Source organism: Mytilus trossulus, chromosome 4, assembly GCF_036588685.1.
Source record: "Mytilus trossulus isolate FHL-02 chromosome 4, PNRI_Mtr1.1.1.hap1, whole genome shotgun sequence".
Classification (NCBI taxonomy): Eukaryota; Metazoa; Mollusca; class Bivalvia; order Mytilida; family Mytilidae; genus Mytilus; species Mytilus trossulus.
The window spans coordinates 61800966-62089323 of record NC_086376.1 but is presented as its reverse complement, the minus strand read 5'-3'; the positions used below and the strand labels follow the sequence as shown (position 1 = coordinate 62089323).

At 31.2% G+C, this 288358-nt stretch overlaps 9 protein-coding genes and 2 long non-coding RNA genes across 13 annotated transcripts; 6 read left to right on the top strand and 5 right to left on the bottom strand.

Moving 5' to 3' along the window:
- The first annotated feature begins 4490 nt into the window (after positions 1–4490).
- On the top strand, positions 4491–10443 carry LOC134714072 (beta-microseminoprotein-like). The gene is made up of 3 exons (XM_063575320.1): positions 4491–4608; positions 5981–6095; positions 10233–10443. Exons 1-3 carry the CDS (start codon positions 4512–4514, stop codon positions 10369–10371), a joined length of 351 nt encoding a protein of 116 aa, XP_063431390.1. The 5' UTR covers positions 4491–4511; the 3' UTR covers positions 10372–10443.
- An 8564-nt stretch (positions 10444–19007) lies between these two features.
- LOC134714071 (uncharacterized) lies at positions 19008–26053 on the top strand. The gene is made up of 3 exons (XM_063575319.1): positions 19008–19122; positions 25391–25505; positions 25910–26053. Exons 1-3 carry the CDS (start codon positions 19020–19022, stop codon positions 26043–26045), a joined length of 354 nt encoding a protein of 117 aa, XP_063431389.1. The 5' UTR covers positions 19008–19019; the 3' UTR covers positions 26046–26053.
- A 1217-nt stretch (positions 26054–27270) lies between these two features.
- LOC134715705 (uncharacterized) lies at positions 27271–29513 on the top strand. The gene is made up of 3 exons (XM_063578059.1): positions 27271–27448; positions 28610–28724; positions 29108–29513. Exons 1-3 carry the CDS (start codon positions 27352–27354, stop codon positions 29235–29237), a joined length of 342 nt encoding a protein of 113 aa, XP_063434129.1. The 5' UTR covers positions 27271–27351; the 3' UTR covers positions 29238–29513.
- Positions 29514–33568: 4055 nt separating this feature from the next.
- On the top strand, positions 33569–45455 carry LOC134714070 (uncharacterized). 2 transcript variants are annotated; one of them, XM_063575317.1, is made up of 2 exons: positions 33569–33768; positions 44475–45455. In XM_063575317.1, the coding sequence occupies exon 2, from the start codon at positions 44484–44486 to the stop codon at positions 45333–45335; it is 852 nt and encodes a 283-aa protein (XP_063431387.1). In that variant the 5' UTR covers positions 33569–33768; positions 44475–44483; the 3' UTR covers positions 45336–45455. The 2 variants fall into 2 exon arrangements, with proteins under 2 accessions (XP_063431387.1, XP_063431388.1); XM_063575318.1 differs by lacking the exon at positions 33569–33768 and adding an exon at positions 44245–44310.
- Positions 45456–48475: 3020 nt separating this feature from the next.
- LOC134715703 (uncharacterized) lies at positions 48476–98171 on the bottom strand. 2 transcript variants are annotated; one of them, XM_063578058.1, is made up of 4 exons: positions 98089–98171; positions 69089–69158; positions 58910–59013; positions 48476–50356 (listed from the first exon to the last, which is right to left on the bottom strand). In XM_063578058.1, the coding sequence occupies exons 2-4, from the start codon at positions 69110–69112 to the stop codon at positions 49963–49965; spliced, it is 522 nt and encodes a 173-aa protein (XP_063434128.1). In that variant the 5' UTR covers positions 69113–69158; positions 98089–98171; the 3' UTR covers positions 48476–49962. The 2 variants fall into 2 exon arrangements, with proteins under 2 accessions (XP_063434128.1, XP_063434127.1); XM_063578057.1 differs by lacking the exon at positions 98089–98171 and adding an exon at positions 72373–72588.
- Positions 98172–105175: 7004 nt separating this feature from the next.
- LOC134715702 (uncharacterized) lies at positions 105176–107729 on the top strand. Its single transcript, XM_063578056.1, has 2 exons — positions 105176–105379; positions 106558–107729. The coding sequence occupies exons 1-2, from the start codon at positions 105244–105246 to the stop codon at positions 107712–107714; spliced, it is 1293 nt and encodes a 430-aa protein (XP_063434126.1). The 5' UTR covers positions 105176–105243; the 3' UTR covers positions 107715–107729.
- A 3053-nt stretch (positions 107730–110782) lies between these two features.
- LOC134714069 (uncharacterized) lies at positions 110783–114297 on the bottom strand. Its single transcript, XM_063575315.1, has 3 exons — positions 114233–114297; positions 113671–114194; positions 110783–112021 (listed from the first exon to the last, which is right to left on the bottom strand). Exons 1-3 carry the CDS (start codon positions 114248–114250, stop codon positions 110926–110928), a joined length of 1638 nt encoding a protein of 545 aa, XP_063431385.1. The 5' UTR covers positions 114251–114297; the 3' UTR covers positions 110783–110925.
- A 19454-nt stretch (positions 114298–133751) lies between these two features.
- LOC134715700 (uncharacterized) lies at positions 133752–139201 on the bottom strand. Its single transcript, XM_063578055.1, has 4 exons — positions 139107–139201; positions 136902–137001; positions 134817–134911; positions 133752–134047 (listed from the first exon to the last, which is right to left on the bottom strand). The coding sequence occupies exons 2-4, from the start codon at positions 136975–136977 to the stop codon at positions 133847–133849; spliced, it is 372 nt and encodes a 123-aa protein (XP_063434125.1). The 5' UTR covers positions 136978–137001; positions 139107–139201; the 3' UTR covers positions 133752–133846.
- A 2540-nt stretch (positions 139202–141741) lies between these two features.
- On the bottom strand, positions 141742–286615 carry LOC134716722 (uncharacterized). Its single transcript, XM_063579726.1, has 14 exons — positions 286521–286615; positions 156829–157018; positions 152635–152723; positions 152230–152336; positions 149152–149351; positions 148175–148346; positions 146797–146922; positions 145909–146040; positions 145401–145404; positions 145243–145271; positions 144383–144499; positions 143831–143927; positions 142594–142724; positions 141742–141837 (listed from the first exon to the last, which is right to left on the bottom strand). Exons 1-14 carry the CDS (start codon positions 286531–286533, stop codon positions 141769–141771), a joined length of 1476 nt encoding a protein of 491 aa, XP_063435796.1. The 5' UTR covers positions 286534–286615; the 3' UTR covers positions 141742–141768.
- Positions 154092–155771, bottom strand: LOC134715701 (uncharacterized). The gene is made up of 3 exons (XR_010106794.1): positions 155493–155771; positions 154854–154921; positions 154092–154310 (listed from the first exon to the last, which is right to left on the bottom strand). It is a non-coding gene; the product is annotated as an uncharacterized LOC134715701 (long non-coding RNA).
- Positions 159396–161075, top strand: LOC134714068 (uncharacterized). Its single transcript, XR_010106482.1, has 3 exons — positions 159396–159674; positions 160246–160313; positions 160857–161075. It is a non-coding gene; the product is annotated as an uncharacterized LOC134714068 (long non-coding RNA).
- Positions 286616–288358: the final 1743 nt, after the last annotated feature.

The window sequence follows — 288358 nt, the reverse complement described above, 5'->3', positions numbered from 1 at the left end:
AATTACCAAAAATAAAGAAAAATCATCAATATAGTAGAACACATTTTATAAACGACTCTTGTATGCAAACAAAAGAGTTTGGCATTTACATAACTTACAATTTAATGTTATTGTTTATTCTTATGTCAGTTCTATGGAATCAATTAAAAGACACATGTTAAATACATTAACATCAAGATGTCATTCAAGTTAATTTGATATCATACATTTCTCATATTTCCCGTTATATATGGTGCAATTGCCGAAAGACAGCCTCCTTAATTATTTAAATATATCATTTAATAGTAACCATGATCTCGGGGTGTAAATTAGATAGATACAACAAAACGGGCTATCGTCGTTTCATTTAATGAAAGCATATGATAGGAATATTGAGGAGGCTTACATTTATATTTTGAAGTTTTCCAAACTGAGCTGATTGTTTTAAACAATAAAAATATTTGTAAATTTTGTATGTGTTATTGTACAAGTATTTAGTCTGTTGAAATCTGTTTGAATTGAAGACCCATACTATTGCAACGATTCGGCGAAAAACTAAATGAAAACAACACTAAATAAACTGAATATATGTCCGAAACAACATTTTGGAAGGATTTTCTTCTTCGATCAGAAACGTTCACAGACGAAAATTTAAAAGCAAATGAGGTATACGAACCGAAACAGTTGTAGAGCCAAAGTACGTTTGTTAAGTTTTGCGTCTGTGTTAATATAACTAGAAGTAGTCCGATCTTTTCAACATGACATGTATCTATGTATTTGGGTCAGGATTTAGTCACAAACAGACCAATATTCCAAACTTTAATGTCATGTGTTGTCAAGTTTACGATCTTTCAGATTTGCTTTATATTCGTTTATTTGATTGATGTTCTGATTTTGTCAGATTTTGTGGACCTCGCCAACCACTTTTTGTTTATTACTTATTTTTGAGTTTGGTATTTCTGTTAATACTTGTTTTTTCATATTTCCTATAGTTACTATTGGCGATAAAATGAAATAATCATGTAAATAAAGGCAACAGTAGTATACCGCTGTTCGAATCAGGTTGGGTTTTTCAACTTATAGATATGTGTTGTCAACAAATACCTGCACTGGAAAATAACATTAAGTCAAGGGTAATCCGTTATATATGTGTAATTCAGGTATCAGAAAGGGTATATACTGTGACATTCCCACCTTCGGCTCAAGGGATATAAACTCTAAGCCGGGAATGTCACAGTATATACCCTGTCTGAGACCTGAATAACATATAATATCGGTTTTATACATACTGATAAATGAAATTGAAAAACATAAGCATTGTATCTTCTACAAACAGACGTTGTTTTCATAACAAAATTAAAACGACAGACATTTAAATCATCAAGTCTGATTTCCCGCTTTATTTCAATCTATCCTTTTATTAAACTGAATTACCAAAAATAAAGAAAAATCATCAATATAGTAGAATACATTTTATAAACGACTCTTGTATGCAAACAAAAGAGTTGCGAACCGAAACAGTTGTAGAGCCAAAGTACGTTTGTTAAGTTTTACGTCTGAGTTAATATAACTAGAAGTAGTCCGATCTTTTCAACATGACATGTATCTATGTATTTGGGTCAGGATTTAGTCGCAAACAGACCAATATTCCAAACTTTAATGTCATGTGTTGTCAAGTTTACGATCTTTCAGATTTGCTTTATATTCGTTTATTTGATTGATGTTCTGATTTTGTCAGATTTTGTGGACCTCGCCAACCACTTTTTGTTTATTACTTATTTTTGAGTTTGATATTTCTGTTAATACTTTTTTTTTCATATTTCCTATAGTTACTATCGGCGATAAAATGAAATAATCATGTAAATAAAGGCTACATTAGTATACCGCTGTTCGAACTCGTAAACTCATGCATAAATGGTTATAGATCAACATCCAAACAAATGTGGGTCACTATAAGATATCTAACGCTTCGTTTACTTTGGTTAATATTTATTACCGTTTATATCTAGTGAAAGTCAATTTAAATGATTTATATGATTATCTAAACTTGTTTCATATTTATAAGTAATTGATTTAGAAGGTAAACAACCGAAAAAAAAATATTATCAAGAGTAACAGTCCAAAAGACTTTTGAGGGATTCTGATCTGTTGATCGACTCATTAGAATACCGTGTTTCATTGGTCCGTACATTGACTATTGTTTAATCAGATACTTCTTTCAGTCTAAACTTTGTTTGGGTTCTAAGAACATTGCGCCATGTAAACATCTTTCCACTATGCTCGATACTGGGGATTGGATATATTAACATATGTGTATAATGTATCGACTTTTATAACTCATTTGGTGTTTGATTGTTTCAACTTTGAGCTGAAGATTTTTCTGTTTTGGCAGAACATATACATATTCTGCTTTGCGTCGATGTCACTTTTGTGAATAATATACATCGTCATTTATTTCTATATTATCAAATTGTGCTCCGAGAAAAATCATGTCAAAGAAAGGCAATCATTTCGGATACTAACGTCATATTAACCAAAAGGAGATAACAAAAATACCGAACTCAAAAGACAAATTCGAAACGGAAAGTCCCTAACCAAATGGTAAAATCAAAACCCCATAATCATCAGACGGATGGAAAACAGCTGTCATGTTTCTTAAGGTCAGCTTACGGCCTTCAACAGTATTCGAAACCCATAACGTAATCGTAAGCTTTAAAAAGCGCTGACATGACTTTATATGTTTTTTTTTAGCTCACCTGACCCACAGGGCCAAGTGAGCTTTTCTCATCATTTGGAATCAGTCGTCCGTCGTCGTTAACCTTTACAAAAATCCTCTCCTATGAAAATGCTGGGCCAAGTTTAACAAAACCTGGCCACAATCATCACAAGGGTATCTAGTTTAAAAAAATGTGTCCAGTGACCCGGCCAACCAACTAAGATGGCCGCCATGGCTAAAAAAAGAACATAGGGGGTAAAATGTGGATTTTGGCTTATATCTCTGAAACCAAAGCATTTAGAGCAAATCTGACATGGGGTTAGCTCTACAAATAAGTCAGCATTACAAAATTTTCAGCTGACCCCTAAAGGAGTTATTGACCTTTACAATCAATTTTTAAAATAATCTGCTCTGAAGCTACTAGGCCAAATTCAAACAAACTCTGCCACAATCATTAATGGGATATCTAGTTTATAAAATGTGTCCAATGAACCCGCCCATTAACCAAGATGGCCGCCATGGCTAACAATACTACAAATGGTAATTGCAGTTTTGGTTCATATCTCTGACACCAAAGCATTTAAAGCAAATCTGTTGTGGATAAAATTGTCCATTAGGTCAAGATATATCTGCCCTAGAAATTTCAGACCTATCGGATAACTTTTTCTTGGATTGATACCCCTGAATTGGTAATTTAAAATTTTTTGGCAGCTTTTGGTCATCTTGAATATTGTAATAGATAGATATAATAAACTGTAAGCAGCAATAATGTATAGCAATAAGAACTACAAATAAGTCATCATGACCAAAATGATAACCTCAACGAGTTATTGCCCTTTATAGTCAATTTTTGAACAATTTTTGTAAGTTTACTAAATTTTTGTGTAAAATTTTACAAAATATTTTCAACTGTCACTTTTGGGCCAAACTAATTAAAGATAGAGATAACTGTAAGCAGCAAGAATGTCCAGTGAAGTAAGATCTACAAACACATCAAAAACACCAAAACACAATTTTTTCATGTGTCCTTTGTTTAATAAGCAAAGACAGAGCAAGGTGAGCGGAGCCTCTAGTTTTAAGTTAAAGTGCATGTTTGCTTTTACTTATATATACGTACTCTTTTTGTGATTAGGAAGATACAAATGACAGAGAAAAAAATAATTAAAGTACAATACGTTTTAATTTATCATAGGACTTCATAAAACGTAGAACTACAGATTATATCGGACATTATGTTTGACTTTAAGAGTTGATCAGTTCTACAGATAAGGAGAAATCGTTACTTTTCAGTAATTACTGATGGATAAAATAGTAAAATTACTTCCTCCCGATCTCTTATTAATGATTAGTTCTAATCAAAGACAATAATTATAGATTCTTCATAGTAATTTACGTTGATCTAATAATCAATCTATAAACATTGTACGTGGTTCCCTGGAAATAGTAAAAAAAAATTATTCTACTAATGGAGAATTCCAATTAGAGAAACAACTATTCAAACTTTTTATCAATATTGATCATAAAAAATAACCAAAAATGTTTTACTTGCAAATGCAAAACTACAAATAATGGTTTGATTAGCCTTTGAAACACGAAATAGACTTATCGAAGTTTGAAAAAAAAGCTACTCTCGTGCGTACGAACACTGTACACGCTTGGAATAGTTGACAATTAAGTTGTCCCACACACATATATGTATAACATAAAACTAAAATGATTTTGATAAAGAATTCTACGAAGACTATTGGGGTCATCTTATCTAATAATCAAAAGTATTCTAATCTAAATAGTTTATATATACTGCCTAAACATAAAAATGAAGACAACAACCGCTCTGGCTTGTGCTATTATTATGTGTTTGGTTATAGGCATGGTGGATTCATATTGTGGATCTATTACCTCTCCTGGAAATAGTAAGTTTTGTTATCATTTTATGTTCTAAAGTTAATAGTTCGAACTCGAAAATAAAAGCATTTTTTGATCCTTTGTATAGCAATTTTACCTGACCAGATCGGAAAATAGGTATTTAGTCGGATCTTAACACGTACTTGTGATTTGTTTAAACCGGTTTTCGATAAAAAAAAAAATATACGAAGAAATGTCAAAATGTTTAGGACTTAATTAAATCCGTATTTCGGTAATATTGTGCAAGCATACGATTTTTATTGCGTCTTACACTTTGAGAAGCGAATAATCTGCAACTACTTTATTCAAATATTCTGTAAAAACGTTAATTTTGAGCTATGAAAGTCAAGTGGCTCGAGAATTTCACTGAGGAAATTTTAAAAAAGTGCAAAATTATTTTTATAGTGGGTTAGCTTTCATTAGTCTTCCCTATCTATAGATTAACAACTTTTAGTTATATTTATAATTCAGAATCATCATTGAAGGTGGAGCACGATTGCGCAGTTAATTAATTATATGGATGTGCCATTTGTATGATGAGTTACATTCCGTGGTATTATGTGCCAATTCGAAAAAGTTATACGAGAATTGTCTCCCCTTAACAGGTTCATTTTTTTTATAATCATGTTTAGGTTTCTGATGTAGTTTTGAATAATTACAAAATGAATCAATGCAATATATTTCAGTTTTTGTTATTGATGTATCAAAACAATTGATGTACGAATATAATTTCATAAATTTGAAACGTTAATTTTTTTTACATACCAATATAAAGAAATTTTTATCATTTTTGAAATAGACTATGAATGAAAATTGCATGAACTTGCTTCCCTTCATGATAGATTGATTGGGAAACGAGCCAGAAGTATCTATTAGTAATGACAGAGAGGGACTAGCAAGCAAATTTTAATTGAAGCTAATTCATTGTTAAAACAATGTTCCACTATAAACGAATGTTATTTTATACAAATATAAGGACTAAGTTAGCTAAATCTACAAATTTTATTTGAAATTATGAATTTTTATTGCAATAGATTAATATGCTACAAGTTTGTAGCTTGATGTTTGGTTTGAGACAAGGCTCCGTTTTGAAAACCGTACTTTGACCTATAATGGTTTACTTTTCGACATTGAGACTTAGAAGGAGACTTGACTCATTAGCACTCGTGACACATCTTTGTATATGTTTGTATGCAAAATTGAAAACAAAAAGTTTACAATGTCATTTTTCGAAAGGGAAAAAAACAACCAACCAAGTTTGGTCCTGAGTTTAGATAGCATATCAGTGAAAAGCATACAGATGAGGCCTCTACAAAATAAATAAAAAATTATGGCATATCAAACTACAAATGTGTAATGCTGAGAAATGTTATTTTATAGATCCAACAAACTGTACTTATGGCGGTGTGGTAGTTGCCCTTAACAGTACATTTACTGATTACAAAGCGTGTCATAGAATATCTTGCAACACAGATGGCTCTATGTTTGTTTGTGGGTAAGACATTTAGAAAATTTATGTTCCAAATAATTGCATAACATTCAATATTTTCCTCCTTCAGCAGTCGGATTGGTTTTATTTTTGTGAAAATAAGGGAACAATAATCAGTGACACATTACAGACTTGCTAAACAATAATCAAGGCTCATTTGCACCTGTATACACGCTATTCGCCATGGCTAAAAATGAAAAAGACAAACAGACAATTAATAGTACACATGACTTAACATAGAAAACTAAAGAATAAGCAACACGAACCCCGTCAAAAACTAAAGGTGACAACAGATTATCCGTAAGGGTAAACAGATCCTGCTCCATATGTTGCACCCGTCGTGTTGCTTAAGTGATAACAAATCCGGTAAATAGTCTAATTCGGTACGTCACATTTATGAAAGGGAAGGGATTGTCGTTACGACGTAAGGAACATATCTGATATCATTTGTGAAACGGTTTTTTCATAACGGTCAACCAACTCGTGATGGCGTCTGTAAAAATTACGAAGGGATGATTTCAACTTCACTATTTGGAACTCTTGGTTTAATAGCTTCTTTGTGAGCAGCAAGACTTTACCAAGAAAGGTATGATAGGAAATGCAAGCATGGGAGTATTATATCAATTGGGAGATATATACCCCGTATGCAGGTGCTGCTGGAATGTTGCTACCTAAAAATGGAAAGTGAACCTAAAGGGTATCGAACTTCATTTTTATATGAAACTATTTACAAGAGACCAAATAACTAAGAAATTAACCACTATAGATCACCGTATAGGTTAACTGGTAAGGTCTCTCAAACAAATTAAATTCTTCTCCCTCTTGTCATTGTTCTTCCACAATTTGTTAAACTAATATGTCTAGGGGCACCAGGATTTTGTTTTTTCTTTGAGGTCTATAAAGCGTTACTTTAAGGGATCGAAAGAAGCGATTGGTTTTGTTAATGAACCCTATGAGATTTTTTTTATTTTTTTATTTTCAAATGATTTTAGTGAAATACACATTGAATATTCGGTCATGATCATGGGAACATATGGCCCACTAAAATTTAAAAGTTCAATGGTCAAATATGACCTTACATCGTTAACAGATTTTATTCAAAATATACAATGTTTATCTAAATTGATTTTGTTCTTGAATTAGGCCGTGTTCACATTGACCTAAATTCGGTGTTGTGTTAGTGTAACTCACACGTAAGCTAAACACAATTGCGTTCCCATTGATAAAACTCAATGTTTACATGTAGTTTAAATCATGTTTTACCTACACACAGTCGATAGTCAATGTAGGCCTTCTGTAGGTTAAGTGTACACAAAACTAGGCATTTAGGACATTAGTTTTATCGTGTATATATTTAAGGAGGAAACTATTTTTGAGTAAAATTGATATTTTTGATAATTATAAGTTGTCTTAATTTTACAGATTTTTTGTTTGTTAAGGTTTATGTACCCTTCTGTAGCCATTTTTGTACGAATTTTTCAAACCTCAATTGTATCAAAACTACAGATATAATGAATAATAGAGATAGGCCATTTAGTACATATTCCAAGGGGAAACTTGATGCAAAGCATTATTTTTTACTGGTTCATTGCATTGCATTTGATAGAAAAAGAGGACTTTGTGGCAAATAAATCAAGATTTTTATAGAAAATCCACAGCCTTCAAAACAGAGATTTTTGTTATAAAATTTGAAACATATATTACTCACTTGATTTTCTATGATGTGCTAGTGTTGAATTTTTACAAAAAGTTCTAAGCACCCTGTAAATTCAAAAACACCTCGTGCTGAGTCATAAAAGTCGAGCGCACCCTATAAGGTGTACTTGATTTTGGCCATATTTATATTTGTTTTAACCAATAACTACATTTATAAACTCGTGTTAAGGAAATCAATGCTAGCACTGCATGCAATAATCCTATATCTTTCAGTCACCAAATTGCCAAATATGAGCGTACAAGGATAAAGGCTGTGGATTTTCTATAAAAATCTTGATTTCTTTGCCACAAAGTCCTCTTTTTCTATCAAATGCAATGAAACAGTAAAAAGTAATGCTTTGCATCAAGTTTCCCCTTTGAATATGTACAAAATGGTCTATCTCTATTATAAATTATATCTGTAGTTTTGATACAATTTAAGTTTGAAAAGTTCGTACAAAAATGGTTACAGAAGGGTACATAAACATTAAAAAAAATTAACGTACTTTATTAACCCCTTATCAAGACTCAAAGCAGCATCATTGCCGAACCCATAAGGCAGCAACTAATTGATTTTCGGGGATGGGCTATTATATTTGAGTATAAAACATCAAGGCAAGGGGGTGGGGTGGTGAGCTATGGATTTTGTTTTGGAAACAAAAAATGTTTTCAGTTTTTGGCCCTGAAAAAAATTTGTTTGTTTTACCCTCAGCTGCCACTATTTTAATGCTAAAATTGATTCTGACTTGTCACCAAAATTTGTCCTGAAAAAAACCAATAGCTCACACCCCCTACCCCTCCACAAAAAATGAAGTAAATAGTTACTGCCTGATTCATTTGAAAAGGTCTTCCCGAATCGACTTGACGTACACAGAAATATTCGCCACTGGTCTTTACTCAAAAAACAATTCACGCATAAATGCACGACTTAAAAAAGTGTGAGGTAATTTATATGTTTGTCTAGTATCTCAGATCCGTTAAATAACACGTAAAATAAAATAAAAAAAACATTACCCTATTCCTTTACCAAATATTCCTTGGAGAAGAAATACCATTTGAAACGAACAGGAAAAGATAAAAAATGTAGTGATCCCTAATATCTCAATCCTTTTTTCCGGCTGTAAGCACGCTGTTGCAGCTAACGTTTTCTAATGCATTATCGAGAAGTCTCTAGTATATTCAAACTACTGCAAATTATAAAAATGGCTTTCATAAAGTAGCAACCACTTAACTTAAAAAAAGGGGGAGGGTTATTTTTTTTTATCTGAGTCAGATTTTTTTTCGCGCGTACGTTTTTATTCCTTTTTTTTTCGATGCTGGTGATCACATACTTTTTTTCTCAATATTTAACACTATAAAGTATGGGGAAAATCTGGATTCAGAATAATTTTTTTTATCATCTGTATGACCATATTTTTTTTTTATCAAATTGAGGATCGGAATATTTCCATTCCCCCCCCCCCCCCCCCTTTTGAAGTGAAATGGTTGTTCCGTCTACGCTAGAAAAATTTACCAAAAATTTAAATTCAGTTCTACGTAATGAACATTTAAATGACATATAGTTTACATGTGTGAACAAATCTTATGTACAGTTAGCTAAACAAGGTGTATAGATGTGAACAAATGTAATGTGAAACCAGTGTACACTACACTAAACTAATAGTAAACATGTTTACTCTACACGGCGTTTGATGTGAATACGGCCTTAGATAACTAAAAGGAAGTTTACTTATCGGTTTAAAGTTATGAGGATTTTGTTTGGTAGACTTCGTAACACCATTCTGTTACAATGATTTATGTTATACAAAGTGCAGATAATGGCATAAACATAACTCGGACAATTGTCATTACACTATCGCTATTCATGTTTTCTAACTATATAGTATCATATTATGCCAATTGGACATTACGAAACAAACAATCCATTAATCTATTAAATTTATTGGGAGAGCATCATGCGTATTGTTCCTTTTTGGAAATTATACCGACTAATAATCATACGGCAAATCGTAATGTTTGGGTTTAATTTGAGCGTCACTGATGAGTCCTTCATAGTGGAAAGGTGCATCTGGCGTACACAATCTAAATCCTGGTATCAATAATGAAATTGATTTATATTCTATAACGATCCCGCGTGCAGTATTTTTACTACACTGTTGAACTTTTGTAATTCTGATAATACGGTTTAGGATGTTATAGCTTCGATTTAAGAATTTGAAAAATTCGAATTTCGACAGCTGATGCCCCTTAAACATTAAAATATATTTCTTACATTCACAATAATCAAACCAGGATTATGAGTATGCTATCGTATGTCTTATCTCGTGAAAGAGCTTGAAACGGGGGGAAAAGGAAATTTGAAGCGGAGGTAGTTTCAAATAATTTATCAATTTTATGTTATAAGACTTATTATCAATCTAAAATTGCTTTAAATGTATGGCTGAATAGAATTGGTTTCCATGCTGGTGTATTTGGACCACCACCAGGATGTATTATGATACAGGGAGACAAGTGTGAAGCCTTGTTGGTGGATGTAATGGACCACACTAAGAAATGTGATCCGACGTTATATGGAGGTCTTGGTTGACTTATATCAACCTTCAACAAACCGAAGATTTTGAGTCGGAAGCGACAAAAATAAAATCTTTATAAATCAATAGTTTGAATATTTTGAATATTTTAAATACATATAATCATCCTTTACAATTGGGTTGGCGACTTAATTTTATTGCGATTGGATTGGGATTATGAAACAAGGGAAGTGCTTCTATATTAATTAGTCAGGAAGTCAATTACGCAAAACAAAAAAAAATGTCTGAAATGAACATTCAGACTTCAATGGTGTACAGGAAGGCAACAGTAGTAAATAGTCATAAATCGATTAAGAGAAAACAACGCCAGGTTACAAACTAAAAACGAGGGAAACACATCAACTACATGAGGAAACACTGTACTGCAAATAAAAAACCCAACCAACTCAAAAATTCATATAAATGGACTGCTTGATAACAAATGTCATATTCCTGAATTGGTACAGGACATTTGTATAAAAAATACGGTGAGTTGAACATGGTGTTATGGCTGGCCAAATCTCCATATGGAACCGGTAAAAAATGCCGCTAAAAATGTGTGCACTGTCAACGCTTTTACAACCCTAAATTAAACTTATTCAATTTCATTTTGAAATTATTGTTTACTTCAGACTAACTCAGATTGCTGTTAGTCAGTCAAAATAACGTATTATAATGAAACACATGAAATGTAACTATACAGTTCTATAGAACGAGATTCAAAACATCACAATATATCTAGCTCTAAATAGACCAAATCTGAACACATTGTTATCAAATTAAATTGTAAAGAACACAAAAAACTTTTGCAGAGAAAACATCTAAAGATATATTAAGTAAAGACAACCACTGACAATAGTCATGGAGATAGATCGATTGATTATCTTTATTTTCAATATTTTACCGAAGCTTTATATTTGCCAAAAAAAAAGAGAAACTTGTCACAAGAAATGAACAACATATGAACTACAAAATACTATTTATGCAAACAAATGGAAACAAAAGGCATATTTGTATATACATTGATATCTAAATGATACTTTTTTCGATGATAACTATTGATTATAATATGACATTGATAAAATTTCAGTATACAAAATGAAATGTATTCTTACATAGTATTAATAAAAAAAAATGAAGATCCAAGCAGCATAACACGTGTTTCTGTTGTAAGATTGAAAATTTACATAAAATATGTAATACCCATCAGTTAGGCTACAACTATGCCGTCTTAATCTTGTTAAAAAGAGCAAACAGCTTGCTGAAATTATAAATCATCAACACATCCAAATAGCATACTAGTATTCTTTTTTTGCTCCGAATGCTTTATTTTACATAATTAAATGTTGAGTGACATCAGGGGAATGACAGCCACACAAATAACATTGGCCATCATTTATTTTGGTGGGGTTCTTGTTACTGAGTCTTAAGTTTTCTATGCTATGTCTTGTGTACTAATATACGTGTGTTTTTTTCCCTTTTTTTAGCACTGGCGTTGTCAGTTTATTTTCGATCCATGAGTTTAAATGTCCTTCAGGTATTAATATCTTTTGCCCCTCTTATATTGACATTGAGCCAAATTTTAGACGAAAGCTAGGCGAAAAAGTCTGTGAATAATTATATGTCGTGACTTTTGTAATTTAGACGAAGTTATGGTCCACTTTATTTAGATTTTCTTCTCGCATTGCAACTGACTGACTCCCAATTTTATACCAAATATTTTGTATCTCTAAGATTAAAAGATCATCAATATAACTATCAAGAAAGTAAAACATGACAAAGTTAACAATATAAATTCAAATGTTATTGGTCATTTATATTTAACATATTTATCGTGGCCATCTTTTCCGACATGTATATACTTTTAAACATTTGAACGGCTATTCCAGTCATTGATTTCTACAATTTAAATAAACCCCGTCTTCAGATATACGACTAAAAGCTTTGGCAATGACTAAAATGTGTCTACAAATATTGCAAATTGTTACGAGTAATGTTCAATATAGTAACTAATTGATTCTTTGAATGTAAATGTTGCAGTAAATTGGCGGGTTTGAAAATAAAACGTAGTAAATATATACAGTAGGAATAGATACATTTTTACCTAAACAAAACAACATTGTAAGTCATGACAAAAAATATTGGTTTTGTTCTGCATTCTTTTCCAAACCGTTTTAATACTAGTATAATGAGTTTTAAAAAAAGACTGTTAAAATTAATTTTAATTTCGCAGTACTTATTTGATACTGTTGAGTCTAGTTTTTTCTTTATTACTTCTTAATACGGTGTAATAACGATATCATGTCTAAAAGAAACAAGCAATTATTCGATTTTCAAATTATATTAAAGAGTAAACACAAACATGATACCACTTGATAGCTGCAATAAATTTTGTGCTCGATAGCTGTACAATCTGGTCCAATGGCTTACTTTATCTTTAAAGTGTTTATTATATGTTTACAAATCTCCTCAAAATGAATTATTTTTACAAGGCTATTATTAAGGGCTAATATGTTTATACTTTCGACGGAATGTCATGGAATTGTTTTTTTTTATTATTAAAACAGTCAGTTACCAGTTCAAAGTTCTACTGCTGTTTTTGTCCTTTACACCTTGCAACTCTTTTTGTTCGAAGTGACAGTTAGTATGATCAGTATGCTGTAGTTTCTTATTGACAACATATTTGTTGAATTTGAAGGTTGACTTTTTCAATATGTTGGCAAACCTAAGGGAACGAACAGTGCGCCTATCCTTGTCGACATCTTTTCATTTCATATGAGTCAAAGTTCCGTTAAACACTTGTCAATAACAAGAAGATCAAAGAAGCCAGATCCTTTAATTTCACATTCAGAAAATGATGATGTTCTTTCCAATAACAATCCAAATTTTGGGTTCCATTAATATATCCTACCGAACTAAAAAAAAATAACGCGGCTTTCTCTGTCTCTGTCTCCGTTTTAGACTTATACTTCGAGTTTGACATTAGCAGTCAGCACAGAGTCTATGACAAACGAGACTATGTTAATTTTGAAATGATTAATTTCTACCACCTAAGTAGCAGTATACTAACTTCATCTGCATATGGGATATATATTTCTCAACTCATTTGGTATTCAAAAGCTTGCAGCTGCTACTCAGAATAAATAATACCTGGTTTTGAGGTATCGACTCTAGGTACCGACGTTGTTTGTCTAAAGTGTATCTTTTATTGGCTTTGAATTACTATTACTGTTAAGCCTATATTTGGCATATCCATTTGAAGTGGTTATGTACTGATACCTCCAGTCGTTGTATTATTGTGCTATGGTAATTTTTTGTATTCATATTTTTGGTTTTGTAAATGTGCTTCGTCTATATGCCTTTTTGTTGGCATATTTGATTGTTTTTATAGTGATAAAGATTATATAACACAATGTTGACTGGTGTGCCCATATTTTTCACATATTTACCTAGTATCATGTATGTTTGGTTTTTTTCACACATCGTTGACAATATAATGGCATTTTATGCGACTGTCATACAAGTGGGAAGTTTAACTAGCTATAAAAGCAGTTTTCATCCACTTTTTTCAAAAAATTTACTTGTCAAGATAATGACAGTTTTTATCGATTCGTTTTATTTGTTTGATCTTTTGATTTTGCTATGTGCTTTGTAACTTTCCGTTTAGAATTTTCCTCGGATTTCAGTATTCTTTTGTATTTTACTTTTTAGTACGACTTTAGTTTTTCAAATAAGGTTTGAAGCACGATCGGAATGTCAAGCACGGAAAACATAAATTTGCCGCCATATGTAGCACAAAAAGTCATTTATAATCGGAAAGGAGAATCTTTTAAATGCATCTGCCATTGACCATTGCAGTGTATTTCTATTAAGGTTTTTATACATATTAATTCTACTTAGCAGATCAATATTTTTCAGTGTAATTTGGATAATAAATAGAAATTCTAATACAGTTTTATTTAACCTTTAATGTAGTCAACATCGCACAGGTCAATACCGATCATTACATACATTACAAAATAAAAAATCAATTCAACAAGAACTTACGTCTTGACGTATTACAAATTATATATCACACACCCTAAAATTAACAGTCGTACAATCTTTAAATAAATTGCATGACATGTACGTATTCATCATTGTCGCTATTTTGTGCATTTTTCCTTTGATCTTTTTTGTGATAATTTTCATATTATGCTTCTCGCTTGAGATGGAAAAATTAGCGCTAGAAACTAAGGAGGCCACGTGGCATTGCTAAAGAAATTGACATTGAAATTGACAACGTCGTCATAGGTAAAATAGCGATAAACAGATTATCATTGATCATCTCAACTCGATTGCTTTTCTCACTTTCGCTGTACCAGCTCAAGCGAGAAAATCAATCTTGTTGAGATAATCAACGACAATCTATAAATTACATAGTTCATATAAATCTAATATGAACAATATACTTTTTTTAATACTTAAGGAGGCTCGCGGGTACAAAAAAAATCAGCAAAAAATTAAACTTTTTTTTTTTCATTACAAACTTTATTAATTACACTATAAGTTATTACTTTATGATATGGTACAAGAAGTACCCAGACAAACCGATTTGGTTTGGCCACAGATGACTTTAGAAATGTTTATATCATCGAAAATTCTCCAAATTATCTTCCTTTGGTGCAAACATGTCATTTTTGACGTTTAAATTAAAATATATTTTTTTTAACTCATCGGTGACCTTTATTTTTTATAATTGTTATCAAACAAGCTATACACAAACTTAATTATTGTAAAATTTAAGCAATTTCTGTAATTAAGTTTTTTTTTATTTCGATATTACCAATATTTCTCTATTATTAGTCATTAACAAAAATGTATGCTTCTTTCATAGGCAGATTGTGAGCTTGAATGAACGGTGACCCCATAATTTTATTTTATATTTCTATTAGGTATAAGGTAAAGTTTAATCATAGAAAAGAATAGCAAAATCCAATATTAGAAAAAAAGTTGATTTCGACCCACGAGCCCCCTGAAGTCTACCCAAAATTGCACCCATTATGTCTTATTTTACTTTCTTTGATTGCCCCTTTTTGACCAAGTACTAGGATGTTCAACCACAGATGAGGTTAACTGTCGAACAAATATTAAACATTCTTATAGTAAAATGAACACCCCTTTTCGAATACGTTCTCACTTCAATTTAGTTTGTATCTGTCGGTACTTACGCTATATGCCCTACAAATCATTGAGCTGTTTCATCATCGGTAAATGTCTTAATTAGTCGCTTCATCTCGCGAAATGATTGTTCGTTTGGAAGTGTACGTACGGTAGAGTAATCAGACTACCTCCGAACTGTTAATGAGTTGTCTTCTTTATAAATGTCATTCTCATTAGATTTATTTCGTGTTCTATTTACATGTTTTTGGTTTCTCATTGTCACACATATTGTCTCTCGATGCATCTCTTTTCTTTTCTCATTAAGTACAATCGATGTATGATTATGTCGATTAAGTGTATTTGTAGATCGTTATTGAGAATGTTATCTTATTTCTCTTTTAACGAGTATGTATGACAGTATGTTAAATTACTTCAGCCTGAAGTTTCCAGTTTTATTCCGACTCACGTGGATTTAAAGTTCAATATTGGTTTATCTTTTTCGTGTTAAAGGTAAAATTAGAAAAATACTGAACTCCGAAAAAAAAATTGAAAACGGAAAGTCCTTATTCAAATGGCAAAATCAAAAGCACAAACACATCAAACGAATGCATAACAATTGTAATATTCCTGACTTATTTTATATATCTCAGTATGTATGGTCAGATTATGATTCCGTTTGTAAGAGAGAGTTGTTCCCTTTTTGTCAGTATGTTGTATTTATGTTTGTGACGTCATCTTTGGCTGATTAAAATGTAGAAAATGGAAGCAGATGTGTTTTTATATGTCCGAATATAATCGCCTCCATCCATGCTACCAGAGCTATTCCCCTAGTCTGTAGTACATGCACAGGAATTTTCTTATGTTGAAAATTGTATATTGAAGCAGGGCTTATGGCTAGCTAAACCTCTCACTTGTATGACAGTCGCATCAAATTCCATTATATTGACAACGATGAGTGAACAAAACAAACAGACATAAGTAAACATGTTAAAAATAAGGGTACATCAGTCAACATTGTGTTATAATCTTAATCACTAAGAAAACAAACAAATATCACTCACACCACATCTTCCTATATCTAAATATGTTACAAAGAGGCACAAAATGGCATAAAGACAAAGCATATAAGCAAAAATTATAGACAACAATACAAAATTATACACAAATTTACCATAGTTAATGTCACAATGACGGGATGTATAAGTACAGAGCCACGTCATATATGTATGAAAGAAATATAGCAAGGTATATAGTATGTAATAGAGTAACACCAAAAGTCTTTTTAACAAAGCACATGGGCAAAAATACGATAATTGTCATAAACAATAACCTAACAATTCCATTTATTGCTATATATTTTTTTAATTTGATCTTTGTACGTTCAATCCACCCATAAACAATTTAAAGACCTTAAGCACTGGGACTAGCTTAACCTCTCACTTGTATGACAGTCGCATCAAATTCCATTATATTGACAACGATGAGTGAACAAAACAAACAGACATAAGTAAACATGTTAAAAATAAGGGTACATCAGTCAACATTGTGTTATAATCTTAATCACTAAGAAAACAAACAAATATCACTCACACCACATCTTCCTATATCTAAATATGTTACAAAGAGGCACAAAATGGCATAAAGACAAAGCATATAAGCAAAAATTATAGACAACAATACAAAATTATACACAAATTTACCATAGTAAATGTCACAATGACGGGATGTATAAGTACAGAGCCACGTCATAATGTATGAAAGAAATATAGCAAGGTATATAGTATGTAATAGAGTAACACCAAAAGTCTTTTTAACAAAGCACATGGGCAAAAATACGAGAATTGTCATAAACAATAACCTAACGATTCCATTTATTGCTATATATTTTTTTAATTTGATCTTTGTACGTTCAATCCACCCATAAACAATTTAAAGACCTTAAGTACTGGGACTGAAAGAATAATTTCGTATTAACTCTGCAATAGGCGTAATGTTTTCTTTAGCACTGTGACTTAATTTTTAAAGCTTTTAGCGAGTTCGTCAATTTTGTCATTCATAGGTTTCCTGTTCCAGTTTATTATGGGTTCGATTTCTATAAACTCTGAAAAATCAATCGTATCTTATATCTTAGGTTCATCAGCTTTTCTTTTGCGTCCTTACACACATGGTCGTAAATCAGGAGAACTATGTACTCCTTTAAGATACTGATATATATATAAAATACCTTATATAGATAACGCCTTTTTTTCCCTTCTTCACATTATGGCTTGCTATTGTTAACCTGTGTTATTTCTACTAGCTATGTGTCTCTAAATGTTGGCCCTCGATTCCATAAGAAATAAAACTAGATTTGCCATTGCAAGCAATAGCAGATGGCACCCTTCCCCAATTGCCAGGTGAGCGGCAGCCATTTTGAAAATTACAAAGTCAAAGAGTTTATCTACACATTCATATTATCATTTTAGTTAAGTTTCAGTAAGTTTGGAGCATTTTGAAATTTTTGACATTTTTGCTGTTTCCATGGTTACGGCGGCCATTTTGAAAATTCCAACTTCAAAAGTCAACTCTGCTTATGCCATTGACCATTCCTGTAAAGTTTCATCCAGTTTGCAGCATTTTTATTTTTTTTGAAATTTTTGACCTTTTAGCAATGTTTCCATGGTAACAAGAGATATTTTGGAAATTCCAACTTCAAATGCCACATCTTCCATTGTTGCTCATCGTTACTGTGAAGTTTCCTGAAGTTTTGAGCATTTTCAGAATTTTGAAATTCTTAGTGTAGTTTCCATGGCAACATCGAAGTTCCAAAGAGTGCCAAATTCACCCAACACCTGTGTATAGTGGGCACCTACATTGAAAAAAAAAATATAATGATTCTGAGATAAAGCAGTTCAAAATCCAAACAGTTCACCAAAACTCAAAACTGGATTTTTTCACATTTGTTCTGTTTCCATGGAAACGGTAGCCATCTTGAAACATTCCATGTTTCCTGAAACTTTGCACATGGGGGTCCTCAATATAATAAATAATAAGACAAAAAGAAACGAACAATAACAATATGTCACCCCAACTCCGTTGAGGGTGCCATAATAATAAAAAAAAAAAAAAAACGTAGAATAACAATATGTCACCCCAACTCCGTTGAGGGTGCCATAACAAAGAATCGTTAAAACTACAAATATTGTTATCGAAAGATTATGCTACAAAGCTAGCCAAAACTTGATTATATTTAATTAAACATTGTAATGATATCATGGTGTGTATTTTTTTTTTTTTAAATCAAACATATAAAGCCAAAAAAATTCATTCCGTTTTTATTGTTTACACTATTCGTTTATGGGTTATGAGCGTACGTGCGTCCATTTGGCTTGGTAAAATTCTTTATCAAAGTATTTGATTTAGTACATGACAATGTTAAGGTTAGTTAAAAGTATCTTAACTACTCTGATGGAAAATACCACGAAGTCAAAAGATTATCTTATCTTTTAACCTTCCAATCCGAGCAAATCATTACAGCCTAAACATGAACATGGAGACAGCGAAAGTCCTGTCTTGTGCTATTATGATGTGTATCTTGGTACATATGGCGGATTCGTTCTGTAGACCTTATCCATCTACTGGGAATAGTATGTATTTTATCATTTATTATTTTGAACTTTATGGTTGAAGCTCTAAAAAAAACACTTTCTAATCGGGAATTATTTTTTGCGTACATTGCAAAAAAAAATTACAATGGTATTTTTCGTCAAAAAAAAAGAAAGAAGTTTTATGACGTAGAACACCAATTTAATAATAAAACAAGGTTCACTGTGTATCGCCACCGGAAATTGGGTACTAACGAAGCGGAGAGAAGTAGAAAAAAAGTAAACAAGTTAAGAATTCATTCAATTTAAAGCATTTCCACTCATTTGATGAGAGTGCCGCTTAAGAAATGATTTTCTGATATATAATTCTATGAATTATTAGGCCGACAAGTACAAAATTAATACAAGATTTTGTGTAATACTCCAAAACTTTCCACTTAGTACCGGGAAATTTCGAGGTCGATCGTCCTCTGTCGCCCCATTCTCAAGATATTGAACTGTTTTTCATTATTTTTCCAGACACGTTTTTCGATTATTATAGTGTGGCATGATATTTACTGAAATTTGTTGTCAAAAAGATGTATTTTAAAGAATATAGACCATAAAAAATAAAGTCTAGGGTACGGCAACTTGCTCGTGTTGACAAATTTACTGTATGGCAACTTGTTTTCAACTGTATGGCAACTTGCTAATTTTAGAATAGTTATTTACCGTCTTTTCAAAGAAAATAAAGTATTAAGTTCAAATATCTAAGGTGGGGGAAGGGGGTACCCTTTTATGTTAAACTGTTTTTGTCCTTTTTAAGGTTTTAATTTGTTTAAAAATTTTATTTGACTGATAAATTTTAAAAACTGTTAACTGTTTTCGACCCACTGTCTGTAATCTGTTTTGTTAAAATTTGCAATGTTGTTAACTGTTTATTTGAAATTGAGATTCCTGTTATCTGTTACTTAATACTTAAAGTGTTCACTGTTTTTGACATTATTTTCTCTGTTAACTGATATTAACTGTTATTTACTAGAATCACATCAAAATTTTCTGTTCATCTCTTTTTTTTACGTTGCTTCCGCAAAGGAGTGACATATTCAGCATATATGTAACTGTACATGTCTTTAAAAATCTTTGAGTATAGTAAGTTCTTAATAAAATTGAGAATGGAAATGAGGAAAATGTCAAAGAAACAGAAGCCCGACCTAATAGAAGAAACAACCCAACGTAACGATAAAATTATGCACTAGGGTGGGTGTCAATTCACAGATAGGGAAAAAATTTAAACACCCTCTTCCATTCCTTTCTAATAAATAAGGCTTACTATTTTAGTTATGCATGTGTATATTTATGGAAAGAGAAGCGTCCATAGATTTGATTTCCAATAGTAATAATGGTGAAATATAATCTTTTTTTGTGTGTAACAATGGCAACTATTAGCATTTATTTGATACCAAATATTGCAAAATAGGGGGTTGAACACGTCACAAAGATCTAAAAAATTTGGTCCAAAGGAAAATTTCAATTTTCAATCAATAAGAGTGATACCTTTCCTGAAACCATAGACATATATCTATCAAAAGGTAAAACAAATTAAATGCATTTCTACTGCTTTTACCATAAAATTAAATTGAAAAGATCGAGCGTCAAATCTTTGTTGAAAAACCATACAAAATTTCTAAATTTATGGCGGTACGGATAAGAACGTATGGACTTTCAAACTGAAAAATGTCTTATAAAACATGCTAAAAACAATATAAATGTTCTTATAAAACCACTAGGAAGGCTTTATTATTATTCAACTAAAAATCAATTCAATTGTTCAAAAACTTTCATATTTAGAAAATTCACCATGGCTATAATGCGAAACTAAACTTGTAACTGTGTATTGATATACCTGAAGCTGTTTCCTAAGTCAGCAATCATTTAACTACAAAAAGGGGGAAGAAGTTTAATGTTTGTTTCTTGAAACATATAAATGAACCAAAATTTAAAAAATGAAATAAATACAAGACTATATACAAATGTAGCAAAGGTTACGGACTCAAGTTGGGTCATGCAGGTCCAACAAATTCGGCAGTGTTAAACATATTTAGGGATATCTCATGCCCCTCTTTATACGTCTAACCAATGTAGTTATATATGCCTTCTATTTGTAATGTATCCAAAACGTTAAAAGGAAAGGCCACTTCTTATCCAGCTAAAACCTTGGTCAGTCCTATGATGAAAATAATTCAGATGTATATGGAACGTTTGATAAGTTATATTGACCCAGAGTACCTGGATGGAATTGTGAAAAATAAAGTACCTTTTCAATTTGCAATTCGTAAAATAACTGAACAGTGTGGCCTTGTAGAAGAGGCCGAAAATGAGGACTTGGTTCTCAAATTGATGTCAAATTTGCTAGTCTAAGACTTCAGAAATGTAAAGATGGACCAAGTTTTTTTTTTATATCAGCTCAGAGTTTTTAATTGGGACTTGGAGATGAAAGAGCGCTTAAATTTGTGACACCTTACATGTTACTTTCTGTTATATTCACTGGTTTTGATGATTTAAAATAAATATCAGTAAACCTTCGTAATTCCTTTTAATAAAATCATGTAAGCAATGAGTCGTACGAATACCCTGACTGAGATCAGATGAAACCATAATTTATAAGAGCCCTCGCCATAAAAAAAATCTTCGCGCCCCATAGTATTCACTCATTCTATCTGTTTGTTACACTTTCCTACGTCATGACGAAAACCCAAGTTTGCTACGACTGATTGACATAAAACATTTAATCAACAATATACATAAACAGAAGAAGCCTCCCTTTTGCTGTTTGAAGCAATTTCGATTATTCATGACATAGTCCTTTTATACTTGGAGTCAATCACTCCGTCTGCTTTTCCATCCGTTCAATTGTCTGTCCATGTGTCAATAAAAAAAATATGGTACTTGCTTGTGTCTTCTGAAAATAAGTCAGCTTTATAAATGACTCCTTATGTAGCTCAAGTTGGTATTTCTGCGAATTTGTACAGTGGTTGTCAAACTTTTGAATACATCAGTGAAGATATGCACTTCCCCTTTTCATTGCTTTTGGGTTCGTTTGGAAAAAAAGGTAAATTAAAGTTGCTGTTAACTCTTATCAGCATTTAAAATTTGTTGTTAACTGTTTTTGCCAAAATCGAGGTGTTGTTAACATGTTAACGGACCCCCTGTCCTCATCTAATTATGCATTGGTTAAAATGCTTTAGATAGAAAAAACAATTGCTTGACAGGATTTAAGAATAGATGTATGCAAATTATATATTTTTCAAAAAGAAACTGACAAGAAAATTAATTCGAAATGATTTCTTTCTTCTTACATTCGATGAAAACAAAGTATTCTGTCCGAATTCTCGATCCTGTGGTTCGATGGTTGTTTATTTTAAACAATATTTTATTCAAATAAATTGAATTGGATTGGGCAACAGGCATAGCCTATGTAAGCCCATGTCGTTTCTTCATCTCTATCTTATTTGTTGTTTTCATAAATTGTTTTATTACACTGTATATGAGTTAAGCCGTTAGTTTTCTTGTTGAGTCCTTCCACATTTTTCTGTCGGTGCTTTTTATAGCCGACTATAACATGTATAAGGTACGAGTTTTCGTTGTTGAAGGCCGTACGATAGCACATAATCGCTTGCATACACTTTATTTTATCCTGATGGATAGTTATCTTATTTGCTATCATACCACATCTCCACTGTTTTTATCTAAAAAAAAAAAAAAGCTAGCACCAAAAACAGATGAATGGACGGTTTATTTTATTTAACAAATAAGACAACAGTCGTTAGTAGTATAACGATATATAAATGTATTCAGGATAATATGGTTGAAAAAAAATTGTACAAAATCGAAAAGCGGTACGCAACGAGGCCTTCTGAACTGAATTAACGGCATATATTTAATAATATTTTATAAGTAAGACATTTTGTAATTTGTAAGCCCGTAAAGCTTTGATATCAACAAAATATCGTCACTTGATATTATCTAAACAGTGATTAATTTCCTCTTAAAATTATAATATATTGCAAGACGCCGTACAGGCAAAAGTTGTTATTTTGCAATTCGCCGTACAACGTTCTGCAATTCGCCGTACAACAAACAAACAATGTTTTTGTCCATATTCTTTAAAAAACATGTTTTTGACAACAAATTTCAGTAAATATCATGCCACACTATAATAATCGAAAAACGTGTCTGGAAAAATAATGAAAAACAGTTTAATATCTTGAGAATGGGGCGACAGAGGACGATCGACCTCGAAATGTTCCGGTACTAAGTGGAAAGTTTTGGAGTATTACACAAAATCTTGTATTAATTTTGTACTTGTCGGCCTAATAATTCATAGAATTATATATCAGAAAATCATTTCTTAAGCGGCACCCTCATCAAATGAGTGGAAATGCTTTAAATTGAATGAATTCTTAACTTGTTTACTTTTTTTTCTACTTCTCTCCGCTTCGTTAGTACCCAATTTCCGTTGGCGATGATACACAGTGAGGTTTAATCCACCATTTTCTACATTTTAAAATGCCTGTACCAAGTCTGGAATACGACAGTTCTTGTACATTCGGTTTTTGATGTGTTTTGTCATTTGATTTTGCCATGTGATTATGGACTTGTCCAAATTTGTTACGTGCCCTGTTTTGTGGTTTTGCAAGATGTCGCTTAGATTTTTTGCATATGACATCGAATAGTTTTTGCGCTTTAGAGAATTATCATGTTAAGGTGGCTCGGGACTTTTCGACTGCGCATAATATCACGCATGAATTACAAAAGTATTTTCGATATAATTTTTTTTTAATATTTAAATTTGATTGATTAGAAATGTTAAATCATTGTAGTTATGTGAATAATAGAATATTTTCGTTTTGATCCGTATTTGATAATGGATCAAAATGACATTCCATCCATTTTCACCATTTCCCCGCCAAAATTTGGGTTTTAAGGCAATATATATTTTTTTCCTTATCGGTGACCTATTTTTTTTTTATTTGCTCATTCTTTGAAGCTATATTTCAGCTTTATATATAACAGTTTTGGACCAAGTGTCATAGAACGTTTTTTTTGATAATCCGATAAAATGATGTCAACACTTCTATTTTCCCTATCACTTCATTGTAAAATGGTCCCTTTTACATACCTGTTTAAAAGTAAAATTTTGAGCAGAAATGGTCCGTGACACCCTATTTTTTTACGACCAATTTGATTTAATTTCTTTAAAGAATAAAATAACAAAAAATGCGGCACTTCTGATAGAAACTTTTAATAGGCCCCGAGCCACCTTAAGTCGAATACTTTTTATTGTAAGAGTTATCAACTTATCTCCTAAGACATTGTTTTCTTTGTGGTGATACCGCAAAAGAAAGCAAAACATTTATTTACCAAATTGCTCGCTATATCCATATACGACGACTCTATATAAGAGTTATTTCCCCGAATACATTTGAAGTAAGTGATATGCATTTGAAACTGGCAAACCACAAGCGATAGAGACCTATGGTCTGTTGGTTTGAGGTTCTTGGTCTTAAGCATAGAAAACTAGGTCAAGGTTTAAGATCAAGATAAAATTCTAAATATGGACTTTTCCTTGTTTCTTGATCCCCTCTGTTACTTTTAAAGATAGGCATAAAAGAACAAGACTAAGTGCAAAATGTTTGTCTAATTGTGATAAGGATATGATATATTTGGTCAAAAACAATTCAATGATTTCTTATAAGAGTTATTGGACCTGAAATGATTCAATATAAGGTTAATTGATTAATACTCCAACTTGGTACATGTTAAAGCCCTAGCGTCTTTTGCAAAGTGTTCTTTTTCATGCACGACGTTGAAAAAAATCAACAGGAAATCACCTTGAATAAACTGGAAGTAGCTTTTTTGCACTTATTCCATGGAAAAGTACTAAGAAACAATTAAAAAAAAAAATATACATATATAAACCTATCATTTGACAATGGAAGTGAATTTAACTAAACCGAAAGTACCTCATATCTCCAATATAAAATAGACACCATATATATTTGGAATCAGTGTAAATAAAGTTTGCATGGAAGACCGGAAGTGTCATTTTTTAATCCGGAAGTTGACAATTATCTCCCTTATTTCAGGCAAAAATATATAGAAACATATATTTATTGTATCAGTATAAAGAAACCTATCCTTGGACGCCACAAGTAACTTTTAGCAAGCCGAAAGTAGCTTCTCATCAATAATTTATAAAATTATGTGGAAAGACCTACAATTGTTGAACAATTGGTTTTTAATTATTTTATGATATATTTTTTTATAGATCCATCAAACTGTACTTATAAGGGTGTGGTCGTTGCTTTAAATAGTACACACACAGATTACAATATATGTACTGAAATTACATGCCAGGCAAATGGCTCTATGTTTATTTGTGGGTAAGTACAAGGGCAGTAGTTAAGTAAGTAAGTAAGTAATTAAGAAACATAATAAATTTATAATTATAAAAAAATATTATTACGAAATTATTTTTTCCAATTAAAACCAATATAGTATGGTTTGAACAGTGGCATTGTTACAAAAATTTAAATTAATGCGGAGATGATTATATTTTATTTACATTCACAAATTAACATTCGATTTTCAGAAGCTGTTAATCAAATGCATTATATGACACACTGAATGGTTTAACTAAACCGCAGTCGAATGAAGAGGACTAGGAGTTGATGGATAACACAGCTTTCATTGAATCAATTATAAGTTTACTATATTTTAACATAAGTTTTTTTTCTGTAATTTTGTTTCAATTATATAATATGTATAATATTATTTTACTGAATAGGATTGGTATCAACGCCGGTAGATCGTTACCACCGGATGGTTGTGTTACCATAAAGGGAGATAAATGTGAACGAAAGGTAGTTTATGCAAATGACCACACTAAAGAATGTCATTCTATGGAACCGATTCTTGGTTGATGATGAAGACACTTAATTGTATCAACGGTTACGCATTTACTTGCCTGTCGAATGTTGTATAAATGATAAATATTTAATTTCGTGTTGTTCTTTTTTGGTAAATTTAGGTTAAGAAATTAGAGACACACTTGTATGATTACTCACTGGTTCATCTACTGTATATTGTGTACTACGAATAAAAGTATGATTATTTTGAAGACATGCGTCATATGAAATTAAGATAAACAGTGAAACCTGTTTAACCCGAACCTCTTCGGGACTGAAGAATTTGTTCGGTTTCGGCAGATGCTCGGTTTTATCAGCTTCACAACGCATACAATTTTATATGACGGTTCTTAAGAACAATGTTTGGTTTATACAGGTTTCCGGTTTATACAGGGCTCGGTTTAGCCAGGTTTCACTGTAGATAATGGTATACATATGTAAATGAGACAGAAACTATAATAAAAATCAAATACTATGCATGCTATTTTCTATTCAAGGTTAATATACAAACTCAGACAGGTTACTGAAAAGAAACATTTCCAACTGAGGTCGTAGAGCAATCAATGTTTTTAGTATGAATTTTATCAGGAAATAATTACATTAGATGTATGTTTCATTATAATACTTTATTCTGATTGGCTAACTGCACATCACGTGTTATTCCGCGAGAAATTGCATCACTCAATAAAACTTTTCATTCATGATAACACGTGGTCCCACAATAAAGGGCACAGGTGAATAAAATAAAAAAAAATAAAAAAAAATCGTGTTTTCATGATCATAGCTAAAAAATGTAATTATAAGTATTGAATGCTTCTTTTTGTATAAACTTCATAGGGTTGTAAAAGCGTTGACCACGCTTCATACAAAATGTACTTCGGTCAACGCTTTTACACCCCAATGAATTTACAAAAAGAAGCATTCAATTCTTAAATAATGAAATCGTGAAAAGAACAATGAAATAAATTAATTGTACATCTATGTTCATACGGATTACGAAGTTAGACAAAACGTGAACGATATGTGGCAAACATACTCTTCAGAAGGACATTCCAAGAAATTCAAAGACAAACATGCGGTTTTCTTGGTCATATTTATTGACGTACATATATTTGATAATAGGATGTTGAAGAAAATAAAATGATTCATTGTAAACATTCCTGTTCAGATATATGCGTAACCGTGTTGCGTAGTGAGGTCAAGGGTCAAGAATTACAGATATACAATTTCCCTGTAGACAATCAATTTAACTTTGAAAAACATTCTTATCAAATATTACGTAATAATAGCTTATCTATACTTTATTTGAAACGGTTTTAAAATGGGAATGACAAAATGTGTATTATCCTTTGTGATTCTATTATGTTACGTCCATGTGATAATATCATTTTGTATGTATCAACTACCCAAAGATCACAGTATGTATATTTATTTCTTCTTTAATTTTTTCTTTCATTATTAATTTTTTTTTACAAACAATATTATAATAACATAAATTTACAATACATTGTAATTATATATCCCTGTACACGACACAGAGCGTGCGAGACAAAGAATAAATACAGTGGCCAATATTTCTTTATATTAGGGATATGTACACATTAAGACATAATTTGAAAGGTAGACACTGCGATGTAGATTGTCCATTATTATTGGAGGTAAATTATGACTCAGATTGGAAAAGATTGACATTTTGGATAGGGAAAATAAGTGCCTTGCAAAGGTTAAGACTTTTTTTGTACTGATGTCTAGTTTCCCTCCAAGAAATTGTACAATATTTTGGAATTAATAATGATTCACTCATAGGGTATCTACATCGAAAATAAACATTCGTTCTAAAACCAGCTGTTGCCGTGATACACGTTATGTTCTTTTCATATATTTTATGATGGTATGATACTTAAACCCTAACGGGAGGGATTACACTTATTCTTCATATGATGAAGACATAATCATTCAACCAGTTTAACATAGGTCTGGACTCTGGAGCTGGCATGTCAGTTACTGCTAGCTGTCCTTGGTTAATTAGTGTATAGTTGTCATTTTGCTTAGTTTCTTTTGTTACCTATTCTGACATCAGACTCGGGTCTTTTCCTGTGCTTATGACTGTGTGTTCGTTTTTCTACACTTACTAAAGGTATACAAAGGGGGCTGGTGAGATCTCACAAAACATGTTTATTCCGTCTCATTGTCGCGCCTTTCCCAAGTCAGGAGCCTCTGGTCTTGTTAGTCTTTTTACGTTTTTAATTTTAATTCACTTATGATTTATTTTTGTTTTAGTATGGCATAAATTCTCACTGGACTACTAGTATACACATATTTGTTTCAGGATCAGCTGAATCCTGCCTCCGCGTGAGGTATTTTCTCGCTATGTTGACTACCCATTGGTGGCCTTGGACTTCTTAATTCTCTTTGGTCGGGTTGTTATCTTTTTGACGCATACCTCATTTCCATTCTTAAATTTGTTAATGTTAAGCAGCTAAAACTAATTCTCTTGATTTAGAGTCAAATGCAGTGAATAAAAAAGTTGAAACTAAACGGTAACTTTAATAAGCATTGTTTCACAATTTTTTCCATAGATCCAAAGAACTGCACATACGAGGACAGAGTTGTTGCACTTGGTGACTCATTAGAAGATTTTGAGCGTTGCATTAGAATTGGATGCTCTGCTAACGGTGAAATGCATATTTGTGGGTAAGAAATCGTCCAAATTACACGTTTTATTCAAATTTGGTTTCGTTCTCTCGATGAAACATTTAGTTTTCTCATTCTAAAAAACATGCTTAAAAACGTAAATGAAGATATTAGAAAAAAAACAGCAATCATTTGAAATGGGAATCGTCTACATAATTGGAGAATATGGCTAGAGAACTAGAGCTTTTATGACACCCAAATAATATTCAACATAACCAAAACAGTTTACAATGATAAGAAAACAATGTAGATATATTCCGTTATTATTTGAATATTTATTTTCCTGATCCACGTAAACACTTAAAATAATTCAAAATCATTATAAAAGTTAAATTTTTTTATTCTAGTCAAATAACTTATTATATTCTTGTTTGTTTCTTCAGAATTGGAATAAACGCTGGTGTATTCCAGCCACCGCCAGGATGTAAAGTTATCAAGGGAGACAAATGTGCGCCTAAACTGGTGGACGTAAATGATAATAGTATAGAATGCCATCCAAAAGTCAACGAATAACACCAACTCCTTTAGATAAATCCATTTATAAATTCAGTTATTGCATTCATGGTTTAGCAATCATCATTAAAGTAGCAACATTTGATTATGATACATTAAACTCACCATAAGATTCAATCATTGATGAGGGAAGAAAGTTTTTCTTTTCTTATTTTGAAAAAAATATTGTGTATGTAAAAACGTCCAACAACCTGATACATGTACTAGTATAAGTTTTTATTATTGTTCAGTGCGAGGTCATTTCATGTACTATTAAAAAAACCACAAAAAAAAACCAATCGGAGCTTATGAATTTGCATTTAGGCAGCAACCATTAGATTTTCGGGGGAGGGGGCTATGTTTTTTTTTGGGAAAAAAAAGTTTGTTTCCAGTTCATGGAGAAAAAAATAATTTGTTTTTGATTCTGAGAAAACAAATTGTTTGTTTCACCCTCAGCTGCCACTATATGTACTGCTAAAATTGAAAGAAAAAAAATGTTTTCGACTTGTTGCGAAAAATACAGAAAATCAAATGGTTTCTGCCTTACATGGTCTGTATCAGAGTCATGAAGAACGAAATTAACAATTTTTATCACATATTTTGTACTGATATGCACGTTTTTGCATGGCTAATAATAGCCGGAAGTCAAGGTTGGTTATCAGCCCTCGGGGCCGATATCGATATCAGCCCTCGAAATCCATATATCAAGCCCCCGAGTTTAACTTCCGGTAACCTGTCACTCAAAGACTTTTTGTAAACAAGTTGAACACAATGCAAAGAAATTGAGAAAGTTACGATTCTGCTGTAGAAGAAAAAAGTACAAATCAACAGTGAAAATCACAAAAGTGTTCGTAAAACTTTGACGTCATACAAAATTTAGAAAATATATAAAGCCACACTGGAATGAGTAGCGATATAGGATTGTATTATATGTCTCTGTTTGAACTAATATATTTATTGTTAATTATTTCTTAAACTTTTCACAAAACGTTGTTTACCTACTGTGATACGATTTTTTTTTAACTCACAGTGATACCTTTTTTAGCTCATCTGGCCCAAAGGTCCAAGTGAGCTTTTCTCATCACTTTGCGTCCGGCGTCTGTCGTCGTCTGTCGTCGTCCGTCGTCGTCGTCCTGCGTCCGGCGTTAACTTTTACAAAAATCTTCTCCTCTGAAACTACTAGGCCAAATTAAACCAAACTTGGCCACAATCATCATTGGGGTATCTAGTTTAAAAATTGTGTCCGGTGACCTGGTCAACCAACCAAGATGGCCGCCATGGCTAAAAATAGAACATAGGGGTAAAATGCAGTTTTTGGCTTATAACTCAAAAACCAAAGCATTTAGAGCAATTCTGACATGGGGTAAAATTGTTTATCAGGTCAAGATCTATCTGCCCCGAAAATTTCAGATGAATCGAACAACCTGTTGTTGGGTTGCTACCCCTAAATTGGTAATTTTAAGAAAATTTTGCTGTTTTTGGTTATTATCTTGAAAAATATTATAGATAGAGATAAACTGTAAACAGCATTAATGTTCAGCAAAATAAGATTTACAAATAAGTCAACATGACCAAAATGGTCAAATGACCCCTTTAGGAGTTATTGCCCTTTATAGTCAATTTTTAACCATTTTTCGTAAATCTTAGTTATCTTTTACAAAAATCTTCTCCTCTGAAACTACTGCGCCATATTAAACCAAACTTGGCCACAATCATCATTGGGGTATCTAGTTTAAAAATTGTGTCCGTTGACCTGGTCAACCTACCAAGATGGCTGCCATGGCTAAAAATAGAACATGGGATAAAATGCAGTTTTTGGCTTATAACTCAAAAACAAAAGCATTAAGAGCAAAACTGGCATGGGTTAAATTGTTTATCAGGTCAAGATCTATCTGCCCTGAAAATTTCAGACGAATCGATAGTCAATTTTTAACAATTTTCATAAAATTTGTAAACACTTTCAACTGAAACTACTGGGCCAATCATTATAGATGGGGATATATGTACGCAGCAAGAATGTTCAGTAAAGTTAGATCTACAAACATATCACCATCACCAAAACACAATTTTGTCACGAATCCATCTGTGTCCTTTGTTGAATATTCACATATACAAATGTACCAAGGTGAGCGACACAGGCTCTTTAGAGCCTCTAGTTTTTTTTTTCGTTAAATATCTTTTTGATTTTTGAAGAAATATCAAACATAATTTGGTGTAAGTTATTTGTTTTCTCTTTCTTAAAAATATGTGATAAATAGATTATTACATGTCATTTTTCATATGGTCCATGGTATCAGCCCACGACCCATATCAAGCCCTCGGGCTAAAGCCCTCTGGCTTGATATGGGAGTCTAGGGCTGATACCAGGGCCATATGGAAAATGTCATGTAATAATCTATAAGTATTGTGACTATAAGCGTTATCAGAATAACATAACGGTAGTGACAACCAGAATGACAAGGCTGTGTGATGATGATGCCTTTTGTTTTGATAGTTTATCCTACTAAATTGTGTTCTTGTCTTTTTTTGCAAGGTTGCTCATCCGGATTTTTTTTATTCCTGCATTTAAAAAAAAACCACCATAGCCACCACGCCCCCACATCTCTCCCACCACGGTGACCTATAGTTGTTGATTTCTGGGCCATTTTGGTCTCTTGTGGAGAGTTGTCTCATTGACAATCATACCACATCTCCTTTTATTATGAATAAATAAAGGTTCGTTGAAGAATTATAGTTAAAAGTATGGAGTGATGACTGTATATCTTAAATTGAGAATGGAAACGGGAAATGTGTCAAAGAGATAAAAACCCGACCTAACAGAAAAGAAAAAAACAACCGAAGGCAACCAATGGGTCTTCGACACGGCGAAAATATCCCGCACGCAATGGCGGGAACATATTACAGTCATTTAGTCTGCTAGACACTTTTTCGAGACGGCATTGTTAATTAAAATTGATGAATTCAGGAACAACATTATCACCAGTTTAGTGTGCCTATCCCTGAGCGTTATATGGATTGGCTAGTGTAGATTAAAAGGAGAAGTACTGTAAACATATAGTTACTATGCAAATGAATGAGAGTGGCCTATTTCATTAATATGCAAATGAATGAGAGTGGCCTATTTCATAGTCACTTTGATATCGTTTACAGGTAGATGTTTCAGTGAAAGGGGGATAACCTAAATAAGGACTGATTTTATACTATAAGCTTTGGTCAGGAGAGTGGTCGTTTTATGCAGGGATTAAATAAATGAATCTTTAATAAAGGTTAAGTTATTGGAACTTAAATTAAAATTTTGAGAAATTACCGGGTTTAAAACAGCAGTCTTGTATCTATTTTAAAGAGTGCTATTGTTTTTAGCTCTGTAACTATGTTCATTTGGTATTTTCCACTTTTAATAAGATTAAAACCAGCTGATGACTCAAATTCAATGATCGTCTCTTTAAAGTTGGTATCTTCTCATCGTTTTATATGATTACCAAAGATGCTACTTATTGATGAGATAAAGTACACAGTGACGGATACAGCCATTTTAAAAAGGGGGGTCCCAACCCAGGACAAAGGGGGGAGGTAGTGTGGGTGTTCCAACTATATGTCCCCATTCAAATGCATTGATCGGCCAAAAAAAGGGGGGGGTCCAAACCCCCATCACCCCCTTGGTTTCGCCAATGGTACAATATTATTTACCTCAAATATCCCATATCCTTTAATGATGTTTAATGATGTTGTCCAATCATATTTTTTTTAGTTTTCCGGTCGATGTTGCAATGCTGACTTGTTGTTATCGTTTTTGTCATGGTGCTGTCTAGCCATTTTCAACATATTATTTTCATTTTTTTCTTTAACATTTTTAATCATTGATTCTATATACCAGACGTATTTCAAACAAAAAATGAAATTGCGACAGTGAATAATAACAAATTTATGATATTTATAGTTTCTTGAAGATTTAGAATTTGACTTATTTAAAAAAAAACCACTAGATAATAAAATTGTCCACTAGATGTGGTCCAGTTATTTTGTAGCTGATTTGCTGTTTCATCGACGTATACCCACACAACTATTAATTTTACAGTGTTTAACAATCATGAATGAAGGCAAGTGTAAACACTCATGCGGGTTTGGATATGTTCCTCTTTTTCTATAATCTTTAATTTCCTGTTTATAATTACTTAATTTTCTCTTTATTATTATGTCTATCATTTTAATCTTCATATTTCAGCAGCCCTGATTATTCTTTATTCCTTTTTTACCATTTTTATTCTTCTATTCTCTATATCTTTTAGCTTAATTCTATATTCTGCAATTTTTGTCCATTATTCCGTATTCTGTCAACTCCACATTATAGACCCTCAGAGTACTCAACCTTTAGTTTAAACATATTTTATTATGCAAAATGACAAATGAATCAGACACAAGTTTTACAACCTAGTAACGTCTTCTCCACGTGCCCTACTCGCCTTTCATAAAAAAAAAAAGGCTACCGCTGATAACACCATTCCGTAAAATTGTCGTTCTCTTGTCCGATATTGTTATTTTGGTGATAAGAAAGGTAGGTGTTTCCCATAATTAACTTTACATTATTCTTCCATATAATATTAACAAAAACTGATTACCCATAAGCATGCAATAAGCTAGCCTGAGAGACATGTATTTCAACAGTTATGATGAAATGCCATGTCTGAGTGCCATGTATCGTTACATTTCTAGCGGAGCAACTAATCCAATCACATTGGAATTACAGGTTGTCTCCCTTAGGCTGACGATAAGTGTATATAATTTTTTATGATCATTTTTTTTTATAGTATTTATATTTAAATGAAAGAGGAAGGATATGAACATTAATAATCTTTTTACAATTGTATAAATAATACAAGTTGAATATATAAGAGTATAACAGTGTCTTGATTATTAGCCCAGATAAAACGATCTTGATATATATGAAGTTCAACAAAGATGTATTACATCTATGATCATCTATGCTATGAAGTATAAAGCTATATTTAGTATTGTAACTTTGATAGTTTATGTAAATAATAATATATTTAAAGTTATATGAATTGTCATTTGAACAAGAATGATATCAATTTCAAAGTTACTTAAAAAATGGCTGAGTTACTTGAAGTTCACATCTGCATGGCTTATATTAAGTGATGCCGCACCTGCAGACGTTCGTGGTTGTCAGACGACATATGCGAATTTAGCAAGGGGGGGGGGGGGAGAGGCAGCCCCCCCCTTGTTGTGGGAAAATTTGGTTCATAATATAGGGAATCACTGTATTTTAACATGTCTGGAGCGGGAATGCTCTTAGGCAGTTAGTGAATCTCTTGCGAAAATTTCTGGATCCGCCACTAGACTTTAATTACTTCAAAAGCTAGTTTTCATACTGCTTGATTTTGAACTTCATGCAAATTGGTTCATGTATTAAAATTAAGCACTTGGTGTTATTATGGAATTGTTTAAAGAATTGTTTTATTTTAAAAGACTTGTCATTATAATATTTCGGCAATTTTTTTCTAAAGGGTAACTATCAGCTTTTGTAGTTTTCACACCAGATTATATAAACTGATGCACGAGTATTGCACATGTATTTAATATATAACAAAGAAGAAGGGCACACTACGTTTGCACGCATTTGGGGATTAAAATGTTTTACGTTTGCGCGCAGCTTTTGATCACATTTGCGCGCATTCATTTTACAGGTAAACTCAGGTAAACATATAAATAAAAATTAAATTAAACTATAATTGACTAAAATAAATATGACTATCACTTGAATTATTAATTTTGAAAATATTTCTTAATTCAGACTATATATTGTTCATATTGAATTATCAAACCAATTATAAAGTGATCATTATAAACTCCGTAGTATAGCTTAATACATGTAACTTCATTGCGAATATTTCAGAGTGAAAAGGTTTAAGTTAGTTTGTAAAGTTACACCAAGGCACAAACATGGAGTTTCGACACGTACCTACATGTAAAGTAATGAAATTATCAATACTTTTACCTTTAACATTAGCTATGTTTTAGCGTTTTAACATTTTAACATTTCTATCTGTACATATTTCTAGGATTTAGTGCTTGTGCATAATAAAACGGACTTATCTTGCTCGAAATCCCACTTCCACCTCATAGTTGGTGAGTAGGGGACCAAGACTATCGGAATGAGTACTTATACTTATAAATAATTGAACTAATTATAAATAAATAAGTATTATTACCTGTATTTTACCTGAGTTTACCTGTCAAAAAAATGCGCGCAATTGTAATCAAAAGCTGCGCGCAAACGTAATGATTTTTGCGCGCAAATGTAATGGTAATGCGCGCAAACGTAATGCACCGAAGAAGATGTGGTATGATTGTTAACGGAACAACTCTCCAGAAGAGACCAAATGAAACAAAAAGCAACAAACCTAGGTCACCGTACGGCCTTCAACAATATGAGCAAAGTCCATATCGCATAGTCAGCTATTAAAAGGCCCCCAAATGACAAATGTAAAACAATTCGAACGCGAAAACTGACGGCCATTTATGTACTAAAAATGAACGACAAACAAATATGTTACACATCGACAAAAGACAACAACTGAAGTACAGACTCGTAGTGACTTAAAACAGGCACATACATACCTAATGTCACGGGGTTACACATGTTAGCGGGATCCCAACCATCTACCTAACCTTGGACAGTGATGTAGCAGTACAACATGAGAACGAAAAAAATATATTTATATGTATACCATCGCATTATTCAATGTTTTATAAAACTCTGTGAAACCCGGCCATTTGATTTTTTTGTTATTTTGATACTTATTTGCTTATAGATTATTTTTGTTTGCCCCATTTCGTCGTTAATTTGATAGTTATTGATAAGATTTAAAACTCGAATCGATGTCGTGAATGTTATTTTTTTTAACTGCAACTTCTGCTTAAGAAACGCGTGTCGTATACAGTAAACTGTTATTTTATGGAGTAAGTTACAATGTAAGCATACTTTTGGTTTTACTGGAAGCTCTATATCTCGTTTTAGTGCATTCAATGGTGCATAGTGATCATCCGATTAACAAACCCTCCCACATTTTTATAGTATCAAGTTACAAAAACATTGTCTTTTTTTTAAATTCGTCATGCGATACATCAAATAAGTGCATCACAAAAGTAAGTTTATTAATTGAAACCAATAATCAGTAGTGAAAACAAACATTCTTTTCCTTAGATCTACAAAATCACTAGTAGCAGATGTTTGTTTGTTAAAGGTGGCACTTAACACTACAGGGAGATAACTCTGTAAAATCAGCAGAACGTTTTTTAAATAACGTTGTGTTGTAAAAGGGAATATTAAGCTTCTCAATGATCAAAATAAGTTTTTGTCAAACTGCTATATAACCAGTGTAATTTTTCTGATTAAACGGTTGGTTCAATTTTTTTGAAATTTTTATATTTTTGTCAAACTTTTTTAAGGGTCAAAGTAAATACTGTGTCAAAATTTTAAGAAAATTAAACGAGCCAAATTATTTTTGGTTAAGGTGTTGGGTACCACTTTAAAAGCAGTAGATATTGTCTCCTGTTAATAAACACTTCGGAGTAAATTCCACACACATACAGAAAAAAATATGATATATATTGTGCAAGCGCATACTAAAATGTTCCTTAAATTTTGATATATGTAATAGGTATAGATTATAACATGACCTTTTCCATATTGGCCCTTGTAGCATCCCGAGATTTTTGGTCGAATATCTGATTATGATTCTGAAATGATAACTATTATGTAACTCGTCAAAGACTGGATAGGACAAGAAAATCCTTTTCCAATCTATTAAGATCTATTACCCAGACATGCAGACTTCCAAATCTATGAACTCTTCAATAGACGTCCAAGATTCATCTGAGTACTCGCGAGTACTCGAGTGTCATGACCGAGTATCCGAGTATTTTGACATCCCTACTATAAACATATTCAAACGAAAGAAGGCAGCTAAATTACTAATAATATCAGCTAATAATACGAACCATTGAACTTCTTCTTTGGTTGTGATGATAATAAAAAATTATACTCAATAATATATATGCACGTTCGAGAATAGAACTCGATCTAGCCCCCCCCCCCCCCCCCCGGAAGAGCACCCTTATACTTGGTCAAGTAACAGCAAACAAAAAGATAAAAAAATCAAACATATTAAATAAATTTAATCGGAGGATTTGGAGGACAAGTTAACAGTGCGGCGCGTTGCTATTTAACTTTATCCCGCGCGCCCTTTCGAGTGTCATTATCACAATAAAGCAAGAGAAGTATTATTTAGTCATCAATTAAAGCTTCTATTGGCTAGTACAGCAACTGATGACCTAAAAGTTCAGCAAAGTATATTAATATCGATGTGTACAATCTGAATAGCACAAATATGTTTGTTATGCAAGTATTCGTGCTATGTTTTCATCATTTGTATACGGATATTACGTCACTAATGTTGTTATTTTAAACCTGTGTCTGCTGCTTAATTTGCTGTTTTCGCAACTAACATATTTTGTTAATCGTTACAAAATATGAATGAAGTTAGAAAACATATCTATGTGTTTTGTGATATCCATAAATCGTCAGAAGGACTCAATAATTGGTATACTATGTACAAACGTGTTAAAATCTAAAATGAGTCCAGGAATACATGTAAACAATAAGGTGCGTGACACGAGTCTTTGATAATGATTATGATGGCGTACGGTTTCGAATAGCTTTATAGGGATGGAGTGATTTAAATACTTAAAATTGTAATCGAGTACATTTCTATGAATTTCGCCTCAATTTAAACTCGAACTCGAAGGTAATAACCAGTACTTTTGATTGTTTTGCATGTACATTGTAATATATAGAAAAGCATTTCTTAAAATCTTTTATCCTCACAAAACTAAGACAGTCAAGGAGATTTGTAACATGTGTAAATATTGATTACATCAGCAAGTGCAATTTCTGGAAAAAAAACAAAAAACTAACAACACTGTTTCTATAAAATATAAGCAAGCCAACAAAAATGAAAAAAAAACAAAACATGAACAAATAATGAAAAATTTATGAAGAAGTGTTATTGTCTGTGGAGATATGACACATACAGATGTTTTTGCAGGTGTTTGTCACTACTTCCATATTTTTGAAAAAAATAGTAAGTGAGGCTTCAGTATAAAAATCTAATTGGCTTAATTGCAACATCAATGAATGTATAAGTAGTTTATTTTCATAATGTATTATAACTGTTAGCAATACCTTTTATTAGAAAGTACATTTTGAATTATTTATGGAAAACGAAACTTTATTTCTAATTGTGAAAAAATAGAATGTCCTTTAATAATTAATAGGGTTCATTTATGTTGTCATCAAAGTCCAAATTGGAACTTAATTCCCTTAATGTTCTATGCTTTTTAATTTTCTTGTAGTTATTGTGAAAATTAAAATTTGAGTTTATATTAGAAGTATCTCTCCAGGGAACATAACATGCTTTTAAAACATTCGTTTATCACAAGGACTAAAATCTCACAATGAAACATTTGGAAAGATAATTCCGTTAGTAATTGTTTAACTCATTTCAACTCTTCATCTCCAACTTGGTTATACTAAACTTGTTATATAGAATATATGATCAGTGGTGTAGCTTGTCTTTGGTTTATACCGAGGCAGGGGGTCATTGCTATTGAGGTTTTTATAATTTGAACAAGAAATCATTACCTTTCTCGCTGGATAGAAGAAACCTGTACAAAAGGTTCAATACAGAAAAACAAACGCAAATATTAAGGTTCATTTGTTATTTGTAATAAGTTTTGTGAGGATCATTTATTTGGTCGTAGGTCTGACATGAATCAACGAATTATAGATAATCCCCACAAAATGACAGCTCGATTGAACAAACGAATTTCAAGATAAACTAGGAGAAAAACATATGATACATGTAAAGTGTAGCACGGTACTTGTTTAAGTGGTGTCTTCCTTCGAAGGTATTGAAATTGTATATTGAAAGATTTTTAACTTTTTTTTTCATTCACGATGAACATGACGACCGGCGAATAACTAACATTTACTTTATTCTGAAGTCTACATTATAAATGAAAAGTATTTGGTTGATTTTTTTTATATATATAAACTGACATTATGCATTTACTAATAGACATATTTCTATGGAATTAGTGATTCATTTAAATATTTTAAATTCCCTGCTTGTGAAAACGTACTATGAATTTAAAATAGATAGAATAAAACTTGAGAACCACAACATATAAATAACTTTCTGTGCACTATGATATATAGAACCATATTTTGTTTTGTTTGGTACCAGAGTCAATGAACATAGTCGTAGGGGAACATGTCAACGGTTAAAAATGAGAGTTTGAATTCTTAGAATGGGATTATCAAATATTTATTTTTTAATCATTATCGCCCATAATTTGGTTTTCCTTTATTTTATGAAGATTTTTTATGTTTTCTTAAAATCTCACTCAGGTCCTCATATACCAGAAATTATTCTGACACAAAATTAAATAATTTACCTAATTCAATGGTAAAGTGATTTGATATAGTGACTCGTGAGTTGGATCCTCATCTATTCTACTCACTGTATTGATCAATCATATTGATCTATGATAATGTATATCATGGTGAATGCTGGTTTTAAACCTTTTCCCCGTTCATACTAAAACATCTGCATAATTTTATATGGTACAATAAAATCTATTGTCATAAAAAAATTATACCTAATTTATTATCAGCATGTAATTAATCATGATTACACATGATTCTTGAAAAAAAATATCCAACTTATTATATACACAACATTTGTTACGTGTACGCGTATGTAATTTCTTACTCAGAACTTGATGTTAATTCGTAATATGAGGCTAGTCGAGGAATTCTACACATAAACAGGACAGAAATTGACAGCCACTTAAATTTAGGGTTTGATGGAAATGGCAGAAATGTTTTGTACACGTCTTAATTACTTTCTACCATCTTCTGTTCTGCATAAGGACAATGTCTGTGCCAAGTCAGGTATGTGACAGTTGTTTTCATGTCTATGCCAAGTCAGGAATGTGACAGTTGTTTTCATGTTTGTGCCAAGTCAGGAATGTGACAGTTGTTTTCATGTCTATGCCAAGTCAGGAATGTGACAGTTGTTTTCATGTCTGGGCCAAGTCAGGAATGTGACAGTTGTTTTCATGTCTGTGCCAAGTCAGGAATGTGACAGTTGTTTTCATGTCTATGCCAAGTCAGGAATGTGACAGTTGTTTTCATGTCTATGCCAAGTCAGGAATGTGACAGTTGTTTTCATGTCTGTGCCAAGTCAGGAATGTGACAGTTGTTTTCATGTCTATGCCAAGTCAGGAATGTGACAGTTGTTGTCATGTCTGTGCCAAGTCAGGAATGTGACAGTTGTTTTCATGTCTATGCCCAGTCAGGAATGTGACAGTTGTTTTCATGTATGTGCCAAGTCAGGAATGTGACAGTTGTTTTCATGTCTGTGCCAAGTCAGGAATGTGACAGTTGTTTTCATGTCTATGCCAAGTCAGGAATGTGACAGTTGTTTTCATGTCTATGCCAAGTCAGGAATGTGACAGTTGTTTTCATGTCTGTGCCAAGTCAGGAATGTGACAGTTGTTTTCATGTCTATGCCAAGTCAGGAATGTGACAGTTGTTGTCATGTCTGTGCCAAGTCAGGAATGTGACAGTTGTTTTCATGTCTGTGCCAAGTCAGGAATGTGACAGTTGTTTTCATGTCTATGCCCAGTCAGGAATGTGACAGTTGTTTTCATGTCTATGCCAAGTCAGGAATGTGACAGTTGTTGTCATGTCTGTGCCAAGTCAGGAATGTGACAGTTGTTTTCATGTCTATGCCAAGTCAGGAATGTGACAGTTGTTGTCATGTCTGTGCCAAGTCAGGAATGTGACAGTTGTTTTCATGTCTATGCCAAGTTAGGAATGTGACAGTTGTTTTCATGTCTATGCCCAGTCAGGAATGTGACAGTTGTTTTCATGTCTATGCCCAGTCAGGAATGTGACAGTTGTTTTCATGTCTATGCACAGTCAGGAATGTGACAGTTGTTTTCATGTCTATGCCAAGTCAGGAATGTGACAGTTGTTTTCATGTCTATGCCCAGTCAGGAATGTGACAGTTGTTTTCATGTCTATGCCCAGTCAGGAATGTGACAGTTGTTTTCATGTCTATGCCCAGTCACGAATGTGACAGTTGTTTTCATGTCTGTGCCAAGTCAGGAATGTGACAGTTGTTTTCCATTTGATCGATGTGTTTCGGTTTTTTATTTGCCATTTCATAAAGGACTTTCCGTTTTTTATTTGCCATTTCATAAAGGACTTTCCGTTTTTGATTTTGCTTGGAGTTTTATTATTACACTTTTTTTTTTATTTCAAACAAACTGCCTTTTAAAATTGATGTTTGCAGGTTCTCGAACGAAATTTACAGGCACTCCCTCCTTTAACAGAATTGTCAGAAAACATCTACGGATGGTCACGTATACCATAGACATATACTTATAGTCTATATTAAATCATCAATTCGCAAAAATTGTTATATGATAAAAGTAATTGGTGAGGAGGGGCATCAAAAACCAAAAATGGTCTTAAATCTAAAAGTAAGTACAACATGTACTTCCGGCTGTATATATAACAAACACTCGACTTTTGTTTGTATCTAAAACTACCAGACAATTCTTAACAAAGACGCAAAGAACCATATAATGAGACAAATGATATAAAAATAAGAAGATGTGGTAATATTTCCATTGAGACAAAACGCCTCAAATACCTAATGAACATATCCAACTAAGTTAGACATCACGTGACTTTTGTGACGTATAATAGCCGCCATTTTGTATTATATTTCCCCATATAAAATGCATATGTGCTTCAATAAAGTTTAATTTTCTCATAAACCTGATCCGTTTTCTTACTTTTGCAAATCAATCCTTGATATTCAAACATATTTCTATCAAACAATTTTGGTCCTAACAGTTTAATTTTTGATTAATTTCGGTCAAATCGACATCGTAAAACATGTACTTTTTCTCGTCATTTCTCCGCTGACTCAATGCTAAATTACCGATACCCATGTCTACCTTTACAACAAATAAAGAAATTCTGGAAATAAAACACAAACTTTGCAAATCGATCAAGTATATTCAAACATCTAGCTGGCGAAAAATACTACTTAAAACAGTTTAATTTCAGGATAAATTCGGTCAAACATCGATTTAAAAAAGCGAATTTTCCGAGATTTTTCAAAATGGCGGCCGATGTATCATATGGAAATGTTGCATCAAATCAATGATTTCTATAGTAAGACTTTCCTAGATTATATCTAATTTTTCATAAAGAATCTCTGATGTTTCTGCTATTTTCCTTTAGTGATACTTCGATATCATTGATTTCAAAATTTCTTAATAAAAAAAAATATTTCAAGTGTGACACAGGAACATTTATTTTGACAGATATTTATCCAGGCGATACTATTACCAGAAAATAGTTTACAATATCTATAATAAAAAAGAATCTCTTTTTTTTTTAATTTTTAAAATGTTTTCTGTATATTTCTTTTTCTTTAGAAATATATATTCAACATTCCTTTTAGAACAAAAAATAATATTTTCATCCTACGAGAAAAAAAACGATGTCCAATTATAATAGATAAATATTCTATACCTTTACATTCCTTGACCGAACAGGTGAAATCTAACTTGGGTTAAATGTTACATCATAATATATTGTCAGGTAGACGTGCAAACCAAAAGCAACCAGGTGACATTCAACATCCTGTCAGTGTGTATACATGTATTGCCAGAGTTTAAATTTTGTGATATACAAAAGTTTTCATAAATGTACAAATAAATATATTCTCCTTCCCGTGTCAAATCAGAAGAAGTATGTATGGTTCATAATAAACTTTAGGAGAATATTAATATTATGAAAATATCTTTAAAAAAATATTTTTTTGCTTAAAAGGCATTCAAATATTTATATGTTTCTATAATTATTTCAAAGAAATATTCTGATTCAAATTTTAATTTAAATGAATTTCGATCATTGAATATATATGATTTTATTGTTATTTATTTTTTAATTCAATCGATATAAAACTAAATCTAGGCAATGAATCGATATAAAGTTTAAATTGTGTAAAAAAAGAAAGAGTTATTGTATACATTCCAGCAGAGACGTATGATACGATTGATCTGGTTTTAACAATATTGTATACCCTATAATATCCATCGACAGAGTTATCGGTCCTGAATAGGACTGATATAGTTGGGTATGGTAGGAGTTTAGTTTTGTTTTGTAATCTACTAAGCACATTGAAAACGATCTGTTTCATTGGTCAAGAAATCACAATACCATACGTAGGTTCAAACTCCCCCAGGCTTAGTTTATATTAGATAAATTTGGCAATTGGATTTAATTCTTTGTAATTTACAGCTCCTTGCGTATTTAAGTACTTATAGACTTTGTTCATTGTTGAAGGCCATACGGTTACATGTACCTAAAGTTGTTAATTTCTAAGTAATTTGGTCTCTTGTAGACAGTTGTCTTGTTGACAATCATACAACATTTTTTTTTTATATTGGCTTTCACATTTTAGGACAAAAGCGTTCCGAATGAAGATAAAATCCAGTTACCGCACCGAATTTGTTATATTTCATTTTAATCAATACAACTGTATACGGCAATTGTGTTCTCTGATATTCCGATTTATGTATGTATTTATGATATATTTGTATTATAATAATATTATATTTGTACTAATGAGCATTATTTGCTTAAAGTAGTCTGATTTTCGTGAATACAGAATGTAATACATGGCACTGTTTTTTGTTTTCCTGTGTTTATTTGTTCATTTTTCTTTTTTTTCCCTTTTTATTTTTAGCTGTCCCAGTATTGTACAGTATACTCTTGATTTTTTGTTTTTATTAATAAATTAATGCTCTTGTGAAATTGCTTGTGTACTCGAATATTTATACCAAGGCAAATCATTTCAGTTCAGTTCAGATGATTCTAGAACGAGAAAGCTTGCCATCATAGACGCACCGTATGTGTTAAAGCGTATGTATATTTTATTTATTAACACGGCTCTTTTTACAACACAGTTACCAAGATGCTAATACGATTAACAAATTTAATCCGAACAAAACAGTTTATGACATTAAACTTTTAATCATAACCAATCGTCAACCTTAATCTTATACTGTTATTTTTTTCTTTTTCAGATTTAGAGAATGCGGGACCTTAAAGTTACAACTGTAACCACAGCTAGTCTTCAGTTAAGAGAATATCCGAAGTTACCCCCGCATAATGATACTGCGAAGGAAACACTAGTTATTTTTTTCAGTTGGTTAGGAGCCTCAGAGAAGGCTATTTCTAAGTATTTTGAACTGTATCATTCATTAGGATATGACATTCTTCATGTCCCAGGGAATGTGAAACATTTTGCGTGGCCACCTACGTCTGTAAGTTTAGCCAGGACAGTTCTGGACTACGTATGTACAGAACTATCGCATTACCGTTTTCTTCTTATTCATAGTACATCGATCGGTTCCTATAATTACACATCGTGTCTAATGGAAATGAATAGAAACCCAGTAAAATACTGGAATTTTAATCTACGTCTAGTTGGAAATGTATTTGATAGTATTACATACGGGTCATATGAACGCATGAGAATCGGCGTATCTTATGGTCTAACTAAAAGTTCGTTCATTCGGGTACTTTTACAACAGTTATTTGCATTGTACTTTATACTTACAAAGTCTACAACGGTTGACTTCTACAAGGAAGGAATGACAGCATTCAATGAAAACCAAGCTGAAGTTCCTAGTATATTTTTCTATTGTAAGAATGATCCCTTGTGCGATCATAGCCTGATTGATGATATGGTATTGGACTGGCGCAAGAGAATGACCCCGCCTGTTTTAAGTGTGTGCTGGGATACTTCTGTTCATGCTGGACATCTATTTAAACATAAAGACGAGTATCTGACTTATCATACATCATTTATGGAAGCTGTTCGCAATTTTCAAGCAGAGAAAAAAGTCAAAACACACAAATTTCAGAATAAAGCAAAACTCTGATATTTAAACTAGTTAATTCCTTACATCATATCTACCATAATTGAAGTAAAGCATAACAACCTGTTTATATCAAATTAAACGAGAGGTGGTTAAAAAAGAATTAAATTTGAATTAATTTAAGTCGAGCTGTTTAAATCAAAATGTAAAGCATGTCATCACATTTTAGTTCAACATGTTGAAGTAGTTTTATCAAATGTTTGATATTATTTTTGCCTAAGTTCTTAAAAAATTACAAACGGAAAACTGAGGAACAACATTTTTATGAATCTAGATACTACATGTGTTCACCAGATAACTAAATAAAATCTGTAATATAGCACCTTTTGGGGATTTTTTGGGGTTTATACAGATATTCATTTCAAAGTGGAAAGGGATTATAATAATTTAAGTTGCAAAACTTGTTTCCCAATCGACTATAAATAAATATGTTTAAACTATTCATTTCAAAGTTTTTTTTCTGCAAAATATTGCATTTCTATATATTATTTGAACTTAAATGTCAAATTCATTACTGCTATATTGATTTTAGTATGTATTATCACGCATGATTTACCATCAAATACAATCCAAAATGTTAAATGGAACAACCTTTACTACCACTTCCTGTGTTGCTTTTCTTGTACACAAAATGTACCTTTGAAGGACGTTAGTTTGACCTTTCCTCATTTTATATTGCCAATATTTTATTTAAATGTTAAAAAGGAAATTATCATGCCTGAGATGTATTGTAACTAGGAGTGTTCTTTATCTCTTTGGTGTGTCATTCTTGAAATAAGTCTCAATAACCTAAGCATTTTATCTTAAACGTATTTTTTCCAATTGACACATTGAAACAGTTGTTCTGAATGACTATAACAGAAACAATAAAGATAACACAAACAGTCAGATTCAGCAACATGCTGGTTGATAGTTTTCAAAAGGCTATACATTTGTCATTTCAAGAGACTTTTAGACAAACAGATTTCGCTTTTAAAGTATAGATCGCCAATAAGAGTCACAATTTTTTTTGTTGGTAAATCCACCTTTTTCTTAATAACCAATTTAAAACCTTACTTGATAGAAAAGTGACAAAAAAAAGTATTCTTATATCAAAATTTGCTCTGTCAGCTTTTAAGAGATACCAAATGTATAGAATTTTTTTCAAATGTTTCGTTCTCTGTTTTTTGTGATCACTCTTATCTGCGGGGTCTCCTCTTAAGAAATGAGAAACCAGAAAGTTCCCGATAATAACTTAAGATCGAATCGTGAAAAAACAGGCATCCCTTTGTCAGCATCCCATCGCCACAAAACAAAAAGACATCTACATCTAGAAACACATCAGGAACAGACGAGCGTCTATTATACAGTTTTCCAAAATCAGAATCATCAAGAGTTTGATACTAATATTTCTGCTGATATCTGCTGTAGATGCAATATTCCTATTTGGGCAGAAGTATAACGTAAACCAAATGAATGGTAAAAAGCTTAGCGTGGAATTCCACTTTTCTGCAAAGGTACAAATATTTTATGATACCTAAGTAAACCCTAACCCAATGTTAATTATTTTCAGTGAAATCTGGTCACTGAAGAAACGGAAATGTTTAACAACCTTCCATGGAGGAATCAACATCATAACCATAAAAATAATTAACAATAGCAGGACAAGTTGTCCCTACTGTCATTAATTTTGACATGATGACACCAATTTTGGTATTTAGCTGAATCCGAATGACACAAGATCCATATCAACCGTAACTAATAGGCCATTCTCGCTCTTTCTATAATATTTTGCGGAAACTTGTGTGCTTTTGAATAATGGCGGAAAACTAACTTACAAGACTAAGTGGTTGTCGTTTATTGATGTGTTTCGCGTATCTTTTTTTTTGTATAGATGATACCGTTGGTGTTCCTGTTTTGAATGGAATTACGCTAGTCATTTGTTGAGCCCTTTATAGCTTACTGTTCGGTGTGAGTCAAGGCTTTTTGTTGAAGACCATACTTTGACCTATAATGGTTTTCCTTTTACCAATTGTGACTTGGATGAAAAATTGTCTCATTGGCACTCATATCACATCTTATATCTACTAACATTATTTATACAAGTAAGTTCAGAAGGATAAATTTCATTGTTTATTAGAAAATCGGTATCAAAGATAACGAGATGACGTCGTCTAAATATCTATAAGTATCAATTTACAATTTATATTCAAAAGGAAGATGTGATTTGATTGCCAATGAATCAATTCTTCACAAGAGACCAAATGACACATACATTAACAACTATAGGTCACTGTACGGCCTTCAACAATGAACAAATCCCATACCACTGTAATACTCTGTTACTTTTGTTGTGTAATGTGAATCTTATGCATAATGTGCAATAATTTATTATTTGATGTAACGCGTCTTCTGATTGGCTGACGTTATTTTGTAATGAGCCCATAGACATAATTTAGTCATGTGACCGTGACGTCATCAACGTTTTTTTCATGGTTTTCTAAGTTTTAAAATTGGAATTTAGAATTAAATTATAAGAAATGACTGTAATATGTTTTCTGTCTATTCGAAATAACATAAAAAATGTTGTGTACACTGTTAAATAACCCGCTACGCGCGTTATTCAGTATGCACCAAATTTTTTATGTTATTTCTTCATAGACAGAAAAAAATATTACAGTCATTCCTTAAATACATTTCTGTACCGAATCACTAACTACAGAACTGTTGATACCCGCGGGATAACAAGTGCACTAGTACCAGCATAGAGCTCTTGAGATACTGTTGGTGGGTCGGGTTAATTAGGATGTGATATTGGAAAAGCATCAACATATTCTCTATGTATTTAATGTTTGCTTTTCACTTGAAAATCAAATGTGACGGTAAATTATATTTTTTCTCCCGTAATTACCACTGTACCACATGATTATGTAACCCATAACTGAGGTTAAGGAGTATACCACTTGCCTAGCTAATGACCGGCATAGTGTATTTACTAGCTAGCCCAGAAAGGCAATGATACACATCTAAATTAGGAGTATGTCAACCAGTTACTTAAATTGGTTGTAGACGCCACTGGTATTCCTTAGTATCGCTTAACCTCTTTGTAGATATATTTTATTGAAGTCACTGCTTGTATCTACGATACAGAATAAAAGTCCTCAAACAAGAAAATGCGATTTATTTAAGATTAACAAAGATGTACAGCAACAGATAATTCATATTTGTAATGGAAGCATACAATTATAATTTTGTTAATTAAAAGTTAGAATCTAAATGTACATACTTAGATAAATAAGAATTTAATCAAGTGTAGACCGGTATTTTGCTAAATACTTTGACCTGCAAAGCTATATAGTTTAAAATTCATAAAGCTGTTCTGTGTGTGTTGGCACTTGCCATTTTCATTTATTCAACGAGTAACTAGATTGTTATTAAAAACTTGTCTGAATATTTGAAATTGTCTAGAACATTAAAAATAATTTTCCTTTTCTTTAATGAAGGTCGTTGGCCTAAGACATGATCAATAATAAACAGTGTTTTTGTTTTCTCTTGTTTGTTATTTTCATGACGTTTGGCATTACATATTGATGATTTTTAAATTAAAGAAAAAGTAAATTGGTAAGCTGATAAATAAGAGAGTAAATAAATAAAATAATACAATTTGTCCGAAATAAAAACTTCCACTTATTAAAAAAAAAAAAAAAAAAAATACTTGTTGAAACAAAACTAACTCCTCATTCAGTATCAAGTTATTTCAGCACATCAGCCTTTTCAAGTTTGCCATACCTCCTTTCAAAGCACATTCGGGAATATTTCTTTTCAATGGTACCAATTCGCAGACACGATTGGTCAAGTTTTAAAATAAGTCCATACAGGTTTCGTTTTTAAAAATTAGAGGTCTTTCATGTAATAAAGAATTAATTCAAAAAAAAAAGTTAAACTTTTAATTTTTGCTGTATACATAGGAAGGAACTTGTTTATATGTATAGACAAGCTTTAATTGAGATAATTCAATTGCTTTGTTTCTCAACTCATCAAAGAGCCAATTCAATGTATTTTTCTCTGTAGTGACTGCTTTCGATGCTAAACTAGAAATTCGAATTGAGGGTGGAGTAGATAGAATTGTAGATTGTTTCGTAATTACAACATTGCGATGTTTATCGTAAAAAAATACATAAATTGAAGTAAAAATGAAACAATAGCAAATTAAATAATGGTTAACCGACTGTATGATTAAGATGTTCTGTGGCGTTATCTATAGAAAGATATCCAATATTTGAGCATAGAAAATGTCATACTAACAGTTATCAACCACATATAATATTTCAATAGACTAATGTATTCTAAAATTCAATATAATTAGAATCAAAAACTGATTGATTATGAAAGGAAAAGTCCATCATCTATATATTTCGTATTTGAAACTCATTTGTTCATTCCCGCTGTTATTCTTTAATTTCATTGACTACCCCCGCCTTCGAAAGAATGGTTTTTGTATTTTTTCAATCTGCATATTTCTGTCTTCTAAATATACATCTTACTATTTTAGCTTCAACAGAAAACAATAAAATTAATTTCTATTGGAAGAATAATCATATTTTTTCTTATTCCCGTTGAACAGATTGAAACAGAAAAGACACTGAAACCGCTAGTTTCCGGACATTTGTATAATTTGTGCGGGAGACGAATGTTCCTCTACTTTACATGTACATCCCGATTTTACCCGCATATAATCAACTCTAAAAGGTTCAGTCACATTAAAATCTTTCACAATGGCGTACATGTATGTGTAGTTCTGTACACACTTTGAGATATAGAGAGGGTCTATAAAACGACAAGACTCGCCAGCCACTGCTGGATGACAAATCGTTTCGTAAAATCTTTGAACAGCATTAACATCCCTATAAAGTTCTAGCAATTTTCCCTCTCTTGATAACCCGCCACGTGGAGCTATCCTTCGCTTCACCGTTGGACAGCAAGGTGACAAATGTGTATGCGTTTCTAAAGAATCATAAGCTCGTTTTTCTATATCTTCAAATTGTCTGAAAAGAGAAAAAGATTAAAATTAAAAATTAGAAATGTAATAATGTTAAACTAAACATTCATACAACACTGCAACACACATGTTAATCTCATTGAGGTTTGAAGAAATAAAAGATAGATTTAAGAAGATGTGATAAGTGCCAATGAAACAACTCTCCATCCACGTTACGTTTTTATGAGTAAAACCATTATAGGTCAAAGTACGGTTTCAAACACAGAGCCTTGACTTACACCAAACAGCAAGCGATAAAGAACGCCAAACCAAAAAGACTAGCATAAAAGCATTCGAATAGGAACACCAAAGATATGGTCTATATAATAAAAAAAACAAAGGGAAAAAAAGAACACTAATGAACCACACAAACAAAGGACAACCATATTACATTTTTGTATTTGTTTAAATAGACACAGTTTAATTAAGGACAGGAATAGTACATTTGTCATGATTTTTCTGGCTCTGCAGACTTATTTCACTGCAAGGAAAGTACTAGTCTTGTATTTCCGTCCACATAGTTGAACTATTGCAAAAGGCAGTTTAGCTTAGTCATCACAACCAAGTTGTTCCAACTTAAATATATGCCCTCAATTGTAGAATTTATTCATACATTTTTTTTTATTATTCAAATATAATTTTTTGGCTTGAATTTATAAAACCGAAAGAAAATTACTTATAAAATAATTTTAACAATACATGTAGACATTTAAACGAAATGTAAAAAATAAAATATCAACAATATAAAAAAAGAAGATGTGGTATGATTGCCAATGAGACAAGTTTCCACAAGAGACCAAAATGACACAGACATTAAAAACTATAGGCCACCGTACGGCCTTCAACAATGTGTAAAGCCCATACTGCATAGTCAGCTATAAAAGACCCCGATATGACAATGTAAAACAATTGAAACGAGAAACCCAACTGCCTTATCTTTATAAAAATTGAACGAAAAACAAATACTCCTGAATTAGAACAGGCACATACATAAATAATGTTGTGGGGTTAAACATGATAGCGGGATCCCAACCCTTCCCCTAATCTGGGACAGTGGTATAACAGTACAACATAAGAACGAACTATACAAATCAGTTCAAAAAGGCTTAACTCATCAGATGGACAAAAATACAATTGGACGTTCCTAACTCCGAGGAAAATTCAAATTGAAAAGTTCCTTAACAAATGGCAAAATCCGACTTGGTATAGGCATTTCTTTATGTAGAAAATGGGGGATTAAACCTGGTTTGATTGTTAGCTAAACCTTTGATTTGTATGAAAGTGGATACAATTCTAGTCTAATTGTTAACACTTGACATTATCCTAAATATAGAGATAAATCTATCCACCTCAACTGACTATTACAAATTCCAACGATTAAAGTCACAACAACTCTGTTTAAACCATGACATTTTAATATCGCTTGGTTTAATTTAGTACAGAGCGACTTTTCCATTCCGATTGTCGATTATCATCTCCTTTTAATACTAACGTGATTAAGTTCCATTAATAGCGCCATTTCCATGTTTCTTTTAAATTCGTGCGTTTTCAGTGACAATTAGATTACGATAAACAGTAAATTTAATTGCTTACTTTTTTTTACTAAAGGTGTTCTGATGTCGTTGATTGAATCGATGTTAATAAAAAGTTGTATATTAAAATGTAAAAAGTGTTTTTATGATTTTACTTTTTACAGTAATTCTAACTTTTCGTTTGACATAAAAACAAGTCAACTCAGTTCTGTTAGAAAATGACTTTAAAATATTTATTTTGGGTGACACAGATTTTCTCCTTTAAATATATGAAACCATAAGAGAAAGATGGTGTTTCGTCCGCTTACTTCAGACCTTTTTTTGTTTTAATTTGTTTTAAACTTAGTTTTCCCTATCTACTTATACTGTTAATTGTCTTTTTTAGTTTGAAGAAGATTCATTCGGAAACATCAAGGTACCTTTGTTGAATAGAAAAAATACACGATGCTTCATATTTTTAAATGTAGTCTTCAAATCAATTAAAATAAAGGCAACAGTAGTATACCGCTATTCAAAACTCATAAATGGACAAAAAACAAAATCGGGGTAACAAACTAAAACTGAGGGAAACGCATTGAATATACCTTTGGTATATACTATTTTGTTTGCTTTTTTGCTAATTAATAACCATGCATTTTTTTCCTTTAAATATGTCATTTTTTACATGACATTACCATTTTTAATTAACGAATAATAGTAATCATATAAGTAAACTCAACTCGCAATTATATGGTTTATTTATTGGGTGTTTCTTCATGTACTGTGCAGTTAAATGTAGTCCAAAAACCTGAGCCTATATTTCACGTCGAACAAAAAGTGTCTTTGTTGTTTTGTTAACAGTTGCTGCTTATTAACTATAATTACATTTTGTTAGGGTCTTTTGACTTGTATTAATCATCATATATACATATTGAGTATCATATAAAATGCGTCATTAAGTGCGAATCAAATAATAATGTACGATCTGTATTTCCCTATTATAATGAAGCGTGTATAGTCAATTGTATGTTAGGCTATATAACTTGTAGATCTAAGGATCAAACAGACATGACACATTCCCTTATGTCCTCCAACGCAAAATATAAATCTCGTTCAAAGCCATTTCGTCAACACAAAATTATCAGTTTATTTCAATGCATTGAGTCAACTTTAACTTGAATCTAAATATAATAAATGAAAGAGAGGAAAATATTATTATAGGACTTCGAAATCAAATGACATCAATCATTACTACATCATTTCGTCGAAAGCATTGTCTACGCATCGTGCAAAAACATAAAATCTAACCACAACGCACCTGAGAGATATGTTAGACAAACATTCAAATAATTAGGTGCATTTTGTAAATTAGTTTGTTTTCCCTCTTACTTGTATCGTGTAATTTCCTAATTTGATTTTTAAAAGTATATTGCTTAGAATATTAGAAATAGTTAAAACACATCTATGAATGTATATTCTATGTATTAGTTTTTCCATATACATATAAATATATATAGTATAAGTACGTCTGAGTCTTCTATACTATATGTATTTATATGTATATGGTAAAAACTAATACCCGTTAGTATTTGTAAGGGTACAAGTACTAAAAAGGAATCGACGAAGCAAACAAAAGTCTATGTAATAAAGCAAAAAAATGTACAAAACTAATGAATTTATATAAATACATATATTATCAAGTATAGTGGTCACTGTCAGAAAGGAATCGAAGTGGATATCTTCTTTGAGAATTTACATCAGCAAAAAAGATTAGAAAAATCATCAAAAAGTAAAAAACAAAGATACCAGTTTTATAATTTGGTACGACAGACAAAAGTTTCATCAGATTCATCAATGGTGCTCGAATAGATAATTCAAAATCAAACACAAAGCTGAAGAACATAGCAAGTAAACCATTATGAAGTAATTTCTGACTGGGTCAAGGAATACTTGATGTCTCGAAAAAAGATTTTGTACATAAAATAATCATGTCGATTAAATACTAAATTTAGTTCTGGTATCTATGATGAGTTTATTTATATGTCATGTCAACACATAGTGCTGACTACTGGATTGGTAAATCATTAGGAATGAAACGTCTACAAGTAATGTCGTTGACCCAGTGGTTGTAAACACCAATCAAAGATAACAACATTGCTAGCCAGAAATCGGAAACAAAAAACAAAAACACTTTTATAGTTGTCTGTTCTAAACAAGGCTTTTATTGGGTTTTTTTTACAATGTGCTCCCTGTTGAAAGTTCTTTTAAGTAACTAAGGATGTCATTCACAACTGCAAGACAAAACGGCACAATACTATTGATAATGCACATAAAAACCAAAAAAACACAGCATCTAATCCAATGGTTTTGTTTAATTTAAAGGCATTTTGTTTTAAAAATGTGATTCTAACAACACAAAAATTACAGAGGTTTCTTTCGTTTTGTTTACTACCACTTATCAGAGGTGATTTTTATATTGTGTTTGGGATTATGAGTATACAAGTCTGTTTAAGTGTTTCAATTTTGATCTTTAATATTGATGAAACAACTCCTCTAAAACCTTTTTTAACATTAATTTATGTTAATATTATTTGGTCGTCATCAGGGCCAGTGGAACATTTAAAACTAACGGGTTTCATGACATAATAAGTAATATTCGATTCTCTAGTTAGTGCAAATGCAACAGATTGTAAAAAAAGTAATAGAACATGGTATTTACACTTTATGTGTTATACTTTTGTATCTGAAGACTTTTTCTAGTTAATTTAGTTTATTGTGTTGGATTAAGATAAAGAGAGTATTAAGCCTACATTTTTTAAATGTCTCCGACGCAATATTTAAAACAATATCAACATGTAAATGGCAAACATCTAACGCAATTTTATTTCTGAAGTGAGATAATGTTAAACAACCTGTTAAGTGTGGCTTTGTTGGCGTCACAAAATACCATGAGGTAAAAGATAGACTTACGATTCCAAAGGGACAATCAAAGTTATTTCTCGAAAAAAAACATACTGACAATGTAACCACAAAATACGAAAAACTATCTATCTTATGCGCATTTGATGAATACTCAAGATATTTCATTGATATTGTTCAGGAGCAAGTTAAATGATTACTGAATATTTGCTGATTATCTTCAAAACTATTTCATTTACAAAGAATTGTATTTCAATTGATTCTGAATCGGACATCCATCTTTGTCTAATGTACATGTACATGTTGTGATATTTAAAAACTTTTAAGACATAAACACTTCAAGTCTTTTCCTTCGTTTTGCCATCGAGTAGTTATTTTTTTTTTCTCGATTAATTAGATTGAATGTGTCTTTGGTATCTTTTGCCTCTCTGTTGATCTTATAACTTATACATGTATTCATTTGATAGTTTGTATAATTTTTTTAACCTCATAGTTCTAACTTGAAATGGTTATATGTCCAAATTGATTTTTCTCAGTTCCAAACTGTAACTAAGAAATGTTATCTATGAACGCGGAAATGTTAACTTGGATCTGATAGTTGTCAGATACCACGATGACAACTATCAGTAAACATTTTACGTAACAATCTTCAAGGCATACACGTAATGCTTGAAGATTGTTACGTAAAATGTTAACTTGGAATTGATAAAAGTCCACTAGCAATGGAAAAAATTCAACCTCGAATTGACTATAGTCAACTTAGAACCTAGAAATGTCAACATGTGGGTGAGAAATTCGAGACTAAACAATGTCTAAACGAAACTGACAATTCCAAACTACAATGTTCTTACAAAAGACATGTCAATGACTTATATTGTCTAAGATTCTGTAAACAAGGAAAGGCGATTGAATGGTTAATCATTTTATATAACTTACTTCCCTGTTGAAAGTTCAAATAGCAAGTCAAGAATAAGATTTTTATTTGTCCCATCCCCGTACTTTTTCCCTTCAGCAAATTATTAGAACTTTTGATTCTTTATGCCTCCTTCGAGTTCCGTACATCTATTATCTTCTTTCTAATATGTAACTGATTGAATTAAAAGACTTTTTTTCTTAATGTTTAGTACAGAGTTTGAAATACATACAAGGAAATTTTACAACACAAAAAACATTCCCACTATATGTCCTAGGTTGTAAGACTCTTTTAAATTTTTTATTTGTTTTACATGGTTTGAAATACATATAAGGAAATCTTTCAAGATAAAATAAAAATTTCCCACTATATTATGTCCTAGGTTGTAAGACTCTTTTTAAATGATATTTTTTCTTCATGGTTTGAAATACGTATATAAGGAATTCTTTCATGATACAATACAAAAATCACACTATACTAAGTCCTAGGTTGCACGATTCGTTTTAAATGTTTATATTTTTAAATGGTTTGAAATACGTATAAGGAATTCTTACATGATACAATGAAAATTCCCCACTATATTAAGTCCTCGGTTGTAAGACTTTTTTTTAAATGTTTAGTATTTATTACATACTTTGAAAATCTTACAAGATAAAATAAAAGTTCCCACTATATTATATCCTAGGTTGTTAGACTCTATTTAAATGTTTATTTTTTTTACATGGTTTGAAATACGTATAAGGAATTCATACATGATACAATAAAAATTTCCCACTATATTAAGTCCTAGGTTGTTAGACTCTATTTAAATGTTTATTTTTTTTACACGGTTTGAAATACGTATAAGGAATTCATACATGATACAATAAAAATTTCCCACTATATTAAGTCCTAGGTTGTTAGACTTTTTTTTAAAATGTTTAGTATTTATTACATACCTTGAAAATCTTACAAGATAAAATAAAAGTTCCCACTATATTATATCTTAGGTTGTAAGACTCTTTTTAAATGTTTATTTTTTTACATGGTTTGAAATACCTATAAGGAATTCTTCTAGATACAATAAAAATTTCCCACTATATTAAGTCCTAGGTTGTAAGACTCTTTTTAAATGTTTATTTTTTTTCATGGTTTGAAATACGTATAAGGAATTTTTATAGTTTCAATGAAAATTTTCCACTATATTAAGTCCTAGGTTGTAAGAAGGATAAGGAGGTACTCATTATTGAATCGATGCCTTCTTTTACTTTATAACAAGATTACTCAAATGATTAGATTCCTGTTTGTTTCTTACGGTTTTGGCATGTCTTGGACGTTTATGTAATGATAGAGTTAAAATAGAATTATTTAGTACGCACTTAAGACAGAAATGATAATCTGATTGAATTAAATAAGAATAAATTTCCCTTCATCATTGATAAATCCGACAATGGGATTAACATTAATAGTATTCATAACATGATATTTTTCAACTCAGTATGTGTACATCTTATCTTGAAATGGTCGTTCTTTTATATGTTAATTGTAATCGCGATTAATTTCCATGTAGTTCTTAGTTTATACATATTTTATCTGTATTTGGTACTCCCTTTCAGTTGGAAGAGGAAAATAAACAATCTTATACTCATTTTGAATAAACGAATGATGAACATTTTGTGTAATTAACTTGTGTAAATTACGTTAGGTATTGCACTATATCCAATATTACAAAGCATTCAAGCAAAGTAACCTAAACAGAATTGACTGTTCTATTCAACCACTACTGGATTTTATGCCCTAAAATGTTTTATAACTTTATCCTTATACCTTTGTTACTAGATATACCTGATGTATTGTTTATTTTTTAAAGTAGTTTTAGCGTGTGTTTGTCTAAAACATTACAAAAAAATCCTCAAAAATACTAGACTTATCATATTGAATGTCACACGTCTTTACACAAGTCATTAGTGATACTTGAATAAAACTCATAATAAATTTACTTTACTGAGGGAAAATTAACCATAAAAAGGACCTCTGTAGTAGTTGCACAATTTAGGCCTATTTCTGTTAATCCTTTCAGAAATTATCTCCCAAGATGACATTTTGTTTTAAACTTTTCATGGTTAATATTGTATTCTAATTTGATCATAACGTGTAAAATATATCACTATTCCTTTAAAAATTAGCAAAAATAAATTTCTAAAAGAAGTATTGTTATGCATTCAGGGTTTTATATAGTGGCTCTCTTCTTTCGTATATAGTAAAGATATGTTAGCTTTACATCTTTGAAAAAGATACGGTTGCTTTTTAATGTAAATGCGTGAGGTTTTCATGGCAATTTGCTATTTTCATTGTCCTTGACCGCATATTTATTTTATGAATGGTATCAGCTGTATAAAATATAATGAATCATATGTTTTTGCAATTATGTTATTTTTTTCATTCAAAAGACTGTGGGGAAGAAATTAATGTTCAAAATCATCCTTTTCCATTGACATTTCGGAGTAATTCCACAGAGAACAGAATGAAATTATCAAGGATATTAGCTCCCAATTTTCAAACTCATTACAGATAAATATATCAAAAATAATTACAAATATCAGCAAGATACATAACCATAAAAGACTTATGAAAAATTATGATACTACAAATGCTATTATTAAAGTGTAGGAGATAAAGTAAGGAAATCTTGCTAGTTGGTAATGTTTAAAATTACATTGGGATGCAAATAGAAGTGCATATATTGAAATAAAGACTTTATATATTTTTTTTATTTTTTCTCCAGTTAGGAATTGATGAAGTCCTTTAAAGCTGAGAAATAATGCAACAGACTACTAATTAGAATTGAAATATCTGTCATATATATAAAACAACTTTGAAAACTTTAGTTGTAGAAACTTCGTTTTAAGCAAATGAATCGATGAATTGACGCTCTATCAATTTGAGATGGTCTTTTAAAATAATTCAGAAAAGACCTAGCACAGTTACACAAACATTTGCCAAAAAAAAAGAGGAATTAAAAGCCAATTTCGAGTTTTCCCGAGTAAACTGTAATATAATCCGTGGACGAACAAAAAAGTCAATACTTTATAAATCACACACACAGCACACATTGTTTCAAGATAAAAGCATTTGCATTTTGAACGCCAAACATTTAAAGGAGGGGTTATGATAAATATTGGTACTACACATCCATTTGTAAAAATAAGATACACTTAGTTGTAATTAAAATACATACCTTTCTTCCCAAAGTATTGCTCTTAATAAGTTATTGTGTCTATCAATGTCTGTTCTTGAATCTATTCTTGCACGACTCATAAGGGGGGATGTCAAAAGAATAATCTACAATCAATATATAAATATTTGAAATTCATGATATGCTTTTAAAAGAAAAACAAACTAAATAACAAGGGACTCTTCATTTCAATTTCAATGCTAAACTAATTTCACGCTAAGATTTGAAATGATCTTGTAATATTGATGTCTATATATAAGGCAACAATATTTCAGCGATTGTGTTATAATGGTTTGTTATTTAACAGACAACTTTCAATTGTTATGCATGTCAGTTGTGAAGGCAATGCACCATGCATATAATTTTATAGTAGATATTGACTGTGGTAAAATAAAATCAGGATGGTTTAGAAACATCTTGGATTTTGCCTTTGTTGGAATATTCATTATTTGATATATTGCTTCAAGGACATAAATGTAACTGCGTCAAATATTTTTTTTTATCTTGTTTCTATTTGAACTTATTCATATCAATGACCTCTCTTAATTGTTAAAACTTTTTTTTGGTCTGAACTAATATCCACATTTGTTACCCTTTAATTGTATTGTTGTAAAACCCATTGCTACAAAAGATGAAAAAAGCCACAGAAAGTGAATTGAATTGTCGTCATACGTCTGTGATTTAAATTATTTGTAATTGATAATTAAACTGAGGGAGTTATTGAATCACTAAGTGAAATCCTATAGTGTCTGCTGTTTAAGAATGCTCAAAGAGGAACATGGATGTAATTCAACACTTATTAAACAATAAAACAAAATAAGGAAAACATATCTATGGATTCAGTTTCTAGAGAAAGAGTTTATAAGTCACAACAAAACAAAATTGAAATATATATGTCAACATCACTAAACTCTATAAACGTGAGACACAGTAGCGTATTGAGAACGACAGAAAGACAGTTATGTTATAGATACATTAACCTTATCAGTAGAAAACACTTAAATGGATATAGAATTAAAGCCTTTACTTTTGTTTTGTTGTATATATAGAGGTAGATTCGTCAAAAGTTAAATTATCGTCGAACTATAATGAAAGTGGTCAATAGTCTTTAGGAATTTCTTACCACAGGAGTAGATTACCTTAGCCGTATTTGGCACATCTTTTTGGAATTTGGGGTCCTCAATGCTCCTCAACTTTGTATTTGTTTTGGCTTTTTAACTATTTTGATCTGAGCGTCACTGATGAGTCTTATGTAGACGAAACGCGCGTCTGGCGTATAACATTATAATCCTGGTACTTTTGATAACTCTGAACATTTCAACTTTAAGATATTTTCTTTTAGCATCAGACCAGGGAATTTGTTTTTCAGTTTCAAAATAATTAACTTTTCAAAACACAATATATAAAAGGATATGTGGTATGATTGCCAATGAGACAACTATCCACAAAAGACCAAAATGACACAATTATTAACAACTGCAGTTAACCAGTTTGTATTGATATGGGATTAATAAAAGATTCAAAAGGAAGTGGAGAAGATTTAGTTTTAGAGACTGATGAAGTGGAAATTTAGTTCCTGTATCAGTAAATAAACTCATCATAGATACCAGGACTAAATTTAGTATATACGCCAGACGCGTTTCATCTACAAAAGACTCATCAGTGACGCTCGTATCCAAAAAAGTTAAAAAGGCCAAAATAAGTACGAAGTTGAAGAGCATTAGACCAAAATTCCTTAAAGTTTTGCCAAATACAGCTAAGGTAATCTATGCCTGAGGTAGAAAAGCCTTAATATTTCAAAAAATTCTAAAATTTGTAAACAGTAAATTTATAAATATAACCATATCAATGACAATTCATGTCAGCACAAAAAGTGCTGACTACTGGGCTTGTGATACCCTCGGGGAAATAAATCTCCACCAGCAGTGGCATCGACCCAGTGGTTGTAAATAAACTCATCATAGATACCAGGACTAAATTTAGTATATACGCCAGACGCGTTTCATCTACAAAAGACTCATCAGTGACGCTCGTATCCAAAAAAGTTAAAAAGGCCAAAATAAGTACGAAGTTGAAGAGCATTAGACCAAAATTCCTTAAAGTTTTGCCAAATACAGCTAAGGTAATCTATGCCTGAGGTAGAAAAGCCTTAATATTTCAAAAAATTCTAAAATTTGTAAACAGTAAATTTATAAATATAACCATATTAATGACAATTCATGTCAGCACAAAAAGTGCTGACTACTGGGCTTGTGATACCCTCGGGGAAATAAATCTCCACCAGCAGTGGCATCGACCCAGTGGTTGTAAATAAACTCATCATAGATACCAGGACTAAATTTAGTATATACGCCAGACGCGTTTCATCTACAAAAGACTCATCAGTGACGCTCGTATCCAAAAAAGTTAAAAAGGCCAAAATAAGTACGAAGTTAAAGAGCATTAGACCAAAATTCCTTAAAGTTTTGCCAAATACAGCTAAGGTAATCTATGCCTGAGGTAGAAAAGCCTTAATATTTCAAAAAATTCTAAAATTTGTAAACAGTAAATTTATAAATATAACCATATCAATGACAATTCATGTCAGCACAAAAAGTGCTGACTACTGGGCTTGTGATACCCTCGGGGAAATAAATCTCCACCAGCAGTGGCATCGACCCAGTGGTTGTAAATAAACTCATCATAGATACCAGGACTAAATTTAGTATATACGCCAGACGCGTTTCATCTACAAAAGACTCATCAGTGACGCTCGTATCCAAAAAAGTTAAAAAGGCCAAAATAAGTACGAAGTTGAAGAGCATTAGACCAAAATTCCTTAAAGTTTTGCCAAATACAGCTAAGGTAATCTATGCCTGAGGTAGAAAAGCCTTAATATTTCAAAAAATTCTAAAATTTGTAAACAGTAAATTTATAAATATAACCATATCAATGACAATTCATGTCAGCACAAAAAGTGCTGACTACTGGGCTTGTGATACCCTCGGGGAAATAAATCTCCACCAGCAGTGGCATCGACCCAGTGGTTGTAAATAAACTCATCATAGATACCAGGACTAAATTTAGTATATACGCCAGACGCGTTTCATCTACAAAAGACTCATCAGTGACGCTCGTATCCAAAAAAGTTAAAAAGGCCAAAATAAGTACGAAGTTGAAGAGCATTAGACCAAAATTCCTTAAAGTTTTGCCAAATACAGCTAAGGTAATCTATGCCTGAGGTAGAAAAGCCTTAATATTTCAAAAAATTCTAAAATTTGTAAACAGTAAATTTATAAATATAACCATATCAATGACAATTCATGTCAGCACAAAAAGTGCTGACTACTGGGCTTGTGATACCCTCGGGGAAATAAATCTCCACCAGCAGTGGCATCGACCCAGTGGTTGTAAATAAACTCATCATAGATACCAGGACTAAATTTAGTATATACGCCAGACGCGTTTCATCTACAAAAGACTCATCAGTGACGCTCGTATCCAAAAAAGTTAAAAAGGCCAAAATAAGTACGAAGTTGAAGAGCATTAGACCAAAATTCCTTAAAGTTTTGCCAAATACAGCTAAGGTAATCTATGCCTGAGGTAGAAAAGCCTTAATATTTCAAAAAATTCTAAAATTTGTAAACAGTAAATTTATAAATATAACCATATTAATGACAATTCATGTCAGCACAAAAAGTGCTGACTACTGGGCTTGTGATACCCTCGGGGAAATAAATCTCCACCAGCAGTGGCATCGACCCAGTGGTTGTAAATAAACTCATCATAGATACCAGGACTAAATTTAGTATATACGCCAGACGCGTTTCATCTACAAAAGACTCATCAGTGACGCTCGTATCCAAAAAAGTTAAAAAGGCCAAAATAAGTACGAAGTTAAAGAGCATTAGACCAAAATTCCTTAAAGTTTTGCCAAATACAGCTAAGGTAATCTATGCCTGAGGTAGAAAAGCCTTAATATTTCAAAAAATTCTAAAATTTGTAAACAGTAAATTTATAAATATAACCATATCAATGACAATTCATGTCAGCACAAAAAGTGCTGACTACTGGGCTTGTGATACCCTCGGGGAAATAAATCTCCACCAGCAGTGGCATCGACCCAGTGGTTGTAAATAAACTCATCATAGATACCAGGACTAAATTTAGTATATACGCCAGACGCGTTTCATCTACAAAAGACTCATCAGTGACGCTCGTATCCAAAAAAGTTAAAAAGGCCAAAATAAGTACGAAGTTGAAGAGCATTAGACCAAAATTCCTTAAAGTTTTGCCAAATACAGCTAAGGTAATCTATGCCTGAGGTAGAAAAGCCTTAATATTTCAAAAAATTCTAAAATTTGTAAACAGTAAATTTATAAATATAACCATATCAATGACAATTCATGTCAGCACAAAAAGTGCTGACTACTGGGCTTGTGATACCCTCGGGGAAATAAATCTCCACCAGCAGTGGCATCGACCCAGTGGTTGTAAATAAACTCATCATAGATACCAGGACTAAATTTAGTATATACGCCAGACGCGTTTCATCTACAAAAGACTCATCAGTGACGCTCGTATCCAAAAAAGTTAAAAAGGCCAAAATAAGTACGAAGTTGAAGAGCATTAGACCAAAATTCCTTAAAGTTTTGCCAAATACAGCTAAGGTAATCTATGCCTGAGGTAGAAAAGCCTTAATATTTCAAAAAATTCTAAAATTTGTAAACAGTAAATTTATAAATATAACCATATCAATGACAATTCATGTCAGCACAAAAAGTGCTGACTACTGGGCTTGTGATACCCTCGGGGAAATAAATCTCCACCAGCAGTGGCATCGACCCAGTGGTTGTAAATAAACTCATCATAGATACCAGTGAGCCTAATTAAACCTAAGTAAAAGAGCAAACAAAAATATAGGTCAATGTGCTTATTTTCGAGATATTAGACATTGAAATATTGGCGGGAAAATATTCTCTCTTGATTTTTCATAGTTTTATCATTGACAATTTTAAGTTCTAAAAACTATTAAAAAATAATTAAATTTCATATGACTTTTACAGATGGCTTATCACTATACATGTTAAATATTTATAAAAAGAAAAATGGGGGTCAATTGCCATTATTTTAGAGCATTCAAATGGATAAAACAAGAGGATTTCGAAAATCTGACAAAAATACCAAAAACATGATAAGCGAACTTCCTTAACATAACCTAGACTCACATTGTCCATTCCTGAAAAAAAATACGTTTTTGACAAAAATGTTGCAGGATAAAATATCAAAGATCACATCTCACTACCAACCTTAATGGTTCTATATCAGTTAACTTTATTTATTTTATTCGACCGAATTCTAAAAAAATAAGCTTGTTTGTTTTCACTTACATGTAAACTGAAGTAATTGGGGCTAAATTGAATAGTCAATGGACTAGTTGTATATTAGTTAACGATATTCTACAATTCAATACGAAAGGAACTTTTAACTTGTCTGAACACTCCTTGGCCACATTCGAATTTCAATCGACCAAATATAAAATGTTCAGACTGGACATGCCGTATTTTTGATGAATTTTAGATCATGTCTGCTTAATACAGGCAAAACGGTCGTTCATAAAAATTCGGATTATAGTTGAAAACAAACTTTCATAATTATATTTTCCTGTATGATTGAGTACAAGCCAACCTGTACACACAATGGTCTGTTTAGACTTTATAAGGACTCATGCATTGGAATGATTTTTGAATTCGATAGTAAATGCCTATATTTATAAACACATAATTTTATGTGGTATATGTGCCAAAGATACAACTCCTTCAACATTCCAATGACACAGTAATGATCAAATATAAATCAACGTATGGCTTTCAACAATTAGCTAATCCATACCAAATACTCAGCTATATAAATCAACGTATGGCTTTCAACAATGAGCTAATCCATACCAAATACTCAGCTATATAAATCAACGTATGGCTTTCAACAATGAGCTAATCCATACCAAATACTCAGCTATATAAATCAACGTATGGCTTTCAACAATGAGCTAATCCATACCAAATACTCAGCTATATAAATCAACGTATGGCTTTCAAAAATGAGCTAATCCATACCAAATACTCAGCTATATAAAATCGAAAATACACTGACAACGCCATGGCTAAAAATTAAAAAAGACAAACAGACAAACAATAGTACATCTGACACAACATAGAAAACTAAAGAATAAGCAATACGAACCACAATAAGTGATACGAACCCCAATAAGTGATACGAACCCCAATAAGTGTAATAGTGGTTAAACAGAACAGCATAAGAACAAACTATATAAATCAATTCAAAAGAACTCATCAGATCGATACAAAACAGAAAATACATCTTACAAAAAAAACACAGGCCAGTCGTGGCTATACGCATGTTCAGTGTATATTTACTTGTTTGTGTTAATTTGTCTTTTGATTGAGTAAAGCCATTTCAACTGATATTTTATAGTGTGTTGTGATATCACAATATTGTTTCATGTAAATTGGTGAATGTTGGCACGCTAAAACCCGCTGAATTTATTTGCACATGTCCTGTGTAGAACCTGATGTTCAGTGGTTATCGTTTGCTGATGTGGTTCATAAATATTTCTCGTTTCTCTTTTCTTATATAGATTATACCGTTGGTTTAACGTTAAAATGGTTATTGTTTATTAGAAAAATAAAGGCATTGTCCTTTATTTACATTGCTAAATTTAACATTTTTTTTTTACATTTAATGATACATAAACAAAACCAATAGCTTTTATCTAAAAATAATACAATTTTAAGTCTTTTCTTATTCTGGATTTTACCTTGTACAACAAAAAATAACAAAAATGAACCTCATATTTGGTTTTAAAAAGAATCATGTAACAAATACTGTGTTGAAATAATTTAATTTTCAAATTGAAAATCTGTGTTGAAATAAATTGCTTTTGAAACTGAAGCCTTGAAAATTACAATCCAAAAATAACTGTATTCTATAATATTTAAGCAAAAATAAAATAAAAAATCAATTACTAAGTACATGCTTGACTCATTTTTGATAAAAAAAACACCTGAAAGTTTAAAACCATCCTTCAACAGAAAGAACACATTATTATGCTCTTATATGTACGCAATGCTCTTTCGTTACTGCCAAATAAGAGGTAGTGAGTAGTCAGTACATAAGTGGTTCTCGTTTGTAACTAACTTATTGTTTTCATTATAAATCAAGACATTAGTTTTTTTAAAATGTTTTACATTTTGTCAGCTGTCTATCAGTACCTCTTTTTGCTCATTGCTGAAGGTCACCCAACACCCTAGAGTCGTTAACACTTTTCTGCATTTGTGTCTTTTTGATAGTCGTGTGATAGGAAATACTTATATCATATCTCTTCTTTTATTTACAACTGTATTGTATCTGGCTCCGTGTATCCGTACAGGGATTGATTACACGCTCTATGTCGTCTAGATATTTGATAGTTGATATCATTCTCATTCAATATCCTGTTTACTCATTCATATAACTATTTTACATGCTAAGTCACGGTCGGTGATATAAGAATCGAAGATAAAAGAGGATTGGATTGTCGTTATGACAATTATAATATATCCGTGGTCATCTTACACCTCTTATATATAACGGTCATTCAAAAAATTATTTGATTAGATAAATTATCAAAAGAATTCCTTCAGCCACGGCAAGATAAAACCCTTGTCTAAATAGCTACACTCGAGCTCTTTAAATAAAATCATGAAAGCATGCTATGGAATATTGTCTTAATTGGTAAGTATGCAATCTATATTCAGGTGCTTCTTGAAAGTTGCAGAATTCAATTTGAAAGTTCACAATAGGAAAACATGTATATTCGACATCGTGATATTTCGTGTTGGCTGTTTAAATCACACCCAACCGTACTTGCCAAAATATATAGTTGTTTATGCAATCATATAACAATGCATTCTTTTTTCAACTACTAGTATTTGACATCATAATGCATTCATTTTTGCAATGTCATAGTAATCTAAGTAAAACCATTTTCTATTATCTGTTTAGCGAAATGAAGGCAAATTGAAAATGTCTAAGAAAACGACTCATCACAATGGTCTTTTACTAATAATATGATCTTATAAAGTTTTTCAAAATGTTGTAACAACGTGATATCAGTTGTGCTTGAAATAGCAGATGTCAAATATACAATAAGGTCTGTTTCGTATGTTTCTTAAAATTGTGGTTACGGCATTTGGACAATATTCGAAGTCATCTATAGAACAGAAAGTAAATTAATTTTAACCAGCTCGTAATCAGAACGTTAATAAATGCAACATTTGTATATCCCGGTGTGCAGAACTAGTAAAATGTTCTAGAGATGATTTCAACAACAACTCTTTGAACAGTCGGTTTGATAGCTTTCCTGTAAGCAATTACCATTGTGCTAGATTATCATGATCGGAAAATCCAAAATTGTCTTCGGGAAAGGATATTTTAGGTATTGCACTCTGTTTCCATTCGTTTTGTTTGATAAGTCTAATTAAGGTGGTACCCAACGCCTGAACTTAAATTAATTTGTCTCGTTTAATTTTTCCTTAAACTTTTACAAAATATTTACTTTGACCCTTTGACAAAAATATAAAAATAGCAAAAAATTTGAACCAACTGTTTTATCAGAAAAATTACACTGGTTATATAGCAGTTTGACAAACACTCATTTTGATCATTGAGAAGCTTTATATTCCCTTAACAACACAACGTAGTTTAAACGATTAGCTAATTTTATAGAGTTATCTCCCTGTAGTGCTAGGTACCACCTTAAATGTGTATTTTCGTCAGTTTTTAAGCGCCTAAAGTATTTGATTTTAACTTGAAATACGTTTTTTCTTATACTTTTTAATCTGAAGGACATAGTCATTCGAAAGATGCAAGTCAGCATAAATCGGAGATAATTTTCTTTTTAAGAAGGTAAAGCAATATATGGCGCTCGTTTTAAAAGATATAGTTTTTCATAATTTGTTTTCGTACTTTTTTTCTGAACATAACCAAACAAATATAACACTTTTTAAATTTGGTCTATTAGCCTTTTTTTCTTGATTTACATTCAATAGGAACGCCGAAATTCGAATATTTGAGACCAAGAGGTAAAGATGTTTAAAAAATAGACGAGGAACTATAGAACAAAACTTCAAAAAAATGTAAAACCATATTCACCCGAGGTTAAGTTGGTCTAAGGAAGTTTTAAGTTAAGTGTCTTTCTTTATTTCTTCGTATTAGGTATTTATACACACTGTTACTTGCTGAAAACTGTCAAATGTATTGCATACGATTTTGTGCAAACAATAATGATTCAATAGGTCATCAAAGGTAACGAGAACCATGTGCCAAATACTCAATTCCTATGATTTCGTTGGTATAGAGAAAGAAATAAATACACCAGTAGAATACCGCTGTTCAAAGTTCAATCTTGAATTTGAATATCATACACATTCCCTATATTTATCAAAGGTACCACGATTATAATTTAGTACGCCAGACGCACGTTTCGTCTACATAATAAAATTGAGAATGGAAATGGGGAATGTGTCAAAGAGACAACAACCCGACCAAATAAAAAAACAACAGCAGAAGGTCACCAACAGGTCTTCAATGTAGCGAGAAATTTCCGCACCCGGAGGCGTCCTTCAGCTGGCCCCTAAACAAATATATACTAGTTCAGTGATAATGAACGCCATACTAATTTCCAAATTGTACACAAGAAACTAAAATTAAAATAATACAAGACTAACAAAGGCCAGAGGCTCCTGACTTGGGACAGGCGCAAAAATGCGGCGGGGTTAAACATGTTTGTGAGATCTCAACCCTCCCCCTATACCTCTAACCAATGTAGAAAAGTAAACGCATAACAATACGACTTATCAGACTTACCAGTGACGCTCATATTAAAATATTTATAAAGCCAAACAAGTACAAAGTTGACGAGCATTGGGGATCCTAAATTCCACAGGGGAGTATATTAAATATAAATTTTGCTGACAGAGTTTGCTTGTAAATCCATTCCAATTACCAACATCAAAACTCGAATTAAGAATTTCTGGATGTCTTTATGACATTTACAATTATTTATATAAGTTTTACCTGTTTTCTGGTTTAGCATTTTTTTCACGGAATAGTATCACATAAACATAAAGAAAATGAACTTACCCATACAAATGTGAGTATGTGCATAGTTCAATCATTGGCGATGTTAAGGAATGTCCTATCTTCTAGAAACCTGAAAAAATGAGGATGAAACTATCACATTTAGATATTAAACTAAAATTCGAGTTATGAAAGTACTCTAATGTTCACTAATATGAGGTATCATTGAATAAATCAAGGTCATCTCAAATATCAATAATTCAAAAGTAGGCTGATATTTGTGTATAATGCGGGGGTCACACATTTTCGATTAGGGTTTCTGTTTAGGATTAGATAACGCTACGACAATCTGGAGTGTTTTATAATTGTCGTAACGCACAAGTATGGTCATGCATGGTCGGAGAAGTCATTAAATCACTCCAAAATTTGTGTCTCGTACGTAACATTCGGGAGTCGTTTATCAATCGTGACTGTCCTATGTCGATCCATTGTCTGATATCTATCTAGATGAAAATGCATTTTCCCGATGCGCATCAACGTGAGACAATGGTTTCCGACAGGGTACATTACTTTTACCTTAATATATACATATAGAGAAATATATCGGTACTGTCAATATTTTTAATTGACTGACAGTAAAAGTAATGAGACATTTTTATTTTGAATGTCTTATCAAATTACATGGATTTTCAGGTTTCCTACTAAAGGTCAGTTGTTGGCTCTGGGCGCTCTGGCCCCCTCCACCATCAAAACCTGGAGGTTACGAAACAGCCAACCGTGCTGAACGAGCTATCAAACACCAACAAACCAATTAATCTTAAATTTTAATCAATTTCAAAACCATGAGGGTATTTACATAATGTAGGTCGTCCATTTACTTTCATGCCCTCACTTTTTGTCGAGGGCCATATATGTTTTCTGGATTAAGAGAGATAAAGGATTGCTTTAACAAAAGTCATCACATGATTTTGCTATATTTTAGGACTCTCCGTTTTGAGTAAAGTATTCTTTAGGAAGTCACATTTTTCTAGAACGTGACTTTCATAAGGCTGCACATTGACAAGTTATAAAAATCAGTGTGGCAGAGTTATGATACTTTTTGGTCTGTCAACAAATATTCCCATATTGTCAAAAATTTACTACCAGGTTGTGTTTATGACGGATTTGAATATGTTTCGATATTTGAATTCTTTCATCGTATATTCTTTGTATATCATAGACTTGTGAAGTTAATTATAAAGTAAAAATTTCAATGATAAATACGGAACCCATTTAGGTCATATATAGCCATTGCCACAATCCAAGTGAATGTGATTCGATTTCCTATCTTTAGAAACCCGCACAAACGCTCCCCTCCCGCTTTTTTTTTAGGAAGGGTTAACCTGTCTAGGGTCTAGGTCATCTGACTTTCAATCATTTAAGCAAAAAACCGATATATGACAGTATTAAACTGTAATAATTGGTAATTTATCATCAAATATATCATACGAATATACAAAAACAACACATTACCGTATCTGTGACTTGAGTAGTCAAAAATGAAATGTTTAGTGAAAGAGTTTTTAAAAAATGTTTTCTTTTAAAATAGTAACGCATTTATTGATATACTGAGAACTATAACATTGATGAAATAAACAAATGATCTTGTAACAGGAAAAGAAAATAATGATTTTCGTCTATGCACACAAAAAGCCGTATATTTGAAAATGTTTGTTTCAAATTGTTTTCATCTCAATGTAGCTTCAGAAAATATATCAAGATTACATACCGTTCAAGTTTTAAGAACACGTGTTCTTACGTTATTGCTACGTAACGCCATTGAAAATATTTCCACACAACCTAATCAGGAGTGACGTCATTGGAGGGAATTTATAGGATGCATTTTACATATTTGACATTGAAAAGACAAGTGATTGTAAGTAGCATAATAATTAACATTACATAATACATGTAATTGAAGCTTAACTTTCTTATGTCTTTTCTAGTTGCCTTTTAACCCCTTTTCAACAAGAATTGGAGCATATGTGAATCCCATTGTAATGCCAGGTTTTCGTTGCAAAGACACCTGCACGATCGATTTCTTCTAATTATATTTGGAGTAAGTTGACTTGATAATAAACTCATAAAGATGCCAAGATTGCCATTTTATATTTGCGCCGGATTCGGGTTTCGTCTACAAAAGACTCAACAGTAACGCTCAAATAAAAAAATGAGAAAGGCCAAATAAAGTACGAAGTTAAAGAGCAATGAGGACAAACAATTGCTCCATGTTTTGCTAAATACAGCTGAGATAATCTTTTCAGGAGGTAGAAAAGCATTAGTTTTTCAAACATGCCAAGTTTTGTAAACAGTTAATTTATAATTACGACAATATCAATGATTATCAGACGACAACATAAATCTTTAAACAAAATCATAGTAGACTATGAAGAATGTCATTTATATATTAAATGTCCTTTAACACGATAAAACTAAAATTATGATTGAATCAAACGTATAAGCCTTTGTTGAATTATAAAAGATATAAGATTTGGAGTGCATGATATAAGGTTTAGACATAAGCATAAAAAATGTATAGTCATCTTAAGATTATTTGCTTCTTACTTAATAATCCTCACTTCTATCGAATCGTAATTTCTAAATATTCTTGGTAAGACGGAAATAAGCGACACATGACGATGTGGTTTTTTTTTTTAAATTTAAAATTACAAATAGAGTATGACGCCAAAAAGAATGTCAAAACCTGAGGCAGATGTATGCATTAACTTATAACATTCAAACCATGTTGAAGGAATAGAAGAAGTTTACAAATTTTGGCGGTAAAACTAAATTTTTGAAGCACCTGACTGCATCTTTTTGTTGAATGTATTATTGACCTTATTCGTGTTTTCATCCTTTAAATTTTGGCGATTGAATTGTCGTTTTCTCTTTGACCCATCGTTTATCACCTTTGGTATTTTGTGGTCACATATATAAGCGATACACAATTTATAACTTTATAACTTATATTCCTCATGACATTACTTCAATTTTCTTATTACCATTACCATATTTAAACTTTCAAGGCAATTACTTAAAAAAAATCCCCAATGAACCGATCGAAAGGATGCTAGTTAAATATTCAATAACAATAATTTCAAATAATAAATTAAAAAAAATATAGATAATATTTGCATAGTGTTTCTACCAAATAAAAGACATTCGTGTAATTCATCAAACAAATATCTAACTTAAGAAAATAAAAAAGTACTTTTTGAAAGCAAATAAAACTCAACAGTTTGTCTGTTTTTTTCTCTCTCATAAATCCTTTGAAATATTGTCTAGAAGTAAGTATAAATATAACTTACCTTTTTATAATTAAAATACATTCTTTAAAACAAGTTAGTGTAAGTTCCGTAAATATTTTGAGTTGAAAAATTTCTTAAAGAATTTCTTGTTCCTGATCCGTTGCTTCATATATACAATGCATGAGCGGGATTCAGTTCCGGTATACATGTAATGCGTTGGCGATACTTTTACGGTTTCATACCTTCGAAGCGGTCTTTGTATTCTTTCATTTGTTTGATTCGCAAATGAGAAAATATTTCTCTTGTGGGTTTAATATTGCACGGATATTGATATAAAAGGTGATAAAATTAGCTCCCAATATATTTACAGATTGTAATATAATACTCGTATACATAATCGATTGGGACTAATGATATATCATAATTGAGACATGGTATATATTTTAATCATAAAGTTATAACTCAGTTAGTGAATAACTGATATATAAAGATCCATTGTTAGCTTAATTTTCTGCAGGTATCCAAACGCTTTTATGTTTTGATTACACTGAAAGGGTATTGCCTTTCTTGTCAGTATATTGTCTGGTGAAAAAAGAAAACACAATACTGTACAATAAATATAAAGATAAAACGAATTGGTTCTTCGTAATGACAATTATACTTAATTTGATATGTATGAACAATATGCTTGTTTTTAAAATTGCCTATTATTGAAATTGTAAAAAATGCATGTAATTCAGGAAAGGACAGATAAGAAAGATATACATAAATGCAGTATGATTACGTGAGGTACACATACCTACGATTTACTTAATTACTGCACTTTTTTACAGATGTGTTTGCTGCATGTTGCGGTCTTATATTCATTGTTATTACCTTTTTTTGTAGTTTACCCTGCATATACTTATCGTTTGGTGTGAGCCAAAGCTTCGTGTTGAAGGCCTTACATTGACTTATAATGGTTTACTTTTTATCAATTGTTATTTGGATAGCGAGTTGTCTCATTGGCACTCACAACACATCTTCCTATATCTACATAATAAGCATAATTGATTTTAACTCGATCCGCACTGGTAATACACTTAGGACCATTTTGAATTTGCAATAAGGTGGCATGAGAATTTCAGGGCTAAATTTTGAAACCTAACTATAATATCAACATGAAGAATAGTAATACAATACATGCACAATTAATTTACATATTTACGAGTAAGAATTTTATACCATGAATAAATGCACCATATCTTGACTTTTTGATAACATAAAAAAGAAGATGTGGTATGATTGCCATTAAAACAAATCTCTACAAGAGACCAGAATGACACAGAAATTAACAAGTACGACCTTCAACAATGAGCACAACCAATATAACATAGTCAGCTATAAAATGCCCTGAAATGACAATGTTAACATGGACTGTATGCAATTTCGATCATATACCATAAACGCATGTAGGCATGGATATTCCTCGATTCATCAATAGATGATACATTCTATATTTAGAAATGAAGGTTGTAATTTGTCTTCTTATAGTGACATATAGTGTATCAATTCCAATACAAATATAACCTCGATATGACCGAAAATTTATTCTAAGTTCAATTACAGACATTAGTACTGTCATTTCAAAAGTCTGTAAGTATTTCTGTTTTCATTCACGGAAAGGAATGAAATATATACAAAAAAGCATGTTTATAGATTTGAACTAGACAAAAGATGACAATATGTTCATGGAAAACAAAATGACATAAGTTTGAATTGTAATTACGAAAACAAAAGGTTAAATGTAGACTATGAGTGTTAATTACAATGAAAATCAAGGACGACGACTAACGTCGATGTATACAGTTATTATTGTTGATAATAAGAGACATATCATATGGTCCCTTATAATGGAAACGTAAAAATTCTGCAACCAGTTCAGTTTCTTAAATTCTATTAACTAAATAATTCGACAATACAATATGGACAGACAATGAAATGTCAGAACAGCTGAATGATATTATGTGATAGATCTTCTTAAAGAATGGAAAATTTGTCCCTTATAATACCTTTAAAAATGCTACAAAAGATCTCACATCTGCATTTATTCCTATTTACCAAGTAAACAATATTTGTTTGTTCGATAAGAAAAGTATTGGAAAGAATACTCAATTTTATTTAATATAACACCGTAGAAGACTCTCCCGAAATTTTTATTATTTGGTGCTCATAAATTTATTTCTATTCCGTTATATTTGGAATTTCCCTATTCTATTTATATCTTTAGACTTGTGGTACAAGTTTGGCTAGTATGTAAATCAGAAGTGGTCTGATGTTACTGTTGTTTTCTGCACGAATATTTCGAGGGCGGTAGTACGGGTGGGGTTTTATAGGCATATATAAGTCCTGATTACGTTTGATTATTATCGATGTGCTCGAGTAACTTTGATAGACGAAGTTAACGTTAAGCTCTGCATAATATATTACAGTTATGTTTGTATTGATATGTATTTAGAGGACATTGTGAATGTATATAGATGGAATTGTGGTATATTTTTGTAATTTGTAAAATGTTTACAAGATATTAAATGTTGTTTCGCTGAGAAAATAAGAAAGTTACTGCGAGCAAACAAACCTAAATTATGACTTGTCTCTTATTTAGCCATGTATTTAGTATAGAAATGTTTTAAATTCGGACGAATTCATGAGGGAGAATTTAAAAGTTCATTTTGAAAGCATGGGTTCTGAAAAAAAAAGATATGTGTGTGTTATTATCAACACTGATTTAGACACATTTATTTTTAAATCGAGGCGGACGATACTGGAGAATATTCGACCTTATACTTGTTTCTATGACAATAAACAATTTAACGGAAAAAAAAGACAATGCCATGGCAAAAATATACGTAAACCAACAAAACATTAAACAGCAGTATACAAAACACAGCATTCAAAACTCAAGAACGACTCACATTAACACATCCAAATATCAGGTATTTTGGATTGGACAGCTGATCTTGCTCCACGTATGGTACCCGTTTTGTTGCTAATAAAAGACCAAACTCGTTAAAACGAGTACGAATGAAGGACAATATTTTAACGAAAGCACTTGTCTACACCAATATCATTCAACTAAGTGGTATGTCTAAAATGGAATTTTACAAATATTTGTCTTTTGGTTTGTGTAGACTGTTTTTTTGGCAATCATACCACCCAACCTTAATTTTAAAAAGAATCATGGTGTATAGGCTCTGGTTAAGAAAGATTATAAAATAAAAAGAGAAGCTCTGTTGATTTGAGAAAAATAAAACATCTCACAATGAATGAAAACGACAACACCTCCGTAATACAACGATGATTTATTGGTCAATTTCAACATGTATATGACGTTACAGGAAATTTAAAACAAACATTTCTAAGATGCACTGATTTTACAATCAGAGCTAAAATTGTTTTGATAGCATTCACATGATTTGCAATTTTAAGGGGTAAAATAAGTTATATCTTAACATTCTTCGGAACCCTTTAGTATCCCACAAATAGTACCCCAACCGGTATATATAAATGAATACATTGATATCTCCTTTAGAATATGCAGAAGAACAAAACAACTTTGACAAATCAACGTTGATATTTTTATTTATTTATTGCCTAAGTAAACAGTAACAAACTGTTTTGACAACATAATTATCATGCATCATTAATATTAAGTAGATGTGTTACGACTTTCAATTAAAAATAATTGTAATTATAAGATAATCATACTGAGCAAATAGTAAACTAAGAATGCATCCGATTATCAATAGCAAAACAATTATAAAAACACGACCGAACTAATAATAGTTTAACTGTTAAAGTCTCATCAACATTCTCCGCATTGATTAAGGGTAATTAGCCCAGACTCTTCATCTCCTTAAGGAGATATTTCTAGGAGGTCTCTTAGATAAACACAAGTTAATGTTATATTAACTGATAACGAGGAAGACCAAAAACTGCTTATAATACAAGATGTCTGGTTTCTGCTTTCAGACTTTTTGAAATCCATAAAATGTCGAGAAATAAATAAATTCGGACAATTTTCGACAGGATAATTGAAAGATGACAATTGAAAATTGAAACAGGCATGCTTGAGTAACAGAGAACCTTATTGTCAAAAGGGTTAAAGATATTTATATATTCTGTTTACAAATTCGCTTTTTGATATTATTCAAGGATTTCGTATGTAGAGATACACCATGAATTTGGATCTTCAAAGATGATCACATGTCTATGGTCATGTATGCAGACTTTTGCAAAATCACGAAATCATTAATTAACGAAAATACAGTTCTACCCTGATTCACGAAAATAAGTAACCACAATAACAAGTGCATGTACAATCATTATAAGGAGTCTATCCACTGGGAATGAATACCACTGCTAGTGTCATACGGGTTTCTTTGGCTGCAAACCGTTCCAAACCACGATAGTTCATCATGGGCCATTGGTGTTGTAAGCATTATTAGACATGGTGTTACCTACTTTTTAGACCTGTATCCTTTGACACTTTCTAACAGTCTTACTTATTTACAATTAATATATACGTATTTTAAAATATTAATTGTCAATGAAAAAGTGCAAATACAATTGAAATTTCTTTAATGCTATTGATTAAGCATTCAGTATTCAGATATACCAATTAATATTGATACTTTGTTGAATAGGCAATTACCATGTAAGAAGATGCCTAATTATTAGGAATTATATTGTCTTTAGACGAAATATGCGTCTGGCGAACACAACTTTAATCCTGGCACAATCCTGTACCAAGTACCAAGTAAGGAAAATGGCAGTTATTATCTTATAGGACCTATCTGTGTGTGTTGCATTGTCGTTTTGGTTTTTTTTTTTACACTTCAGTGTTTCTGTTGATTCGTTGTTTTTATCTTATACTTCGTGCGTTTACTTCAGTTTTAGTTTGTCAACCGGATTTTCATTCCTCTCAAACGAGTCATGACTTTCGAACAGCGGTATACTACTGTTGCCTTTATATTCGATGAGTTTATTAGGATGAGATACTACATGTACTTAAGGTAACTATCAATATGCAAAATTAGAATAAGTTTTTCTGCTGATATCCCGCATGGTTTTGCTTACAAGTCTGGCTGCTCTTTAAACTTCTTTATCTTAACGATTTTACCTTTCGTTAGTAATAACTAGTTACACTTTCAACTTAAATTTAGAACTTTAATTGTAGCTGGTAAACCTACTGTCACAATAATTGTTTGATGGGGTTCGTGCTACTTATTCTTCAATTTTCTGTGTTTAGATTTGTCTTTTGGTTGCCTTTTCTAAATCAAGGTTTTGTCTTTATGTATTATATTTATGACTTTTTCCTATGTTGCATTCTTCCCTTTTTATTTTGTATATCTGAACAGGTATCTATAAGTTATTGTTCTAGTGTTAATTCATATTTAGAAAAAATATATACTTGACAAAAACTATGTTCATTCGGTCATGTTCAGAGTGTTCAGTTGTCGTCATTTCTTGTGTTGATATGCAGATAAAAACAAAATATTGCTCGAAAAGAAACAACTGTTTCGCAGTATTCATTGTTATTACTCTATATACAATTCATCAAAAGAAAATCGATTGCAAAATGTTTTATAATCTAAACAATTATATTCAGAGATTTCAGATTTGGTTAAAATCACATTGTGCAATTCAAAACGCTTTCAACTTCACAATTTGACAAGCTTTATTTCTCGACAAATTTTTTACTGATTCCTTTTTAAAGCTTACGTTCATTTATAATAATCAAAATATAATCTTATATCTATAAATCTAAGATATTACTCAATCATTTGTTGATTACGTCCTACGTTTGATTTTGACAGTGCTTCAAAAGACTTTTTCAATCTAGTGGTCCTTTTAACTTTTTTCATAACGTTATTATTAGGTCAAGGTATAATACTTGAATACTGACAGTACCTCTATTAATTGCATTACGTTCATTTGTATAGTTGGTGTGTTTATCTCGGTTTTAGTTTAGAACCCAGGTTTGTTTTCTCTCAATCGAATAATGATTTTTAAATAGCGATAACTACTGTTGCCTTAATTAAAAAGGGCAAATTAAAACAAATCATAATTAAACTATACAATGGGATTAAAGATTTCGTTTTAATTTCAAGGATGTACAATATATAATTCTATATCTGTGTGTTTGTTTCATTGAACGTTCACAATTGAAACTTATGCTAACAGATCCACATAGTGAATATATTATTGTTCAATCTAAGATGCTTTTTTGCTGATTTTATTAACTGTCCTTGGAAACCTTCAGTATATATTCTCCATTCGGTACTTATCCAGTTGCGACGCGGGATATTGAAAACTACGTGCAAGACAAGTCATGCTATTTTTGTCATGTCTATTTAAATAATAAAATTCCAATCTGTTAATATCATGTGGGTTTCATTGTACTGAATTCAAAGACAGGACTTCTATACTTTTCGGAATTGTTGTTTAAAGTTAGTTACTTGGTGAATGAAAATGTCACAGGTCAATAAAAGTATCCGCAGGAAAACGTCTACCATCATTGAAAAGGTCATCAAACGTATAATTGAAGTTTAATTGAAATAATTTAACCACCCTATAATACAAGTTATTTATACATTAAACCATATACATGATAGTTCTTAAGATAAATGAGTTTTTATTTGTGGGTTTTCACTTCAGACATACGCTCCGTTACCCCAATGAATAATTGATTATCAAAGTACATTTTTAAAACTACATTTGTATAATACTGACCATTGATGAAAATAAACACTTTACATGTTGTCATTAACAATCAGATATCGAGATATGTAGGCGTTCAGTTAAAAACATAAATAAAAAGGAAAACAAGAACATTGATCTAAACGACTTAAATATTTAAGTTTATTTTATGTATCTCGGGTGTTACAAACATGACCTCTTGATTTTTTTTTTTATAGAACTAAGAGTAAAGGATAGATAAGACTTTAATTCAATAAATGATCCAAAAACCAATAAGATTTCAAACAAGAAATTTTTTCATCAAATAAAGATCTAAAAAAATATCATTGTAAACATTTGAATTCTTGAATTGATTGATGAGGGTATCTCATTTGAAAACTGTTTGAAGACGATAAGATAAGGCTTGTCTTTTGATGTAAAGTCGATGTTTTTTTGTATATCAGTGTTTGTTCCCAAAACAATGTTCGTCGTTAATGTTTTATTTAAGGCCTTTTTTATCACAAAAATTTACTTTTATCCAACCCTCGGAGAGATACATATTCATATTAAGGTTTAGTAAACAATCCTAATCCTGTCTCACCTCTTTAACACGATAAGAATGGATCAATTCTGCTGCTGACGGACTAAAAGTCCCCGAAGGTTTCATCAGCTCAGTAGTTTGAGCATCGGTACTGACCTGATTAATAACCAAATTTGCATTCAATTCTCATTGATGAATTAGAAATAACTAGGATTCCAGGGGTATAATTTGTTATTTTTCTAATCGCCTTTTCATCAAATAATTTTATTTGTCTTTATCTAGTTACAACTACTAGTTTTTTTCACTTTTTTGGTATGAGCTTTTCTGACAAAGGTATTGAGAAGAGCGCGTCATACGAAAACAGTTGATACCGTTTTTAATTCGCGAAACACATTAGCTATCAATAGGTCAAGTGCTGGACACATATGCCCTTTACCTTCTCAAAATCAATCTGCATTTGAATTCTATTAATTTGACTTGAAGAATAAGTTACTATCTTTTTTCAACCGAATATTCCCCATTGATACGGTTATAAAATATTTATCGATACCGCCTACGTCACCACATGTAAAAGTTTTATTACAGATGTTAAATATTTATATGTAATGATCTTTTACAGCCATTAACTACATTAAGATTTTGCGGTCTCCCTTTTTCTCACCTTATCTTTAATGTAAGGTTATACAGGATACCTTATATTATTTTAGTTTTAGTTGACACACTGTCAGCCGAACCTTATCATAATGTGCTATACAATACTGATGTGAACCGATGTTGACATATAGCACAGAAAATGACATTTTGCAATTCTATTTTCCTTCATTTATGAAAAATGGAAAAAAAATACATTATTATTAAATTCTCAATATAATCAAATTAACTCAAAATTTAAAACAACACTTTTTAACTTTTTTGGATTCGAGCGTCACTGAGGAGTGTTTTGAAGACGAAACGCGCGTCTGGAATATACACAAACTTTATTCCTGGTATCTATGATGAGTTTATTTATATTAACGTATGTGTCCGAAGAGCTTTTCTTATACTAACTTTAAGAGAACACTAATAGCCCAACATGAATAAGCCGAAATGTGTTAAAACCGAAACAGTTGAAGAAATATATGACCAAAAAAGACGCTGAACAATAAACCAAATCCATTTTAGGTTACTTAGTCAGAAGCCTGAGTTTCTTAATAATTTGTAAATTTATAAATGGACAGAAATTGTGTTTTATCTTTTAGAAATATGTTTTTTAGACACCTTTTGATAATTTGATATACCATGGACCATTCATGAATAGAAGATACATCGTAACTTAAGACTGTTGTTAACTTTAAACAAAATGCAAATTACAGTGACTTTGATTATGCCAAAATGTGACAGATCTTTAATCGAATAATTGATTATATTATTTGTAGAAAATTAATAACGATTTTCTTATATATATATTCTTATATATATTGACAATATTATAACTTTTATCAAAACAGCAAGAACTCTTTTTTTTAATTTAAAACGTGAACAGGTAACCATTTCCATGTATAAAACAACAATTATAAAATTGCAGAATATTTAAAAGAGCTGCGGACGCATTAAATATACGTTTTGTTTTCAATTTGTTTTTCAACACTTGGTCGATACCACTGCTGGCAGACTATCAGTCCCCGATGGTATCATCAGCTCAGTCGTCAGTACTTCTGTACTGGCATGATTAATAATAATCCTCTCTAAATATGTCCGTTTATAAATTTTGAAACTATAAAGAAACTTAGGTTTCAACTCCCTTAGTTTTACCTAAGATGAATTTGGCTATTTGTTTTAGGTATTTTTGTCATATAGCTCTTTAACTGTTTCGGTACTTATACATCCCTCGGATTTTAATGTTTGGCTTGGGCCTTTTCTGATGAAGGTAAATCCGGGAAAAGCATGAAATTATTAAACGTGTTGTTTAGAATATTTTACTTATTATTAATTAGAACCTATTTAAATCAAACATGCTCGGTGACATATTATGAGTTCATCCCAGTTGTTTTTATGTGTTATCTTCTTATATGGGGTCGTGTTTCTCAGTCGTTAGGTTTTTGTGTTGTGGTTTATATACTAATGTTCGTCTGTTTTTATATTGGTCTTTTTCCTTTTATAGCCCTGGAGTTATGAGATTTTACTACTTTATTAGTTTGAATGTCACCGCTCTTTTAAAGTAAATACGCTAAATAAGTGATTACAGTTAATCCAAGGTTCGAGGAGTACTTTAAGTCTTTTCAGGCTAGATATTTTATGCAATCTCTTAATATTTTTCGGAATTAGGTTATAAATTCTTGCACTTATAAGCTTCCACCATGTACTTAGGTTAATAGATCAATAATTAATATGTTCTTGGAGGGAGACTTGTCTTATTGTCACTCATCAAAATATCTTCTTACATTAATATCATAATGCTTTTTTTTTGTCGTTGAAACAGTTGTGCTTGCAATTAAATTAAACAAGAGGGGAAACAGATACCAGAGCGACAGTCAAACTCATAGATCGAAAATAAACTGACGACGTCATGGCTAAAAAAGAAATAAGACGAACAGCCAAATAATAGGACATTATAGTACACAAGACACAATATAGCAAACTAAAGATTAAGCAAAACGATCCCCATCAACAAATGGGGTGATATCAGCTATAGGTGCTCATGAAGGGTAAATAGACCCTGCTCCACATGTTGCACCCATCGTGTTTATCATGTTATTACAAACCCGGTAATAATCCTATTCAGTAGGTTACATTCGTGAAACGAGAACTGAATTGTAGTTACGACATAAGGAACATATCAAATATCATCTATGAAACGGATATTCCATAACGGCCAACCATCTCGCGATAGTATTGTTTTGTGGCTTGTGAGTATAAAGTTTTTGTACTTCAAGTGCATAAAAATGTAGTATAACTGTCATTTTTTCATTCGAAATACAGGATATTATCCTATCTGCTATGAAATTGCTTTCTTGCTTCCGGGTATAAAAATGGGAGATCATACTTTATATCGTATTTTTATCTGAAACAAAGCTAATCGGAAGCATAAAGTAAATAATAGCTTATAAAATTACACCCAGCAAACAAACTATGTATTCTATAACATAAAAAAAGAATCAGCATTCCAGGTATGAGGCCATGAATGTGTGCATTATTAGAAATGTATTTTCTGAACCAGGAAATACATACCACAAGGATGAGTCTTATGACATTTACTCCTGATATATACAGTTCTACATACAAACCATTGACTGAATCTCAAGATAAAACAATAAAACTATGAAAGTGAATTATATTGAATAGGTAAAGGTTACATTTACTGTTCTTTGTTAATCACGGTAATTGAAAAGTTGAACATATCGTATACATTCAAATGGAAATGCTTGTTTCAGGGAAAACAAATCATTCACAAGATTAACTGATTATACAAATGTCTAAATGCAGGCGTTTGAAAGGAGATTGTTGAATAACTTTCAAATGTATCAAACAAGACATTTATGTTTACTAAAGTTTTATATATAAACTTACATCTGCGATCTATTAACTTTTGTGTGTAAACATATAAAAAAAAAAACATATTTTTTTTTGATTGTTTATGCAGCAATTCCATCAATATCAGGAGAAATTTACAGCTAAAGTATTAGAAAAAGAATGTTTGATCAATATTGGTAACAAAGCAATAAATCTAATTCATAAACTCCCCCGCTAATGAACTATTAAACTGGTCCCTGATAATAAATAATTAATTGCCTATATTTTAATTACCTTTATTGGTATTGTGCATTTGTAAGGGTTTTGTTCCACTATTGCTAACAAAGAGGCTTTTGAGGGTATCTGCTGATACATAATAACAGAATGACGATGTAGGCGAGGCAAAGTATTAAAAGCAGCAAACTGTGTTTATTTCGGCTGAAATTTGTCATAAACTGGAATGCATTGTTCCGAACAATACTTGCATCATATTTAATCATCAAATGAATTTTACAATTGATGACTACAAGCGAAAATATTGTAATAATTTACAGCAGACATGAATATTAATAATTCAGTAATATTTTTTTAAGTTTTTTTAAAACGTAATAAAAAGAGAAATGTATTACATCATATCTGTTGATACAGAACCTAAATAAATAAATAAATCAGGCCCTCTACGTGAACGATATCTCCCCATGGCGATGATGAAACAATCGTACATAAGTGGGAAATAACGACTTCCGGTTAGTTTATAAAATGCATTACTAAACTCTTTTAAGTTCTTGTGTTTAACCCCAAGGAACTCCACACAAGTGATTATATCATTTCTTAATTTTAACATAGAATAACATCTAAAATAAATTATTATTGCATTTATTAATGCCATATGCGATTTCAAAGATCAATTAATTCTTATATAGGGGAAAAAAAATAAAGGGTTAATGTTAAAAAAATTATTTAAAGATGACTTTTTATATGTCCTCTTTATAAGGATTCAGTAATATATTTGCAAAGTATTTCCATCATCTATGTGTATCATTTGAAAATATGCCTGTACCAATTTAGGAATATGACAGTATTTTAATTTTGCCATGGCATTTTGGACTTTCCAAATGGATTTTTCTCTAAGTTCAGCTTAGCATACAAACATCAATGAAAGCATCACGGCGGTGTTTTTTTTTTTGTCAACGTATTTAACACACAAGTGACATTTCTGTTTATTTCCTACCTTCGTGTTTCTTTATTGTAACGAGGTGAATTTACACGAGGTATTCAGGACGAACAAAAAAGTGTATTGTATCCTTGACCTTAAACCCCTATATAAATGAGGTCATTTAACTTGATAATTTAACATTAAGTGACATCATGTAAAACTCATCTTTCCCAACGACATTGAAATATAGGAAACCATATCATTAAAAAACTCGATGAGGCGAGAACGATTAAAAAAAGTTACTCTTCAAATGATAAAGATGACACAATCAATAGTTTATTTTCATATTTATTCATTAAAAGTCACTGTTAAACCATAATCAGACTTTTTTAAGAAATGTCTTAATTAACTATGTTGTTTTAAACATGCAAACACATTCACTATTGATCATATTCATATGTTGAACAAAAGAATTCGTTAAAAGCTTTTTGCACTAAATATTAAAAACAAATTTTAATAATTGCAGCATATTTAAAAATAAATAGATAAGGAAAATAATAATATACATACAGAAACCAAATATTTACAAGTAAAGAAAGCATTGGGTTTATGTGGACCATGGAATGGTGTACCGTTGATATGGATATATTCTATTTGCCGTCGAAAGAAACCCATGCGAGTTCCTAATGTTTATCACTGGATTTTTACATGTCATTAGCAAAATATTGGACTCTGCTAGTATAACAGCAAGTAATAACTGATACACTAGGCACCACTTAGCACCATCAATTTAAAAGAAAAAACACAAAAATACTAAACCCCTAGGAAAATTCAAAAAGGAAAATCAAAAATCACAAGGCAAAATCAAAAGTCCAAACACATCAAATGAATGGATAACAACGGTCATATTCCTGACTTGGTACAGGCATTTTTTAATGTAGAAAATGGTGGATTTAATGTAGTGCTAGTGTTTCTATTTTTAAATTTTACGTCGACATACAGACAGTTGGTTTTCCAATGGGTCCTTATTGTGCACCTCTTCCGACCGATTTGTGTTTGTACTCATACGAAGCAGAATGTATTCAGAACCTTCTTATAGACAGAGAGAAAAAGTACCTTGCAAATTCTTTAAGTTCACATCAGATATATTGATGGTGTCCTATTACTAAAAACATATACTTCAGTCAGTCCCTGTATCTGATATATCCACATTAAATTGAAAGTAAGGGCTACTTTAATTCATACCTTGATCTTGTCCTCAATATTGACACAGCTGGACGTCTTCACATTAAAACCTATGACAAACGGGATGATTTCAACTGCCAATTTGCCATTTCTCTGCAGAAATCTATCCTCAGTCGTATGTTGTGTACATATCTCAATTGATACGTTATGCTCATGCATTTTTACACTATCCTGATTTAATAGACAGTAGTGTGATCCTTACGTAGAAACTGCTCCAACGGAGTTTTGAGGAGGAAAGATTAAAAATGCAATCCGTAAATTTTATGGACACCACCAAAACGGAATAATGACATTTTGTCCACATCTTAGATTGTGGTTTTACATTTTTGTTATAGTCTGTCGAAATTACTAAAGAGTGTCTCATTCTCAAATATGACTGTTATACCGAAAGTAGTGTTCGTTTATCCAACATTCATGTATTTTATCTTAAATATTTTTGTCATCGTAACCGTTGAAAAATGCGTTATGTCGTATCGTTTGTATAATTCGAAAATTGCCTTTTAATATCATCTTGTCATGTTTCCGAGTGAAACTGTTATAGTGAATGTGAATGTCCATTGCTATGCGTCGTGTATCGGTGTTTTGTACATCTTACTTTCATGGAATAATTTTGATGATTATGTTAAGGTTTCGGTTGGATAATCTGTTATGTCTTATCATTTGTATTCAAAACAAATTTATAATATTGCCTTACCGTGCAATTATGGTCAGGAATATTTTGGGACCAATATTGTAAAAGGATTGTATGAAGTTCGACATTGCGTGTTAGTTAAACGTGTCACTGTTTTTGATATGTTATGGTGTGGTCTGTTTAAGCAATAATCATGTTGTTGTCCTACGGTTTGCTTGTTGTGTCGACTATAATATGAATGTTCTTTCGTGTCTTTGTGCTGTATTTCGGTAAGTGTTTAAACGATATATCTATTAACATTGTCATAAAGCAGGAGGTTTGGCGTTCACTTAAACCTGATTCAACCCACCATGTTTTCTTAAAATTTTCCGAGGAATATGGCAGTTGTTATCAAATACTTCGTTTCTATGTGTGCTGGTGTTTGTTTTGTTGCCATTCGATGTTCCTATTTTTCCTATGTTTTCCACTTATAGTTGATGCGTTTTTCTTGTTTTTTGTTATTTTCTTTTACTTTGTCGATTAATGACGTTTGAACAACAATATATACTACTGTTTCCCTCATTTATTTGAATTTTGAAATACGAATCGATATCTGTTCAGATGTGTTATGTGTTTTTGTTTTGTTTTTTTGAAATTGCGATGTACTTACAAAATACGAAAATGAAAGATAAAATGTTTAGCAACAAAGCGTTGTAACGAGATATAACAAATTTGTACAAAAAAAATATAGATTATTGTTGAGATGACCTATAATAATCTTTTATTGAAAATTTACCTATGGCGACGTTGTTAATTTCATTGACAACGGGTACATACGCCCTTAATTTCTAGAGATAAAATTTCATATCACTCTACTGTGCTTAGAAAATAAATTATCACTCAATAAGATCAAAGTAAAATTTCGTAAACAGCGATACTGTAAGTTATTAAATGATATAATTACAATGGTTGCAATGAATAACCGTGATTTTCCAATGAGATAAACTCATATGTGAAATAAATCTGATAATTGCATTAATCTGACGTCATATATCAATGGGTATTGTCAAGACGTTGTCAATGACGTTCCATCAAATCAATTTAGAATGCGTAGAAAAAGATACGGTTCCTTTTATTTTTTACTTTGTTTCAAGATAAATGTCAATGATTAATTTACCTAAAAGAATAAATTATCCAGGAATTAAAATATCAAATATATATTTGTATTTCTAAATATGTTATAATATCATGATCAAATCAACCTTATACGAATACATCGGCATATGTTATATTGGTGATGTTACCATGTTGATATACATACTGCTTATAAAAGTTAAATGTAGTAAAGTTGTCACGATCTTTAACTTTACCTCTTTCTAAAGTTTTTATTATTATTATTATAATTATTATTATTATTATTATTATTATTATTATTATTATTATTATTATTATTATTATTATTATTATAACAAGACATTTTTATAGCGCATTAAATAAAACAACAATTACTCTAAGAGCTTTACATGTTAAAACAAATATACACAAGTTCGTAAATACACGAAACTAAAAGTTAAAAAGAGACAAAATTTGTTTAAAAGCATACAACTGTAAAAAGTGAGCACTCTTAAAACTTCATCAACTTGGTTTAAAACTGGTTATACAAAATTCTGTATTCATAATTCTGTAAACAGTACGAGTATAAGATAGCATTTGAAAATATTGCATCCAGCTGTGGAATGATAACACTTCCAACATAACAATATCTAAATTGTCAATTATTATAATTTTGTAGCTTTATAAAAGAACTTTTTTAAATGCTAATTACTACTACCCCTATGGTAATTAGAGTCTCGACTGTATCGTCTCGTTTTACAGACCTTTTCGTCAAAATGGAAAAGACGATAATACAATTAAAATGCCCGACGTTTAGATCTACTCATTTTGGTTGAGTTTTGTGATTCGATATTTCAGTAGACAGTTGGTTTTCGAAAGGGTTTGTTTTGAAGCTGACGTCATATAAAACTTTCTCAGTAATAAACAAACATTTATTGATGATGTTCTGGCACGTAATAACGCACATTATAATGAGTGGACATAGTGCTGATGTCTTATATCTCTGTGAATTAAAAGTTAAGGATGTTATTAAAAGTCGATCGTCTATTTCATATCTTGTTCCTTCCCCCTATATTAAGACTAAAAGTCTACAAAATAAAACTTATGACAAACATGACGATTTCAACTTTCCAACTGTCAATTTCCCCCTTTGAAGCAATGACACCCTCTCGCATACTTTATGTTGTGTTTTTTTCAATTCTTTTATTGCGTCTTTGGTGAGTCTTTCGTAGATTATACGCACGCATAGTTCCGGTATCTATGAGGAGTTTACCTAATTCGGTATGCTTATAAATATAAGACGATGTGGTATAAGGGCCAAATGAGTTAATTCAGGAATATGACAGTTTTTTTCCATTCGTTTTTGATACGTTTTGTTATTTGATTTTGCCATGTGATTATGGATTTTTCGAGTTGATTTTCCTCTAAGTTCAGTATTTTTGTGGTTTTACTTTTTTTTTCAATCCAAGTCATATTTGTAAAATAAATACCATAATAGATCAAAGTGCTGTCTTCAACACAGAACCATTGCTCTTATCGCGCAGCAAGCTATAAAGGGCCCCAAAATTACTATTATAAAATCATTTAAACGGTAAACCAACGGTTATATTTCTATATAAACGAGAAACGAGAAACATGCATGTTCACACTTTGCGAATTTCGAGATTTACACAGTATTAAAGTACTGTCAAAAATATTAATCGACCTAGTTGAAAACAGAAAATGTTTTTATTTGACTCTTGCCTCATACTGATAATCACTTTCGGTATAAGATATTTTACGCCTGACTTAATTTTAGCTGAAATTATTATAATATGGAATCTTTTCTTTCATATTTTAAGACAGTTAAGAAAGTATATCCTATATTTGTTAAGATTTAATAAATAAAATATTTAACATTCAAATAATTTGAGTTTGTCATTGCAGACGATCAATCATTTGAACTCAAACTATATGAAACAATAAGAATGGTAAAATGTCTGACTATTTTTTCCTAGCTGCTAGATATTTGTTAGATAAAATGAACTGCATTAGTCTAGACTCAATACTTGTGTGATAACTCAGAAATATCATCAGTATTTGCAAAACATGAATTGAGATTGAGAAAAAAATAAATTGAAAATCACCTTTTTAACCAACAAGATATTCGTAAAACAAAACATCGTTTGAGCTATTTCCTCTAAAATATAAAACTGTGTTATCAAAACTTAAATATTTATTGACAAAATCTCAAACTGGACTTTTTTGTAAAGTCAGTACATTTCAATAGCATTTATTTTCTGAAATATGTCCTTAAGTTAACCGAAGAACCTCAGCTTTGTATTGGACTGATTATGCGTCCACCACTATTTACTAAATTTCAATATTTAATCTTGTAGAAGCGGTGCCCCTATGTGCATATTGAATTACAATTTATGACTGATTGGTACTTAACAGATTAAATAATTCATGAAACGTAGTTATGAATATGTCATATATACGGCTCTTACACTAAATATACACAAGAGATTTTCCTAAATGATGTCTGGAAAAAATCTGCTATATATGGACCAAATTTTGGTTGATTTCAATCTATGTTTGGGTCAGAATCATACTTATAAAGAAACCTATTTTAGGAATGCTTTTTTGGTCATACTGAGTTAATCTAGAGTAAGATTACAATTGTGAGTCGATACTGGAATGTCAAGACAGTCAAAATTGACAAATTGGTATCGAACTTTACTGCAGGTATTCAACCACAAGGAACTGGTTATACATATACATCAAAAGATTAACTGAACCTGTCTTTTCTTGATTGGATTATTATTTTTTTTTACAAAAGAAACACTGAACTAAATTTTATTACAAAAGAGACGATATTTTGTTTCATGATGTAAATTATCCTTTGTGAGTCAGTTATTTTCCTTTCAGCAATTTCTTATGTTGGGATTTATGTTGCGCAGTCGTGTTCCGTTATTTATGTTTTGTTATGTTTACTTATGTTTTTTTTTTCTTTTTTCTTGATTTGCATTGTCAATTAGTTTTTTGACTCATTAGTTTAAATGTCCCCTTGACACTTTTTCGATTTCTTTATTGCATGCCTAATGTAGCTCGTTATGCCCGTGTGAGTAGTAACTTCATTGACTTTAATCACAAAATATGGGTTTTAATTGTAAGTTGAAGTTTTTTAGCTTTGGATTTTATTACCACTATTGACTTAAAACACTTTTTCTAAGCTCTAGTATATAAGTTAAATTGTACTTATTACAAATGCTGCCAAATTCGTATTCTGTGATCTTGTCGTTGTGGGATTCATATACCGTAAACTTAGCTGTTAAATTTGTTAACGTAAAGGTCTTTAAAACAAACTACTCTTTAGAGGTAACTTGGATCTTAAAGCGTCTTATCGGTACTAACAATTGTTTTATTTTAATTCGTTTAATATCACTTATGGGTCTTGTGTACAAACTCGAAACACGCACCTGGTTGTACCAGATAGTATGCATGTATCTGTGATAAGTATTTTTAACGCTTTGTTCGCTAAAGCCGTAGTCCCACTAGACAACGAACGCACCCACTCACCGTGATCTCAAATAAATCGTAGTGCAGTCTCTCCGAATAGAATCTTGCTTCCGCTGCTACGCTCTCGCTACGATGGTACAGCGACCTTTGAGATCTTAGCACGATCTTATTGCAGTCTCACTACGCTTCAACTACGACCCGATTTCGACACAACCGCACTACGATTGTTTTGAACATGTTCAAAATTGGCCACACTCATCACGATCATCAAGACCTCACCACGACCGTAATACGACCTTACTGCGATCTGCACATTCGCACTACGATTGTTTGTGATTGACGTGTCTTTTGTTATGTTTTGTGTTTGTTGTTTGTGTGTACGGGAACCATAATGTGAATCCACATCTTTCCATCTGATTTATATTGACTGTTTCTTTACTGTCATAGCTTAGATGGTTAAAAGCTAACAATACGACAAACCTAACCAAGTTCTGTTTGACTTGTCCAAATTAAGAAGAAAGATACGTCTTTGTAGACGAAACGCACGTCTGGAGTATATTCGAAATTTTCATCCTTGTAACTATGATGAGTTTATTTATAACCATGAAGTGTTCAAATTTAATTGATTAAAAATATACGAGTATACAAACCAAGGAAACAATAACAAAATAGCAAACAATGGAGGGAATTGCATCAACTCTAAAAGGATCGATTCGATACACAAAATATTAGCATTTTTCAAAATAATTACACTTTATGCTAAAATGTTGTATTTTGATTGGATACGAGAAATGTTATTTTTGACAAATTTTCTATACATTTAGATTTTATTTCTCTGTCGGTGTATTTCTCATTAGAGAATTCCATGTGCTGGGGTATTTGCTAGCAAACACAACAGGAGATGGGAAATACCATGTATGACCTTTCAAAAATTTAACAAAGACATTTTATACAAACATCATACCGAAATACTCAAATACGATACACACAAGGGACCTTCTTTATCATGTTGTACATTAATACAATCTATTATTGGGTATTGATAACATTTAAGAACGTTAGTTACCCAAAATGGAAGGATTATATTTCTGTTTCGAATATGATACACGACTAAACTGGTAACATACATTCTATATATAGAAATAAAGAGAAGGTTATCATTCATTTAAATGAAAATGTCTTCATCAAGGTCAATATTTATTTTCAATTAGTAGCAATAAAAGTTAATTCTAAAAGAACTGTTTTTATATAAAGAATAAAGGCAACACCAGTTTACCAACGTTAAAAAAATCAATTAGGAAGAGACAAATAAAGGTGACAAACAAAACATGGATGGAATCTGATGAATCCCAAAACATGTTATGAATACAGCACATGTGCCATGCGAATCAACGCTCCGTCAAAATTTATAACACGGAATAGCACTGATATTTATTCCTAGCTTAACTCAGCTGATGTCTTTGAGATATTACAAAGAAGGGATTATCAACAGTCAATTTCATACAGTATTGTAAGTTATATCAGGCATCGATATAAAATTGTAAAAACAATTTAAAACAGTAAACTGACTTGTTTGTATAATGTAGAAAAGAATTATATAAAAAAATGTAATAGACTGCGACCAACGATCATTAATGAATTACACGCTACTGCCTTTGAATAGCCACATGTATAATGTATTGATGGTATATGTGTTTTATAGTGGTCAACCGTTCTTCTAATCTCAGTAATGTATAAATTCATTCCCAGAAATGATAACAATTATGTACTACTGAACATACCACAGCATGAATGAACTTAGACAAAGCGTTCTCGTGTATATAGCTTCATCTGATTTGTTATTTTTATAAAGGAATAAAGAAATGAATGGCAAAATCAAAAACTGAAACACATCAAGCAAATGGATAGCAACTGTCATATTCCTGATTTGGTTGCAGATAATAGTAGTATTATTTCAATTGTGTTTACATTGTGTTATAGATAAGAATTGTTCGTTCAGTGAGTGTTAACTGGTATTTGTTAAATGTCTTTTTGTTGGACTTCAGCCATTTCAATATATATTATAGCTCGTCGTTATTACACTACTGTCTTTAAAAATGCAACGGCCTTGACAAAATCATTTTAGCATATGCTAAATCATAATAAAGCTTATGCTAAAATCATTTAAGCATATGCTAAATTCGATGTTTATGACCCTTATTCCGCGTCATACTGTCTCATGTTTGAGTGAAGATTGGCGCCAAAATGTTTCAACCCGCTGTATTTTCATGCGCTGTAATTCAGCAGTTGTCGTTTAATAGGGGGAATCACAGATGTCACTAGTCTTTCGTTTTTAATTTAGATTAGATAGTCTGTTTTCCTGTTTGATTTGTTAATTAATCATGTTGTGACCCTTTGAAGCTTGCTGTACGGTGTGAGTCTGGCTTCTGGGTATAGGTTGTACTTATACCTTTAATTAATTACTTTTAATACTTTTTAACATGGATGGAGAGTTGTCTCATTGGCGCTAGAACCATATCTTTATTACTTATATAGAGATGATTTGTTTTTAAAATGTGGCTTCTAACATGACCTTTTTCAAACGGTTTGAGTACACAACCGTGGTAAAATACGAATACATTGTGTGTGCTGTTCCGATATTATACCCACGTTTTTTTATGAATGAGCTACCCGACGTCATAGAACGATGAAGTAAGAATAAAAAGTAAAATCGCAAAAATATTGAACTCAGAAGAAAACATAATCAGAAAGTCCATAATCACATGGTAAAATCAAATGACAAAACATCAAAAACGAATGGACAAAAACTAAAAGCATTCTACGGGAAAATAAACGCTTGTTAAACAAAAATAATCACCACAAGGAAACGTCATCAAACGATAATTGCCCGCACGTAAGGTTTATACTGCTCTCTACATATTAACACATTTTGGAATACTTTTGAGAAATACATGAAATCCAAACGGCGACACACCGGTTAAGAGTCTTTTCAAATGTATGCACTATTCAAAAGAAGATGCATACTCTTTACAAAACATTTCAAAATATTTCCTAAATATTATAGTATGACGTGTCAATTGGAAACACCGATGAAAATAGTAAATCCGAGAATCAGATTATTCTTTTAATAAGGAAGGTTACTTTTGGTTTCTGTTTATCTATAAACGGAAACTGAATACAGTTATTGGTCTTCGTCTGTGCTGGACAGTATCGCAGCACTATAAGGTTAAAATTGTATGTAAGCTTAAGAAATTATATTCAATGGTAATAACCACATAATATAATTAATGAATGTCAATATTAACGCTCAATACTTGGCATATTCTTTTTGAATAACTGTAAACTAAAACAATCATTTCCTCAGGGCACGGACATCCGATCTCATAGTAGATGTTTTATCGACATCACGTTTTTAAAACCATCATACGCCGTGTACTTTAAAGAGTAAAAATAACTCTAAAGAAAAGCCGCCTAAGGTCTACATTGCACTATTCCATCCCGCTCCATACACACTTGTTTTCTAAATGCTAATCTGGTGCATTGGACTTGCTATTGTTAAAGTTGTTCTAGTGTAAGAAAACTAAATTAGCTTTTGTTCAAGAACAACTGATTTTTCGCCACAAAAGCCCGAATTTATAACAGTAAATCTACACTCTTCTTCAAGTAGAAACACTACTATTTCAACCGACCATCATTGGCAATTTCGAGATGCACATCAGGATATGAGAGAGACATAAGAAAATCGCTTTGCCATAGATGCATGTGTAGTTACCAATATTTATATCATTTAGTTAAAAAAACATTATGTACATGACACAATGAAGTAAAATGATAATGCTAGCTCCTTCTTTTGATAATTTCATACAATTTAATTTTGGATGTAACACGTTTTATGATAATCATAATGATTTTTGTCTAGTTTCTTTCATGATTTACTCCTTAAGAATGACATTTATAATTAAATTAATAGAACTGACTGTTATTTTGTTCTATCTATGTAAAATAACCTGAAAATTGTGGTGAACACATTAGAATATAACGCTAAGCTTTTTATTCAGTGTGTATCACATTTTACCCCTATTTTGACTATTTTATTAATTGTGACTGTTTATTTAACGCATCATGTAAATGTAGCGGAATTTGATGAGACTGTTATTAAAGTGAGAGGGTTAGCGCTATATAGAACCAGGTTTAATTCACCATTTTCTACATTTGAAAATGCCTGTACCAAGTCAGGAATATGACATTTCTTGTCCTTTCGTTTTTGATGCGTTTTGTTTTTTGATTTTGCCATGTGATTATGGACTTTCCAAATTGATTTTCCTCTGAGTTCAGTATTTTTGTGATTTTACTTTTTATCATTCGTCTGAATAGACAGGAACAAATATTCGTCTAGTTATTCCTTAAACAAGGGAAAAATGCGTCAAAGATCAGAAATCAGAATATCTGTCGAAAAACATTTTAAACGTTATTGATATTTTGTAAATAAAAAGATAAGCTATGCAATGATTTCGTTTTCAGATATTCTTTTTGTAAACTGATTTGGTAGGATTCATCTCGTCCATACACAATACATTTGTACCTTCCAAAGACGTTTACCGAACATGTTTCACCAAGAACCGAACTGACCATATCTTTCATAGGTACTGAATATTTTATCAAGAAGATCAATATACGTTAGAAAATTTTGATACTGACTCAATGTAAGAGTTAGATATCAATATAATGCAGTAAAACCCGTCTGTGTACATTGGTATTGCATTGCTTCTAATTGACCATCATTGAAAAGTTGTTGTAAATATTATTTTGTTTCAATGCATCTGGTATGTTGTGGAAATAATACCGTTTCGCTTATTTTATTCAAAATTGAAAAAAAAGCCATTGTGTTCTTTGTAAGTACCATTGACACGAACATATAAATAAAGGCAACAATAGCATACCGCGTTCAAAAGTCACAAATCGGTTGAAAGAAAACAAATCTGGGTTACAAACTAACGCCGAGGTAAACACGTCAACTATAAGAACCAAGCAAGCAAGTATTGTGCAGTTGGGTTTTAGGTAATGTGAAATAAACCTGCTTATATAATACATCTCAATTGGAACGAACATTACTTGATGAAGGGCTTAATAGTTTTTCCCTGTGCAATGATTTTCCCTGTTTACATTTTTCTTTGTTTCTTATTCCCTGTACATGTACATATATTCTTTTGATTATATTTATTAAAAAGTAAAATCACAAAAATACTGAACTCAGAGCAAAATCAAATCGGAAAGTCCCTAATCATGGCAAAATAAAATGACAAAACACATCAAAAACAAATGGACAACAACTGTCATATTCCTGTCTTGACACATGCATTTTGAAATGTAGAACATGGTGGATTAAACCTGATTTTATAGCGCTAAATCTCGTACTTTGTACGACAGTGTCATCAAATTCCGTTATATTTACAATGATGCGCGAACTAAACAGATTTAATAAATAAAATAGTCAAAATATGGGTACAATAGTCCTCGTCTTGATTTGTTTTTAACGTGGTACCCAACACTTTCACTAAAATTAATTTGGCTCGTTTAATTTTCATAAAATTTGGAAAATGTACTTACTTTGACCCTTTAACAAAAATATAAAAATTTCAAAAATTTTGAACCAACCGTTTTGTCAGAAAAATTACACTGGTTATATAGCAGTTTGACAAACACCAATTTTGATCATTGAGAAGCTTAATATTCCTTTTCCAACACTACGTAATTAAAACGTTCTGCTGACTTTACAGAGTTATCTCCCTGTAGTGTTAGGTACCACCTTAACAAAACTGTATAAACTCCAAATATTTCTATCATAGTTTTAATCGAAGAATTAGTATCAATATTATGTAATTAATCTAAACTGTTTCTTTTGGATTCAAATTAATAGCATTAATAAAATCAACGGTACCAATTTTGTTGCACCAGATGCGCATTTCGACAATACATGTCTCTTCAGTGATGCTCGTGGCCAATATATTTGAAATCCAAAGCATATATAAAAGATGAAGAGCTATAATCCAAAAGGTCCAAAAAGTATAGCCAAATTCGTGAAAGGAATCAGAGCTTTGCATGATGGAGATACATTCCTTAATTTATAATAATTTCTAATATTTTGTAACAGCAAATTTTAATAACACAAAAAATTAAGGGCATTCATGCAAATACTAAAAATCAAACCTAATTTTGACATTTCTCATTGTCATTATTGCGCTGGAACACTTCTTTTCTTACAGACAGTTTAGTGGGTACAATACTTTTTAAGGTAAAGCCTTCGACAAGTTTGGAAAATAGGTCGAATTTTACATGTTTTAAAACGCAAAGATGACATCACATCTGACGATGTTGTACTAGAGTTTTCAGAATTATTTCTGCAAATTAAGGGAGGATAAAAAAGTTTTATCTCATCGTTTGATCGTGCCTTCTTATTTGGATATTGATACATGATGAAATTGAGAATGTAAATGGGGAATGTGTCAAATAGACAACAACCCAACCAGAGAAAAGACAACAACAGAAGGTCACCAACAGGTCTTCAGTGTAGCGAGAAATTTCCGCACCCGAAAGCGACCTTTAGCTGGCCCCTAAACAAATATATACTATTTTAGTGATAATGAACGCCATACTAAACTCCAAATTGTACACAAGAAACTAAAAATAAAAATAACTTAAGACTAACAAAGGCCAGAGGCTCCTGACTCGGGACAGGCGTAAAATGCGGCGGGTTTAAACATGATTTTTAACTGATATATATATTTTTTCTTTGTATTTCTACAAATGACATGTACTCACAGACATACACATGTACTATTTATGTATCAGTTTCCATTAATATATAATATCCAGACCTTGTAATCAAGTTTTAAATTTGAAGTAAAGCATACAATACTTGGTTTAATTCTGATAACATAATAAAAGTAACATATCCATCTACCATGTTAAAATCTGTATGTGTTAACATGTTAATTATTATTTTGAGATTTGAGTTTGTCTAATTAAATAAATTATTTTACCAAAAGTTCAAATTATCAAAATATTGCAACTGGTGTTTCATCTCAAGTTAAATACCAGTGTATCCTTTGTTGGTGCTTCTTAAGGGTTAACTTTTGTCACACTGTGTACTATTTGATTTTTTTAAAATAGAATGTAATGCCATTCGTCTTTTAATCTAAATAGTAGATGTATATATACGTTGATGTAAATGTGTACTTCCGAATTCATACAAGACGTTAAATATGCAAAATATAAATGTATAATCTGCATTGTTAAACTGATAAATTTATGCACGCGCATTAGTTGAATAATAAAAAGGAATATCACAAACAATGATTATAAATCAAAGTAAATAGCAATGGCAATATTCAACATCCCTACCTTTCTTTTTATAATTAAAATCCATTTTCTCCATGACAGTATTACAGGAAATATAGATCTAAAATGGAGTGATTGCGTCAAAAAGAGTATGTAAAGCAAATATAACACGAATTATCAACACCTATAATTGGTCTCAGTGTTAGAAAGATCAGGCTTGGTGATGTGGGTATCACACCCGATCTCTAATGGGTCCTAATTGTTATAATTACGGCCAATATTGATTTTTAATGGTACTTTATTTTATCGCATGCAGTAGATTAACGACAATTTTAAATAACAATTAACAGAAAGCACTACCCAGACGATAAGACGAATTTGTTATTTTACTTCCTTTGCGGGTAAAATTTCAGGATATAAATAGAAAACAAGTTATATTAATGAACCGCTCATTTGCAAGTCTTTGTAATATCAAAGCAATTTAAGAATTATTGGCATAAATCATTCAGATGTGTGGATAATATTTAAATAAAAGTCTCGTAAAGAAAATATGACTTAAATATTCTACGTCTTTTTTGCCCTAGTTGCCTACATTAGGGCAGAATGACCTCTTTCTCATGATGTTGCAAATTTTCAGAAAATATAATATAATAGAAAGATATTTAACTTACAATATATCAAAATGCAAGTAAATGAAAATATATAATAAGGGTCTTTTGATTGGCATTTCATATCACATTATAGCTTCCGTTATTTATTAATATGAATTAAGTGAGATGTGAAACACTCATTAATTCGACAGCAGTTATGGAACGCCAAATTAAGCAAAACTCACGTAAAGGTTAATGTACGGTGTTTATATTATACTAGAAAACAATCGTTTCTTAAAGTTGAACTAGCTACTAGATATGAAAAAAATAAAATATGATTTCGTTTGGTTCGTTCACTAATAAAAGTGAAATTATGAAATAAACATTCGTTTTAAACTGCACAATGATAACAAAAATTAATAATGAAACAAGTAAGCAAAAGATTGAGTAAAAACAAAATGACAACACAAATATAAAAATAGTAGAAGCTCTATCAAAAATCATGAGTTACCTTAGGAGGAAATGCAATAGTTACACATGTAACACCCGTTTTATTGCTTATGCAATGGAAATTTTGGTGATATATGAATTCATTTTTATCTCACAATTAAAGAACGGTATTGTGGATACAATTAGTTCTACATATGAATCATATATTGCAGCATAGACAAAAAACAAGATGAAGTCTGTTTAAGTAAATTTGACTTGTGACACGGATTCAACTGCTTGAATATTTTCAATATAATTAGCAACAGCAAACATCTACATGTATCAAGAAATCTTAATAGGAAATGCAAGCCATGAAATATATCAACTGAGAGAGATATACTCCATACAGACAATAATTACTAGTACAGACACAAATACTTATAATCAAGTCATAGACATGATGAAACACGACAAAGTTCAAATGAAGTCGTTAAACAAATTTCATGTCGTACATGTGTCTGTTTAAAGCTGGCCATACTGTATGGGTGTTTCTCATTGGAATCGTGTACGTGATAATATGTGATCGTCATTTGAACTCTGATAGATATTTATGTTATAAACAATATTAACACATCTTATATTATATTCAATAGACAAAGTGATACACAATTGTTAGTATATGTTTTGATATGTCTAAAGCAAATAACCATGATCAACAATAAAAATTCATGTTTTCGATATAACCAACTTATATCAAATAAGGACTGATAAAATTAAAAAGATATGATGTGTATTATCCTGTTCTGCATGGTTCACGTAGTTCAGTATGGTAGGAAGATGTTGATTATCAAACAGTTCCTCTGATCAATGCTATTTGAGAAGCTATCATTTGAAAATGTGTTATCATGTTTTTAACTTATACAAATAAAAAATTCCTGATTTGACCGGTATATCTTATATATATTTTCCCCTTTCTTTTTTCCAATAATGTACATTGATGCATTAATTTGTATGCATTTGGTGCTGTTAGAATGTTGCGACACTGAAATTAAAAGTTATCAATGGGCAATTCTTCTATCGCAAAGTTTGATTTCAACCGACACTTATTGTAAATTTTTAGATAATCGACGAGGTTTGATGCTAGCTTAAGTGTTGTTTCCTTTATTTAAATATATTTGGATAGTAAATATCAATATAGTCTACAAACTTTAAATAATGTAACAGATATATTCCGGAAAGGGAATGTATAGTTATCAAAAGTACCAGGATTATAATTTAGCACTGAGGACCCCGAATTCCAAAAAGTTGTGCCAAATACGGCTACGGTAATTTATGCATGGGATAAGAAAATTCTTAGTTTTTCGAAAAATTCAAAGTTTTGTTTACAATGTGGTCATTTTTATAAAGGAGTAGGTCCAGTAAGTCCCCTTTTTGGCCCCAAAATATAGCAGTTTTACAAAATTGTTCAAATGTTAACTTTTAGTTATTTTTTGGATAGTAGGGTGCTTCCGCTACATAAATATGGGTTGTTTTTGACAATGCAATGCACATATATCGGGTACTAGCACCTTAAAGTCATGCTAAATGACTAAAATCTTCACAATTCTAGCATTTTTGTTAAATTTTAGACGGTTTCCGTGTATAACGAAAGTGGCCGCATTCGTGTTCATCCAAAATATTGAAATGTAAGTTGTATTTGATGATAATACATAACATATATAAAGGTTGAGGATGAACACGGATGCGGCCACTTTCATTTTTAACAAAAACCATCTGAAAAGTGTCATTTTTTGGCATATTTGGTAGATTTATCATATTAGAGCTTGCATCGGAACGTTTTTGATAACTAAATTAGTTAAATTTTTTCACATAAGTTATTTGAATCAAATGAAATAGACACTTTTAAAGTGTTTAAAAAGTGGTCAAAATCTTTCGTTATATGAAACTGAAATTTGAGGCCAAAATCGGTCCTTACCGGACCTTCTCCTTTATAAAAATGACCACATTATTGATATTCATGTCAACACCGGAGTGTTGACTACTGGGTTTATGATACCCTCGGGTCAAAATCATTCGTTATATGAAACTGAAATTTGAGGCCAAAAGCGGTCCTTACCGGACATTCTCCTTTATAAAAATGACCACATTATTGATATTCATGTCAAAACCGGAGTGTTGACTACTGGGCTTGTGATACCCTCTGGATGAAACGTACACCAGCAGTCGCATCGACCCAGTAGTGTAAATAGTACCAGGATTATAATTTAGTACGTCAGACGCGCGTTTCGTTTACATAAGACTCATCAGTGACGCTCATATCAAAATATTTATAAAACCAAACAAGTACAAAGTTGAAGGGCATTGTGGACCCAAAATTCCAAAGAGTTGTGACAAGTCAGAGGAAAATGCCAGGTTCTTTAGAAGCTCATATATGGTGTTGTTATTGTAAAAAGATGTGTTGTTCAAAGGCGAAAAATAAAGTAATCATATGACATAGCAACCAGGATATTTAAGTTCAAATGAGGCCGCTAGTTTCCTTGTTTGAATTGTTTCAAAAATATCATTTCGTATCTGTGTATAGCTGACAATACTGTATGGGTGTTTCCCATTGTTATTTTGTGTGGTGATAATATGTAATCGTCATTTGAACTCTGATGGATACTTGTCTAAGAAACAATATTAACACATATAATAGTATATTAAATAGAAACAGTAATAAACAATTTACAGTATATTTTTTAATATATGTAAAGCAAATGCTTATGTACAATCATAATATTTCATGTTTTTGATGTAACTAACTTATATCAAATAAGAACTGATAACGTTCAGGGAAATGTCATGTACAATCCTGCTCTGTATCGTTCAGGTCATTCGGTATGGTGTGAAAATGTTGATAATCGAACGGATCTTTAGCATATATGTTTTTTTTAAAAGGCTATTATTTAAGAATTTGTTTTCATTTTGTTGAAAATGTTATATATATCTTGTGTGCTTTTAGAATAATTAATCTCATTCACCAAAGCTGATTTACACAAATTACAATTTCATTGATCGACAGTATATTTAAAGATATTGTCCCCTTTCTATTTCCAAATAATGTGCAATTTTAAAATGCTTAAAACTGTTTACTGCTTTGTTTCAAAATACATTTTAAATTGATAGTATATAAATAAAGGAATTAAAAATCGTGTAGAGTACTTGTGCTTGTTTTCGAGATTTCATCCCGACTTTCTTTACATTGAACACTGGCACCCTTTTTCTTAAAAAAATATGAAAAAACTAACACGTATTCTATAGGATATTCAAAGATGGTTTTTTTTTAAATTATTAGTAATGAAATTATAAGAAGAAAAGTAGAGGTTACCGGGAAAAATATTCTGCTATTTGGTGGATCTTGATTCGTAGATACACGGAGAGAGTAGAACTTTAAAGACTAAGTAATCCATTATGGTATATGTCAACCAGAATCAATAATCTAACATTGGATAAATATTTTGTAGATAAATAACAGTAACCATAGTACTAGAATGAAATGAGAACTGATATGAGTTTTAAAAGACACAAATCTTTCAGTTATGGAACAATCTATCTTCTGAAAATCTTTTTTTGCATAAATTATGACCTATTATTGCTACATCTATACTGACCTACCTATACTTTCTGCATCAGAAATAACCAGAATGTATTCATTTATACATATATTGTTCATTTTTACATCAAACGTTTCATTTGAACTTCAATTGAGAATCCAAATTTTTTTTTTCAAACTAACTCTGACTTTGAAGAGATAACATGTCAGGAATATATATACATAATTTTACGCGCCATAAAAAACACGTGTCATGCAACTTTGATAATAAAATAGAGAAACGTATCCTGACAGTGAATGACAAGAGATAAGGATAAGCGGGAATATTGGACTTTGCTTTTAACAGTTCTTACGTAGGAGTAATATATCTGAAGGACAATGATAAGTGTTTGACATTCTTTTTTACACTTGATGTATTGATATTTGTTCTTTTAATTTCTGAATGAAATGTTAATTGATAAATTTATACATTGAAATATGGTAAAAGCAATTCAAAATAAAATTCATATGATAGACACACTGAACGACTTATTTGTTTTCACGGGGGTGGTTAGTGAACTTGACTACCGATGAGGGTCGACTTATTTGTTTTCACGAGGGCGGTTAATGAACTTTGTTTAACATTGTATTATCGGGGCCTTTTATAGCTGACTATGTGGTATGGGCTTTGCTCATTGTTGAAGGCCGTACGTCGACCTATAGTTGTTAATGTTTGTGTCATTTTGGTCTTTTGTGGATAGTTGTCTCATTGGGGATTACGCAAGTTTCGGGTTCCTGTCGGAGTTATCGTTACTGGATGAAATCTCCGGTCTGAGGTTGCGTTCCGTGTATTTCTGTACCGGAAGGTGGGACTACTAAGGACGCCTGCGGGAAAATGGTGGTTTATCATTGTTGTGTTCCAAACTGCACCGCATCAACTAGAAAGTTTAACAAACTGCATAAGTATCCTTGGATGCAAGGTGTGACATTTATTTCTCTGCCAAATAAGATAAGGAACGCAAAGGAAAGGCGAGACTGGTTGAGATTGATTAGGCGGCCGAATGATTGGACTCCAACGAAATACACACGTATTTGTTCACTGCACTTTGATGAAAACAACAACAACACTCTACCAACATTGTTTCCTTACAACAATTTCAAGAAGCCGCTGAGTGAAAGGTAATTAACGGATTGAGAAACAGATTCCACGGTTCTTGTGTCATTTTCACCCCCCCCCCCCAAAAAAAAAGGCAAAGTTTCGATCTTACTTGTACAGCCTACAGGTCTATATGAGTATGATGATGAACCAAAGGAACAGGTTTCTATCAATGGGAAGGTCGACTCTCTATTATAATCGAAGCATGTGCCTCTGCTTAGCCTTACAAGTTACAACAGTTGAACAGGAAAGAAAAGGGGTAATGCAAAAACATTCTTAAAAAATAAACTACAGTGTTGAGTAACCACAAAAAATGATTTTTTTCAAAGATTGCTGACTAGCAATGTTGCAAGGTTTGTAGATTTTCTTTAATTTCTATACTATAGTTAAGACTTGAGATGGTGTATGGTTTGATGTCATATAAATAAACCTGCCCAGCACCTCTTGATGCAATGTATCTTTCTTGATTTCCTTCTGTATGGTCTGGGGAATAGGGGAAGGTGTGTAACAAGTATATTTACTAGGAGAAGTGCTGTCCAAATTGTTTGCAAGTCTGGACTTGGCCATTTTCAGCATTATTTTTTGGTGAGTGGGTGCCTTTTTAAAATCATACTTTGATTTTGCATAAAAAATCCTATTTATAAATATATGTTGTTTATCATTATTATGCAAAAACTCCAAGATATGTCAGAATGCAAAAAATGGCATTTAATTTTGTAAAATAATCTATTACCTTTTAAGATGAAAGACTGGTAAACGGCTACATGTTTAAAGCTTGGATTTGAGAGTAGTAAGAAGTAGTTTTCCCCATATACTTTAATACAATGTATGACTAAGTCATTATGTATTAAAGCATTATATGAGAGATTTTGGTGTTGTTACTGATTATTTTTATTTATATCAGTCTTTAGAAAATTTAATCTCAGTGCCCATTCCCTAGCGTTATACAATCAAAACATTAACCTATCCTGTAATACAGTAATAGACAAGAAATTGAGGATGAATACCATTTCTTCTCAATCTATCCATGCTTTACATCATTGAGGGATACTTATATATACAAAATATTATACCTAATTTTTATTTAAATTTTATTAAATTTCATTCAGCTACATGTATAACACTGAGGCATATGCATATGACCACAATTTTAAATAGCAGTTTGCCAGTCATTATCAAAATCACCTGAAAGTATATTAATGATTGTTTTTAATTGAGAACAAATGTTTTATTTATATATTTTAAATATGTACAGTACATGCACATCATCGACATGTATCCTTGTTTTATCATGAGCATTATAAGTAACGTGTTAACTGTCGATACAATAAATACTTTGTATATCATTTGTATTTACAAAATGTATGTTTTTCTTTTTATTATGTAATGATATATTTACTTTAATAAAATTATATTACAGAAAAACCAGCAATTCAACACAAGTTGGAACAGACAATAACCTTGAATCTCCAATGCATGCATGTAATTCTGATCATCATCATGGATCCATCCCTGAGAGCCAAGTTATCTTTTCAGCTATACCTTATGTTTGTGGAGAAGTCGAGGTCATTAGCACAGAAAAGTTTGTTACAACTGATTATTTGCCAGGTAAGAACAAAAAAGGTTAAAAAGCTTTGTAATGTTAATTTCTGTCTTATTATGAGTAAAAGGATAAATATATTTGGTATTTGTGTACATTTGTACCTTGCAAGGTCCTCATGCCTGTCAGACTGTTTTTCAGTCAACTGCTATCTCATTTCATGGATCAATGCCGGCAAAAAGCTCTACCGACTTAAAATAAATTATCTTATCTTATCTAACATGTATCATTAAAGAAGGTTAAGTTTTGTTGGTCAAGTCCATATCTCAGATACTATAAGCAATGGGTCCAGTATATTTGGTGTATGGAATTATTGTAAGGTGTGCATGTCCAACTGGCAGGTGTCATCTGACCTTGACCTCATTGTCATGGTTCAGTGGTTTTAGTTATTTTTTTTAGTATTGATCTTTTTTTCATACATGTATACATTGTTTTGTACTGTATGCAAAAATTCAACTGTTTTTGTTATATGGAAATATTTATGATGTACATGTCATTCTCGCAGGTTTGAACTTGAACTCATTTTTACGGTTCATTACTCAGTGTTAAGTTTTTGTGTTCTGGTCTGTTTTTGGTTTCTTAAACTATAAGCAATATAGGACAACAATATTTGTTGTATGGATTATATTGTAAGCTGTTCATGTCTGCCTGGTATGGTTCATCTGACCTTGATCTCATGTTTATGGTTCAGTGGTTATTGTTAGGCAACTATATTCAGTGTATTGGATGATTTTAAGGTGTATATTCATTTATTGTTTGGTTTATAATACCATGACTTTTTTACCAGTGTCACCAATGGTGAAAGCAGGTCTAGTAACTGCTTGTCTCTTTTATGATTCCATTTGTTCTAAAGAACTCAATGTGTATTAATCTTTCATTAAAAAATTCTTGGCTTCTATGAATGGGGATGGTTAAATATAATCAATTTTTTCTGAGAGAAAAGGTTGAAATTTAAATACAAATTGTTTGAAGAATTTTTTTCCATGCTTATTTTCACAACACATGCATGCATCTACATATCATGTTATACAAACTGGGGCATACATGTCACATGGACACATGTACATTCACAATTTATCTCAAATGTCATACAATAACTCAAATTTGAGTTATAAATTTTTATTAAATTTAAAAATGCTCAAAACACTTGGTGCTGCTGTTTATTTACTCTTAATTTTATTTTTAGGTCAAAGATATGTATCAAAATTAAACCATCCCACATGTAAGCCAACTAAAGAGCATGACTATAGTTATCACAGAGATGATAAAGTGATTGTAGATTCGTCTACTCAAACAGAAGTTACAGCTAATGATATCAGGCTACTGGAACAGGAAAATGACAGACTCAAGCATACCCTGGAAGATAAAGACAGCTTGTCCAGAGAAATTTTTGTTAAACATGTTACCAAAGATGACAAACATGTAAAGTTTTACACTGGTGTTCAAAATTTCGCTATTTTAATGGGTATTTTCCAGCTTCTTATGACCAAATGTTCCAAGTTAAAGTACTGGTCTGGCAAGGGAAGTGTTAATGATAAAAACTACCAAACTGGAAATAGATTAAAGCCTGGACCACAAAGGAAATTGACAGATTTTCAGGAATTTATACTTACATTAGTACGTCTTCGTCTTGGTCTAATAGATTATCACTTAGCTGATATTTTTGGAATCTCAAAGACCCGTGTTTCACAGATATTTACAACATGGATAACATTTATGTCAGGTTTATTTGGAAAACTAATAAAATGGCCATCAAAGCAACAAGTCAGAAAACATATGCCGCATTCATTCAAAATGTTATACCCAAAAACAAGATCTATAATTGACTGCACAGAATTTTTTTTTCAACATCCAAGATCTCCTACAGCACAGGCCTCAACATATAGCACTTATAAATCAAAAAATACTGGGAAATGTCTTTTAGGGATCTCACCTTCTGGAACCTTCACTTTTGTTTCAGACGTTTATGGCGGCAATGTATCAGATCGTTTTATTACTGAAAAGTCTGGTTTCATGGATTATATTGAAGAGGGAGATGACATAATGGCAGATAGAGGCTTCACCATAAGAGATTTGTTAACAGAAAAAAAAGCAACATTAAATATGCCACCATTTACTCGCAAGTGTGTTTGGGGAAAAAAGAAAAGACTTAATGTGAATGAAATTAAACAAACTCGCTCTATAGCTAAGTTGAGAATTCATGTTGAAAGAGCCATTCAAAGACTAAAGCTATTTAAACTTATAGGAAATACTATAGCATGGTCTCTGAAACCATTGACTAATCAAATGGTCAAAGTTTCAGCATTTTTATGCAATTTAATGCCAAAATTAGTTAGGCGGTAAAATGTCCATAGAGATATAGAATTCTAATGCAATTATTTTGTAACAATTGTTCTGATTGGATGACAGCAAGCGTAAAATTCTCTATCTCCTTGTCTGTAACTAAGCAAGCCGACATTTTGAATTTCGGAATATATTGACATGTTATTTCTACAATAATAAACAAAAAACTCACCTGTTGCGCCTAAAAATCTTCTTTTTATCAAATTTTATTACATTCTGAAGCGGCACAGAAGCCAGAAAACGCCCGGTGTTTATGTTTGACGCCGGAAGCATACCTATGACGTCACCTAGTGTAGGGACCAAAGAAGATAACATCTTTTCGCGGAATTTTCGTTTATGAAGATTTTGCACTGAAATAATAATAGAAATTTAATTATAAACTTGTTTTGCATTAGAATAGAGATAACTGTATTGTATTTGAAGCTTTTCGGACGTCCATCGGTAGTTTCACTGTCGCAAATACCCGTTTACCTGTCTCCGCTCCGCGTCGCCAGGTAAACTAAATTTGCGACAGTAAAACTACCGATGGACGTCCTTAAAGCTTCAAATACAATACAGTTATCTCTTAAGTGGCACAGTTACAGATATTACCTTAAAAAGTAAATATACACATTAATCTAGTTTTAAAACTTGTACTTTAAAAAAAAATGCCATGAATGCAGGCCTGTTTACTGTTGAATTCTAAATTGTCTTGTATACATTTTTATCAATGAATTTTAGTCTTGGACAAAGAGTTGTCTCATTTGACAATCATACCACATAACTTTTTCAATAGGTTGAAAACAGTATGTTTAACTGAAAAATTAAACTTTTAAAATTTGCACCAACGTAATGTCTTGCTTTTGGTGTTTAATCAATGTATCAATTTTGTGTTTATTGCGGAAATACTGAATCTTTGACCTTTATTACCTCTGATTTTGTTACAAAAAATAGATATGATATCTTTTCAATATACATGTATGATCATTACAATTATAGGTAATGATATCAGGCTATGGTAATTACTGCTGATTTCAAAGGGGGGGGGGGTATCTAATTTTCTTCTTAGAATAGATTGTAAGATGGGGTCATGATAAATTTTAGCATCTTAGCAATACAAAAGGATTGTTTAAAAAAACTCCAGATGAGGGTCCCCTACCTTAATTGCACTGCTAGACGATCAGTAGATATTAAAAGACATACATGTACATGTAGATTAATATGAAATTGTGGATTTAGGCAGCACCTAGAAGAATATATCTGTTTCCCCTCCCTGAGACTATCCTTTGTGAACAGACCAGGAGGGCAGGTTAATTTATTTTTAACTGGATGACACAGCATGATTACATGGGGGATAGCGGAAACAAACATATTTTAAATTTTAGTCTTATTTGCATTTTGGTGGGGAACTGGAGAAAACATGGGGAAGCTAGGGCTAATTTGTAACAAATTACAGATCACTTAAATGAAATTATATATGTTATTCTGTTTTAATATATATTGTTTTTTATGCAGTAACTTCATGTCAATGCCTGGGATGATAAGTGCAATTGTTTAGCACTGTCATGACTGTAGAATATTTATATTGTTGATCATTGTTGAATATTTATATTGTTGATCATTGTTGAATATTTATATTGTTGATCATTGTTGAATATTTATATTGTTGATCATTGTTGAATATTTATATTGTTGATCATTGTTGAATATTTATATTATTGAATATTTATATTGTTGAATATTTATATTGTTACCACTGTAGAACATTTTATGAATTGTTTTCCAATAAATAAGCTGACACAAATGAATGACTTCATATTGCCATTTAAAGTAATTTTTAAAGTATGTATGTTACAATGTATACCACTGTCCTAGGTTAGGTGGAGGGTTGGGATCCCACTAACATGTTCAACCCGCCATATTATTTATGTATGTGCCTGTCCCAATTCAGGAGCCTTTAATTCAGTGGTTGTCATTTGTTTTTCATATTTGTTTTTTGTTCATTTTTTTACATAAATAAGGCCGTTAGTTTTCCTCATTTGAATTGTTTTACAGTGTCTTATCAGGGCCTTTTATAGCTGGCTATGTGGTATGGGCTTTGCTCATTGTTGAAGACCTATAGTTTTTTAGGTTTGTGTCATATTGGTCTGTTGTGGATAGTTGTCTCATTGGCAATCATACCACATCTTCTTTTTTATAGAACAATTTCAATGTGTTTTGTTCATGCCTAGTAGTAACCTTCATCAGAACAGTGTAAATCGAAATGTGAAGAAAACAAGAATGTGTCCATCATGTCCATAGAACGTACATGCGTAAAAAAGCCTTAAAGTGGGACATAAAAAATATGACCATTTAAGTAAAATATGCTTCCTCTGTGTTCTAGGCCGTTCTTTGACCTATAATTCTTAACTTTAAATACATTGCGACTTGGATGGAGAGAACTAGTTGTGTCATTGTCACTAATATCACATCTTCTTATTTATATGATTATGCAGTAACCTGGTTATCCTGCAATCAAAATTAGGAAGTAATGACAGAGAGTATGGTGTAGCTTTATATGTTTTACCATTATTTCAAACTTTACATTAGACAATCAGTTTACATGTACAATGTAGGTGGTCGAATGGTCTATGCTGCTAGTTACAGTGTTGGCAGTGTTATCATGATATCACAGTAGCATGAATTAAAATCCTTGTGAGGGAGGAAAAATGCAGATCTGACATTGTTATGCTGTTATTTAGAGTAATTACATATAAATTAAAACAGTCAGACTAAAGTTAATGAAATAAGAGAGAAACCTGTGAATTTTCAACATTACAGAATTCCAACCGCCAGTAAACAAGTAAAAAGACCACAATCATTGTACACCCTTGAGTCATTTTTTTGGCATATTATCCATTGGTACATTTATATACATGTAGCATGTGTGCGGTTTTTCTCAGCATTGAAAATCATGATGTGCCTTTCCTAAATCAGTAACCCCTCATTTGTCTTTGTCAGATAATGATTTTTTTCAGAAAGCATTTTTTTTATGATTTTCAACATCAATAAAACAGTAATATAAAAATATTAATTTTAAAAGACCCAAATATTATTAGAGTAGTCACCATTACAAATTTTACATGCACATTGACTGTTTCTGTAATTGAACTAATAACACAGTTCACTGAACATTAATAAAATAATTTATTATCAGTATATTATATGCTCAGCATGCTAAGATCTGTGATTATTAATCCTGGATTAATTTAGGGACAACATATTTACTGTAAAACAAGTTAACTTTGTCCAATACACAAGTCCACAACTGGGGATCAAATGTTATTCTCTCAACATGTAATTTGTGCTTTTCTGTTTTAATACTTCCTTCAAGATAAAGTACAAAGTCACACCATTGTAAATTAGAAATTGCCATTTGAGATTGAATCTGTATATACCAATTTGAAGTTTTCTTTAATTCAATGACACCATCAGACGTTTTGGTAAGATGATATTTTTTTTCACTGATTTCATCTAATGTTAGATTTTTGAATGTGTATGGACACTTAATTTCTACAATGCCTTTCCCACAACATTTACAGTTAACAATAGCATCTGGAGAAGCTCCTAGATGTGGAATATCTTTGTTTATTATCAGTCCTGATAGTTCAACTACAGCCTTTTCATGTTGAGAAGTATATTCCTTGCTGTATAAGTCTCTTGCAAGATGCTCCCTTTCTTTCCCATAAATCATTGCAGGAGTTGAAAAATTGTTGTTTTTGTCCAATATCTGTCTGACAATGTAATTGTTTTTATCATTACCCTGATAGTGATACACAAGAGGAATGATTGATGAAGTAATCCTACCTAGCCTGTACTCATACCAATTCTGATTATCAGACTGACCTTCTGTCAAAGAATAAATTTGATCACAGTCATCCTGGTTCACTTTTGATTTGAGGTATTCCAAAAAAGAAGAATTTTCCAAGAAGTCTTCTGCTGATTCAATGATAGATTTAGGCATGGTTAAACTGTCTTCAGATTTATCAAGCACTTCAATAATCTGGGTGTCATGACCTTGAATTAAGTTGTGGAGACCTGCTTCAAATTCTACATCAGCCATGTTGTCATCATGGTTTATTGGGTCATACACATGTTCAAATGGCTGTACCCTGGGATTTACTGAATGTTCTATACTATCCAGTTTCATAGGAACAGATACCTTTCTTGGAATATCCCAACCACATTTGGTATCTGTACATGTCTCTGTGTTTCTATCAATGTGTCTGTCAGACCAGTTTGCTAGGCAAAATAGCAGTGCCACAACATGCTTACATCCTCCATCATCCCTGAAAAAATAGAGAAAAAAATTCAGGTGTATAAAAGATATATATACATTTGTACATGTATGTAAAGAACAGTTTATATATGTTAAGATTACTATGCCCACATATACATGTATGTAAAGAACAGTTTATATATGTTAAGATTACTATGCCCACATATACATGTATGTAAAGAACAATTATATGTTTAGATTATAATGGCCAGATGACAATTTAAGATAAGTTCTTATTTTTACTTCACTTTATCACTGGAGTAGGTTTCACAAAAAAAAAATATGTACAACTAAGATTTATTGAAAGTATACTGTAAATTGGCTCTTGAATTTATTATCCTCCTTAAATATCGTGTAATTCTCAAAATATGGATACCTTTTCATTTTTTCAAAGTTCAAAGCTTAAGTGACTCATATATACATGGTTGTGAACAAGTTATTACAACCAATATAAATCCATTTTCATTTTTCATTTTTTTTGTTGTTCAGTTGCTGTTTCACTGATGTATACCTTTTATCTATATACCATTAATAAATACAATGTACATAAAATTATATACATTGTACATATAATGTTTTAACAAATAATGAGTCTGTAAGTTCATACAAAATGAAAAAAACCTGGATATCCTACATCTTATACCACAAAATTGCATAGGCATTGTTAAATAAATTGTTTTCTTTATTAGTAAATATGATTATTACACAAATTGGAATGACTGGTAAACGTAGAAGATATAAATAAGTGTACTAGAAAATTATAGATGGAAAAACCTTTTTTTACACACTTGTCAAGAAAATTTAAGGATAGAATATCAAAGAAGTATGCTTACATTAGTTTTGTCTAAATAGAAGAATGCATATGGACATCTGACTTTTAATAAATAAATAATTATAACTTTAAAGACCTTTTTGATTTAAATAAAAAGAATATGTAACACATTGTGAATTTGAGGACAAAAAAGAATTTCATTTAAATAATTAGTTTATTATTTAAGGTATTACATTATACATTTGTACATCTACTAATTAAAGTATGAACTGTTTATTGACCTACAAAAATGTTTCAGTATCAAATGCGGAAAAGCAATATTTGAATAAGTTATTGATTAAATTACTGAGATTAGTAAACTCTCAATTAATTTCTTATTTAACTGAACTGAAGATAAGAGATTTAACAAGGACTCTGAATTAACTATGAATTTGTTAATATATAACATCCAACTATAGTAGTTTTTTTGCATTTTAACATATATATGAACCCAACTGCATGAACATGTCTCATATACAGAAAAATATTAAAACAAGTATGCTTTTCCCTCTTAAATTAAAAAAAAAATATAATTTTGGACACCTAAAGGGACCTTAAGAAATCAGGGTTTTTTCTTCATATTTTTTTAGAAAATAAAATATATTTTTTGGGGCTGTGATAGAATATATTTCATGCATCGGAGATAAAATACTCCCCCTCCCAGATATTTAAAATCACTATTTAATTCATGAGAAAATTTTTATTGATTTTTAAAAAGGGAATCACTGAAGCATGAATGAAGGAGAACCTGTTATGTCAGTCAGTGGGCCCCATTAATGGAATTATATAAAAAGTTGTGGATCCGCCACTGTGCCATGATTGATCATGATTGCTTCTTTACTACTTACGCTGTGCAATGACATCCTGCTGATATGCACACACCTTCAGAATTAACCAAACACCAAGTCATGTAGGGATCAGCTTTCTGTGATGTTTCTCTGATGCAACTCGCTTTTATGTAAAAGTGTTCATGTGGTAACTTGAAGATTTCAGCAGAAGAAATATGATTTGACTTTGAAAGTCGGAAGCCTCTCTCATTCTTGTAGGTTCTCAATCGTGATGGTGTCCATTTAGCAAACGAAACAAGATAGGCAAAAACGTCTGCCATAGAAAATACTGGGACACTCTTTAAATCATCTGTCCACCCCTTCTGCTCACACTGAAAGACAGTCGGAAAAGTTACTTTTTCTCCATTTAATACAACAGTACTCCTAAATTGAAGAAACGAGTCTGTGTCATCTGGTGTTGAAATTACCGGTAAATCCAGTTCAACAGCTTTAAAGGCAAGTTCTCTCAGCTGTTGAACACTATAATCTGATACAGTCATTCCTCTTTCCATTAAAAATGTGCGTAAAGCTGGTTTTAGCATTCTGTTTAATCAGGAACATATGTTAGATATACTGTTCCCAGGTTTAATTCCGCCGCCATCGTTAACTTTGTTGTTTGTTGTGGATACGTGTCCCACCTTCCGGTTAGTTACGCGACGTTTTGCGTCTTCATCACAGGAGAGTTACTATCTCGGAACTTGCGTAGGCCTTAAAATATAAAAGTAATGCATGTTAGCTTTTCATTCTGGGATATGATTTTAAACGAAACTTCAAATTGGCACAGCTTAAGCAGCAAAAGGAGTTCCTATTTGAAAGTGCATTGTCTATATACACAGAAATGAAACCTTGATGCACGGTGTTTGTCACTTGGTCAACTATTAAAAGGTCCAAATGTATATTTCCTTAAAATTAGGAACACAATAGCCAAACAATCAAAATTACAAAAGTAAGAGCAAAGTAACATTTAATGAAAATTTTATCAATACAAACATCATCATCGAAGCCTATCCTTTTCAATGCAGCAATCTGTTGTGTGTATATTTCTCTGTATTTCGTTTTTACTTTCAACAACTTGACCACATCTTTTTTTTATATTGACTACCGATGAGGATCTCACACAGTTGGTTGTTAATTATAAATTCATCTAGTTTTAATATTAATTAATATTCAAAAGGGAACATTCCATGTTTCTTAAAGTTATCCAGGCAAAAAGACTCTTTTTGGAAAATTTGACATTTTGTATCAGAATTAAATTTCATTCGTAGAAGTAATAAACGCATTGAGAAAAAAAAACCATTTCAAAATAATTTATTTTAAATGAAATAACGACTTGCAAACTCTGGATACGATATAAAAATATATTGAACTACCCGGATTACAATAAGTCAGCTTCAAGCACGTTTTGTTCGCATATGGTAGTCGAAATTGGACTCATACGAAGCTAAAATTATGCACACTTTTCAAAACAAATGAAAAACGCATATCGGATTTCTTTTTCAAGCAAAAACCTTTAAATGGACGTTAAGGTCAAATTTAACTGTGTGCAGGTTTGTTTTAAAACTAACTTCCCCTTGTGGTGATCTGAGTAGCGGATTGTCAAAATTTAACCTTTCCGAGAGTGCTAGAGCTAAAACTATTTTTGATGTTAATATTCATTACACAATGTATAATCATCGTTTCATAAGAGTTATCCAAAGTCGGGATTTAGATGAATTGAAATGTTTTCTTCACGTACGACAGAAAAGTCAGTTGTTGATACAAGAAAAAAGAAAGTACAAAAACAGTTCCATCCTTATCGTGATCGGTTAAAAGTTTTGGTTAAACTATTGATATATCCTCATGCATGTGTCAGATTAAAACACAATGATAATTTCAACTTCGATGGAGTAGGTAAGATAGCAAAAGTCACAAAACATGAAACCATGAGAGGTCACCGTCTAACATCTTATATCGGAACGTGAATTTAAATAACAGCAGAAAAGTGAACGGACACGGGAAATAAGTCAAAGCGACTGAATCTCGACAAAACAGCAAAATTCGCTAGAAATCCCAAATCGGGCTTCAGCTGGACAATATCGTATTCTAATTCAGCAAAATGGACGTCACACTTAACTCCGAAACAAGCAAATCAATCATTACAATAAAAACGTCGCTTCTTGCCTTTCTCACTTGAAAGAATGTCCATCATTTGTGTATAGAAACAACTTTGTTTGTATAAAAAAAACGAAAATAAATTTAAGCATAATTTCTTTTAAGTTGATGCTCTGCTTCCTCCTGAAACAAATTACCATTGAACTACGTTAGAAATGTTTTCTTTTTTAACGGACAAATAACGAGTTTTTGTGAAAAGGATACTTTTGCATTTATCGAGGGACTTACATTGTATTTTTGCTACCTGCTTTTTTTTCCCCCGGACGATAATAACATTCTTATCATTGTTTGTTATTGTTATATGTATTCATGTATTCAATATGTTGTTTTGAAAGTAAGTATGTGTCTATTGTATTGCCTACTTTTGGATAGAATGTGCGTACAAGACTTTGTTGATTTGGGATTATAAAAGAACATGATGCTGTCTTCTGATTGTTTTGGTGTTATTATTGTCTAAATGATGTATTCTACACATGTTCTTTTCTTCATAGAATACCAATATGGTACGAAATGTTAAAGCATTTTTTTTACTTTATTGTATGAAACGGTTTCGTTCTTATGTTGTACTGTTATACCACTGTCCCAGGTTATGGAGAGGGTTGGGATCCCGCTAACATGTTTAACCCCGCCACATTATTTATGTATGTGCCTTTCCAAAGTCAGGAGCCTGTAATTCAGTAGTTGTCGTTTATTTATGTGTTACATATTTGTTTTTCGTTCATTTTTTTTTTTTACATAAATAAGGCCGTTAGTTTTTTCGTTTGAACTGTTTTACATTGTCTTATCGGAGCCTTTTATAGCTGACTATATGGGGTATGAGCTTTGCTCATTGCTGAAGGCCGTACGGTTACCAATAGTTGTTAATGTTTGTGTCATTTTAGATTTTTGTGGATAGTTGTCTCATTGGCAATAATACCACATCTTCTTTTTTATATCTTATGGTACGATATGGTTTGTGTTTATAGAACGAAATGGTAATTTTGGGTTTGAAATGGCAATGGTTTAAAATTGTGATAGTACAAAATGACTGGATACTGTTTCAAATGAATAAATAAAGGCAACATAAGTATAACGTTGTTCGAAATTCATAAATTTATTGAAAAAAAACCAAATCCGTGTTACAAACTAAATCTGAGGGAAACAACAAATATGAGAGGAGAACAACGACACCATAGAAACACTTAAATGCAAAACACACAATTTCGAAATGTAATACAACAATGGTCATTGTCCTGACTTGGTTAACTCTGATTTGACTGCTGCTCATAAGTAAATGTGAAAAAAATTGTCTTATTTGTATAATTGGTGAAGAGGATGTTTTTAGAAAAAAGCATAAATAAGTATTATATAAAAAGTGTAATTTATCGTATGCGTCTGATCACAGTATTGTTACTTGCGATTGAAATCACGAGGATGTTATGATGGAACCAGAAATTATCCGGTGAGCCTCAATTCATTTCCAGATTTAGAGGGGTTAGTATTGAACAATCTCTAGTTTCCTTTGTAGTGTGGCTTGTTGTTTGTCTCTTCGTTGTTTTTAATTTTGGTTATAATCTTACCGGTTTTGTTTTTAATTTTGGTTATAATCTTACCGGTTTTGTTTTTAATTTATTTTGGTTATAATCTTACCGGTTTTGTTTTTAATTTTGGTTATAATCTTACCGGTTTTGTTTTTAATTTTGGTTATAATCTTACCGGTTTTGTTTTTAATTTTGGTTATAATCTTACCGGTGTTGTTTTTAATTTTGGTTATAATCTTACCGGTTTTGTTTAAACTTATGACTTTATGATTCCTATCTTGGTATCTTTTCTTATACATTTTGGATCAAGTAGACTAAAGGAAGATCAAGTCTTTAGTTTTGTACATCTTATTCATTTTCTCTCAATTTATGACTATTGAACAGCGATGTACTACAATGTTGACTTTTAAACTTCTATTGAAGTTTCGGTATATAGCACAGACACGATCGCCTCCTTGTTGTGCAGTATACTTGCTGTTTCAAAGTGAACTGTATTTAATTTTAGCTTATACTGTAGGTAAAACAAATTATATTTCTATGAAGAAGGACCGTTTTTGTTGTTGTATTCTTTTAGAAAATAGATGTAAATTGTGTTATTTAGTGGTGTCGTCTGATTTGTAGTAATGATCTGTTATCCTCAATGCAGTATGCATGTTGACCAGCACAATCTTTTATACTGTATTAGAGTGTTTTTTAGTTCGGTTTTCTATTTATGTACTTATGATGAAGGTATTGCGATCCTTCAGCTAAAAGTATCGTAAACAATCGTTATTGATAATGGTATAGATAATTGTCTTAACGCGGTCAGCCGGTCGAATACAAGTTTAAAATATCTAGATCAAATATTTAAATAATTCAAATGGATTATGTAGAAAAAAAGTAACATAACAAAAAAACGGAACTCCAAGATAAATAAATAAGGGAAATACCTTGTCAAATGGCAAAAGCAATAGCTCAAACATATCAAATAAATGTAAACTACCGGTAGTGGCACATTTCTGCCTGGAACCTGGATCTTCTTTTGTAGGAAATGGTTAATAAAACCTGCTTTTGTAGCTAGCTAAACCTCTAATTTGCAGGACAGTCGCATAAAATTACATTAAATTGACAAGAATGTGTGAACAAAACAAACTTACACAATAAGTAAAAATGCCAAAAAATAAAGTCAAAATTGTGTTATAATCTTAATCGATATAAAAGCAAACGAATTCATAACAAAATGACATAAAGATATGGAACATAAGCAAACATGAAAGACACATACTCTTATATCTATAGACACCTTAGCCGTATCAGCACATGTTTTTTTTTTAAATTTGGGTCATCAATGCTGTTCAACGTTGTACTGATGAGTTTTATGTTGACGAATCGCGCGTCTGGCGTTCCAAATAATAAGCCTGATACATTGAATAACTTTTGTCAATATAGAATGCTAGTTTGGTGAAACATTGTACGACTGCTGTCAAATTGAATAAGTTTATTCCAGCATATCATTTTATATATATAACGTCAATCCAGAGTCGGAATCCAACTAATATCACCGGGTATAGCGGGTACAAACCTGTGTATACCTGTATTGTAGCGATAAGCTCTGCTCTGCATCGGCTATTTTTGAAATCCTAATACATTACACGATGATCAAGTATAGAAACGATACAAGAGTAAAACAATGTTTCATATGATTTATATTCAAAGTCAATAATATAATGGCTTATCAAAAGGAAAAACTGGCGTTGGTGTTAAGTTTTAAACCTAAAAACTTGCATAGATTATTCCTACCAACAGTGAAATTAAACTTTGTTTTGAATTCCTATTTTTTTTAAATTAGTACAAGAATTTTGTTTTTCTTGGTAGTTGAACAGGACATTATGATAATAACACATACTATATTAATTGTACAAATCAATTTGTTGATTAACACAGTTTCATAAGATGACGTATGTCAATTATCATGTTTTATAATCATTGAATATACATGTACCACCTTAAGTGGTGAAATCAAGTTGTTCATTAACATAGGTTTAACACATGACATATATGTTATGTGAGGACTCGATTTGCATACAACCATAATTGGAGGTAAACCTGTGAAGACATTTTTGAAAGAAAAACCTCTCTATCGACTTATCAAAGGCATGTTTTAAAAGAATTTAAAATGAAGATATGTACGAAGTCTGTCGTCTAAGTGCACACTCAAAAGAGCATATTATTGAGACTTTTCAACTAGAAAACTTAAAAAACTTAATGGAACTATGTCTTTTGTATGTTTGTTGACGGTGTCGTTGGTGGCTACTTTATGGAATTGCCTACTACATCCCAACAAATGTCCAGTTAGCATATTTAAACTACAGTTCATGTTACGTACAAAGGGATATAATTATAACTAACTTATTTGGATAAAGTGCTACAATATTCAAATGTTTTTTTTTATACTAAATAAAAGAAAAAAAGGAAAACATGAAACATGAAACATGCATGACATGATATATTGATTTCCCTCTGTATTGTGTATGTTTAAACCGGCTTTAACATCAACTTTGTATTTTTTATTTTTAATCAGTGGTTTTAAATTTGAAATAACGAAATCTTATGTTCTAATGCTTATTTATGATATTTTAATATTGAAACGTGAAGAGTTAACTGTTAATCATTTTTTATTTTTCTACTTTGCAAAACCATTTTTTATTTACACTTAGAATCCCAGACCCCTTTAGAATGCTTTGATTCGTAGACAAAAACGTGCCGAAAATAATGATATTCAACGTCTTTTTTAAACCTTATCATTATATTTATTTTACTTTATAACATTAACAGAACACGATAAGGTATGCTTAAGTTTATTATCTTTCTTCTATTTATGTTTATTTTGAGAGGTTATGTTTTCTTCTCGTTTACCTCCAGTTATGTTCATGATACCTTAATTTGGACAAACATTTGTTATAGGTTGTGATTACTAGTATATTGTTGTGGTGGACTCTTTCGCAATGGTAATCAAAAACATTGATCAGAAACCCGTTTCAGTACATCTTGTACGCAACATGCCTTTTGAAACAAGTATGATACAAATATTTAAGATTGCATATAGAAGCTACGTCTGTTAATATATTTGAAAAGGGAAAACGTTATTACACGAAGCCTCATAGAGAAAACCATGCATACAAAGAACACGGTGAATGCCTTAAGCTAAAGTAACATGTTTAAGTAACGGAGGTATTTTTTCATACATATAATGTTATAGTAATGTCGAGATTTTGTGGTAAACGGGCGATAATCCTATTTGAACTATCATGTTTCATCGCATCTATCTTGAAGAGTTAATAATTATACTTATACAATTATCGATTGTTGATGGTTCGACCTTTACACATACTGTACACTTTCGGTCGTCGATTTTGCTAGGGAGGTGTTTTGGTTATCGTTATCTGATATATGTGAGTATGGACACTACAAATTGCAAAAATGTCTTTATTGGCAAGAAATGTCACTTTGCCTGTTTTATATCAATGCTTTAGTCCAATTACTCACGCTTCCTTCTCCATGAAAACGGTCCGTATTCATATAGTCAAGATAGCTGAAATTGGTATAAAACACGAACATAGATGCACGTTTTAGACACGCTTGAAATAAAAAGATTTTTTACCTATTACGTTTTGGTCAATATATTAAAAAAGATGCAATTGTAAGAAGCAGTATGCAATTAACAATCAATTGCAAAATAAAGGCAAAAGGTACCCAATGACATTCAAACTCCCAAGTCGAAAAAAAAACACCCCCATAACTGAACAACAAAATAACAACAGACAAAAGACAGTTCATAAAATACAACATAGAAATATAAAGACTTAGCAACTCGAATCCTATGAAAATTGTGGTGATATATGTTGCTCCAAATGTAGCATCGGTCGTGTTGCTACTGTAAGTATAGACCAGGTTTTTAGTCTAAAGTTTTTTTGTCACATTCGACACAAAAGTGACGAGATTAGTAAGGACAATTGAAACATATCTGTCGTCGTATGTTAAAGAGATATTTTCAATAACGATCAACCAACTTGTGATGGCGTCGGAAGTCTTATTAAAAGAATGATATACCCAAACGCTAGATAATCGGGGTCTATTAGTCTTCAGGTGAGATGCAACCATTTATCAAGGAAATCATAATATGAAATATAAGTCCGGGGATATTATATCAACTGGTACTTATATGCTTAGTATGCAGGAGCTGCTGGAATGTAGTTACACAGAATGGCATTTGTATTTGGTATTTCTTTGCAAATCTAGACTTGTTTAATTTAATTCTCGACCTACACTGAACGTGAGTTAGACACTTATTAGTAAGTTAAACAAGAGTTGTAGATTGTTGTGCGTTACATTGTCACTAAATAGAAGTTCATTCATAATATCCAAATGTTTTTTTTGTTTTTTTTATTCTAGAATAATATTTCCAATGTAATAAGTATTTAAATGTATGTTTCTAATGAAATAAATGGTATAGAATATGTTTTCCAACAGGAACAGATATCATGCCATTGTTATAACAAGGTATCAAATTGAACTTCTAATACTCGGAATAAGTAAACGTTAACAACACTACATTTATTTAACTAATTAGTATATTGTAGTCCAGTATTTTTGTTAAACATTTGTGAATTTAAAAAAATGTATGGTCAAATGTGTTGTCCGGGTATAGATTTACGTTTTTACTTTTCATGTTCTGTGTCAGGTATTTCATCATTGCCGACACACTGTTGTTTTTTCCTAAGCTAACACACATGCCTTCATCTCTATTTAAAACAATGCTTAATAAATATATCAAAATATTCTAAGATGCTATTTCATAACTAAATCAATCTATAACGTTTAAATCATCTGTAAAATACGTGTTCGCTTTATAAATTTTTTAATATGAGCGTCACTGATGAGTGTTATCTAGACAAAACGCGCGTCTGGCGTATTAAATTATAATCCAGGTACCTTTGATAACTATATTCGAAACATCCATATACATAACAAATTAGGGCTAAGTTCTGATTTATTTTTAACTCTTTGTAAGTGCATTAGTTGATCATTCGGCATCTGTATGTGGATATTTTTTATTAACAGTTATGAGTCAAATATATAGTGAGTGTATACATGTATATTAGTTGTTAGTGTCTGAATATATGAGCTCAGTGGGATAATTTTTTAAAAATACATCAGAGACGCTATGAACAATGGATGAAAATAAAAATCTTAAATTGATAATCAAAACTCATAAGTCAAAAAGATACCAACAAAATCACATTAAAATAACAGTCGGCACAGTATAAAACAATACATAGAACATTTTTTTGTAAACGTTACATTTCGTGACGTTTCTACATATTCATCGTGGGATTATGAAGATATTAATAAAAGAAATCCATTTCATTGATAAATTTTAAGTATGCATGTAAACATATTTACGGTTGGGTAAATAGATGGATGTCTGTTTGATACTTGCATTGAAGACAAAATTATTGATCCGTCCGTGTATAATTAGCAGAACAATTTAAAGTAAAATAACAAAAAACACCGAATTCAAAAGAAAATTCAAAACGGGAGGACATTTAACAGTTGGTAAAATAAAAAGTTCAAACTCATAAAACGAATGGATAACAACTGGCATATTCCCTACTTGGTAGAGGCATTTCCTTATGAAGACCACGGTGAATTCAGCCTGCTTTTACATTTAGATAAAACTTTATCTGGTATAAAATGCATTTATTTTGACATAATGTGTGATTAAAACAGACTAAAAACATGCTGGAAAAATGTCAAAATCAGGTTACACCGTTAACAGTGTATTATAATATTAATCAATATAAAAACAAAACAATAAGTCGACAAATATGGCATATAAACAAAGCACTACGGCAAACATAAAAGGCAAGAATACAAAAAAATAATCATTCCACAATAACTCAATTGTGGCATGTATAAGTACAGAGATATGCCAAGATAATATTAACCAAAAAAGGATCAAACATTCAATGTAAATCACAGGGGGACAAATTATCAGTATGCTGGCAGTGGCATAGCTTGCATGTATGCTCATGCACCAACATCAGTTTGACCCCAAAAAAAGGTAAATACATAAAATTGCATGCGTTCGCAGCAGATACACACGGTTGTATCCGATTGTAAAAAGATTGAGGATATAAGAATAGCTTCCAATCAATTTCTAAGCAGCATTCATGGTCTTTCTTTCATTTAACAAGTTAGGTAAATCGTAGGAAAGTATTCTCGACATTTCTGTAAAATGTCTACGTCGTAGCGCGTCGTCTGCTACAACAAGCGTAGAGAATGATGATACGCAGACCTGTGGACATGTTTGGTCTGAAATTGAGCAAGCGGAGCGATGACATAGCAACTTTACTAGTTAACATATAAACCATCATACCCTGATATCGTTTACTGTGACACGAAAGACGACGTGTTAACAATTTTTAGTTATGTTACCAATCATGGGATTATAAATAACCCTTTCCATCCAGGTACAAGTATCAATTTTATTTTCAATCAAAGAACAGAGTTCCAATGTCCGCGAAATGCACATATGTTATCTATCCAAGATACACGGGCAATACCTGAAAAATTACATGCGGTAAACACAAGTCACCAGATTTTGAATTATTTAGTTAAAGAACAATATCTTTATAGTGGAATGTAAAGTTAAATGATACTGCTAACTTCTTTTCCTTTTTCTTAAGAAGTTCCTGTATAATGTCAGTCTTATACGAGTAAAGGAACAAGTTGGCAAGAAGAGTCTTAACATGAGACGGATGAATTTGTATCTGATGTTTCTTTAATTTCTAGTTCTGGCGAATATAATTATGGAAACCACATCAGAAAACTCTCCACAAGAGATCAAAATGATAAAGAAATGAACAATCTAAGGTCACCGTTCGGCCTTAAACAATGAGCAAATCCCATACCACACAGTCAGCTATAAAGATCCCGAAATGACAATGTAAAACAATTCAAACGAGAAATTTAAAGGACTTATTCATGCACTTAGAATGAACGAAAAAAAAAATATAACACATAAACAAACAACAACCACTGAATTACAGGCTCCTTGCTTGGGACAGGTACATACAAACAGAACGTGACAGAGTCAAACATGTTAGCGGGATACCAACTCTCCCCTTAACTGGGACAGTGGTCTAACATTACAACATAAGAACAAACTATAAAAATCAGTTGAAAAGCCTTAAATCATTAGATGGACAAACATACAAGTGGACATGGCCCGGTACTTTTACATCTCAAGAACAAAAAGACACAGTGATCACTTGTGTCAATTCGGAAGTTACTTATTCCAACTTAGTTCATGGCAGGTGTCTTAGATCCCACCTTTTATTTAAAAGTTACCACGACGTGTCTAGCATCTAGTAAAACATATGCAGACCAGAAAGAGCTATAAGAACTGAATTTGCACTCTTTCGAACACACTCGTCCACAACTGCGCTCTAATGAAAAAGATTTGAATCAATATGCTTGATTTATAAATTTTACTGCTGTGAAAATGCATGATACTTAATTCTCCATTATGTAACAATTATATGGAATAATACTATACCAATCAGCCTAACTGCCCTTATTTACAAATCCTCTTTTCACGACTTGATGAGATCAAAAATTTATAATCAATTCCTATTGATAGACTTCCAATACATTATATCTCAATCCCATTGAAAGCAGTTTTAAACAAATATAAAACCAACGTGACGAATTATTAATAAATTATTATTGCTGTTCGAATTAAAGAGATAAAGGATAAATTGTTATCATCAGAGTAAATAGAAAGTATTAGTCATTTTAGTTAATATAATATGTGTCCAATTAGAAGCATGGACGTATTAGTATGATAATTATATAATACTTCCATGTTAAATGTAGGAGGCATACGTACATTATGTACTGAATTTAGTTCGTGTCAAACAGATGGTACATGCTCAAAAAGGTGTAGTCTCCGTAACCAGGTAATAATTCTCCGAAAGGAATAGCTATAGTAAACAATAGTTACAGTAATTACAACAAATTGTAGCAGCATCAATAATGCATATAAAAAACCTTGTATTTTGTGCTCCAGTCTTCAGATATATGTAGTTCTTAAAATTTGCCTACTAAATGAGAAAGTGTGGTAAACAAAACTTAATTATCACAAACTGTTTACATTTTTTCGCTCAAAGTCGAATAATTGAAAGCCAAATGCAAGGATATATTTCATATTAAATCATAATGCAGTGATCTGAAAGCATATCATTATTTTTTTTAAGTGAACAAACAAGTAATACGGATGATGTTGCAATAAATGAAATTGACTGTTTGCTTAAAACTTCAAACGCCATACGGGAATGATTGAAGCAAATTTCTTTCTTTCTTTTTTCTCTCAATTCATTTACCTGAAAAATGTCTGTCTTTTTGTTTAAGAGACTATGAATATAAATTAGGAAACACTATGTTTTGCCTCGAGGGTATCACAAGCCCAGTAGTCAATACTTCGGTGTTGACATGAATATCAATTATGTGGTTATTTTTATAAATTTTCTGTTTACAAAACCTTGAATTTATCGATAAATAAGGATTTAATCAGGAATAGATTACCTTAGCCATATTGGGCACAATGTTTTGGAATTTTGGATCCTCAATGTTCGTTTGGTTTGATAAATATTTTAATATGAGCGTCACTAATTATGAGTCCTATGTAGACGAAACGCGCGTCTGGCGTACTAAGTTATAATACTGGTACCTTCGATCATTACATATAACTTTATTTGCTGAAGCGCTTTTTGATCTTTTCATTCACAAATAACGCTAACAGCAAATAGTTTGAAAGCAAAGAATAATATAAAACCAGGTTTAATCCATCATTGTTTACATAAGAAAATGCCCGTACCAAGTCAGAATAATTGTTTTATCTGTTTGAGCTTTTGAATTTGCAATTTGGTTTGGGTATTCCCGTTTTTTGTATTTTTCTCGGAGTTCTATGTTTTGGGGGATTTTACTTTTAGATATTAATAATGATATAAATTAAAAGCAAAAATACCAAAATGGAATTATATAATAGTGAAATCCATAAAATGTCAACTTGTCTAAGTTGGACGTTCAGTTCAATAAGAACGCATTAAAAGGTATGTAATACATCGTGTAATCAAGAAAAGATTGACTACGGAGCTGAAGTGATACTCGGGCGACCGTCTTATATCTGTTTCAGCAGTGAAAAAAATCATAAGTACATTTGTGGAGAAAAATTTCAAGATTTAAAAGTGTATATTTTTTTGGTAGCTTTTATATATATATCCGTTTTTTCATTGTGGTTGCATTCCAAAAAATATATTCTGTGTTGAAGGCCGAACTTAGGTCTATAATGCACATATTATACATTGTGAATTGGATGGAGAGTTGTGTCATTAGCACTCATATGCATGCCTTAATTTTTCGGCATCAGGTAGGTACCATTTCAAACAATGTATCAAATATCAGTAAACATTAAAAGATCATTCAATAAAATATTTTAAAAGGACCACCAATTTTAATTAAGAAATTTAAGAGGTCAAATTTACTCATCAAGAGATCATCTGCGCATTATACTGTATTACTAGTTTAGAATGTTGAGTAAATATGTAAATTATAGTAAAATCATAAATTGCCAATGATAAACAACAAACGGAAAAGGATCAACTAGTATGTTTATGCAAAGACGAAATTTTAAAAATGTGTTTAAATTATAATGTTTTATCCACAAAGCCTTTAAGACAAATAACCTGAAAGCTCTGTGACATATAAATTTTTTATACAGAAAAACGCATTTGAAACAAAACTTGATGCGTTTGTAAGAAAAAGACATATAATATTACATGTATATATTAAATGAGAAATGAGAGAGAAACGATAAACTGCCTGAGAAACTCGGTCAAAGGAAAACTATTATGTTTGGAGAACGCGATCAAAAACAATAAATCATAAAAAAACGACATCTGTCTTCAACAATAAATAGATGATTAAAACAATATGTCAAGGTCATAGACCCCGTTCACACTAGGACATTTTTATCGATTTAAACTAGACCGGTTCATTTTAGATCGGTTTAAGGGCCAATGTGAACGCTGTGAACCGATCTTCAATCGGTCTAAAGTAAAACACCAAAAGAGGTAGTTTAGTTTGAATCGATCTAAAGTAAATCGATCTTTCTTTAAATGTGAACGCAAAGATCGGTTTAAACTAGTACGATTGAATCGAAAATAACGTATGCGCATGTACAGCGGCAAAACTGTCTCAGAATTTCGTTGTTTAAACCTTATTTCTCTTTTAACGGGCTTTTAAAACTAACTGAAAACATGTTGTCTTCGCCGTAGCATAGATTCGAGAAATCTGAGTCTTCATTTTTTATGTTGATTTTTTTCTCTTTTCATGAACCGCAGTATTTCGTCGTGTTGAAGCTTTGTTGCTACAGTTATTTAAAAAAAAACAAAAAAACAAATACAATAACACCGGTATCAAAAATTTAACTTGTGATTCAAGAGAACAATAACTTTTACTTTCTTTCAAGTATGTATATCGGTGTATTACATGAATTTCACATTTCTATTTATACACAATGTTTACAGTTTGACGGGTAAAAAGGTCAGATCAATTGCGTTTTTAATTGTAGTGTGAACGCAGTGGTTCAGATTAGACCGATAGAGATCGTTATGGTCAAGGATAATGTGAACTCTAACTGGTTTTATTTAGATCGATTAAATAAAATGCTAGTGTGAGCGGGGTCTAAATCTTTGTCTTGAAAATAACGTTTGATAATTTTTTGTAACAATATATAATTTTGATGATGGCCTTGCCTATGGTAACATATATAGTTCCCAAATAGTTATAGAAATAAGTCTTAAATGTTATGTTTCAAAATAAAATCCATTCGACGAAGAATAACGACAACATCATGACAAAACAAAAAAAACCAACAACACAACAACGAAGAAGGAATAAAGACAAACAGCAGTATACATAACATGAAATGGATAACTAGACCTCAGACTTCAAAATGTATAATGCATGAACCGATATGTAAATCTCAAATTGTTAACTGCTTGTTCAAGAGTCAATTTTGAAGACTTTCAATGAAATGTTCATGTGATAATTGTTTGATACCAAAATGCAATAATTGGTTGATTGATTGGTGTTTAAAGCCACTTTCAACATTATTGTGCTATTTCGTGGCAGTCCGTTTTTATAGGTGGAGGAAGCAGTAATGCCCACAGAGAACCATGTTCCTTCAGTAGAAACCCAAATTGAAACAATGCACTAAATGAGAGACAAAAGATTACAAAATGACATTCAAACTCACAAGTTTAAAATGAAAATGCCATGGCGAAAAGAAACAAACCAAAACACAACATAGATCTTAAAATAAGATATACATTACTATAACTGACATAGCTCCCCTTCATAAAATCAGCAAACACCATATAAGGAACAGATTATTATTCACAAATTTGGTTGTACAGAACTCTTAGGGTATAAACATAAAGTTAGAAAAAAATTATCAGGAAAATTCAAATCACAGATCAATTGTCAAAAATACACCAAGATCTTCATAAGGGTTTAACCTCTAAAGTAGAAATCATAAGGAAATCATCAGGGCCAGACATCTATGTACATTAACCATGTAACACCATAAGCGGATATACATGTACCCTGCCATGTCCACTTTGTCTTTGTTAAATGTATTTCTATTTGTATCCATCTGGTGAGTAAAGCCTTTTTGAACTGATTTTTATAGTTAGTTCTTTTGTTGTACTGTGACATCACTGTCCCAGGTTAGTGGGAGGATTTGGATCCTGCTAAATTTCGCCACATTGTGTATGTATGTGCCTGTCCCAAGTTAAGAGCCTGTTATTCAGTAGTTGTTGTTTGTTGATGTGTTACATATTTGTATTTCATTCATTTTTTGTCGTTTGTTGATGAGTTACATATTTGTTTTTCATTCAATTTTTGTACATAAACTAAAAATTTTCGCGTTTGAATTGTTTTACATTTGTCATTTTAAGGCCTTTTATAGCTGACTTTGCTGTATGGGCTTTGCTCAATATTGAAGGCTGTACGGTAACCTATAGTTGTTAATTTCTGTGTCATTGGGTCTCTTGCAGAGAGTTTCTATATTGGCAATCATACCAAATCTTCTTTTTTATTATCAACAGATAAAAGCCACACAATAAAATCATTACAATATGTCTGTTGTAGGCTGATATAAACAACTACAACAAAAAAGTATAGAATTTATAAAAAGCAAAGAGACTTCCGTATAAGCATATAAAATACATTTTACAAGGTGAATAAATTAATAAAAGATATTCAATTTAAAACATGCTGATAAAATATTTCAAAAAAGAAAACAGTAAAGGAAAATAAATAAGGATATATCAATGTATAAATACTCATCATACAACAAGTTGTGGATTTCAAAAGTTTCCTAATAGACCAATATAACAATAAATAACAAAACAACAACATTCTTAAACAATAATATTAATAACAGAATCTTCCACAATACAATTTCAATCTAATTTGATACATTTAATACTATTTGAAGTCAGCTTAATAGAAAATTGTAAAGAGTACTGCTTATATAGGTGAGGGGAAAAACTAATAAATAAAATATCTTTGGAAACAAGATCAACAAGATCATACCACTTCATGTCTTAATCACAAACTTGTTTTGGAAAAAAAAAATGCAAAGGTTCTGCAGAACCCAGTGCCTCGCCTACTTTTACTGTTAATTACAAAAATGAGGAAAAACGTCAATAAAACTATTCCTCTCAATACATGTATTGTAAGAAGCTTCTGTCTAAATTTGGATACTTAATGAATCTAACAAATGTTTTAAAAACTTTAAATGCAGACTGTATGTAATGTTTTTTTGAAGAAACACAAAGTCTATTTATAAGTAAAATACAGAAACAGGTAAAAAAAAAAAATCAATTCTGAATACTATTTTCTGATCATTAACAAGATTATGTCCAAGTTTGGTACAAATTCAGGACAGCTTAAGAAAGTTAATAGAATTTAAACAAGAGGCTCTCAAGAGCCTGAATCGCTCACCTTAATTTTTTTGGTTAAATCTCTCATCAACGATTATTTTGGCTTTTCAATTTATTTTAATGTTCTTTGAATCTTCCTATTTTCTTCAAAAGCAAAAAAAAAATCATTTTCTCCTATGTTCTATTTTAGCCATAGGAGCTAAGTTTCTTGACATACAAGGAAATAAAATATAAAATTTATACTAGATACTCTGAAACTCATTTAGCCTAATTTTGGCTGAAATTGATACAGCAGTTTCAAAGGAGAAGTTTTTTTTTAAAGTAAGTCAACATGATGAACAAATTGTGAAAAAAGTCTTTAAAGGGCAATAACTCCTAAAGGGGTCAATTGACAATTTTGGTCAAATTGACTTATTTGTAGATCTTACTTTGCTTAATATTTTTGCTATATACAGTTTATCTGTATCTATAATAATATTAAATAATAACCAAAAACTGCAAAATTTCTTAAAAATCATCAATTCAGGGGCATTATACCTGAAAAACCAGTTACCCAATGTGGCTGAACATTTCAGGACAGGTAGACCTTGACCTTATAGATAGATAGATAGATATTTTTATTTTTAAAGTACAACTTGATACATATACATGAAATACAATATATATATATATTACAATTTTAAACATAAGTAGTCAATTAACATGTGTATTTATACCAACCAGCCTTTAGAGGCTTATGATGCACTGTCATTTATGCACGAAAAATTATATAAATAGATTTCAAATCTATTAATCATCTTAATCCTTATTATATCAGAGGCTTAATTTTTATTAGATACAATGTAGTTTCAATATATCAGTTGTGTTTGTTAATTAAATGAAAAATTATGGATAAAAGTAACTTAATAATTTTGGATTGATAATGTATGAGGTGTTCATGGAAAATTTGGAAGATAAGAGTTGTCTCTCTTTGTACATGTCCACATTATATTAAGGTAAAAAATAGAAATTGATATAAAAGATAAAAGAGAATTTGTTGACTAAATTCTGACAGTTGAATAATATAATAGTGATTTATCCCATTTGCTGTTAAAGCAGAGAAGTAGGTAGCACTATGGCTAATATTTGAAAATGTAAACTGGCACAATGTACATGTAAATGCATTCAAGATCATACAAGTAAGAAATATATAAAAAATATGACATAATTTAACACAATAAGTACATAACAAGCATGTATAACAAAGAGCTAACCAGACCCTACTTAGACTTAGTACAATGCAGCTCTAATAAAAATATATTTTCAGTGACTAGAGTTTGTATAAATGTGTACTTTGCCTTTCGATCTTAGTGTTACTTTGGGTTATCTCCTTTTATCAAAATTGAAAATTTGACATTTGCTTCTTATTTGGATAAATTTTGTTTGCTTTTCCTTTTTTTTGTGTTGAAAAGGTATATTTGTTAGTGCATAAAGTGGTTCTATTGTGTAAAAGTGAATTTGTATTATTGTGTACATCATCGTCTCATGTGTGCCTGTTCCAGTGATCATACATGTATTTTTCACAAAGTGTTTTGTCATGAGTTAGTTTGAAACAGTTATAATTCAAGTTTTTTTCAACAGTAAAATGATTCACATTACATATATTGTACTGCAAGTAAACACAGGTTTCAAGATTGAAAGTCCTGGTTTGCAAAACAACATGAACATCAACTGTTCCTTATTTACATCAAATGTTTGAACTTCATTGGCAATAATTTCATGATGGAAAAAATGGATTTAAAACTTTTAGTTTAAAACAATTCTAAAAGAGATAACTGCTTAAGGAATATCTAGATATAGCAATAGCTTCTGTAAATACTGAATTTAAATTTTAAATGATAGCGCAAGATTAATTTCTAGGGTTACTATTCATGTTGAAGAATATTATAATATAATTCTGATATGAGTTTCACTAACTAATATTTAATATTCATCTGGTTATAAATTTTCCTTTGCGATAAAATTAAAGTAGTATTAATTTCCAAATTTACAGAATACAGTATTTGATTATTATCAATCATCACTCTTTCTGGAATGAAACAAACAATGAAACATTCAATTCACATAAAAGGTTTCATCAAAATATTTATCATGTCAATACAAAATTATTTTTCTTAATAAAAAACAATACAGTGACCTGCAAATAAAAGAAAAGGCAACACTGATATATTTTTTTTTATGTAAATGAATAAAAACACATGCAATATTTGGAATGTTAAATGGACACATATGGTGGTATTAGTTAGAAAATGATCAACAAATGAATGCTTGAAAGTAAAACTTTCTTCAGTTATTCAACTTATCTTTAAGACTTTAAATACTTCATTTTAAATTGTCCAACTATCAACCTTAAAATCCTAGTTACACTAGACCATGATTGCACCACACTCACCCTGTTCTTAAATTAATTCATATCGTGAGATCGGGGTATGAGTGGCATAAAAGTGTTAATCTTAATTGTTTTCAAGATGATACTACGACCTCATTAGGGTTCTACAACGATTCAACTACAATTATACCACGTTCTCACCACGCTTTTTCTATGATTATTATGATTCTACTTCCATCATCACGTTCTCTTAAATTTTTACAAATTATTTACCTCTTCAATTTTCATAATTGTGTACTAACAAGAGTGCACATGCTGAACTGTCTCGCCTTCATTACTAATCATTGATATTATGTTGATAGACCTTTATATAAAGCTTTATTACAACTGTCACATAAACTCAACATAAACCCAAAGAAAACAAAACATTGATCAATGAACCATGAAAATGAGGTCAAGGTTAAATAAACCATGCCAGACAGACATGTACAGCTAACAATTTCAATACAACAAATATAGTTGACTTATTGCTTATAAATTAAGAAAAACAGACCAAAAACACTAAACACTTAGCAATGGACCGAGAAAATGAGGTCAAGGTCAAACAATACCTGTGTAACAGACATATAGATCATAAAATAATTCCATACACCAAATATAGTTGACTAATGCATAAAGTATTAGAAAAATAGACCAAAACTCAAAAACTTAACTTTTGACTACTGAACCATGAAAATGAGGTCAAGGTCAGATGACACCTGTCAGCTAGACATGTACACCTTACAATCATTCCAAACACCAAATATAGTACACTTATTGCATATAGTATAAGAAAAACAGACCAAAACACAAAAACTTAACTATAACCACTGAACCATGAAAATGAGGTCAAGGTCAAATGACACCCGCCAGTTGCTTTTAAGAAGTGAGCTAACGCCGCCGCCGTAGCCGCTGCATCACTATCCCTATGTCGAGCTTTCTGCAACAAAAGTTGCAGGCTCGACAAAAAGCACAAATCCAATCTACGATTAAACTTTAATTATTATTTCAAATCATAAATTAGGCTTTTAAGTCTAAAATTAAAATTTAATATGTTAGATCTTTTAAGGGAGTAATACTGTTGTCATTTTCCTTAATGCTGTATTAGGACTTGTAGTAGGTGCATTAATGCTGCTGATTTGTTCTGAAAGTCTTTCACTGGAATTCTGTAAAATGACAGATTTCACCACCTGTCCTATTTGTTCTGGTGTTGCCATGGCACTGGATAATATGGACCAATCATTTTTACTTATGTCTTGAGGTTTCTAAAAAAAAAGGAAAGAAATTGTTAAATCTTGTGTCAAATGCTTGTTTTTGACCCCTAATTTCTAAAACCTTGGTACCATACCCACTAAAAACCAATTCAAACCTCTCTTTTGTGGTATTTAACCTTCTTGTAAATAACTGAGGAGATCCAATCACTAAAACAAAAGTTATTGTCCAGAACCAAATGTGTCTTCGGACAACGACATCAAAGCATTCTACGAACCCCAAAAAAATTTACTGATACAATGTAGTATAAAAATTAAAAAAATGTCCTTTCAAATCTGTTTCAAAACGTGCATTTGATAGTATTTGGTTAAGTTCTGTTTCATTGCATTGTTTTTGGTAGAAGTTGATACTGATGCACTAAATATCAATAAAGTTGTTTCAATACAAGTGGTGGACAAATAGAAAACAAAATCTTAAGTTTTGGTTATTTTCCAGTTTGCACAAGACTGATTAATTGATTGTTGGTTGCTAAATAAATACCCTATGGCAAATATTTCATGCATGTTTAGGACTGAAAAGCAAAAGAGAGATACATACCAAAATTAAAACATGAGATGACACAGTTGAAACAAACAGTGATTCTGACCACATCTGGTTTATATTTTCACCAAACTGTACCTTTCAGATTTATAAAAAACGATTATACTGTACTAGCAACTTTTTTCATTTCATCAGTATACTTTTACTTATCTAAATTGTGTCCATTTATAAACTGGTGGAACGCACTAAAACTTACTTAATAATAACAAAATTAACATTTACCTTTGATATTTGTGCCAGATCTTGACATAACACTGGAATAACCATTTTCTCATTCCATATGAAGCTGTCAATCAAATTGGAAATTTCCAAGTTACCTGAAATAGGAATAATATATTTAGAAAAGAAAAATGGTCCTGGAAATTTTTCTTTTTCATTTGTTTGACACAGAAATGAAATTATCAAAATTAGAAAATTCAATCATATCCATGTTCAGTTTTCTCATCTGATATTACTAATATGTTTTCAAAGTTAGAACCTGATAACAATATTTATTACATTGGTTGCAATGAGTTACATTGATTTCCCAGTTAGATAAAAACCGATAATTTCACATGTGAAATAAACGTGGTTATTTCACTCTCTGGCGTCATACAACAAAAGGCGTTGTCAAGACGTTGATAACGTCGCATCAAAACAAATTGTGAATGCGTAGGAAAAACATATAGTTCCTTACATTTTCTACATTAATTTTATAAAAAAAAGGCCATTAGCCAATGTAATAAAAAGTATAACTAATCGACGTATTTGAATATCAAAAATAAGACAACTTGTGACCGAAGTCGTTTGGTCGCGCGTTGTCTAATTTTTTATATTAAAATACGCCGATTAGTTATACTTTAAATGTCATCTATTCAATATTGAAGGTACCATTTTTCTGCACCAGATGCTCATTTTTACAATAAATAATTCTTCATGATAAAATATTTGTGAAATTCCAAATAAGTCATCAAAATTCTAGGCATCGTCTAGAGCTTCATTGGGTCCAGATAAAAGCAGAAAAATGATATAAACATCAGAAGACTCAAATATAACTTAAAAAGAATGTGAAGTTCTGTCTGATTCTATTGAGGAAAATATCACTTTTCTGCTTTTCCCTGGACCTAATTACACTAACAAAAGACTGCAATAAAGGAACCAAATAAAATGAAACAATATTGGGTCAAAGAATATCTCTTTCCGTAAGTTGTCAGTTTCTTTTTAGTTTCTTGTCCTAATGTTGTATCTAATGGCAATGAATATTGATTTTATTTCAGGGAATATATTTAACACTCAGAAACGTGTCCATCCCCCCAAGTATGTCCGATTCCCCCAAACGTGTCCATATGATGTTGCTGAATTAAAAACATGTTGAGTTGCAAAATGGCAGCAAAAAGCGTGATTTTTTATTATGCAGAGCCGTGTCTTTTCCCTCAAACATGCCCATATCAAGTATAAATGTTTCCTTATATGAACACTAAACCTGGTTTATATTTTCAAATGCCCATTTAATTAATCTATTTTTTTACCTTCCAGTAACAATAACATGTCCGTCAATATTAAGTTATAACAAATTTTGGTTATTGATCTTCTATTGACGTATATTCCTATTAATTTACTCTTTCATCTTTTTTGTCCTACTTCCAAGCATAAGTGGAGAATAGAAACATGGTTAATTAGGTCTTCTTCCAACCAAAAGTTAAATCCTTGCCAAAGTAAGGCGTCCATTTGACTGTGGGATGAAAAAGTATGCAGCCATGTTCGGTCATAATATGGTGGTTAAATTGGAACTTGTTGTAGGTGGAGATAGATCTCCCTTATGTTTTCGTTCCAAATAGGCATTAAATATTTTTATAGGATCTAGTCAAAACCAGACATCTTAAATCGTATCCCCAAGAAATGAATTACTGCAGGCATTATTTTCGTTAGTGAGAACATGACTGCGCTAAAAGTTTTGAGACATTAAGGTGTCTTAAAGTGGACATGTTTTAACGATTAACAATTATCGGACAAATTTTGGTATGTGAAATTGGACATGTTTGGGCGATTTCGGATTTTAATAGATAGATTTTGGCGAAATAGATGGATTTTGGGGAATTCAACATGATTGGGAGGATGGAAACCTTTGGGAGTGTTACACATATATAAAGCCAAAGCAGATATATTGTAAATATATATATTCTGTTTAAAACAATAATAATATAGCAAGATTTTAATATTTGTCTCTTCCTGTAAAAACAAGCACTTTACACTTTTATGAGTTAACAGAGTCATATATAAAAAAAGAGCATATTAGTTGAAAAGACATAATCATACTTGTACACGTACCTCTTATAACAATGCATATATCAAACACACAAGCCACAATTGCAGAAAAATCTTCATGTCTAACTTGAGTTGTCATACCATAGTTTTTCAACTTTGTTTGCTAAAACAGAAATATGATTGTGTAGAAAATCAAGGTTGAGGTTCTTTTTCCTAGCTAACTAGATCAATAATTCATTTATTCTTTACATATTATTAAAAGGTAGTTTTAAGAAATACAACTACCATATCATTTTGTATTATCAATATCTAGCAAAGAACTTCACTTAAACCTGTTTTTTTTGGTTTTTTTGCAACTTTCAGCGAGGTATTTATTAAATGCCACATTGTGGCAATTACATTATAGGTATTGGAATTTTTAAGAAACCTCTTTTAATAGGTGACTTTTGATACTTGCAGTGATTGACTGCTTGATACAGGTTTGACTATATTAGCATTGTTCTTTCCTTTATGCATAACCTTTTATCCTTTAACATATAGATGGCCACTCTACCTGATTTTGTGCGTGTATATGAAGAACTTTATTGTTAGTTTTCCACATTCTTTGTGATTCCTGATAGAAAGACTGTGCCACCATGTCTTCCACGCCATATCCACTTCCTGTCCCTATCACTACATTATCTATAGTTGCTAAACATGTACCTATTGACCTGAAATTACAAAAAGAATACTGTTTTGACAGAGGCAGTATAAGCAGCATATCTTTCTGTCCAGTGAAATAGAAATATTCTTAGAAAATTCATATGCAATCAATATTGGAGCCGACAAAAGAAATTACATAAACCTATGGTTAAGCTTATCACCATTAAACTTGGTACCAAATTTCAAGAATCTTTGATTTCTAGTTCTTATTTTTGGATTCATGTAAAGGAAATACACATACTGTGGATTCATTATTATTCGTTAGATACCAATTTTTGTGGATTTTGTGGTTACAGGTAAACCATGAAATCAAATGTGCAACAAATGATAAATTTTCTAAAGGCTTGTATGCAGACCTCGGCAGAACCATGAAATTAAGTTTCCACAAACATACAAGTTTTCCTTTGAAACAGTGAATAGATAAGTGACAGACTTAAAAAAAAATGTCACACTGTATATCTTATCAAAATAAAGGTTGGTAACCAACCAAAAGAAGCATGCAATGCCTGGCACTTGCTGTCAGAGAAAAATACAAATAAAAATTTCAAGCATTCTTTAAAAGGTATAAATGTAAAAAACATATATGCATACTGCAAACAGCCAGTTGAGTTGTGGACAAGTTATTGATCTGGAAATGTGTCACACAGTATAGCTTATCTTACAAATATAAGGATGTTTTGATTTATAGTTGCAAAAATAAATGATATGAAAATTTCTTATACAAGTATAAAGGTTATAAAAAAAAACCTGCATATTTGTGTGCAGCAACACTGGGAGCAGATAGGTAACTAATCTGAAAATGTGCAATTTATATGTGTATCAAAGTGATAATGTGGACTAGTGATGCATATGAAAATATGTCATACATTTTAGCTTACCAATACAAGTTAAGTTTCATAAATCGAGATCTGAGTTGAAATTTCTGAGTATTCATGCTAACAAATAAGAGTATTAGATGATACTACATTTTACAGATAATCAAATATGGTTCAGGAAAATTAATTATTTCAGCAAGAAGCTATTGAAAGCTGTTCTCATGTATTTACATCTTCTTTAAGATAAAAGATATTCTATTTTGGCATAAAAAAAATATACACTGTCCTTGTGCAAAGTCTTGTGAAACTATGAAGTAATTGAAGTAAAATATGAACTTGTATTATGCATAGAAAATATGCATGTAAATATCTTATATTCAAACTTACTGTCCAAGTTGTATATTTTAACACTAGAAGTATTTTACAGAGATTATCTCATCCAACCTGAATTTGTGTTATGTTTGTAAATATTCTAACAGTCTAGAGCCTCTGGCCTTTGCTAGTCTTGTATTATTTAAATTTTAGTTTCTTGTGTACAATTTGGAATTAGTATGGCGTTCATTATCACTGAACTAGTATATATTTGTTTAGGGGCCAGCTGAAGAACGCCTCCTGGTGCGGGAATTTCTCGCTACATTGAAGACCTGTTGGTGACCTTCTGCTGTTGCTTTTTTTATTTGTTCGGGTTGTTGTCTCTTTGACACATTCCCCATTTCCATTCTCAATTTTAAATTTTGGAAACATTTCTTACCTGCAAATTTTCTCTGTCATGTCTGTAATGAGGGAAGAACTTCCAGTTATATACACAGATAACCTTGATGATACAGTTGACTTAATTTCTCTAACCTGAAATTAAAAAAAATAAATAAAGGATTTGGATAGATTGCAAAAGTCTTAAGGTTTATATGTAATTCAAGAAAACATATTAAAGCAATATAATTATGATTAAATTCTCTTTGTCCATAGTTGTAGGTAGAACTGATAGATTCATATGTTGTGAACTATTTTCAGCAACTTGTGTAATTTCTTTAAAATGGTTTGCTCAAAAAAGTATGGTACTGTGGAATTATTATTATTAGTTGGATACCAATTTCCAAAGATTTCATGGGTATAGGTGAAACAGGAAATTAAATGTTGAACCAATGACAAATTTTCTAAAGGCTTGTATGAAGACTTCGGCAAAACAACCAAATTAAATATCCACAAACATGCAAGTTTTCCTTAAGCTTTATCCATGAAAGTTGATACCCACTAAGATAAACGAATCCACAGTAAGTCATATATATCCATCATTTTGTAAATTGAATATGCAAGTGTATAAAAGTTTGTACTTGATACAGGCATAAGGAGGATATCAGAAGTATTAATGTCACTACAATATGTTGTATGTACTTGCAAATGACACGTTGAGAAATGGCTGCATTAAAGTTTACGGACCAGTTTCTACAGGGATTATTCTGAAATCTGTACCTAAAAATAATCTCTATATCCTCCACCTTGTTACATGTGTTAATAGAATAAATTTTCACAAAGCATATTTTTATATGGCAATAAAAAATAATATATAGAGGGTGGTAAAGGGTTATTTTCATTATGCAACGTTTTAGGCCTTTTTATTTCACGTGTTTTTTCGTGTTTTGGTGTTTTATTTCTTGTTTTCTCGATTTTGGATCGATGTGTGTGTGCTTCATGTTTCCCCTTATTTATTTTCCGTGTTTCGTGTCGGTGATCTTAATTTCTTGTGCTTGCATTGTTCCGCATTTGATTAAAAAGTAAATTTTAACCAATTCAAAGTCAGTGTGTTATAATACCTTCTGAAACTTGTGTAATCTAATAGAAAGTGATGCGTATTGTTACAATTCTACGTTCTATTGTTTATGTATGCTATTTCATTAAGTCCATCAAATTACTATGAATAATATTTTATTTTCAAATCAGATGCAAAAAGAGGACGCTAAAAGGGGACCGCAAGGTCTTCATGTCCATTAATAATGATTACATAATCTCCAAGAAAAGCTGAGTAATGACTTCTGGTTCTTTTTTCCTTAATATTTATAGTTTTATTTCTCGTGCTTCGTTTTTCCTTGACTTATATTTTTCGTGCTACGTTCTTGCGATTTTTATTTCACGTGTTTCCGTGTTTCGGGCCCCTCCTTTACCACTCTCTATATACATAGATTTTAACTTAAAATTTTTCAACAGTTTTGAGAAACAAAAACTTACACAATTCTCTTTAGATGAATTGCTGTCATACCCTGTAGATATTAGTAGTTCTTCTACTCTGCCTATCAGCTGATCTTTGTATTTGTCTGTATTCTGTAATGAAAATTGAAACAAATAAGGTAAATAAACTATTCAATTAAATTTGGGTCAGACATGATTTGACTGAACAGATGTTCTTTGAGCTTTCAAAATAATAAGTTCTTTTCAGTGTAGCTAAGTTCAAAGTTCAATTTCATTTTAGCTAAATGGAACCTTTAAATTAGCAACTGTCTTTTTTTTGCTAAAATATAATTTATTAATGTCATCAAATGTATAAGGCTTATAATTTAAGGGCATACGATACAGTTTTGATCCTGTATTTACAATTTCATGAACATTTGCATATAGGCTATTTTTAATCTGATTAAATCAAATATATAATAAAAAATATACCTTCATGTGCTACTTTTTAAGTAAATTGAGGTCAAAATTTTGTATATTTGCTGAAAATTCAGATTTGTGGCCCTAATTTCTTTTTCGAAAGAAAGTTATAGCTTTTTTGTTATAAAAGATAAACACAAATTGTTTTTTGTTAAAAAAATCAGTAATTTCTGTATTTTATAAGTATCCTAAAAAAATATTCATTTTTTTATTCAGAAATAACTCATATATCAAATGTTCATGAATTGAAGAAAAAACATCATTTTTTACTGCATGCTTATCAAAATTAAAAAAAATCCTCTATTTACAGTTTTATAAAATTTGGGTAACATAATCCCCCTGCAAAATGAAACAAATTGCCGTTTTGAAAAATAAGGGTCCATGATCTTGTTTTCAAATTAAAATCAGTTGAAAAATGCATCTTTTCCTGATATGTCACAGTTTGACGTTGCGAAAATAAAATTTTACGTTAGCAACGTCATTACCACACCTGTAACTGTATTATATGCCCTTAATACACCAGACAGATTTTATTTTTCTAATTCTAACATGATTTATACTTTACCTGACCTCATAATCAAATCTTTACAGCTGAAGAACCAAGATCAAACAAACCACACGCTGATTAAATAACAATAATCAACATGTCAAGAAAAGTATAAATCAGGTATGAACTAGCGAAAATAGATTTAAAATTGGAATTTCATTTATAAGTTTATTTTTTTAATTGTACCCACCATTAATACATGATGACCTGTTAATACAGTCAACTAGCCTGGTATCACAAAATCACCATATAAAACTGGAACCAGTTTCTTCCTTTGTTCACAATAAAATACCTATAAGGGACAATGAACCCATGAACAAATAGACAAATTTTAAAAACACAACTTATATGGGGATAAAAATAACATCTCAAAAATGTAAAAATAACTTTAAAAAATACTAGTTGAATGTGAAAATGCATCACTCAGTGTAGCATACAAACATGAAGCTTGCTATCAAATTTCAAGATATATAAGAAATCATGCAGGTTCATCTCTAGATGTTGTCTGATTCATTTTTGTGATTGCATCTCACTGATATATATTCTTAACCTTCTTTATTCAAATTACATGTTTAAAACTGTGTCTTAAATTTGCCAACATTAAAAAAGTTCATATTTTGGATCATACAGGTTTTTAGTGGAGTTCGTGTTATTTCTTATAGATTATTTATAACTGTTGATGTAAATGTCCTATGGTTTACTCCTTGGTTTTGATTGTTATTGTCTTATAAACACTTTAAACTTTTTAGCTACTGTAAATTACATACACCTGGATAGTGGAACATCATTATGCATTGTTGACATCCAACTTGATATACTAACTCTTTATCCATTCTAAATAAGAATTATTTGAATATGCTCAATATTAACATATAGTTAATTATCAAAATCAGGTGAAAAACTGCAGAAATTTTACCATTTGCCAATACAATCTTGATTTGCCAACAATAAACAGTTCAGGGTTTTTGACATGTTACGACTTGCCCATTGTAAACGATTTTAATACCAGTTGCTGATTTATAAGATGTATCCATTATTGACAGCCTACCTGTTGTTGACAGGTTCTTGACAGTATAAACTGTTGTGACAGAATAAGAACAATAACTCCGGCTTCATCAGCTTGTTCTTGGAAGATTTGTCTGTTCTGTAACTCCTTTGTTCCTGGTTTTATACCATTTTCTATAAATTAGAAACTAATTAAATAAACATATAAAGTTTATATCAAAAGAGAGTAGAAAGATACCAATTCAAAGGGTCATTCAAACTCATATAACATGTATAAATTTAATATAAACTGAAAACACCAAGATCTGTTTCTTACTGTGTTTTTTTTTTATTCTGTTCATATGGCATAGTGTATATATTGGGCATGTTTACAAAACAATCACATCAATAAAGGTGGCATATGAGGGCTTTTCAGTTTTATCTTAGTCTAATTGAAAAATAAAAACAACTTGTTAACATAAATAAATCATCTTGGAAACATTTCACATGTTCTAAAGTCCTATCATTGAAAGATTTATCTTTAAGTGCCAGTCTGCCTAAGAATCAGGCAGTGGTGAAAACATGACCCAAAAAAACCACCCAATTTGACATTGATTTCAGTTCATAAAATGTAGCTATGCACAAAAATAACATTTATTTCTGTTATCTGTTCTGGTAATAGAAGATACAATTTGGTTGAAATGCACTAGAAATTAACGAATAAGGGGAGATAACTCTGTAATTTGCTATAATTTGCTATCATTCTAACCAATTGTCTAACCAAGTTATTTGATATCACCAGACACACACAAACGAAAGACCAATTATTTTTAACTCAGAACGATGGTTAGTATTAAAAAGCATGATTTGCTTGGTGGGTTTTTTCTCATCATGTTTTGATTTTTACCTAAATTGCCTGATTCTTACAAAGACCGGCACTTAAATGTAAAACTACTTTATCCTCTTTATACTACATGTATTTAGATCAAACTTAGTAGAAATTAAAAAAAACAAAAACAAGAATATGTGTGAACAGGACACCCTGTCTTACAAGCAGGTACTATCACATTCTCAGGTTCAGTGAACTATGAAATCAGAATCAGAGTTGTAATTTTGCATATAAACTAAAATGTTTTATCTTAATGAATATGTGTACTAAGGCTAACGTCGCCAGTTAAAAACAGCCAAATGCTTATGCAGTATCTTGTTTTCTCTAAGAGGGTTGTCTATAAAAAGGTGTGTTTAAAGTATTATGCGGAGTTATCAAACTTCCTTAAAATAAATTAGATGAAAATACATGCCATGATCTGTCAAGGAATCAGGACAGTTCATTGATAACTGTGTTGAACACCAAACCTCAAATTTGTGTACCGCTAACAATTCTTTCATTCCAACAGCCTATTTATGAAAATCATTTTCATTATCAATATGCAAATAATATCAACTTTTAATGTCTTTAGGGACAGAATATACAAAAAACAACTTATTTTGGCGAATACATTTTTGAAGACTCCATCCTCTATAAACTTTAAGGCAATTCATTTTCCCAATTTCTTAATTTTGTTATTATTTTCCGACCATAGGTCCAAATTTGACAAATAAGCAATGAATTTATATTTGTGTTATTTCACTACTTGTGAAAGTCATGTAAATCACTTGCTCAGGAAAATTATATTTTATAAATTTATCAGCATACTCATAAAATCAATGCTAAAGCTTGCATATTTAAATTATAAATACTGTAGAAGAAATCCATTGAACTTGAAACCTTATGTTTTTTGCATTTAAAATAACTCCTATAAATATTGTAAAATAAGTACCCAAAAGAAACCTGGGGATTAAAATCAACTTACCAGTGTGGATTGCTGTGGATGTACACATATAACTACTAGTGGATTGCCCTCTCTGTTTTCTATTGTTGCTTGTGGATTAGAACTATCTACACATGGACAACTCTTTACTACAGTTTTCTGTTTAAAAAATAAAAAAAATATTAATATCATTATCAATATTAAACAACTCAGAAAAAAACTTCAGTTATACAATATCAGAATAAATGTTAGGTCAATAGTTTATCAGGTAAAAATTAATAAAATGTTACTTTTAACTTAAAAATAATTGTAACTGGTTTTTTTTACTCTATCCTCAAATTTTACATTATAAATAATGATATTATGACGTGTAGATTTTCGTGTCTTGAAACTTAATGTAGATAAGTTTTGACTGATTTTCTTCAGTAATGAATTACCTATAGCTATTCCTAGAACTGGCCAATGATAAAAACTTTAATAATTAAATCATTTCTGATCATTCTTATTTATCATTTATACTTTTTGTCTGATTGGATAACCCTAGAAAGAATAAGTAATTTGTTATTTCAAAATCTATTTTTCCACTGGACTGATTTTGCAAAGTCAACTGTCCATGAAGCAGGGTTTCCTAACAAGTTTATCATGTTTATTTTAAATAACATTTCAGTTAAATTAATTCTTTTTGTAAATGACTGGCTAATCAAGAAAAAAATTATCATTTGTTTCATAGAGGGAAAATCTGAAAGAAATTGTAATCCCCTTAGATTTTGTGCCTGTACCAAATTTGGAAAAGGTGAATAATCTTTTTACAGGACACATTTTTTAAGGCCATGAACCGATTTTTTTTTATGTGTTTTTCCTTTTACAACTTTCCAGTTTTATGATATAATTCTTGAGTATACCCTTTTGATAAGAGAAGGAAGATTTGAGTCTGTTCATGAACTTCTGAACTTTTTCTGTAATCTGTTTGGCTACACACTTCAGATCTTTACTCTTCCATGTAAATATGTCCTTATTTTTACCTACAATAATAAAAGGAGTAAAATGTTGCATGTTTTACTTTTCTGTATCAAATTAGGTAATGTCATAAACATTGTACATTTTAAAAATTTATACAAGCCCATTTTTTTAAGTGTTTTTAATTGGAAGAAAGAATCTTGTGCAAACATAGCTAAAAGCCTTGTCATTATAAATAAGGACAGGTTTGGTTCTTTTCAATTGTTTCACATTTTTTCATCACAGTGCCCTTTTTACAGCTTACTACATAGCATGAGTGTTGTTAATTGTTGAAGTCTTGCCATTTACTAAATTATCTGATCAATGAAATATTCAAACAGCACCAATATAATATTCATTTGATCAACTCTTAGTTCTTACGTCAAATTAAGATACCAGAATATTAAGATCCACTAAAGATATTATTTCAGTGGTTTATACATTCAATATTTCTTTGGGAACCCTACCAGCATAAACAAAGGAGGTGTTGGTTCAGCAACTCTTTATTTCTTTATTAAATTTTCTATAAAGTCTCATCACAAAATATAACTTCACAAAATATCCAAAGGCACAGTACCTGTATTATTAGTAGTCCAGCTGATATACTGTGTTGTAGAAAATTGTATTGCAAGGCATGGTGGTGGCCAGTCTGACAGAAAACTGACTGGAATGATGTACTTCCCTAAAACATCAGCTAACTTGATCTACAGATGGAAAGTAATGCATAAATGTGTAAGAACAAAAAAGACAACTTTAATATATTTTCAAACTAATAAATATGTATGATGTCTGATTACTCGCTAAATTTTAGAGATATATTAGACAAGGAAAAGTTTATATAAATATAGGAAGTTTAATATAAATCTAATGTTCATGATTAACTATATAGATGTGTAGTAACTGGGAACATTATTATTAAAAAAAAAGATGTATGCACCATGCATTGTAGTTTTAATCCTCATTCACATATAAACTATCATATTTGCCGATTTACTAATTAAGAAATAAATCTTACGCTCAGTATTAAGATATTGACAAATGTATTGCCTACCCGTATTAAAATGAGCATAGAGCATGGCATGATATAATTATTTCGATTCTAATAGGAATATTTAATACTTTTGTACTTCAAAGTGGACCTATAATACATGTCACCATTTTGGTATGAAAAACCAAAATAGTTATCGAAAATCAACAGTTTAACAACAAAAAAGAACAGACATATTCAAACATACTTTTATAATGTTTTTATTTAATTTCCTTACGAGAAACACCAGCAAAAATGTCCATTTTGATCTCCGGTGTTGTTCAAAATTAATCTAAAGTTACAAATTCAATTGTGACGTCAATCATGATCAGCCCATTTTTTATTGGAATTAGAACATGGCTTTGTATCCAAAGCTAAAGAAGAACATCATATTAGAATCCCTGAAATGAGGAGAAACATATTTTTAACTAACCTCTCTATTGGTCCATAAAGTTTCTCCATACTTAGGTGTGACCAATGGGACAAACACCTGACAATTCCTGACATCATCATTGAGAGAATCCTGCCAATCCACACCTGATGTGATTTCATGTACATCCTGGAATGTAAAAACATTTTTTTTAGATTCCACAAAACCAATTTGGATTTACATATTGTACAAATAAAAAAAAATTATTGAAATCCTAAGCACAAAAATATGTTTTACAAAATTTGAGATTTTAAAAGAAAGTTTGGTTCCTACAGTTTTCAATAAAACTGAGTTTTCCCAAAAAGGTGTCCTTTAATTTTCACACAAAAAACAAATATGCACATTTACAATATTGCAAAACAATAAACAAGAATGTAATTCAAAGTACACAGATGCCCCATCCGCACTATCAATTTCTATGTTCAATGGACCGTGAAAATGTGGAAAATCTTTACTTTGGCATTAAAGTCAGGAAGATCATGTCACAGGGAACACATGTTCTAATTTTCAAGTAGATTGGACTTCAAATTCATCAAAAACTACCTTGACCACAAACTTTAACCTGAGGTGGGACAGATGGTTGGAATAACGAAACGTACGAACAAATGGACAGATGAAGGACCAACAGACCAACAGAGGGACGCACAGACCAGAAAACATAATGCCCATAAATGGGGCATAAAAATTTCTTTCACATCCTACCCATGCTTTTGGAGTTTTGTGTTTACAAATGTTGTTGTTGGACAGTGAGCCTAACGGCCAAAAGTTTATATTACTATAAACTCCTGCATTCAAAATGTATATCACAAACAGATGATGATAACTGTGACTTTTTCAGTAATAAGATTCACATTCAATTGTTAAGGTGTCATACCACCAATTAAAAGTCCCTATCTGTTCAACCAAATTTTACAATTTTCATAGCTTTCTAAATATTTTACCTTAAGTTTAACTTCATAGAAACCAGGTATATCCTGAATCACACATGTATCAGCTTTCTACATGCCAATTTTCAACAGGTGTTTAAAATCATATAAAAAAGAAAAGGTCTTCCGAAAAGAGGTACCGCTAAAAATAACCCCTGGTTTTCTGGAAATCTTAAATTAGTATACTATGGAGTGCATTAATCCTCAATTTTGAATGCAAACTCATAAACAAGTAAATTTTAGCTCAAAATGGTCTTAACATATTTCTCTTTCACCAAAAGTTTCATTTCTGCCAATTTGTTGGTTAGTTTAAGTAAACAATGACATCAAATGCACTATTTTTTGTCCGAGTAGGCCTACTTTCACATACGTTCTAAATTTGTGGGAGTAATTGGTGGTATGACACCTTAACAAAGCTTATAAACATTTTTGTTTTTGTCAGCAGCCATACTTACAAGATAGACACTAAAACCAAGGAAAGATAACTCTTGTTTTAGTATTAGAGCATGATGAGCTGCATCTGTTCTAACATAACTGATCAAGATTTGTTTTTCATTGTTCATACTGGAATCTGCAATCGGATTTCTATCCAAATCCTTACTGGTACGAAATGATAAATGTCTTGTGCTGCAAAAAAAAAAAGATACTGTCAATGGTCTCTGCATGTCGTAAAACAGTGTACTTAAATATACAATTTGTTTGTTTTCTTAGAAAAATGATTATAAGTCAGACATAAATGTAAAATACCTTGATTTCTTAAACTTCTGTCATCTGATCAATATTTAAGAAATAATTGATGCAAGCTATACTTTATTAAAGTTTTAACATGGGTAGGCATTGTATTTATGGACTTTGTCATTATAACTAGGTCAAATGCAAATTGTGACACATTGTAATCATTGTAAATGAATAATTAACAACATGTGCATCATTTAAAAGTTTGAAAGTGTTTCAATTAAAATGAATGCCAATTTTTTTTTTTTTGCAGTATTCAATATACACATGTGTAAACAAATTCTACTTGATTTCAAGCATGGGTTTGTTTACAAAGCGATAGAAGCACATCATATTAGAAACTGAAATATTTACTGAATACTTGCAGTTAGACATTGGGTAACAATATCTGTCCTGTTCAAAATCCAAGCTGCTTCAGAGAAATATAATAAACAAACAGACTCAGCACTACTACAATCAGCAATGATATGCTATATTTGACTGTGTTCATCATGCAGATAATCATAGACATACATGACATATTAAATATTTTACCTTCAACTATTATAAAAAAATATTTTTCTACGCAACAAATGTGAATGCAAAATATTTCTACAGAAGAACCATTTTATTTGATTTTATTTACAAAAAGTAATAGAAATCATATGTTTAAAAACAATTATCGAGATATCTTATGTAAATTAATTGCTGTGTTTACCCTTTAATTTTCTTCCTAGGTTGGGGACTAGGAGTCAGTGGAGAACTGTTTGGTGTAAGGAATGTCTGCACATCAACAATAAGACAAGAATCTTCTATTATGTCAATCACTTTCAGCTGACTCTCTTGCTTACAGCTGATTGGCCAGGTATTGTGTTTCAGGAACCAGTAGTTTTGTCGTGAGAGCTTACTTCCAGTCATCTATAATTCAAGAGAACATTGTCATATTAAGGATCTTTTATAAACTGTTCGTATGTTCTGTCAGTTTCTTTTTCATAATCCTCCTTTCTTCCATGTTCTTGAATTTAAATAAAATGAAAAGCTGTAGTATGGTGTTATTTGCGACAAAAACTGAAGTATGACATCTTTTATGAATTTTTTATTAAATAATAATTATTTGCAAAGGGGCGTATGACATTTGCGCCGATTTTGAAATTTTTCATTCTTTCATTAGCGCCGATTTCATTTTTTCATTTGCGCCGATTTTATATTATACTAAGTGCTTTTATCTTAGGTTTTTACTTGTTGATTTTAAGCAGGAGACAACAGTTATATACATGTTATAATTGACAATTCATAACATATGTACAACTGGCTAACGGAAGAGATCTTTAATGATAAATGAAAATAACATTACTGGGATGGAGAGTTGTCTCATTGGCACTCATACCACATCTTCATATATCATTCCACCTGTAATTTAACTGTTATTTACCTGTAAACAAATTGGCACAAATGAAAAAAAAAATTGGCGCAAATGAAAGAAAAAATCGGCGCAAATGAAAGAAAAAATCGGCGCAAATGAAATGCAGATCGGCGCAAATCGCCGGTGCAAAGTATCAACTGAAATGACAAATAGTAAGAGATATGTTGGTCATCTAGACAAAACTCAATTTGTATTATCTGGTAAGTTCTCACATGCACACTTTTTTGCAACTTTAATTATTGTCTATGTCTATCCAACATTATCGTAGATATAGATAGCAAATCTTGTCCTATGACCCTTACTTTGTTAAAAAAAAAAAGCGCTATAGAACCAGGTCTAATCCACCATTTTCTACATTTGAAAATGCCTGTACCAAGTCAGGAATATGACAGTTCTTGTCCATTCGTTTTTGATGCATTTTGTTATTTGATTTTGCCATGTGATTATGGACTTTCCGTATTGATTTTCCTCTGAGTTCAGTATTTTATAATTTTACTTTTTGTTTAATTTTTGGTGAGGCATATAGAGTTAATATTCCAGGACTAATAAGCAATTTATATTCAATTACTAAACTGCCATGACTGCACTCTTTTTTAGCATAAACATTTTTTTTATACACAGACACAATTTATTGAATGTTTATGTGCACTTCTTATTCTATAATTACCCGGTACATACATTATTTAGAATGGTAATAAGAAATTCTTTGAATAAATTTTAAAATGATATAAATTTTTTATCTGTTTGTATATCTTTTTTTGAAAATTATCAAATATGACTATGCAAACTGTAGTATTTTTTAAGATTGTGATTCCCCTATAGATAGGTTTCAATGAAAAACTTTCAGTGGGCGTATGACATTTGCACCGATTTTGAAAATTACCATTCTTTCATTTGCGCCGATTTCATTTTTCATTTGCGCCAATTTTATATTTGCTCCTAATTAGATTTACCGGTAAGTTAAAACTTGTACATGTACTGTGCTATACCATTGGTAAAATCTGGTTATAATTGTTTTTCATCCATGTTTGAGTTAGTTTTGATTCATATTGTTCTAGAACTTAGTTTTAACTTGATGGACATATTGCACACTGAAACGGACCGAGGAGTCAATTCTTTAATCATCGAGGGCCATACATATCAGAAGGTCAGTGTTCTTAAACATAACTACATATCAGAACTTTCTAATGTACCATAAAATCGTGTAAAGCCAGAGTTACCACGGATTCTATTGTCAAAACACAGATCGAGCATAACCATGTGGCAGATGTCCGAAAGACAGATACTAAAGAACTACGGATACGGTCAAGGTCAACAAGGAAAAAAGTCTGGAGATGTATCTTGTAGGCCTTCTTCCACCTCCCAGTGGTGAGCAGGGGACAACAGTTATATACATGTTGTGATTGACAATTCATTACATTTGTACAAGTGGCAAATGGAAGAGGTCAATAATGATAAATGAAAAATAACATGACTTGGATGGAGAGTTCTTTCATTGACACTCATATCACATCTTCTTATATCTATTCACCTGTAATTTACCTGTAATAAAATCGGCGCAAATGAAAACAAAAATCGGCGCAAATGAAATGCAGATCGGCGCAAATGCAAAACGCCGCTTCCAGTTGAGAATTTTATGTAGTTGCTAATTAGGTGGAATAAATGGTTGATTTTAATTTTTGACTAGCAGTAGTCAAGTTGAATATGAGATGCATACATTAAATTTTAATAAGATATCCTAATTTCTAGATCCTTTCTGTGAACTATGAAAGGCTGACAGAAATAAAAACTGTTCATAAAAGCACTTTTTCTAAAGTATAGGAATTCATTTAAAAGGTTTAATTTAAAAGGTTGATTAATGATAGAAATTAAGCACTTAGACCTCCAAATTGGAGACAAAAGGGAAGGATTTTCCCACAAACTGTATTTAATCAAAACCTATCCATTAGCAAAACTCTTCTAAAAATATAAAAAATATAGAACATCATTCAGTTTATGCATGATATTTATATATTACTAGTAAAATGTAGAACAAAAAATATGAAGATATTTGTGATGCTGCATTTAGTTCAGTGTTCTTTTACATTGCAATTAACATTGAACAGTACGTTTTAAAAAATCATAAGCTGTTTCTTGCTATTTAATCTTTCAATGTTTAAACAAGTAAACTTCATTTCAGGGCCTTTTATGACTGACTATGCCGCATAAGGACCTATAGTTGTTAATTTCTGTGTCATTTCGTCTCTTGTGAAGATTGTCTCATTGGCAATCATACCAAATCTTCTCTATATTTGCTGAATATTTTACATGAAGTTCCAAAGTTTACAACCCAAATCCGTTGCATTTTCATTAGAATATCTTACTTTATGTTACCTGTGATTGAATAGATTGTTGTACATCTGACAAAACACAATGAAGATCAACAAACACCATGCCAAGATTTTCTCCAGAACCCTGTCTAATTCCAATACATGGTGTCTCTACAATCAATAAACTATTGTATATAAAGCAAATGAGTATACTGTTATTCTACTTTTTCTTTTCAGTTCAATAGATACATTTGTACATACATATGAAGAATATACCTGTAGTAATACAGTAGTTGTGAAATTTTTAATTAACTTGTAAGTGGATTGATATTGAATTTAGATAAAACACAAAAGGTACATGAATTATGTAATTCTATAAATGTAATTCTTTATCCTAATATATATTCTGACAGGTACATAAGTTGAACAAACAGTAATCCTAGCTATAAACAAATAAAAAACATCTTACCGAAATATCTCTGTATAAATAATGAGCACTCTTCTGATAAAATTTGTTTTACAAAAACTGAGTTCTCTAAGTTCTGGTTTATATTCCAACTGAAATGAAAAAACAGTTTTCAGATGAATAACAGATAGGAAAATTCCTAGATAGCTCCTTCTTTTAATACTGTGGAGGTTAAAAAAGTCATATCACAGGAAAATTTCTATATGCTGTATCACATAATATTTTCTTTACATCTTTCTAGTTAAACACAGGCAAATTAAGCAAATTAAGCAAATAGACTGATTAAAATAGATTGCTTCACTTTTCTAATGTTGGTTTGAAGAATTGAACATGTAAGTTCTCATAAAAGAAATATTAATTCCATTACTTCTTAAAACAATAAAAACATGGCAATACTGCCAATAGTTTCTGAATCTAAAGTATCCTTTTTAGCATGCATGTTTCTATGTCTATGTTGTACATGTTATACATGTATATCATGTATATGTACAGTTTTAAAAGCAAGTGGTTTACCAACACGACCAACACACAGCCTTAATTTATAACTAAGTGGTCGGCATTGTTAAGTATTAGAAGGTACCATGACCTTAAACTCTCATTTATACGCCTTAAAAAAAATATGATAAAGAATATAATTTGACATTTGGTCATTAAATACTAAACAGATATATCATGTTAAGGAGGGGTGTTTGCGAAAAATACCAGCTGAGAGAATGCTAAATTTCACGAGCCGTAAGTCGAGGGTAATTCATTCTCAAGACTGGAATTTTTCTCAAATACCCCTCAATAACATATGCTATATCTGTTTAATTACACCAAATGTTAATGTTCCAAAACGCATTGATGATCGTGATGTTACAAGCGTCCAATCGGATAGAGTATTTTTTGGCAAATACCACGGCAGAGAGGGTTAAAAAGGCATATCCTTTTGGCAAATACCATGTAGGTGTTAAAAAATGAACGATATTCATTTGATAACAGAAAATTGGTGAAAAATACACTAGCTATCAGCCTGTACGAAAAAATCCAGGCGTCTTTTACACGGATTCCAGGCGGATATTTTAGAGGGAATCCGTTTAAAGTCCACTTTTACAAGAAGAATCTTTCTTACATGGATTCCAGGCGGGTTACGGGCGGAATAGAGCCGAAATATGCAAATTTATCCGCCTGTCTTAGGAGGAAAAATTTCCGTCTAATTAAAAGGAAAAATGTTTTTCTCAAAAATATATCCGCCTAAAGAGACGGAAAATATATCCGCCTAAAGAGACGGAAAATAAATATCCGCCTAATGAAACGGAAAATATATCCGCCTTCGAAAAAAAAATCCGCCTTAGAATATGAAAAAAAATCCGCCTTAAGAATATGAAAAAATTCTGTCTTCAATGAAAGAATTTTTTCATTCCAAAGATTCAGGTTTTTACCACTGCCATGCCTTCTTGCGAAGAAAAACTAGGCCTTCATACAATAAAATAATTTTGACATTTTTAGTTCTTCACAATTTCTTCAATTTCAGTTATTAGTCATATTTTTAAGGTTTTTTCAGTGTTCTTTGAATATAAATTATTATCACAAGTTCCTGAATTTATTTCGTGCATAACTGATTTGCTCTGTAACAGCATCATTGATATGACCATCTTGCATGGATCTGTTGTGTTTTGTGCACCAAGCAGTAACATAACCTGAAAAAAAGAGGACATAAATTAAAATTACCATGCATTATTGGTTTAACTAAAAGGAATTTGACAAATTTCTCTATGTTATACAGGTAAATTGTGAGCTGCCTAAGTAGGTGGGGTTTTCCTTCATTTTGACATAATTGACTTGAATTTACTATTTTTACCATATATCATTCAATATACATTGTACAACAGAAACATTTAAAACTTGAAATTATAAGATTAAACTATGAAAAATAAGATGTTAAGCATGTTTTAAAGAGTAATTATATTTAAGAAAAAAATCCTTGTAAAATCAAGGGCAGATAATTATAATGAATTTAGTATGACCTGTTTTGGGGATTTTCTCAATAAAATAAGACCTGTGGGCTGTAACCCCTGTTTTCAATTTGCTAATTTTAAAGATATATATCATGTTTATATCAAAAAAATATTACAGATGGTTTCACAACTTTTGATTTTTTTCAAATTGTTTTAAAAGTCCAATATGTGCAAAAGTTACTTAAAAAGCATTCATAAGGATTTCTTTCATATAAAACTACTTACTCCAAGTCTGATTGAATGTGTCCATTCTTCAGTCCTATCAGAAAACAATTTCTTTTGTTTCACCAGTTCTGAAATATAAAAAAAAATTGTCTTATTACAATTAAACAAAATAATTATTACATATACTGTGCATGAATTGTATAGGTTATTCTTTACTTTGATTAGTACATGTAGTATTGGTCTTTTATTTTACTTTAACATCATAGGCCCGCATTTACATGTACAAAATGTTTGTCTTGCCATTTTAAAAATCTTAAATTTGATCCATAATCATGATAATTGAGTACATATGTACTAAATTTTAAAAGATAACACTTTATGATTTTTCGGCATAGATGTCTATTATATATATTTAATTATTACAGTCATACAACAGATCTCCAATTTTGCCAAAACTTAACTATTAAATAATATCATATAAAAGAGATTGTCTTAAAGATATAAGTCTTGTGTCATACACAAATACCACAGTAATTATGTACATGATGTAATTATGCAAAAATTGAATGGTCTTATATAGTTATTTTCTTGATCCTACATGGTACTTATATATATATATGTCACAAGTTATTTGAAGGAAATAGCAGTTTCATAATATTCAAAAAGGTGGAAATACTTATATACATAATTTCAACTTACCAAAAGATTCAATCCAAAATATATGAAAACATTAATCTTCACAAATCCAATAGTCATGTCATCAGAAGAATACATCTGCACTTTTTAATGTTAATAGAATACTTTGGCTCTTTTTAGTCCACAACTCTACATCCATGGTAAAAATCATATTTTGATCAAGATAAATAAGACATCTTTTCTTGTAATGTCTGCAAGTTCAAATTTTGAATCTGACCTGAGTGTTTGGGTTATTTTGGGAGTTGTTTGATTCCTTAAAATGTTTCCCTAATCATACTATTAATTACCTAAATCTTAAATATTTGATAAATATAATAATAAATAAATAATATTCACCAATTTTTATCTATTATTTTTATATTTTGGACTGTAGAAATTTAAGAGAAATGTACAAAGCAATGTGGTCTCCTTCATAAGGCCCCAACTCTTGAGTGTGTACATATCATTTCCTGTCCATTTCACAGAGGCAAATGGAAAACAGATGGGGGACCTACATAACATTTCTATCACTAACTGATAAGAAAGAGACTGCATGGAAATACTATTTGTGTATTATCATGATTATTACTTAATTAAATAGAGATACACTTAATAATTAATTGTACTTGAAAATAAATTAATTTAACCTGCAATTCCTATGTTTGAAAATTCAAAAACAAGTTATTGTTATCACTGTTAGTGAAATAAGTATATATATTCTAGTCACTTTTTATATGTTTAAATGTATATAAATAGCAACACATAACATAAAGTTATAAATTACCTAACAATGCTATCACAATTTAAATGTAAATGAATTTAATATGCCATCTTTAAGACTCTTTAAATATAAAAATATTAAATATGTTGGATTTCAGGGGGGTACAAATACTGGCTTTATGGCCCAAATAATCACCATGCATGCACTCTCTCATCAGTAATGATACATTTTCATTTGAAAAAAAAATTAAAAGAACAATTCTGCCTCAAAAGTTAGAAAAAATTTTTAAGTACAATTCCCGCCTGATAAATTTGAACAAAATCTTTTAAGTCCAATTTCCTCCTAACAAACTTGAACAAATATACTAAGTCCAGCATTCCGTCTATGATATTTCTTTTACTAAAGAAATCCTGTTAACTCAACAGGAAAGTAGTAAATATTTCGCCTAAGGTCTTTAATACTTCAGGCGGATTTTTTTCAATATTCCATGTCCGCCTTAATTCCGTCTATAAGTCTTAATTTTTAGGTGGATTCCGCCTGGGTTCCTGCTATTTTTAAGCGGAATCCTCCTAATATTCTCATACGGGAACCAATTAAAATTCAGGATTCTTACATAAGGTGTTATTAAAATACAAATACCCCTGCTTTGTACAGAATATGAAAGTCTCTGGTAAAGCTGTAACTTGACTATACATTAGATCTCTTAAGCTGTGCAGGGATAAGTCTTCATTCTTGGCTACCATGACAACACCAAGACAGGTCTGAGTTTCAGTCCTACCACCATTTATAAGCTGTATTCCTATCAAATGGTTTTCTGTTATTTCTGTTTCTAAAATAGAAAAAAGAAAAAAAAAAGCTAAATTAGTTTGCTGCACAGTAATCCAAATAGGTAAAACAAAAAAATCACTGAACTTTTTGTCTCTGAACCAATTTCAGCTATGTGAGATTTAATGAAATCACCAATTTAACAGTCTCTAATCAGGAAAAGTAAGATTACTGATGATTCCCTGTTTTAGAGCACATGTCAGTTTTCTGGTGTTAAAACAATTTAAGGTATGAAATCTACAAAAGGACATCTTCTACATGCATGACATGTGATAACAACATTTTATCATGTTTATGTCAGATAGCAAGTGTTTTTATAAGTTAAAAAATCAAGGTAATTTCAAGTCTAATTTAAATTTGATGCTCAACACACAAAGAAACCATTTCATTGTGACATCAAAATTTTATAGGAACTTTGATGATGTCAACTTATGGCAAAACAAATAGGAATACGCCTTATATGGCGTATTGTAAATGTATGTATTGGTCATGATAATTTCCAAGTTAGCTGTGTGCCTTGCATTTATTTATATTCATTGTCATTGTAATATTTAAGATAATCCTATATGGTCCGTACAAAAATACCAGAGAAAGAATGTTATGTCAGTAGCTCCGCCCCGTATGTTAATTATATATTGTTTATAAAATGTTGTACATGTATGGAAATATAACGATTGAAGTTTAATAAATGTATCATTTTTACCATTGATTGTTTATTCACTCTTCCAATGCTGAGAGAACAGACAACAGATTTGACAGTCATATTTATTTCTTCCCTTGTGTATTTACTAGTTTTGTGATATCATTTGTGTTTGCTGGCTTTATAACTATACTAAACATAGCAAGAAGCAGAAATTACAACAAGGTGTATTGCCAAGTTATTCCAAATTAACATGCCTATATACATGGGTCACTGAAAAACCTGTCCAAAAATGAGAAAATTAAGGTTCATGGCAGGTAGCTGAAATTTATATTAATGAAAAGATAAATTGAAAATGAACAAATTGAGGCCCTGATTAGTATGGATCCAATACATTGTACCTCATTTCTAGAATCATGTCTTTCAAGGGGGAAAACTCAATTTTGCACGTCTTTATGACGTCATCTAACAGATAGAAGGCCCGACGGTATCTCTGCTCTATTAAAAGTTTTCAGCACTTTCTAATCATCATTCTGTAGGGTATTATAGAAATAATTTATGTTCTGTTAGTATGATATCTTGATTGCCATTTAACTGCCATTTAACTGAGGGTGACCATCTTGTTAGATTTTAATTTCCCAAATATTTTGTGTAGTATAAAATCAAACTTTTTCAAACGTTAGCTCAGAACATGTGTTGTCAATGACAATGCATAGATTTTTGTCACATGGTGATGCCCGTATGAGAATATTAGGAGGATTCCGCTTAAAAATAGCAGGAACCCAGGCGGAATCCACCTAAAAATTAAGACTTATAGACGGAATTAAGGCGGACATGGAATATTGAAAAAAATCCGCCTGAAGTATTAAAGACCTTAGGCGAAATATTTACTACTTTCCTGTTGAGTTAACAGGATTTCTTTAGTAAAAGAAATATCATAGACGGAATGCTGGACTTAGTATATTTGTTCAAGTTTGTTAGGAGGAAATTGGACTTAAAAGATTTTGTTCAAATTTATCAGGCGGGAATTGTACTTAAAAATTTTTTCTAACTTTTGAGGCAGAATTGTTCTTTTAATTTTTTTTTCAAATGAAAATGTATCATTACTGATGAGAGAGTGCATGCATGGTGATTATTTGGGCCATAAAGCCAGTATTTGTACCCCCCTGAAATCCAACATATTTAATATTTTTATATTTAAAGAGTCTTAAAGATGGCATATTAAATTCATTTACATTTAAATTGTGATAGCATTGTTAGGTAATTTATAACTTTATGTTATGTGTTGCTATTTATATACATTTAAACATATAAAAAGTGACTAGAATATATATACTTATTTCACTAACAGTGATAACAATAACTTGTTTTTGAATTTTCAAACATAGGAATTGCAGGTTAAATTAATTTATTTTCAAGTACAATTAATTATTAAGTGTATCTCTATTTAATTAAGTAATAATCATGATAATACACAAATAGTATTTCCATGCAGTCTCTTTCTTATCAGTTAGTGATAGAAATGTTATGTAGGTCCCCCATCTGTTTTCCATTTGCCTCTGTGAAATGGACAGGAAATGATATGTACACACTCAAGAGTTGGGGCCTTATGAAGGAGACCACATTGCTTTGTACATTTCTCTTAAATTTCTACAGTCCAAAATATAAAAATAATAGATAAAAATTGGTGAATATTATTTATTTATTATTATATTTATCAAATATTTAAGATTTAGGTAATTAATAGTATGATTAGGGAAACATTTTAAGGAATCAAACAACTCCCAAAATAACCCAAACACTCAGGTCAGATTCAAAATTTGAACTTGCAGACATTACAAGAAAAGATGTCTTATTTATCTTGATCAAAATATGATTTTTACCATGGATGTAGAGTTGTGGACTAAAAAGAGCCAAAGTATTCTATTAACATTAAAAAGTGCAGATGTATTCTTCTGATGACATGACTATTGGATTTGTGAAGATTAATGTTTTCATATATTTTGGATTGAATCTTTTGGTAAGTTGAAATTATGTATATAAGTATTTCCACCTTTTTGAATATTATGAAACTGCTATTTCCTTCAAATAACTTGTGACATATATATATATAAGTACCATGTAGGATCAAGAAAATAACTATATAAGACCATTCAATTTTTGCATAATTACATCATGTACATAATTACTGTGGTATTTGTGTATGACACAAGACTTATATCTTTAAGACAATCTCTTTTATATGATATTATTTAATAGTTAAGTTTTGGCAAAATTGGAGATCTGTTGTATGACTGTAATAATTAAATATATATAATAGACATCTATGCCGAAAAATCATAAAGTGTTATCTTTTAAAATTTAGTACATATGTACTCAATTATCATGATTATGGATCAAATTTAAGATTTTTAAAATGGCAAGACAAACATTTTGTACATGTAAATGCGGGCCTATGATGTTAAAGTAAAATAAAAGACCAATACTACATGTACTAATCAAAGTAAAGAATAACCTATACAATTCATGCACAGTATATGTAATAATTATTTTGTTTAATTGTAATAAGACAATTTTTTTTTATATTTCAGAACTGGTGAAACAAAAGAAATTGTTTTCTGATAGGACTGAAGAATGGACACATTCAATCAGACTTGGAGTAAGTAGTTTTATATGAAAGAAATCCTTATGAATGCTTTTTAAGTAACTTTTGCACATATTGGACTTTTAAAACAATTTGAAAAAAATCAAAAGTTGTGAAACCATCTGTAATATTTTTTTGATATAAACATGATATATATCTTTAAAATTAGCAAATTGAAAACAGGGGTTACAGCCCACAGGTCTTATTTTATTGAGAAAATCCCCAAAACAGGTCATACTAAATTCATTATAATTATCTGCCCTTGATTTTACAAGGATTTTTTTCTTAAATATAATTACTCTTTAAAACATGCTTAACATCTTATTTTTCATAGTTTAATCTTATAATTTCAAGTTTTAAATGTTTCTGTTGTACAATGTATATTGAATGATATATGGTAAAAATAGTAAATTCAAGTCAATTATGTCAAAATGAAGGAAAACCCCACCTACTTAGGCAGCTCACAATTTACCTGTATAACATAGAGAAATTTGTCAAATTCCTTTTAGTTAAACCAATAATGCATGGTAATTTTAATTTATGTCCTCTTTTTTTCAGGTTATGTTACTGCTTGGTGCACAAAACACAACAGATCCATGCAAGATGGTCATATCAATGATGCTGTTACAGAGCAAATCAGTTATGCACGAAATAAATTCAGGAACTTGTGATAATAATTTATATTCAAAGAACACTGAAAAAACCTTAAAAATATGACTAATAACTGAAATTGAAGAAATTGTGAAGAACTAAAAATGTCAAAATTATTTTATTGTATGAAGGCCTAGTTTTTCTTCGCAAGAAGGCATGGCAGTGGTAAAAACCTGAATCTTTGGAATGAAAAAATTCTTTCATTGAAGACAGAATTTTTTCATATTCTTAAGGCGGATTTTTTTTCATATTCTAAGGCGGATTTTTTTTTCGAAGGCGGATATATTTTCCGTTTCATTAGGCGGATATTTATTTTCCGTCTCTTTAGGCGGATATATTTTCCGTCTCTTTAGGCGGATATATTTTTGAGAAAAACATTTTTCCTTTTAATTAGACGGAAATTTTTCCTCCTAAGACAGGCGGATAAATTTGCATATTTCGGCTCTATTCCGCCCGTAACCCGCCTGGAATCCATGTAAGAAAGATTCTTCTTGTAAAAGTGGACTTTAAACGGATTCCCTCTAAAATATCCGCCTGGAATCCGTGTAAAAGACGCCTGGATTTTTTCGTACAGGTCAGGAATTCACATGAGATTCGTCTGAAAACCGTATCTTGAACTGGCCTATGCCATCAGTCAGAAGCAATGTGCATCAATTTTGAACAGGCAAATATCCAAATTTAATTATCTTCTTCTTTAAGTTTTTAAAAAGTTTTCCATCTGAATAAAGATGATAAAATAACTCGTGCATATGTGGCCTATTTATATAAAACTAGGAAATATTTTAGTTATATATATACAAAACGGTGCAGAGAACAGATGCAGTGATTAAAACTATACATGAACATGAGATGAGGCTATGTAAATGAGCCTTGAGAGAACAGCATATGTAAGCTGCTCTCTGAACGAGTTGACTGTCTTTGTATTTACAACTGTAGCTGGTAAAAGATTCCATGTGTCTGAAGGTGTGAGAATAATGTTTTCTGGTTCTTAATTTTAAGTCTGATTGGATGAGAATTGTGCTAGATGGTATAGATCATGTGATATCTTGTACATAACCAGGCAAACACGGAGTCTGCATTGTGTTAATTGAACTGATACATATTTACACTGGTATGCAAATTTGTCCGCCATTATGTAAAATCATATAAATCCATAAACTTTGACATCACAACTCAAATCATTTGATGTCACAATTCAAATCATTTAAAGTCACAATTAAAAAGTATTTGTTACGTGATGTCAAAAAGGTGATTCGAAGTAGATCTAATGTCATTCTAAGGCAAGATACAGCTAAATACCAAAAGTGTAAATACATTTATTGAGGATCTTCTTCTTTTGTTAAAGAAAACCATCAACATGCTGATGTTTACTTTCCATCAATACTATAGACATCTTCATAAAACACAAAACATATGTCCTACCATCAATACTATAGACATCTTCATAAAACACAATACAAATGTCCTACCATCAATACTATAGACATCTTCATAAGACACAATACATATGTCCTACCATCAATACTATAGACATCTTCATAAGACACAATACATATGCCCTACCATCAATACTATAGACATCTTCATAAAACACAAAACATATGTCCTACCATCAATACTATAGACATCTTCATAAAACACAATACATATGTCCTACCATCAATACTATAGACATCTTCATAAAACACAAAACATATGTCCTACCATCAATACTATAGACATCTTCATAAAACACAAAACATATGTCCTACCATCAATACTATAGACATCTTCATAAGACACAATACATATGTCCTACCATCAATACTATAGACATCTTCATAAAACACAAAACATATGTCCTACCATCAATACTATAGAAATCTTCATAAAACACAATAAATATGACCTACAATCAATACTATAGATTTCTTCATAAAACACAATACATATGTCCTACCATCAATACTATAGATTTCTTCATAAAACACAATACATATGTCCTACTATCAATACTATAGATTTCTTCATAAAACACAATACATATGACCTAACATCAATACTATAAATTTCATAAAACACAATACATATGTCCTACCATCAATACTATAGATTTCTTCATAAAACACAATACATATGTCCTACTATCAATACTATAGATTTCTTCATAAAACACAATACATATGACCTAACATCAATACTATAGATTTCATAAAACACAAAACATATGTCCTACCATCAATACTTTAAAGACATCTTCATAAAACACAATACATATGTCCTACCATCAATACTATAGACATCTTCATAAAACACAATACATATGACCTACAATCAATACTAAAGACATCTTCATAAAACACAATACATATGTCCTACCATCAATATTATAGACATCTTCATAAAACACAATACTTATGTCCTACCATCAATACTATAGACATCTTCATAAATCACAATACATATGTCCTACCATCAATACTATAGACATCTTCATAAAACACAATACATATGACCTACCATCAATACTATAGACATCTTTATCAAACACAATACATATGTCCTACCATAAATTATAGACATCTTCATAAAACACAATACATATGTCCTACCATCAATACTATAGACATCTTCATAAAACAAAATACATATGTCCTACCATCAATACTATAGACATCTTCATAAAACACAATACATATGTCCTACCATCAATTATAGACATCTTAATAAAACACAATACATATGACCTACCATCAATACTATAGACATCTTTATCAAACACAATACATATGTCCTACCATAAATTATAGACATCTTTATCAAACACAATACATATGTCCTACTATCAATACTATAGACATCTTCATAAAACACAATACATATGTCCTACCATCAATACTATAGACATCTTCCTAAAACACAATACATATGTCCTACCATCAATACTATAGACATCTCCATAAAATACAATACATATGACCTACAATCAATTTTATAGACATCTTCATAAAACACAATACATATGACCTACAATCAATACTAAAGACATCTTCATAAAACACAATACATATGTCCTACCATCAATATTATAGACATCTTCATAAAACACAATACATATGTCCTATCATCAATACTATAGACATCTTCATAAAACACAATAAATGTGACCTACCATCAATACTAAAGACATCTTCATAGAACCCAATACATATGACCTGCTATCAATACTATAGACATCTTCATAAAACACAGTACATATGTCATACCATCAATACTTTAGACATCTTCATAAACCACAATACATATGTCCTACCATCAATACTATAGACATCTTCATAAAACACAATACATATGTCCTACCATCAATACTTTAGACATCTTCATTAAACACAATGCATATGACCTACCATCAATACTATATACCTCTTCATTAAACACAATACATATGACCTACTATCAATACTATAGACATCTTCATAAAACACAATACATATGACCTACAATCAACACTATAGACATCTTCATTAAACACAATACATATGTCCTACCATCAATACTATAGATATCTTCATGAGACACAATACATATGTCCTACCATCAATACTATAGATATCTTCATTAAACACGATACATGTGACCTACCATCAATACTATAGATATCTTCAAAAAACACAATACATATAACCTACCATTAGTACTACAGACATCTTCATAAAACACAATACATATGACCTACCATCAATTCTATAGACATCTTCATAAAACACGATAAATGTGACCTAACACAATACATATGTCCTTACATCAATACTATAGATATCTTCAAAAAATACAATACATATGACCTACCATTAGTACTACAGACATCTTCATAAAACACAATACATATGACCTACCATTAATTCTATAGACATCTTCATAAAACACGATAAATGTGACCTAACACAATACATATGACCTACAATCAATACTATAGACATCTTCATGAGACACAATACATATGTCCTACCATCAATACTATAGATATCTTCATAAAACACAATACATATGACATACCATCAATACTATAGACATCTTCATAAAACACAATACATATGTCCTACCATCAATACTATAGATATCTTCATTTAACACGATACATTTGACCTACTATCAATACTATAGACATCTTCATAAAACACAATACATGTGACCTACCATCAAAACTATAGAATCTTCATAATTAAACACAATACTTATGTCCTACCATCAATACCATAGACATCTTCATAAAACACAATACATGTGACCTACCATCAATACTATAGACATCTTCATAAAACACAATACATATGTCCTACCATCAATACTATAGACATCTTTATAAAACACAATACTTATGTCCTACCACCAATACCATAGACAGCTTCATAAAACACAATACTTATGACCTACTATCAATACTATAGGCATCTTCATAAAACACTATACATTTGACCTACTGTCAATACTATAGATAGTTACATTAAACACAATACATATGACCTACTATTAATACTATAGATATCTCCATAAGACACAATACATATGTCCTACCATCAATACTATAGCTATCTTAATAAGACACAATACATATGTCCTACCATCAATACTATATATATCTTCATAAGACACAATACATATGTCCAAACATCAATACTATAGGCATCTTCATAAAACACGATACATTTGACCTACTGTCAATACTATAGATATTAACATTAAACACAATACATATAACCTACAATCAATACTATAGAAATCTTCATTAAACACGATACATATGACATACTATTAATACTATAGACATCTTCATTCAACACAATATATATGACCTACTATCAATACTATATACATCTTCATAAAACACATTACTATGTCCTACCATCAATACTATAGACATCTTCATAAAACACAATACTTATGTCCTACCATCAATACTATAGACATCTTCATAAAATACAATACATTTGTCCTACAATCAATACTATATACATCTTCATAAAACACAATACTTATGTCCTACCATCAATAATATAGACATCTTCATAAAACACAATTCATGTGACCTACCATCAATACTATAGACATCTTCATAAAACACAATACTTCTGTCCTACCATCAATACTATAGACATCTTCATAAAACACAATACATATGTCCTACCATCAATACTATAGACATCTTCATAAAACACAATATTTATGACCTACTATCAATACTATAGACATCTTCATTAAAAACAATACATATGTCCTACCATCAATACTATAGATATCTTCATAAGACACAATACATATGTCCTACCATCAATACTATAGACATCTTCATAAAACACAATACTTATGTCCTACCATCAATACCATAGACATCTTCATAAAACACAATACATGTGACCTACCATCAATACAATAGACATCTTCATAAAACACAATACACATGCCCTACCATCAATATTATAGACATCTTCATAAAACACAACACTTATGTCCTACCATCAATACCATAGACATCTTCATAAAACACAATACTTATGACCTACTATCAATACTATAGACATCTTCATTAAACACAATAAATATGACATACCATCAATACTATAGACGTCTTCATAAAACACAATACATATGTCCTACCATCAATACTATATACATCTTCATAAAACACAATACTTATGTCCTACCATCAATACTATAGACATCTTCATAAAACACAATACATGTGACCTACCATCAATACTATAGACATCTTCATAAAACAAAATACATATGTCCTACCATCGATACTATAGAAATCTTCATAAAACACAATACCGATGTCCTACCATCAATAACATAGACATCAGAGGCGGATTTGGGGGGGGGGAGGCCCGGGCCCCCCCCTTTTTGTAAAAAAAATGGTTGCTTATATAGGGAATCACTGAAGCTTGACTGGAGGGGGCCCCCTCATAGGTCAGTCAGTGGGCCCCCACTTATGAAAATTTCTGGATCCGCCACGGGACATCTTCATAAAACACAATACATGTGACCAACCATCAATACTATAGACATCTTCATAAAACACAATACATATGTCCTACCATCAATGCTATAGACATCTTCATAAAACACAATACATATGTCCTACCATCAATACTATAGACATCTTCATAAAACACAATACTTATGTCCTACCATCAATACCAGAGACATCTTCATAAAACACAATACTTATGACCTACTATCAATACTATAGACATCTTCATTAAACACAATACATATGTCCTACCATCAATACTATAGATATCTTCATAAGACACAATACATATGTCCTACCATCAATACTATAGATATCTTCATAAGACACAATACATATGTCCTACCATCAATACTATAGGCATCTTCATAAAACACGTTACATTTGACCTACTATCAATACTATAGATATCTTCATTAAACACAATACTTATGACCTACTATCAATACTATAGACATCTTAATTAAACACAATACATATGTCCTACCATCAATACTATAGACATCTTCATAAAACACAATACATATGTCCTACCATCAATACTATAGGCATCTTCATTAAACACAATACATATGTCCTACCATCAATACTATAGACATCTTGATAAAACACAATACATATGTCCTACCATCAATACTATAGACATCTTCATAAAACACAATACACATGCCCTACCATCAATATTATAGACATCTTCATAAAACACAATACTTATGTCCTACCATCAATACCATAGGCATCTTCATAAAACACAATACTTATGACCTACTATCAATACTATAGACATCTTCATTAAACACAATAAATATGACATACCATCAATACTATAGACGTCTTCATAAAACACAATACATATGTCCTACCATCAATACTATATACATCTTCATAAAACACAATACTTATGTCCTACCATCAATACTATAGACATCTTCATAAAACACAATACATGTGACCTACCATCAATACTATAGACATCTTCATAAAACACAATACATATGTCCTACCATCGATACTATAGAAATCTTCATAAAACACAATACCGATGTCCTACCATCAATAACATAGACATCAGAGGCGGATTTGGGGGGGGGGGGGAGGCCCGGGCCCCCCCCCTTTTTGTGAAAAAAATGGTTGCTTATATAGGGAATCACTGAAGCTTGACTGGAGGGGGCCCCCTCATAGGTCAGTCAGTGGGCCCCCACTTATGAAAATTTCTGGATCCGCCACGGGACATCTTCATAAAACACAATACATGTGACCAACCATCAATACTATAGACATCTTCATAAAACACAATACATATGTCCTACCATCAATGCTATAGACATCTTCATAAAACACAATACATATGTCCTACCATCAATACTATAGACATCTTCATAAAACACAATACTTATGTCCTACCATCAATACCAGAGACATCTTCATAAAACACAATACTTATGACCTACTATCAATACTATAGACATCTTCATTAAACACAATACATATGTCCTACCATCAATACTATAGATATCTTCATAAGACACAATACATATGTCCTACCATCAATACTATAGATATCTTCATAAGACACAATACATATGTCCTACCATCAATACTATAGGCATCTTCATAAAACACGTTACATTTGACCTACTATCAATACTATAGATATCTTCATTAAACACAATACTTATGACCTACTATCAATACTATAGACATCTTAATTAAACACAATACATATGTCCTACCATCAATACTATAGACATCTTCATAAAACACAATACATATGTCCTACCATCAATACTATAGGCATCTTCATTAAACACAATACATATGTCCTACCATCAATACTATAGACATCTTGATAAAACACAATACATATGTCCTACCATCAATACTATAGACATCTTCATAAAACACAATACACATGCCCTACCATCAATATTATAGACATCTTCATAAAACACAATACTTATGTCCTACCATCAATACCATAGGCATCTTCATAAAACACAATACTTATGACCTACTATCAATACTATAGACATCTTCATTAAACACAATAAATATGACATACCATCAATACTATAGACGTCTTCATAAAACACAATACATATGTCCTACCATCAATACTATATACATCTTCATAAAACACAATACTTATGTCCTACCATCAATACTATAGACATCTTCATAAAACACAATACATGTGACCTACCATCAATACTATAGACATCTTCATAAAACACAATACATATGTCCTACCATCGATACTATAGAAATCTTCATAAAACACAATACCGATGTCCTACCATCAATAACATAGACATCAGAGGCGGATTTGGGGGGGGGGGGAGGCCCGGGCCCCCCCCCTTTTTGTGAAAAAAATGGTTGCTTATATAGGGAATCACTGAAGCTTGACTGGAGGGGGCCCCCTCATAGGTCAGTCAGTGGGCCCCCACTTATGAAAATTTCTGGATCCGCCACGGGACATCTTCATAAAACACAATACATGTGACCTACCATCAATACTATAGACATCTTCATAAAACACAATACATATGTCCTACCATCAATGCTATAGACATCTTCATAAAACACAATACATATGTCCTACCATCAATACTATAGACATCTTCATAAAACACAATACTTATGTCCTACCATCAATACCAGAGACATCTTCATAAAACACAATACTTATGACCTACTATCAATACTATAGACATCTTCATTAAACACAATACATATGTCCTACCATCAATACTATAGATATCTTCATAAGACACAATACATATGTCCTACCATCAATACTATAGATATCTTCATAAGACACAATACATATGTCCTACCATCAATACTATAGGCATCTTCATAAAACACGTTACATTTGACCTACTATCAATACTATAGATATCTTCATTAAACACAATACTTATGACCTACTATCAATACTATAGACATCTTAATTAAACACAATACATATGTCCTACCATCAATACTAAAGACATCTTCATAAAACACAATACATATGTCCTACCATCAATACTATAGGCATCTTCATTAAACACAATACATATGTCCTACCATCAATACTATAGACATCTTGATAAAACACAATACATATGTCCTACCATCAATACTATAGACATCTTCATAAAACACAATACACATGCCCTACCATCAATATTATAGACATCTTCATAAAACACAATACTTATGTCCTACCATCAATACCATAGACATCTTCATAAAACACAATACTTATGACCTACTATCAATACTATAGACATCTTCATTAAACACAATAAATATGACATACCATCAATACTATAGACATCTTCATAAAACACAATACATATGTCCTACCATCAATACTATATACATCTTCATAAAACACAATACTTATGTCCTACCATCAATACTATAGACATCTTCATAAAACACAATACATGTGACCTACCATCAATACTATAGACATCTTCATAAAACACAATACATATGTCCTACCATCGATACTATAGAAATCTTCATAAAACACAATACCGATGTCCTACCATCAATAACATAGACATCAGAGGCGGATTTGGGGGGGGGAGGCCCGGGCCCCCCCCCTTTTTGTGAAAAAAATGGTTGCTTATATAGGGAATCACTGAAGCTTGACTGGAGGGGGCCCCCTCATAGGTCAGTCAGTGGGCCCCCACTTATGAAAATTTCTGGATCCGCCACGGGACATCTTCATAAAACACAATACATGTGACCTACCATCAATACTATAGACATCTTCATAAAACACAATACATATGTCCTACCATCAATGCTATAGACATCTTCATAAAACACAATACATATGTCCTACCATCAATACTATAGACATCTTCATAAAACACAATACTTATGTCCTACCATCAATACCAGAGACATCTTCATAAAACACAATACTTATGACCTACTATCAATACTATAAACATCTTCATTAAACACAATACATATGTCCTACCATCAATACTATAGATATCTTCATAAGACACAATACATATGTCCTACCATCAATACTATAGATATCTTCATAAGACACAATACATATGTCCTACCATCAATACTATAGGCATCTTCATAAAACACGTTACATTTGACCTACTATCAATACTATAGATATCTTCATTAAACACAATACTTATGACCTACTATCAATACTATAGACATCTTCATTAAACACAATACATATGTCCTACCATCAATACTATAGACATCTTCATAAAACACAATACATATGTCCTACCATCAATACTATAGGCATCTTCATTAAACACAATACATATGTCCTACCATCAATACTATAGACATCTTGATAAAACACAATACATATGTCCTACCATCAATACTATAGACATCTTCATAAAACACAATACATATGACCTACTATCAATACTAAAGATATCTTCATTAAACACAATACATATGACCTACTATTAATACTATAGACATCTTCATTAAACATAATACATATGTCCTACCATCAATACTATAGACATCTTCATAAAACACAATACTTATGTCCTACCATCAATACTATAGACATCTTCATAAAACACAATACATGTGACCTACCATCAATACTATAGACATCTTCATAAAACACAATACATATGTCCTACCATCAATACTATAGACATCTTCATAAAACACAATACTTATGTCCTACCATCAATACCATAGACATCTTCATTAAACACGATACATTTGACCTACTGTCAATACTATAGACATCTCCATTAAACACAATACATATGACCTACAATCAATACTATAGACATTTTCATTAAACACAATACATATGACCTACGATCAATACTATAGAGATCTTCATAAAACACGATAAATATGTCCTACCATCAAAACTATAGACATCTTCATAAAACACAATACATGTGACCTACCATCAATACTATAGACATCTTCATAAAACACAATACATGTGACCTACCATCAATACTATAGACATCTTCATAAAACACAATACATCTGTCTTATCATCAATACTATAGATATCTTCATTAAACACGATACAAATTATTTGACCTACTGTCAATACTATAGACATCTTCATTAAACACAATATATGTCCTTCCATCAATACTATAGACATCTTCATAAAACACAATACATATGACCTACTATTAATACTTTAGACATCTTCATTAAACACAATACATATCACCTACAATCAATACTATAGACATCTTCATAAATCACAATACATCTGTCTTATCATCAATACTATAGATATCTTCATTAAACACGATACATTTGACCTACTGTCAATACTATAGACATCTTCATTGAACACAATATATGTCCTTCCATCAATACTATAGACATCTTCATAAAACACAATACATATGACCTACTATTAATACTTTAGACATCTTCATTAAACACAATACATATCACCTACAATCAATACTATAGACATCTTCATAAATCACAATACATATGACCTACTATCAATACTATAAACATCTTCATTAAACACAATACATATGTCCTACCATCAATACTATAGATATCTTCATAAGACACAATACATATGTCCTACCATCAATACTATAGATATCTTCATAAGACACAATACATATGTCCTACCATCAATACTATAGGCATCTTCATAAAACACGTTACATTTGACCTACTATCAATACTATAGATATCTTCATTAAACACAATACTTATGACCTACTATCAATACTATAGACATCTTCATTAAACACAATACATATGTCCTACCATCAATACTATAGACATCTTCATAAAACACAATACATATGTCCTACCATCAATACTATAGGCATCTTCATTAAACACAATACATATGTCCTACCATCAATACTATAGACATCTTGATAAAACACAATACATATGTCCTACCATCAATACTATAGACATCTTCATAAAACACAATACATATGACCTACTATCAATACTAAAGATATCTTCATTAAACACAATACATATGACCTACTATTAATACTATAGACATCTTCATTAAACACAATACATATGTCCTACCATCAATACTATAGACATCTTCATAAAACACAATACTTATGTCCTACCATCAATACTATAGACATCTTCATAAAACACAATACATGTGACCTACCATCAATACTATAGACATCTTCATAAAACACAATACATATGTCCTACCATCAATACTATAGACATCTTCATAAAACACAATACTTATGTCCTACCATCAATACCATAGACATCTTCATTAAACACGATACATTTGACCTACTGTCAATACTATAGACATCTCCATTAAACACAATACATATGACCTACAATCAATACTATAGACATTTTCATTAAACACAATACATATGACCTACGATCAATACTATAGAGATCTTCATAAAACACGATAAATATGTCCTACCATCAAAACTATAGACATCTTCATAAAACACAATACATGTGACCTACCATCAATACTATAGACATCTTCATAAAACACAATACATGTGACCTACCATCAATACTATAGACATCTTCATAAAACACAATACATCTGTCTTATCATCAATACTATAGATATCTTCATTAAACACGATACATTTGACCTACTGTCAATACTATAGACATCTTCATTAAACACAATATATGTCCTTCCATCAATACTATAGACATCTTCATAAAACACAATACATATGACCTACTATTAATACTTTAGACATCTTCATTAAACACAATACATATCACCTACAATCAATACTATAGACATCTTCATAAATCACAATACATATGACCTACAATCAATACTATAGATATCTTCATAAAACACAATACATATGACCTACTATCAATACTATAGAAATCTTCATAAAACATCTGACCTACTATCAATACACGATAATTGTGACCTACCATCAATACTAAGGACATCTTCATAAAACACAATACATTTGTCCTACAATCAATACTATAGACATCTTCATAAAACACAATACATATGACCTACCATCAATACTTTGGACATCTTTATAAAACAAAATACATATGTCCTACAATCAATACTATAGACATCTTCATAAAATACAATACATATGACCTACTTTCAATACTATAGACATCTTCATAAAACATAATATATATGTCCTTCCAATAATACTATAGACAACTTCATAAAACACAATACATATGACCTACTATCAATACTATAGACATCTTCATTAAACACAATACATATGTCCTACCATCAATACTATAGATATCTTCATAAGACACAATACATATGTCCTACCATCAATACTATAGATATCTTCATAAGACACAATACATATGTCCTACCATCAATACTATAGGCATCTTCATAAAACACGTAACATTTGACCTACTATCAATACTATAGATATCTTCATTAAACACAATACATATGACCTACAATCAATACTATAGACATCTTCATAAAACACAATACATATGACCTACAATAAATACTATAGATATCTTCATAAAACACAATACATATGACCTACAATCAATACTATAGATATCTTCATAAAACACAATACATATGACCTACTATCAATACTATAGATATCTTCATAAAACATACGACCTACTATCAATACACGATAAATGTGACCTACCATCAATACTAAAGACATCTTCATAAAACACAATACATATGACCTACCATCAATACCATAGACATCTTTATAAAACAAAATACATATGTCCTACAATCAACACTATATACATCTTCATATATTCCGTACAACCAAACGGACGCCCCATTTCAGCAAGCGTTTTACTGCCGGTCGGGAGAAGACCAAGTGACCATATTTCTATACCCCAGTCACCCTTGGGGCCAAAATACATATGACCTACTATCAATACTATAAACATCTTCATAAAACACAATAAATGTGACCTACCATCAATACTATAGAGATCTTCATAAAACATAATACATATGTCCTACCAATAATACTATAGACAACTTCATAAAACACAATACATATGACCTACTATCAATACTATAGACATCTTCATAAAACACAATACTTATGTCCTACCATCAATACTATAGACGTCTTCATAAAACACAATACTTATGTCCTACCATCAATACTATAGACATCTTGATAAAACACGATACATATGTCCTACCATCAATACTATAGACATCTTCATAAAACACTATACATATGTCCTACTATCAATAATTTAGACTTCTTCATAAAACACAATACATATGACCTACAATTGATACTATAGACATCTTCATAAAACACAATACATATGACCTATAATCAATACTATTGATATTTTCATAAAACACAATACATATGACCTACCATCAATACTATAGACATCTTCATAAAACACAATACATGTGTCCTTCCATCAATACTATAGACATCTTCATAAAAGACAATACAAATGTCCTACCATCAAAACTATAGACATCTTCATAAAACACAATACATATGTCCTACCATCAATACTATAGACACCTTCATTAAACACAATACATATGACCTACAATCAATACTATAGACATCTTCATAAAACACAATACATATGACCTACAATCAATACTATAGATATCTTCAAAAAACACAAAACATATGACCTACAATCAATACTGTAGATATCTCCATAAAACACAATACATATGACCTACTATCAATACTATAGAAATCTTCATAAAACATACGATCTACTATCAATACACGATAAATGTGACCTACCATCAACACTAAAGACATCTTCATAAAACACAATACATATGACCTACCATCAATACTAAAGACATCTTTATAAAACAAAATACATATGTCCTACAATCAACACTATAGACATCTTCATATATTCCGCACAACCAAACGGACGCCCCACTTTGGCAAGTGTTTTACTGCCGGTCAGGAGAAGACCAAGTGACCATATTTCTATACCCCAATCACCCTTGGGGACACAATACATATGACCTTCTATCAATACTATAAACATCTTCATAAAACACAATAAATGTGACCTACCATCAATACTATAGACATCTTCATAAAACATAATACATATGTCCTACCAATAATATTATAGACAACTTCATAAAACACAATACATATGACCTACTATCAATACTATAAACATCTTCATAAAACACAATACCTATGTCCTACCATCAATACTATAGACATCTTCATAAAACACAATACAAATGTCCTACCATCAATACTATAGACATCTTCATAAAACACAATACATATGTCCTACCATCAATACTATAGACACCTTCATTAAACACAATACATATGACCTACAATCAATACTATAGACATCTTCATAAAACACAATACATATGACCTACAATCAATACTATTGATATCTTCATAAAACACAATACATATGACCTACAATCAATACTATAGACATCTTCATAAAACACAATACATATGACCTACAATAAATACTATAGATATCTTCATAAAACACAATATATATGACCTACTATCAATACTATAGAAATCTTCATAAAACATACGATCTACTATCAATACACGATAAATGTGACCTACCATCAACACTAAAGACATCTTCATAAAACACAATACATATGACCTACCATCAATACTATAGACATCTTCATAAAACATAATACATATGTCCTACCAATAATACTATAGACAACTTCATAAAACACAATACATATGACCTACTATCAATACTATAAACATCTTCATAAAACACAATACTTATGTCCTACCATCAATACTATAGACATCTTCATAAAACACAATACATATGTCCTACCATCAATACTATAGACACCTTCATTAAACACAATACATATGACCTACAATCAATACTATAGACATCTTCATAAAACACAATACATATGACCTACAATCAATACTATAGACATCTTCATAAAACACAATACATATGACCTACAATAAATACTATAGATATCTTCATAAAACACAATACATATGACCTACTATCAATACTATAGAAATTTTCATAAAACATACGATCTACTATCAATACACGATAAATGTGACCTACCATCAACACTAAAGACATCTTCATAAAACACAATAAATGTGACCTACCATCAATACTATAGACATCTTCATAAAACATAATACATATGTCCTACTAAAAATACTATAGACAACTTCATAAAACACAATACATATGACCTACTATCAATACTATAAACATCTTCATAAAACACAATACTTATGTCCTACCATCAATACTATAGACATCTTCATAAAACACAATACAAATGTCCTACCATCAATACTATAGACATCTTCATAAAACACAATACATATGACCTACTATCAATACTATAGAAATCTTCATAAAACATCTGACCTACTATCAATACACGATAATTGTGACCTACCATCAATACTAAGGACATCTTCATAAAACACAATACATTTGTCCTACAATCAATACTATAGACATCTTCATAAAACACAATACATATGACCTACCATCAATACTTTGGACATCTTTATAAAACAAAATACATATGTCCTACAATCAATACTATAGACATCTTCATAAAATACAATACATATGACCTACTTTCAATACTATAGACATCTTCATAAAACATAATATATATGTCCTTCCAATAATACTATAGACAACTTCATAAAACACAATACATATGACCTACTATCAATACTATAGACATCTTCATTAAACACAATACATATGTCCTACCATCAATACTATAGATATCTTCATAAGACACAATACATATGTCCTACCATCAATACTATAGATATCTTCATAAGACACAATACATATGTCCTACCATCAATACTATAGGCATCTTCATAAAACACGTAACATTTGACCTACTATCAATACTATAGATATCTTCATTAAACACAATACATATGACCTACAATCAATACTATAGACATCTTCATAAAACACAATACATATGACCTACAATAAATACTATAGATATCTTCATAAAACACAATACATATGACCTACAATCAATACTATAGATATCTTCATAAAACACAATACATATGACCTACTATCAATACTATAGATATCTTCATAAAACATACGACCTACTATCAATACACGATAAATGTGACCTACCATCAATACTAAAGACATCTTCATAAAACACAATACATATGACCTACCATCAATACCATAGACATCTTTATAAAACAAAATACATATGTCCTACAATCAACACTATATACATCTTCATATATTCCGTACAACCAAACGGACGCCCCATTTCAGCAAGCGTTTTACTGCCGGTCGGGAGAAGACCAAGTGACCATATTTCTATACCCCAGTCACCCTTGGGGCCAAAATACATATGACCTACTATCAATACTATAAACATCTTCATAAAACACAATAAATGTGACCTACCATCAATACTATAGAGATCTTCATAAAACATAATACATATGTCCTACCAATAATACTATAGACAACTTCATAAAACACAATACATATGACCTACTATCAATACTATAGACATCTTCATAAAACACAATACTTATGTCCTACCATCAATACTATAGACGTCTTCATAAAACACAATACTTATGTCCTACCATCAATACTATAGACATCTTGATAAAACACGATACATATGTCCTACCATCAATACTATAGACATCTTCATAAAACACTATACATATGTCCTACTATCAATAATTTAGACTTCTTCATAAAACACAATACATATGACCTACAATTGATACTATAGACATCTTCATAAAACACAATACATATGACCTATAATCAATACTATTGATATTTTCATAAAACACAATACATATGACCTACCATCAATACTATAGACATCTTCATAAAACACAATACATGTGTCCTTCCATCAATACTATAGACATCTTCATAAAAGACAATACAAATGTCCTACCATCAAAACTATAGACATCTTCATAAAACACAATACATATGTCCTACCATCAATACTATAGACACCTTCATTAAACACAATACATATGACCTACAATCAATACTATAGACATCTTCATAAAACACAATACATATGACCTACAATCAATACTATAGATATCTTCAAAAAACACAAAACATATGACCTACAATCAATACTGTAGATATCTCCATAAAACACAATACATATGACCTACTATCAATACTATAGAAATCTTCATAAAACATACGATCTACTATCAATACACGATAAATGTGACCTACCATCAACACTAAAGACATCTTCATAAAACACAATACATATGACCTACCATCAATACTAAAGACATCTTTATAAAACAAAATACATATGTCCTACAATCAACACTATAGACATCTTCATATATTCCGCACAACCAAACGGACGCCCCACTTTGGCAAGTGTTTTACTGCCGGTCAGGAGAAGACCAAGTGACCATATTTCTATACCCCAATCACCCTTGGGGACACAATACATATGACCTTCTATCAATACTATAAACATCTTCATAAAACACAATAAATGTGACCTACCATCAATACTATAGACATCTTCATAAAACATAATACATATGTCCTACCAATAATATTATAGACAACTTCATAAAACACAATACATATGACCTACTATCAATACTATAAACATCTTCATAAAACACAATACCTATGTCCTACCATCAATACTATAGACATCTTCATAAAACACAATACAAATGTCCTACCATCAATACTATAGACATCTTCATAAAACACAATACATATGTCCTACCATCAATACTATAGACACCTTCATTAAACACAATACATATGACCTACAATCAATACTATAGACATCTTCATAAAACACAATACATATGACCTACAATCAATACTATTGATATCTTCATAAAACACAATACATATGACCTACAATCAATACTATAGACATCTTCATAAAACACAATACATATGACCTACAATAAATACTATAGATATCTTCATAAAACACAATATATATGACCTACTATCAATACTATAGAAATCTTCATAAAACATACGATCTACTATCAATACACGATAAATGTGACCTACCATCAACACTAAAGACATCTTCATAAAACACAATACATATGACCTACCATCAATACTATAGACATCTTCATAAAACATAATACATATGTCCTACCAATAATACTATAGACAACTTCATAAAACACAATACATATGACCTACTATCAATACTATAAACATCTTCATAAAACACAATACTTATGTCCTACCATCAATACTATAGACATCTTCATAAAACACAATACATATGTCCTACCATCAATACTATAGACACCTTCATTAAACACAATACATATGACCTACAATCAATACTATAGACATCTTCATAAAACACAATACATATGACCTACAATCAATACTATAGACATCTTCATAAAACACAATACATATGACCTACAATAAATACTATAGATATCTTCATAAAACACAATACATATGACCTACTATCAATACTATAGAAATTTTCATAAAACATACGATCTACTATCAATACACGATAAATGTGACCTACCATCAACACTAAAGACATCTTCATAAAACACAATAAATGTGACCTACCATCAATACTATAGACATCTTCATAAAACATAATACATATGTCCTACTAAAAATACTATAGACAACTTCATAAAACACAATACATATGACCTACTATCAATACTATAAACATCTTCATAAAACACAATACTTATGTCCTACCATCAATACTATAGACATCTTCATAAAACACAATACAAATGTCCTACCATCAATACTATAGACATCTTCATAAAACACAATACATATGTCCTACAATCAATACTATAGACACCTTCATTAAACACAATACATATGACCTACAATCAATACTATAGACATCTTCATAAAACACAATACATATGACCTACAATCAATACTATAGAAATCTTCATAAAACATACGATCTACTATCAATACACGATAAATGTGACCTACCATCAACACTAAAGACATCTTCATAAAACACAATACATATGACCTACCATCAATACTAAAGACATCTTTATAAAACAAAATACATATGTCCTACAATCAACACTATAGACATCTTCATATATTCCGCACAACCAAACGGACGCCCCACTTTGGCAAGCGTTTTACTGCCGGTCGGGAGAAGACCAAGTGACCATATTTCTATACCCAAGTCACCCTTGGGGACACAATACATATGACCTACTATCAATACTATAAACATCTTCATAAAACACAATAAATGTGACCTACCATCAATACTATAGACATCTTCATAAAACATAATACATATGTCCTACCAATAATATTATAGACAACTTCATAAAACACAATACATATGACCTACTATCAATACTATAAACATCTTCATAAAACACAATACCTATGTCCTACCATCAATACTATAGACATCTTCATAAAACACAATACAAATGTCCTACCATCAATACTATAGACATCTTCATAAAACACAATACATATGTCCTACCATCAATACTATAGACACCTTCATTAAACACAATACATATGACCTACAATCAATACTATAGACATCTTCATAAAACACAATACATATGACCTACAATCAATACTATTGATATCTTCATAAAACACAATACATATGACCTACAATCAATACTATAGACATCTTCATAAAACACAATACATATGACCTACAATAAATACTATAGATATCTTCATAAAACACAATACATATGACCTACTATCAATACTATAGAAATCTTCATAAAACATACGATCTACTATCAATACACGATAAATGTGACCTACCATCAACACTAAAGACATCTTCATAAAACACAATACATATGACCTACCATCAATACTAAAGACATCTTTATAAAACAAAATACATATGTCCTACAATCAACACTATAGACATCTTCATATATTCCGCACAACCAAACGGACGCCCCACTTTGGCAAGTGTTTTACTGCCGGTCAGGAGAAGACCAAGTGACCATATTTCTATACCCCAGTCACCCTTGGGGACACAATACATATGACCTTCTATCAATACTATAAACATCTTCATAAAACACAATAAATGTGACCTACCATCAATACTATAGACATCTTCATAAAACATAATACATATGTCCTACCAATAATACTATAGACAACTTCATAAAACACAATACATATGACCTACTATCAATACTATAAACATCTTCATAAAACACAATACTTATGTCCTACCATCAATACTATAGACATCTTCATAAAACACAATACAAATGTCCTACCATCAATACTATAGACATCTTCATAAAACACAATACATATGTCCTACAATCAATACTATAGACACCTTCATTAAACACAATACATATGACCTACAATCAATACTATAGACATCTTCATAAAACACAATACATATGACCTACAATCAATACTATTGATATCTTCATAAAACACAATACATATGACCTACAATCAATACTATAGACATCTTCATAAAACACAATACATATGACCTACAATAAATACTATAGATATCTTCATAAAACACAATACATATGACCTACAATCAATACTATAGATATCTTCATAAAACACAATACATATGACCTACTATCAATACTATAGAAATCTTCATAAAACATACGATATACTATCAATACACGATAAATGTGACCTACCATCAACACTAAAGACATCTTCATAAAACACAATACATATGACCTACCATCAATACTAAAGACATCTTTATAAAACAAAATACATATGTCCTACAATCAACACTATAGACATCTGCATATATTCCGCACAACCAAACGGACGCCCCACTTTGGCAAGCGTTTTACTGCCGGTCGGGAGAAGACCAAGTGACCATATTTCTATACCCCAGTCACCCTTGGGGCCAAAATACATATGACCTACTATCAATACTATAAACATCTTCATAAAACACAATAAATGTGACCTACCATCAATACTATAGAGATCTTCATAAAACATAATACATATGTCCTACCAATAATACTATAGACAACTTCATAAAACACAATACATATGACCTACTAAATGTATCAATACTATAGACATCTTCATAAAACACAATACATATGTCCTTCCATCATTACTATAGACATCTTCATAAAACACAATACTTATGTCCTACCATCAATACTATAGACGTCTTCTTAAAACACAATACTTATGTCCTACCATCAATACTATAGACATCTTGATAAAACACGATACATATGTCCTACCATCAATACTTTAGACATCTTCATAAAACACAATACATATGTCCTACCATCAATACTATAGACATCTTCATAAAACACAATACTTATGTCCTACCATCAATACTATAGACATCTTGATAAAACACGATACATATGTCCTACCATCAATACTTTAGACATCTTCATAAAACACAATACATATGTCCTACCATCAATACTACAGACATAGATATAGGAAGATGCGGTGTGAATGACAATGAGACAACTCTCCACTCAAATAACAATTTAAAAAGTAAACCATTATAGGTTAAAGTACGGCCTTAAACGCGGAGCCTTGGCTCACACCGAACAACAAGCTATACAGGGCCCCAAAATTACTAGTGTAAAACCATTCAAACGAGAAAACCAACGGTCTTATCTATATAAACAAAACCAGAAACATCTTCATGAAACACAATACTAAGGTCCTACCATCAATACTATAGACATCTTCATAAAACACAATGCATGTGTCCTTCCATCAATACTATAGACATCTTCATAAAACACAATACAAATATCCTACCATCAATACTATAGACGTCTTCATAAAACACAATACATATGTCCTACCATCAATACTATAGACACCTTCATTAAACACAATACATATGACCTACAATCAATACTATAGACATCTTCATAAAACACAATACATATATGACCTACAACCAATACTATAGATATCTTCATAAAACACAATACATATGACCTACCATCAATACTAAAGACATCTTCATAAAACACAATACATATGACCTACTATCAATACTATAGAAATCTTCATAAAACATACGATCTACTATCAATACACGATAAATGTGACCTACCATCAACACTAAAGACATCTTCATAAAACACAATACATATGACCTACCATCAATACTAAAGACATCTTTATAAAACAAAATACATATGTCCTACAATCAACACTATATACATCTTCATATATTCCGTACAACCAAACGGACGCCCCACTTCAGCAAGCGTTTTACTGCCGGTCGGGAGAAGACCAAGTGACCATATTTCTATACCCCAGTCACCCTTGGGGCCAAAATACATATGACCTACTATCAATACTATAAACATCTTCATAAAACACTATAAATGTGACCTACCATCAATACTATAGAGATCTTCATAAAACATAATACATATGACCTACCATCAATACTAAAGACATCTTTATAAAACAAAATACATATGTCCTACAATCAACACTATATACATCTTCATATATTCCGTACAACCAAACGGACGCCCCACTTCAGCAAGCGTTTTACTGCCGGTCGGGAGAAGACCAAGTGACCATATTTCTATACCCCAGTCACCCTTGGGGCCAAAATACATATGACCTACTATCAATACTATAAACATCTTCATAAAACACAATAAATGTGACCTACCATCAATACTATAGAGATCTTCATAAAACATAATACATATGTCCTACCAATAATACTATAGACAACTTCATAAAACACAATACATATGACCTACTATCAATACTATAGACATCTTCATAAAACACAATACTTATGTCCTACCATCAATACTATAGACATCTTCATAAAACACAATACAAATGTCCTACCATCAATACTATAGACATCTTCATAAAACACAATACATATGTCCTACCATCAATACTATAGACACCTTCATTAAACACAATACATATGACCTAAAATCAATACTATAGACATCTTCATAAAACACAATACATATGACCTACAATCAATACTATTGATATCTTCATAAAACACAATACATATGACCTACAATCAATACTATAGACATCTTCATAAAACACAATACATATGACCTACAATAAATACTATAGATATCTTCATAAAACACAATACATATGACCTACTATCAATACTATAGAAATCTTCATAAAACATACGACCTTTATCAATACAGGATAAATGTGACCTACCATCAATACTAAAGACATCTTCATAAAACACAATACATATGACCTACCATCAATACTATAGACATCTTTATAAAACAAAATACATATGTCCTACAATCAACACTATATACATCTTCATATATTCTGTACAACCAAACGGACGCCCCACTTCAGCAAGCGTTTTAGTGCCGGTCGGGAGAAGACCAAGTGACCATATTTCTATACCCCAGTCACCCTTGGGGCCAAAATACATATGACCTACTATCAATACTATAAACATCTTCATAAAACACAATAAATGTGACCTACCATCAATACTATAGAGATCTTCATAAAACATAATACATATGTCCTACCAATAATACTATAGACAACTTCATAAAACACAATACATATGACCTACTATCAATACTATAGACATCTTCATAAAACACAATACTTATGTCCTACCATCAATACTATAGACGTCTTCATGAAACACAATACTTATGTCCTACCATCAATACTATAGACATCTTGATAAAACACGATACATATGTCCTACCATCAATACTTTAGACACCTTCATTAAACACAATACATATGACCTACAATCAATACTATAGACATCTTCATAAAACACAATACATATGACCTACAATCAATACTATTGATATCTTCATAAAACACAATACATATGACCTACAATCAATACTATAGACATCTTCATAAAACACAATACATATGACCTACAATAAATACTATAGATATCTTCATAAAACACAATACATATGACCTACTATCAATACTATAGAAATCTTCATAAAACATACGACCTACTATCAATACAGGATAAATGTGACCTACCATCAATACTAAAGACATCTTCATAAAACACAATACATATGACCTACCATCAATACTATAGACATCTTTATAAAACAAAATACATATGTCCTACAATCAACACTATATACATCTTCATATATTCCGTACAACCAAACGGACGCCCCACTTCAGCAAGCGTTTTACTGCCGGTCGGGAGAAGACCAAGTGACCATATTTCTATACCCCAGTCACCCTTGGGGCCAAAATACATATGACCTACTATCAATACTATAAACATCTTCATAAAACACTATAAATGTGACCTACCATCAATACTATAGAGATCTTCATAAAACATAATACATATGTCCTACCAATAATACTATAGACAACTTCATAAAACACAATACATATGACCTAATATCAATACTATAGACATCTTCATAAAACACAATACTTATGTCCTACCATCAATACTATAGACGTCTTCATAAAACACAATACTTATGTCCTACCATCAATACTATAGACATCTTGATAAAACACGATACATATGTCCTACCATCAATACTTTAGACATCTTCATAAAACACAATACATATGTCCTACCATCAATACTATAGACATCTTCATAAAACACAATACATATATGACCTACAACCAATACTATAGATATCTTCATAAAACACAATACATATGACCTGCCATCAATACTAAAGACATCTTATTAAAACACAATACATATGTCCTACCATCAATACTATAGACATCTTCATAAAACACAATACTTAGTCCTACCATCAATATTATAGACATCTTGATAAAACACGATACATATGTCCTACCATCAATACTTTAGACATCTTCATAAAACACAATACATATGACCTACAATCAATACTATAGACATCTTCATAAAACACAATACATATGACCTACAATCAATACTATTGATATCTTCATAAAACACAATACATATGACCTACAATCAATACTATAGACATCTTCATAAAACACAATACATATGACCTACAATAAATACTATAGATATCTTCATAAAACACAATACATATGACCTACAATCAATACTATAGATATCTTCATAAAACACAATACATATGACCTACTATCAATACTATAGAAATCTTCATAAAACATACGACCTACTATCAATACAGAATAAGTGTGACCTACCATAAATACTAAAGACATCTTCATAAAACACAATACATATGACCTACCATCAATACTATAGACATCTTTATAAAACAAAATACATATGTCCTACAATCAACACTATATACATCTTCATATATTCCGTACAACCAAACGGACGCCCCACTTCAGCAAGCGTTTTACTGTCGGGAGAAGACCAAGTGACCATATTTCTATACCCCAGTCACCCTTGGGGCCAAAATACATATGACCTACTATCAATACTATAAACATCTTCATAAAACACAATAAATGTGACCTACCATCAATACTATAGAGATCTTCATAAAACATAATACATATGTCCTACCAATAATACTATAGACAACTTCATAAAACACAATACATATGACCTACTATCAATACTATAGACATCTTCATAAAACACAATACTTATGTCCTACCATCAATACTATAGACGTCTTCATAAAACACAATACTTATGTCCTACCATCAATACTATAGACATCTTGATAAAACACGATACATTTGTCCTACCATCAATACTTTAGACATCTTCATAAAACACAATACATATGTCCTTCCATCAATACTATAGACATCTTCATAAAACACAATACTTATGTCCTACCATCAATACTATAGACGTCTTCATAAAACACAATACTTATGTACTACCATCAATACTATAGACATAGATATAGGAAGATGTGGTGTGAATGACAATGAGACAACTCTCCACTCAAATAACAATTTAAAAAGTAAACCATTATAGGTTAAAGTACGGCCTTCAACACGGAGCCTTGGCTCACACCGAACAACAAGCTATACAGGGCCCCAAAATTACTAGTGTAAAACCATTCAAACGAGAAAACCAACGGTCTTATCTATATAAACAAAACCAGAAACATCTTCATAAAACACAATACATATGTCCTACCATCAATACTATAGACACCTTCATTAAACACAATACATATGACCTACAATCAATACTATAGACATCTTCATAAAACACAATACATATATGACCTACAACCAATACTATAGATATCTTCATAAAACACAATACATATGACCTACCATCAATACTAAAGACATCTTCATAAAACACAATACATATGTCCTACCATCAATACTATAGACATCTTCATAAAACACAATACTTAGTCCTACCATCAATACTATAGACATCTTGATAAAACACGATACATATGTCCTAGCATCAATACTTTAGACATCTTCATAAAACACAATACATATGTCCTACCATCAATACTACAGACATAGATATAGGAAGATGTGGTGTGAATGACAATGAGACAACTCTCCACTCAAATAACAATTTAAAAAGTAAACCATTATAGGTTAAAGTACGGCCTTCAACACGGAGCCTTGGCTCACACCGAACAACAAGCTATACAGGGCCCCAAAATTACCAGTGTAAAACCATTCAAACGAGAAAACCAACGGTCTTATCTATATAAACAAAACGAGAAACATCTTCATGAAAATCAATACTAAGGTCCTACCATCAATACTATAGACATCTTCATAAAACACAATGCATGTGTCTTTCCATCAATACTATAGACATCTTCATAAAACACAATACAAATGTCCTACCATCAATACTATAGACGTCTTCATAAAACACAATACATATGTCCTACCATCAATAATATAGACACCTTCATTAAACACAATACATATGACCTACAATCAATACTATAGACATCTTAATAAAACACAATACATATATGACCTACAACCAATACTATAGATATCTTCATAAAACACAATACATATGACCTACCATCAATACTATAGACTTCTTCATAAAACACAATACTTATGTCCTACCATCAATACTATAGACATCTTCATAAAACACAATACAAATGTCCTACCATCAATACTATAGAGATCTTCATAAAACATAATACATATGTCCTACCAATAATACTATAGACAACTTCATAAAACACAATACATATGACCTACTATCAACACCATAGACATCTTCATAAAACACAATACTTATGTCCTACCATCAATACTATAGACTTCTTCATAAAACACAATACTTATGTCCTACCATCAATACTATAGACATCTTCATAAAACACAATACAAATGTCCTACCATCAATACTATAGACACCTTCATTAAACACAATACATATGACCTACAATCAATACTATAGACATCTTCATAAAACACAATACATATGACCTACAATCAATACTATTGATATCTTCATAAAACACAATACATATGACCTACAATCAATACTATAGACATCTTCATAAAACACAATACATATGACCTACAATAAATACTATAGATATCTTCATAAAACACAATACATATGACCTACAATCAATACTATAGACATCTTCATAAAACACAATACATATGACCTACAATCAATACTATAGATATCTTCAAAAAACACAATACATATGACCTACAATCAACACTATATACATCTTCATATATTCCGTACAACCAAACGGATGCCCCACTTCAGCAAGCGTTTTACTGCTGGTTGGGAGAAGACCAAGTGACCATATTTCTATACCCCAGTCACCCTTGGGGCCAAAATACATATGACCTACTATCAATACTATAAACATCTTCATAAAACACAATAAATGTGACCTACCATCAATACTATAGAGATCTTCATAAAACATAATACATATGTCCTACTAATAATACTATAGACAACTTCATAAAACACAATACATATGACCTACTATCAATACTATAGACTTCTTCATAAAACACAATACTTATGTCCTACCATCAATACTATAGACATCTTCATAAAACACAATACAAATGTCCTACCATCAATACTATAGAGATCTTCATAAAACATAATACATATGTCCTACCAATAATACTATAGACAACTTCATAAAACACAATACATATGACCTACTATCAACACCATAGACATCTTCATAAAACACAATACTTATGTCCTACCATCAATACTATAGACGTCTTCATAAAACACAATACTTATGTCCTACCATCAATACTATAGACATCTTGATAAAACACGATACATATGTCCTACCATCAATACTATAGACATCTTCATAAAACACTATACATATGTCCTACTATCAATAATTTAGACTTCTTCATAAAACACAATACATATGACCTACAATTGATACTATAGACATCTTCATAAAACACAATACATATGACCTATAATCAATACTATTGATATTTTCATAAAACACAATACATATGACCTACCATCAATACTATAGACATCTTCATAAAACACAATACATGTGTCCTTTCATCAATACTATAGACATCTTCATAAAACACAATACAAATGTCCTACCATCAAAACTATAGACTTCTTCATAAAACACAATACATATGACCTACAATTGATACTTTAGACATCTTCATAAAACACAATACATATGACCTATAATCAATACTATTGATATTTTCATAAAACACAATACATATGACCTACCATCAATACTATAGACATCTTCATAAAACACAATACAAATGTCCTACCATCAAAACTATAGACTTCTTCATAAAACACAATACATATGACCTACAATTGATACTATAGACATCTTCATAAAACACAATACATATGACCTATAATCAATACTATTGATATTTTCATAAAACACAATACAAATGACCTACTATCAATACTATAGACATCTTCATAAAACACAATACTTATGTCCTACCATCAATACTATAGACGTCTTCATAAAACACAATACTTATGTCCTACCATCAATACTACATGTATAGACATCTTGATAAAACACAATACGTATGTCCTACCATCAATACTATAGACGTCTTCATAAAACACAATACTTATTTCCTACCATCAATACTATAGACATCTTGATAAAACACGATACATATGTCCTACCATCAATACTATAGACATCTTCATAAAACACTATACATATGTCCTACTATCAATAATTTAGACTTCTTCATAAAACACAATACATATGACCTACAATTGATACTATAGACATCTTCATAAAACACAATACATATGACCTATAATCAATAGTATTGATATTTTCATAAAACACAATACATATGACCTACCATCAATACTATAGACATCTTCATAAAACACAATACATGTGTCCTTTCATCAATACTATAGACATCTTCATAAAACACAATACAAATGTCCTACCATCAAAACTATAGACATCTTCATAAAACACAATACATATGACCTACAATCAATACTATAGACATCTTCATAAAACACAATACATATGACCTACAATCAATACTATAGATATCTTCAAAAAACACAAAACATATGACCTACAATCAATACTGTAGATATCTCCATAAAACACAATACATATGACCTACTATATATACTATAGAAATCTTCATAAAACATACGATCTACTATCAATACACGATAAATGTGACCTACCATCAACACTAAAGACATCTTCATAAAACACAATACATATGACCTACCAACAATACTAAAGACATCTTTATAAAACAAAATACATATGTCCTACAATCAACACTATAGACATCTTCATATATTCCGCACAACCAAACGGACGCCCCACTTTGGCAAGCGTTTTACTGCTGGTCGGGAGAAGACCAAGTGACCATATTTCTATACCCCAGTCACCCTTGGGGACTCAATACATATGACCTACTATCAATACTATAAACAACTTCATAAAACACAATAAATGTGACCTACCATCAATACTATAGACATCTTCATAAAACATAATACATATGTCCTACCAATAATACTATTAACAACTTCATAAAACACAATACATATGACCTACTATCAATACTATAAACATCTTCATAAAACACAATACTTATGTCCTACCATCAATACTATAGACATCTTCATAAAACACAATACAAATGTCCTACCATCAATACTATAGACATCTTCATAAAACACAATACATATGTCCTACCATCAACACTATAGACACCTTCATGAAACACAATACATATGACCTACAATCAATACTATAGACATCTTCATAAAACACAATACATATGACCTACAATCAATACTATTGATATCTTCATAAAACACAATACATATGACCTACAATCAATACTATAGATATCTTCATAAAACACAATACATATGACCTACTATCAATACTATAGAAATCTTCATAAAACATACGACCTACTATCAATACACGATAAATGTGACCTACCATCAATACTAAAGACATCTTCATAAAACACAATACATATGACCTACCCTCAATACTATAGACATCTTTATAAAACAAAATACATATGTCCTACAATCAACACTATATACATCTTCATATATTCCGTACAACCAAACGGACGCCCCACTTCAGCAAGCGTTTTACTGCCGGTCGGGAGAAGACCAAGTGACCATATTTCTATACCCCAGTCACCCTTGGGGCCAAAATACATATGACCTACTATTCATACTATAAACATCTTCATAAAACACAATAAATGTGACCTACCATCAATACTATAGAGATCTTCATAAAACATAATACATATGTCCTACCAATAATACTATAGACAACTTCATAAAACACAATACATATGACCTACTATCAATACTATAGACTTCTTCATAAAACACAATACATATGACCTACCATCAATACTATAGACATCTTCATAAAACACAATACATGTGTCCTTTCATCAATACTATAGACATCTTCATAAAACACAATACAAATGTCCTACCATCAAAACTATAGACATCTTCATAAAACACAATACATATGACCTACAATCAATACTATAGACATCTTCATAAAACACAATACATATGACCTACAATCAATACTATAGATATCTTCAAAAAACACAAAACATATGACCTACAATCAATACTGTAGATATCTCCATAAAACACAATACATATGACCTACTATATATACTATAGAAATCTTCATAAAACATACGATCTACTATCAATACACGATAAATGTGACCTACCATCAACACTAAAGACATCTTCATAAAACACAATACATATGACCTACCATAAATACTAAAGACATCTTTATAAAACAAAATACATATGTCCTACAATGAACACTATAGACATCTTCATATATTCCGCACAACCAAACGGACGCCCCACTTTGGCAAGCGTTTTACTGCTGGTCGGGAGAAGACCAAGTGACCATATTTCTATACCCCAGTCACCCTTGGGGACTCAATACATATGACCTACTATCAATACTAAGGACATCTTCATAAAACACAATACATTTGTCCTACAATCAATACTATAGACATCTTCATAAAACACAATACATATGACCTACCATCAATACTTTGGACATCTTTATAAAACAAAATACATATGTCCTACAATCAATACTATAGACATCTTCATAAAATACAATACATATGACCTACTTTCAATACTATAGACATCTTCATAAAACATAATATATATGTCCTTCCAATAATACTATAGACAACTTCATAAAACACAATACATATGACCTACTATCAATACTATAGACATCTTCATTAAACACAATACATATGTCCTACCATCAATACTATAGATATCTTCATAAGACACAATACATATGTCCTACCATCAATACTATAGATATCTTCATAAGACACAATACATATGTCCTACCATCAATACTATAGGCATCTTCATAAAACACGTAACATTTAACCTACTATCAATACTATAGATATCTTCATTAAACACAATACATATGACCTACAATCAATACTATAGACATCTTCATAAAACACAATACATATGACCTACAATAAATACTATAGATATCTTCATAAAACACAATACATATGACCTACAATCAATACTATAGATATCTTCATAAAACACAATACATATGACCTACTATCAATACTATAGATATCTTCATAAAACATACGACCTACTATCAATACACGATAAATGTGACCTACCATCAATACTAAAGACATCTTCATAAAACACAATACATATGACCTACCATCAATACCATAGACATCTTTATAAAACAAAATACATATGTCCTACAATCAACACTATATACATCTTCATATATTCCGTACAACCAAACGGACGCCCCATTTCAGCAAGCGTTTTACTGCCGGTCGGGAGAAGACCAAGTGACCATATTTCTATACCCCAGTCACCCTTGGGGCCAAAATACATATGACCTACTATCAATACTATAAACATCTTCATAAAACACAATAAATGTGACCTACCATCAATGCTATAGAGATCTTCATAAAACATAATACATATGTCCTACCAATAATACTATAGACAACTTCATAAAACACAATACATATGACCTACTATCAATACTATAGACATCTTCATAAAACACAATACTTATGTCCTACCATCAATACTATAGACGTCTTCATAAAACACAATACTTATGTCCTACCATCAATACTATAGACATCTTGATAAAACACGATACATATGTCCTACCATCAATACTATAGACATCTTCATAAAACACTATACATATGTCCTACTATCAATAATTTAGACTTCTTCATAAAACACAATACATATGACCTACAATTGATACTATAGACATCTTCATAAAACACAATACATATGACCTATAATCAATACTATTGATATTTTCATAAAACACAATACATATGACCTACCATCAATACTATAGACATCTTCATAAAACACAATACATGTGTCCTTCCATCAATACTATAGACATCTTCATAAAAGACAATACAAATGTCCTACCATCAAAACTATAGACATCTTCATAAAACACAATACATATGTCCTACCATCAATACTATAGACACCTTCATTAAACACAATACATATGACCTACAATCAATACTATAGACATCTTCATAAAACACAATACATATGACCTACAATCAATACTATAGATATCTTCAAAAAACACAAAACATATGACCTACAATCAATACTGTAGATATCTCCATAAAACACAATACATATGACCTACTATCAATACTATAGAAATCTTCATAAAACATACGATCTACTATCAATACACGATAAATGTGACCTACCATCAACACTAAAGACATCTTCATAAAACACAATACATATGACCTACCATCAATACTAAAGACATCTTTATAAAACAAAATACATATGTCCTACAATCAACACTATAGACATCTTCATATATTCCGCACAACCAAACGGACGCCCCACTTTGGCAAGTGTTTTACTGCCGGTCAGGAGAAGACCAAGTGACCATATTTCTATACCCCAATCACCCTTGGGGACACAATACATATGACCTTCTATCAATACTATAAACATCTTCATAAAACACAATAAATGTGACCTACCATCAATACTATAGACATCTTCATAAAACATAATACATATGTCCTACCAATAATATTATAGACAACTTCATAAAACACAATACATATGACCTACTATCAATACTATAAACATCTTCATAAAACACAATACCTATGTCCTACCATCAATACTATAGACATCTTCATAAAACACAATACAAATGTCCTACCATCAATACTATAGACATCTTCATAAAACACAATACATATGTCCTACCATCAATACTATAGACACCTTCATTAAACACAATACATATGACCTACAATCAATACTATAGACATCTTCATAAAACACAATACATATGACCTACAATCAATACTATTGATATCTTCATAAAACACAATACATATGACCTACAATCAATACTATAGACATCTTCATAAAACACAATACATATGACCTACAATAAATACTATAGATATCTTCATAAAACACAATATATATGACCTACTATCAATACTATAGAAATCTTCATAAAACATACGATCTACTATCAATACACGATAAATGTGACCTACCATCAACACTAAAGACATCTTCATAAAACACAATACATATGACCTACCATCAATACTATAGACATCTTCATAAAACATAATACATATGTCCTACCAATAATACTATAGACAACTTCATAAAACACAATACATATGACCTACTATCAATACTATAAACATCTTCATAAAACACAATACTTATGTCCTACCATCAATACTATAGACATCTTCATAAAACACAATACATATGTCCTACCATCAATACTATAGACACCTTCATTAAACACAATACATATGACCTACAATCAATACTATAGACATCTTCATAAAACACAATACATATGACCTACAATCAATACTATAGACATCTTCATAAAACACAATACATATGACCTACAATAAATACTATAGATATCTTCATAAAACACAATACATATGACCTACTATCAATACTATAGAAATCTTCATAAAACATACGATCTACTATCAATACACGATAAATGTGACCTACCATCAACACTAAAGACATCTTCATAAAACACAATAAATGTGACCTACCATCAATACTATAGACATCTTCATAAAACATAATACATATGTCCTACTAAAAATACTATAGACAACTTCATAAAACACAATACATATGACCTACTATCAATACTATAAACATCTTCATAAAACACAATACTTATGTCCTACCATCAATACTATAGACATCTTCATAAAACACAATACAAATGTCCTACCATCAATACTATAGACATCTTCATAAAACACAATACATATGTCCTACAATCAATACTATAGACACCTTCATTAAACACAATACATATGACCTACAATCAATACTATAGACATCTTCATAAAACACAATACATATGACCTACAATCAATACTATAGAAATCTTCATAAAACATACGATCTACTATCAATACACGATAAATGTGACCTACCATCAACACTAAAGACATCTTCATAAAACACAATACATATGACCTACCATCAATACTAAAGACATCTTTATAAAACAAAATACATATGTCCTACAATCAACACTATAGACATCTTCATATATTCCGCACAACCAAACGGACGCCCCACTTTGGCAAGCGTTTTACTGCCGGTCGGGAGAAGACCAAGTGACCATATTTCTATACCCAAGTCACCCTTGGGGACACAATACATATGACCTACTATCAATACTATAAACATCTTCATAAAACACAATAAATGTGACCTACCATCAATACTATAGACATCTTCATAAAACATAATACATATGTCCTACCAATAATATTATAGACAACTTCATAAAACACAATACATATGACCTACTATCAATACTATAAACATCTTCATAAAACACAATACCTATGTCCTACCATCAATACTATAGACATCTTCATAAAACACAATACAAATGTCCTACCATCAATACTATAGACATCTTCATAAAACACAATACATATGTCCTACCATCAATACTATAGACACCTTCATTAAACACAATACATATGACCTACAATCAATACTATAGACATCTTCATAAAACACAATACATATGACCTACAATCAATACTATTGATATCTTCATAAAACACAATACATATGACCTACAATCAATACTATAGACATCTTCATAAAACACAATACATATGACCTACAATAAATACTATAGATATCTTCATAAAACACAATACATATGACCTACTATCAATACTATAGAAATCTTCATAAAACATACGATCTACTATCAATACACGATAAATGTGACCTACCATCAACACTAAAGACATCTTCATAAAACACAATACATATGACCTACCATCAATACTAAAGACATCTTTATAAAACAAAATACATATGTCCTACAATCAACACTATAGACATCTTCATATATTCCGCACAACCAAACGGACGCCCCACTTTGGCAAGTGTTTTACTGCCGGTCAGGAGAAGACCAAGTGACCATATTTCTATACCCCAGTCACCCTTGGGGACACAATACATATGACCTTCTATCAATACTATAAACATCTTCATAAAACACAATAAATGTGACCTACCATCAATACTATAGACATCTTCATAAAACATAATACATATGTCCTACCAATAATACTATAGACAACTTCATAAAACACAATACATATGACCTACTATCAATACTATAAACATCTTCATAAAACACAATACTTATGTCCTACCATCAATACTATAGACATCTTCATAAAACACAATACAAATGTCCTACCATCAATACTATAGACATCTTCATAAAACACAATACATATGTCCTACAATCAATACTATAGACACCTTCATTAAACACAATACATATGACCTACAATCAATACTATAGACATCTTCATAAAACACAATACATATGACCTACAATCAATACTATTGATATCTTCATAAAACACAATACATATGACCTACAATCAATACTATAGACATCTTCATAAAACACAATACATATGACCTACAATAAATACTATAGATATCTTCATAAAACACAATACATATGACCTACAATCAATACTATAGATATCTTCATAAAACACAATACATATGACCTACTATCAATACTATAGAAATCTTCATAAAACATACGATATACTATCAATACACGATAAATGTGACCTACCATCAACACTAAAGACATCTTCATAAAACACAATACATATGACCTACCATCAATACTAAAGACATCTTTATAAAACAAAATACATATGTCCTACAATCAACACTATAGACATCTGCATATATTCCGCACAACCAAACGGACGCCCCACTTTGGCAAGCGTTTTACTGCCGGTCGGGAGAAGACCAAGTGACCATATTTCTATACCCCAGTCACCCTTGGGGCCAAAATACATATGACCTACTATCAATACTATAAACATCTTCATAAAACACAATAAATGTGACCTACCATCAATACTATAGAGATCTTCATAAAACATAATACATATGTCCTACCAATAATACTATAGACAACTTCATAAAACACAATACATATGACCTACTATCAATACTATAGACATCTTCATAAAACACAATACTTATGTCCTACCATCAATACTATAGACGTCTTCATGAAACACAATACTTATGTCCTACCATCAATACTATAGACATCTTGATAAAACACGATACATATGTCCTACCATCAATACTTTAGACACCTTCATTAAACACAATACATATGACCTACAATCAATACTATAGACATCTTCATAAAACACAATACATATGACCTACAATCAATACTATTGATATCTTCATAAAACACAATACATATGACCTACAATCAATACTATAGACATCTTCATAAAACACAATACATATGACCTACAATAAATACTATAGATATCTTCATAAAACACAATACATATGACCTACTATCAATACTATAGAAATCTTCATAAAACATACGACCTACTATCAATACAGGATAAATGTGACCTACCATCAATACTAAAGACATCTTCATAAAACACAATACATATGACCTACCATCAATACTATAGACATCTTTATAAAACAAAATACATATGTCCTACAATCAACACTATATACATCTTCATATATTCCGTACAACCAAACGGACGCCCCACTTCAGCAAGCGTTTTACTGCCGGTCGGGAGAAGACCAAGTGACCATATTTCTATACCCCAGTCACCCTTGGGGCCAAAATACATATGACCTACTATCAATACTATAAACATCTTCATAAAACACTATAAATGTGACCTACCATCAATACTATAGAGATCTTCATAAAACATAATACATATGTCCTACCAATAATACTATAGACAACTTCATAAAACACAATACATATGACCTAATATCAATACTATAGACATCTTCATAAAACACAATACTTATGTCCTACCATCAATACTATAGACGTCTTCATAAAACACAATACTTATGTCCTACCATCAATACTATAGACATCTTGATAAAACACGATACATATGTCCTACCATCAATACTTTAGACATCTTCATAAAACACAATACATATGTCCTACCATCAATACTATAGACATCTTCATAAAACACAATACATATATGACCTACAACCAATACTATAGATATCTTCATAAAACACAATACATATGACCTGCCATCAATACTAAAGACATCTTATTAAAACACAATACATATGTCCTACCATCAATACTATAGACATCTTCATAAAACACAATACTTAGTCCTACCATCAATATTATAGACATCTTGATAAAACACGATACATATGTCCTACCATCAATACTTTAGACATCTTCATAAAACACAATACATATGACCTACAATCAATACTATAGACATCTTCATAAAACACAATACATATGACCTACAATCAATACTATTGATATCTTCATAAAACACAATACATATGACCTACAATCAATACTATAGACATCTTCATAAAACACAATACATATGACCTACAATAAATACTATAGATATCTTCATAAAACACAATACATATGACCTACAATCAATACTATAGATATCTTCATAAAACACAATACATATGACCTACTATCAATACTATAGAAATCTTCATAAAACATACGACCTACTATCAATACAGAATAAGTGTGACCTACCATAAATACTAAAGACATCTTCATAAAACACAATACATATGACCTACCATCAATACTATAGACATCTTTATAAAACAAAATACATATGTCCTACAATCAACACTATATACATCTTCATATATTCCGTACAACCAAACGGACGCCCCACTTCAGCAAGCGTTTTACTGTCGGGAGAAGACCAAGTGACCATATTTCTATACCCCAGTCACCCTTGGGGCCAAAATACATATGACCTACTATCAATACTATAAACATCTTCATAAAACACAATAAATGTGACCTACCATCAATACTATAGAGATCTTCATAAAACATAATACATATGTCCTACCAATAATACTATAGACAACTTCATAAAACACAATACATATGACCTACTATCAATACTATAGACATCTTCATAAAACACAATACTTATGTCCTACCATCAATACTATAGACGTCTTCATAAAACACAATACTTATGTCCTACCATCAATACTATAGACATCTTGATAAAACACGATACATTTGTCCTACCATCAATACTTTAGACATCTTCATAAAACACAATACATATGTCCTTCCATCAATACTATAGACATCTTCATAAAACACAATACTTATGTCCTACCATCAATACTATAGACGTCTTCATAAAACACAATACTTATGTACTACCATCAATACTATAGACATAGATATAGGAAGATGTGGTGTGAATGACAATGAGACAACTCTCCACTCAAATAACAATTTAAAAAGTAAACCATTATAGGTTAAAGTACGGCCTTCAACACGGAGCCTTGGCTCACACCGAACAACAAGCTATACAGGGCCCCAAAATTACTAGTGTAAAACCATTCAAACGAGAAAACCAACGGTCTTATCTATATAAACAAAACCAGAAACATCTTCATAAAACACAATACATATGTCCTACCATCAATACTATAGACACCTTCATTAAACACAATACATATGACCTACAATCAATACTATAGACATCTTCATAAAACACAATACATATATGACCTACAACCAATACTATAGATATCTTCATAAAACACAATACATATGACCTACCATCAATACTAAAGACATCTTCATAAAACACAATACATATGTCCTACCATCAATACTATAGACATCTTCATAAAACACAATACTTAGTCCTACCATCAATACTATAGACATCTTGATAAAACACGATACATATGTCCTAGCATCAATACTTTAGACATCTTCATAAAACACAATACATATGTCCTACCATCAATACTACAGACATAGATATAGGAAGATGTGGTGTGAATGACAATGAGACAACTCTCCACTCAAATAACAATTTAAAAAGTAAACCATTATAGGTTAAAGTACGGCCTTCAACACGGAGCCTTGGCTCACACCGAACAACAAGCTATACAGGGCCCCAAAATTACCAGTGTAAAACCATTCAAACGAGAAAACCAACGGTCTTATCTATATAAACAAAACGAGAAACATCTTCATGAAAATCAATACTAAGGTCCTACCATCAATACTATAGACATCTTCATAAAACACAATGCATGTGTCTTTCCATCAATACTATAGACATCTTCATAAAACACAATACAAATGTCCTACCATCAATACTATAGACGTCTTCATAAAACACAATACATATGTCCTACCATCAATAATATAGACACCTTCATTAAACACAATACATATGACCTACAATCAATACTATAGACATCTTAATAAAACACAATACATATATGACCTACAACCAATACTATAGATATCTTCATAAAACACAATACATATGACCTACCATCAATACTATAGACTTCTTCATAAAACACAATACTTATGTCCTACCATCAATACTATAGACATCTTCATAAAACACAATACAAATGTCCTACCATCAATACTATAGAGATCTTCATAAAACATAATACATATGTCCTACCAATAATACTATAGACAACTTCATAAAACACAATACATATGACCTACTATCAACACCATAGACATCTTCATAAAACACAATACTTATGTCCTACCATCAATACTATAGACTTCTTCATAAAACACAATACTTATGTCCTACCATCAATACTATAGACATCTTCATAAAACACAATACAAATGTCCTACCATCAATACTATAGACACCTTCATTAAACACAATACATATGACCTACAATCAATACTATAGACATCTTCATAAAACACAATACATATGACCTACAATCAATACTATTGATATCTTCATAAAACACAATACATATGACCTACAATCAATACTATAGACATCTTCATAAAACACAATACATATGACCTACAATAAATACTATAGATATCTTCATAAAACACAATACATATGACCTACAATCAATACTATAGACATCTTCATAAAACACAATACATATGACCTACAATCAATACTATAGATATCTTCAAAAAACACAATACATATGACCTACAATCAACACTATATACATCTTCATATATTCCGTACAACCAAACGGATGCCCCACTTCAGCAAGCGTTTTACTGCTGGTTGGGAGAAGACCAAGTGACCATATTTCTATACCCCAGTCACCCTTGGGGCCAAAATACATATGACCTACTATCAATACTATAAACATCTTCATAAAACACAATAAATGTGACCTACCATCAATACTATAGAGATCTTCATAAAACATAATACATATGTCCTACTAATAATACTATAGACAACTTCATAAAACACAATACATATGACCTACTATCAATACTATAGACTTCTTCATAAAACACAATACTTATGTCCTACCATCAATACTATAGACATCTTCATAAAACACAATACAAATGTCCTACCATCAATACTATAGAGATCTTCATAAAACATAATACATATGTCCTACCAATAATACTATAGACAACTTCATAAAACACAATACATATGACCTACTATCAACACCATAGACATCTTCATAAAACACAATACTTATGTCCTACCATCAATACTATAGACGTCTTCATAAAACACAATACTTATGTCCTACCATCAATACTATAGACATCTTGATAAAACACGATACATATGTCCTACCATCAATACTATAGACATCTTCATAAAACACTATACATATGTCCTACTATCAATAATTTAGACTTCTTCATAAAACACAATACATATGACCTACAATTGATACTATAGACATCTTCATAAAACACAATACATATGACCTATAATCAATACTATTGATATTTTCATAAAACACAATACATATGACCTACCATCAATACTATAGACATCTTCATAAAACACAATACATGTGTCCTTTCATCAATACTATAGACATCTTCATAAAACACAATACAAATGTCCTACCATCAAAACTATAGACTTCTTCATAAAACACAATACATATGACCTACAATTGATACTATAGACATCTTCATAAAACACAATACATATGACCTATAATCAATCCTATTGATATTTTCATAAAACACAATACATATGACCTACCATCAATACTATAGACATCTTCATAAAACACAATACAAATGTCCTACCATCAAAACTATAGACTTCTTCATAAAACACAATACATATGACCTACAATTGATACTATAGACATCTTCATAAAACACAATACATATGACCTATAATCAATACTATTGATATTTTCATAAAACACAATACAAATGACCTACTATCAATACTATAGACATCTTCATAAAACACAATACTTATGTCCTACCATCAATACTATAGACGTCTTCATAAAACACAATACTTATGTCCTACCATCAATACTACATGTATAGACATCTTGATAAAACACAATACGTATGTCCTACCATCAATACTATAGACGTCTTCATAAAACACAATACTTATTTCCTACCATCAATACTATAGACATCTTGATAAAACACGATACATATGTCCTACCATCAATACTATAGACATCTTCATAAAACACTATACATATGTCCTACTATCAATAATTTAGACTTCTTCATAAAACACAATACATATGACCTACAATTGATACTATAGACATCTTCATAAAACACAATACATATGACCTATAATCAATAGTATTGATATTTTCATAAAACACAATACATATGACCTACCATCAATACTATAGACATCTTCATAAAACACAATACATGTGTCCTTTCATCAATACTATAGACATCTTCATAAAACACAATACAAATGTCCTACCATCAAAACTATAGACATCTTCATAAAACACAATACATATGACCTACAATCAATACTATAGACATCTTCATAAAACACAATACATATGACCTACAATCAATACTATAGATATCTTCAAAAAACACAAAACATATGACCTACAATCAATACTGTAGATATCTCCATAAAACACAATACATATGACCTACTATATATACTATAGAAATCTTCATAAAACATACGATCTACTATCAATACACGATAAATGTGACCTACCATCAACACTAAAGACATCTTCATAAAACACAATACATATGACCTACCAACAATACTAAAGACATCTTTATAAAACAAAATACATATGTCCTACAATCAACACTATAGACATCTTCATATATTCCGCACAACCAAACGGACGCCCCACTTTGGCAAGCGTTTTACTGCTGGTCGGGAGAAGACCAAGTGACCATATTTCTATACCCCAGTCACCCTTGGGGACTCAATACATATGACCTACTATCAATACTATAAACAACTTCATAAAACACAATAAATGTGACCTACCATCAATACTATAGACATCTTCATAAAACATAATACATATGTCCTACCAATAATACTCTTAACAACTTCATAAAACACAATACATATGACCTACTATCAATACTATAAACATCTTCATAAAACACAATACTTATGTCCTACCATCAATACTATAGACATCTTCATAAAACACAATACAAATGTCCTACCATCAATACTATAGACATCTTCATAAAACACAATACATATGTCCTACCATCAACACTATAGACACCTTCATGAAACACAATACATATGACCTACAATCAATACTATAGACATCTTCATAAAACACAATACATATGACCTACAATCAATACTATTGATATCTTCATAAAACACAATACATATGACCTACAATCAATACTATAGATATCTTCATAAAACACAATACATATGACCTACTATCAATACTATAGAAATCTTCATAAAACATACGACCTACTATCAATACACGATAAATGTGACCTACCATCAATACTAAAGACATCTTCATAAAACACAATACATATGACCTACCATCAATACTATAGACATCTTTATAAAACAAAATACATATGTCCTACAATCAACACTATATACATCTTCATATATTCCGTACAACCAAACGGACGCCCCACTTCAGCAAGCGTTTTACTGCCGGTCGGGAGAAGACCAAGTGACCATATTTCTATACCCCAGTCACCCTTGGGGCCAAAATACATATGACCTACTATTCATACTATAAACATCTTCATAAAACACAATAAATGTGACCTACCATCAATACTATAGAGATCTTCATAAAACATAATACATATGTCCTACCAATAATACTATAGACAACTTCATAAAACACAATACATATGACCTACTATCAATACTATAGACTTCTTCATAAAACACAATACATATGACCTACCATCAATACTATAGACATCTTCATAAAACACAATACATGTGTCCTTTCATCAATACTATAGACATCTTCATAAAACACAATACAAATGTCCTACCATCAAAACTATAGACATCTTCATAAAACACAATACATATGACCTACAATCAATACTATAGACATCTTCATAAAACACAATACATATGACCTACAATCAATACTATAGATATCTTCAAAAAACACAAAACATATGACCTACAATCAATACTGTAGATATCTCCATAAAACACAATACATATGACCTACTATATATACTATAGAAATCTTCATAAAACATACGATCTACTATCAATACACGATAAATGTGACCTACCATCAACACTAAAGACATCTTCATAAAACACAATACATATGACCTACCATCAATACTAAAGACATCTTTATAAAACAAAATACATATGTCCTACAATGAACACTATAGACATCTTCATATATTCCGCACAACCAAACGGACGCCCCACTTTGGCAAGCGTTTTACTGCTGGTCGGGAGAAGACCAAGTGACCATATTTCTATACCCCAGTCACCCTTGGGGACTCAATACATATGACCTACTATCAATACTATAAACAACTTCATAAAACACAATAAATGTGACCTACCATCAATACTATAGACATCTTCATAAAACATAATACATATGTCCTACCAATAATACTATTAACAACTTCATAAAACACAATACATATGACCTACTATCAATACTATAAACATCTTCATAAAACACAATACTTATGTCCTACCATCAATACTATAGACATCTTCATAAAACACAATACAAATGTCCTACCATCAATACTATAGACATCTTCATAAAACACAATACATATGTCCTACCATCAACACTATAGACACCTTCATGAAACACAATACATATGACCTACAATCAATACTATAGACATCTTCATAAAACACAATACATATGACCTACAATCAATACTATTGATATCTTCATAAAACACAATACATATGACCTACAATCAATACTATAGATATCTTCATAAAACACAATACATATGACCTACTATCAATACTATAGAAATCTTCATAAAACATACGACCTACTATCAATACACGATAAATGTGACCTACCATCAACACTAAAGACATCTTCATAAAACACAATACATATGACCTACCATCAATACTAAAGACATCTTTATAAAACAAAATACATATGTCCTACAATCAACACTATATACATCTTCATATATTCCGTACAACCAAACGGACGCCCCACTTCAGCAAGCGTTTTACTGCCGGTCGGGAGAAGACCAAGTGACCATATTTCTATACCCCAGTCACCCTTGGGGCCAAAATACATATGACCTACTATCAATACTATAAACATCTTCATAAAACACTATAAATGTGACCTACCATCAATACTATAGAGATCTTCATAAAACATAATACATATGACCTACCATCAATACTAAAGACATCTTTATAAAACAAAATACATATGTCCTACAATCAACACTATATACATCTTCATATATTCCGTACAACCAAACGGACGCCCCACTTCAGCAAGCGTTTTACTGCCGGTCGGGAGAAGACCAAGTGACCATATTTCTATACCCCAGTCACCCTTGGGGCCAAAATACATATGACCTACTATCAATACTATAAAAATCTTCATAAAACACAATAAATGTGACCTACCATCAATACTATAGAGATCTTCATAAAACATAATACATATGTCCTACCAATAATACTATAGACAACTTCATAAAACACAATACATATGACCTACTATCAATACTATAGACATCTTCATAAAACACAATACTTATGTCCTACCATCAATACTATAGACATCTTCATAAAACACAATACAAATGTCCTACCATCAATACTATAGACATCTTCATAAAACACAATACATATGTCCTACCATCAATACTATAGACACCTTCATTAAACACAATACATATGACCTAAAATCAATACTATAGACATCTTCATAAAACACAATACATATGACCTACAATCAATACTATTGATATCTTCATAAAACACAATACATATGACCTACAATCAATACTATAGACATCTTCATAAAACACAATACATATGACCTACAATAAATACTATAGATATCTTCATAAAACACAATACATATGACCTACTATCAATACTATAGAAATCTTCATAAAACATACGACCTTTATCAATACAGGATAAATGTGACCTACCATCAATACTAAAGACATCTTCATAAAACACAATACATATGACCTACCATCAATACTATAGACATCTTTATAAAACAAAATACATATGTCCTACAATCAACACTATATACATCTTCATATATTCTGTACAACCAAACGGACGCCCCACTTCAGCAAGCGTTTTAGTGCCGGTCGGGAGAAGACCAAGTGACCATATTTCTATACCCCAGTCACCCTTGGGGCCAAAATACATATGACCTACTATCAATACTATAAACATCTTCATAAAACACAATAAATGTGACCTACCATCAATACTATAGAGATCTTCATAAAACATAATACATATGTCCTACCAATAATACTATAGACAACTTCATAAAACACAATACATATGACCTACTATCAATACTATAGACATCTTCATAAAACACAATACTTATGTCCTACCATCAATACTATAGACGTCTTCATGAAACACAATACTTATGTCCTACCATCAATACTATAGACATCTTGATAAAACACGATACATATGTCCTACCATCAATACTTTAGACACCTTCATTAAACACAATACATATGACCTACAATCAATACTATAGACATCTTCATAAAACACAATACATATGACCTACAATCAATACTATTGATATCTTCATAAAACACAATACATATGACCTACAATCAATACTATAGACATCTTCATAAAACACAATACATATGACCTACAATAAATACTATAGATATCTTCATAAAACACAATACATATGACCTACTATCAATACTATAGAAATCTTCATAAAACATACGACCTACTATCAATACAGGATAAATGTGACCTACCATCAATACTAAAGACATCTTCATAAAACACAATACATATGACCTACCATCAATACTATAGACATCTTTATAAAACAAAATACATATGTCCTACAATCAACACTATATACATCTTCATATATTCCGTACAACCAAACGGACGCCCCACTTCAGCAAGCGTTTTACTGCCGGTCGGGAGAAGACCAAGTGACCATATTTCTATACCCCAGTCACCCTTGGGGCCAAAATACATATGACCTACTATCAATACTATAAACATCTTCATAAAACACTATAAATGTGACCTACCATCAATACTATAGAGATCTTCATAAAACATAATACATATGTCCTACCAATAATACTATAGACAACTTCATAAAACACAATACATATGACCTAATATCAATACTATAGACATCTTCATAAAACACAATACTTATGTCCTACCATCAATACTATAGACGTCTTCATAAAACACAATACTTATGTCCTACCATCAATACTATAGACATCTTGATAAAACACGATACATATGTCCTACCATCAATACTTTAGACATCTTCATAAAACACAATACATATGTCCTACCATCAATACTATAGACATCTTCATAAAACACAATACATATATGACCTACAACCAATACTATAGATATCTTCATAAAACACAATACATATGACCTGCCATCAATACTAAAGACATCTTATTAAAACACAATACATATGTCCTACCATCAATACTATAGACATCTTCATAAAACACAATACTTAGTCCTACCATCAATATTATAGACATCTTGATAAAACACGATACATATGTCCTACCATCAATACTTTAGACATCTTCATAAAACACAATACATATGACCTACAATCAATACTATAGACATCTTCATAAAACACAATACATATGACCTACAATCAATACTATTGATATCTTCATAAAACACAATACATATGACCTACAATCAATACTATAGACATCTTCATAAAACACAATACATATGACCTACAATAAATACTATAGATATCTTCATAAAACACAATACATATGACCTACAATCAATACTATAGATATCTTCATAAAACACAATACATATGACCTACTATCAATACTATAGAAATCTTCATAAAACATACGACCTACTATCAATACAGAATAAGTGTGACCTACCATAAATACTAAAGACATCTTCATAAAACACAATACATATGACCTACCATCAATACTATAGACATCTTTATAAAACAAAATACATATGTCCTACAATCAACACTATATACATCTTCATATATTCCGTACAACCAAACGGACGCCCCACTTCAGCAAGCGTTTTACTGTCGGGAGAAGACCAAGTGACCATATTTCTATACCCCAGTCACCCTTGGGGCCAAAATACATATGACCTACTATCAATACTATAAACATCTTCATAAAACACAATAAATGTGACCTACCATCAATACTATAGAGATCTTCATAAAACATAATACATATTTCCTACCAATAATACTATAGACAACTTCATAAAACACAATACATATGACCTACTATCAATACTATAGACATCTTCATAAAACACAATACTTATGTCCTACCATCAATACTATAGACGTCTTCATAAAACACAATACTTATGTCCTACCATCAATACTATAGACATCTTGATAAAACACGATACATTTGTCCTACCATCAATACTTTAGACATCTTCATAAAACACAATACATATGTCCTTCCATCAATACTATAGACATCTTCATAAAACACAATACTTATGTCCTACCATCAATACTATAGACGTCTTCATAAAACACAATACTTATGTACTACCATCAATACTATAGACATAGATATAGGAAGATGTGGTGTGAATGACAATGAGACAACTCTCCACTCAAATAACAATTTAAAAAGTAAACCATTATAGGTTAAAGTACGGCCTTCAACACGGAGCCTTGGCTCACACCGAACAACAAGCTATACAGGGCCCCAAAATTACTAGTGTAAAACCATTCAAACGAGAAAACCAACGGTCTTATCTATATAAACAAAACCAGAAACATCTTCATAAAACACAATACATATGTCCTACCATCAATACTATAGACACCTTCATTAAACACAATACATATGACCTACAATCAATACTATAGACATCTTCATAAAACACAATACATATATGACCTACAACCAATACTATAGATATCTTCATAAAACACAATACATATGACCTACCATCAATACTAAAGACATCTTCATAAAACACAATACATATGTCCTACCATCAATACTATAGACATCTTCATAAAACACAATACTTAGTCCTACCATCAATACTATAGACATCTTGATAAAACACGATACATATGTCCTAGCATCAATACTTTAGACATCTTCATAAAACACAATACATATGTCCTACCATCAATACTACAGACATAGATATAGGAAGATGTGGTGTGAATGACAATGAGACAACTCTCCACTCAAATAACAATTTAAAAAGTAAACCATTATAGGTTAAAGTACGGCCTTCAACACGGAGCCTTGGCTCACACCGAACAACAAGCTATACAGGGCCCCAAAATTACCAGTGTAAAACCATTCAAACGAGAAAACCAACGGTCTTATCTATATAAACAAAACGAGAAACATCTTCATGAAAATCAATACTAAGGTCCTACCATCAATACTATAGACATCTTCATAAAACACAATGCATGTGTCTTTCCATCAATACTATAGACATCTTCATAAAACACAATACAAATGTCCTACCATCAATACTATAGACGTCTTCATAAAACACAATACATATGTCCTACCATCAATAATATAGACACCTTCATTAAACACAATACATATGACCTACAATCAATACTATAGACATCTTAATAAAACACAATACATATATGACCTACAACCAATACTATAGATATCTTCATAAAACACAATACATATGACCTACCATCAATACTATAGACTTCTTCATAAAACACAATACTTATGTCCTACCATCAATACTATAGACATCTTCATAAAACACAATACAAATGTCCTACCATCAATACTATAGAGATCTTCATAAAACATAATACATATGTCCTACCAATAATACTATAGACAACTTCATAAAACACAATACATATGACCTACTATCAACACCATAGACATCTTCATAAAACACAATACTTATGTCCTACCATCAATACTATAGACTTCTTCATAAAACACAATACTTATGTCCTACCATCAATACTATAGACATCTTCATAAAACACAATACAAATGTCCTACCATCAATACTATAGACACCTTCATTAAACACAATACATATGACCTACAATCAATACTATAGACATCTTCATAAAACACAATACATATGACCTACAATCAATACTATTGATATCTTCATAAAACACAATACATATGACCTACAATCAATACTATAGACATCTTCATAAAACACAATACATATGACCTACAATAAATACTATAGATATCTTCATAAAACACAATACATATGACCTACAATCAATACTATAGACATCTTCATAAAACACAATACATATGACCTACAATCAATACTATAGATATCTTCAAAAAACACAATACATATGACCTACAATCAACACTATATACATCTTCATATATTCCGTACAACCAAACGGATGCCCCACTTCAGCAAGCGTTTTACTGCTGGTTGGGAGAAGACCAAGTGACCATATTTCTATACCCCAGTCACCCTTGGGGCCAAAATACATATGACCTACTATCAATACTATAAACATCTTCATAAAACACAATAAATGTGACCTACCATCAATACTATAGAGATCTTCATAAAACATAATACATATGTCCTACTAATAATACTATAGACAACTTCATAAAACACAATACATATGACCTACTATCAATACTATAGACTTCTTCATAAAACACAATACTTATGTCCTACCATCAATACTATAGACATCTTCATAAAACACAATACAAATGTCCTACCATCAATACTATAGAGATCTTCATAAAACATAATACATATGTCCTACCAATAATACTATAGACAACTTCATAAAACACAATACATATGACCTACTATCAACACCATAGACATCTTCATAAAACACAATACTTATGTCCTACCATCAATACTATAGACGTCTTCATAAAACACAATACTTATGTCCTACCATCAATACTATAGACATCTTGATAAAACACGATACATATGTCCTACCATCAATACTATAGACATCTTCATAAAACACTATACATATGTCCTACTATCAATAATTTAGACTTCTTCATAAAACACAATACATATGACCTACAATTGATACTATAGACATCTTCATAAAACACAATACATATGACCTATAATCAATACTATTGATATTTTCATAAAACACAATACATATGACCTACCATCAATACTATAGACATCTTCATAAAACACAATACATGTGTCCTTTCATCAATACTATAGACATCTTCATAAAACACAATACAAATGTCCTACCATCAAAACTATAGACTTCTTCATAAAACACAATACATATGACCTACAATTGATACTATAGACATCTTCATAAAACACAATACATATGACCTATAATCAATACTATTGATATTTTCATAAAACACAATACATATGACCTACCATCAATACTATAGACATCTTCAAAAAACACAATACAAATGTCCTACCATCAAAACTATAGACTTCTTCATAAAACACAATACATATGACCTACAATTGATACTATAGACATCTTCATAAAACACAATACATATGACCTATAATCAATACTATTGATATTTTCATAAAACACAATACAAATGACCTACTATCAATACTATAGACATCTTCATAAAACACAATACTTATGTCCTACCATCAATACTATAGACGTCTTCATAAAACACAATACTTATGTCCTACCATCAATACTACATGTATAGACATCTTGATAAAACACAATACGTATGTCCTACCATCAATACTATAGACGTCTTCATAAAACACAATACTTATTTCCTACCATCAATACTATAGACATCTTGATAAAACACGATACATATGTCCTACCATCAATACTATAGACATCTTCATAAAACACTATACATATGTCCTACTATCAATAATTTAGACTTCTTCATAAAACACAATACATATGACCTACAATTGATACTATAGACATCTTCATAAAACACAATACATATGACCTATAATCAATAGTATTGATATTTTCATAAAACACAATACATATGACCTACCATCAATACTATAGACATCTTCATAAAACACAATACATGTGTCCTTTCATCAATACTATAGACATCTTCATAAAACACAATACAAATGTCCTACCATCAAAACTATAGACATCTTCATAAAACACAATACATATGACCTACAATCAATACTATAGACATCTTCATAAAACACAATACATATGACCTACAATCAATACTATAGATATCTTCAAAAAACACAAAACATATGACCTACAATCAATACTGTAGATATCTCCATAAAACACAATACATATGACCTACTATATATACTATAAAAATCTTCATAAAACATACGATCTACTATCAATACACGATAAATGTGACCTACCATCAACACTAAAGACATCTTCATAAAACACAATACATATGACCTACCAACAATACTAAAGACATCTTTATAAAACAAAATACATATGTCCTACAATCAACACTATAGACATCTTCATATATTCCGCACAACCAAACGGACGCCCCACTTTGGCAAGCGTTTTACTGCTGGTCGGGAGAAGACCAAGTGACCATATTTCTATACCCCAGTCACCCTTGGGGACTCAATACATATGACCTACTATCAATACTATAAACAACTTCATAAAACACAATAAATGTGACCTACCATCAATACTATAGACATCTTCATAAAACATAATACATATGTCCTACCAATAATACTATTAACAACTTCATAAAACACAATACATATGACCTACTATCAATACTATAAACATCTTCATAAAACACAATACTTATGTCCTACCATCAATACTATAGACATCTTCATAAAACACAATACAAATGTCCTACCATCAATACTATAGACATCTTCATAAAACACAATACATATGTCCTACCATCAACACTATAGACACCTTCATGAAACACAATACATATGACCTACAATCAATACTATAGACATCTTCATAAAACACAATACATATGACCTACAATCAATACTATTGATATCTTCATAAAACACAATACATATGACCTACAATCAATACTATAGATATCTTCATAAAACACAATACATATGACCTACTATCAATACTATAGAAATCTTCATAAAACATACGACCTACTATCAATACACGATAAATGTGACCTACCATCAATACTAAAGACATCTTCATAAAACACAATACATATGACCTACCATCAATACTATAGACATCTTTATAAAACAAAATACATATGTCCTACAATCAACACTATATACATCTTCATATATTCCGTACAACCAAACGGACGCCCCACTTCAGCAAGCGTTTTACTGCCGGTCGGGAGAAGACCAAGTGACCATATTTCTATACCCCAGTCACCCTTGGGGCCAAAATACATATGACCTACTATTCATACTATAAACATCTTCATAAAACACAATAAATGTGACCTACCATCAATACTATAGAGATCTTCATAAAACATAATACATATGTCCTACCAATAATACTATAGACAACTTCATAAAACACAATACATATGACCTACTATCAATACTATAGACTTCTTCATAAAACACAATACATATGACCTACCATCAATACTATAGACATCTTCATAAAACACAATACATGTGTCCTTTCATCAATACTATAGACATCTTCATAAAACACAATACAAATGTCCTACCATCAAAACTATAGACATCTTCATAAAACACAATACATATGACCTACAATCAATACTATAAACATCTTCATAAAACACAATAAATGTGACCTACCATCAATACTATAGAGATCTTCAGAAAACATAATACATATGTCCTACCAATAATACTATAGACAACTTCATAAAACACAATACATATGACCTACTATCAATACTATAGACATCTTCATAAAACACAATACTTATGTCCTACCATCAATACTATAGATGTCTTCATAAAACACAATACTTATGTCCTACCATCAATACTATAGACATCTTGATAAAACACGATACATATGTCCTACCATCAATACTATAGACATCTTCATAAAACACTATACATATGTCCTACTATCAATAATTTAGACTTTTTCATAAAACACAATACATATGACCTACAATTGATACTATAGACATCTTCATAAAACACAATACATATGACCTATAATCAATACTATATATATTTTCATAAAACACAATACATATGACCTACCATCAATACTATAGACATCTTCATAAAACACAATACATGTGTCCTTCCATCAATACTATAGACATCTTCATAAAACACAATACAAATGTCCTACCATCAAAACTATAGACATCTTCATAAAACACAATACATATGTCCTACCATCAATACTATAGACACCTTCATTAAACACAATACATATGACCTACAATCAATACTATAGACATCTTCATAAAACACAATACAAATGTCCTACCATCAAAACTATAGACTTCTTCATAAAACACAATACATATGACCTACCATCAATACTATAGACATCTTCATAAAACACAATACATGTGTCCTTCCATCAATACTATAGACATCTTCATAAAACACAATACAAATGTCCTACCATCAATACTATAGATGTCTTCATAAAACACAATACTTATGTCCTACCATCAATACTATAGACATCTTGATAAAACACGATACATATGTCCTACCATCAATACTATAGACATCTTCATAAAACACTATACATATGTCCTACTATCAATAATTTAGACTTTTTCATAAAACACAATACATATGACCTACAATTGATACTATAGACATCTTCATAAAACACAATACATATGACCTATAATCAATACTATATATATTTTCATAAAACACAATACATATGACCTACCATCAATACTATAGACATCTTCATAAAACACAATACATGTGTCCTTCCATCAATACTATAGACATCTTCATAAAACACAATACAAATGTCCTACCATCAAAACTATAGACATCTTCATAAAACACAATACATATGTCCTACCATCAATACTATAGACACCTTCATTAAACACAATACATATGACCTACAATCAATACTATAGACATCTTCATAAAACACAATACAAATGTCCTACCATCAAAACTATAGACTTCTTCATAAAACACAATACATATGACCTACAATTGATACTATAGACATCTTCATAAAACACAATACATATGACCTATAATCAATACTATTGATATTTTCATAAAACACAATACATATGACCTACTATCAATACTATAGACATCTTCATAAAACACAATACTTATGTCCTACCATCAATACTATAGACGTCTTCATAAAACACAATACTTATGTCCTACCATCAATACTATAGACATCTTGATAAAACACTATACATATGTCCTACAATCAATAATTTAGACTTCTTCATAAAACACAATACATATGACCTACAATTGATACTATAGACATCTTCATAAAACACAATACATATGACCTACTATCAATACTATAGACATCTTCATAAAACACAATACATGTGTCCTTCCATCAATACTATAGACATCTTCATAAAACACAATACAAATGTCCTACCATCAAAACTACAGACATCTTCATAAAACACAATACATATGTCCTACCATAAATACTATAGACACCTTCATTAAACACAATACATATGACCTACAATCAATACTATAGACATCTTCATAAAACACAATATATATGACCTACAATCAATACTATAGATATCTTCAAAAAACACAAAACATATGACCTACAATCAATACTGTAGATATCTCCATAAAACACAATACATATGACCTACTATCAATACTATAGAAATCTTCATAAAACATACGATCTACTATCAATACACGATAAATGTGACCTACCATCAACACTAAAGACATCTTCATAAAACACAATACATATGACCTACCATCAATACTAAAGACATCTTTATAAAACAAAATACATATGTCCTACAATCAACACTATATACATCTTCATATATTCCTTACAACCAAACGGACACCCCACTTCAGCAAGCGTTTTACTGCTGGTCGGGAGAAGACCAAGTGACCATATTTCTATACCCCAGTCACCCTTGGGGCCAAAATACATATGACCTACTATCAATACTATAAACATCTTCATAAAACACAATAAATGTGACCTACCATCAATACTATAGAGATCTTCATGAAACATAATACATATGTCCTACCAATAATACTATAGACAACTTCATAAAACACAATACATATGACCTACTATCAATACTATAGATATCTTCATAAAACACAATACTTATGTCCTACCATCAATACTATAGACATCTTCAAAAAACACAATACAAATGTCCTACCATCAATACTATAGACATCTTCATAAAACACAATACATATGTCCTACCATCAATACTATAGACACCTTCATTAAACACAATACATATGACCTACAATGAATACTATAGACATTATCATAAAACACAATACATATGACCTACAATCAATACTATTGATATCTTCATAAAACACAATACATATGACCTACAATCAATACTATAGACATCCTCATAAAACACAATACATATGACCTACAATAAATACTATAGATATCTTCATAAAACACAATACATATGACCTACTATCAATACTATAGAAATCTTCATAAAACATACGACCTTTATCAATACAGGATAAATGTGACCTACCATCAATACTAAAGACATCTTCATAAAACACAATACATATGACCTACCATCAATACTATAGACATCTTTATAAAACAAAATACATATGTCCTACAATCAACACTATATACATCTTCATATATTCTGTACAACCAAACAGACGCCCCACTTCAGCAAGCGTTTTACTGACGGTCGGGAGAAGACCAAGTGACCATATTTCTATACCCCAGTCACCCTTGGGGTCAAAATACATATGACCTACTATCAATACTATAAACATCTTCATAAAACACAATAAATGTGACCTACCATCAATACTATAGAGATCTTCATAAAACATAATACATATGTCCTACCAATAATACTATAGACAACTTCATAAAACACAATACATATGACCTACTATCAATACTATAGACATCTTCATAAAACACAATACTTATGTCCTACCATCAATACTATAGACGTCTTCATAAAACACAATACTTATGTCCTACCATCAATACTATAGAATCTTGATAAAACACGATACATATGTCCTACCATCAATACTTTAGACACCTTCATTAAACACAATACATATGACCTACAATCAATACTATAGACATCTTCATAAAACACAATACATATGACCTACAATCAATACTATTGATATCTTCATAAAACACAATACATATGACCTACAATCAATACTATAGACATCTTCATAAAACACAATACATATGACCTACAATAAATACTATAGATATCTTCATAAAACACAATACATATGACCTACTATCAATACTATAGAAATCTTCTTAAAACATACGACCTACTATCAATACAGGATAAATGTGACCTACCATCAATACTAAAGACATCTTCATAAAACACAATACATATGACCTACCATCAATACTATAGACATCTTTATAAAACAAAATACATATGTCCTACAATCAACACTATATACATCTTCATATATTCCGTACAACCAAACGGACGCCCCACTTCAGCAAGCGTTTTACTGCCGGTCGGGAGAAGACCAAGTGACCATATTTCTATACCCCAGTCACCCTTGGGGCCAAAATACATATGACCTACTATCAATACTATAAACATCTTCATAAAACACTATAAATGTGACCTACCATCAATACTATAGAGATCTTCATAAAACATAATACATATGTCCTACCAATAATACTATAGACAACTTCATAAAAACACAATACATATGACCTAATATCAATACTATAGACATCTTCATAAAACACAATACTTATGTCCTACCATCAATACTATAGACGTCTTCATAAAACACAATACTTATGTCCTACCATCAATACTATAGACATCTTGATAAAACACGATACATATGTCCTACCATCAATACTTTAGACATCTTCATAAAACACAATACATATGTCCTACCATCAATACTATAGACATCTTCATAAAACACAATACATATATGACCTACAACCAATACTATAGATATCTTCATAAAACACAATACATATGACTTACCATCAATACTAAAGACATCTTATTAAAACACAATACATATGTCCTACCATCAATACTATAGACATCTTCATAAAACACAATACTTAGTCCTACCATCAATACTATAGACATCTTGATAAAACACGATACATATGTCCTACCATCAATACCTTAGACATCTTCATAAAACACAATACATATGACCTACAATCAATACTATAGACATCTTCATTAAAACACAATACATATGACCTACAATCAATACTATTGATATCTTCATAAAACACAATACATATGACCTTTAATCAATACTATAGACATCTTCATAAAACACAATACATATGACCTACAATAAATACTATAGATATCTTCATAAAACACAATACATATGACCTACAATCAATACTATAGATATCTTCATAAAACACAATACATATGACCTACTATCAATACTATAGAAATCTTCATAAAACATACGACCTACTATCAATACAAAATAAGTGTGACCTACCATAAATACTAAAGACATCTTCATAAAACACAATACATATGACCTACCATCAATACTATAGACATCTTTATAAAACAAAATACATATGTCCTACAATCAACACTATATACATCTTCATATATTCCGTACAACCAAACGGACGCCCCACTTCAGCAAGCGTTTTACTGCCGGTCGGGAGAAGACCAAGTGACCATATTTCTATACCCCAGTCACCCTTGGGGCCAAAATACATATGACCTACTATCAATACTATAAACATCTTCATAAAACACAATAAATGTGACCTACCATCAATACTATAGAGATCTTCATAAAACATAATACATATGTCCTACCAATAATACTATAGACAACTTCATAAAACACAATACATATGACCTACTATCAATACTATAGACATCTTCATAAAACACAATACTTATGTCCTACCATCAATACTATAGACGTCTTCATAAAACACAATACTTATGTCCTACCATCAATACTATAGACATCTTGATAAAACACGATACATATGTCCTACCCTCAATACTTTAGACATCTTCATAAAACACAATACATATGTCCTTCCATCAATACTATAGACATCTTCATAAAACACAATACTTATGTCCTACCATCAATACTATAGACGTCTTCATAAAACACAATACTTATGTACTACCATCAATACTATAGACATAGATATAGGAAGATGTGGTGTGAATGACAATGAGACAACTCTCCACTCAAATAACAATTTAAAAAGTAAACCATTATAGGTTAAAGTATGGCCTTCAACACGGAGCCTTGGCTCACACCGAACAACAAGCTATACAGGGCCCCAAAATTACTAGTGTAAAACCATTCAAACGAGAAAACCAACGGTCTTATCTATATAAACAAAACCAGAAACATCTTCATGAAACACAATACTAAGGTCCTACCATCAATACTATAGACATCTTCATAAAACACAATGCATGTGTCCTTCCATCAATACTATAGACATCTTCATAAAACACAATACAAATGTCCTACCATCAATACTATAGACGTCTTCATAAAACACAATACATATGTCCTACCATCAATACTATAGACATCTTCATAAAACACAATACATATATGACCTACAACCAATACTACAGATATCTTCATAAAACACAATACATATGACCTACCATCAATACTAAAGACATCTTCATAAAACACAATACATATGTCCTACCATCAATACTATAGACATCTTCATAAAACACAATACTTAGTCCTACCATCAATACTATAGACATCTTGATAAAACACGATACATATGTCCTAGCATCAATACTTTAGACATCTTCATAAAACACAATACATATGTCCTACCATCAATACTACAGACATAGATATAGGAAGATGTGGTGTGAATGACAATGAGACAACTCTCCACTCAAATAACAATTTAAAAAGTAAACCATTATAGGTTAAAGTACGGCCTTCAACACGGAGCCTTGGCTCACACCGAACAACAAGCTATACAGGGCCCCAAAATTACCAGTGTAAAACCATTCAAACGAGAAAACCAACGGTCTTATCTATATAAACAAAACGAGAAACATCTTCATGAAAATCAATACTAAGGTCCTACCATCAATACTATAGACATCTTCATAAAACACAATGCATGTGTCTTTCCATCAATACTATAGACATCTTCATAAAACATAATAAATATGTCCTACCATCAATACTATAGACGTCTTCATAAAACACAATACATATGTCCTACCATCAATACTATAGACACCTTCATTAAACACAATACATCTGACCTACAATCAATACTATAGACATCTTAATAAAACACAATACATATATGACCTACAACCAATACTATAGATATCTTCATAAAACACAATACATATGACCTACCATCAATACTATAGACATCTTTATAAAACAAAATACATATGTCCTACAATCAACACTATATACATCTTCATATATTCCGTACAACCAAACGGACGCCCCACTTCAGCAAGTGTTTTACTGCCGGTCGGGAGAAGACCAAGTGACCATATTTCTATACCCCAGTCACCCTTGGGGCCAAAATACATATGACCTACTATCAATACTATAAACATCTTCATAAAACACAATAAATGTGACCTACCATCAATACTATAGAGATCTTCATAAAACATAATACATATGTCCTACCAATAATACTATAGACAACTTCATAAAAACACAATACATATGACCTAATATCAATACTATAGACATCTTCATAAAACACAATACTTATGTCCTACCATCAATACTATAGATGTCTTCATAAAACACAATACTTATGTCCTACCATCAATACTATAGACATCTTGATAAAACACGATACATATGTCCTACCATCAATACTATAGACATCTTCATAAAACACTATACATATGTCCTACTATCAATAATTTAGACTTTTTCATAAAACACAATACATATGACCTACAATTGATACTATAGACATCTTCATAAAACACAATACATATGACCTATAATCAATACTATATATATTTTCATAAAACACAATACATATGACCTACCATCAATACTATAGACATCTTCATAAAACACAATACATGTGTCCTTCCATCAATACTATAGACATCTTCATAAAACACAATACAAATGTCCTACCATCAAAACTATAGACATCTTCATAAAACACAATACATATGTCCTACCATCAATACTATAGACACCTTCATTAAACACAATACATATGACCTACAATCAATACTATAGACATCTTCATAAAACACAATACAAATGTCCTACCATCAAAACTATAGACTTCTTCATAAAACACAATACATATGACCTACCATCAATACTATAGACATCTTCATAAAACACAATACATGTGTCCTTCCATCAATACTATAGACATCTTCATAAAACACAATACAAATGTCCTACCATCAATACTATAGATGTCTTCATAAAACACAATACTTATGTCCTACCATCAATACTATAGACATCTTGATAAAACACGATACATATGTCCTACCATCAATACTATAGACATCTTCATAAAACACTATACATATGTCCTACTATCAATAATTTAGACTTTTTCATAAAACACAATACATATGACCTACAATTGATACTATAGACATCTTCATAAAACACAATACATATGACCTATAATCAATACTATATATATTTTCATAAAACACAATACATATGACCTACCATCAATACTATAGACATCTTCATAAAACACAATACATGTGTCCTTCCATCAATACTATAGACATCTTCATAAAACACAATACAAATGTCCTACCATCAAAACTATAGACATCTTCATAAAACACAATACATATGTCCTACCATCAATACTATAGACACCTTCATTAAACACAATACATATGACCTACAATCAATACTATAGACATCTTCATAAAACACAATACAAATGTCCTACCATCAAAACTATAGACTTCTTCATAAAACACAATACATATGACCTACAATTGATACTATAGACATCTTCATAAAACACAATACATATGACCTATAATCAATACTATTGATATTTTCATAAAACACAATACATATGACCTACTATCAATACTATAGACATCTTCATAAAACACAATACTTATGTCCTACCATCAATACTATAGACGTCTTCATAAAACACAATACTTATGTCCTACCATCAATACTAAAGACATCTTGATAAAACACTATACATATGTCCTACTATCAATAATTTAGACTTCTTCATAAAACACAATACATATGACCTACAATTGATACTATAGACATCTTCATAAAACACAATACATATGACCTACTATCAATACTATAGACATCTTCATAAAACACAATACATGTGTCCTTCCATCAATACTATAGACATCTTCATAAAACACAATACAAATGTCCTACCATCAAAACTACAGACATCTTCATAAAACACAATACATATGTCCTACCATAAATACTATAGACACCTTCATTAAACACAATACATATGACCTACAATCAATACTATAGACATCTTCATAAAACACAATATATATGACCTACAATCAATACTATAGATATCTTCAAAAAACACAAAACATATGACCTACAATCAATACTGTAGATATCTCCATAAAACACAATACATATGACCTACTATCAATACTATAGAAATCTTCATAAAACATACGATCTACTATCAATACACGATAAATGTGACCTACCATCAACACTAAAGACATCTTCATAAAACACAATACATATGACCTACCATCAATACTAAAGACATCTTTATAAAACAAAATACATATGTCCTACAATCAACACTATATACATCTTCATATATTCCTTACAACCAAACGGACACCCCACTTCAGCAAGCGTTTTACTGCTGGTCGGGAGAAGACCAAGTGACCATATTTCTATACCCCAGTCACCCTTGGGGCCAAAATACATATGACCTACTATCAATACTATAAACATCTTCATAAAACACAATAAATGTGACCTACCATCAATACTATAGAGATCTTCATGAAACATAATACATATGTCCTACCAATAATACTATAGACAACTTCATAAAACACAATACATATGACCTACTATCAATACTATAGATATCTTCATAAAACACAATACTTATGTCCTACCATCAATACTATAGACATCTTCAAAAAACACAATACAAATGTCCTACCATCAATACTATAGACATCTTCATAAAACACAATACATATGTCCTACCATCAATACTATAGACACCTTCATTAAACACAATACATATGACCTACAATGAATACTATAGACATTATCATAAAACACAATACATATGACCTACAATCAATACTATTGATATCTTCATAAAACACAATACATATGACCTACAATCAATACTATAGACATCTTCATAAAACACAATACATATGACCTACAATAAATACTATAGATATCTTCATAAAACACAATACATATGACCTACTATCAATACTATAGAAATCTTCATAAAACATACGACCTTTATCAATACAGGATAAATGTGACCTACCATCAATACTAAAGACATCTTCATAAAACACAATACATATGACCTACCATCAATACTATAGACATCTTTATAAAACAAAATACATATGTCCTACAATCAACACTATATACATCTTCATATATTCTGTACAACCAAACAGACGCCCCACTTCAGCAAGCGTTTTACTGACGGTCGGGAGAAGACCAAGTGACCATATTTCTATACCCCAGTCACCCTTGGGGTCAAAATACATATGACCTACTATCAATACTATAAACATCTTCATAAAACACAATAAATGTGACCTACCATCAATACTATAGAGATCTTCATAAAACATAATACATATGTCCTACCAATAATACTATAGACAACTTCATAAAACACAATACATATGACCTACTATCAATACTATAGACATCTTCATAAAACACAATACTTATGTCCTACCATCAATACTATAGACGTCTTCATAAAACACAATACTTATGTCCTACCATCAATACTATAGAATCTTGATAAAACACGATACATATGTCCTACCATCAATACTTTAGACACCTTCATTAAACACAATACATATGACCTACAATCAATACTATAGACATCTTCATAAAACACAATACATATGACCTACAATCAATACTATTGATATCTTCATAAAACACAATACATATGACCTACAATCAATACTATAGACATCTTCATAAAACACAATACATATGACCTACAATAAATACTATAGATATCTTCATAAAACACAATACATATGACCTACTATCAATACTATAGAAATCTTCTTAAAACATACGACCTACTATCAATACAGGATAAATGTGACCTACCATCAATACTAAAGACATCTTCATAAAACACAATACATATGACCTACCATCAATACTATAGACATCTTTATAAAACAAAATACATATGTCCTACAATCAACACTATATACATCTTCATATATTCCGTACAACCAAACGGACGCCCCACTTCAGCAAGCGTTTTACTGCCGGTCGGGAGAAGACCAAGTGACCATATTTCTATACCCCAGTCACCCTTGGGGCCAAAATACATATGACCTACTATCAATACTATAAACATCTTCATAAAACACTATAAATGTGACCTACCATCAATACTATAGAGATCTTCATAAAACATAATACATATGTCCTACCAATAATACTATAGACAACTTCATAAAAACACAATACATATGACCTAATATCAATACTATAGACATCTTCATAAAACACAATACTTATGTCCTACCATCAATACTATAGACGTCTTCATAAAACACAATACTTATGTCCTACCATCAATACTATAGACATCTTGATAAAACACGATACATATGTCCTACCATCAATACTTTAGACATCTTCATAAAACACAATACATATGTCCTACCATCAATACTATAGACATCTTCATAAAACACAATACATATATGACCTACAACCAATACTATAGATATCTTCATAAAACACAATACATATGACCTACCATCAATACTAAAGACATCTTATTAAAACACAATACATATGTCCTACCATCAATACTATAGACATCTTCATAAAACACAATACTTAGTCCTACCATCAATACTATAGACATCTTGATAAAACACGATACATATGTCCTACCATCAATACCTTAGACATCTTCATAAAACACAATACATATGACCTACAATCAATACTATAGACATCTTCATTAAAACACAATACATATGACCTACAATCAATACTATTGATATCTTCATAAAACACAATACATATGACCTTTAATCAATACTATAGACATCTTCATAAAACACAATACATATGACCTACAATAAATACTATAGATATCTTCATAAAACACAATACATATGACCTACAATCAATACTATAGATATCTTCATAAAACACAATACATATGACCTACTATCAATACTATAGAAATCTTCATAAAACATACGACCTACTATCAATACAAAATAAGTGTGACCTACCATAAATACTAAAGACATCTTCATAAAACACAATACATATGACCTACCATCAATACTATAGACATCTTTATAAAACAAAATACATATGTCCTACAATCAACACTATATACATCTTCATATATTCCGTACAACCAAACGGACGCCCCACTTCAGCAAGCGTTTTACTGCCGGTCGGGAGAAGACCAAGTGACCATATTTCTATACCCCAGTCACCCTTGGGGCCAAAATACATATGACCTACTATCAATACTATAAACATCTTCATAAAACACAATAAATGTGACCTACCATCAATACTATAGAGATCTTCATAAAACATAATACATATGTCCTACCAATAATACTATAGACAACTTCATAAAACACAATACATATGACCTACTATCAATACTATAGACATCTTCATAAAACACAATACTTATGTCCTACCATCAATACTATAGACGTCTTCATAAAACACAATACTTATGTCCTACCATCAATACTATAGACATCTTGATAAAACACGATACATATGTCCTACCCTCAATACTTTAGACATCTTCATAAAACACAATACATATGTCCTTCCATCAATACTATAGACATCTTCATAAAACACAATACTTATGTCCTACCATCAATACTATAGACGTCTTCATAAAACACAATACTTATGTACTACCATCAATACTATAGACATAGATATAGGAAGATGTGGTGTGAATGACAATGAGACAACTCTCCACTCAAATAACAATTTAAAAAGTAAACCATTATAGGTTAAAGTATGGCCTTCAACACGGAGCCTTGGCTCACACCGAACAACAAGCTATACAGGGCCCCAAAATTACTAGTGTAAAACCATTCAAACGAGAAAACCAACGGTCTTATCTATATAAACAAAACCAGAAACATCTTCATGAAACACAATACTAAGGTCCTACCATCAATACTATAGACATCTTCATAAAACACAATGCATGTGTCCTTCCATCAATACTATAGACATCTTCATAAAACACAATACAAATGTCCTACCATCAATACTATAGACGTCTTCATAAAACACAATACATATGTCCTACCATCAATACTATAGACATCTTCATAAAACACAATACATATATGACCTACAACCAATACTATAGATATCTTCATAAAACACAATACATATGACCTACCATCAATACTAAAGACATCTTCATAAAACACAATACATATGTCCTACCATCAATACTATAGACATCTTCATAAAACACAATACTTAGTCCTACCATCAATACTATAGACATCTTGATAAAACACGATACATATGTCCTAGCATCAATACTTTAGACATCTTCATAAAACACAATACATATGTCCTACCATCAATACTACAGACATAGATATAGGAAGATGTGGTGTGAATGACAATGAGACAACTCTCCACTCAAATAACAATTTAAAAAGTAAACCATTATAGGTTAAAGTACGGCCTTCAACACGGAGCCTTGGCTCACACCGAACAACAAGCTATACAGGGCCCCAAAATTACCAGTGTAAAACCATTCAAACGAGAAAACCAACGGTCTTATCTATATAAACAAAACGAGAAACATCTTCATGAAAATCAATACTAAGGTCCTACCATCAATACTATAGACATCTTCATAAAACACAATGCATGTGTCTTTCCATCAATACTATAGACATCTTCATAAAACATAATAAATATGTCCTACCATCAATACTATAGACGTCTTCATAAAACACAATACATATGTCCTACCATCAATACTATAGACACCTTCATTAAACACAATACATCTGACCTACAATCAATACTATAGACATCTTAATAAAACACAATACATATATGACCTACAACCAATACTATAGATATCTTCATAAAACACAATACATATGACCTACCATCAATACTATAGACATCTTTATAAAACAAAATACATATGTCCTACAATCAACACTATATACATCTTCATATATTCCGTACAACCAAACGGACGCCCCACTTCAGCAAGCGTTTTACTGCCGGTCGGGAGAAGACCAAGTGACCATATTTCTATACCCCAGTCACCCTTGGGGCCAAAATACATATGACCTACTATCAATACTATAAACATCTTCATAAAACACAATAAATGTGACCTACCATCAATACTATAGAGATCTTCATAAAACATAATACATATGTCCTACCAATAATACTATAGACAACTTCATAAAAACACAATACATATGACCTAATATCAATACTATAGACATCTTCATAAAACACAATACTTATGTCCTACCATCAATACTATAGACGTCTTCATAAAACACAATACTTATGTCCTACCATCAATACTATAGACATCTTGATAAAACACGATACATATGTCCTACCATCAATACTTTAGACATCTTCATAAAACACAATACATATGTCCTACCATCAATACTATAGACATCTTCATAAAACACAATACATATATGACCTACAACCAATACTATAGATATCTTCATAAAACACAATACATATGACCTACCATCAATACTAAAGACATCTTATTAAAACACAATACATATGTCCTACCATCAATACTATAGACATCTTCATAAAACACAATACTTAGTCCTACCATCAATACTATAGACATCTTGATAAAACACGATACATATGTCCTACCATCAATACCTTAGACATCTTCATAAAACACAATACATATGACCTACAATCAATACTATAGACATCTTCATTAAAACACAATACATATGACCTACAATCAATACTATTGATATCTTCATAAAACACAATACATATGACCTTTAATCAATACTATAGACATCTTCATAAAACACAATACATATGACCTACAATAAATACTATAGATATCTTCATAAAACACAATACATATGACCTACAATCAATACTATAGATATCTTCATAAAACACAATACATATGACCTACTATCAATACTATAGAAATCTTCATAAAACATACGACCTACTATCAATACAAAATAAGTGTGACCTACCATAAATACTAAAGACATCTTCATAAAACACAATACATATGACCTACCATCAATACTATAGACATCTTTATAAAACAAAATACATATGTCCTACAATCAACACTATATACATCTTCATATATTCCGTACAACCAAACGGACGCCCCACTTCAGCAAGCGTTTTACTGCCGGTCGGGAGAAGACCAAGTGACCATATTTCTATACCCCAGTCACCCTTGGGGCCAAAATACATATGACCTACTATCAATACTATAAACATCTTCATAAAACACAATAAATGTGACCTACCATCAATACTATAGAGATCTTCATAAAACATAATACATATGTCCTACCAATAATACTATAGACAACTTCATAAAACACAATACATATGACCTACTATCAATACTATAGACATCTTCATAAAACACAATACTTATGTCCTACCATCAATACTATAGACGTCTTCATAAAACACAATACTTATGTCCTACCATCAATACTATAGACATCTTGATAAAACACGATACATATGTCCTACCCTCAATACTTTAGACATCTTCATAAAACACAATACATATGTCCTTCCATCAATACTATAGACATCTTCATAAAACACAATACTTATGTCCTACCATCAATACTATAGACGTCTTCATAAAACACAATACTTATGTACTACCATCAATACTATAGACATAGATATAGGAAGATGTGGTGTGAATGACAATGAGACAACTCTCCACTCAAATAACAATTTAAAAAGTAAACCATTATAGGTTAAAGTATGGCCTTCAACACGGAGCCTTGGCTCACACCGAACAACAAGCTATACAGGGCCCCAAAATTACTAGTGTAAAACCATTCAAACGAGAAAACCAACGGTCTTATCTATATAAACAAAACCAGAAACATCTTCATGAAACACAATACTAAGGTCCTACCATCAATACTATAGACATCTTCATAAAACACAATGCATGTGTCCTTCCATCAATACTATAGACATCTTCATAAAACACAATACAAATGTCCTACCATCAATACTATAGACGTCTTCATAAAACACAATACATATGTCCTACCATCAATACTATAGACATCTTCATAAAACACAATACATATATGACCTACAACCAATACTATAGATATCTTCATAAAACACAATACATATGACCTACCATCAATACTAAAGACATCTTCATAAAACACAATACATATGTCCTACCATCAATACTATAGACATCTTCATAAAACACAATACTTAGTCCTACCATCAATACTATAGACATCTTGATAAAACACGATACATATGTCCTAGCATCAATACTTTAGACATCTTCATAAAACACAATACATATGTCCTACCATCAATACTACAGACATAGATATAGGAAGATGTGGTGTGAATGACAATGAGACAACTCTCCACTCAAATAACAATTTAAAAAGTAAACCATTATAGGTTAAAGTACGGCCTTCAACACGGAGCCTTGGCTCACACCGAACAACAAGCTATACAGGGCCCCAAAATTACCAGTGTAAAACCATTCAAACGAGAAAACCAACGGTCTTATCTATATAAACAAAACGAGAAACATCTTCATGAAAATCAATACTAAGGTCCTACCATCAATACTATAGACATCTTCATAAAACACAATGCATGTGTCTTTCCATCAATACTATAGACATCTTCATAAAACATAATAAATATGTCCTACCATCAATACTATAGACGTCTTCATAAAACACAATACATATGTCCTACCATCAATACTATAGACACCTTCATTAAACACAATACATCTGACCTACAATCAATACTATAGACATCTTAATAAAACACAATACATATATGACCTACAACCAATACTATAGATATCTTCATAAAACACAATACATATGACCTACCATCAATACTATAGACATCTTTATAAAACAAAATACATATGTCCTACAATCAACACTATATACATCTTCATATATTCCGTACAACCAAACGGACGCCCCACTTCAGCAAGCGTTTTACTGCCGGTCGGGAGAAGACCAAGTGACCATATTTCTATACCCCAGTCACCCTTGGGGCCAAAATACATATGACCTACTATCAATACTATAAACATCTTCATAAAACACAATAAATGTGACCTACCATCAATACTATAGAGATCTTCATAAAACATAATACATATGTCCTACCAATAATACTATAGACAACTTCATAAAACACAATACATATGACCTACTATCAATACTATAGACATCTTCATAAAACACAATACTTATGTCCTACCATCAATACTATAGACATCTTCATAAAACACAATACTTTTGTCCTACCATCAAAACTATAGACATCTTGATAAAACACGATACATATGTCCTACCATCAATACTTTAGACATCTTCATAAAACACAATACATATGTCCTTCCATCAATACTATAGACATCTTCATAAAACACAATACTTATGTCCTACCATCAATACTATAGACGTCTTCATAAAACACAATACTTATGTCCTACCATCAATACTATAGACGTCTTCATAAAACACAATACCTATGACCTACAATCAATACTATTGATATCTTCATAAAACACAATACATATGACCTACAATCAATACTATAGATATCTTCATAAAACACAATACATATGACCTACTATCAATACTATAGAAATCTTCATAAAACATACGACCTACTATCAATACACGATAAATGTGACCTACCATCAATACTAAAGACATCTTCATAAAACACAATACATATGACCTACCATCAATACTATAGACATCTTTATAAAACAAAATACATATGTCCTACAATCAACACTATATACATCTTCATATATTCCGTACAACCAAATGGACGCCCCACTTCAGCAAGCGTTTTACTGCCGGTCGGGAGAAGACCAAGTGACCATATTTCTATACCCCAGTCACCCTTGGGGCCAAAATACATATGACCTACTATTAATACTATAAACATCTTCATAAAACACAATAAATGTGACCTACCATCAATACTATAGAGATCTTCATAAAACATAATACATATGTCCTACCAATAATACTATAGACAACTTCATAAAACACAATACATATGACCTACTATCAATACTATAGACATCTTCATAAAACACAATACTTATGTCCTACCATCAATACTATAGACGTCTTCATAAAACACAATACTTATGTCCTACCATCAATACTATAGACATCTTGATAAAACACGATACATATGTCCTACCATCAATACTATAGACATCTTCATAAAACACTATACATATGTCCTACTATCAATAATTTAGACTTCTTCATAAAACACAATACATATGACCTACAATTGATACTATAGACATCTTAATAAAACACAATACATATGACCTATATTCAATACTATATATATTTTCATAAAACACAATACATATGACCTACCATCAATACTACAGACATCTTCATAAAACACAATACATGTGTCCTTCCATCAATACTATAGACATCTTCATAAAACACAATACAAATGTCCTACCATCAAAACTATAGACATCTTCATAAAACACAATACATATGTCCTACCATCAATACTATAGACACCTTCATTAAACACAATACATATGACCTACAATCAATACTATAGACATCTTCATAAAACACAATACAAATGTCCTACCATCAAAACTATAGACTTCTTCATAAAACACAATACATATGACCTACAATTGATACTATAGACATCTTCATAAAACACAATACATATGACCTATAATCAATACTATTGATATTTTCATAAAACACAATACATATGACCTACTATCAATACTATAGACATCTTCATAAAACACAATACTTATGTCCTACCATCAATACTATAGACGTCTTCATAAAACACAATACTTATGTCCTACCATCAATACTATAGACATCTTGATAAAACATGATACATATGTCCTACCATCAATACTATAGACATCTTCATAAAACACTATACATATGTCCTACTATCAATAATTTAGACTTCTTCATAAAACACAATACATATGACCTACAATTGATACTATAGACATCTTCATAAAACACAATACATATGACCTATAATCAATACTATTGATATTTTCATAAAACACAATACATATGACCTACCATCAATACTATAGACATCTTCATAAAACACAATACATGTGTCCTTTCATCAATACTATAGACATCTTCATAAAACACAATACAAATGTCCTACCATCAAAACTATAGACATCTTCATAAAACACAATACTTATGTCCTACCATCAATACTATAGACATCTTCATAAAACACAATACAAATGTCCTACCATCAATACTATAAACACCTTCATTAAACACAATACATATGACCTACAATCAATACTATAGACATCTTCATAAAACACAATACATATGACCTACAATCAATACTATTGATATCTTCATAAAACACAATACATATGACCTACAATCAATACTATAGACATCTTCATAAAACACAATACATATGACCTACAATAAATACTATAGATATCTTCATAAAACACAATACATATGACCTACAATCAATACTATAGACATCTTCATAAAACACAATACATATGACCTACAATCAATACTATAGATATCTTCAAAAAACACAAAACATATGACCTACAATCAATACTGTAGATATCTCCATAAAACACAATACATATGACCTACAATCAACACTAGATACATCTTCATATATTCCGTACAACCAAACGGATGCCCCACTTCAGCAAGCGTTTTACTGCCGGTCAGGAGAAGACCAAGTGACCATATTTCTATACCCCAGTCACCCTTGGGGCCAAAATACATATGACCTACTATCAATACTATAAACATCTTCATAAAACACAATAAATGTGACCTACCATCAATACTATAGAGATCTTCATAAAACATAATACATATGTCCTACCAATAATACTATAGACAACTTCATAAAACACAATACATATGACCTACTATCAATACTATAGACATCTTCATAAAACACAATACGTATGTCCTACCATCAATACTATAGACGTCTTCATAAAACACAATACTTATGTCATACCATCAATACTATAGACATCTTGATAAAACACGATACATATGTCCTACCATCAATACTATAGACATCTTCATAAAACACTATACATATGTCCTACTATCAATAATTTAGACTTCTTCATAAAACACAATACATATGACCTACAATTGATACTATAGACATCTTCATAAAACACAATACATATGACCTATAATCAATACTATTGATATTTTCATAAAACACAATACATATGACCTACCATCAATACTATAGACATCTTCATAAAACACAATACATGTGTCCTTTCATCAATACTATAGACATCTTCATAAAACACAATACAAATGTCCTACCATCAAAACTATAGACATCTTCATAAAACACAATACATATGACCTACAATCAATACTATAGACATCTTCATAAAACACAATACATATGACCTACAATCAATACTATAGATATCTTCAAAAAACACAAAACATATGACCTACAATCAATACTGTAGATATCTCCATAAAACACAATACATATGACCTACTATATATACTATAGAAATCTTCATAAAACATACGATCTACTATCAATACACGATAAATGTGACCTACCATCAACACTAAAGACATCTTCATAAAACACAATACATATGACCTACCATCAATACTAAAGACATCTTTATAAAACAAAATACATATGTCCTACAATCAACACTATAGACATCTTCATATATTCCGCACAACCAAACGGACGCCCCACTTTGGCAAGCGTTTTACTGCTGGTCGGGAGAAGACCAATTGACCATATTTCTATACCCCAGTCACCCTTGGGGACACAATACATATGACCTACTATCAATACTATAAACAACTTCATAAAACACAATAAATGTGACCTACCATCAATACTATAGACATCTTCATAAAACATAATACATATGTCCTACCAATAATACTATTAACAACTTCATAAAACACAATACATATGACCTACTATCAATACTATAAACATCTTCATAAAACACAATACAAATGTCCTACCATCAATACTATAGACATCTTCATAAAACACAATACATATGTCCTACCATCAACACTATAGACACCTTCATGAAACACAATACATATGACCTACAATCAATACTATAGACATCTTCATAAAACACAATACATATGACCTACAATCAATACTATTGATATCTTCATAAAACACAATACATATTACCTACAATCAATACTATAGATATCTTCATAAAACACAATACATATGACCTACTATCAATACTATAGAAATCTTCATAAAACATACGACCTACTATCAATACACGATAAATGTGACCTACCATCAATACTAAAGACATCTTCATAAAACACAATACATATGACCTACCATCAATACTATAGACATCTTTATAAAACAAAATACATATGTCCTACAATCAACACTATATACATCTTCATATATTCCGTACAACCAAACGGACGCCCCACTTCAGCAAGCGTTTTACTGCCGGTCGGGAGAAGACCAAGTGACCATATTTCTATACCTCAGTCACCCTTTGGGCCAAAATACATATGACCTACTATTAATACTATAAACATCTTCATAAAACACAATAAATGTGACCTACCATCAATACTATAGAGATCTTCATAAAACATAATACATATGTCCTACCAATAATACTATAGACAACTTCATAAAACACAATACATATGACCTACTATCAATACTATAGACATCTTCATAAAACACAATACTTATGTCCTACCATCAATACTATAGACGTCTTCATAAAGCACAATACTTATGTCCTACCATCAATACTATAGACATCTTGATAAAACACGATACATATGTCCTACCATCAATACTATAGACATCTACATAAAACACTGTACATATGTCCTACTATCAATAATTTAGACTTCTTCATAAAACACAATACATATGACCTACAATTGATACTATAGACATCTTCATAAAACACAATACATATGACCTATAATCAATACTATATATATTTTCATAAAACACAATACATATGACCTACCATCAATACTATAGACATCTTCATAAAACACAATACATGTGTCCTTCCATCAATACTATAGACATCTTCATAAAACACAATACAAATGTCCTACCATCAAAACTATAGACATCTTCATAAAACACAATACATATGTCCTACCAGCAATACTATAGACACCTTCATTAAACACAATACATATGACCTACAATCAATACTATAGACATCTTCATAAAACACAATACATAAGACCTACAATCAATACTATAGATATCTTCAAAAAACACAAAACATATGACCTACAATCAATACTGTAGATATCTCCATAAAACACAATACATATGACCTACTATATATACTATAGAAATCTTCATAAAACACAATACATATGACCTACTATCAATACTATAGAAATCTTCATAAAACACAATACATATGACCTACTATCAATACTATAGAAATCTTCATAAAACATACGATCTACTATCAATACACGATAAATGTGACCTACCATCAACACTAAAGACATCTTCATAAAACACAATACATATGACCTACCATCAATACTAAAGACATCTTTATAAAACAAAAAACATATGTCCTACAATCAACACTATAGACATCTTCATATATTCCGCACAACCAAACGGACGCCCCACTTTGGCAAGCGTTTTACTGCCGGTCGGGAGAAGACCAAGTGACCATATTTCTATACCCCAGTCACCCTTGGGGACACAATACATATGACCTACTATCAATACTATAAACATCTTCATAAAACACAATAAATGTGACCTACCATCAATACTATAGACAACTTCATAAAACACAATACATATGACCTACAATCAATACTATAGACATCTTCATAAAACACAATACATATGACCTACAATCAATAATATTGATATCTTCATAAAACACAATACATATATGACCTACAACCAATACTATAGATATCTTCATAAAACACAATAAAAATGTCCTACCATCAATACTATAGACGTCTTCATAAAACACAATACATATGTCCTACCATCAATACTATAGACACCTTCATTAAACACAATACATATGACCTACAATCAATACTATAGACATCTTCATAAAACACAATACATATATGACCTACAACCAATACTATAGATATCTTCATAAAACACAATACATATGACCTACCATCAATACTAAAGACATCTTCATAAAACACAATACATATGTCCTACCATCAATACTATAGACATCTTCATAAAACACAATACTTAGTCCTACCATCAATACTATAGACATCTTGATAAAACACGATACATATGTCCTACCATCAATACTTTAGACATCTTCATAAAACACAATACATATGTCCTACCATCAATACCTCAGACATAGATATAGGAAGATGTGGTGTGAATGACAATGAGACAACTCTCCACTCAAATAACAATTTAAAAAGTAAACCATTATAGGTTAAAGTACGGCCTTCAACATGGAGCCTTGGCTCACACCGAACAACAAGCTATACAGGGCCCCAAAATTACTAGTGTAAAACCATTCAATCGAGAAAACCAAAGGTCTTATCTATATAAACAAAACCAGAAACATCTTCAAGAAACACAATACTAAGGTCCTACCATCAATACTATAGACATCTTCATAAAACACAATGCATGTGTCCTTCCATCAATACTATAGACATCTTCATAAAACACAATACAAATGTCCTACCATCAATACTATAGACGTCTTCATAAAACACAATACATATGTCCTACAATCAATACTATAGACACCTTCATTAAACACAATACATATGACCTACAATCAATACTATAGACATCTTCATAAAACACAATACATATATGACCTACAACCAATACTATAGATATCTTCATAAAACACAATACATATGACCTACCATCAATACTAAAGACATCTTCATAAAACACAATACATATGTCCTACCATCAATACTATAGACATCTTCATAAAACACAATACATATGTCCTACCATCAATAGTACAGACATAGATATAGGAAGATGTGGTGTGAATGACAATGAGACAACTCTCCACTCAAATAACAATTTAAAAAGTAAACCATTATAGGTTAAAGTACGGCCTTCAACACGGAGCCTTGGCTCACACCGAACAACAAGCTATACAGGGCCCCAAAATTACTAGTGCAAAACCATTCAAACGAGAAAACCAACGGTCTTATCTATATAAACAAAACCAATAACATCTTCATGAAACACAATACTAAGGTCCTACCATCAATACTATAGACATCTTCATAAAACACAATGCATGTGTCCTTCCATCAATACTATAGACATCTTCATAAAACACAATACAAATGTCCTACCATCAATACTATAGACGTCTTCATAAAACACAATACATATGTCCTACCATCAATACTATAGACACCTTCATTAAACACAATACATATGACCTACACTCAATACTATAGACATCTTAATAAAACACAATACATATATGACCTACAACCAATACTATAGATATCTTCATAAAACACAATACATATGACCTACAATAAATACTAAAGACATCTTCATAAAACACAATACATATGTCCTACCATCAATACTATAGACATCTTCATAAAACACAATACTTAGTCCTACCATCAATACTATAGACATCTTCATAAAATACAATACATATGTCCTACCATCAATACTATAGACATCTTCATAAAACACAATACATTTGTCCTACCATCAATACTACATGTACTATAGACATCTTCATAAAACAATACTTATGACCTACAATCAATACTATAGACATCTTCATAAAACACTATACATATGTCCTACTATCAATAATTTAGACTTCTTCATAAAACACAATACATATGTCCTACCATAAATACAATAGACATCTTCATAAAACACAATACATATGACCTACAATCCATACTATAGACATCTTCATAAAACACAATACATATGACCTACAATCAATACTATTGATATCTTCATAAAACACTTACATATGACCGACAATCAATACTATAGACATCTTCATAAAACACAATACATATGTCCTACCATCAATACTATAGACACCTTCATTAAACACAATACATATGACCTACAATCAATACTATAGACATCTTCATAAAACACAATACATATGACCTACAATCAATACTATAGATATCTTCATAAAACACAATACATATGACATACAATCAATACTGTAGATATCTTCATAAAACACAATTTACATATGACCTACTATCAATACTATAGAAATCTTCATAAAACATACGATCTACTATCAATACACGATAAATGTGACCTACCATCAACACTAAAGACATCTTCATAAAACACAATACATATGACCTACCATCAATACTAAGGACATCTTTATAAAACAAAATACATATGTCCTACAATCAACACTATAGACATCTTCATATAGTTCGCACAACCAAACGGACGCCCCACTTTGGCAAGCGTTTTACTGCCATTCGGGAGAAGACCAAGTGACCATATTTCTATACCCCAGTCACCCTTGGGGACACAATACATATGACCTACTATCAATACTATAAACATCTTCATAAAACACAATAAATGTGACCTACCATCAATACTATAGAGATCTTCATAAAACATAATACATATGTCCTACCAATAATACTATAGACAACTTCATAAAACACAATACATATGACCTACTATCAACACCATAGACATCTTCATAAAACACAATACTTATGTCCTACCATCAATACTATAGACTTCTTCATAAAACACAATACATATGTCCTACCATCAATACTATAGACACCTTCATTAAACACAATACATATGACCTACAATCAATACTATAGACATCTTCATAAAACACAATACATATGACCTACAATCAATACTATAGATATCTTCATAAAACACAATACATATGACCTACAATCAATACTGTAGATATCTTCATAAAACACAATACATATGACCTACTATCAACACCATAGACATCTTCATAAAACACAATACTTATGTCCTTCCATCAATACTATAGACTTCTTCATAAAACACAATACATATTTCCTACCATCAATACTACAGACATAGATATAGGAAGATGTGGTGTGAATGACAATGAGATAACTCTCCACTCAAATAACAATTTAAAAAGTAAACCATTATAGGTTAAAGTACGGCCTTCAACACGGAGCCTTGGCTCACACCGAACAACAAGCTATACAGGGCCCCAAAATTACTAGTGTAAAACCATTCAAACGAGAAAACCAACGGTCTTATCTATATAAACAAAACGAGAAACATCTTCATGAAACACAATACTAAGGTCCTACCATCAATACTATAGACATCTTCATAAAACACAATGCATGTGTCCTTCCATCAATACTATAGACATCTTCATAAAACACAATACAAATGTCCTACCATCAATACTATAGACGTCTTCATAAAACACAATACATATGTCCTACCATCAATACTATAGACACCTTCATTAAACACAATACATATGACCTACAATCAATACTATAGACATCTTCATAAAACACAATACATATATGACCTACAACCAATACTATAGATATCTTCATAAAACACAATACATATGACCTACCATCAATACTATAGACATCTTCATAAAACACAATACTTAGTCCTACCATCAATACTATAGACATCTTCATAAAATACAATACATATGTCCTACCATCAATACTACAGACATAGATATAGGAAGATGTGGTGTGAATGACAATGAGACAACTCTCCACTCAAATAACAATTTAAAAAGTAAACCATTATAGGTTAAAGTACGGCCTTCAACACGGAGCCTTGGCTCACACCGAACAACAAGCTATACAGGGCCCCAAAATTACTAGTGTAAAACCATTCAAACGAGAAAACCAACGGTCTTATCTATATAAACAAAACGAGAAACATCTTCATGAAACACAATACTAAGGTCCTACCATCAATACTATAGACATCTTCATGAAACACAATGCATGTGTCCTTCCATCAATACTATAGACATCTTCATAAAACACAATACAAATGTCCTACCATCAATACTATAGACGTCTTCATAAAACACAATACTTATGTCCTACCATCAATACTATAGACATCTTCATAAAACACAATACATATGTCCTACCATCAATACTATAGACACCTTCATTAAACACAATACATATGACCTACAATCAATACTATAGACATCTTCATAAAACACAATACATATATGACCTACAACCAATACTATAGATATCTTCATAAAACACAATACATATGACCTACCATCAATACTAAAGACATCTTCATAAAACACAATACATATGTCCTACCATCAATACTATAGACATCTTCATAAAACACAATACTTAGTCCTACCATCAATACTATAGACATCTTCATAAAATACAATACATATGTCCTACCATCAATACTACAGACATAGATATAGGAAGATGTGGTGTGAATGACAATGAGACAACTCTCCACTCAAATAACAATTTAAAAAGTAAACCATTATAGGTTAAAGTACGGCCTTCAACACGGAGCCTTGGCTCACACCGAACAACAAGCTATACAGGGCCCCAAAATTACTAGTGTAAAACCATTCAAACGAGAAAACCAACGGTCTTATCTATATAAACAAAACGAGAAACATCTTCATGAAACACAATACTAAGGTCCTACCATCAATACTATAGACATCTTCATGAAACACAATGCATGTGTCCTTCCATCAATACTATAGACATCTTCATAAAACACAATACAAATGTCCTACCATCAATACTATAGACGTCTTCATAAAACACAATACTTATGTCCTACCATCAATACTATAGACATCTTCATAAAACACAATACAAATGTCCTACCATCAATACTATAGACATCTTCATAAAACACAATACATATGTCCTACCATCAATACTATAGACACCTTCATTAAACACAATACATATGACCTACAATCAATACTATAGACATCTTCATCAAACACAATACATATGACCTACAATAAATACTATAGATATCTTCATAAAACACAATACATATGACCTACAATCAATACTATAGATATCTTCATAAAACACAATACATATGACCTACTATCAATACTATAGAAATCTTCATAAAACATACAACCTACTATCAATACACGATAAATGTGACCTACCATCAATACTAAAGACATCTTCATAAAACACAATACATATGACCTACCATCAATACTATAGACATCTTTATAAAACAAAATACATATGTCCTACAATCAACACTATATACATCTTCATATATTCCATACAACCAAACAGACGCCCCACTTCAGCAAGCGTTTTACTGCCGGTCGGGAGAAGACCAAGTGACCATATTTCTATACCCCAGTCACCCTTGGGGCCAAAATACATATGACCTACTATCAATACTATAAACATCTTCATAAAACACAATAAATGTGACCTACCATCAATACTATAGAGATCTTCATAAAACATAATACATATGTCCTACCAATAATACTATAGACATCTTCATTAAACACAATACATATGTCCTACTATCAATACTATAGACGTCTTCATAAAACACAATACATATGACCTACCATCAATACTATAGACATCTTTATAAAACAAAATACATATGTCCTACAATCAACACTATATACATCTTCATATATTCCGTACAACCAAACGGACGCCCCACTTCAGCAAGGCCTAAATTAAAATATTGTTTGTTTGCCCTTTTCCGACCCTATGTTTTGAAACAGGGTAGGTAGGTAGGTAAAATATTTTATTTTTTTCCCCAAAAAAATAACTTGGCTCGGTATATTATTTGTCATGTGTAGGCAGGTAGGTATAATATTTCATTTGATAGATACAAACTCTGCATAATGTCATGTGTCCGTTTCGTTTTTGCAAATAATTTTTCTGGGACTTTTAGTTTTAAAAAAAATATGTAGAATGTGGAGCTAATTCATATGCACTACTATTTTGTTTTCAAATATCAAAATATGGAGCTGTGCCGCATATCTTCAACGTTTATATGCCGGGAACTTTGAAGAGTTTGAACTTATATTCTGTACTACGTACCTTGTGTGCTTACCTTTAGATTTTCTGTAAAAGATAACTTTGTACTGATACGATATGTCCGGGCAGACATACATTACTAGTAGAAAAAGTCATTAGAGTGTTAAAAACATCATGTGTGCCTTTGTTTCCAAAAAAATGCTACAAGACTTAAAACTCTGACAATTGTCAAGACTCACGTATTTTACATCGCATTTATAAATGCCCTGTATGGAAAACTTGGCGATTTTAATGCCAGATATTCTCCACTTTACAGGGTATTGTCACTTTTGGTTCATGTCAGATATAAATAATATAGCGACATCGTTAACATAATCATCCTGATCTGCGGATCACGAAAGGCCATCCCTTCATAGAATACAACGTCCGTTTTCAAATTAGTTTATACACACGTTGATAATTTTGTATCAAACAAACTTTTTTGTAAATGAACCCTGCTCTTTAAGTATAAAGGTACAGAGTAGCGTACGTCATATCATGATTTCAGGAAACGTACACATGCTGAACATCGATTTCAAACAAATGCTTTGAAACTTCAGTTGCAAGTGTTCATGTCAAACGCGCAGGTGATACCAAACGGACTGGACCTTATAAGTTAAAGATAAAACCCGAGAATTCCGGATAAAATAGTTTTGAGCGGGAAATACAAATATAAGATTTTTGGTAGGAACAAAAAAATAAAATAAAATAAAATCTTGCTGGTAAATACACATAAAAGATTTTTAGGCGCAACGAATTTATAGGGTCGGTCGGTAAAGGGCAAACAATCAATATTTTAATTTAAGCCCAAGCATTTTACTGCCGGTCGGGAGAAGACCAAGTGATTATATTTGTATACCCCAGTCACCCTTGGGGCCAAAATACATATGACCTACTATCAATACTATAAACATCTTCATAAAACACAATAAATGTGACCTACCATCAATACTATAGAGATCTTCATAAAACATAATACATATGTCCTACCAATAATACTATAGACAACTTCATAAAACACAATACATATGACCTACTATCAATACTATAGACATCTTCATAAAACACAATACTTATGTCCTACCATCAATACTATAGACGTCTTCATAAAACACAATACTTATGTCCTACCATCAATACTATAGACATCTTCATAAAACACAATACAAATGTCCTACCATCAATACTATAGACATCTTCATAAAACACAATACATAAGTCCTACCATCAATACTATAGACACCTTCATTAAACACAATACATATGACCTACAATCAATACTATAGACATCTTCATAAAACACAATACATATGACCTACAATCAATACTATAGATATCTTCATAAAACACAATACATATGACCTACTATCAATACTATAGAAATCTTCACAATACAAATGACCTACTATCAATACACGATAAATGTGACCTACCATCAATACTAAAGACATCTTCATAAAACACAATACATATGACCTACCATCAATACTATAGACATCTTTATAAAACAAAATACATATGTCCTACAATCAACACTATATACATCTTCATATATTCCATACAACCAAACAGACGCCCCACTTCAGCAAGCGTTTTACTGCCGGTCGGGAGAAGACCAAGTGACCATATTTCTATACCCCAGTCACCCTTGGGGCCAAAATACATATGACCTACTATCAATACTATAAACATCTTCATAAAACACAATAAATGTGACCTACCATCAATACTATAGAGATCTTCATAAAACATAATACATATGTCCTACCAATAATACTATAGACATCTTCATTAAACACAATACATATGTCCTACTATCAATACTATAGACGTCTTCATAAAACACAATACATATGACCTACCATCAATACTATAGACATCTTTATAAAACAAAATACATATGTCCTACAATCAACACTATATACATCTTCATATATTCCGTACAACCAAACGGACGCCCCACTTCAGCAAGCATTTTACTGCCGGTCGGGAGAAGACCAAGTGATTATATTTCTATACCCCAGTCACCCTTGGGGCCAAAATACATATGACCTACTATCAATACTATAAACATCTTCATAAAACACAATAAATGTGACCTACCATCAATACTATAGAGATCTTCATAAAACATAATACATATGTCCTACCAATAATACTATAGACAACTTCATAAAACACAATACATATGACCTACTATCAATACTATAGACATCTTCATAAAACACAATACTTATGTCCTACCATCAATACTATAGACGTCTTCATAAAACACAATACTTATGTCCTACCATCAATACTATAGACATCTTCATAAAACACAATACAAATGTCCTACCATCAATACTATAGACATCTTCATAAAACACAATACATATGTCCTACCATCAATACTATAGACACCTTCATTAAACACAATACATATGACCTACAATCAATACTATAGACATCTTCATAAAACACAATACATATGACCTACAATCAATAGTATTGATATTTTCATAAAACACAATACATATGACCTACCATCAATACTATAAACATCTTGATAAAACACGATACATATGTCCTACCATCAATACTATAGACAACTTCATAAAACACAATACATATGACCTACTATCAATACTATAGACATCTTCATAAAACACAATACTTATGTCCTACCATCAATACTATAGACGTCTTCATAAAACACAATACTTATGTCCTACCATCAATACTATAGACATCTTCATAAAACACAATACATATGACCTACAATCAATACTATTGATATCTTCATAAAACACAATACATATGACCTACAATCAATACTATAGACATCTTCATAAAACACAATACATATGACCTACAATAAATACTATAGATATCTTCATAAAACACAATACATATGACCTACAATCAATACTATAGATATCTTCATAAAACACAATACATATGACCTACTATCAATACTATAGAAATCTTCACAATACAAATGACCTACTATCAATACACGATAAATGTGACCTACCATCAATACTAAAGACATCTTCATAAAACACAATACATATGACCTACCATCAATACTATAGACATCTTTATAAAACAAAATACATATGTCCTACAATCAACACTATATACATCTTCATATATTCCGTACAACCAAACAGACGCCCCACTTCAGCAAGCGTTTTACTGCCGGTCGGGAGAAGACCAAGTGACCATATTTCTATACCCCAGTCACCCTTGGGGCCAAAATACATATGACCTACTATCAATACTATAAACATCTTCATAAAACACAATAAATGTGACCTACCATCAATACTATAGAGATCTTCATAAAACATAATACATATGTCCTACCAATAATACTATAGACATCTTCATTAAACACAATACATATGTCCTACTATCAATACTATAGACGTCTTCATAAAACACAATACATATGACCTACCATCAATACTATAGACATCTTTATAAAACAAAATACATATGTCCTACAATCAACACTATATACATCTTCATATATTCCGTACAACCAAACGGACGCCCCACTTCAGCAAGCATTTTACTGCCGGTCGGGAGAAGACCAAGTGATTATATTTCTATACCCCAGTCACCCTTGGGGCCAAAATACATATGACCTACTATCAATACTATAAACATCTTCATAAAACACAATAAATGTGACCTACCATCAATACTATAGAGATCTTCATAAAACATAATACATATGTCCTACCAATAATACTATAGACATCTTCATTAAACACAATACATATGTCCTACTATCAATACTATAGACGTCTTCATAAAACACAATACATATGACCTACCATCAATACTATAGACATCTTTATAAAACAAAATACATATGTCCTACAATCAACACTATATACATCTTCATATATTCCGTACAACCAAACGGACGCCCCACTTCAGCAAGCATTTTACTGCCGGTCGGGAGAAGACCAAGAGATTATATTTCTATACCCCAGTCACCCTTGGGGCCAAAATACATATGACCTACTATCAATACTATAAACATCTTCATAAAACACAATAAATGTGACCTACCATCAATACTATAGAGATCTTCATAAAACATAATACATATGTCCTACCAATAATACTATAGACAACTTCATAAAACACAATACATATGACCTACTATCAATACTATAGACATCTTCATAAAACACAATACTTATGTCCTACCATCAATACTATAGACGTCTTCATAAAACACAATACTTATGTCCTACCATCAATACTATAGACATCTTCATAAAACACAATACAAATGTCCTACCATCAATACTATAGACATCTTCATAAAACACAATACATATGTCCTACCATCAATACTATAGACATCTTTATAAAACAAAATACATATGTCCTACAATCAACACTATATACATCTTCATATATTCCGTACAACCAAACAGACGCCCCACTTCAGCAAGCGTTTTACTGCCGGTCGGGAGAAGACCAAGTGACCATATTTCTATACCCCAGTCACCCTTGGGGCCAAAATACATATGACCTACTATCAATACTATAAACATCTTCATAAAACACAATAAATGTGACCTACCATCAATACTATAGAGATCTTCATAAAACATAATACATATGTCCTACCAATAATACTATAGACATCTTCATTAAACACAATACATATGTCCTACTATCAATACTATAGACGTCTTCATAAAACACAATACATATGACCTACCATCAATACTATAGACATCTTTATAAAACAAAATACATATGTCCTACAATCAACACTATATACATCTTCATATATTCCGTACAACCAAACGGACGCCCCACTTCAGCAAGCATTTTACTGCCGGTCGGGAGAAGACCAAGTGATTATATTTCTATACCCCAGTCACCCTTGGGGCCAAAATACATATGACCTACTATCAATACTATAAACATCTTCATAAAACACAATATATGTGACCTACCATCAATACTATAGAGATCTTCATAAAACATAATACATATGTCCTACCAATAATACTATAGACATCTTCATTAAACACAATACATATGTCCTACTATCAATACTATAGACGTCTTCATAAAACACAATACATATGACCTCCCATCAATACTATAGACATCTTTATAAAACAAAATACATATGTCCTACAATCAACACTATATACATCTTCATATATTCCGTACAACCAAACGGACGCCCCACTTCAGCAAGCATTTTACTGCCGGTCGGGAGAAGACCAAGAGATTATATTTCTATACCCCAGTCACCCTTGGGGCCAAAATACATATGACCTACTATCAATACTATAAACATCTTCATAAAACACAATAAATGTGACCTACCATCAATACTATAGAGATCTTCATAAAACATAATACATATGTCCTACCAATAATACTATAGACAACTTCATAAAACACAATACATATGACCTACTATCAATACTATAGACATCTTCATAAAACACAATACTTATGTCCTACCATCAATACTATAGACGTCTTCATAAAACACAATACTTATGTCCTACCATCAATACTATAGACATCTTCATAAAACACAATACAAATGTCCTACCATCAATACTATAGACATCTTCATAAAACACAATACATATGTCCTACCATCAATACTATAGACACCTTCATTAAACACAATACATATGACCTACAATCAATACTATAGACATCTTCATAAAACACAATACATATGACCTACCATCAATACTATAGAGATCTTCATAAAACATAATACATATGTCCTACCAATAATACTATAGACAACTTCATAAAACACAATACATATGACCTACTATCAATACTATAGACATCTTCATAAAACACAATACTTATGTCCTACCATCAATACTATAGACGTCTTCATAAAACACAATACTTATGTCCTACCATCAATACTATAGACATCTTCATAAAACACAATACAAATGTCCTACCATCAATACTATAGACATCTTCATAAAACACAATACATATGTCCTACCATCAATACTATAGACACCTTCATTAAACACAATACATATGACCTACAATCAATACTATAGACATCTTCATAAAACACAATACATATGACCTACAATCAATACTATAGATATCTTCATAAAACACAATACATATGACCTACTATCAATACTATAGAAATCTTCACAATACAAATGACCTACTATCAATACACGATAAATGTGACCTACCATCAATACTAAAGACATCTTCATAAAACACAATACATATGACCTACCATCAATACTATAGACATCTTTATAAAACAAAATACATATGTCCTACAATCAACACTGTATACATCTTCATATATTCCGTACAACCAAACAGACGCCCCACTTCAGCAAGCGTTTTACTGCCGGTCGGGAGAAGACCAAGTGACCATATTTCTATACCCCAGTCACCCTTGGGGACAAAATACATACCATCAGGTCATATGTATTGATATCTTCATAAAACACAATACATATGACCTACTATCAATACTATAGAAATCTTCACAATACAAATGACCTACTATCAATACACGATAAATGTGACCTACCATCAATACTAAAGACATCTTCATAAAACACAATACATATGACCTACCATCAATACTATAGACATCTTTATAAAACAAAATACATATGTCCTACAATCAACACTGTATACATCTTCATATATTCCGTACAACCAAACAGACGCCCCACTTCAGCAAGCGTTTTACTGCCGGTCGGGAGAAGACCAAGTGACCATATTTCTATACCCCAGTCACCCTTGGGGCCAAAATACATATGACCTACTATCAATACTATAAACATCTTCATAAAACACAATAAATGTGACCTACCATCAATACTATAGAGATCTTCATAAAACATAATACATATGTCCTACCAATAATACTATAGACATCTTCATTAAACACAATACATATGTCCTACTATCAATACTATAGACGTCTTCATAAAACACAATACATATGACCTACCATCAATACTATAGACATCTTTATAAAACAAAATACATATGTCCTACAATCAACACTATATACATCTTCATATATTCCGTACAACCAAACGGACGCCCCACTTCAGCAAGCATTTTACTGCCGGTCGGGAGAAGACCAAGAGATTATATTTCTATACCCCAGTCACCCTTGGGGCCAAAATACATATGACCTACTATCAATACTATAAACATCTTCATAAAACACAATAAATGTGACCTACCATCAATACTATAGAGATCTTCATAAAACATAATACATATGTCCTACCAATAATACTATAGACAACTTCATAAAACACAATACATATGACCTACTATCAATACTATAGATATCTTCATAAAACACAATACTTATGTCCTACCATCAATACTATAGACGTCTTCATAAAACACAATACTTATGTCCTACCATCAATACTATAGACATCTTCATAAAACACAATACAAATGTCCTACCATCAATACTATAGACATCTTCATAAAACACAATACATATGTCCTACCATCAATACTATAGACACCTTCATTAAACACAATACATATGACCTACAATCAATACTATAGACATCTTCATAAAACACAATACATATGACCTACAATCAATAGTATTGATATTTTCATAAAACACAATACATATGACCTACCATCAATACCATAAACATCTTGATAAAACACGATACATATGTCCTACCATCAATACTATAGACATCTTCATAAAACACTATACATATGTCCTACTATCAATAATTTAGACTTCTTCATAAAACACAATACATATGACCTACAATTGATACTATAGACATCTTCATAAAACACAATACATATGACCTATAATCAATACTATTGATATTTTCATAAAACACAATACATATGACCTACCATCAATACTATAGACATCTTCATAAAACACAATACATGTGTCCTTCCATCAATACTATAGACATCTTCATAAAACACAATACAAATGTCCTACCAACAAAACTATAGACATCTTCATAAAACACAATACATATGTCCTACCATCAATACTATAGACACCTTCATTAAACACAATACATATGACCTACAATCAATACTATAGACATCTTCATAAAACACAATACATATGACCTACAATCAATACTATAGATATCTTCAAAAAAACACAAAACATATGACCTACAATCAATACTGTAGATATCTCCATAAAACACAATACATATGACCTACTATCAATACTATAGAAATCTTCATAAAACATACTATCTACTATCAATACACGATAAATGTGACCTACCATCAACACTAAAGACATCTTCATAAAACACAATACATATGACCTACCATCAATACTAAAGACATCTTTATAAAACAAAATACATATGTCCTACAATCAACACTATAGACATCTTCATATATTCCGCACAACCAAACGGACGCCCCACCTTGGGTAGCGTTTTACTGCCAGTCGGGAGAAGACCAAGTGACCATATTTCTATACCCCAGTCACCCTTGGGGACACAATACATATGACCTTCTATCAATACTATAAACATCTTCATAAAACACAATAAATGTGACCTACCATCAATACTATAGACATCTTTATAAAACATAATACATATGTCCTACCAATTATACTATAGACAACTTCATAAAACACAATACATATGACCTACTATCAATACTATAGACATCTTCATAAAACACAATACTTATGTCCTACCATCAATACTATAGACATCTTCATAAAACACAATACAAATGTCCTACCATCAATACTATAGACATCTTCATAAAACACAATACATATGTCCTACCATCAACACTATAGACACCTTCATTAAACACAATACATATGACCTACAATCAATACTATAGACATCTTCATAAAACACAATACATATGACCTACAATCAATACTACTGATATCTTCATAAAACACAATACATATGACCTACAATCAATACTATAGACATCTTCATAAAACACAATACATATGACCTACAATAAATACTATAGATATCTTCATAAAACACAATACATATGACCTACAATCAATACTATAGATATCTTCATAAAACACAATACATATGACCTACTATCAATACTATAGAAATCTTCATAAAACATACGACCTACTATCAATACACGATAAATGTGACCTACCATCAATACTAAAGACATCTTCATAAAACACAATACATATGACCTACCATCAATACTATAGACATCTTTATAAAACAAAATACATATGTCCTACAATCAACACTATATACATCTTCATATATTCTGACAACCAAACGGACGCCCCACTTCAGCAAGTTTTTACTGCCGGTCGGGAGAAGACCAAGTGACCATATTTCTATACCCCAGTCACCCTTGGGGCCAAAATACATATGACCTACTATCAATACTATAAACATCTTCATAAAACACAATAAATGTGACCTACCATCAATACTATAGAGATCTTCATAAAACATAATACATATGTCCTACCAATAATACTATAGACAACTTCATAAAACACAATACATATGACCTACTATCAATACTATAGACATCTTCATAAAACACAATACTTATGTCCTACCATCAATACTATAGACGTCTTGATAAAACACAATACTTATGTCCTACCATCAATACTATAGACATCTTGATAAAACACGATACATATGTCCTACCATCAATACTTTAGACATCTTCATAAAACACAATACATATGTCCTTCCATCAATACTATAGACATCTTCATAAAACACAATACTTATGTCCTACCATCAATACTATAGACGTCTTCATAAAACACAATACTTATGTCCTACCATCAATACTATAGACATCTTGATAAAACACGATACATATGTCCTACCATCAATACTTTAGACATCTTCATAAAACACAATACATATGTCCTACACTACCAATAATTTACCCATACTTTTTTGGTACATTTCTACCCTCGTGCATATCAGTACTGTTAGGAAAGACTGAAAACTTATAATGTTATACTTTCAATGAAATCAGTACTGAATTTGTCAGTACTGTTTCAGTACTGATTCTGACAGTACTGTTTTAGTACTGATTTTGACAGTACTGTTTCAGTACTGATTTTGACAGTACTTTTTCAGTACTGATTTTGACAGTGCTGTTTCAGTACTGATTTTGTCAGTACTGTTTCAGTACTGATTTTGACAGTACTGTTTCAGTACTGATTTTGTCAGTACTGTTTCAGTACTGATGTTGACAGTACTATTTCGGTATTGTTATTTTCAATACTGTTACAGTAGATTTGGTGTTGTTAATCTTTTTTAACTTGAATGTGTATTGTTTCAAAAAATATTTGGAACTGAAAACTTTTAAACTCGGTAAGTAAAGTATGCTATATAATAATTTGTGGCCTATTTTGTATCTTTTGTAGATATCTCGGATTAAGTGTTTATCATCAGAGAAGTTTTTACAATGTGCATCTCAGTACAATTGGTATCCAAATATAGGTTTGATAATTCTGTGACAATATTATTATTATCCTTTTTTAGCTGGTTACGTTTTTCTCTTAGACTATATCACCCTGCTGCGCAGATTTTTTTTAGCGACGTGAACATGACCAAGGAAAATTATCAAGCTTACTCTCGTCTATCGAAATACTATTGAAGCGAAGGAGAAAACAACAGAAATGAAGCAAGATAAGCAGTTTATCGGATTTTACCCATTAGGACCCTTTTGTTTTGTGATTCTTTGCTTACTTCTTGATTTTGGTTGTGACTGTCTTTCAGTGTTTATAAAAATAATACGCATTAGGAGCACCTGAATTCACTCCCGATTTTTAATGGAGTTCGTGTTGTTTTTATATATGTATTTTTCAATGTGTTGTTGTAAATGCCCTTTCGTTTTGTCATTCTTTGCTTACTTCTTGATTTTGATTGTGACTGTCTTTCAGTGTTTATAAAAATAGTACGCACTCGACATCAGGAAGATTCACACTGTGGTTCGAGGCTGATATTTACAGTATCAATTGTATAATAGCGCATAATTTATATATATATAAAACAAGATTAGAATCTTCAATACTGTTCATTTTTTGGTATTTTGCTATTGCTTAAAATATGTTGTAATTAATGCAGTTATATGTTACTATGTTAGGCAATGCATTATAATCAACACAAAACAATGTCTCGATTACCATATTTTTAATCATAACTGGAATTTCTTTTATTTATCATAACCATTTTTTAATATATAATAAAACATTCAATGTCATACCAACATGTGAAGTTTGTGGCAAAAATCTCTGTCATTTTCATGCCCCTTGGTTATTTTATGACCCTTTAAAGCTCATAAATAAAACAATCAAAGCAACAATTAATTTTGCATGTATCATGTTTCATTGCTCTCCCCCTATGCCATCTTTTTTTGGAATGCTTTGTTGAATGTCAGTTTCCTGGCTCTTTTCCCCAATTCAGTCCCGGATATGATGTGTCTTTTAACATGTACAGTGGTAATTCAAGAGGACACTTTAGTTCTAATATGAGCTCATTATAAGCATCCACCTTTAATGTTTTGGTACTTGTACGAAACTCAGGATTCAATGGTTCATGATAAAATGTTTTTTTTTTCTTTTCTGATGAGTGCCATTTTGTCTAGATACATCATTTTGTTTATAGGTCTTCAATTTTCACATCGAACATTCCCAATGTCTGCTCCTGTCTCCATTGCTGTTAATCATTCTGAGGAAAGAAAATGTAATGAATTTATAAATAATAAAATTGAGAATGGTTATGGGGAATGTGTCAAAGAGACAACAACCCGACCAAATAAAAAACAACAGCAGAAGGTCACCAACAGGTCTAGGCTACAATAAATTATCTTATGTTAAAACTTTCCTCATTTCTGTGTTATGTAAAAATAAAAAGAATGCACAATTATGGAAGGGAATTGTATGACATCAAAATTTACTTATTACTTAATATACTACCATAAGTCCAGTAATCACTTATGAACTGGACTTCTGATACTACATGTATATATAAATATAATAATCAACCAAAGTTGAAATTTGTTTCTAAATAAAAAAAAAGAAGGAAAATATGATAATTTAATTCATCATCATCAAAGTATTGGTGTTTGCCAGTGGTAAGTATTTCATAAACGTGTAGCTTTAACCATCGGTCTATTTATGTGCTCTTTATAATAAGATCCGTGAAACAACGACGAAAGACATTTAAATATATACAAACTACTTTATACAAAAGTACATTAATGTTTAATAGATTGAAGTGGAAATTTAATTTAATTGAAAATTTATCGTACATAGTCATATATGTAGCACCTAGCCAGAGATGTTATACTTCTATCTATGGTAGCACACAGAAACGTGTCCGATTCCTCAAAAACGCGTCAAAGTGGCGTCAATGATTTGATAAACATGTCAAATAGCACTGGCGAAACCACTTCTGTGGGACGCCGGTCGAGCAGTACCCTCATAGACATACATTTTGTAAAAAGACATTTATAGGCATCACTGGATAATATTAAAACAATAGAATTTACTTACTATTTATAAACGATGATTTAAACTTTACAAAACTTATTAAATGCAATGTTAATGGGTTTTTTCTAAATACGCATGACATATTTGCCACTGGACATTAAGTAATCAATAGTTAATTATGTGTTGTAAACTTAGCTTGCTTAGTTATGCTTGTCATGAATTACCTATGCTGAACAAACTAATGTTTATCAATGACATACAGTAAACGTGGTCAAGCACCGGGAAGAAAATACAATATAAAATGTACATGATGTATTAGTTTTCTAAATTGTGAAGTACCTCTGTCTGAACTTTATAATAATAATAATCATATTGATAAAGAAAATCATAAATTAAAGCGCTTCAAATAAAAATAACTTTTTATTGTGCAATTTTTTTTAAACCAGACCTATAGTCTGTGTCTGCAAGCAGAAGAAAGCGTGCACAGTGTAGCATACCTTGGACATTTGTCTGTACGGATTACTAAACCTTTCCTCCAGATTTTTTTTTGGCACCTGCTTCGACTTTTTTTTTAATCATTTACAATCCAACCGAACAATACGGGTTCTATCGTATCCCACACCATTAATATTGAATTGCGTTTTTACTTTACAGAGTATATCATTGGGGGTATATGAGTTTTGAAATATTCTGGCGTTTTTAACCAGACACATTCTTAAATTATCGGACACGTTTTTGAGATTGTAACAATACAAAACAGGTTATTGTCTTAAGTCAGGAGTTTGGTATTCAGTAGTTGGTTTTTAAGTTTGAATGGTTTTACATTAGTCACTTTTGAGGCCCTTTACACCTTGCTGTTCGGTGAGAGCTCATGCAGGCACGGTGTTGAAGACCATACTTTGACCTATAATGGTTTACTTCTACATATTACGACTTATATGAACAGGAGACTTTTCTCATTGGCAGTTATACCACATCTTCTTATATTTTAATACAACACTGAGCCACCCAACCCATCCAGCCCAATTATTCGTTTGTGAGGGCTGTCTAGAGTCAGAAGTGGATTTAGGGGGGGCAGAGGACCCGCCCCCCTTTTTTGGAAAATAATTGGTTGCTTATATAGGGGAATCATTGAAGCGTGACTGGAGCCGGCCCCCTTTTAGGTCAGTCAGTGGGCCCCCACTTATGTAAATTTCTGGATCCGCCCCTGAGAGTGGTTACACCGGGCCAAAAATGCATCGGACTGAAACAACATACTGGTTGTGTGTACACTGACAATCAAATTAAAATTAAAAAAATGTATAAAATATTGTAAAAAATTATTTTTCATTTGAGTGCATTTACGTAACAATAACACAATGTAACCGTAGACATAAATATCATTGTTACACTCGTAAGTATTCTATGTAGTTCCTTAGTCAACCCTAGGTCTGCATTCCGGCGATATAGCCTAAACTTCAGTGTAACAATAACTTTTTTACGACTGTTACATTTCAATGTAACCATAGCCAGTACCAAAATAAAATAGAAATTTAAATATTTCACAGACATCTTTATTTACAATATAAAAATAGAAAGACTGTTGAATGATTTTCAGTGGCGGATTCAGAGGGGGGCGTAGAGGGCGTACGCCCCCCCCCCCCTTTCCCCTTTGCTCGGACTTGTAAAATGACTAATCAGATTAGACTTCGTGAACTTTGCCATTTCCCGAGTATTTAATTTTTATACGACAATTCTTTACTTATAAAGACATTTTTCGCTGGCCGGTATTTACAAATACAAATACAAAAAAATTGTCAAAGTCATGTGATTTGCTATGGTGGAGTTGACCAGTGCGTTGAAAAAACGGCACTCGGTCATTTTGAAATTCAAATTACAGTAACAATCAGGAAACCTTCAAAGCGACACAGGATTGAACAAGAACGTATTGACTTCTATTTCACTATACAGAAAGTAATGGTAAATACTCTATAGACTATTACACTCTCATGAAAAAAAAGTTCCACAATATTATTAACCTACGAAAACATGTTTAACAAATTGAATAATGATCCCCAGTCAGTATAGCTCTAGAAAGATTTCAAGTCTCAGGTACGAACCATTTGATTCGAGGAGGCAGTCTGACATATTTGAGAGAAAAAAAATGACTCTGATTCTTGCCTTAAACAAAAATTTTGGCCGTATCTGGATTGAAAACAATAGTCTTGTCCACTTTTTTGCTATTAAAAACTAAAATTTCCAACAAAAATATTTAGCATGAAATGAACATGATGAATGAAAACAGGCATATTTTTTTGTGGCCGGGGTTTGCATGTCTGACTGGAATGTCTGTTTTGCCGGACTTATATATATTGAATACTTTTTTCAAGACCAGACTGCATGCAACCTGCCTACTGGATGTGACTTTTATGTCTCCATTTGTTGACCGTCATTCATAACTTCGTTGTCATTTCAGACACTGATTTTTACCACATCAAATTAAATGCACAATGAGCAAACCCATATATATATCGCATTGCCCAGATCGCATAGTATGCTAAAAAAATATTTAAAAAAAACAGAAGTAACAGAAATGTTGTTGTTAAATCATTTCAAACGAGATCACTTATATATAAAAATATACATATATGCAGCAACAACTGAACAGCAACAAACACAGCAGTCAATGTGGCGAGATGAAATAATTTTGTAGGCACCTAGTACTCATATATATATATTAAAATGTTTCCCAAATTGAATGAAGCATTGGGCCCTATAAAAAAAATCCTGTCAAAATAGGAAACACATTTTTAAAAGGGGGTTCCAAATCTGGAGATAGGGTTTCCAAATAGATTTCCCTTTTCAAATTTATGCATTTATCGTTAAAAAGGGGTCCAACCTTCGGACCCCTCCCCCTTCTTACGCCGAGGGGTGTACCGCACCTCCCTTTATCCAATCATATGTTTAGAAAGTCAGGCTGATCATTTCACAAATATCAATTTGACAAATATTAATACTATAATCTATTTAATAAGGTTTGGCAAAGAAGTAATAATATGTATATCCAAAACAACCCGCGATTTTATACCTATTTTGACATTTACAGAAAGTTCTGTAACCAGAGGCAGATCCACCCATTGTTTTAAAAGAGGGTTCCAAACACAGGCACTTGTTGTCGACCTTCGTATGGATAGAAACAAGTGCCTGTGGTTCCAAACACTCGGGATAAAAGGAAAAAGGGGGGTTCCAACTCACTTCTCAGTCGCCTAAAGATTTCATAATTATAGCAAAAAAATGGGGGAAATAAAATATTTTAAGTAGTATTATATAGAATAATGCATTGAACGTCCAAAATAATTTGGTGTTCCCACCCCCGGAACCCCAGGGGTCCGCCACTGTGTAACGCGTATTCTGCTTTTTTAACTAACGTAATGTGTTTTGAATTAGCTATGCTACACTTTTCTCAGTTTTAAAATATTCAATGTACTACTATACCTTGATCTACCTTCAATCCCATCCAGAAGAAGTTTGAACTGTTGAACTGTTGAAATGTCAGTGCGAGTGCAAAAATAACGTTTGTAAACAATGAATGACGTCATGTGTAAATCCAATCACATAAACGTTTTACAATAGGCAATTGTATGTTCCATATTGACGCGCTTTTGTGACTACGATAATAACACCAACGGCAAAATTTGAGACAACAGTAGATCAGCCGGGAAGGATAGGATACAGAAATACAGCAGAGAAAATATCGGTTTACCAACCACTTGCAGAAATTCTTAAAGTTACAGAAAGAGACGATTGTTACGACAAGTCAGAGATGGCGGGTCCTTTTCGAATCATCTACTGATTGCTATTGTTCATGTATGTTTTACAATTCAAATGTATGTCTTCTTCCATCACACGTTTTATTCCGTGAGCATCCTGTCAGATCATATATTTTGCCGGAATCAACATTCTGTATACTGTGTCAACAGAATACAGAATGTTGATTCTGTATTCTGTTGACAAAACATTCTATATTCTGTTGACATAATCCATTTATACAAAAACAATGTCTTTCCCTTCAAGAATTTAGTTCAAATTTATGTGGTTCATAAGGGAACAGAACATTCGATTTACATATATATATATATATTTGTTTATAAAAAAAGATGCCGTATTATTGCCAACGACACAACAACAACAGCAACAGCATACATGTATATTTTATTTGCCAGTCATGGCACCCAAAATGAGCGGAATAATCACAACTCTCCACAACAGATCAGATGACCAGAAATTAACAAATATAGGTCACCATACGGCCATCAATAATGGGCAAAACCATATTGCATAGTCAGCTAAAAAAGGCACCAAATGACAAATGTCAACGAATTCAAACATGAAAACTAACGTTCTTATTCATGTACAAAAATGAACGAGCAATGAATATGTAACACACCAACAAACAACAACCACTGAATTACAGGCTCCTGACTTCGGACAGGAACATATATACAGAATGTGGTGAGGTTAAACATGCTAGGGTCTTCCCCCTAAACCTGGAACAGAGTTGTAACAGTACTTAGTACATAACAACAAACTATAAAATTCAGTTGAAAAAGGCTTATTTAACTTTAAATAACAGATGAATGCAAATAGAAATACATCTCAGTAACAAAAACATAATGGACGTTACCGTTACTCAACAAAAAAAGTCACTAAATACAGATCTGAGAGTACTTGCAGTTACTGACAGCTAGTTCAAAGCCACTAACAACTAATAACAAAAATCATGCATCTAACTTCAAAGACTTAGTTCATAGTTTCTTATACTTCTGTTGATTATATTTAATCTTAGTTTTTTCCTTCTGTTTAAAAGAGATTAAATAACAGACGCAATGTTCAACAAATTTGTTTAAAGATGGCAAATTTGTGTTACATTCGTTTAATTTATAATAATACACACAACTAAAGAGACAGAAAGACAAAGTTTGCCTCCAACGACAAGCAAGAATTAACCAAGAAACAGAAAACAGACAATTTTCCAATGTCCTATTTGGCTGGCTTTCATATTATTCCCATTGTTGTTATAAAGTAGACAGAAGCAATGCAGAATCGATAATCGAATAACAGGCAAAATTAATAATAAAAAGTGAAAAATGATCTAGAATATTACAGAATACAGAAATGAAGAAACCACTTCCAGACCAGACCCTTTAATAAGTTGCACATTTTTTTATTTTTTTTTTGCCTTTTAAATCTTTCTGTTCGGACACCATATTGGTCCGACACCCCAATAGCCAGACGCCCTATTAGTCCGACGACCCATTGGACCGACACACGAATACTAGTAATTCGACACATAATTATTGAGCAATTCTTTGTATGAATAATATTTATATTTTAAGAGGATAATCCCCATAGTTTAAAATGATCCTACTGAGATTCCTCAAAATAATAACATATTAGAGTACATGTATTAAAAATTTGCTAAATGTCCAGTAGCAAATACTACATGCATGTTCAAAACAATTGTTAAATAAGTACAATAGGTAAGTCCTGTAAAAGATGTCATCTGGGGTGAAAGAAGGGCAATGAAACTTGGACTGCCACTGGACAATGAAAGCATATTGAAGGTGGACAGGAATTTGCCCTGCTGCATATTCAGACAAAAGGCCACCGACGGCCTCTCAAAGAGTTGTTGCAATAGTTATTAACCTGCAGAGATCATGGCACTCTCTTTCTATACATGCTATATGAGGCATCCGATTAAAGGTGACCAATCTTACATTTGTTGAAAATTAAACATCCTGCACAATTTTACTACCAATGGTTTTACTGTTTTTACTGTATCACATAAACATTATCCGTTGTGATGACTGACTTGCACTTCTGGTGACATTTTCTTAGTGAGAATGTGTTCACATATGGAACATATCTTGTCCTTATGTCCCACGTAAGTGTTATCAATAACTTCTGAACCACTTTACAGAATTTTGTAAATCATCGATACAATCTTTATCTCATGATGTATTTTTTCAAAGGACAATTTACAAAGTGTTACGTCCATAACTAATACCATAACATGCATGTTGGGAAAAACAACTTTTTATAAATGCATGCAAAGTATTTGATGCAGTATGATCTATTGTTATAGGTATCTTAAAATGGATCCCACCAGAACACAAAGACTAAGTCTATGAGGAAAATAAAGTTTTAGATCAACGACTAAAAATTGTCATGAACAGATAAAATATGAGATAGAGATAGAACTGGTATGAAAGGTGACAGTAGAACATTGAAATAATTTGAAAGGTAGGTATATATATAGTTTTACACTCAATTATGATTTTTTTAATGCAAGTATTTGCAGTTATTCCTATAATTTTATTTCAATATCATGAAATGTTGTAGTGTATTCATATGACAACAAACCAACAACGAGCAAGTTCAAAAAAAATAAAGAGTAGAAATACAATTCTTCAACAATTGAAAGATATCATTAAAGTTAACAAAGAAGTCTACGGGAAGTACATATCCGTACACACAACTTCTCATTTAACTGTTTCACAGATTGCATTGATATTGTGCTCGAATAATCAGATTATATTATTACATATGTGTTTTGTTGCCGATCCAAAGATGTCAGAGTGTTACATCAGGACATAGTTGAACTTAGGAACCTAAAGGAAATATAAACAAAGATCTCCTTCTCTGTAACCGAATAACAGATTTAAAAGATAGTAATTTATTTTAATGAGAATTTCCACTGGTACTAATAATGAAAAAATTCACAAAAAGAATACTTTTATTTAATTTTTAAACTATTGCATATGTATAAAATGATAAAAAGTTGTAGGATTGTCACTGAGACAACTATCCACCAAAGGAGTAAGTTCGGTAATGGCCATATTTGGCCCCAATTATAAAGTTCATAGTTACAAGACACGAAATGTTTTAAGTTGCCTTAAAGACATGTTAAAAAGTTAAACTGAACTGTTTTTGTCGAAGTTTAATTCTAACACCTTGATTTTTACATCCAAAAAAGGTCAAGATAAGAGATTTTGGTGAAATTTGACAAAATCAGCTATATTTCAACCAAATAAAGGACAAGGAAACACAGAGCGCAGGCGTCGACAAGCTTAATATTCAAATAAGACATGTGAAATGTCTTAACAGACATTATTTTAAAAGTTCTTTGTTGTCGACGTATGCGCTCTATGTTTCCTGACACATAATCTATGGAAATTTACCCATTTTCATTGACTTTTTCGTGAAAAGTCAATATGAGTACAACTTGTAACGTCACAATGAAACGCAGAAACGTAAAATTTTCAACAAAATGGTTTATATCCTAGCTAGTCAATGTATTAGCTATAATTTATCGTGATATTGGTCGATAAATCCAAATTTGAAATTAACGCTAAAAAAGGGGGCCATTTTAGGACCTTATCGAACATACTCCTTTGAGACGATGTGAATGTGAACAATAATATACAACTGTGCAGACTTCAACAATGAGAAAACCCATACCGTATTGTCGGCTACAAAAGACCATGACATAAACAATATATGAAACAATTTAATTCAGAAAAATTAACGACCTAATTTATAACAAAAAAAATTAAAAATGTCAAAAGTGCAGCCCGTATTGAAAACATGGATATTTGCCATGAACCCAGACTTGGGACGCTAAAATTCTTCTCCAAATCGTATAAGAATAGGCCGTGAACTCATACAAAATTTTCTCAGAGCCCGGAAAAAAAAAAAGTTTTCAAGTAGGTAAATCAAACATTCAATTTGTTCCATTTTTTTTCTTTCATTTTTCTCCCTGTATAATATAAACCTTGTATAATTAACGTTATACCACCTTTAGCAATGCATGTACACTGATTCACATTATGTCATGGTTGACCTATGTTTAATCTTATTATTGGACTTTAACAAAATGATAAATGTTATAATCCACTTTTTCCTTTACAGAAACAAGTTGGCAAAGATATATATCACATGCATAGGAAGAGCAATGGAAAATAACATTGAAGCAGAATTATGAAACAGTTATTTTAAAAAAACATTAAATTGAGAGAGGGAAAAACACATTTTTTTACTTTTTAATGCTGTTCATACTTAAGATTACTGTTTATTGTATTTCGATGGAAGTTATTGCAGTTGATAAGAAGATAGAACAAACATTTGAGTTCTTCAGCTTGTTTAATTCAGTCAATAAAAATTAATTTTGAAAAGCAAACCATATATGTTCAAAAATCAAAAAGGTTAATTATGTACCAAATGACCTCCGTCAGACATTAATCAGTCCGGTTGGAAATCTTTCTTTAAATTTTTATGCTTATTTTACAAAATGTACCTTTGTTTGTATGTCTGTAAGATTCAAATCAATCAGAGATTTCTGAGGAACTACAAACCAAGAGTTTCTGAAAGTCATCAGTCCTCATGTGAACATGCTATACTGAGTAATGTAGTTCTTACCCTTTCAACTCCCCGTTAACGGGATGCCTAAATATTGTAGCACTAAATTTCATATATTCTTTTCGTAAAATACGCTCTGCAGTTTTATAAGAAAGAGTACAAGAGTTATGCATACATGTATCTAGTAAGTTACTTTTCACAATACACTCATTACAAGGGAATGAAATTGCAGCATGATTAAGGTATACCTAAAAAAAAGAAATCTGTCAATAAATGTATTTAACCATTAAAAATCTTACAATGAGCATATGATTGGAAATTTATTTATGAGAAGTTAGACTGAAAAAAGTGGTCGTATTCTGAATATTCGCTCAGCTCACAGTAAAAGGAGAAACACATACACTGTTCAGTCTGAAGGTACCTGTTTATGTAGGGGGACATGTCTTATAGCAGATTCTCTCCTTGTGGTGAACTAGCATGTTAAAAAGGAGCTCAGTGCATTATTGGTCTAGTTCTGTACAAAATATGTTAATTACATTGTATTTATATCTGAGTATCATGTCCTCTTCCTGCACTTAACTTGCCACTGGATCACATAACATCAATCCATCCACCCATCTTCTCAAAAGTAATATATCGAGTTCTAATGTTCAATATGTTCTGATTTGACTCAAGCAAGATATAAATACATGTAATATGGTATTGTCAAATAGAAGTATTAATAAGTATTAAAAACATAAACCTTGTAGACCACACAAGATGCAATTCTGACAATAAATATGACATAAAGCCAGAATGTTTAAAAAAAAAAGCTAAAGTAACTGTCGAAGAGCTGGATCTAAAGCTGAACCACTTCAGGACAACAAAAATCAGAGAAATAAAAAAAAAACATAACGAAAACAATAACATGTCACGATATAGAAAATGAATGGAAATGGGGTAAGTGTCAAAGAGAACAATTAACCAACCCCAAATATACAAAACAACTAGGCATCACTGTACAGATACAGTCTGCTTTAAAAAGTGTTATAATGAAACAGTACTGAAGAAATTAGTAACGAAACACTACTTACGAAATTAGTACTGAATCATTACTGACGAAATCAGTACTGAAACAGTACTGTCAACATCAGTACTGAAACAGTACTGGCAAAATCAGTACTGAAACAGTACTGGCAAAATCAGTACTAAAACAGTACTGTCGAAATCAGTACTGAAACAGTACTGTCAAAATCAGTACTAAAACAGTACTGTCAAAATCAGTACTAAAACAGTACTGTCAAAATCAGTACTGAAACAGTACTGACAAAATCAGTACTGATTTCATTGAAAGTATAACATTATAAGTTTTCAGTCTTTCCTTACAGTACTGATATGCACGAGGGTAGAAATGTACCAAAAAAGTATGGGTAAATTATTGGTAGTGTACCATCAATACTATAGACATCTTCATAAAACACAATACTTATGTCCTACCATCAATACTATAGACATCTTGATAAAACATGATACATATGTCCTACCATCAATACTTTAGACATCTTCAAAAAACACAATACACATGACCTACAATCAATACTATAGACATCTTCATAAAACACAATACATATATGACCTACAACCAATACTATAGATATCTTCATAAAACACAATACATATGACCTACCATCAATACTAAAGACATCTTCATAAAACACAATACATATGTCCTACCATCAATACTATAGACATCTTCATAAAACACAATACTTAAACCTACCATCAATACTATAGACATCTTGATAAAACACGATACATATGTCCTACCATCAATACTTTAGACATCTGCATAAAACACAAAACATATGTCCTACAATCAATACTATAGAGATCTTCAAAAAACATAATAAATATGTCCTACCAATAATACTATAGACAACTTTATAAAACACAATACATATGACCTACTATCAATACTATAGACATCTTCATAAAACACAATACTTATGTCCTACCATCAATACTATAGACGTCTTCATAAAACACAATACTTATGTCCTACCATCAATACTATAGACATCTTCAAAAAATATGATACATATGTCCTACCATCAATACTTTAGACATCTTCATAAAACACAATACATATGTCCTACCATCAATTATATAGACATAGATATAGGAAGATGTGGTGTGAATGACAATGAGACAACTCTCGACTCAAATAACAATTTAAAAAGTAAACCATTATAGGTTAAAGTACGGCCTTCAACATGGAGCCTTGGCTCACACCGAACAACAAGCTATACAGGGCCCCAAAATTACTAGTGTAAAACAATTCAAACGAGAAAACCAACGGTCTTATCTATATAAACAATACGAGAAACATCTTCATGAAACACAATACTAAGGTCCTACCATCAATACTATAGACATCTTCATAAAACACAATACATGTGTCCTTCCGTCAATACTATAGACATCTTCATAAAACACAATACAAATGTCCTACCATCAATACTATAGACGTCTTCATAAAACACAATACATATGACCTACCATCAATACTATAGACATCTTCATAAAACACAATACATATGACCTACAATCAATACTATAGATATCTTCATAAAACACAATACATATGACCTACTATCAATACTATAGAAATCTTCATAAAACATACGACCTACTATCAATACACGATAAATGTGACCTACCATCAATACTAAAGACATCTTCATAATACACAATACATATGACCTACAATCAATACTATAGACATCTTCATAAAACACAATACATATGACCTACCATCAATACTAAAGACATCTTCATAAAACACAATACATATGACATACTAGCAATACCATAGACATCTTCATAAAACACAATACATATGACCTACCATCAATACTATAGACATCTTCATTAAACAAAATACATATGTCCTACCATCAATACTATAGACATCTTCATAAAACACAATACATATGACCTACCATCAATACTAAAGACATCTTCATAAAACACAATACATATGACCTACCATCAATACTATAGACATCTTCATAAAAGACAATACATATGACCTACAATCAATACTATAGACATCTTCATAAAATACAATACATATGACCTACTATCAATACTATAAAAATCTTCATAAAATATATGACCTACTATCAATAAATGATAAATGTGACCTACCATCAATACTAAAGACATCTTCATAAAATACAATACATATGACCTACTATCAATACTATAAAAATCTTCATAAAACATATGACCTACTATCAATAAATGATAAATGTGACCTACCATCAATACTTTAAAAGATATCTACATAAAACACAATACATATGACCTACTACCAATACCATAGACATCTACATAAAACACAATACATATGACCTACTAGCAATACCATAGACATCTACTTAAAACACAATATATATGACCTACTATAAATACCATAGACATCTACATAAAACACAATATATATGACCTACTGGCAATACCATAGACATCTTCATAAAACATGATTTATGTGTCCTACCATCAATACTATATACATCTTCATAAAAAACAATACTATGTCCTACCATCAATACTATAGACATCTTCATTAAACACAATACATATGTCCTACCATCAATACTATAGATCGACATATTCATAATACACAATACTTAGTCCTACCATCAATACTATAGACATCTTCATAAAATACAATTCATATGTCCTACCATCAATACTATAGACATCTTCATAAAACACTATACATATGTCCTACTATCAATAATTTAGACTTCTTCATAAAACACAATACATATGTCCTACCATGAATACAATAGACATCTTCATAAAACACAATACATATCACCTACAATCGATACTATAGACATCTTCATAAAACACAATACATATGACCTACAATCAATACTATTGATATCTTCATTAAACACAATACATATGACCTACAATCAATACTATAGACATCTTCATAAAACAGAATACATATGTCCTACCATCAATACTATAGACACCTGCATTAAACACAATACATATGACCTACAATCAATACTATAGACATCTTCATAAAATACAATACATATGACCTACAATCAATACTATAGATATCTTCATAAAACACAATACATATGACCTACAATCAATACTATAGATATCTTCATAAAACACAATACATATGACGTAATATCAATTCTATAGAAATCTTCATAAAACATTCGACCTTCTATCAATACACTTGATATCTTCATAAAACACAATACATATGACCTACAATCAATACTATAGACATCTTCATAAAACACAATACATATGACCTACAATCAATACTATAGATATCTTCATAAAACACAATACATATGACCTACAATCAATACTATAGATATCTTCATAAAACACAATACATATGACCTACTATCAATACTATAGAAATCTTCATAAAACATACGACCTACTATCAATACACGATAAATGTGACCTACCATCAATACTATAAACATCTTCATAAAACACAATACATATGACCTACCATCAATACTATAGACATCTTTATAAAACAAAATACATATGTCCTACAATCAACACTATATACATCTTCATATATTCCGTACAACCAAACGGACGCCCCACTTCGGCAAGCGTTTTACTGCCGGTCGGGAGAAGACCAAGTGACCATATTTCTATACCCCAGTCACCCTTGGGGCCACAATACATATGACCTTCTATCAATACTATAAACATCTTCATAAAACACAATAAATGTGACCTACCATCAATACTATAGAGATCTTCATAAAACATTATACATATGTCCTACCAATAATTCTATAGACAACTTCATAAAACACAATACATATGACCTACTATCAATACTATAGACATCTTCATAAAACACAATACTTATGTCCTACCATCAATACTATAGACGTCTTCATAAAACACAATACTTATGTCCTACCATCAATACTATAGACATTTTGATAAAACACGATACATATGTCCTACCATCAATACTTTAGACATCTTCATAAAACATAATACATATGTCCTTCCATCAATACTATAGACATCTTCATAAAACACAATACTTATGTCCTACCATCAATACTATAGACGTCTTCATAAAACACAATACTTATGTCCTACCATCAATACTATAGACATCTTGATAAAACACGATACATATGTCCTACCATCAATACTTCAGTCATCTTCATAAAACACAATACATATGTCCTACCATCAATACTATAGACATCTTCATAAAACACAATACTTATGTCCTACCATCAATACTATAGACGTCTTCATAAAACACAATACTTATGTCCTACCATCAATACTTTAGACATCTTCATAAAACACAATACATATGTCCTACCATCAATACTACAGACATAGATATAGGAAGATGTGGTGTGAATGACAATGAGACAACTCTCCATTCAAATAACAATTTAAAAAGTAAACCATTAAAGGTTAAAGTACAGCCTTCAACACGGAGCCTTGGCTCACACCGAACAACAAGCTATACAGGGCCCCAAAATTACTAGTGTAAAACCATTCAAACGAGAAAACCAACGGTCTTATCTATATAAACAAAACGAGAAACATCTTCATGAAACACAATACTAAGGTCCTACCATCAATACTATAGACATCTTCATAAAACACAATACAAATGTCCTACCATCAATACTATAGACGTCTTCATAAAACACAATAAATGTGACCTACCATCAATACTATAGAGATCTTCATAAAACACAATACATATGTCCTACCATCAATACTATAGACACCTTCATTAAACACAATACATATGACCTACAATCAATACTATAGACATCTTCATAAAACACAATACATATATGACCTACAACCAATACTATAGATATCTTCATAAAACACAATACATATGACCTACTATCAATACTATAGAAATCTTCATAAAACATACGACCTACTATCAATACACGATAAATGTGACCTACCATCAATACTAAAGACATCTTCATAAAACACAATACATATGACCTACAATAAATACTATAGACATCTTCATAAAACACAATACATATGACCTACCATCAATACTATAGACATCTTCATAAAACACAATACATATGACCTACCATCAATACTAAAGACATCTTCATAAAACACAATACATATGTCCTACCATCAATACTATAGACATCTTCATAAAACACAATACAAATGACCTACAATCAATACTATAGACATCTTCATAAAATACAATACATATGACCTACCATCAATACTATAGACATCTTCATAAAACTAAATACATATGTCCTACCATCAATACTATAGACATCTTCATAAAACACAATACATATGTCCTACCATCAATACTACATGTACTATAGACATCTTCATAAAACAATACTTATGACCTACAATCAATACTATAGACATCTTCATAAAACACTATACATATGTCCTACTATCAATAATTTAGACTTCTTCATAAAACACAATTCATATGTCCTACCATGAATACAATAGACATCTTCATAAAACACAATACATATGACCTACAATCGATACTATAGACATCTTCATAAAACACAATACATATGACCTACCATCAATACTATAGACACCTGCATTAAACACAATACATATGACCTACAATCAATACTATAGACATCTTCATAAAATACAATACATATGACCTACAATCAATACTATTGATATCTTCATAAAACACAATACATATGACTTACAATCAATACTATAGACATCTTCATAAAACACAATACATATGTCCTACCATCAATACTATAGACACCTGCATTAAACACAATACATATGACCTACAATCAATACTATAGACATCTTCATAAAATACAATACATATGACCTACAATCAATACTATAGATATCTTCATAAAACACAATACATATGACCTACAATCAATACTATAGATATCTTCATAAAACACAATACATATGACCTAATATCAATACTATAGAAATCTTCATAAAACATATGACCTACTATCAATACACTTGATATCTTCATAAAACACAATACATATGACCTACAATCAATACTATAGACATCTTCATAAAATACAATACATATAACCTACAATCAATACTATAGATATCTTCATAAAACACAATACATATGACCTACTATCAATACTATAGAAATCTTCATAAAACATACGAACTACTATCAATACACGATAAATGTAACCTACCATCAATACTAAAGACATCTTCATAAAACACAATACATATGACCTACCATCAATATTATAGACATCTTTATAAAACAAAATACATATATGTCCTACAATCAACACTATATACATCTTCATATATTCCGTACAACCAAACGGATGCCCCACTTCGGCAAGCGTTTTACTGCCGGTCGGGAGAAGACCAAGTCACCATATTTCTATACCCCAGTCACCCTTGGGGCCACAATACACATGACCTACTATCAATACTATAAACATCTTCATAAAACACAATAAATGTGACCTACCATCAATACTATAGACATCTTTATAAAACAAAATACATATGTCCTACAATCAACACTATAGACATCTTCATATATTCCACACAACCAAATGGACGCCCCACTTCGGCAAGCGTTTTACTGCCGGTTGGGAGAAGACCAAGTGACCATATTTTTATACCCCAGTCACCCTTGGGGACACAATACATATGACCTACTATCAATACTATAAACATCTTCATAAAACACAATAAATGTGACCTACCATCAATACTATAGACATCTTCATAAAACATAATACATATGTCCTACCAATAATACTATAGACAATTTCATAAAACACAATACATATGACCTACTATCAATACTATAGACATCTTCAGAAAACACTATACTTATGTCCTACCATCAATACTATAGACATCTTCATAAAACACAATACTTATGTCCTACCATCAATACTATAGACAACTTCATAAAATACGATACATATGTCCTACCATCAATACTTTAGACATCTTCATAAAACACAATACATATGTCCTACGATCACTACTATAGACATCTTCATAAAACACAATCATGACAATACTTATGTCCAACCATCAATACTATAGAAATCTTCATAAAACACAATACATATGTTCTACCATCAATACTACAGACATAGATATAGGAAGATGTGGTGTGAATGACAATGAGACAACTCTCCACCCAAATAACAATTTAAAAAGAAAACCATTATAGGTTACAGTACGGCCTTCAACACGGAGCCTTGGCTCACACCGAACAACAAGCTATACAGGGCCCCAAAATTACTAGTGTAAAACCATTCAAACGGGAAAACCAACGGTCTTATCTATATAAACAAAACGACAAACGAAAAACATCTTCATAAAACACAATACTTAGGTCCTACCATCAATACTATAGACATCTTCATAAAACACAATACATGTGTCCTTCCATCAATACTATAGACATCTTCATAAAACACAATACAAATGTCCTACCATCAATACTATAGACATCTTCATAAAACACAATACATATGCCCTACCATCAATACTATAGACATCTTCATAAAACACAATACTTATGTCCTACCATCAATATTAAAGACATCTTCATAAAACACGATACATATATCCTACCATCAATACTTTAGACATCTTCATAAAACACAATACATATGTCCTACCATCAATACTTTAGACATCTTCATAAAACACAATACATATGTCCTACCATCAATACTAGACATCTTCATATAACACAATACTTATGACCTACAATCAATACTATAGACATCTTCATAAAACATAATACATATGTCCTACCAATAATACTATAGACAACTTCATAAAACACAATACATATGACCTACTATCAATACTATAGACATCTTCATAAAACACAATACTTATGTCCTACCATCAATACTATAGACATCTTCATAAAACACAATACTTATGTCCTACCATCAATACTATATAGACATCTTCATAAAACACGATACATATGTCCTACCATCAATACTTTAGACATCTTCATAAAACACAATACATATGTCCTACCATCAATACTAGACATCTTCATATAACACAATACTTATGACCTACAATCAATACTATAGACATCTTCATAAAACACAATACATATGTCCTACCATCAATACTATAGACATCTTCAATAAATACAATACATACGACCTACCATCAATACTATAGACATCTTCATTAAACAGGATACATTTGACCTACTGTCAATACTATAGACATTTTCATAAAACACAATACATGTGTCCTTCCATCAATACTATAGACATCTTCATAAAACACAATACAAATGTCCTACCATCAATACTAAAGACATCTTCATAAAACACAATACATATGTCCTACCATCAATACAATAGACATCTTCATAAAACACAATACATATGACCTACAATCGATACTATAGACATCTTCATAAAACACAATACATATGACCTACAATCAATACTATTGATATCTTCATAAAACACAATACATATGACCTACAATCAATACTATAGACATCTTCATAAAACACAATACATATGACCTACAATCAATACTATAGATATCTTCATAAAACACAATACATATGTCCTACTATCAATAATTTAGTCTTCATCATAAAACACAATACATATGTCCTACCATCAACACCATAGACATCTTCATAAAACACAATACATATGACCTACAATCAATACTACATGATACTATCGACATCTTCATGAAACACAATACATATGTCCTACAATCAACACTATAGACATCTTCATATATTCCCCACAACCAAATGAACGCCCCACTTCGGCAAGCGTTTTACTGCCAGTCGGGAGAAGACCAAGTGACCATATTTCTATACCCCAGTCCCCCTTGGGGACACAATAAATATGACCTACTATCAATACTATAAACATTTTCATAAAACACAATAAATGTGACCTACCATCAATACTATAGACATCTTCATAAAACATAATACATATGTCCTACCAATAATACTATAGACAATTTCATAAAACACAATACATATGACCTACTATCAATACTATAGACATCTTCATAAAACACAATACTTATGTCCTACCATCAATACTATAGACTTCTTCATAAAACACAATACTTATGTCCTACCATCAATACTTTAGACATCTTCATAAAACACAATACATATGTCCTACGATCACTACTATAGACATCTTCATAAAACACAATCATGACAATACTTATGTCCAACCATCAATACTATAGACATCTTCATAAAACACAATACATATGTCCTACCATCAATACTTTAGACATCTTCATAAAACACAATACATATGACCTACCATCAATACTATAGACACCTTCATTAAACACAATACATATGACCTACAATCAATACTATAGACATCTTTATAAAACACAATACATATGACCTACAATCAATACTATAGATATCTTCATAAAACGCAATACATATGACCTACAATCAATACTATAGACATCTTCATAAAACACAATTCATGTGTCCTTCCATCAATACTATAGACATCTTCATAAAACACAATACAAATGTCCTACCATTAATACTATAGACATCTTCATAAAACTCAATACATATGTCCTACCATCAATACTATAGACACCTTCCTTAAACACAATACATATGACCTACAATCAATACTATAGACGTCTTCATAAAACACAATACATATGACCTACCACCAATACTATAGACATCTTTATAAAACAAAATACATATGTCCTACAATCAACACTATAGACATCTTCATATATTCCGCACAACCAAATGGACGCCCCACTTCGGCAAGCGTTTTACTGCCGGTCGGGAGAAGACCAAGTGACCATATTTCTATACCCCAGTCACCCTTGGGGACACAATACATATGACCTACTATCAATACTATAAACATCTTCATAAAACACAATAAATGTGACCTACCATCAATACTATAGACATCTTCATAAAACATAATACATATGACTGTCCTACCAATAATACTATAGACAACTTCATAAAACACAATACATATGACCTACTATCAATACTATAGACATCTTCATAAAACACAATACATATGTCCTACCATCAATACTATAGACATCTTCATAAAACACAATACTTATGTCCTACCATTAATACTATAGACAACTTCATAAAATACGATACATATGTCCTACCATCAATACTTTAGACATCTTCATAAAACACAATACATATGTCCTACGATCACTACTATAGACATCTTCATAAAACACAATACATATGTCCTACCATCAATACTTTAGACATCTTCATAAAACACAATACATATGACCTACCATCAATACTATAGACACCTTCATTAAACACAATACATATGACCTACAATCAATATTATAGACATCTTTATAAAACACAATACATATGACCTACAATCAATACTATAGATATCTTCATAAAACGCAATACATATGACCTACAATCAATACTATAGACATCTTCATAAAACACAATTCATGTGTCCTTCCATCAATACTATAGACATCTTCATAAAACACAATACAAATGTCCTACCATTAATACTATAGACATCTTCATAAAACTCAATACATATGTCCTACCATCAATACTATAGACACCTTCCTTAAACACAATACATATGACCTACAATCAATACTATAGACGTCTTCAAAAAACACAATACATATGACCTACCACCAATACTATAGACATCTTTATAAAACAAAATACATATGTCCTACAATCAGCACTATAGACATCTTCATATATTCCGCACAACCAAATGGACGCCCCACTTCGGCAAGCGTTTTACTGCTGGTTGGGAGAAGACCAAGTGACCATATTTCTATACCCCAGTCACCCTTGGGGACACAATACATATGACCTACTATCAATACTATAAACATCTTCATAAAACACAATAAATGTGACCTACCATCAATACTATAGACATCTTCATAAAACATAATACATATGACTGTCCTACCAATAATACTATAGACAACTTCATAAAACACAATACATATGACCTACTATCAATACTATAAACATCTTCATAAAACACAATACATATGTCCTACCATCAATACTATAGACATCTTCATAAAACACAATACTTATGTCCTACCATTAATACTATAGACAACTTCATAAAATACGATACATATGTCCTACCATCAATACTTTAGACATCTTCATAAAACACAATACATATGTCCTACGATCACTACTATAGACATCTTCATAAAACACAATACATATGTCCTACCATCAATACTTTAGACATCTTCATAAAACACAATACATATGACCTACCATCAATACTATAGACACCTTCATTAAACACAATACATATGACCTACAAACAATACTATAGACATCTTTATAAAACACAATACATATGACCTACCATCAATACTATAGACACCTTCATTAAACACAATACATATGACCTACAAACAATAATATAGACATCTTTATAAAACACAATACATATGACCTACAATCAATACTATAGATATCTTCATAAAACACAATACATATTACCTACAATCAATACTATAGACATCTTCATAAAATACAATACATGTGTCCTTCCATCAATACTATAGACATCTTCATAAAACACAATACAAATGTCCTACCATCAATACTATAGACATCTTCATAAAACTCAATACATATGTCCTACCATCAATACTATAGAAACCTTCCTTAAACACAATACATATGACCTACAACCAATACTATAGACATCTTTATAAAACACAATACATATGACCTACAATCAATACTATAGATATCTTCATAAAACACAATACATATGACCTACAATCAATACTATAGACATATTCATTAAATACAATACATACGACCTACCATCAATACTATAGACATCTTCATTAAACAGGAATACATTTGACCTACTGTCAATACTATAGACATCTTCATAAAACACAATACATGTGTCCTTCCATCAATACTATAGACATCTTCATAAAACACAATACAAATGTCCTACCATCAATACTAAAGACATCTTCATAAAACACAATACATATGTCCTACCATCAATACAATAGACATCTTCATAAAACACAATACATATGACCTACAATCGATACTATAGACATCTTCATAAAACACAATACATATGACCTACAATCAATACTATTGATATCTTCATAAAACACAATACATATGACCTACAATCAATACTATAGACATCTTCATAAAACACAATACATATGACCTACAATCAATACTATAGATATCTTCATAAAACACAATACATATGTCCTACTATCAATAATTTAGTCTTCCTCATAAAACACAATACATATGTCCTACCATCAACACAATAGACATCTTCATAAAACACAATACATATGACCTACAATCAATACTATAGACATCTTCATAAAACACAATACATATGACCTACAATCAATACTACATGATACTATAGACATCTTCATGAAACACAGTACATATGTCCTACAATCAACACTATAGACATCTTCATATATTCCCCACAACCAAATGGACGCCCCACTTCGGCAAGCGTTTTACTGCCAGTCGGGAGAAGACCAAGTGACCATATTTCTATACCCCAGTCCCCCTTGGGGACACAATAAATATGACCTACTATCAATACTATAAACATTTTCATAAAACACAATAAATGTGACCTACCATCAATACTATAGACATCTTCATAAAACATAATACATATGTCCTACCATCAATACTATAGACAACTTCATAAAACACAATACATATGACCTACTATCAATACTATAGACATCTTCATAAAACACAATACTTATGTCCTACCATCAATACTATAGACATCTTCATAAAACACAATACATATGACCTACCATCAATACTATAGACACCTTCATTAAACACAATACATATGACCTACAATCAATACTATAGACATCTTTATAAAACACAATACATATGACCTACAATCAATACTATAGATATCTTCATAAAACACAATACATATGACCTACTATCAATACTATAGAAATCTTCATAAAACATATGACCGAAGTATCAATACACGATAAATGTGACCTACCATCAATACTAAAGACATCTTCATAAAACACAATACATATGACCTACCATCAATACTATAGACATCTTTATAAAACAAAATACATATGTCCTACAATCAACACTATAGACATCTTCATATATTCCGCACAACCAAATGGACGCCCCACTTCGGCAAGCGTTTTACTGCCGGTCGGGAGAAGACCAAGTGACCATATTTCTATACCCCAGTCACCCTTGGGGACACAATACATATGACCTACTATCAATACTATAAACATCTTCATAAAACACAATAAATGTGACCTACCATCAATACTATAGACATCTTCATAAAACATAATACATATGACTGTCCTACCAATAATACTATAGACAACTTCATAAAACACAATACATATGACCTACTATCAATACTATAGTCATCTTCATAAAACACAATACATATGTCCTACCATCAATACTATAGACATCTTCATAAAACACAATACGTATGTCTTACCATCAATACTATAGACATCTTCATAAAACACAATACATATGTCCTACCATCAATACTTTAGACATCTTCATTAAACACAATACATATGTCCTACCATCAATACTATAGACATCTTCATAAAACACAATACTTATGACCTACAATCAATACTATAGACATCTTCATAAAACACAATACATATGTCCTACCATCAATACTATAGACATCTTCATTAAATACAATACATACGTCCTACCATCAATACTATAGACATCTTCATTAAACAGTATACATTTGACCTACTGTCGATACTATAGAAGTCTTCATTAAACACAATACATATGACCTACTATCAATACTATAGACATCTTCATAAAACACAATACATATGACCTACAATGAATACTATAGACATCCTCATAAAACACAATACATATGACCTACCATCAATTCTATAGACATCTTCATAAAACACTATACATATCTCCTACTATCAATAATTTAGACTTCTTCATAAAACACAATACATATGTCCTACCATCAATACAATAGACATCTTCATAAAACACAATACATATGACCTACAATCGATACTATAGACATCTTCATAAAACACAATACATATGTCCTACAATCAATTCTATTGATATCTTCATAAAACACAATACATATGACCTACAATCAATACTATAGACATCTTCATAAAACACAATACATATGAACTACAATCAATACTATAGATATCTTCATAAAATACAATACATATGACCTACAATAAATACTATAGATATCTTCATAAAACACAATACATATGACCTACTATCAATACTACAGAAATCTTCATAAAACATATGACCTACTATCAATACACGATAAATGTGACCTAACATCAATACTAAAGACATCTTCATAAAACACAATACATATGACCTACAATCAATACTATAGACATCTTTATAAAACAAAATACATATGTCCTACAATCAACACTATAGACATCTTCATATATTCCGCACAACCAAATGGACACCCCACTTCGGCAAGCGTTTTACTGCCGGTCGGGAGAAGACCAAGTGACCATATTTCTATACCCTAGTCACCCTTGGGGACACAATACATATGACCTACTATAAACATCTTCATAAAACACAATAAATGTGACCTACCATCAATACTATAGACATCTTCATAAAACATAATACATATGTCCTACCAATAATACTATAGACAACTTCATAAAACACAATACATATGACCTACTATCAATACTATAGACATCTTCATAAAACACAATACTTATGTCCTACCATCAATACTATAGACATCTTCATAAAACACAATACTTATGTCCTACCATCAATACTATAGACATCTTCATAAAACACGATACATATGTCCTACCATCAATACTTTAGACATCTTCATAAAACACAATACATATGTCCTACGATTACTACTATAGACATCTTCATAAAACACAATCATGACAATACTTATGTCCAACCATCAATACTATAGACATCTTCATAAAACACAATACATATGTCCTACCATCAATACCACAGACATAGATATAGGAAGATGTGGTGTGAGTGCCAATGAGACAACTCTCCATCCAAATAACAATTTAAAAAGTAAACCATTACAGCCTATCTATAGGTTAAAGTACGGTCTTCAACACAGAGCCTTGGCTCACACCAAACAACAAGCTATAAAGGGCCCTAAAATTACCATGATTACTAGTGTAAAACCATTCAGACGGGAAAACCAACGGTCTAATCTATATATAACAAAACGAGAAACGAGAAACATCTTCATAAAACACAATACTTATGTCCTACCATTAATACTATAGACATTTTCATAAAACACAATACATGTGTCCTTCCATCAATACTATAGACATCTTCATAAAACACAATACATATGTCCTTCCATCAATACTATAGACAGCTTCATAAAACACAATACATATGTCCTACCATCAATACTTTAGACATCTTCATAAAACACAAAACATATGTCGTACCATCAATACTATAGACATCTTCATAAAACACAATACTTATGTCCTACCATCAATACTATAGACATCTTCATAAAACACCATACATGTGTCCTACCAATAATACTATAGACAACTTCATAAAACACAATTCATATATGTTCTACCATCACTACTATAGACATTTTCATAAATACAATACTAATGTTCTACTATCAATACTATAGACATCTTCATAAAACACAATACATATGACCTACCATCAATACCAGGGGTAGAAATTAGCGCTAGTCCGTTGGTCTGGGACCAGTAGAATGTGTGTCGGACTAGTAGATTATGTCAGCTGGAGGTTCGGGCGGACCAGTAGAAATTTGTTGATAAAAATAAGATTGCATCACAATAGATATAGGAAGATGTGGTGTGAGTGCCAATGAGACAACTCTCCATCCAAATAACAATTTAAAAATTAAACCATTATAGGTTAAAGTACGGCCTTCAACACGGAGCCTTGGCTCACACCGAACAACAAGCTATAAAGGGCCCCAAAATTACTAGTGTAAAACCATTCAAACGGGAAAACCAACGGTCTAATCTATATAAACAAAACGAGAAACGAGAAACACGTATATATTACATAAACAAACGACAACTACTGTACATCAGATTCCTGACTTAGGACAGGTGCAAACATTTGCAGCGGGATTAAACGTTTTAATGGGCCCAAACCTTCTCCCTTTTTCTAAAACAATAGCATAACATCACAACATATAAAAACATACGATAAAATATCAATTAGCAGACTTAACTCAATCAAAAAACGTATGATTACACAAAGAATTACACAATCTCCATTTGTTTACAAAACACTTTACCTGAGAAATTTATTACACGGTTCTGGGGGTATTACAATTGATCAATTTGATTAATATCTCTGGTGAGCGTCCTTCACAACAATATAAAATGTTGGAATCTTCGGAAGGAGTTAAACCGTCGGTCCAAAAAAATAAACCAAGTGTAAATCAAAAGGAAGATTGAAATAAAGTATATGAAATTGACAAAAGGAAACGCAAATACCAATAATCATGGGAAAAAGATCGCGAATGGTTGAATTATATAGCAGATCAGAATTTAATGAACTGTACTGAATCAAGACTAGCCCTTTGTTCCTGTCTAACTTATGTAAACGAAAAATATCAAAATAAAATTAAACATCTATCGTTTATATAAGTGTTTGTGAAATGAATGTCAATACCATCAATACTTTAGACATCTTCGTAAATCACAACACAATTGACCTACCATCAATACTTTAGACATCTTCATAAAACACGATAAATGTGACCTACCATCAATACTATAGAATCATGAGCATGATTTTGCAACTTGCATTTGAACCTATTTCATGACCCTTATTGAGTGCTCCAAAAGTTTCAGCTTTGTCAAAGCCTGCTGCATCTCTTGAAAATGGATGTTACAATTCTTTTGTTGAAACATTTGTACTATTGACCATGATTGACTTTTCATTAAGAAGGTCAAGTATTAAAAAAGAACTCCATTCACCTGTGGAGTTGTACTCATGATCACATGACTGCAAACTTAAACAGTAATGATGTCCATTGACTGGAGATTACAGGTAAATTTGCCAATCAAGAATTGACAAGATAACAATAGAAGAAACTCCAAATACAATTGTTGATTAAATGAAATATGTTATCTTACTATACTTAACTAAGTAGGAATGTTTGACAAGTTTTCATACCATGATATGGTTTTAAGAAAACAATGCTCCATTTCGGTGGAATAATTTGAGACAATAAAACAAGATGTAAAAAAAGCAGCTAGAAATTCTGTTACAAACAAGAGGCTCTCAAGAGCCTGAATCGCTCACCTTAATTCTTTTGGTTAAATCTCTCATCAATCATTTGTCAATGATTATTTTGGCTTTTCAATTTATCTAAATGTTTTTTGGATCGTCCTATTTTCTTCAAAAGCCAAAAAAAAAACAATATTACCCAATGTCAGATTTGCTCTAAATGCTTTGGTTTTTGAGTTATAAGCCAAAAACTGCATTTGACCCCTATGTTCTATTTTTAGCAATGGCGACCATGTTTGTTGATAGATCAAAACTTCGGATACAATTTATAAATTAGATACCCTAAGGAACATTCAGTTAAAGTTTGAAAGTATTTGGCCCAGTAGTTTCAGAGGAGAAGATTCTTTAAATAGTTTACGACGACAGATGACGGAGGACAGACGACGGACGACAGACGACGACGGACGCCAAGTGATGGCATAAGCTCACTTGTCCCTTCGGGACAGGTGAGCTAAAAATGGCAACGCAGATAGGAAATCAGTAATGCTGGACATCATTATTTCAGATTTCATCCTGAAGTTAAAAATAAAGTAAAAAAAGACTTCCCGTCAAAAAAATTGTACAACATAATCAACAGTTTACGAACAGGTTATTCTAAATTAAATGCATACCAATTTATCATAAACCAGCACATCAACTCGGAAACCTGTGATCACTGCAAACAAAAAGAAAATGTACAACACTACCTTTTTGAATGTGACCTGTATTCAGATGCCAGAAACAAATTATTCCATCAAATAAACTTCATAACAGGACAAATTCCAACAGATTTAGACAATTTATTAACAATCAATTTGCCAAATGCAAAAAATATCAATCAACTATTAGCGGAGTACATAGAGGAGACAAACCGTTTAAATGTTTAAGTGGATAATTTAATACAAATTTCTTTTAATCTTTAATATTTTTAATTTTTCATGCAATTTTAATAACCCAATTAACCATTTTTTTCTTTTTTTTCACTTAATACATTTATATAATTCTATAATATTTTTAAAGCGCCACCTACAATATCAAAGGAGAAACTACATTAGTGATTATAATTTTACAAGAGAGGATAATTCACAAGAGAGATTACTCTGTCATCACAACGAAGATTGAAGATTGAATAATTTGTTTTGGAAAACAAAGAATTATACACCAATTGGTCTATACCATTATACATTGTACATCAATTGAGGTATAATCCACCAATTGATGGCCTGCAGAATGTTTGATACACTGCTAGTGTTATTATACCTGTTGATATGGGACAAGTTCTGACGTCCCATAGCCCTAGCTTGTCTGTCTGGCAAAACCGCCATTGGACGTCAGAGTTATCTCGGACTATGCCCAGTTATAACTTCAGTATATCTATATGACAACTATATACACCAAAGTTCAAATGAATAAGTAAACAATCATACGCATCCGTAATGCCTTCAACTTTAACATATATAGCAACATAAGAGTTATTCATTCAAATGAATATGTAAACAATCATACGCATCCGTAATGACTTCAACTTTAACATATAGCAACATAGAGTAATTCAAACTGTCAATTATTTGATAGTTACCAAAATTCTCCATAAGCACAGCTTGTGATTGTGGAGGTGCGATAATTCTTTTTTGAAACTGGCGGGCTTGGAAAATTAGGGAACGTCCAGGTAAGGTGAGTGTAACGACGTGTACCGTATATTTAATGTTCAGAATAATCCTCCTTTAAAAGGAGCACCATCATGATACTGTATTAGCTGATTTGTAGAGATAGACCAAATAAATTTGACGTCTGTCTTGTGTTACTTTTTTGCTGTTACTCAATTTTAGTGTACACTACATTGATAGAAATAAGAACTTGTGAAATTAACAGACCGTTGTACATTCTTTGTGGTTATTAGTTCAGAAGGGTTATCTCCCCTGTTACTAGTGAAGCTTTGGGTTCCTTTTTAAAATATGGGTATAACGTGTAAATATCCGCAAACCGCAAACAGCACAGCTTTAAAAGGTAGAATTTGTTTAGTTGCTGAGAAGTGTTACTTTATAAACTAAACCTCTTTTCCGTCAACAAATCAGAAAATTTGATCTGAACTCCCATGCAACATTGCACCCACAGGCACTTGTTTCTATCCATACAATAGGAAGCTTTTATCTATATGGATAGTCGACCTTCCTTTGGATAGAAACAAGTGCCTGTGGGTGCACCATGTCCATGGCATAGTCCATACATGGGTTATTAAAGCCCTAGTAGAGAGTAGTAAAGGGTTATTTTTCGTGCAACGTATTTTGTCATTTTCATTTCATGTGCTGCTATGAAAAATGTTTTTTATTTGCAAGAAATTTTCAATTGTTAGTTCATTGTGAAATTGTAATTTTATTTCGCATTCTTCCATGCAAATACTGCCCCGTTACGCCCATCCTAGTAAGTACCTGTTAGACTTTGGTGCATTGGCCATTGTACATCAAGTTATACATGTTTGTTCTGGATCTGTTTGTTCTGATTTTTTCTTTTGATCGCACGCAAGTGAGTTGTCTTGTATAATATTTATTATTTGAAAAAAGTTTGTTGAAAATTTTGCTAAATATTTATGCTGTATTGCTGCTAACAAATAATTATTTTCTTTGGTCTGCACGGCTGTGTATCAGTAATATAAGGTATTTAATATAAAACAACTGAAGACCATGTCATCTGCATGTTTTTTATCTTTATATTGATAAATTATAATTAATTTTAACAATTTCCAAGGAGGCACATATTAGTTCTTCAAACATGTTTGTTCTTGCAATTTCAAAGCAATGATTGACTATTATTTGTCTTTGATCTTTTATTTTTTTAGTGATGTCCTTGTCAGCTAATGTTTTAGACTTGTGAGTTTCAATGTCACCTCTGGTATATTTGATCACCTATTTTTGAAAATACGAAACAATTAATAAATATTACACTATTATTTTAATTTAATTATGCATTTTTCAGTACAACCTTGTGAAAGTGAGGAGTTAGAAATTCTCACTCTGAGACCTATAGTGCAGAAAAATGTCATTTTTATTTGGAATTTAGACATTTTCAAAACTCTAATGACAGAGTCTTCTCACGGAGATAAGGAAAAGGTAAACAAGAGTTTTAGGAAGGTTCTAATAAATTATTAATTGATTACTGATGACTTAACCTCCAGCTTCAAATTATTATATGCATGAATGTTTGCGCATGCATGTGATAAGAATACATAAGGCCTGAAGGCCGTTAGTTTTCTCGCTTGAATTGTTTTACATTGTCTTATCAGGGCCTTTTATAGCTGACTATATGCAGTATGGGCTTTGCTCATTGTAGAAGGCCTTACGGTGACCTATAATTGTTAATGTTTGTGTCATTTTGGTCTTTTGTGGATAGTTGTCTCATTGGCAATCATACCACATCTTC

What these genes read in the sequence shown, in the direction of transcription:
- LOC134714072 (XM_063575320.1), top strand. Translation starts at nt 4,512, where the DNA reads ATGAAGACAACAACCGCTCTGGCTTGTGCTATTATTATGTGTTTGGTT. An exon ending in TATTACCTCTCCTGGAAATA is followed by an intron (nt 4,609 to 5,980) that starts GTAAGTTTTGTT and finishes GTTATTTTATAG; the next exon opens with ATCCAACAAACTGTACTTAT. An exon ending in GGCTCTATGTTTGTTTGTGG is followed by an intron (nt 6,096 to 10,232) that starts GTAAGACATTTA and finishes ATGGCTGAATAG; the next exon opens with AATTGGTTTCCATGCTGGTG.
- LOC134714071 (XM_063575319.1), top strand. Translation starts at nt 19,020, where the DNA reads ATGAACATGGAGACAGCGAAAGTCCTGTCTTGTGCTATTATGATGTGT. An exon ending in TTATCCATCTACTGGGAATA is followed by an intron (nt 19,123 to 25,390) that starts GTATGTATTTTA and finishes ATTTTTTTATAG; the next exon opens with ATCCATCAAACTGTACTTAT. An exon ending in GGCTCTATGTTTATTTGTGG is followed by an intron (nt 25,506 to 25,909) that starts GTAAGTACAAGG and finishes TTTACTGAATAG; the next exon opens with GATTGGTATCAACGCCGGTA.
- LOC134715705 (XM_063578059.1), top strand. Translation starts at nt 27,352, where the DNA reads ATGGGAATGACAAAATGTGTATTATCCTTTGTGATTCTATTATGTTAC. An exon ending in TCAACTACCCAAAGATCACA is followed by an intron (nt 27,449 to 28,609) that starts GTATGTATATTT and finishes TTTTTTCCATAG; the next exon opens with ATCCAAAGAACTGCACATAC. An exon ending in GGTGAAATGCATATTTGTGG is followed by an intron (nt 28,725 to 29,107) that starts GTAAGAAATCGT and finishes TTGTTTCTTCAG; the next exon opens with AATTGGAATAAACGCTGGTG.
- LOC134714070 (XM_063575317.1), top strand. Translation starts at nt 44,484, where the DNA reads ATGCGGGACCTTAAAGTTACAACTGTAACCACAGCTAGTCTTCAGTTA.
- LOC134715703 (XM_063578058.1), bottom strand. Translation starts at nt 69,112, where the DNA reads ATGCACATACTCACATTTGTATGG. An exon ending in ACATACTCACATTTGTATGG is followed by an intron (nt 59,014 to 69,088) that starts GTAAGTTCATTT and finishes TATTGATTGTAG; the next exon opens with ATTATTCTTTTGACATCCCC. An exon ending in GCAATACTTTGGGAAGAAAG is followed by an intron (nt 50,357 to 58,909) that starts GTATGTATTTTA and finishes TTCTCTTTTCAG; the next exon opens with ACAATTTGAAGATATAGAAA.
- LOC134715702 (XM_063578056.1), top strand. Translation starts at nt 105,244, where the DNA reads ATGCATGCATGTAATTCTGATCATCATCATGGATCCATCCCTGAGAGC. An exon ending in TACAACTGATTATTTGCCAG is followed by an intron (nt 105,380 to 106,557) that starts GTAAGAACAAAA and finishes TTTTATTTTTAG; the next exon opens with GTCAAAGATATGTATCAAAA.
- LOC134714069 (XM_063575315.1), bottom strand. An exon ending in GCAGGATGTCATTGCACAGC is followed by an intron (nt 112,022 to 113,670) that starts GTAAGTAGTAAA and finishes CTATTTTTTCAG; the next exon opens with GGATGATGGAGGATGTAAGC.
- LOC134715700 (XM_063578055.1), bottom strand. Translation starts at nt 136,977, where the DNA reads ATGACAACTCAAGTTAGACATGAAGATTTTTCTGCAATTGTGGCTTGT. An exon ending in TATATGCATTGTTATAAGAG is followed by an intron (nt 134,912 to 136,901) that starts GTACGTGTACAA and finishes TTCCTATTTCAG; the next exon opens with GTAACTTGGAAATTTCCAAT. An exon ending in ATCTGGCACAAATATCAAAG is followed by an intron (nt 134,048 to 134,816) that starts GTAAATGTTAAT and finishes CTTTTTTTTTAG; the next exon opens with AAACCTCAAGACATAAGTAA.
- LOC134716722 (XM_063579726.1), bottom strand. An exon ending in ATATTCTGTACAAAGCAGGG is followed by an intron (nt 152,724 to 156,828) that starts GTATTTGTATTT and finishes TTTTCATTTCAG; the next exon opens with TTGGAATATAAACCAGAACT. An exon ending in CTTTATGGACCAATAGAGAG is followed by an intron (nt 146,041 to 146,796) that starts GTTAGTTAAAAA and finishes TTCCATCTGTAG; the next exon opens with ATCAAGTTAGCTGATGTTTT.